This window comes from Macaca nemestrina, chromosome 20, assembly GCF_043159975.1.
Source record: "Macaca nemestrina isolate mMacNem1 chromosome 20, mMacNem.hap1, whole genome shotgun sequence".
Taxonomy (NCBI): domain Eukaryota; kingdom Metazoa; phylum Chordata; class Mammalia; order Primates; family Cercopithecidae; genus Macaca; species Macaca nemestrina.
This window is the reverse complement of record NC_092144.1, coordinates 13,599,762-13,831,978: the sequence shown is the minus strand read 5'-3', so window position 1 is coordinate 13,831,978 and position 232,217 is coordinate 13,599,762. Positions and strand designations below refer to the sequence as shown.

The 232,217-nt window shown below is 52.3% G+C and overlaps 5 protein-coding genes and 3 long non-coding RNA genes across 19 annotated transcripts; 5 read left to right on the top strand and 3 right to left on the bottom strand.

The window, feature by feature from the left end:
• The first annotated feature begins 5,520 nt into the window (after positions 1 to 5,520).
• Positions 5,521 to 10,794, top strand: LOC139360338 (uncharacterized). The gene is made up of 3 exons (XR_011617659.1): positions 5,521 to 5,722; positions 7,010 to 7,213; positions 10,672 to 10,794. It is a non-coding gene; the product is annotated as an uncharacterized lncRNA (long non-coding RNA).
• An 875-nt stretch (positions 10,795 to 11,669) lies between these two features.
• On the top strand, positions 11,670 to 30,210 carry LOC105497195 (GIPC PDZ domain containing family member 1). 4 transcript variants are annotated; one of them, XM_071087781.1, is made up of 9 exons: positions 11,670 to 11,773; positions 14,397 to 14,451; positions 16,401 to 16,487; positions 25,024 to 25,122; positions 27,275 to 27,460; positions 27,568 to 27,748; positions 28,454 to 28,566; positions 29,199 to 29,280; positions 29,405 to 30,210. In XM_071087781.1, the coding sequence occupies exons 5-9, from the start codon at positions 27,278 to 27,280 to the stop codon at positions 29,554 to 29,556; spliced, it is 711 nt and encodes a 236-aa protein (XP_070943882.1). In that variant the 5' UTR covers positions 11,670 to 11,773; positions 14,397 to 14,451; positions 16,401 to 16,487; positions 25,024 to 25,122; positions 27,275 to 27,277; the 3' UTR covers positions 29,557 to 30,210. The 4 variants fall into 4 exon arrangements, with proteins under 4 accessions (XP_070943882.1, XP_070943879.1, XP_070943881.1 ...); XM_071087778.1 differs by having other exon boundaries at positions 24,805 to 25,122; XM_071087780.1 differs by lacking the exon at positions 11,670 to 11,773 and adding an exon at positions 11,864 to 11,886 and having other exon boundaries at positions 24,805 to 25,122.
• Positions 30,211 to 33,450: 3,240 nt separating this feature from the next.
• Positions 33,451 to 35,514, top strand: LOC105497247 (prostaglandin E receptor 1). The gene is made up of 2 exons (XM_011768251.2): positions 33,451 to 34,591; positions 35,152 to 35,514. The coding sequence occupies exons 1-2, from the start codon at positions 33,479 to 33,481 to the stop codon at positions 35,416 to 35,418; spliced, it is 1,380 nt and encodes a 459-aa protein (XP_011766553.1). The 5' UTR covers positions 33,451 to 33,478; the 3' UTR covers positions 35,419 to 35,514.
• A 602-nt stretch (positions 35,515 to 36,116) lies between these two features.
• LOC105497360 (protein kinase N1) lies at positions 36,117 to 76,836 on the bottom strand. 2 transcript variants are annotated; one of them, XM_011768480.3, is made up of 22 exons: positions 76,600 to 76,836; positions 67,743 to 68,043; positions 65,555 to 65,706; positions 61,992 to 62,127; positions 58,172 to 58,317; positions 57,575 to 57,788; positions 56,647 to 56,841; positions 49,526 to 49,635; positions 49,288 to 49,431; positions 43,825 to 43,900; positions 43,598 to 43,739; positions 43,414 to 43,507; positions 40,303 to 40,382; positions 40,147 to 40,222; positions 39,969 to 40,060; positions 38,429 to 38,605; positions 38,133 to 38,195; positions 37,959 to 38,035; positions 37,642 to 37,784; positions 37,282 to 37,389; positions 37,113 to 37,193; positions 36,117 to 36,389 (listed from the first exon to the last, which is right to left on the bottom strand). In XM_011768480.3, the coding sequence occupies exons 1-22, from the start codon at positions 76,618 to 76,620 to the stop codon at positions 36,186 to 36,188; spliced, it is 2,832 nt and encodes a 943-aa protein (XP_011766782.1). In that variant the 5' UTR covers positions 76,621 to 76,836; the 3' UTR covers positions 36,117 to 36,185. The 2 variants fall into 2 exon arrangements, with proteins under 2 accessions (XP_011766782.1, XP_011766692.1); XM_011768390.2 differs by lacking the exon at positions 76,600 to 76,836 and adding an exon at positions 68,855 to 68,908.
• Positions 76,837 to 96,434: 19,598 nt separating this feature from the next.
• Positions 96,435 to 106,767, top strand: LOC105497485 (DExD-box helicase 39A). Of its 3 annotated transcripts, none has more exons than XM_011768647.2 (11): positions 96,435 to 96,587; positions 102,308 to 102,519; positions 102,855 to 102,982; positions 103,926 to 104,018; positions 104,389 to 104,572; positions 105,228 to 105,346; positions 105,689 to 105,820; positions 105,916 to 106,025; positions 106,115 to 106,259; positions 106,378 to 106,525; positions 106,609 to 106,767. In XM_011768647.2, exons 2-11 carry the CDS (start codon positions 102,312 to 102,314, stop codon positions 106,623 to 106,625), a joined length of 1,284 nt encoding a protein of 427 aa, XP_011766949.1. In that variant the 5' UTR covers positions 96,435 to 96,587; positions 102,308 to 102,311; the 3' UTR covers positions 106,626 to 106,767. The 3 variants fall into 3 exon arrangements, with proteins under 3 accessions (XP_011766949.1, XP_011767007.1, XP_011767072.1); XM_011768705.3 differs by lacking the exon at positions 96,435 to 96,587 and adding an exon at positions 97,753 to 99,350; XM_011768770.3 differs by lacking the exon at positions 96,435 to 96,587 and adding an exon at positions 99,818 to 100,348.
• A 92-nt stretch (positions 106,768 to 106,859) lies between these two features.
• LOC105486873 (adhesion G protein-coupled receptor E5) lies at positions 106,860 to 134,648 on the bottom strand. Of its 6 annotated transcripts, none has more exons than XM_071086157.1 (20): positions 134,379 to 134,648; positions 126,822 to 126,872; positions 126,505 to 126,621; positions 124,623 to 124,778; positions 120,434 to 120,565; positions 119,685 to 119,831; positions 119,109 to 119,255; positions 118,976 to 119,022; positions 118,772 to 118,849; positions 113,941 to 114,118; positions 113,746 to 113,856; positions 112,648 to 112,913; positions 111,038 to 111,217; positions 109,665 to 109,856; positions 109,065 to 109,291; positions 108,856 to 108,922; positions 108,661 to 108,752; positions 108,392 to 108,560; positions 107,574 to 107,675; positions 106,860 to 107,487 (listed from the first exon to the last, which is right to left on the bottom strand). In XM_071086157.1, the coding sequence occupies exons 1-20, from the start codon at positions 134,398 to 134,400 to the stop codon at positions 107,458 to 107,460; spliced, it is 2,511 nt and encodes an 836-aa protein (XP_070942258.1). In that variant the 5' UTR covers positions 134,401 to 134,648; the 3' UTR covers positions 106,860 to 107,457. The 6 variants fall into 6 exon arrangements, with proteins under 6 accessions (XP_070942258.1, XP_070942259.1, XP_070942260.1 ...); XM_071086158.1 differs by having other exon boundaries at positions 113,749 to 113,856; XM_071086159.1 differs by lacking the exon at positions 119,685 to 119,831 and having other exon boundaries at positions 134,379 to 134,645.
• An 11,536-nt stretch (positions 134,649 to 146,184) lies between these two features.
• LOC105497664 (uncharacterized) lies at positions 146,185 to 228,331 on the top strand. The gene is made up of 4 exons (XR_011617800.1): positions 146,185 to 146,248; positions 146,624 to 146,780; positions 165,799 to 165,934; positions 228,264 to 228,331. It is a non-coding gene; the product is annotated as an uncharacterized lncRNA (long non-coding RNA).
• On the bottom strand, positions 173,210 to 185,635 carry LOC105497622 (uncharacterized). Its single transcript, XR_011617618.1, has 2 exons — positions 185,134 to 185,635; positions 173,210 to 173,709 (listed from the first exon to the last, which is right to left on the bottom strand). It is a non-coding gene; the product is annotated as an uncharacterized lncRNA (long non-coding RNA).
• Positions 228,332 to 232,217: the final 3,886 nt, after the last annotated feature.

The window sequence follows — 232,217 nt, the reverse complement described above, 5'->3', positions numbered from 1 at the left end:
CCAGCCTGCTTGTTTGTTTTGAGACAGGATCTCACTCTGTTGCCTAGGCTGGAGTGCAGTGGCACAATCACGGCTCACTGAAGCCTCAATCTCTTGGGCTCAAGCGATCCTCCTATCTCAGCCTCCCGAGTAGCTGAGACCACAGGCATGCACCATCATGCCAGGGTAATTTTTTTTTTTTTTTGAGACGGAGTCTCGTTCTGTTGCCCAGACTGGAGTGCAGTGGTGGGACCTCGGCTCACTGCAAGCTCTGCCTCCCGGGTTCATGCCAGGGTAATTTTTCAATTTTTTGTAGAGACAGGGTCTCACTGTGTTGCCCAGGCTGGCCTCGAACTCCTGGGCTCAAGTGATTCTCCTGTGTTGACTTCCCAAAGTGCTGGGATTACAGGCATGAGCCCCTGTACCTGACATTAACAAGTGGGAACGGCTTTCTTCTGGCTACTGGTGGATTCAGCAATCCTTAGCCTTCCTTGGGCTTGTAGCTGCATCGCTCCAATCTCTGCCACTGCCCTCCTGTGGCCCTCCCCTCTGTGTGTCTCTGTGTCTTCTCCTTTTCCGTCTCTTGTAAGGACACCCGTCATTGGATTTTGGGGCCAGCCACCCTAATCCAGGATGATCTCATCTCGAGATCCTTCACTGACTTATATCTTTGAAGACACTCCAAGTAAAGTCACATTCACAGGTTCTGGAATGTGGACATATATTTTAGGGTGGGGCATCGTTTCGCTCATTAAACTGACCCAGCCACTTCCCATAGCCCACAGCGTGGAGGGGAAGACGCCTGGCAGGCCCTGGACACGCAGGCCAAGGGACAGGAGCTTGTTAAGGTGCAGGGAGGGGCTCCTGCAGCCGAGGCCTGGGGATGAGGCCCCCAGGCTGGGGATCCGGGAACCACTCCCCAACAGGGCCATCCACACACACACACACACACACACACATACACACACACACACAGCCCTGGTGTGGCTGGAACTGAAAGAACAGGAGACAGCAGGGCAGGGCGTGTCTAGGAATGAGACAGGCCAGGCCCTGCGTTCTTGAGTTGGAAGAGAAATTGAGAGTTAGGAGGGACAAGGCCCGATTTGCTTTTACCCAGAAGTCAGAGCTGGGACCTGAGTGATTTGCCTACATGGGGCCCCAAAGTTCCCCAATAATATTATGCTGGACATCAATGTAGCCAGCCATGACACCTAAAAAAAAAAAAACCACTTTGGCTTACAGAAACGGGTTCTTTGGGGGCACATGGCCTCCTGCGGGGAGGTCCTCCGAAGAGAAGGGAGGTGACCTGACTTGGGTGCTCACGGGCGCCCCCTGGCCTCTGTGCTGAGAACTGACTGTAGGTGTAAGGGCAGAGCGGGAGGACCAGGACCAAAGCCATTCGCTCCACCACCAGGCAGGAGGTGATACGGCTGGCTGGACCAGGAGAGGTCTGAGCAGGTGTGGGGAAAGTAGTCCAGGATTTTTTTTTTTTTCTTGAGATGGAGTCTCGCTCTGTCACCCAGGCTGGAGTGCGGTGGCGCAATCTCGGCTTGCTGCAACCTCCGTCTCCCGGGTTCAAGCGATTCTCCTGCCTCAGCCTCCGGAGTAGCTGGGATTACAGGCGTGTCCCACCACGCCCGGCTAATTTTTGTGTTTTTATTAGAGATGGGGTTTCTCCATGTGGGCCATGCTGGTCTCAATCTCCTGACCTCAGGCAATCCACCGGCCTCGGCCTCCCAAAGTGCTGGGATTACAGGCATGAGCCACTGCACCTGGCTGATTTTTTGTTTGTTTGTTTGTTTGGCTTTCCTTTGTTTTGTTTTGTTTATTAGAGACAGGGTCTCATTCTGTTGCACAGGCTGGAGTGAAATGGTGCAATCATAGCTCACTGCAGCCTCAACCTCCTGGACTCAAGTCATCCTCTTACCTCAGCCTCCCAAGTAGCTGGGACCACAGGCACGAACCACCACACCCACCCAATAATACATCCTGGGGCTGGGCACGGTGGCTCCCACCTATAATCGCAGCACTTTGGGAGGCTGAGGAGGGCAGATCACTTGAGCTTAGGGGTTTAAGACCAGCCTGGCCAATACAATAAAACGTCATCTCTACTAAAAATACAAAAATCAGCCAGTCATGTAATCCCAGCTACTTGGGAGGCTGAGAATCATTTGAAACCGGGAGACCAAGATTGCAATGAGCTGAGATCTTGCCACTGCACTCCAACCTGGGTGACACAGCCAGACTTTGTCTTAAAAAAAAAAAAAAAAAGTCCAGGCACGGTGGCTCAAGCCTGTAATCCCAGCACTTTGGGAGGCTAAGACGGGCGGATCACGAGGTCAGGAGATCGAGACCATCCTGGCGAACATGATGAAACCCCGTCTCTACTAAAAAAATACAAAAAACTAGCCGGGCGAGGTAGCGGTCGCCTGTAGTCCCAGCTACTCAGGAGGCTGAGGCAGGAGAATGGTGTAAACCCGGGAGGCGGAGCTTGCAGTGAGCTGAGATCCGGCCACTGCACTCCAGCCTGGGCGACAGAGCAAGACTCCGTCTCAAAAAAAATAAAATAAAATAAATAAATAAATAAATAAATAAATAAATAAATAAATAAATACATCTTGGGCCAGAGATGAGATAGGTGGCTCCCTCCTGTAATCTCAGCTACTTGGGAGGAGGCTGAAGCAGGAGGTTGAGCCCAGGAGTTCAAAATCAGCCTGGGCAACATGGCAAAACCCCATCTCTACGAAAAATACCAAAATTAGCTGGGTGTGGTAGAGGATCACTTGAGCCTAGGAGGTCAAGGCTATGGTGAGCTATGATGGCACCACTGCACTTCAGCCTGGATGACAGAGCGAGACCCTATCTAAAAAAAAAGAGAGAGAGAGAAAAGAAAAGAAAAAGAAAATATTGTGCCTGTAAGAAAAGCTTTTTTTTTTTTTTTTTTTTTTTTGAGACGGAGTCTCGCTCTGTCGCCCAGGCTGGAGTGCAGTGGCCGGATCTCGGCTCACTGCAAGCTCCGCCTCCTGGGTTCATGCCATTCTCCTGCCTCAACCTCCTGAGTAGCTGGGACTACAGGCGCTGCCACCTCGCCCGGCTAGTTTTTTGTATTTTTTAGTAGAGATGGGGTTTCACCGTGTTAGCCAGGATGGTCTCGATCTCCTGACCTCGTGATCCACCCATCTCGGCCTCCCAAAGTGCTGGGATTGCAGGCTTGAGCCACCGCGCCCGGCTTCTAAGAAAAGCTTTTTTAAAACATCTAATGGGTCTGTGAGTTTTACTGTCATTGCTTGCCCATTGGGATTTAAAAAGGGGAAAAGAACAGAAAAGAAAGTAGTGCTGATAGGACGTGCTCCTGACAGAGCTGGAGTCTGAGAGAAAGGTAGGAGTTGGCTGGGTGCCGTGGCTCACGTCTGTAATCCCAGCATTTTGGGAGGCCAAGGCAGGAGGATCGTTTGAGCTCAGGAGTTTGAAACCAGCCTCGGCAACATGGTAAAATCCCATCTTTACAAAAAAAAAAAAAAAAAAAAAATCTGGGTGTAGTGACTTGTACCTGTGGTTCCAGGTCCTTGGGAGGCTGAGGTAGGAGTGGTTCCAGGTCCTTGGGAGGCTGAGGTAGGAGGATTGCTTGAGCCCAGGATGTTGAGGCTGCAGGGAGCCATGATTTTGCCAGTGCACTCCAGCCTGGGTAACAAAGCAAGACCCTGTCAAGAAAGAGAAGAAAAGAAGAGGGGAGGTGAGAAGAGGAGAGGAGAAGGAAAAGGAAGGAAGGAAGGAAGAGAGGAAGGGAGGAAGGGAGGGACGGAGGGGAAGGAAGAAGGAAAGGAAGAAAAAAAAGAAGAGAAGGAAGGAAGGAAGGAAGGAAAGGAGGGAGGGAGGGAGGGGAAAAGAGAGAGAAAAGAAAGGAAGGAGAGAGCGGAAGGAAGGTTGGTAATAGCCAAGATTCATTCCAAGGTTTGGGGCCTGATCAACTGAAAGTGAGAATTGCTATCACCATGCTGGGACAGACAGGGTAACAGGCAGATTTGGGGTGTCAATCAAGACCTCAATTCCAGATGGGTTCAGTTTGAGATGCCCTGAGACATTCTTTTTTTTTTTTTTTTTTTTTTTGAGACAGAGTCTCACTCTGTCACCCAGGCTGGAGTGCAGTGGCCAGATCTCAGCTCACTGCAAGCTCCTCCTCTTGGGTTCATGCCATTCTCCTGCCTCAGCCTCCCGAGTAGCTGGGACTGCAGGCGCCCGCCACCTCGCCCAGCTAGTTTTTTATATATATATTTTTTAGTAGAGACGGGGTTTCACCGTGTTAGCCAGGATGGTCTCGATCTTCTGACCTCGTGATCTGCCCATCTCGGCCTCCCAAAGTGCTGGGATTACAGGCTTGAGCCACCGCGCCCAGCCGCCCTGAGACATCCTTATAGAGAAAGCAAGATAGAGAAATACCGCAGGAGTTCAGGGAGAAGGGCTGGTGTGGTGTTTTTAATCACCACTGTTGCCATTTGTTTCTCTTTGCTGCTGCAGAGACCTCTCTAGAAAACAGTGTGACGTGCACAGCTGCTGGGTGTCACTTCCTAAAACCCGGCAGTCAAAGGCAGGTGCCAGGCTGGGTGCAGTGGTTCAAGCCTGTAATCCCAGCACTTTGGGAGACTGAGGTGGGTGGATCACCTGAGGTCAGGAGTTCAAGACCAGCCTGGCCAACATCGCAAAATCCTGTCTTTACTGAAAATACAAAAATTAGTCAGGCATGGTTGTGGGCGCCTGTAATCCCAGCTACTCTGGAGCCTGAGGCAAGAGACTTTCTTGAACCTCCAGGAGGCAGAGGTTGCAGTGAGCCAAGATTGCGCTACTGCATTCCAGCCTGGGAGACAGAGCAAGACTTCCGTCTGAATTAAAAACAAACAAACAAGGCCGGGCGCGGTGGCTCAAGCCTGTAATCCCAGCACTTTGGGAGGCCGAGACGGGCGGATCACGAGGTCAGGAGATCGAGACCATCCTGGCTAACACGGTGAAACCCCGTCTCTACTAAAAATACAAAAAATTAGCCAGGCATGGTGGCGGGCGCCTGCAGTCCCAGCTACTCAGGAGGCTGAGGCAGGAGAATGGCGTGAACCCGGGAGGCGGAGCTTGCAGTGATGGCGCCGCTGCACTCCAGCCTGGACGCCACAGCCAGACTCTGTCTCAAAAACAAACAAACAAACAAAAGTCAGGTGACAGTGCTGGGGCTGTAACCTGAGGCCACAGGACTCAGCCCTGTCTCCAGGATCACCTGGCTGGGGCTATGTCCCTCGGTGCTGTCCCTCCTGTCCCCTACATCTCAGTCCACCCTGTCCCCAAAGTTGAAGAAAGTAGAACCCACTCCCTAGAGGGACGTCTCATGTCCTGGGGTTGGAGCTAAGATTCCACATCTATCAGTCACTGCATCCTTCAGCTCGTGTCTCCCCGTCTCTGAGCCTCAGTCTCTTCCTCTGTAGAGTGGGGGTGATATCAGTCCCATTCCCAGGAGCTCAACATGATCCAGTGAGATTAGACATGAAAAGCAACCAGCACAGAGCCTGACACACAGCAAGGGTCCAATACAGGCTTCAATTTCTATGATGTGTCCATTATGACATATTGCATCTATCCGTGGTTGTGCTCTCAGCACATTTTAATAATAGCAGCTGGTATGCAGTAAGTGCTTACCACCATCAGGGGCATTTGACATGGAATAGCCCATTTAATCCTAACATGCTCATAACCACCTAAGGAGGTATGTACTATTTTTTTTTTTAATTATTTTTTTTTTGAAACTAAGTCCCGCTCTGTGTCCCAGGCTGGAGTGCCGTGGCATGTTCTCAGCTCACTGCAACCTCCACCTCCCGAATCAAGCTCACTGCAACCTCTGCCTCCCGAGAATCAAGCCATTCTCCTGCCTCAGCTTCCAGAATAGCTGGCATTACAGGTGCATGCCACTGTGCCCAGCTAATTTAATTATTTATTTATTTATTTATTTTATTTTATTTATTTTTTTTTTTTGAGACGGAGTCTCGCTCTGTCGCCCAGCCCAGGCTGGAGTGCAGTGGCACGATCTCGGCTCACTGCAAGCTCCGCCTCCCGGGTTCACGCCATTCTCCTGCCTCAGCCTCCCGAGTAGCTGGGACTACAGGCGCCCGCCACCTCGCCCGGCTAGTTTTTTTTTTTGTATTTTTAGTAGAGACGGGGTTTCACCGTGGTCTCAATCTCCTGACCTTGTGATCCGCCCGCCTCGGCCTCCCAAAGTGCTGGGATTACAGGCGTGAGCCACCGCGCCCGGCAATTATTTATTTTTTAAGATGGAGTCTCGCTCTGTCGCCCAGGCTGGAGTGCCGTGGCATGATCTCGCCTCACTGCAAGCTCTACCTGCTGGGTTCACACCATTCTCCTGTCTCAGTCTCCCAAGTAGCTGGGACTACAGGCGCCTGCCACCATGCCCGGCTAATTTTTTGTATGTTTAGTAGAGACGGGGTTTCACCATGTTAGCCAGGATGGTCTCGATCTCTTGACCTCATGATCCGCCTCGGCCTCCCAAAGAGTTGGGATTAAAGGCATGAGCCACCATATCCGGCCTGTATTTTTACTAGAGACAGAGATTTTGCCACATTGGCCAGGCTGGTCCCAAACTCCTGACCTCAGGTGATCCACTCACCTCGGTCTCCCAAAGTGCTGGGATTACAGGTGTGAGCCACCATGCTTGGCCTTTTTCTTTTTTTGAGACAAGGTCTCAGTTTGTCACCCAGGCTGTAGTGCAGTGGCATGATCTCAGCTCACTGCAACCTCCACCTCCCAGGTTCAAGCGATTCTTGTGCCTCCTGAGTAGCTGGGATTACAGGTGCACACCACCACACCTGGCTGATTTTTGGCATTTTTAGTAGAGACAGGGTTTCTCCATGTTGGTCAGGCTGGTCTTGAACTCCGGGCCTCAAGTGATCCACCTGCCTCGGCCTCCCAAAGTGCTAAAATTACAGGTGTGAGCCACCACGCCTGGCTGGGATGTATTATTATTATCTCCATTTTACAGATGAGGAGACTGAGGCACAGAAGGGGATGGGCCTCACACAAGGTCACGGAGCTGGTGAGCAGCACAGGTTATGGAGAAAAAACGATTCTACCCCAGAACCTCAGGTCAACTACGGATGGAATAAAGACTCAGGAAAAGTAAAACCGTAGAATGGATGGGGCACGGTGGCTCATGACTGTGATCCCAGCACTTTGGGAGGTCCAGGTGGGCAGATCATGAGGTCAGGAGTTCAAGACCAGCCTGGCCAATATGGTGAAACCCTGTCTCACTAAAAATACAAAAATATTAGCTGGGCATGGTGGCACAGCCTGTAATCCCAGCTACTCAGGAGGCTGACACAGGAGAATTGCTTGAGCTCAGGAGGCAGAGGTTGCAGTGAGCCGAGATCGCGCCACTGCACTCCAGCCTGGGTGACAGAGTGAGACTATGTCTCAGACAAAAAAAAAAAAAAAAAGAGGCTGGGCACGGTGGCTCACGCCTGTAATCCCAGCACTTTGGGAGGCCAAGGCAGGCAGATCACAAGGTCAGAAGATTGAGACCATCCTGGCGAACACGGTGAAACCCTGTCTCTACTAAAAATACAAAAAAATTAGCCAGACATGGTGGTGGGCACCTGTAGTCCCAGCTACTCGGGAGGCTGAGGCAGGAGAATGGCGTGAACCCAAGAGGCAGAGCTTGCAGTGAGCTGAGATCCGGCCACTGCACTCCTGTCCAGCCTGGGCGACAGAGCTAGACTCCGTCTCAAAAAAAAAAAAAAAAAAAAAAAAATTTCCCTCCAATGAAGGAGATCGTGGATGAAACAAATTTTCACATGACAGAGTGGGAGTATAAATATACAATGTCTACAACTGCACCTGTGTGATCAGGAGAGTTAAATGGTTTAATAAATAGGAAGTTCTTGGAATGATGTCTGGCACATAGGAAGCTGTAACTCATAACTCACCGTAGCCTAGACTCCTCAAGTGATCCTCCTGCTTCAGCCTCCCGAGTAGCTGGGACTACAGGCGCACACCACCACAACCATTTTTGTAGAGATGGAGGTCTTGCTATGTTGCCCAGGCTAGACTCGAACTCCTGCCCTCAAGTGATCCTTTCAGCCTCAGCCTCCAAGTCGCTGGGATTAGAGGCTGCAGCCACTGCACCCAGCAAAACAATGATGTTCTAACTCACTCAACCTTCCCTTCTGCATGTGTTAGCTGGCATTCAAGGATGGAATTTTTTTTTCTTTTTTTTTTCTTTTTTTTTTTTTTTTTTTTGAGGCGGAGTCTTCACTCTGTCGCCCAGGCTGGAGTGCAGTGGCACCATCTCGGCTCACTGCAAGCTCCGCCTCCCAGGTTCGTGCCATTCTCCTGCCTCAGCCTCCCGAGTAGCTGGGACTACAGGCACCCGCCACCGCGCCCGGCTAATTTTTTTTTTTTTTTTTGTATTTTAGTAGAGACGGGGTTTCACCGTGTTAGCCAGGATGGTCTCGATCTCCTGACCTCGTGATCCGCCCGCCTCGGCCTCCCAAAGTGCAGGGATTACAGGCGTGAGCCACCGCGCCCGGCCTGGAATTTTTTTTTCTGTTTTTTGTTTGTTTGTTTTTGTTTTTTTTTTGAGACGGAGTTTCGCTCTTTCGCCCAGGCTGGAGTGCAGTGGCGCGATCTCCACTCGCTGCAACCTCCGCCTTCTGGTTTCAAGCGATTCTCCTGCCTCAGCCTCCTGAGTAGCTGGGATTACAGGTGTCCGCCATCACGCCTGGCTAATTTTTGTATTTTTAGTAGAGACGAGGTTTCATCACGTAGGCCAGGCTGACCTCGAACTCCTGACCTCGTGATCCACCCGCCTCGCCCTCCCAAAATGTTGGGATTACAGGTGTGGGCCACTGCACCCGGCCTCTTTTTTCTTTTAAAGGAATAGAGGTAGCACTCACATCTGAGCTGCTCACCGTTGGACTTCCCAGCCTCGGCTTTTAGGCATTCCTCTTGAGCTATAAAATCAGGAAGGAGGGCTGGGCACAGTGGCTCACACCTGTAATCCCAGCACTTTTGGGAGGCCAAAGAGGGAGGATGGCTTGAGCCCAGGAGTTCGAGACCAACTCTGTGCAACATGGTGAGACCCTGTCTCTATCAAAAAACAAACAAACGGGCCTGGCGCAGTGACTCATACCTGTAACCCCAGCATTTTGAGAGGATGAGGCAGGTGGATCACTTGAGGCCTGGAGTTCGAGACCAGCCTGGCCAACAGGGTGAAACCCTGTCTCTACTAAAAATACAAAACTAGCCAGGTATGGAGGCGGGCGCCTGTAATCCCAGCTAATCAGGAGGCTGAGGCAGGAGAATCACTTGAACCTGGGAGGCGGAGGTTGCAGTGAGCCGAGATTGCGCCACTGCACTCCAGCCTGGGCAACAAGAGTGGAACTCTGTCTCAAAAACAAACAAACAAACAAATAAACAAAGGAACAGGCCGTGCACAGTGGCTCATGCCTGTAATCCCAGCATTTCAGGAGGATGAGGCAGGTGGATCACTCGAGGCCAGGAGTTCAAGACCAGACTGGCCAACATGGCAAAACTCCGTCTCTATTAAAAATACAAAAAATCTAGCCAAGCATGATGGCGCACGCCTGTAATTCCAGCTACTCAGAAAACTGAGGCGTGAGAATTGCTCGAACCTGAGAAGCAGAGGTTGCAGTGAGCTCAGACTGCACCACTGCACTGCAGCCTGGGCGACAGAGTGAGGCTCTGTCTCAAAAAAACAAACAAACAACAATAACAACAAAATTAGCCAGGTGTGGTGGTGTATGCCTGTGGTCCCAGCTACTCGGTAGGCTAAGATGGGAGGATTGCTTGAGCCTAGGAGGCGGAGGTTGCAGTGAGCCGAGATCCTGCTACTGCACTCCAGCCTGGCTGACAGAGCTAGACACTGTCTCAAAAAAAAAAAAAAAAAAAAAGGAGGTACCCAGCGCTGTTCTGTGTCTAGAGCGATCCCATAATCCCATCACCCCTTCTCGGGGCACTTCCTCATCAGGAAACAGGAGCCAGATGGAGTCTGGCTCAGGACTCTGCAGCCTCAGTCATGCTGTCCCCTGGGCTCAGCATCCTGTTCTCTCCAAGTGAGCAGGGGGCAGCTCAGATGCCAGGCTCAAGCAGGGCAGGCAGCACAGTCACACAGAGGGCACTGGCCAGCCCAGGCAACTGATTGCTCAGTGGGATGGCAGAGGTCAGCAGAACAGGAAGGGAGGGACAATAGCTGTGCCTGTTGCCTGGCCTGCCACAGCAATCTGGGTGTTTGCCAGCTGGGAGGGGCCGGCCAGGCAATCCTCAGCCGCAAAGCTCAAGGTTCCATCTCCCCTTTCAGTCTGCCCCTCTGCAGGTCCTGGTGGGGCTGAGATGCACACAACATCTCACCCTGGAAACTGCAAAAAACCAGTCTTTCTACGAAGCTTGAGTAGGGTCTCAGCACTTAGAGGCTTCCAGGAACTACAGTTCCCAGAACACCGGGCATTCAGCCCCAGTTGCTGTACAAGTGGCTGGGTTTGAACTAGAACAAGGAAATCTCTCCTGTCCCAGGAACCGAGTGTCCTGGCCTGGTCCAGGCGCATTTGTGACTCTTGTTTCTTGGATCTGTGCCCACCTGATAAATCCCCCTTCCTTGTAAACTACCTGTTGTATTTGTCCACACAGGTTTGCTGAGAATCTGCTGTGTGGCAGCCTGAGGTGAGAGTTAAGGGTTGACAAGAGAGACTTGGCCTCCACCCTCATAGTCAGATGGAGGAGACAGATCTATGAAAGGCTGGCTGGGCACCCTCTGTGACCTAGCCCATAGTAAGAGCCCAATAAACCAACAAGCAAATAAACTATCTCACCCTTGCCTTTCATTCCATCTTGCTTTTCCACACTGATTTACTAGCTCCCACGATATTGCACTATCCTAAAGCGTGCTGTATCGCTCTGTTCGGCTTTCGCACGCTCTGTTACCTCTACCAGGAGCACATTAGGCTTATTCACTGACGCGTCTGCAGAGGTAGGACAGAGCCTGGCACGGAGCAGGGGGCACATTAAATATTTGATGAGTGAATGAATGTCCATTGTACAGCCCAGGAAGCAGGGACACTCGGGACCCTCCCTATTCATGTCGGTCCCCCGCCCGCACCCAGAGAATGAATGCATCTTTTTATCCGCTCCGAGGATGGCCGGGCTGGGGCAGAAGAGGCCGGGCGGGGAACTGGGTTGGGGGCTGCCATTGACCCCCACCCAGGCCTCCTAAACGGTCCGCTTTCCTGGACGTCGGAAGTTCGAATCCTTTCCACGAAACCTGGCCTAGGTCACCTGACTCCCCCGCCCCTCACCACCCAGGGCACCCCAGACGGGCACTCAGCCGACAGCACGTGGTTCAGGGGCCCCAGCTTCCTTTCCATTGGCCGCTCGGCTCCTTCCTCCTTCGCGATTGGCCAGGGCCCAGCTGCAGCTCCCCCCCCTCCTCAGCCCTCCGTTGGTACAGCCCGCCGCGGCTTAGGCAGGGCGGGACGGTCCACTGCTTCGCGGCGCGGGGGGGAGTCGGGAAGAGCCGGGAGAGGAGGAGGGATCCCTCTGGAATGTTTCCGTCGGGTCCACCCGAAGCGGACGACGCGGATTGGCCGTAAGCACCGGGAGGCAGCCGCTGATTGGCCGGCCGTGGGTGTCGGCCCCGCCCCCCAGGCGCCGCTGCGGGAGAGGCCCGGGCTGGAGTTTGCGGAGGGCCGAGCCGGGTGCGCACCGGGAGGCGGAGGCGGCGGCGGCGGCGCAGGTGAGTGACCTCGGCGGGAAGGATGTGTCTGCTCCGGGCCCCCGAGGGTCGCGGACCTGCGAGGATCCGGTCGATCGTGCAGGGTGTGGCCGGCCCCGTGGACGCGACTGGAGGTCTAGGCTGCGCGCGGGGATGCCGGAGGCCCCTTTCCGGGGAGAGCGGGGGTGGGGGGTGGTGGGGGCAGCTCCCTTCCTGCTGGGGGTCAGGGGACAAACGCCTCCCAACGCTGGGCTGGGGTCTCCGGGCTTGCCCCTCCCCCCGTCCCCCCTCTGGACGGTCCCCATCCCAGCGTGGACAGGCGCGGGGTCGGTGTTTCTGACCCTTTCCTGGGCACATCCCCTCAGCTAACAGCGTCTGAACCCTCCAGGGTCTCGAGCGGGGACGCAGTGAGAACCAGGGTCTGGATAACAATCATAAAAAACTCCACTCCAGCTAGCATTTATTGGAGGGCTTCCGTGTCAGGTATTTACCATGCGGATCATTGACTCTAAACACCTCAATGGGAGGTGCTGTGCCTTGTAAAAAAGGTGAGGCAGCCGACCCAGAGAGGTGGAGTCACTTGCCCAAGGTCACACAGCTAGTAACTGGCACATCTGGCGCTGGAACTCATGCCCCAGGGTCCAGAACTGGAGTCACAGCCTCTAGACTGGATACCAATAACTCATGGCTCAATTGTTGCTGAGTAGCTTCGGCCCCCTACCCCTCCCACCCTTATCCCGTACTCATAATAAGGGCCACACCTGCTGGTCTTTTGCTTTACCAGCCACTCAAACAGGAAGCTGCCCTCCTGTCCCTTCTCCCCTGAGCTGGAGAGGGCAGGTCTGACTACCTGAGTCCAGAGAAGAGAGTGACGTCTGCAGGGGGCCAGGATGCTGGGGTCCTGGGCCCCCTGGGCCCCCCGGCAACCTGGGCCGAGGTTGGGAAGTAGGCGTTTTCCCCGGAAACACCCAGGAGCCGGTTTTTCAAGAGTGAATCAGAGGCCTCTCTCCCTCCTTCTCTCCAAAGCAATACTATGCTGGAAGGGGGAGCCTGGGCGTGGTTTTCCCCTTCCCCTAACTTCTGTGTGCTCCCAGGAACCCGGTTCCCCTCCTCCTGCTGGCCATACTGTGTTTCTGTGTGGCGGTGGGGTTGCTAAGTTTCAGGCCCTTGCCAGGATAAGGGGGTGAGGATGCTGAAATTCCAGCCCATACACTGTATATCCGGGCTGAAGTGTCTCTTCTTCATCTCGTGTTCAGGTGTGAAGGGAGCCAGGGAAAGCGGGGAGGCCAGTACAGTTGGCAGCTCCACAGCAGGCACGTTTGAGGGGCTGTTTCGAGGATGGAGGGGCACAGAGAGCAATCAGAATGAGGACCTGAGACACATTCATTCATTCACTTAGTCTACAAATATCTCGTGAGCACCTACTATGTGCATGTGCTAGGCACTGTTCTTGGCACGGAAAATACAATAGTGAACAAAACAAAATTTCTGCTTTTCAGGAGCTGGCACTCTGAAGGGAAGCAGCCAACACACAAGTTAGCAAGTAAATAAAGAAGATAATTTCAGATGGCATTAAGTGCTATGAATAAAATACGAGCAGGTGGCACTGTAGAGAGTAGTTGTGGGCAGGGGGTGCCAGCCCCGCAGAGATCAGACAAGGAGGCCGGGCGCGGTGGCTCACGCATGTAATCCCAGCACTTTGGGAGGCCGAGGCAGGTGGATTGCTTGAGGGCAGGAGTTTGAGACCAGCCTGGTCAACATGGGGAAACCCTGTCTCTACTAAAAATAGAAAAATTGGCAGGGCGTGGTGGCTCACGCCTGTAATCCCAGCACTCTGGGAGGCTGAGACAGGTGGGTCAAGAGGTTACGAGTTCGAGACCAGCCTGATCAACATGGTGAAACCCCCTCTCTACTAAAAATATGAAAATTAGCTAGATGTGGTGGCGTGTGCCTGTAATCCCAGCTACTCAGGAGGCTGAGGCAGGAGAATCGCTTGAACCCGGGAGGCGGAGGTTGTAGTGAGCTGAGATTGTGCCACTGCACTCCAACCTAGGTGACAGAGCGAGACTCCATCTCAAAAAAAAAAAAAAAAAAGAAGATGGGCAAGGCCAAGGTCTTTAGGCTGGACCAAGCTTGGAATCGTGTGGTTGGCGCAGAAGATGAACCCGGAGCAGCGATTCTGCAGGGGTTTGTGGATCCCAGTAAAGAGTTTGCAGTTTTTCTTCCGGAAGGTGGGAAACCATTGTAAAGTTTCAGGCAGGGCAGTGATGCCATCTGGTTTACGTTTTAAAATAGAGACATGAAGTTAAATGACAGCCTGAGGCTGGAAGACAAGAGTTCTGCCAGGGCAGCATGCAATTAGGTTCCTGGGCCTGAGCCGTCTGTACCACAGGGGCGGTTCCAGCTTGCTGGGGCAAGCCTGGGAGGCTCCCTGGAGGAGTGGGCCTGGAGTAGGTGTTGGCGGGCAGAGAGGGCTGGGATATTCCTGGGCAGGGCAGGGCAGGGCAGAGGAGGAGACACCTATAATAATGACAACAGCATCCTTAAATGGAGTCTGAGGCAGAGTGTGGATGGAATACACGAGTAATCTCTTTGGATTTCCACAACCACCTTGAGAGTGACAGGAATGCCACCCATTTTTCAGATGAAGAAACTGAGGCCCTGTGACGTGAAGTGACTTGCCCCCGGCCACGCAGCTGGTAAGTGGCAGGGGTGGGATTTGAACCCAGGCCACGAAGCCTCTTATGGCCGTGGCAGGCAGATTCATTAATCACTCACTTCCCTCACTGCTGTTAATCCCTCCTTACGGGTGGGGACGTGGAAGCCGGCATGAACCAGGGCAGTGGGTGTGGGCAGAGAAAGAGAGTAAGGAGGCTGGGAATTGGTGGTCAGGATGTAGGGATCTTAGGAAAAGGAGGAAGCTTGAATCTTGGTACAGATGGCAGTAGCAAGGCCGGGCGCTGTGGCTCACACATGTAATCCCAGCACTTTGGGAGGCCGAGGTGGGCGGATCACGAGGTCAGGAGATCGAGACCATCCTGGCTAACATGGTGAAACCCTGTCTCTACTAAAAATACAAAATATTAGCCAGGCGTGGTGGCGGGTGCCTGTAGTCCCAGCTGCTCAGGAGACTGAGGCAGGAGAATGGCGTGAACCCGGGAGGCGGAGCTTGCAGTGAGCCGAGATCGCACCACTGCACTCCAGCCTGGGCAACAGAGCGAGACTCCGTCTCAAAAAAAAAAAAAAAAGATGGCAGTAGCAGTAATTGTCACCAATATTTATGCAACCCTTATTGTGTGCTCGGACTGTTCAAGCACATGCATGATTTCCTTTGAGCTCAGAGAGGTTAAGACCCTTGCCCAAAGTCACACAGCTATTAAGTGATGAAGCCAGGTTCCAGATTCATGTTTTTAGCTTCCTGCCTCCCAGTGCATAGAGCTAGCGGAATTGGAGGGATGATGAGGGATCTTTTCTTTTTTCTTTTTCTTTTCTTTTTTTTTTTTTTTTTTTTTGAAACAGAGTCTTGCTCTGTCACTTAGGCCGGAGTGCAGTGGCACGATCTCAGCTCACTGCAAACTCCGCCTCCCGGGTTCATGCCATTCTCCTGCCTCAGCCTCCCAAGTAGCTGGGACTACAGGCGCCCGCTGCCACCATGCCCGGCTAATTTTTTGTACTTTTTTTTTTTTCTTTAGTAGAGACAGGGTTTCACTGTGGTCTCGATCTCGTGACCTCATGATCCGCCCGCCTCGGCCTCCCAAAGTGCTGGAATTATAGGCGTGAGTCACTGTGCCCAACCTCTTTTTTCTTTTCTTTCTATTTTTTTTTTTTTTTCTTTTGAGACAGGGTCTTGCTGTTGCCCAAGCTGGAGTGCAGTGGTATGATCGTGGCTCACTGCAACCTCCACCTCCAGGTTCAAGCAATTCACCTACCTCAGCCTCCAGAGTAGCTGGGATTTCAGGCATGCGCCAGCACACCTGGCTAATTTTTCTGTGTTTTTAGTAGAGATCGGGTTTCACCATGATGTTGGCCAGGCTGGTCTCAAACTCCTGACCTCAAATGATCCACCCTCCTTGACCTCCCAAAGTGCTGGGATTACAGATGTGAGCCACTGTGCCTGGCCCCAGCTAATTTTTTTTTAAATTTTTAGTAGAGATGGGGTCTTGCTATGTTGCCCAGGCTGGTCTCAAACTCCTGAGCACAATCCATCCTCATGCTTCAGCCTCCCAAAGTGCTGAGATTACAGGTGTGAGCCACTGTGCCTGGCCAGTGAGTGCCTGTTGTGTGCTAGCCTCTGTGATGGGTGCTATGAATAGAGAGATGAGGGAACCAATACAAGACTAGTATCCAGAATATATAAAGAGTTCTCACAAATCAATTAGAAAAAGGAGAGGCCATGCAATTAAAAACAGACCATGCATTTAAAAAAAAAAAGTGGGCAAAGACAGGCAGTTCACAGAAAGACAAATCCAAATAGTTAAGAACTATACGGCTGGGCGTGGTGGCTCATGCCCGCCTTGGCCTCCCAGAGTGTTAGGATTACAGCTGTGAGCCACCATGCCCGGCCGACCCTGGTTTTTCTTTCCAGCGAGGTCAGAGCCCGGGGAGGGGTCAGAGCAGAGACAAATGTGACGTGACTTATATTTTACAGGACCATTCTGGCTGCTGTCTGGACAAGAAGTCGTGGGGGTTAGGGTGGAAGCTGGGAAGCCCACAGGAGCCAACCGCACTAGTTTAGGTGAGTGATCATGGAGATGGACCAGGTGAGATGAGAGGGTGTGTTAGGGGACAGATGAATGAATAGATGCATGAACAAACGGATACATGAGACTGGGTGCAGGCCGGGTGCAGTGGCTCACGCCTGTAATCCCAGCACTTTGGGAGGCCAAGGCGGGCAAATCACCTGAGGTCAGGAGTTCCAGGACAGGCTGGTCAACATGGAGAAACACCATCTCTACTAAAAATACAAAAATGAGCCAGGCGTGGTGGTACACACCTGTAATCCCAGCTACTCAGGAGGCTGAGGCAGGAGAATTGCTTGAACCCAGGAGATGGAGGTTGCAGTGTGCCGAGATCACGCCATTGCGCTCCAGCCTGGGTGACAGAGCAAGAGTTCACCTCAAAAAAAAGGAAAAAAGAAAAGATTGGGCCGGGCGCGGTGGCGCAAGCCTGTAATCCCAGCACTTTGGGAGGCCGAGAAGGGTGGATCACGAGGTCAGGAGATCGAGACCATCCTGGCTAACACGGTGAAACCCTGTCTCTACCAAAAAATACAAAAAACTAGCCGGGCGAGGTGGCAGGCGCCTGTAGTCCCAGCTACTCGGGAGGCTGAGGCAGGAGAATGGCGTGAACCCGGGAGGCGGAGCTTGCAGTGAGCCGAGATCCGGCCACTGCACTCCAGCCCGGGCAAGAGAGCGAGACTCCGTCTCAAAAAAAAAAAGAAAGAAAAAAGAAAAGATTGGATGCGGCCAAGCTGAATCCAGCATGATCCCCTGGAAGAGACCATTGGATAGGAGGCACCAGGAAGTCCCTTTTACATAAAGAAATACAGGCTGGGCGCAGTGGTTCACACCAGCCTCCTTTCGCTCACACCACGATGGCTAGGCTGGTCTCGAACTCCTGACCTCAGGTGATCCACCCTCCTCAGCCTCCCAAAGTGTTGGGATTATAGGCGTGAACCACCACCACTGTGCCCGGCCTAACTCATGTATTTTCTTCCTTTTTTTTTTTTTTTTTTTGGAGATGGAGTCTCACTCTGTCGCCTAGGCTAGAGTGCAGTGGAGCCATCTCGGCTCACTGCAAGCTCCGCCTCCCAGGTTCACGCCATTCTCCTGCCTCAGCCCCCCGAGTAGCCAGGACTACAGGCGTCCGCCACCTCGCCCGGCTAATTTTTTTTGTATTTTTAGTACAGACGGGGTTTCACTGTGTTAGCCAGGACAGTCTCGAACTCCTGACCTTGTCATCCTCCCACCTCAGCCTCCCAAAATGCAGGGATTACAGGTATGAGCCATCGCACCTGGCCAACTACTGTATTTTCTAGATAACTAATCCAGGCTCTTGAGAGCAAGCACTCAGTGCTTCCAGAGCTGCTTCAAGCCATTCAGGAGAGATCTGTCTCCATAACACAGATACCTCCTACTAGGCCCCACCTCCCAACACCACACCACCCCTTTGGAGATCAAATTTTTATGAGTTTCAGTGGGGTAAACCTTATCCAAACCATCGCAGGCTGGGTGTGGTAGCTCATGCCTGTAATCCCCGCACTTTGGAAGGCCAAGGCGGGAGGATTGCTTGAGCCCAGGAGTTCAGGACCAAACTGGGCAATGTAGTGAGACCCATCTCTACAAGAAATAAAAATTAGCTGGGCATGGCGGTGAACACCTGTAGTCTCAGCTATTCAGGAGGTCGAGACAGGAGGATTGCTTGAGCCTGGGAGTTTGAGGCGGTAGTGAGCTGTGATCATATCACTGCACTGCAGCCTGGACGACAGAGTGAGACCCCATCTTTAAAAAAAAAAAAAAATCAAGACAACATAGCAACCGTGTTACCTCCCTGCCCTCATGTTCTCACTATCCCCCCTTCACTCACTGTTCCAACCCCACAGGCCGCCTCACTGTTCCTCAAACATGCCAATTGCATGCCCAGTTCAGGGCTTTTCTTTTCTTTTTTTTTTTGTGTGTGTGTGTGTGTGTTTAGACGGAGTCTCACTCTTTCGCCCAGGCTGGAGTGCAATGGCGCGATCTCAGCTCACTGCAACCTCTGCCTTCCGGATTCACGTGATTCTCCTGCCTCAGCCTCCTAAATAGCTGGGATCACAGGCATGGGGCACCATGCCCAGCTAATTTTTGTATTTTTAGTAGAGACAGGGTTTGCATGCACCACCATACCTGGCTAATTTTTGTATTATTAGTAGAGACAGGGTTTCACCATGTTGGTCAGGCTGGTCTCAAACTCCTGACCTCGTGATCTGCCTGCCTTGGCCTCCCAAAGTGCTGCGATTACAGGCATGAGCCACTGTGCCTGGCCAGGGCTTTTCTTTGTTTTTTTGAGATGGAGTCTCAGTTTTTCACCCAGGCTGGAGTGCAGTGGTGTGATCTGGGCTCACTGCAACTTCCGCCTCCTGCATTCAAGTGATTCTCCCGCCTCAGCTTCCCGAGTAGCTGGGATCACAGGTGTGCACCACCACGCCCACCTGTGTATTGTATTTGTAGTAGAGATGGGGTTTTGCCATATCGGCCAGGCTGGTCTCGAACTCCTGACCTCATGTGATCCATCAGCCTCGACCTCCCAAAGTGCTGGGATTACAGGCTTGAGCCCCCATGCCCAGCCCCAGCTCAGGGCCTTTCTACTGGCTGTTCTCTCTACTTGGAACGTTCTTGTCCCAAATCATTGCATGAATGCCTCCTCCTGTCGTTCAGGTCTCAAGTTCAGCTTCACTTGCTCAGAGACACCCTCACTGATCTTATCCGTAGAACTTGTCTTGCTTTGTCTCCATATCACTATTAAAAATTATATGAGGCTGGGCACAGTGGGCTCATGCCTATAATCCCAGCTCTTTGGGAGGCCAAGGCAGGAGGATTACTTGAGCCCAGGAATTTGAGACCAGCTGGGATAACATAGCAAGACCTGTCTCTAAAAAATAAAAGTAAAAAAATTAGCAGGGCATGGTGGCAAGCACCTGTGGTCCTAGCTACTCAGGAGGCTGAGATGGGAGGATCACTTGAGCCTAGGAGGGCAAGGGTGCAGTAAGCTCTGATTGCACCACTGCACTTCAGCCTGGGCAACACAGGAAGACTCTGTCAAAAAAAAAAAAAAGGAAAATAAAGGGAAAAAATTATATTAGACATTTACTCATTTCCCTTCTCACTGTGCATTTCCTCTTCTGGACTGTCCACTTCTGGAGGTCATAGGCAGAGCCCCAGCTAGCCTATATAGCATCTGTGAGTGAATTAGACAACTCTTCGGCCGGGCGCAGTGGCTCACGCCTGTAATCCCAGCAATTTGGGAGGCCAAGGCGAGCGGATCACGAGGTCAAGAGTTCGAGACCAGCCTGGCCAACATAGTGAAACTCCATCTCTACTAAAAACACAAAAAAATTAGCCAGGGGGCCGGGCGTGGTGGCTCAAGCCTGTAATCCCAGCACTTTGGGAGGCCGAGACGGGCGGGTCACGAGGTCAGGAAATCGAGACCATCCTCGCTAACCGGGTGAAACCCCGTCTCTACTAAAAAATACAAAAAACTAGCCGGGCGGGGAGCGGCGCCTGTAGTCCCAGCTACTCGGGAGGCTGAGGCAGGAGAATGGCGGGAACCCGGGAGGCGGAGCTTGCAGTGAGCCGAGATAGTGCCACTGCACTCCAGCCTGGGCGACAGAGCGAGACTCCGCCTCAAAAAAAAAAAAAAAACAAATTAGCCGGGCATGGTGGCGTGTACCTGTAGTCCCAGCTACCCGGGACGCTGAGGCAGGAGAATTGCTGGAACCTGGGAGGTGAAGGGTGCAGTGAGCAAAGAGTGCACCACTGCACTCCAGTCTGGGAGACAGAACGAGACTCTGTCTCAAAAAAAAAAAAAAAAAAAAAAAAGAAAAAAGGAAAGAAAGACATTTCTTCCTCCTGGCAGACACCACACCAAGAAATGTAGCTTGGCAGGCAGTGTGTAGGCCAAATTTCAGTCCTACTTGTCACCTTGGTCTAGTAATTTTGCACAGTGCACAACTTGTGTAACTGAACATGGTGGCCCTAGTCAAGGATCTTGCTTTTTTTATTGAAGACAATATCTAAAATGGTGCGTAAAATATAGTAAGTACTTTAAAAAAAAATGTTTGAAGGGAGTGGAGAATGGAGAAAGAGAGAAATAAAGAAACAGGCCGGGCGCAGTGGCTCACGCCTGTAATCCCAGCACTTCAAGAGGCCAAGGCGGGTGGATCACTTGAGATCAGAAGTTCAAGACCAGCCTGGACAACATGACAAACCCCGTCTCTACTAAAAACACAAAAATTAGCCAAATATGATAGTGTACTCCTGTAGTCACAGCTACTTGGGAGGCTGAGGCAGGTGAATTGCTTGAACTCAGGCGGCAGAGGTTGCAGTGAGCTGAGATTGCACCACTGCACTCCTGCTAGGGTGACAGAGCAAGAGTCTGTCTCCAAAAAAAAAAAAAAGAAAGAAAGAAAGAAACAACAAAAAAAATGTAAGTCCATCAAGACAAGTTTTGCTGTAGAAAACAACCCCAAAATGCTTAGTGACTGAATTCAGCAAAGATTTGCTTTTTCTTCCTGCTGCACTTCCATTGTGGCTCAGCAGGGGGCGCCATTCACTGTAGTCATTCAGGGCCTGGCTTCAGAGTCGCCACCATATCAAATGTGGCTCATCACCCTGCCTGGGAGAGAGATCTCTGGAGGCTCCAGCACTTAAATGCCTCAGCCCAGAAATGTCATGTGCCACTTCCTCTCACAACCCATTTGCCAGAAATAATCATTTAGCTGCCCAGTCACAAGGAGGTCAGGAAGCGCCATCTACCTGTTTGGTCCAAAGAGGGGAGAGTCAGAAATTTTTTGCACACAGTGTTAGTGACTGTGGCTGATAGGAAAACAGAAGCTTAGTCGCTTTGAGGCTTCATTTTTCTCATCTGTTCAGTGAGCATAATTACTGCATAATGTGATCCTTATGTTACAGTGTGGTGTGAGGGTTAAGGAAGGTCACAGGCTGGGCACGGTGGCCCATACCTGTCATGCCAGAGCTTTGGGAGGCCAAAAGCTCCTTGAAGCCAGGAGTTCCAGACCAGTCTGGGCAACATAGAAAGATCTCCTCCTTGCCGGGCGCGGTGGCTCACACCTGTAATCCCAGCACTTTGGGAGGCTGAGGTGGGCAGATCACGAAGTCAGGAGATTGAGACCATCCTTGCTAACGTGGTGAAACCCGTGTCTACTAAAAATACAAAAAATTAGCCAGGCGTGGTGGCAGGTGCCTGTCGTCCCAGCTACTCTGGAGGCTGAGACAGGAGAATGGCGTGAGGCCGGGCGCGGTGGCTCAAGCCTGTAATCCCAGCACTTTGGGAGGCCGAGACAGGCAGATCACAAGGTCAGGAGATCGAGACCATCCTGGCTAACATGGTGAAACCCCGTCTCTACTAAAAATACAAAAAACTAGCCGGGCGAGGTGGCGGGCGCCTGCAGTCCCAGCTACTCAGGAGGCTGAGGCAGGAGAATGGCGTAAACCCGGGAGGCGGAGCTTGCAGTGAGCTGAGATCCAGCCACAGCACTCCAGCCTGGGCGACAGAGCGAGACTCCGTCTCAAAAAAAAAAAAAAAAATGGAGAATGGCGTGAACCTTGGAGGTGGAGCTTGCAGTGAGCTGAGATCATGCCACTGCACTCCAGCCTGGGTGACAGAGTGAGACTCTGTATCCAAAAAAAAAAAAAACCACTCCTTACTATATATATATATATATATATATATTTTTTTTTTTTTTTTTTTTTTTTTTTTTTTTGAGACAGAGTCTATCTGTCACCCAGACTGGAGCCAGTGCATTGACACGATCTCTGCTCACTGCTAACCTTCATCTCTTGGGTTCAAGCGATTCTTCTGCCTCAACCTCCCCAGTAACTGGGACTACAGGCATGTGCCACCACACCCGGCTAAGTTTTGTACTTTTAGTAGAGATGTGGTTTTGTGGTTTCACCATGTTGACCATGCTGGTCTCAAACTCCTGACCTCAAGCGATCTGCTCACCTCAGCCTCCAAAAGTGCTGGGATTACAGATGTGAGCCATTGCCCCAGGCCTACAATAAAATTTAAAAAAATAATAATTGGGTGTGGTGGTACACGCCTGTAGTTCTAGTCACTTGGGAGGCTGAGAACGGAGGATGGCTTAAGCCCAGGAGGTCAAGGCTGCAGTGAGCCATTATCATGATCAGCCCACTGCGCTCCTACCTGGGGGACAGAGCAAGAAGAGACCCTGACTCTTTTTTTTTTTTTTTTTAAGACTGAGTCTTGCTTTGTTGCCCAGGCTGGGGTACAGTGGTGCAATCTCAGCTCACTGCAATCTCTGCCTCCCGGGTTCAAGTGATTCTCTCGTCTCAGCCTCTCGAGTAGCTGGGATTACAGATGCCTGCCACCACGGCCAGCTAATTTTTGTATTTTTAGTAGAGACGGGGTCTCACCATATTGGCCAAGCTGATCTCCAACTCGTGACCTCAGGTGATCTGTCCACCTTGGCCTCCCAAAGTGCTGGGATTACAGGCGGGCACAATGGCTCATTCCTGTACTCCCAGCACTTTTGAGAGGCTGAGGCAGGAGAATTGCTTGAGCCTAGGAGTTTGAGATCACTTTGGGCAACATATTGAGACACCCCCCTGCATCTCTGCAAAAAGTTTTTTTTTTTTTTTTTGGAGATGGAGTCTTACTCTGTCACCCAGGCAATAGCGCAGTCTCAGCTCACTGCAACCTCCGCCTCCCAGGTTTAAATGATTCTCCTGCCTCAGCCTCCTGAGTAGCTAAGACTATAGGCACATGCTACCACACCCGGCTAATTTTTGTGATTTTTTAGTAGAGACAGGGTTTCACTATGTTGGCCAGGCTGGTCTTGAACTCCTGACCTCGTGATCCACCCACCTCGGCCTCCCGAAGTGCTGGGATTAGACCACCACGCCTGGTCTGCAAAAAGTTTTAAAACATTAGCTGAGCGTTAGCCAGGTGCAGTGACTCATGCTTGTAATCCCAGTACTTTGGGAGGCTGAGGTGGGTGGATCACTTGAGGTCTGGTGTTCAAGACCAGCTGGCCAACTTGGTGAAACCCCATCTTTACCAAAAGTGTAGAAATTAGCCGGGTGTGGTGGCACACACCTGTAATCCCAGCTACTCGGGAGGCTGAGACAAGAGAATTACTTGAACCCGGGAGGCAGAGGTTGCAGTAAGCTGAGATTGCACCACTGCACTCCAGCCTGGGCAATAGAGCAAGACTCAGTCTCAAAAAAAAAAAAAGGTCAGGATCTCCTCAAGAATCGCTTGAACTCGGGAGGTGGAGGTTGCAGCGAGCCCAGATCACACCACTGCACTCCAGCCTAGGGGACAAAGTGAGACTCCATCTCAAAAAAATAAAATAAAGGTTAGCTGAGCTTCATGGCATGTGCCTATGGTCCCAGCTATTTGAGAGACAGGCGTGAGGATCCCTTGAGCCTGGGAGATCAAGGCTGCAGTGAGCTTTAATTATACCACTACACTCCAGTCTAGGTGACAGAGCAAGACCCTGTCACAACAACAAACGAAACAAGCAAACAAGGTCACAAAGCAATAATCCTAGCTGCTGCTGTTACTATTCTTGAGATAGAGTCTTGCTCTTTAGCACAGGATGGAGTGCAGTGGTGTGATCTTGGCTCACTGCAACCTCCGCCTCCTGGGTTCAAGCAATTCTCACGCCTCAGCCTCTTGAATTGCTGAGATTACAGGCGTGCTTGGCTACTTTTTGTGTATTTTTGGTGGAGATGGGATTTCGACATGTTGGTCGGGAATCTTGAACTACTGACCTCAAGTGATCCTCCCGTCTCAGCCTCCCACAGTGCTGGGATTACAGGTGTGAGTATTTTATTTTATTTATTTATTTGTTTATTTTTTGACAAAGCCTTAGTCTGTCACCCAGGCTAGAGTGCAGTGGCGCGATCTCGGCTCGCTGCAACCTCCACCTCCCAGGTTCAAGCTATTCTTGTGCCTCAGCCTCCCGAGTAGCTGGGATCACAGGTGCGCACCACCACACCTGGCTAATTTTTATATTTTTAGTAGATGTGGGGTTTCACCATGTTGGCCAGGCTGGTTTCAAACTCCTGACCTCAAGTACTCCGCCCACCTCAGCCTTCCATAGTGGTGGGATTACAGGCGTGAGCCACTGCACCCAGCCCCGTTACTACTTTTATATAAAAGTGTCCCATCACTATACAAGAGATGAGGATTTCAACCGAGGCCAGTTTGTTCTCTGAGTACTTTCTTGGGCCTGTCTGGTTTGAGTAGTGTGGGAGGGGCACCCAAGGCCCTTGCCCAGACCCTGAGCCCCACTTCCTCTCCTACAGATCCTCTGGTGACCCCACTTCTCGCTGCTCATGCCGCTGGGACTGGGGCGGCGGAAAAAGGCGCCCCCTCTAGTGGAAAATGAGGAGGCTGAGCCAGGCCGTGGCGGGCTGGGCGTGGGGGAGCCAGGGCCCCTGGGCGGAGGTGGGGCGGGGGGGCCCCAAATGGGCTTGCCCCCCCCTCCCCCAGCCCTGCGGCCCCGCCTTGTGTTCCACACCCAGCTGGCCCATGGCAGTCCCACTGGCCGCATCGAGGGCTTCACCAACGTCAAGGAGCTGTATGGCAAGATCGCCGAGGCCTTCCGCCTGCCAACTGCCGAGGTACCCACTGGGGAATCGGGCACCAGGGTCCCTGATGGTGGGCCAGAGGCCTGGGCCTGCATCCCATTTGTGAGCTGGGGTTCAGATGCCAAAGCTGCAGATGCTAAGCCTGTGCCCCACTCAGTGGCGGGGGCCAATGGCCTGGGCTGGATCTGAGTTCCCATCAGGCACTGGGAGGCCTGTGCCCCTGTGAACTGTGGGGAACTGGAAGCCAGGGCTGGATGCTGAGTTCCCCTCAGGTACTGCGAGGCCTGTGCCCCAGTGGATTGTGGGAACTGATGACCAGGGCTGCATGCTGACATCCCATCAGGCACTGGGAGGGCTGTACCCCCAGTAGATTATGCAAGACTGATGGCCAGGGCTGGATGCTGAGTTCCCAGCAGGCACTGGGATACCTGAGCTTCAGTGGACTGTGGGAGGCCGGGGCTGGATGTATTGATTGGATAGATGGATTGAGAGGCCTGCATCCCAGTCTATTGTGCAAGACTGACAGCCAGGGCTGGACGCTGAGTTCCCATCAGGCATTAGGAGGCCTGTGCCCCAGTGAAGTATGGAGAACTGGAGGCCAAACCTGGATGCTGAGTTCCCATCAGGCATTGGGAGGCCAGTGCCCCAGGAGATGGTGGAGGCTGGAGGCCAGATACAAGATGCACTTCTCCGTGATTCCTTGGAGAATCCCAACACTGTGGGAGGCTGGCTTGCCTGGCACCAAGCACTGTGGGGATGGATGGGAGGGGGGCAAGGATGGCAATAGTGGGTTTGAACAAGTAGATGCAGGGGTCTCCATAAGTGGGGTGAGTTTCTGTGTCCTCCACAAGTATTTCCTGAGCACTCACTGTGTGCCAGGCTCCATTCCCTGAAAGCGGCAATGAATTTTTTTTTTTTTTTTTTTTTTTTTTTTTGAGATGGAGTTTTGCTCTGTCACCAGGCTGGAGTGCAATCGTGTAATCTTGGCTCACTGCAACCTCCACCTCCTGGATTCAAACCATTCTCCTGCCTCAGCCTCCCAAGTAGTTGGGATTGCAGGTGCCTGTCACCATGCCCAGCTAATTTTTGTATTTTTAGTAGAGACAGGATTTCACCATGTTGGTCAGGCTGGTCTTGATCTCCTGACCTCGTGATCTACCTGCCTTGGCCTCCCAAAGTGTTGGGATTACAGGTGTGAGCCACCGCGCCTGGCACAGCAATGAATTTTTGCTAGGACAGAAATCCTAGCTGGGTACAGTGGTGCACACCTATAGTCCCAGCTACTTGGGAGGTTGAGGTAGGGGGGATCACTGGAACTCAGGAGTTCCAGGCCAGCCTGGGCAACATAATGAGGCTCTCATCTCTAAAAAAAATTATTTTAACTATGTGGGTGTGGTGGCGTGTGCCTGTGGTCCCAGCTACTCGGGAGACTGAGATAGGAGGATCACTTGAGCCCAGGAATTGGAGACCAGCCTGTGCAACATAGTGAGACCCCATATCTCCACAAAAAATACAAAAATTAGCCAGGCATGGCTAGTTGTAGTTCCAGCTACTTGGGAGGCTGAGGTGGGAAGATTGCCGGAATCTGGGAGATTGAGGCTGCAGTGACTATGATTGCACCACTGCGCTCCAGCCTGGGTGACAGAGCAAGACCCTGTCTGAAAATAAATAAAAGGAGGCCGGGCACGGTGGCTCAAGCCTGTAATCCCAGCACTTTGGGAGGCCGAGACAGGCGGATCACGAGGTCAGCAGATCGAGACCATCCTGGCTAACACGGTGAAACCCCGTCTCTACTAAAAATACAAAAAACTAGCGGGGCGACGTGCCGGACGCCTGTAGTCCCAGCTACTCGGGAGGCTGAGGCAGGAGAATGGCGTGAACCCAGGAGGCGGAGCTTGCAGTGAACTGAGATCCGGCCACTGCACTCCAGCCTGGGCGGCAGAGCGAGACTCCGTCTCAAAAAAAAAAAATAAATAAATTTAAAAAAATAAAGGAAAATTAAATCCTAGTCCTAGCAGAGCTGACACGCTAATGCGGGCCCTGCCCTGGCCCTGGCTCAGTGGGTGATCGGGCACTGGGATGGAATGCTCCTAGTCCTCTCCCAGCTCTCTCCCTTCGCCCTCTAGTGGTGATTAGCAAAGGGGGAGGGAGGGGGGAGAGGGTTCAGCGTCTCCCACCCCTGCAGGTGATGTTCTGCACCCTGAACACCCACAAAGTGGACATGGACAAGCTCCTGGGGGGCCAGATCGGGCTGGAGGACTTCATCTTCGCCCACGTGAAGGGGCAGCGCAAGGAGGTGGAGGTGTTCAAGTCGGAGGATGCGCTCGGGCTCACCATCACGGACAACGGGGCTGGCTACGCCTTCATCAAGGTGCCTGGGGAGACGGGGCACCTCGGAGGCCTGGGAGTGAGGGTGGGCCACGGGACCCTGGAAACCAAGGCAGAGCCCCAAGGGCTGATGACTCGCCATCCCCGCAGCGCATCAAGGAGGGCAGCGTGATCGACCACATCCACCTCATCAGCGTGGGCGACATGATCGAGGCCATTAACGGGCAGAGCCTGCTGGGCTGCCGGCACTACGAGGTGGCCCGGCTGCTCAAGGAGCTGCCCCGAGGCCGTACCTTCACGCTGAAGCTCACGGAGCCTCGCAAGGCCTTCGGTGAGGAGCCGCCCCCTGCACCTCCCCAATGGCGCTGCTCACACGGGCGCAGGCGGTGGTGCCGGGAGCGGCCAGCAGGTGGCGCCCGAGCCTGGGCAGCCGAAAGGGAAGTGGGTGCAGCTCCTCCCGGTCCCGAGACGAGGTGCTGGTCTTTGGCCCAGCCGGAGAGAAGGGCGGGGGCAAGGAGGAAGGTGTCCTCACCCCTGGCCAGCCCCCACCCCTAACAGGTCAGACTTGGCCGCTCAGTACCAGCCCCCCCACTTTTCCATCTGGCTTCACTAACTCTAAGGAATGGGCCCCAGGCCCCTGAGATGGGGGTGGGGGACTGAATCACTTCCCCGGGCAGGTAGGGCTGGTCTGTTGGCCCGGGAGCCATACCCCCTTGGCCAAGAGGAGACGGACTCAGGCAGCTGGAGACTCAGGCTGGGGTACACCCGCTTCCTGTCCCAGCCCCTGGGAGCAGAAGTGGCCCCTCCAGTCTCCCCTCTAGCATTTCCTATTCCTGGCCCCCAGCTGTCCCCCCTGCTCTGCCCCACATCCATGCCAGGCCTGAGTCAGGATTCCTGCCCTGGCCCCAGCCCCCAGGAACTTGCAGAAGCTTGGAGAAGTTTGGGGTGGTGTCGAAAGCCAGGAGGGCCAAGTTCCTGCCCAGAGCGTGCTAAAACCGAGCTTCCCCCACACGCACCCCTCTCCTACCTCCCACAGACATGATCAGCCAACGCTCAGCGGGTGGCCGCCCTGGCTCTGGCCCACAACTGGGCACTGGCCGAGGGACCCTGCGGCTCCGATCCCGGGGCCCTGCCACGGTGGAGGATCTGGTGAGTGCTCCAGCTGGACCCTATCTCCAGCATTCCTTCCCTTTCTTTTTTTTGAGACAGAGTCTCACTGTTGTCACCCAGGCTGGAGTATAGTAGCTCGATCTCGGCTCACTGCAACCTCAGCCTCACAGGTTCAAGCAATTCTCCTGCCTCAGCCTCCCAAGTAGCTGGGACTACAGGCGCCTGCCACCATGCCCGGCTGATTTTTGTATTTTTAGTAGAGACGGGGTTTCACCATGTTGGCCAGGCTGGTCTCGAACTCCTGGCCTCAGGTGATCCAGCCTCCTTGGCCTCCCAAAGTGCTGGGATTATAGGCGTGAGCCACCACCCCCAGCCCTCACTTCCTTTTCATAGTAGGCAGCATTATCTGTTAGCTGAGGGGACTCTGGGCAGACAGCCTGGATTCTAGTCCACTTCTGCCACTTCCCAGCTCCCAGGGACCTTCCTTGGGCACGCGGGCCTCAGTTTGCCCATCAGTAAAATGGGGATGAGATGAACACCGATACCTTCTTCTCAGGGTTGTCCTGAGGTCTAAATAGGAATATATGTAAAGTGGTGACAAGGGCGGTCAGTCCAATTACAATGTATATTCACATTGTTATGATGTCGCTGTCACCCCTCCTGGCCCCCAGCCCTCCGCCTTTGAAGAGAAGGCCATTGAGAAGGTGGATGACCTGCTGGAGAGTTACATGGGTATCAGGGACACAGAGTTGGGTAAGTGAGGGCTGCCTGCGGGGGCGTGGGGGGCGGCATCTAGGTCTGGTGCTGGCTGAATCCACCCTGAGTCCCTTGGTCCCTGGTGTCATTTGTGCCTCCATTCTGCCCTCTCCGCCAATAGCGGCCACCATGGTGGAGCTGGGAAAGGACAAAAGGAACCCGGATGAGCTGGCCGAGGCCCTGGACGAACGGCTGGGTGACTTTGCCTTCCCCGACGAATTCGTCTTTGACGTCTGGGGCGCCATCGGGGACGCCAAGGTCGGCCGCTACTAGGACTCCCCCCGGACCCTGCGATGATGACCCGGGCCCAACCTGGTGGGGGCCCCCAGCAGGGACACTGACATCAGGACTCAAGCGTCCAGCCTGAGCCTAGCTCAGCAGCCCAAGGATGATGGGGAGGGGAGGTGGGGCCGGGCCCCCTGCCCTGCTCCAATCGGTACCATCCCCTCCCCGGTTCCCAATCTGTCCGGGGTCCCCGGCCCCCCTGTGCCCTGTTCCCCACCTACCTCAGCCGGGTCAGGCACGGGGAAGGGAGGGATCGGCCAAATTGGGCGGCCACCCCCGCCTCCACCACTTTCCACCATCAGCTGCCAAACTGGTCCCTCCGTCTCCCTGGGGCCTTGGGTTCTGCTCGGGGGTCATGACCTTCCTAGTTTCCTGACGCAGGGAATATAGGGGAGAGGGTTGTCCCTCCCCCCAGCAAATGCAATAATGCCCTCGCCCCTCCTGAGAGGAGCCCCCTCCCCGTGGAGCCTGTTACCTCCGCATTTGACATGAGTCTGCTGTGAACCCCCAACCTCCTCCCCAACTCCCATCTCCCCCCTCCAGGCCTATCCCTGGCCCAGAGCAGGAGGGAGGGAGGGACGATGGCGGTGGGCTTTTGTATCTGAATTTGCTGTCTTGAACATAAAGAATCTATCTGCTGTTGGACCTGCGTGGCTTCGGGGTGGGAGAGGGGGAGGGTCGGGGCTGAGAAAGAATTCAGCAGCTGAAATCCATCTTCCGCAGGCTCCAAATTGAATTAGGAGCTGGCACCAGGCCGCCTGCCCCCTCCCACTGTTCCTTCTGGCTGCAGGCCACCAGGCTTCCAGGCAGAGCCAGAGCTTCCTGGACTACTGAGGGTTCAAATCCTGCCCCCTCTCCCACAAGGCCTCCCGCCCCCTGGAGCTTCACAAGGCTGCCGTCTGCAGCCGGTGACAACCCCTGGACTGGGGGGAGTACCAGGGCATTGAAACTTGGCTTGGAAATAGATGGAACCTCAGGACTGCCAGAGCCCCACCCCTACACCGGGAAGTTGGGGGCAGACACGATGCAGCCCCCACCCCACGCGGCCCAATGCTGGACATGCAGGCGTCCATGGGGCACCCTGCTTACTAAACCCGGCATACTTGTTTTGACAACCCACTCATCTTCAAGGATTGAGGGTGATCAGGGAAAGGCGGGGTGGGACCCTGGCCAGACCTGGAGACAAGGGAAGGGATTGAAGCAAGGGGTGCTGGGCCACAGGGCCCCACAGGAATGTTTGGGGGTGAGCCGAGAGGCTGTGGGGAAGTCTGAGGCCAGCTTGCAATCCTCGTTCCAATAGGCAGGCTGGCACTGGGCCACCAGGAAGAGGGGAAGGGGGGAAAAAGGGAAGACCCTCAGGGCTGGGTGTTGGTGTGCAGACCCGGGTGGAGTAGGGGAGCCACTGTCCTGGTGACTCGGGGCAGACCTGAGCACCTGTGGGCTCCTTGGGTGTCTGTGCTGGGAGCCGGCTGTGGTGGTGAAGGTGTGGCTCTGTGCATCTCGGGGGTTGGGTAGGACTGTGCATCTTATCAGAGTGTTGATGGCTCGTGACGCGGTGAGGGAGGGCTGTGTTGTGGGTGAGGAATGTGATCGCTGGCTCTGTGTTCCAGGGCAACCGCAGGTGTAACTGGCAGTGTCTGGTGGTGGGGAGTGCAATGGAGTGACTGTGTCAGGGTGTCCTGGGATGTGGGTGTGTGTGTCTTAGGGTGCTGTTGTTTCTGGGGCAAGGAGGGGTGCCTGGCTAGGTCTCGGGGTGTTCAGGGGTGTTAGGGTATGTCTCAGGGTATTGCTGTTTCCTGGGTGGGGGTGCTGGCTAGGTCTCGAGGTGTCTAGGGATGCAGGTGTGTATGTCTCAGGGCGTTGCTGTTTTGGGGTGAGGGTGGGGGTGGCCAGCTAGGTCTCTGGTGTCCAGGGGCAGGGGGTGTCACTTCTTGTGCCTTAGGTGTACGGAGTGTGCCGGCGGGGCCTATCTGGGATTGTTGGGGGGTCATTACAAGTCATACAGAGTGTGACCAGGGGCAGTTTTGGCAATGTGTGTGTGTGCGCGCGCACGTGTATCTGTCTCTCGATGCCAAGTGAGACCCTGTTTCCCAGCACTAAGGAGGGTGATGTGGGTGGTCATCTCAGAGGGCTGCATTTTGGGGTGTTGAGGGGAGGGGCTGAAATTGAGGTAGTAACTCTGGGTGTGTCCCGGCGCTGGGGGTAAGACCCTGAGTTCAGGGATGTGGTGGCAGCAACCTGGCTGTGCTGAGATGGGGACAGGATGAAACTGAGTGGTAAGTGACAAGGTTGTCTTAGGGTGTGGGGCTGCCAGCGTGACCCTACTCAGGGCAGAAGGGCGAGCCTTTGTGGCTTAGGACGTGTGTCCCAGGTGTCACTCAGCCCATCTTAAAGCAGGAGCCAGACACTGGGGAGAGTCCCCAGGTCGCCAGGCCTCCTGGTTCCCCTGCCCCCTTTCAGCCGCCTCCTCTCGCCTCCCAGGATATGACTCGCTGTGGCCCTAGCCGGGGCTTAAGCCCCTATATAAATAGTAGGCGGATCCCCTGGCCAGGCTGGGCCTGACCCAAGCCAGTCTGCCCAAGGCCCTGCCCACCAGCACCTACCCCAATGTCCATGAAGGCTTTAGCAGGGCAGGGGGGCATTGCTGCCCCCAAAGAATTGGAGTTAGCCCCCCTAGTCCCAAAGCTCTAGGGAGGGGGGCAGTGGCACCCCCTGCAGCTGCCCCAGCCTGCCCCAGACGACACTCACATTTTCCAGTGTTTAGATTTTATCTACTTTATTAATGAGGCAAGAGGCCCGAGCCTCGGGGGAAGGGGGCTACTCCCGCCCTGCTGGGAGGAGGGGGTCACAGGGGGCCAGAACGACTCCAGGGAGCCTCCCTCCTCATGGAGGGAGCCGCTGGGGCCCAGAGTGGCCCCCATCCATTGCCAGGAGCAGAGAGGGGGGTCCCTGCCACTCCAGGCCCCAAGCGGGCGTGCGCGGGGTGGAGCGGCCCCTGGAGGCCAGCAAGGGCGGCGGGAGGAGCCGAGGAGCCGCCCCAGGAAGAGGGAGGGAGGAAGCGGCCTGCCGGAGAGCCAGGGCGCAGTGGGCAGCAGGGCTGAGCGGCCGGTGATGGGGACCCCGCATCCCAGGCAGTGCTGGGTAAGCGGGTTGCACGTGAGGGTCCCTGGCTGGGGAGGAGGAGGGCATGAAGGGGTGGGGCCATGGCCACCTGTCTGTCCATCCTGTGTCCCTGGGCTCTTCCCCCCGATCTGTGTGTCCCTGCCTTATCGTCTGTCCATCCTCCCTTCCCATCTGGCCTGGTGGACGGTTCCGCCCTTTCCACCCTCACCACCAGGATATCAAAGAGTGGATGGTCATGGCCTCTGGGGGCAGGGACATGGAGTGGAACCGTGGGCAGCCAGGGTGAGGCAGAGGTGATCGCAGTGGGGCCTGGCGAGAGACCACAGTGGATCAGAGGCAGGTCCATGGGGCAGGGGTAGAGATGCGTCCATGCCATAGATGTAGCTGTGCCATGTGGGGTCGGAGATGGGTCCATGGGGGACAGGGACATGACCGTGGGTAGAGATGTGCCCATGGTGGTAGAGATGGGGCTGGGGTATCTCGAGGATGAGACTGCAGTAAAGCTGACATGGGGAAAGTCAGGTAGGACCACAGGGGCAGAAATGGGTGACAGCTATCAGATGGAGCCACAGGCCCCAGGAATTTGCTACGGTGTAAAAATGGAAGGTGGAGGTCAGAGGGGGATCTGTGAGGCCCAGAGGCACTGGCAGAGATGCCTGAGGGCAGGGCTCAGGGGAATCTTGCAGGAAACCATGAAGGACAGAGAAGGGGCCAGTGGGGACAGAGGGAGGCCCTGGAGCAGGAGATGGGGCGGTGAGAGGCAAAAGAGAGGGAGGAGGGTTTCCAAATGGAGTGGCCAGGTCATTTGGAGTTGCCATGGGCAGAGGGGCTGCCTGAGAACGCCAGGGAGTCAAACGGGCCTGATGTTCTGAGATGGCACCGTGGGCTGGTCCCCGCCCGGGCCCAGCCAGCCTCACTCTGCCCTCTTCTCCTCTACCCAGCACTCCCGGCGCCTGACATGAGCCCTTGCGGGCCCCTCAACCTGAGCCTGGCGGGCGAGGCGACCACATGCGCGGCGCCCTGGGTCCCCAACGCGTCGGCTGTGCCGCCGTCGGGCGCTTCGCCCGCGCTGCCCATCTTCTCCATGACGCTGGGCGCCGTGTCCAACCTGCTGGCGCTGGCGCTGCTGGCGCAGGCCGCGGGCCGCCTGCGACGCCGCCGCTCGGCCGCCACCTTCCTGCTGTTCGTGGCCAGCCTGCTGGCCACCGACCTGGCAGGCCACGTGATCCCGGGCGCGCTAGTGCTGCGCCTGTACACTGCGGGGCGCGCTCCGGCCGGCGGGGCCTGCCACTTCCTGGGCGGCTGCATGGTCTTCTTCGGCCTGTGCCCGCTGCTGCTGGGCTGCGGCATGGCGGTGGAGCGCTGCGTGGGCGTCACGCGGCCGCTGCTCCACGCCGCGCGGGTCTCGGTCTCCCGCGCGCGCCTGGCGCTGGCCGCGGTAGCTGCGGTGGCCTTAGCCGTCGCGCTGCTACCGCTGGCGCGCGTGGGCCGCTACGAGCTGCAGTACCCGGGCACGTGGTGCTTCATCGGCCTGGGTCCCTCGGGCGGCTGGCGCCAGGCACTGCTCGCCGGCCTCTTCGCCGGCCTCGGCCTGGTCGCTCTCCTCGCCGCGCTGGTGTGCAACACGCTCAGCGGCCTGGCCCTGCTACGCGCCCGCTGGCGACGCCGCTCCCGAGGGCCTCCCCCGGCCTCGGGCCCCGACAGCCGGCGTCGCTGGGGGGCGCGCGGACCCCGCTCGGCCTCCGCCTCGTCCGCCTCATCCATCGCTTCAGCCTCCACAGCCTTTGGCGGCTCCCAGAGCCGCGGCTCGGCACGCAGAGCTCGCAGCCACGACGTGGAGATGGTGGGCCAGCTTGTCGGTATCATGGTGGTGTCGTGCATCTGCTGGAGCCCAATGCTGGTGAGGGGCGCACCGGCCCCTCGAGCCACGCTCCTTCCCGCTCCCTCTCAACACCCTCCGCCCTTCGTCGTCCCAGGACACCTTGGGCCTCCGTCCTGGACCCAACCAAGGCCCCGGCCCCTGGAGGCCCCATCCCACCTGCCCCAAAAGCCAGTATGGCCTTCTCCATCTGACCTGCCATCCTTCCTCCTAGCCCCCCTCTCTTCTTCCTTTTTGGGGTCTTTGTAGCGCACCCCGACCCACACAAGCCTCCTCTCCTGCCCAACCATTATAAGCCCCCGCGCTTCATTCCCTAGTCCTTTCACCCAACCCCCTCGTTTTTCCTCTTTCCGGGACACCTGAGACTCCTCTCCGGCCGGAGCCCCCACCCACTGAAGGTGTTTGTTTCTTTGCCTCCCTCCTTTTTTTCCGCATCCCCTTCCCACCTGGATCCCCATTTACCCTGCCTGCGACGGCTCGCCCCTCCTCCCAGGCTTTTACCTTCCAGCCACGCCCCCACCATCCCTGCGCCCCCCCTGCGCCTGCGCCCGCCAAACGGCTCACACCGGCTTCCCCCGCAGGTGTTGGTGGCGCTGGCCGTCGGGGGCTGGAGTTCTACCTCCTTGCAGCGGCCACTGTTCCTGGCCGTGCGCCTTGCCTCCTGGAACCAGATCCTGGACCCTTGGGTGTACATCCTGCTGCGCCAGGCCGTGCTGCGCCAACTGCTTCGCTTCCTGCCCCCGAGGGCCGGGGCCAAGGGCGGCCCCGCGGGGCTGGGCCTAACCCCGAGCGCCTGGGAGGCCAGCTCGCTGCGCAGCTCCCGGCACAGCGGCCTCAGCTACTTCTAAGCACAACCGGAGGCCCAACGACGAAGCCAACCCGCCCTGGGGCCGGGCCCAGGTGCGCGGCGAAGAGCCTTTGAGGAATAAAAAGCCATTCTACGAGCCCAGACAGAGCGGTGAGTCCCGTCGGGGCTTCGGCATCCACTGGGGCCGCGCAAGGGGCAGCAGAGGCGCCAAGTGCGCTTCCAGGGTGGGTGCAGTTCCGGGGCCTACCACAAGATGGCGCGGAGACACCGGGGCGCGGTTCTAGGAGGCTGGAGGGTGCCTGACCGTGGGCGCCGGAGCCGCAGGAGCAAGCGCACCGTGCGGGCGGCGGGGGCTGGGGCTGTGCTGGGAGCAGAGCGAGAGGGTGTGGGGGGCGTTTCCTGACCTTGCCACCGCCCTAACGGACTTCCGAAGCCGTTCTGCTCACTGTGGCTTTGAGTTCTTCCAATACAGCCCCAAAACCCTGTCCCCAAACCATTTTGCCCCATGTCCCTGGGCGCCCCCAACACAATACCGACCGCCTCCCATCTCAGCTTACCCACGCTCCCCCCCATAAGAACAGCTCCGAGTCCACGCCGCCCCTTGATCCTCTTCAAATGACACCCCCATCACTGGAGACTCCCACGACCAACCAGCCACCTGCCCCCCAAACGTCCACACCTCCAAGCACACCCCCACCGCCAATGACTGCACACAAGAAGACACGCAAGATGCATGGATCAGGCAAATCCCAAAGGCCTTTTTAAAAACTAACAGCTCTCGGGCAGGGGTAGGGGCAGGGTAGGGGGCTAGCAGCCCCCCGCCACGAAGTCGAAGTCCAGGAAGGCCGCCTGCTCCGCGGCTGTGAGGGGCCGCGCGTCACGGGGCGGGCTCAGTGTGGGGGCCTCCCCGGTGAACTCCTCGTCAAAGTTGCTGACGTCGGTGCGGCCAGACAGCGTGGGCACAAAAGGCGGCGGCAGGCGCCGGGCCAACAGGGCTTCCCAGCCCAGAGTCTGCAGGGGAGGGAAGCGGAGGGGAGGGTCAGCCTGGGAGGCTGAGGAGGGGGCGTGCTGCAGTGGGGACCAGTCCTAGGGCTTGGGGACCCCGGAGAGGAGTCATCATATAGGGAAAAGTGGGGTGGGGGGACTGGGGCTCAGGAGGGATCACCTGCGATAGCCTGGTGGAGAAGCGGGATTAGGAAACAGTGGAGGCCAGGCGTGGTAGCTCACATCTGTAATCCCAGAACTTTGGGAGGCTGAGGTGGGAGGATCACTTGAGGCCAGGAGTTCAAGACCAGCCTGGCCAAAATGGCAAAATCCCGTCTCTACTAAAAATACAAAAATTAGCCAGCTGTGGTGGAGTGGTGTGTGCCTGTAATCCCAGCTACTCAGAAGGCTGAGGTAGGAGAATCGCATGAATCTGGGAGGCGGAGGTTGCAGTGGGCCGAGATTGAGCCACTGCATTCCAGCCTGGGCAACAGAGTGAGACCCTGGCTCAAAAAAAAAAAAAAAAAAAAGAGGCGGAGGAAAGTGGAGATGTGGGATTAGGAGGGTCCCTGGGGGGAACAAAAGTGGAGAAGGGAAATCGGGGTGTCAAAGGAGGTGACGATGTTGCCCTGGAGGTGCAACGAGGCCTTTGAGGCAAAGCGGCTAGGCCTGGGGGGCGTCGGGTGTGGGGTGATGAATCGGCACCGGGGGGAGGGCCGGGGTCACTGAGGTCCTTGTGGGGAACCTCACCCTGAAGAAAGGCTGTTTCTTCACATCTTCTGCATCCCTCTCGCTAGATCCCAGCCTCCGCTCTGGGTTCCTCCGCAGCAGCTTGGAGGAAGGAGCACTGTGTCAGGATCTGTCCCCTTCTGGGCCCCAGTGCCCCTCCCCAGGCCTGCCCCACGTCGGGGGTCCTCACCCTTCTCATGATGCCGATGGCTTCGGCGGACAGGAAGCGGGGGTAGCGGACCTCATCGTTGACGATGCTATCGAAGACCTCCTCCTCGTCATCCCCTGGGAATGGGGACTGGGGAGAGGGAGGCCCGGGGTGAATGGGGCCTCTCCTCTGGCTGCTCCAAACCCAGCCCGGCCTGCTGCAGCTCTTGGGTGCTGGCTAACTCAGGCAGGGAAATGTCCCATTTTATAGAGGTGGAAACTGAGGCCAGGGAGCCAGAGCAGCCCTCAATCACACAGCACTTGGTGGAGGCAGACTTGGATCCCACCCTAGGGCACACGCAGTTTCCAGTGAGATCCGAGACACACAGGGGTGGGGTCTCACCTCGCCAACCAGCATCTCGTAGAGCAGCACACCCAGCCCCCACCAGTCCACAGCCCGCGTGTATGAAGTGTCCGTCAGCACCTCAGGGGCCAGGAACTCCGGGGTCCCACAAAATGTGCTGGTCCGGTCCCCATAGCCCATCCCTGGGGACAGCAAGGCCATGTGAGGTTATGGGGGCCAGAGGAGTCATTCAGCCCAATGTGGGGTTGTCCACACAGCCAGCCCTGTCCCAGGGTCAGGGTGGGGGGTACCCCAAGTAGGGTTAGGGACCCCATTCCTTCCCGCTCCTTTGTCTAATCCCAAGGCCAGTCCCTCACCCTCCTTGCAGAGGCCAAAGTCTGTGATCTTGACGTAGCCCTCAGTGTCCAGAAGCAAATTGTCCAACTTCAGGTCCCTGTTGGGGGTTGGGGGATGGAAAGAGGGATGAGCGGGGGATGGGCCCTGTCCCCACAACGGGCAGTGTGCACATGCATGCGCGCACACACACACACCTGTAGACAATCTTGTGTTCATGAAGAAACTGTAGGCCCAGCACCACGCAGGCGGAATAAAAGCTGCAGAGAGAGAGGCTGCTGAGGGGTGGGGCCACCCTGCAAGCAGGGAGGGTCACATAAGCCTGGTTCCCACAACCTCAAAAGCCCCCCCAGTCTCCCCAAAGCTCTGGGAGGCTGGGGGAAGCAAGGCCTGAGGGTGGAGGGGTGAGAAGCAGGCTGCCAGCCTCTCGAGGGGACTGAAATGTCAGACGCTGTGGAGGGAGGCGGGGCCCGGGCCGGGGGGCCAGGCTCACACGGCACGAGGCTCAGAGAACACGTCGCTGTGGATGTGAAGCATCAGGTCCCCACCGGCCGAGTACTCCATCACGAAGCACACGTGCTCCGGTGTCTGGAAACAGCCAAAGAGGTTCACCAGGAAGGGATGTCCCGCATTGGTCACTGCCGCCAAGATCCGCTTCTCACACATCAGGCTGGGGAGGGGTGGGGGACAGAAGTCAGAGACCATGGCCGCCGCTTACCCCCGACTCCCAGACGGCAAGCAAAGCCCATACAGAGGGAAGCAGAACTGAGAAATGTCATCTCAGCACCTGGATACAGCCATGCCTGAAGGCAGCACACTCCTGGACTTTTCTGATGCAGACCAATACATTTCTTTACTTGTTTCTGAGTTGGGTTCCTGATTATCAAAAGAATGCTGGGAAGACCAAGGACAATCTCAGTGCCTGTACCGAATGTTTAGAGGGGTTAGGCACTGTGTAGACAGCACCTGACAACCGTGTGTGTGGAAGGCAGCAGCACTCCGCTTCTCCACATCAAGAGGGGTTCTTTTTTTTTTTTTTTTTTTGAGACAGAGTCAAGCTGGAGTGCAGTGGCGCGATCTTGGCTCACTGCAACCTCTGCCTCCTGGGTTCAAGTGATTCTCCTGCCTCAGCCTCCCAAATAGGTGGGACTACAGAGGCCCACTACCACACCCGGCTGATTTTTGTATTTTTAGTACAGACGGGGTTTCACCATGTTGGCCATACTGGTCTCGATGTCCTGACCTCGGGTGATCCATGCACCTCGGCCTCCCAAAGTGCTGGGATTACAGGCGTAAGCCACAGTGCCTGGCAAAGAGGCTGAGGTTCTGAAGGGAGAAGTGACCTCCCCAGGATCTCCAAGCCCATGCTGCAGATGTGAGATTTGAACCCAGGATCCTGTCCCCAAAGCAGAGGCAGTATGTTTGCACCACGAAGGGCACAGGCTTCAGAACCTGAGTCTCTAGCTTTGAATCCTGGACCTGCTGCTTACTGGCTGTGTGACCTTGGGTAAATTGCTCAACCTCTCTGTGCCATCAGTATTTACCTTATAGGGCAACATGGAGGAACAAACGAATAACTTTTATAAGAGCTATTATTATCTTGGTATTAGGCTAGTAGGTATTAGTGACTTATTTGTTCTGAGACAGGGTCTCACTGTGTTGCCCAGGCTGGAGTGCAGCGGTGTGATCTCAGCTCACTGCAACCTTGACCTACTGGGCTCAGGTGATCCTCCTATCTCAGCCTCATGAGTAGCTGGGGCTACAAGCACGTACCACCACACTCAGCTAATTATTTTGTATGTTTTGTAAAGATGGGGGTGTCGCCATGTTGCCCAGCCTGGTCTTGAAATTCTGAGCCCAAGTGATCCACCTGCCTCGGCCTCCCAGAGTGCTGGGGTTACAGGCGAGAGCCACCGTGCCTGGCATTAGTGACCACTATGAGTCACTCTCCCTGCAGCTCCAAGGAGAGAACTGCTCTGTTATTTCCCAAAAGAGAAGACAGAGGTCCCCAGAGGACCACGGCAGGTCCCCACCTCTCCACCTCGTCTCGGGCCACAATGTCCCCTTTCTTCAGAGCCTTGATGGCGAACAGCTCCCCACTGGGCCGGAATTCGGAGAGCAGCACCTGGAACCACAGTGGGCAGGGGTGGCTTTAGTGGCCAGCCAGGGACCTGGGGGGGGGGTCTCCCAATCCCCTGCCCTCCACCTCACCTTCCCAAAGTGACCCCGGCCCAGCACCGCCAGGAACTTGAAATCCTCAAGGGTCAGAGGTGACTTCCTCAGAGGGCTGTGGAGAGAGGCCACTGGTGAGGACAAGGACAGCAGGCAGGGGTGGGTGGTGGGCAGGGGGCCGGGGAGTGGTGTCACCTGCACAGGGCGGGGCCTGGGGTCTCCTGGGTCTCCGAAGGCAGCTTGGGAGTGATGGAGGATTCCTGGATCGGGGAGCTCTGTGGCGGAGAAGAGGCCAGAGTAAGGAGAGTCAGAGATGCCCTCATAACCACAACAGCCTCTGAGGCCCTGCAAGATCTGCCCCCCACCTCTCTGTCCTCACCTCTCCTCCCATGCGGCCCCTCACTCACTCTCCTCCAGCCACACGCCTGCACCACCACGCCTGGCTAATTTTTGTACTTTTAGTAGAGATGGGGTTTCACCATGTTGGCCAGGCTGATCTGGAACTCTTGACCTCAGGTGATCCACCCACCACGGCCTCCCAAAGTGCTGGGATTACAGACGTGAGCCACCACGCCCAGCCCAAATTTTCTTTTTTTTTTTTTTAATTTATTTTTTTTTATTTTTATTTTTATTTTTTATTTATTTATTTATTTTTTTTTTGAGACGGAGTCTGGCTCTGTCACCCAGGCTGGAGTGCAGTGGCGCGATCTCGGCTCACTGCAAGCTCCGCCTGCCGGGTTTACGCCATTCTCCTGCCTCAGCCTCCCGAGTAGCTGGGACTACAGGCGCCCGCCACCTCGCCCGGCTAGTTTTTTGTATTTTTTAGTAGAGACGGGGTTTCACCGTGTTAGTCAGGATGGTCTCGATCTCCTGACCTCGTGATCCGCCCGTCTCGGCCTCCCAAAGTGCTGGGATTACAGGCTTGAGCCACCGCGCCCGGCCTTTTGTTTTTTTTTAGAGACAGAGTCTTGCTCTGTCGCCCAGGATGGAGTGCAGTGGCACAGTCATAGCTTAGTGCAGCCTTCAACTCTACCTTCACCTCCTGAAGGTAGGGGGTGGGACTAAAGGCTTGCACCACCACACCCAGCTAATTTTTTTTTTTTTGAGTTTCATTCTTGTTACCCAGGCTGGAGTACAATGGCACGATCTCCGTTCACTGCAACCTCCGCCTCCCGGGTTCAAGTGATTCTCCTACCTCAGTCTCCCAAAGAGCTGAGATTACAGGCATGCACCACCAGGCCAGGCTAATTTTTTATATTTTTAGTAGAGATGGGGTTTCTCCATGTTGGTCAGGGTGGTCTCGAACTCCCGACCTCAGGTGATCTACCCGCCTCAGCCTCCAAAGTGCTGGGATTACAGAATTGTTCAGCTTCCCGAGTAGCTAGGACTACAAGTCCCATCATGCCTGGCTCGACAATGTCCATTTTTAATTTTTTTATTTTTTTTTAAATTTTTAAATTTTTTTTTTTTTTTGAGACAGTCTCGCTTTGTCGCCCAGGCTGGAGTGCAGTGGCGCAATCTCGGCTCACTGCAAGCTCCGCCGCCCGGGTTCATGCCATTCTCCTGCCTCAGCCTCCCGAGTAGCTGGGACTATAGGCGCCTGCCACCTCACCCGGCTAGTGTTTTTTTGTATTTCTTAGTAGAGACGGGGTTTCACCGTGTTAGCCAGGATGGTCTCGATCTCCCGACCTCGTGATCCGCCCGTCTCGGCCTCCCAAAGTGCTGGGATTACAGGCTTGAGCCACCGCGCCCGGCCAGCTTTCACCTTTTTTTTTTTTTTTTTTTAAAGAGATGCAGTGGCTGGACGCAGTGGCTCACACCTATAATCCCAGCACTTTGGGAGGCTGAGGCGGGCAGATCACCTGAGGTCAGGAGTTCAAGACTAGCCTGGTCAACAAGGTGAAACCCCGTCTCTATTAAAAAGACAAAAATTAGCCAGGTGTGGTGGCGCACACTTGTAGTCCCAGCTACTCGCGTGGCTGAGGCAGGAGAATTCCTTGAACCCAGGAGGTGGAGGCTGCAGTAAGCCCAGATCACACTACTGCACTCCAGCCTGGGCAACAGAGTGAGACTCCATCTCAAAAAAAAAAAATGGAGTTTCACCATGTTGTTGAGGCTGGACTCCAACTCCTGGACTCAAGTCATCCTCCTGCCTCGGCCTCCCAAGTAGCTGGGACCACAGGTGAAGTGATTTTTACATTTTTAAATTGTTGGGGGAAAAAAAAAAAGAGGAAGAATATTTCATTGCCCATGAAAGTTCAACGATGTTCAAACTTCCGTGTGAACTACCAATAAGGTTTTACCGGAATAGAGACACGCTTATGGTGTACAAATCGTCTGTGGCTGCTTTCAAACTACAAAGCAGACAGGGACTGTCTAGCCCACAAAGCCAAAAATATTGACTCTCTGGCCCTTTCCGGAAAATGCATGCTGACCTCTGACCTAGATAAAGACGAGGAACATTTCCATTACCCAGCAGGTCCCCTTGTGGATCCCAGCTTGCGGTAACCTCTGCCTAGAGCACAGCACTCTCTCGATCACTCTGTCATCGACATGAGTTTTAAATATGCTCGTTTTGCAAAGCGGTGCACTGAGGCACAGAGAGGTGAAGCGCAGAGCCAAGAGGTGGCAGGGCAGGGATGGGAACCCAGGCGGCCCAGCCCCCGAGCTCACAGTTTTATTTATTTATTTTTATTTTTTGAGACGGAGTCTCGCTCTGTCACCCAGGTTGGAGCGCAGTTGGCATGATCTTGGCTCACTGCAACCTCCGCCTCTCAGGTTCAACTGCCCCAGTTTCCCGGCTAGTTGGGATTACAGGTGCCCACAACCGCACCCAGCTAATTCTTGTATTTTTAGTAGAGACGGGGTTTCATTGTGTTGGCCAGGCTGGTCTTGAACTCCTGGCCTCAGCCTCCCAAAGTGCTGGGATTACAGGTGTGAGCCACTGCGCCCGGCCTGTTTTATTTTTTGAGATAAGATTTCCCTATGTAGCCCAGGCTGCCATGCAGGGGCAGGATCATGGCTCACCGTGGCTCACTGTGTTGCCCAGGCCGGTCTCAAACTCCTGGGCTCCAGCAATCCTCCCATGTCAGCCTCCCAGAAGTGCTGAGATTATAGGCATGAGCCATTTGTTAACCAGGATGGAGATCTGGGCACAGGTTTTAACCAGCATAGAGATCTGGGCCCTGGTTCTGCCACAGACATGCTGCGGGGCTCCAAGGAAGTTCCTAGTGGTCTCTGAGCCTGGAGCAGGACCCCTGACGCTGCCCAGGCCAGGCCTAGCCGGGGAGAAGGAGGGACCCTCACCAGGCTCGATGGGCGGGAAGGAGGAGCCCGCGAGCTCTTCTGAGGTGAGCCGTCCGAGTCGGTGCCGAGGTTCAGCTTCTCCACCGATATGTCACTGCCGCAGACGAGAGGAGGGTGTGTCTGGGGCCCAGGACTCTCGCAGGCTTCAAGGGGCGGCCGGGAGCCCGGGGCCCTCCTTCCTTACCCCGTGGTCCGGGCCTCGGATCCTGGAGAAGCCCCAGGGCTGAAGGTGCCTGTGCCCGTGGCATTGGGGATGAGCCTCCGGAGCAGCCGCACCCACGTGGCGACGTCGATGTTCATCTGCCTAGCGCGCTGGAACGCCTTCCCTGGGGGGACGGCGGCAGGCATCACCCTCCATGACACTCCCAGGACCCCAGCCTCTCCCCCAGGAGGCCTGGAGCACCCTCTCACCTTGCTGCTTGGAGAAAATTTTCTTCTGCCGTCGGAGCCGAGGAATCCTCTCAATGACGGGGTTGCGGAAGGTGACCTGGGGGAAGGGACCAAACGGTGAGGACCCCTGCCCACCTGCAGGCAGACAGCTTGGTAAGGAAGCCCCTAGGAGCACGGGTGTGCACGCCCCAGTGGGGTTCTGGTCAGGTGGCATCAGATTCAACCCGAGTACCAGGTGACAATGAAGAGGCCATCAGTGCCACCCACGGCTCCCCTCCTGAAGGGACGTCCTGGAAAAGCAAGAAGCAGACAACCGGGTCCCCTTCTAGAGGTGGGGAGAGCATCTGATCCAACAAGACTGACAGACAGCGACCACAAACGGACGCCACACCATCACACACCCCAATTCCCCACATGTGCTCCCAGACCCCAGACCTGCAGTAGCAGCAACACCTGGGAACTTGCTAGAAACGCAGGTTTCCAGGCCCCCCCTTTGACCTACTGAGCCAGAAACACGGAGTGGAGGAAGCGCGCTGTCTGTGTGTGTGTGTGTGTGTGTGTGTGTGTGTGTGTGTGTGTATGTGTGAGAGATACATCTATACAAATAGATAGATAGATAGATAGATAGATAGATAGATAGATAGATAGATAGATAATTTTTTTTAGACAGGGTCTTGCTCCATTGCCCAGGCTGGAGTATAGTAGTGCAATCTCGGCTCACTGCAGCCTCCACCTCCCGGGCTCAAGCGATCCTCCCACCTCAGCCTCCTGAGTAGCTGGGACTACAGGCGCGCACCCCCATGCCTGGCAAATAGTTGTATTTTTTGTAGAGACGGAGTTTCACCATCTTGGTCAGGCTGGTCCTAAACTCCCGGGCTCAAGTGATCTGCCCACTGTGGCCTCCCAAAGTGCTGGGATTACAGGCGTGAGCCACTGCGCCCGGCCTTAAAGCACTCAATATTTCAACAAGTCCCCAGGCAACGCTGGTGCCCACCCATCTATGGAAGTCACCCGTCAAGTTTAATTCTCCCAACTCCAACACAATTTCTAGAAGATGCCGAAGTCACAGAACTGCGGTGTCTGGTACGGTTTCACATGTGGCGATTTAAGTTTAAATTAGTGAAAATGTCAGTGAAATTAAAACTTTGAGCCGGGTGTGGTGGCTCACGCCTGTAATCCCAGCACTTTGGGAGGCTGAGGTGGGTGGATCACGAGGTCAGGAGATCGAGACCATCCTGGCTAACACGGTGAAACCCCATCTCTACTAAAAATACAAAAAATTAGCCGGGCGTGGTGGCGGGCTCCTGTAGTCCCAGCTACACGGGAGGCTGAGGCAGGAGAATGGCGTGAACCCGGGAGGCGGAGCTTGCAGTGAGCCGAGATCGCGCCACTCACTCCAGCCTGGGCGACAGAGCGAGACTCCGTCTCAAAAAAAAAAAAAAAAAAAAAACTTTGGTTCCCTGGTCGCACGGGTTGCATTTCAGATAGAGAACATTTCCATCTACAACAGAACTCAGCCACTGTGGGTACATCAACAACAGAGCTGCAGAAAGTTCCCTTTTTTTTTTTTTTTTTGAGATTCTGTTGCCCAGGCTGGAGTGCAGTGGCGCAATCTGGGCTCACCACAACCTCCACCTCCCAGACACTAGAGATTCTCCTGCCTCAGTCTCCCGAGTAGCTGGGGTTACAGGCACCCACCACCATGCCCAGCTTTTTTCTTTTTTTTTTTTTTTTTTGAGACAGAGCCTCACTCTGTTGCTCAGGTTGGAGTGCAGTGGTGCGATCTTGGCTCACTGCAACCTCCACCTCCCCGATTCAAGCGATTCTCCTGCCTCAGCCTCCCAAGTAACTGGCATTACAGGCATGTGCTACCACGCCCAGCTAATTTTTGTATTTTTAGTAGAGACTGGGTTTCTCCATGTTGGCCAGGTTGGTCTTGAACTCCTGACCTCAGGTGATCTGCCTGCCTGACCCTCCCAAAGTGCTGGGATGACAGGCGTGAGCCACCACACCCAGCCTAATTTTTGTATTTTTGGTAAAGACGGGGTTTCACCATGTTGGCCAGGCTGGTCTCAAACTCCTGACCTCAAATGATCCATCAGCCTCAGCCTCCCAAAGTGCTGGGATTACAGGCGTGAGCCACCGTGCCTGGACCAGCCCCTTTCTTTCAGTGGTGCTTGATGATCAGACCAGGGGAGAACCTCTGCTTGGGGATATGGATATAGAGAGATGGATAAATAGACACAGAAAGAGACACATATAGATGCAGGTAGATAGAGAGGGGCATGGATGGAAGGGTAGTTACAGATAGAGTAAGAGAGAGAGGCTGATAGAAGCAGGGATACATACAGATAGAAGGATGGATGGATGGATGGATAGATAGATACAGCTATCGAGAGAAAAATAGAGAGAGGAACAGATAGATATAGACGGGGATGGATAGAGCCAGAGAGAGGAATGGGTAGATACAAACAGAGATAGAGGAATATACAGAGATGGATGGATAGAGGGATAAGCATAGATAAGATAAATGGATGGACGGATAAGATGATAGATAATATAGATGGATAGATAGATAATATGGATAGATAATATAGACAGATGGGTAAATGGAAAGATAGATTAGTTGATAGATAATATAGATGGATGGATAGATCTAGCTACAGAGAGAAAAATTAGAGGCACAGATAGAGAGGGATAGATAAAGATAGAGGAATGGGTAGATGTATATAGAGAGAAATATACAGAGATGGATGGATGGATGATGCATATATAAGATTGATGGATAAGATGACTGACAGATAATAGAGACGGATGCATGGAAAAATAGATTGGTTGATAGATAATATATAGAGAGATAGATAAATGGATAGATGGATTAGATAAATAGGTAATATAGATACCTAATATAGATGGATACATAGATAAGACAGATAGATAATATAGGTATATCTATCAATGGATAAAGGATGCATTGATAAGATGGCTGGGCCGGGCGCAGTGGCTCACGCCTGTAATCCCAGCACTTTGGGAGGCTGAGGCGGGCAGATCATGAGGTTAGGAGATCGAGACCATCCTGGCTAACATGGTGAAACGCTGTCTCCACTAAAAATACAAAAAATTAGCTGGGCATGGTAGCGGGCGCCTGTAGTCCCAGCTACTTGGGAGGCTGAGGCAGGAGAATGGCGTGAACCTGGGAGGCGGAGTTTGCAGTGAGCCAAGATCGCACCACTGCACTCCAGCCTGGGCGACAGAGCGAGACTCCGTCTCAAAAAAAAAAAAAAAAGATGGATGGATGAATGCATAGACAGACAGACAGAGTGGATGGATGGACAGGTAGGTGGGTAAATAATAGATAATATGTGTTTATACATATATAAGTAATCTATTATGTATATATGTAAAATGGGGTACACATATAGGTCAGCGGAAGATTAAGAGTTTTTTAGGATAATTTGGCTAAATGAGGGGTCAAGTCACTTTCCTTCTCTGTGCCCTAGTTTCCTCCTCTGTCAAATTTGAGTAATAACAGTCCCTCTTTTGCTAGTTGGTTGTGAGAATTAAAAAGTTCACGTCGCCAAAGCACTCGCTACAGAGTCTGGCTTATGCTAGGCGAACTCAGCTAGAAATGTCATTCGGACCAGGGGTTCCCAGCCAGGGAGCACTAAACAATGTCTGGAGACCTCTGGGCTGCCAAACCTTAGGGGGAGCCGGTGCTACTGCCATCCTGTAAGCAGTGGGCAGAGGTGCTGCTAAACATTCTCCAGTGCACAGGACAGCCCCACCACAGAGGATGATGTGGCCCCAGATGTCAACAATGCCAAGGGGAGGCCACCCCAATTCAGACCTTCACCCTCACACGGCTGTGGAAGGAATCGCTTTCTCTTGACTGTGGCTGGTAACAATCACCACGATATGTTGCCAGGTTTTGTATCACTTTTCCGGCTGGATGAAATTTTATAATTTATTTCCTTTTTTCTTTAAACATTTCTAAATTTGGAAATCAGCTTCTTCTTCTTCTTTTTTTTTTTAAATATCTTGCCTCAGAACAAAACCAATCCCAGCTAAGGTTATATCACTGATGTGGCTAATTAGAAGTTCTTTTCTTCTTCTTCTTCTTCTTTTTTTTTTTTTTTTTGAGACAAAGTCTCACTCTTGTTGCTCAGGCTGGGGTGCAATGGCATGATCTCAGCTCACTGCAACCTCTGTCTCCTGGGTTCAAGCAATTCTCCTGCCTCAGCCTCCCGAGTAGCTGGGATTACAGGTGCCCACTACCATGCCCAGCTAATTTTTGTATTTGTAATAGAGATGGGGTTTCACCATGTTGACCAGGCTAGCCTGGAACTCCTGGCCTCAAGTGATCCACCTGCCTTGGCCTCCCAAAGTGCTGGGATTACAGGTGTGAGCCACCGCACCCGGCCAAGGTGTGCTTTTCTATCAAGGTTCAGAGACAGATCTAAAATGTATCTTCCCCTTCTAGAATACACTGATCTAAAACATACCTGCCACTTCTAAAAGAGCCTGATCTAAAACTATCTTTCCGTACTAAGAGAAACCAGATCTAAAACATATCTTATGCTTCTAAAAGAGCCTGATCTAAAATGTACCTTCCCCTTCTAGAACAGACAGATCTTTTATTTTATTTTATTTTTTTGAGATGGAGTCTCACTCTGTTGCCCAGGCTGGAGTGCAGTGGTGGGATTTCAGCTCACTGCAGCCTCTGCCTCCTGGGTTCAAGCGATTCTCCTGTCTCAGCCTCCCGAGTAGCCGGGACTAAAGGCATGCGCCACCACACCCAGCTAATTTTGTATTTTTAGTTGAGACATGGTTTCACCATGTTGGCCAGGCTGGTCTCCCTGACCTCAGGTGATCCACCTGCCTCGGCCTTCCAAAGCGCTGGGATTACAGGCATGAGCCACCACGCCCAGCCTAGAACAGGCAGATCTAAAGCCTATCTTCCCTTTCTAGAAGAGCCTGATCAAAAACATACCTTTCCCTCTACAAGATATCTATTTAAAATGTATCTTCCCCTTCTAGAAGAGGTAGATCTAAAACATATCTCCCCCTTTTAGAAAAGCCTGACCTAAAACATGCCTTCCCCTTCCAGAAAAGGCAAATCTAAAACGTATCTTCCCTTTCTAGAAGAGTATGATCTAAAGCCTATCTTCCCTTTCTAGAAAAGCCTGATCTAAAACATCTTTCCCTTCTAGAAAAAAGCAGATCTAAAACATCTCTTCCCCTTCTAGAAGAGGCTGACCTAAAACATATCTTCTCCTTCTAGAAAAGGCAGAGTTAACACATATCCTCTGTTTCTAGAAGAGCTGGATCTAAAATGTGTTTTCCTCTTCTAGAAGAGCCTGACCTAAATCGTATCTTCCCCTTCTGGAAGAGCCAGACCTAAAACAGATTTTCCCCTTCTAGGAAACTGGGAATGGGGGAGTGAGGGAGAAGCAGCATTTTCTCAGGATCAGGGGTGGGCTGTACCTCGGCCACCAGGCAGCCCTGGGGTTCCATGTCCAGCTGCACCTCATGCCTCTCATTGTCCAAGAAATCCTCCAACTTCAGGAATTTGAGGGCACACAGGCCCCGCTGGTCCCGCCAGAACACAGCCAACTCCAGTTCCCGTGCCTGGAGGGAGAGGAAGAGGGCCATCACTCAGGGTGCCAGAGGCACGGAACGCCTCCTCCTCCTCCGGGCCCTGTTGTCCTCCAACGCAGCTCACCCTCTCCAGCTCCAGAGTGAAGCTCTGGTCCCAGGCACTGGGGCCACATGGCTTCCAAGACGTCTGCCCCACCACTGTGTTGTCCAGCTTAAGCACAGTGCTGACTTCACCTGAAATGGGGGAGAGGGCCCAGTCAGAAAATGCTGGCAGCGGCCAGGCAAGGTGGCTCATGCCTGTAATCCCGGCACTTTAGGAAGTCGAGGCAGGCAGATCAGTTGAGGCCAGGAGTTCAAGACCAGCCTGGCCATCATGGCAAAACCCCATCTCTACTGAAAATACAAAAAATTAGCTGGGCGTGGTGGCGCACGCCCGTAATGCCAGCTACTCAGGAGGCTGAGGCAGGATCATCACTTGAACCCAGGAGGCAGAGGTTGTAGTGAGCCGAGATCATGCTACTGCACTCCAGCCTGGGTGACAGAGCAGACGAAAGAGAGAGAGAGAGAGAAAGAGAGAAAGAAAACAGAAAGGAAAAATGGCCTTGCACAGTGGCTTGTGCCTGTAATCTCAACACTTTGGGAGGCTGAGGCAGGTGGATCACCTGAGGTCAGAAGTTTGAGATCAGCCTGACCAACATGGTGAAACCCCGTGTCTGCTAAAAATACAAAATTACCCAGGTGTGGTGGCGCATGCCTGTAATCCCAGTTACTCAGGAGGCTGAGGCAGGAGAATCACTTGAATCCAGGAGGCGGAGGTTGCAGTGAGCCGAGATCACGCCACTGCACTCCAACCTGGGCGACAAGAGTAAAGTTCTACGTCAAAAAAAAAAAAAAAAGAAAGAAAGAAAAAAAGAAAGAAAATGCTGGCAGAAAGGGGCAGGTCTATTATCTTTTTCTTTCTTCTTTTTTTTTTTTTTTTTTGGTAGAGATGAGTCTTGTTATGTTGACTAGGCTGGTCTCAAACTCTTGGCCTCAAGTGATATTCTCCTGCCTCAGCCTCCCAAGTATCTGGGATCACAGGCATGAGCCACCAGGCCTGGCTGTCTGCTATCTTTTTAAAATAAATCCTCCTCTCCATTACTTTTCTCCAACTGTGAAGTTTTGCATTTGACATTGAAGCCTTTTTTTTTTTTTTTTTTTTTTTGAGACGGAGTCTCGCTCTGTAGCCCAGGCTAGAGTGCAGTGGCGTGATCTCGGCTCACTGCAAGCTCCGCCTCCCGCGTTCACGCCATTCTCCTGCCTCAGCCTCCCGAGTAGCTGGGACTACAGGCGCCCACCACCTCGCCCGGCTAATTTTTTGTATTTTTAGTAGAGACGGGGTTTCACTGTGGTTTCGATCTCCTGACCTTGTGATCTGCCCGCCTCGGCCTCCCAAAGTGCTGGGATTACAGGCGTGAGCCACCGCGCCCGGCCGACATTGAAGCCTTTAATCCAGTTGATTTTTTTTTTACCATGGTGTGAGGTGAGGCAGGGATCCAAATTCAGTTTTATTCTACATGGAAGTCCCAGCAACATACTCCTAAGAATTTATTTATTCATTTATTTTTTGAGCCAGAGTCTCTCTCTGTCACCCAGGCAGGAGTGCAGTGGCACAATCTCGGCTCACTGCAACTTCCACCTCCTGGGTTCAAGCAATTCTCGTGCCTCAGCCTCCAAAGTAGCTCAGACTACGGGCACACACTACCATGCCCAGCTAATTTTTGTGTTTTTAGTAGAGATGGGGTTTTGCCATGTTGGCCAGGCTGGTCTTGAACTCCCAAACTCAAGTGATCACTGGCCTTGGCCTCCCACAGTGCTGGGATTACAGGCGTGAGCCACCGTGCCCAGGCCCTCCTAAGAATTTACCCTAGCAAAATGCATGCATGTATACATCAGTAGATACATTTATAGAAAGTATATATAACAGTCCAAAATAGAGGCATCCCACAGTCCATTAACAGGAGAATTAATATTTTAAAACTGCGATACACTCTTAGTAGCTGAAGTACAAAATTGCTGATATTTAACTATTTTTTTTTTTTTGGTTTCAGAAAAAGGCAATTCGATATGGCTCAGTCTAACATAATGGATTATTAAGCAGGAATAAATATGAATTAACTATAGCTTCTCACAACAAAATGGATGAGTCTCCCAAAACAATGCTTTTTTTGTTTGTTTGGTTGGTTTTGTTTTTTTGCATTTTTTTATAGGATAGGGTTTCATCATGTTGCCCAGGCTGGGCTCAAATTCCTTGGCTCAAGCAATCCCTCCACCTTGGCCTCCCAAAGTGCTGGGATTACAAGCTTGAGCCACTATGCCTAGCCCCGAAACAATGTTGAATGAAAAAAGCCATGTGATAGAATACAGTCTGTATGAGCCTATCAATATAAAGTTCTAATACCAGGCAAAATTAAACTAAAGTTTTTGGAGATGCAAACATGGAATTCTACAACTATGAATTATAGCAAGGAAATGATAAAAGTCGGGACAGTAGTCACCTCTATGGCAGAGGAAGGAGCTGGAATTGGGAAGGAGACAGGAGGGGCTTCTGGAGAGCTGGAAATATTCTATTTCTTTTCCTTTTTTTTTTTTTTTTTTTTTACGATGAGGTCTCGCTCAGTTGCCCAGGCTGGAATGCAGTGGTGCAATCACGGCTCACTGTAGCCTTGACCTCCTGCATTCAAGTGATCCTCCCACTTCAGCCTCCCAAGTAGCTGGGACCGCAGGCATAAGCCACCATGCCCACGTCTGGTTAATTTTTGGTTGGTCTGTCTTCGCTTTTTTTCCCTTTAGTTTTCTTTTTTTCTGTGACACAGACTCAGGAGGGCCTGATGACATGTGCCCCATTTTTTTTATTATTTGTAAAGACAAGGTCTTGCTGTGTTGCCCAGGCTGGTCTTGAACTCCTGGGTTCAAGTGATCCTCCTGCAAATCCCAAAGTGCTGCGATTCCAAGCACGAGCTGTGGCCCCTGGCTGCCATATTCTATTTGCTAACGCAGGTGGTGGTAACATGGGTGTCTGCTCTCCCGTTACTCTTCTCTACACTCCCTTTTTTTTTTTTTTTTTTTTTTTTGGTACACATGTATTAATTTTCTTTCTTTGTCCTTTCTTTAGCTGCGAGATTAGGAATCAAATTTTCTTTTAAAAAAATTATGGCCGGCTGGTCGCGGTGGCTCACACCTATAATCCCAGCACTTTAGGAGGCTGAGGCGTGCGGATTACGAGGTCAGGAGATCGAGACCATCCTGGCTAACACGGTGAAACCCCGTCTCTACTAAAAATACCAAAAAAAATTAGCCGGGCGAGGTGGCGGGCGCCTGTAGTCCTAGCTACTCGGGAGGCTGAGGCAGAAGAATGGCGAGAACCCGGGGGGTGGAGCTTGCAGTGAGCCGAGATCGCATCACTGCACTCCAGCCTGGGCGACTGAGCAAGACTCCATCTCAAAAAAAAAATTATGGCTAACATGGCGAAACCCCGTCTCCACTAAAAATACAAAAATTAGAAAATTAGCCGGGCATGGTGGCACATGCCTGTAATCCCAGCTACTTGGGTGGCTGAGGCAAGAGAATCACTCAAACTGAGGAGGCAGAGGTTGCAGTGAGCCGAGACCGTGCCACTGCACTCCAGTCTGGGCAGCAGAGCGAGACTCCGTCTCAAGAAAAAACAAAATTGGCTGGGCGCGGTGGCTCAAGCCTGTAATCCCAGCACTTTGGGAGGCCGAGACGGGCGGATCACGAGGTCAGGAGATCGAGACCATCCTGGCTAACACGGTGAAACCCCGTCTCTATTAAGAAATACAAAAAACTAGCCGGGCGAGGTGGCGGGCGCCTGTAGTCCCAGCTACTCGGGAGGCTGAGGCCGGAGAATGGCGTAAACCCGGGAGGCGGAGCTTGCAGTGAGCTGAGATCCGGTCACTGCACTCCAGCCTGGGTGACAGAGCGAGACTCCGTCTCAAAAAAAAAAAAAAGAAAAAAAAAAAAAGAAAAAAAATTATGGTAAAATACATATAACATAAAATTTACCATCATAATAATTTTTAAGTGTCCAGTTCGGTGGCATAAAGTACATTCACGTTGCTGTGCAACCATTACCACCATCCATCTCCAGAACTTTCAGCTTACAAAACCCAAACTCTGTCCACATTAAAGAATAAACTCCCCATTCCCCTCCCTCTACTGCCCGGCATCCATCATTCTACTTTCTGTCTCTATGAATCTGACTACTCTAGGAACCTCATATAACTGGAATCATACAATATTTGTCTTTTGGGGACTGGCTTATTTCACTTAGACTAATGTCCTCAAGGTTCATCCATGTTTCAGGATGAGACAGGATTTCTTTCCTTTTTTTTTTTTTTTTTTTTTTTGAGACAGAGTCTCACTCTGTCACCCAGGTTGGAGTGCAGTGGCATGATCTTGGCTCACTGTAACCTCCGCCTCCTGGGCTCAAGCGATTTTCCTCCCTAGTAGCTGGGATTACAGGCATGCGCCACCATGCCTGGCTAATTTTTGTATTTTTAACAGAGACGGGGTTTCACCATGTTGCCCAGGCTGGTCTCGCACTCCTGAGCTCAAGTGATCCACCTGCCTCGCCTCCCAAAGTGCTGGAATTACAGGCAGGAGCCACTGCGCCTGGCAGGATTTCTTTCCTTTTTAAATTGGAGTAATGTTCCATTGTACGGCCGGCCCCCGTTTTGTTTATCCATTCATCTACTGGTGGACACCGGGTTGCTTCCATTTTTGGCTTTCATAGTGCTGCTGTGAACACAGGTATACAAATATCTCCTAGACCCTTTTTTTAAAGAATATTTTTCTATCACTATTTTTAAAACTGACAAAAATTATATATTTATCATGTACAACATGTTGTTTTGAAATATGTATACATTATGGAACGTCCGAGGCCCTGTTTTTAATTCTTTTGGGGATATGCCCAGAAGTAGCTTTGGATCATATGGTTATTCTTGGTTGTTGTTTTTTTTTCTTTTTTTTTTGAGACAGAGTCTCATTCTGTCACCCAGGCTGGAGTACAGTGGCATGATCTCTGCTCACTCCAACCTCTGCCTCCTGGATTCAAGTAACTCTCCTGCCTCAGCCTCCAGAGTAGCTGGGACTACAGGCGCACACCACCACCACGCCCGGTTAACTTTTTATTTTTAGTAGAAATGAGGTTTCACCATGATGGCCAGGTTGGTCTTGAACTCCTGACCTCAGGTGATCCACCCACATTGACCTCCCACAGTGCTGGGATTACAGGCGTGAGCCATTGTGCCTGGCCTGCTTACTCTGTTTTTAATCGTTTCAGGAACTGCCAATATTTCTCTCTCTCTCTCTCTTTCTTTCAGACAGTCTTGCTCTGTCGCCCAGGCTGAAGTGCAGTGGCTCGATCTCGGCTCACTGCAACTTCTGCCTCCTGGGTTCAAACGATTCTCCTGCCTCAGCCTTCTGAGTAGCTGGGATTACAGACACAAACCACCATGCCCAGCTAATTTTTGTATTTTTAGTAGAGAAGGGGTTTTGCCAGGATGGCCAGGCTGGTCTCGAACTCCTGACCTCATGTAATCTGCCCCCACTCAGCCTCCCAAAGTGCTGGGATGACAGGTGTGAGCCACCACGCCCGGCCATGCCAATATATTTTCCATAGGGCTGCACCATTTTACATTCCCACCAACAGTGCACAAAGGTTCTGATTTCTCTCCACATCCTAACACAGCTGTTATTTTCTGTTTGTTTTGTTGGGTTTGTAAAATAGTCATCCTAATGAGTATGATATATTGGTTTTTTGTTTGGTTTTTCCTTTTTTAAATTTTATTTATTTATTTATTTATTATTATTTTTTGAGATGGAGTCTTGCTCTGTCGCACAGGCTGGAGTATGGTGGCGTGATCTCGGCTCACTGCAACCTCCGCCTCCTGGGTTCAAGCAATTCTCTGCCTCAGCCTCCCGAGTAGCTGGGATTACAGGCACCCACCACCACGCCTGGTTAATTTTTTTGTATTTTTAGTAGAGACGGGGTTTCACCACGTTGGCCAGGCTGGCCTTGAACTCCTGACCTCATGATCCACCCGCCTCGGCCTCCCCGAGTGCTGGGATTACAAGCGTGAGCCACCACGCCCAGCCTTTTTTTTTTTTTTTTTAATCTAAATAACCTTGATTTTTTTTTTTTAATTTAGAGACAGGGTCTCTCTGTCATCTAGGCTGGAGTGAAATGGCTCAATGACAGCTCACTGCAGCCTGGAGCTCCTGGGCTCAAGTGATCCTCCCACCTCTAGAATACCTAGGACTACAGGTGTGGGCCACCACATCTGGCTAATTTTTACATTTTATTTTTTGTAGACACAGGGTCTTGCTATGTTGCCCAGGCTGGTCTCAAACTCCTGGCCTCAAGTGATCCTCCTGTCTCAGCCTCCCAAAGTGCTGGGATTACAGGCGTGAGCTGCTGCACCTGGCCTGTTTTTTTTTTTTTTTTTTTTTTGAGACGGAGTCTCACGCTGTTGCCCAGGCTGGAGTGCAGTGGCGCGATCTCTTTTGAGACAGAGTCTGACTGTGTCACCCAGGCTGGAGGACAATGGCGCGATCATGGCTCACTGCAACATCCACATCCCGGGTTCAAGTAATTCTCCTGCCTCAGCCTCACAAGTAGCTGGGATTATAGGTGTGCACCACTATGCCCAGCTAAGTTGTATTTTTTTTTCTTTTTTGAGACGGAGTCTTGCTCTGTCGCCCAGGCTGGAGTGCAGTGGCCGGATCTCAGCTCACTGCAAGCTCCGCCTCCCGGGTTTACGCCATTCTCCTGCCTCAGCCTCCCGGGTAGCTGGGACTACAGGTGCCCGCCACCTCACGTGGCTAGTTTTTTGTATTTTTTTAGTAGAGACGGGGTTTCACCGTGTTAGCCAGGATGGTCTCGATCTCCTGACCTCGTGATCCGCCCGTCTTAGCCTCCCAAAGTGCTGGGATTACAGGCTTGAGCCACCGCGCCCGGCCAAGTTGTATTTTTAAGTAGAGACTGCATTGCACTATGTTGGCCAGGCTGGTCTCAAATTCCTGACCACAAGTGATCCGCCTGCCTTGGCTTCCCAAAGTGCTGGGATTACATGTGTGAGCCACCACACCCGACCCTTGGCCTATTTTTTAAAGGTTTACAAATATGGGGCATTCCGGGTCCCCCATGCCACCCCATTTCTCAGGGCCCACGATGCCACTCACTGGTGTTCTCAGCGTCTGCTTTGAGGCTGCTCCGGCCACTGAGGCTTCCGCTGCGGCTGTAAAGGCCCCGGGCTGGGCGGCTCAGGAATGGGGGGCGGCTGTCTGGGGTCCCAGGTCCACCCCCTGAGGGCGTAGGGTTCCAGGGGATGGTCTCTGGGAGGTCTCTGCAGCCCACCACGCGTACCTCCAGGGTCCCTGCAGGAGGGGAAAGCTCAGCAGGGGGGCCATTTCTGGGGCAGGCTGAGTGGAGGGGACCACAGTGGGGAGGGGACACATCGAGACGCAGCCATGGTACAAGTGGGAGCTAGTGAGGGACAACCAGGGTGGAGCACAGAGCCTGAGGCCGGGATGTCCGTGCTGGAATAGGAGAACATGAGACAAGCAGTCCTTCCAGGACGGGCTCCGATGCGGAAGTTTAGGGGCAGAAGGGAGGTTCAGGGTGCAGGCCGGGGCTCAGGCAAGCAGGAACAGGGTAGGACTAGGGGTTCTAGGGGAGGACTCGGTGGACGACCTGAGGCCTGAGATGGGCTAGGGGTCTACGGTGGGGCTGGTCTGGAGGGGTAGATGGCTGAGGGGTCTGTGGAAGGTGGGGCTGGCTGGTCTGCAGCAGGGGGATAGGAGGCTCAGGGCTGAGCATTGTGAGGCTGAGGTGGAGCTGGGGGACAGGGGCTGGGGGAAAAATACTGGGCCAGGTGAAGAGAGATGGAGAAACTGAGAGGTGGGGAGGGGGCAAGAGCTCAGAATCAGAGGGCAAAGTAGGGTGAGAAGTCCAGGGTGCAACGGGCTGTCTACTGGAGAGGGGAGGAGACAATGGGATGGGAGTCCAGGGTTGGGGAGGGTGGAGATCCAAGTCGGGGGTCACAGGAATGGGGAAATCAGAGCAGTCAGAGGCCCAGGGCTGCAGGAGTGGGGCAGGTCTCAGGCCCACCTGTGAGCGGCGCGGGCTTGCACAGGGTGCTGTAGTGCGTGGCGGGAAAGGGCCCGGCCAGGCGGGCGCTAAAGGCGGCGGACGAGGCTGCAGCGAGCTCTTCTCGCAGCAGCCGCCCCTTGGGGTGGTCGGCGGGCAGCTCCCCCAGCCTCCGCTCCAGAGCCTCCCGCAGCAGCCCCAGCTTCTGGTTGGATTCTGTCAATTTCTCCTGGGCCTGCGGTGGGAAGTGTGGGGCTGGGGACGGGACCAGGCTTGCCCCTCCCCAAGTGCAGCCCTATGGCCCGTCCTCAGACTGACTGAGTCTCGCACTGAATTCCTCCCTAGAGGGCTAAACCTCAAACCAATTTGGTCCCACCTCTGGGAAAACTAGGCCCCACCCCCTGCAGAGACCCCGCCCCTCACAGTGGCACTGTTCCTGGCTGATGCCCCGCTTCTCACAGCAGTCTACCCCGCCTGAGGCCCCACCCCATATAAAGGTCACATACCCTTTAAGGCTCCACCCCTCAAACCAGGGCCGTTCCTGGAGAAATCCCCGCCGCTGGCTGAAGCCCCGCCCCCTGCTAAAGCCCTAGCTCTAATGAAAGCTCCGCCCCTCACCTCGCTGACTGCCTTGCGGTCCGGGGCCTTGGCAGCGCTGAGCAGGCGCAGTACGTTCTTGGCACCCTCGGCCACCGCGTGCTCCACTCGGAAGTGGTGCCGCAGCTCTTCGATGCGCAGCTCCACGGCCCCCAGGTCAGGACTCCCTGTGAGTGTGGAATACAGGGCAGTAAGGCTAGCGTGCAGCGCCCCACCAACCTAGTCCCAGACACACAGCCATTCGCAGCAACAGGCACCAGCCGCAGACAAACCATCATGAAGATGCATCACTCTTCACCCAAGGGGCAGGCACAGTGACACTGTCGCACTGTCACCTGCAGGCAGCCACACTTCCACCCATACTCTTCTATCCAAACACCATCACTCACAGGGCCAGTCTTAGGGAAAAAGTTACCCTGTTACGGGGGACAGTCTGAGCAATGACACACAGGCACACTGTCACCCCAGGCTTACCGACAGTCACATTGTCACGGTCCCTCTTCACCTCCAGGGATTTGCACAGGGGCAGACGCAGGCACACTGTGGTCCCCAGGGACAGCCACATTATCTAGATTTAGACACTGTCACCCAGGGGCTGTCACCCAAAGAGACAAGAACACATAAATCATAGGCCAAGCACGGTGGCTCAGACCTGTAATCCCAGCACTTTGGGAGGCCGAGGCGGGTGGATCACTTGAGGTCAGGAGTTTGAGACCAGCCTGGCCAACATGGTGAAACCCTGTCTCTACTAAAAATACAAAAATTAGCTGGGCATGGTGACGCAGGCCTGTAACCCCAGCTCCTTGGGAGGCTGAGGCAGAGAATCACTTGAACCCAGGAGGCGGGGGTTGCAGTGAGCCGAGATTGCACCATTGCTCTCCTGCCTGGGTGACAGAGTGAGACTCCATGTTATTTAAAAAAAAAAAAACATACTGTCATACCCATGTTGACACACCTCATTCCCCAATGAACAGTCACCAGGTTATACAGTCAACCAGGTACGGTGACACTCATGGGCATCTGGACAACCACAGACATACGACTACACTCACACAGATGCTGTCAGTCACAAAGACACTGTTAAGAGACTCAATGTTTGCCTCCTTCCAAATTCCTATGTTGAACCCCTAATTCCCAGTGGGATGGCACTTGGAGAAGGGGCCTTTGAGAGGTAATTAGGGTTAGAGGAGGTCATGGAGGGAGGGCTATCATGATGGGATTAGTGCCCTTATCGGAGGAGGAAGAGGCTGGGTGCAGTGGTCCATGCCTGTAACCGCAGCACTTTGGGAGGCTGAGGCAGGAGGATCACCTGAGGCCAGGAGTTTGATACCAGCCTGGGCACCATAGAAAGAGCTTGTCTCTACTAAAAATAAAAAATAAATTAGCCAGGCGTAGTGGCGTGTGCCTGTAGTCCCAGCTATTCTGGAGGCTGAACCAGGAGGATCACTTGAGCCCAGAAAGTCGAGGCTGCAGTGAGCTGTGATCACACCACTGCACTCCAGCCTGGGTGACAGACCAAGACCCTGTCTCAAAAAACTAAAAATGAAAAGTAAGAAGAGGAAGAGGCACTAAGGCTGTCTCTCCCTGTGAGGGTGCAGTAAGAAGGGAGCCGTCTGTAAGCCAGGAAGGGCGCCCTCACCAGGAACCGACCACGCTGGTACCCTGATCTGGGACTGCCAGTCTCCGGAACTGTGAAAAAAATAAATGTCTGTTGTTTAAGCCACTCAGCCTATGGGACTTTGTTATGGCAGCCCGAGTTAAGACAGACACTGTCGCACTGACACTGTCACACGGTCGCCCACAGGGACACATGGCATTACCACTTTGTCACCAGCATAGGCACACTATCACCTGCAGGCAGAGGAACACATACTCTGTCACAAAGATGCAGTCACCCTGCCACATAGAGACACTGTCAGGAGTCAGATTCTGTTACACAGACACGGCCCTGTCATCTTGGGCACAGGGACACAATTATAGGGGCAGAGAAACACAGTTACAGACACAAATGCATGTATGCCAAAGCACAAGGTCAAGAAAAGGGGCACGGGCCAGGCACAGTGGCTCACGCCTATCATCTCAACACTTTGGGAGGGTAAGGCAGGAGGATCACTTGAGGCCAGGAGTTTGAAACCAGCCTGGACGACACAGCAAGACCTAGTCTTTACAAAATATATATATATATTTTAATAAGCTGGGTGTGATGGCACATGCCTATGGTCCCAGCTACTCAGCAGGATTGCTTGAGCCCAGAAGGTCAAGCCTGCAGTGAGTTATGATCACACCACTGCATTCCAGCCTGGGCAACAGAGCGAGACCCTGTCCAAACAAAAAAGGTGTATCGGCCGGTGCGGTGGCTCACGCCTGTAATCCCAGCACTTTGGGAGGCTGAGGTGGGCGGATCATGGAGTCAGGAGATTGAGACCATCCTTGCTAACATGGTGAAACACCGTCTCTATTAAAAACACAAAAAAATTAGCCAGGTGTGGTGGCAGGCGCCTGTAGTCCCAGCTACTTGGAAGGCTGAGGTAGGAGAATGGCATGAACCCGGGAGGCGGAGCTTGTAGTGAGCCGAGATCGCGCCACTGCACTCCAGCCTGGGTGACAGAGCAAGACTCCGTCTCAAAAGAAAAAAAGAAAGAAAAATTAGCCGGGTGTGGTGGCGGGCGCCTACAATCCCAGCTACTTGGGAAGCTGAGGCAGGAGAATGGTATGAACCCGGGAGGCAGAGGTTGCAGTGAGCCGAGATCGTGCCACTGCACTCCAGCCTAGGTGACAGAGCGAGACTCCGTCTCAAAAAAAAAAAAAAAAAGTGTGGCCTGGGGTGTGTGTCAATGCGATGGTGCACGTGATTGTGTGCCTGCACTGTGGATACCCGCATGGATTGCACAGTGACTATGTGTGATGGTAGGATCACACATTCCTTTGTCTCTGGGTATTGTCGCAGGGATGGGTGACTGGATGACTTTATTCCTAAAAGTCCCAGTGACTGATTAAGCGCCTTGTGGCAGCAGGTCTAGGGGTGACAGTGAGACTGTGTGTTTTCTTGTGTGTGTGTTTTTGAGACAGAGTCTCACTCTGTTGCCCAGGCTGGAGTGCAGTGGGGCGATCTCGGCTTACTGCAACCTCTGCCTCCCGGGTTCAAGTGATTCTCCTGCCTCAGCCTCCTGAGTAGCTGGGACTACAGGTGCATGCCACCATGCCCAGCCGATTTTTGCATTTTTAGTAGAGACAGGGTTTCATCATGTTGGCCGCTGATCTCGAACTCCTGATCTCAAATGATCCGCCCACCTCGGTTTCCAAAGTGTTGGGATTACAGGCATGAGCCACTGCACCCAGCTGAGACTGTGTTTATAAGGCAACATCCCTGTGACTATCAACTTTCTTGGAACTGTGTCTGTGTTACTGGTGTCCAGGTGAGTGACACATGTGGACACAGTGTGACTGTGAGTGTGACTCTCTGTGACCAAGTGCCAGGGTCATTATTCAGAATAGTCAGGCAGTCAAAAACATAGTAAATAAATGGGCGTGGCTGGGTACCAATAAAACTTTATTGACAAAAAACAAAAACAGACAATGGATTGACCAAAAAAAAAAAAAAAAAAAAGACAATGGATAGATTTGGTGTGAAGGTAGTAATTCACCAACCCCTGATGTAATCCAAACTCTGCATGGGACAAAATGGGAAGCTCTGGCCCAGAGAGGGTCAGGAATGTATTGAAGTCTCACACTGGGTCACAGGATCCACCTCCCTGCCCCAGAAAGGGACTCATTATGGAGCTGGAGGCTGAGCCCTGCAAGGCGAGATGCGGGCTAAGCTGTCTGGAAGCAAGGGACTCACCTTGGGTCTCATCCGGGGCTGCCTGGTTTTCCAGCTGGCCCGCCTGCAGCGCCCGGCGGAGTTGCATGCGGATGATGTCAATCTTGGTCTTACTGTCCTGCAACATCTGCTGGGCTGTCAGCAGCAGCTTCCGGTCCTGGAGGCAGAGACAGTCTGAGAGAGGAAGGCTGGGTGGTTGGGGTCTGGCCACACCATGCAGGTCCCAGGTGACTGTGGCAGTGTTCACATGTGGATGTAACAACACGCATTTGCAGGCCAGGCATGGTGGCTCACGCCTGTAATCCCAGCACTTTGGGAGGCTAAGGTGGGTGGACTGCTGAGCCCAGGAGTTAAAGACCAGCCTGGGCAACATGGCAAGACCTTGTCTCCACAAAAAAAAATGCAAAAATTAGCTGGGTGTGGTGGTGTGCACCTGTGGTCCCAGCTACTCAGGGGGCTGAGGCAGGAAGATCACTCAAACCCAGGAGCTAAAGGCATCACTGAGCTGAGATTGCATCACTGCCCTCCAGCCTGGGAAACAGAGTGAGACCCTGTCTCAAAATAAATAAATAAGTAAATGAATGCACTTCCATGCATTCCTGGATACAGTGGGATGATGTAGTAAATGGGGTTTGAATCCTGGCTCTGTCACTTAACATCTGTGTGGCTTCCAGCAAGCCATTCAACCTCTCTCGGCTGCAATTTGTTTTATTGATTGATTGATTGGTTGAGACAGGGTCTCGCTCTGTTGCCCAGGTTGGAGTGCAGTGGCACAATCTCGGCTCACTGCAGCCTCCACCTGCTGGGTTCAGACGATTCTTTTGCCTCAGCCTCCTGAGTAGCTGGGATTACAGGCGCCCGCCACCACACCCAGCCTTTTTTTTTTTTTTTTTTTTTTTGACACAAAGTCTCGTTCTGTCACCCAGGCTGGAGTGTAGTGGCGTGATCTCAGCTCACTGCAACCTCTGCCTCCCAAGTTCAAGCAATTCTCCTGCCTCAGCCTCCCGAGTAGCTGGGATTACAGGCATGTGCCACCACGCCTGGCTAAGTTTTGTATTTTTTTAGTAGAGTTGGGGTTTCACCATGTTGGCCACGCTGACTTCAAGTGATCCGCCCACCTCAGCCTCCCAACGTGCTGGGACCCGCACCTGGCCTACTCTATTCATTTTCATCGGGTCAGTATCACCCCCGAGGGGGCAGAAATTCTTAGGGGGTGAGAAAGTCTTATTCTTTTTGTGTATAATGCTCAGATACATGTAAAAAGATACACAGTTGTTCTAGGTTTTAAATTTTCATGGAATGGTATTCAAATGCTTGTACACGGGTGTTCATAGCAAAACTATTCACAATCGCTAAAAACGTGGAAACAACCAAATGTCCATCAATTGATAAATGGGGCGCAGTGGCTCACGTCCGTAATCCCAGCACTTTGGGAGGCCAAGGCAGGAGGAATGCTTGAGCCCAGGAGTTCGAGTCCAGCCTGGGCAACACAGACCCCTATCTCAATAAAAATAAAAAATAAATTAAATAAATAAAATAATGTTAGGCCAGGCAAGGTGGCTCACATCTGTAATCCCAGCACTTTGGGAGGCCGAGGTGGGCAGATCACCTGAGGTCAGGAGTTCGAGACTCGCCTGGCCAATATAGTAAAACCCCATCTCTACTAAAAATACAAAAATTAGTGGGGTGTGGTGGCACATGCCTGTAATCCCAGGTACTTGGGATGCTGAGGCATGAGAATCACTTGAACCCAGGAGGCGGAGGTTGTAGTGAGCCGAGAGCACGCCACTGCACTCCATCCTGGGTGACAGAGTGAGACTCTGTCTCAAAAAAATAAATAAAATAGTGTCATTAAAAAAAATCCATGCAGTCTGTCCTCCCATGTGACATTCACGTGGAAGGACAGGCGCACACCAGCCTGTGGGTCTGGACGTTAATCCTCTAGCTGTAGGTCGGCCTGTGCTTGTGGTGTCAGAATTTCTGGGTGTTGATGGAGACCTGTGTGTTCCTGGGACTGACTGGCAGGATGGGGGATGTGTGTGTGTCTGTGCGTCCGTGTGCACCAGTCTCTGGGTATGAATGTAAGTGTGTGTATGTGTCCAGATGTGGCTGTGGTGGGATTCTCCCTGTGTTGTTAGATGTTGTTACCGCTGTGTGTCTCTAGATGTTATGACAGCGTGTGTGTGTGTGTCTAGATGTTATGACAGCATGTGTGTGTGTGTCTCTAGATGTTATGACAGCATGTGTGTGTGTCTAGATGTTATGATGGTGTGTGTGTGTGTGTGTGTCTCTAGATGTTATGACAGCGTGTGTGTGTGTGTCTAGATGTTATGACAGCATGTGCGTGTGTGTCTCTAGATGTTATGACAGCATGTGTGTGTGTCTAGATGTTATGATGGTGTGTGTGTGTGTGTGTGTGTCTCTAGATGTTATGACAGCGTGTGTGTGTCTAGATGTTATGACAGCGTGTGTGTGTGTGTCTAGATGTTATGACAGCGTGTGTGTGCGTCTAGATGTTATGATGGTGTGTGTGTGTCTAGATGTTATGATGGTGTGTGTGTGTGTGTCTAGATGTTATGACAGCATGTGTGTATGTGTCTCTAGATGTTATGACAGCATGTGTGTGTGTATGTCTAGATGTTATGACAGCCTGTGTGTGTGTCTCTAGATGTTATGACAGCATGTGTGTATGTGTCTCTAGATGTTATGACAGCATGTGTGTGTGTGTGTCTAGATGTTATGATGGTGTGTGTGTGTCAAGGTATTGACATGATTGTGTGTGCTTGTAACAGAAGACACCATCAGCAGTGAGAGGCTGCATGTTGCCCTGACTGTGGATGGGCCTGAGGCTCTGCAGGAGACCATGGGAGGAGGGGAGACAATCTGCCACATGTCTGTCTGACATCGCCCATAGTCACGCTTCCCATATGCCCGCATGAGCTGCCTGTGCCTTAGTCCTGACACCAGGTTACACCCATCAGCCAGTGTGTCCCCAATCCAAAGGCTCCCAGCCTCCCATGGGGACAGCTGTAGGCTACACCCTATGCCCCCAGCCTGTGATCTGCTCACACCTGTGCATGTATACAGCTGTATACATGTGCAGTGTGTGTGCAGATACACGAGTGGGTGAGTGTGTACATGTGGGTGTGTACATGTGCGTGTGCACTGCAAATGCGTATGCAGATGTGGGTGCACAGGCAGGTGTGTGTGCATACGCAGGTGTGTGTGCACATGGGGGTGTATGTACACATGCTGGTATATGCACATGTGGATGTGTGCAAGTGTGCATGCACGTGCAGCTGTGTGTGCACGTTCAAGGGTGTGTACACATGCAGGTGTGTGCATGTGTGGGTGTATACGTGTGTGTACATGTGGGTGAGTGCATGCATGCAGGTAGGTGTGTGCATGTACAGATGTGGGGGTACATGCCAGTGTGTGCACGTACAGGCGTGGGTGCACACTCGAGTGGGCATGTGCACACGGGGACAGATGTGTACACATGCGGGTGGGTGTGCACGTGTGGGTGGACTGTACGTGCGCAGGTGTGGTGTGTGCACACGGCGTGTGTGCGTGTGCTGCCTCACCTTGGTGCTGCCATTGCTATAGGTCTGGATCATGTTCTCCGCCCCCTGCTTCACCTTCAGCTCAATGGCCAACTGCTTCTCCAGGCCCGCCACACGGCTCAGGTTGGTGGCCGAGCAAGTGGGGCCGCCCGCACCGGGGGACTGGGGGCCATCTACAGGTCACAGGTGGGAGAGAGTCATCACGCATGGTCACCTCGGTCTGCCTGGGAGGCTTCATCCTCAGCCCAGCCTGGGCATTGCCCCTGAGGCACGGGGAGGGGGAGCTGGGAGCCAGCAGGCAGGCAGGCAGAGGGACACCAGGGCCCAGCAGTCTACCCACCCACCCACCCGGGGAAACTTCTCGGGGCTGGGGCAGGACTCAGGATGAAAGAGTGCAGGCGAGCACCCAGGTGTCTTAGTGTGTCCTTGGTGCTGGGTCCACTGCATCTGGGAGGCCCGTTAGTAACTACGTACGTGGCTTGTGTGAGCCTGTGGGTGTGGGAGTGGTGCCATCTGTGAGCTGCAGGGTATTGGCATGGCTGAGTGTGTGTCTCCCTAGGTGTTAGTGTAACTCTGTGAGACGCCATGTGTTAGGATGACTGAGATCGTGGGTGTTGGGAGATGCTCTGCGTACATCTCTGACTGTTGCTACAACTGTGACTTCAGATCTCCAGGTTGGTATGACTGAGTCTCCGGGTGTTGGCACATCCGGATGCATGTGTCTGCATGAGTCTCTGGAGAGTGGTGTGATGCTCGAGGGGACCCTGGGTGCAGAAATGACTGAGGCTGGGCGCAGTGGTTCACGCCTATAATCCCAGCACTTTGGGAGGCCAAGGCAGGCGGATTGCTTGAGGTCAGGAGTTAAAGACTACCCTGGCCAACATGGCAAAACCCCGTCTCTACTAAAAATACAAAAATTAGCCAGGCGTGGTGGCTCATGCCTATAATCCCAGCTAATTGGGAGGCTGGGGCAGGAGAAACACCTGAACCTGGGAGGTGGAGGTTGCAGTGAGCCGAGATCGTGCTATTGCACTTCAGCCTGGGTGACAAGAGTGAAACTCTGTCCGTCCCCCTACCCCCGCAGAAAAAATTTAAACTGCTGGGCGAGGTGGCTCACAACTGTAATCCCAGCATTTTGGGAGGCAGATCACCTGAGGTGGGTGGATCAGTTGAGGTCAGGAGTTTGAGACCAGCCTGGCCAACATGGTGAAACCCCATCTCTACTAAAAATACAAACATTAGCCGGGCATGGTGACACATGCCTGTAGTCCCAGCTACTCAGGAGGCTGAGGCAGGGGAATCACTTGAACCTGGGAGGTGGAGGTTGCAGTGAGCTGAGATCACACCACTGCTCTCCAGCCTAGGCAACAGAGCGAGAATCCGTCTCAAAAAGAAAAAAAAAAAATGTAAAACCGATAAAAATTTTTTAAATTAAAAAACAATCTGGGTGCAATGGCTCACACCTGTATTCCCAGCATTTGGGAGGCCAAAGCAGGAGGATCACTTGAAGCCAGTAGTTCTAGCCAAGCCCTGGCAACATACCAAGATCCTGTCTCTACAAAAAGAAAAAAAAGAAAGAAAGAAATTAAATCAGCCAGGCATGGTGGTATATGCCCATAGTCCCAGCTACTTGGAAGGCTGAGGTAGGAGAATTGTTTGAGCCCAGGAAATTGAGGCTGTAGTAAGCTTTGATCATACCACTGTACTCTAGCCTGGGTGACAAGGCAAGACCCTGTCTCAAAACAAAAACAAAAATAAACAGTCTTTGGGCATCATCCATGTAATTGTGAGAGTTTCTGGGTATTCGTGTGACCGCGTGCACATCCTTGAGTGTTGCCTGGGTGTTGGCGTGGCTGTGTCTGGAGGTATTTGTGTGACAGTATGTGCACCCTTGGGTGTGCCTGGGTGTTGGTGTGGCTGTTCTTTTAGGTGTTTGTGTGAGTGTGTGCACATCCTTGAATGTTGCCTGGGTGTTGGCGTGGCTGTGTCTAGAGGTATTCATGTGACAGCATGCACAGTCTTGAGTGTTACCGGGTGCTGGTATGGCTGTATGCACCTCTCTGGGTGTTGGTGGCTGCGTGGGTCATGGCATGAGTCTCCCTGGGGGTCCGTGGAGATGGGTTAACCTGGCTCTGGAGACCATGGGTGAGCCAGTGAGCCGTGGAGCCCCTGCCTGGAGTCCCGCATCCCCAGAGGCATCCCAGCTCACCATGGGTGGCAGCCGGGTCGGGCAGCACCACATGGGCGTGCAGCTCCTGCAGCTGCTGGTGCAGCAGGTCGAGGCGGCGCGAGGAGCCCCGCAGCAGCAGCTCCACGGGGCCCAGGCTGCGGCCCAGGTCGGTGGTGGCCCGCCGCAGGTTCTCAGCACCCTCCTTCAGCTTCAGCTCCTTGCGGATTTCCCGCCGCAGCCGCTCCCGCTCCAGCTCCAGCTGCTGCTGTACCCCAGGGGCCGCCAGGTCTGCCCCGGCCAGGCCCAGCTGCTCTAGCAGGGACCAGCTGCGAGGCTCACTCTGCAGGGGACACAGCAGGGTCAGTGGGGTTAGGAGGACTCTGGGTGCAGACCACACGCAGCCAGCCTGGCCCAGCCTCTGCCCTGGATTGGGGCTCCCAAGACAGGGCCTGCTCTACCTCCTCTGACTCTCAAAACTGGAAGGTGATGAGACCCTGCCACTGCTTCCTGACCTCCCCAAACTGGGAGGTCTCAAGAGCAGGGCCTTGTCACCCCCACCACCACCAGGTCCCCCACATTAAGGGGGTCTCAAGAATAAGATCTGTCTCCCTTCTGCTGCCTCCCCCAAACGAGAGGGTCCCAAGGGAAGATTCCTTCTTTTCTCTGCTGCTCCCCAAAACTAAGGGCCCAAGGGCAGGCCCTGTCTTCTCTCTGCTGTATCCCCAAAACTACAGGGTCCTGAGGACAGGCCCCATCTTCCCTCACCTGTACCCTGAAACTATGGCATCCCGAGGGCAGGCCTCATCTTTCCTTGGCTACACCCCCAAAACCAAGGCATCCCAAGGGCAGGCCAAGTCTTCTCTCTGCTGTACCCCCAAACTATGGGGTCTTGAAGACCCTCATCTGCTCTTCTCCTGTCTTCAACAACTGGGACCCTAAAGAGCAGAGCCTGGACTCCTTCCTCCTATCTCTCCCCAACCTGGGAGCCCCGAAGGGCCCTGGATAGTCTCATCCTCCAAACAGAGAACTCTGAGGCCAGCGCCCCATCTCCTCTCCTTGTTCCCAAACAGAGAGGTACCCAGGGAAGGACTACTGGCCTATGCCACTTGGGGTCCCCTTCTGCCTGCCCCCACAGGGACCCTGGACCCCACCTCCAGCTCCTGCTCCGAGGGGGTACTGGCCTCCGCCATCCTGGGTCCGGGCTGAGGGCTCCGCCCTCTTCCTGAACCTCAGCCCCACCAGGGCCTCTCGGCCGCCACTTCCTCTTTCCTGTCAACTCCCAGCACCCCTCGCGCGGGGCCAACTCCAGGGCATCTAAGGGACCTTCCCTTCAGCCACCTCTGGGGCCAAGCCTGCTCTTCTAGATGAAACCCAGGGACAGTCTTTGCTCCCTGTCCCTAGAGAATGTCCAAAGTGTAGGCAGTTTGTACATTCACACACTCATGGTGTATCCATGAGGGGATGCAGGCTCTGGAGGCTGACTTGAGTGTGCAAACACTTTCAAATACATATGTGGATAGCACAGAACACAGGGTCACAAGTGTTTGCACACTTTCTTTTTCTTTTTTTTTTTTTTTTTTGAGATGGAGTCTCCCTGTGTTGACCAGGCTGGAGTGCACTGGTGCGATCTTGGCTCACTGCAACCTCCGCCTCCCAGGTTCAAGCAATTCTCTTGCCTCAGCCTCCCAAGTAGCTGGGATTACAGGCATGTGCCGCCACGCCCAGCTAATTTTTGTATTTTTGGTAGAGACAGGGTTTCACCATGTTGGCCAGGCTGGTCTCGAATTCCTGACCTCAGGTGATCCGCCCCCCTCGGCCTCTGAAAGTGCTGGGATTACAGGCGTGTACTACCGCGCCTGGCCTGTGTTTGCACACTGTTATGGCTGCAGGTGTGTGCCTGCAACACAGGCTCACACGTGTGCACACTCCCATGCCTGTGTGTGTGGATGAAACAAAGATCCACACACAGGTGCACACTTCTACACCTGCAGGTGTATGCCTGAAAAATGGGCTCACAGTGTACCCATTCCCATGCCTACCACATATGCACTTATTTGCAAACACATACAAGTGCTTATGAGTTTCACTCTAGAACCCATACAAGACACACTCCCACCTGCCTGAGAGGGCACAGCCCACATGCTCATGCGTGTGCACATGCTCACACACGTATGCACGCTCCCCGAGGCCCCTGCAGCGCGTCCATGCTCCCACAGACCTCCAGCCTTGCGACTATCTGCATATGTCCCTACAGCCAGACTCTCTCAGCCACCCCTTGTCCCCGGCTTCTCCTTCAGGGTCAGAACAGCCACTTCTTCAGAGGCGAGGCCCCCTTCCTGCAGACGGGCCGTCCCAACTTCCTGCTTCCTCTCAGTCCAGTCACCAACTGTTATTGACCATAGCTGAGAGGTCCAGGGTCCCAGCCAGCCCAGTGGCACCTCCCTCAGGCCAACACAATTAGGGGACAGCACTGGGGGACTGGGATAAGAATTTGCAAAACCAGGCCAAGCACGGTGCCTCACGCCTATAATCCCAGCATTTTGGGAGGCCAAAGTAGGTGGGTCACCTGAAGTCAGGAGTTCGAGAGCAGCCTGACCAACATGGAGAAACCCTGTCTCTACTAAAAAAAAAAAAAAAAAAAAAAAAAAAAAAAAAAAAAAATGCCGGGGGCAGTGGCTCACGCCTGTAATCCCAGCACTTTGGGAGGCCGAGGCGGGCGGATCACGAGGTCAGGAGATCGAGACCATCCTGGCTAACACAGTGAAACCCTGTCTCTACTAAAAATACAAAAAATTAGCCGGGCATGGTGGCGGGCGTCTGTAGTCCCAGCTACTCGGGAGGCTGAGGCAGGAGAATGGCGGGAACCCGGGAGGTGAAGCTTGCAGTGAGCCGAGATCGCGCCACTGCACTCCAGCCTGGGCAACAGAGCGAGACTCTGTCTCAAAAAAAAAAAAAATAGTGGCGCATGCCTATAATCCCAGCTACTCGGGAGGCTGAAGCAGAATTGCTTGAACCCAGGAGGCTGAGGTCAAGGTGAGCCAGGATCACGCCACTGCACTTCAGCCTGGGTAACAAGAGCAAAACTCTGTCTCAAAAAAAAAAAAAATTGGCCGGGCGCGGTGGCTCAAGCCTGTAATCCCAGCACTTTGGGAGGCCGAGACGGGCGGATCACGAGGTCAGGAGATCAAGTCCATCCTGGCTAACACGGTGAAACCCCGTCTCTACTAAAAAAAAAAAAATACAAAAAAACTAGCCGGGCGAGGTGGCAGGCACCTGTAGTCCCAGCTACTCGGGAGGCTGAGGCAGGAGAATGGTGTAAACTCGGGCGGCGGAGCTTGCAGTGAGCTGAGATCCGGCCACTGCACTCCAGCTTGGGCGACAGAGCGAGACTCCGTCTCAAAAAAAAAAAAAAAAAAAAAAAATTTTCCAAAACCACGCCAGGTGTGGTAGCTCACATCTGTAATCTCAGCACTTTGGGAGGGTGAGCGAGGCAGATCACTTGAGGTCAGAAGTTCGAGACCAGCCTGGCCAACATGATGAAACCCCATCTCTACTAAAAATTTGAAAATTAGCCAGGCATAGTGGCACATGCTTGTAATCCCAGCTGCTTGGGAGGCTGAGACATGAGAATCGCTTGAACCTGGGAGGTGGAGGTTGCAGTGAGTTGAGATCACACCACTGCACTCCAGCCTGGGCGACAGAGTGAGATTCTATCTCAAAAAAGAAAGAAAGAAAGAAAGAATGAATGAATGCCCCAAATCAGTGGCCTACAAAACCACTTGCTAAGCACCCAGTAACGTTCAAGAACAACTTATGATGGGGTTACTTCCTGACAAGCTTGTCATAAGTTGAAAATATCATAAGTCAAAAATGCATTTAATACACCTTACCTACCAAACATGATAGCTCACCCTGGCCTACCTTAAATGTGCTCAGAGCACTTACCCACGCCTACAGTTGGGCAAAAACATCTAACACAAAGCTACTTTACAATAAAGTTGAATATGTCATGTACATTTTTTTCTTTTTTTTGAGACAGGGTCGTACTCTGTCACCCAGGCTGGAGTGCTGTGGTGTGATCATGGCTCCTTGCGGTGTCTACCTCCCAGGCTCCAACAGTCCTCCCAGCTCAGCCTCCCAAGCAGCTGGGACTACAGGCATGTGCCACCACACCTGGCTAATGTTTGTATTTTTCACAGACATAGGGTCTCACTATGTTGCCCAGGCTGATCTCAAACTCTTAGCCTCAAGTAATCCTCCTGCCTCAGCCTCCAAAAGTGCTAGGATTACAGGTGTGAGTCGCTGCCCCGTGGCCGGGGCCTTGATTTAAAACAAGAGCACCCAGATTCCAAATACCGGCTAGGAAATAGCCCCCTGGCATTATCTCCTTCAGCTGGGAGCATCCATTTCACAGACAAGGAATTTTTTTTGTTTTTTTTTTTTTGAGACGGAATCTCGCTCTGTCGCCCAGGCTGGAGTGCAGTGGCCAGATCTCAGCTCACTGCAAGCTCCGCCTCCCGGGTTTACGACATTCTCCTGGCTCAGCCTCCCGAGTAGCTAGGACTACAGGCGCCCGCCACCTCGCCCGGCTAGGTTTTTGTATTTTTTAGTAGAGACGGGGTTTCACTGGGTTAGCCAGGATGGTCTCGATCTCCTAACCTCATGATCCGCCCGTCTCGGCCTCCCAAAGTGCTGGGATTACAGGCTTGAGCCACCGTGCCTGGCCAAGGAATGTTATCCTTGGCTCGTGAGGGATCGCAAGAGCAGCTGCCCCCAGGGAGGAATGCCACAGACCAAGTGTATCACTCCCACCATCTTCCCAACCCCTCTCTACTAATCCTGAGTAGCTGCCAAGAATCTCACCACTTCACAGATGAGGAAACTGAGGCTCAAGGAAGTAACAGTAGTATTTTTTTGTTATTTTGTTTTGTTTTGTTTTTTGAGACAGAGTCTTGCTCTTTCGCCTAGGCTGGAGTGCAGTGGCGCGATCTCGGCTCACTGCAATCTCCACCTTCCGGGTTCAAGCGATTCCCCTGCCTCAGCCTCCTGAGTAGTTGGGACTACAGGCACGTGCCATCACGCCCAGCTAATGTTTTGTATTTTTAGTAGAGACGGGGTTTCACATGTTGGCCAGGCTGGTCTCGAACTCCTGATCTCAAGTGATCAGCCAGCCTCAGCCTCCCAAAGTGCTGGGATTACAAGTGTGAGGCACTGTGCCTAGCCAGTAACAGTTTTCCACGGAGGGGAGATTTTCTCCCTATACCCAGGGACATGTGGCAACATCCAGAGACATTTTTGGTTGTCATGACTGTGGGTAGGGAGGTGGCTTCTATCAGGGTGAGGCCAGGGATGCCGCTCAACGCCCTGCAGTGCGCAGGACAGCCCCTACTGCAAAGAATGACCCAGCCCTCAATGTCAGTAGTGCTAAGGCTGAGAAGCCTACTGTTAAGGGTCATAGATTTGGCCAGGTGTGGTGGTTCACATCTGTAATCCCAGCGCTTTGAGAGGCTGAGGGAGGAGCAGTGTTTGAGGTCAGGAATTGGAGATCAGTCTGGGCAACATAGCAAGACCTACAAAAATCTCTACAAAAAATCTTAAAAGTATTGGCCAGGTGTGGTGACTCTGCCTGTGATCCTAGCACTTTAGGAGGCCAAGGCCGGAGAATTGTTTGAGCTCAGGAGTTCCAGACCAGCCTGGGAAATAGCGGTGAGACCCCATCTCTACAAAAAATATAAGAATTAGCCAGGTGTGATGGCGTGTGCCTCTAGTCTCAACTACTTGGGAGCCTGAGGTGGGAAGCTCGCTTGAGCCCAGGAGGCAGAGGTTCCAGTGAGCCGAGATCACGCCATTGCACTCCAGCCTGGCCAACAGAGCCAGGCTTTGTCTCAAAAAAGGAAAAAAGAGGCCTGGTGCAGTGGCTCACGCCTGTAATCCCAGCACTTTGGGAGGCCAAGGCGGGAGGATCACGAGGTCAGATCAAGGCCATCCTGGCTAACACCATGAAACCCTGTCTCTACTAAAAAAAAAAAAAAAAATTAGCCAGGTGTGGTGGCAGGCACCTGTAGTCCCAGCTACTTGAGAGGCTGAGGCAGGAGAATGGCGTGAACCTGGAAGGTGGAGCTTGCTACACTCCATCCTGGGCGACAGAGAGAGACCCTGTCACAAAACAAAAAAAAGAAAAAGAAAAAGAAAAAAGAAAAAAAGGCTAGGTGCAGTGGCTCACACCTATAATCCCAGCACTTTGGGAGGCCTAGGTGGGCAGGTTACTTTGAACTCAAGAGTTCAAGACAAGCCTGGGCAGCATGGCGAAACCCTGCCTCTACTAAAAATACAAAAATTATCCAGGCGTGGTGGTGCGCACCTGTAGTCCCAGCTACTCAGGAGGCTGGGGTGGGAGAACCGCTTGAGTCTAGGAGGCAGAGATCATGCCACTGCACTCCAGCCTGGGTGACAGAGACCCCAGTCTCAATTTAAAAAAAAAAAAAAAAAAGAAAAAAAAAATCAACCAGGTATGGTGGTACATGCTTGTAGTCCTATAGATCAGGTGTTTGAGGCTGCAGTGAACAAGAATCTCGCCATTGCATTCCAGCCTAGGTAACAGAGCGAGACCCTGTCTCTACAAAAGTAAAAGGAAATTAGCCAGGCATGTTGGTCTGTGCCTTTTGTCCCAGCTACTCGGGAGGCTGAGGCAGGAAAATCACTTGAGTCCCAGAAATCGGAAATCAAGGCTGCAGTGACATAGGATCGCACCGCTGCACTCCAGCCTGGGTGACAGAGCAAGACTGTCTCCCCCAAAATAAATAAATATAAACAAGTAAATCAATCAGTAAGGACACAGATTCACACCCTGAGCTGCTGACCAGGACGCTTACCAGTAATGACTTCACAGCAGCCCCGCCTGCCAAGTGCTGGCCAGGTCTCGGTCTCTCTCTCCCATGAACACCCTCTTAGTCCCATTTTTCCTAGGTCAGAACCGAGGCTCAGAGAGGCGAAGGCACTGGGCCCAGGACACACAGCAAGGAAGTGTCAGCGTCGGAATTTAAGCCCAGGCTCACCAAATACCACCCTCACTCAGTCAGGCCCCACCCCATCCCCAGCAGGCAGAAGGAGGACACAGCCAAGAGCGGGGTCAGCTCAACTGGGGAAGTCCAGGCAGAGAGGAAAGGTGGCCTCCCTCGGCCCCACCTCCAGCAGCTGAGGTCTGTAATGCAGAGAGGGAGGGAGGCTGGGCTCCTGGGTTCTCCTCCCCTGAGTGACTCACTTCTTCCCAGGGCATACAGGTCACCTAAGGGCCACCAAGGCAAACCCAGGACTCAGGGGCCTGGCCTGGCCTATGGAGAACCCCTGCTCCTCTGCTGCCCACCATGGAGCGGAGACCTCAGACCCAGAGGACCTGCCTCCCAGAATCCCCATCTTGCCAGAGCAGCCAGGGACCTAGACCCCCACATCCGGAGATTTCAATGCCTTGGGCGTTTCCGGAATCTGGACAGGACATCCGTTTGCAGGACACAGAACAGACAGGCACACGTTGGGACAGACAGAGGGACAGGGCGGCAGGCCCAAGCAACCATGAGAGAGGGATGACCAGGAGGAGGGAAGAGACTAAGGAGGAGATGGGAAGGGGGGACCAGGGCGTGGGTCCAGCCTCACTGCAGGAATCACAGCCTGTCTGGGTCATGTGTGGGACGCGCCAAGCGCATGCATGCGCCCGGGGATTCCTACACAGCCCTCCCTGGGCCGGGGGTGGAGGCAGGGACCCCGGCCCATCCCGGCCCTGAGGTCTGACCTTGTGTGATCGGCAACACCAGATACGCCCAGCTCCTCGGCAAGGCCGGCAGGCCATCAGCAGGACTGGGGAGGTGGGAGGGACCGGGGGTTACGGGGGAGACACAGAGGGGCAGGGGGCAGGTGCAGAAGGAGACGAGAACCCAGTTACACAACAGCCACAGGACGATGAACTGGATGGTGAGGTGCAAATGGGGGCACCGAGGCACAGACATTTCTCAGATTTGGGTCACTTGAACCAAAGAAGGTTGGCAGTCACGCTGGCCCTGCTTGTCACAGACGGGGAAGATGAGTCCAGGTCAGTGATACCCACCAGGTGGCACGGGGGAATCTGGCTGGGCAGAAGGCTGGTGCCAGTCACGTGTGTGTGTTAGGAGGGTGGGGATGACCCAGCCCTGCCCAGCCACCATGCAAAAAAGTAGGATTCTATATATGGGAGCATCCCTGGCCTGTTGACTGAGGCACTCCCCACCCGGGAGAAGGTTCCACCTGACAGTCCAAGAGTAGGAGCGGGGGTCCCCAGTCCCCCGACCTAATGCAGTGACTCGGGTACTTCCGCCAACAGGTGCCAATCTGGGTGGCGTCTGGAACACTATAAAGCTGTCTAGAGGCGGGGGTGGCTGGAGCTTTGTTATGCGGGGGAAGGGCACGGGCCAGGCCCGGCGGCCTCCTCCCCTCCCACGGCACTGCGCCAGGCACCTGCCCCAGGTGGAGCGGCACCTGCCGGGCACCCAACCCTGGGGAGGGGGATGAGTTTGGGGGCGGACGAGAGGCACCGGGACTCCCAGCCAGCCACAGACACCCGAAGTAGAGCCTCCGCCGCGCCCCTTCTAGTTCTCTGGGAGAGGCCGAGTTTGGGGGTGCAGCGGGGGGTGCCTCCGAGATTGCCCCCAAACCAGCCCCGTCCACATCGCCACCTGCCGAGAAGGGGGCCTCGCTGGCTCCACAGTCCCGGCCCAGGGAGGGGGCGCCGGGCGCTCCGGAGGTCCCCGCCCTAGCCATCGCCACCCGAGTCCCGTTCGGGGGGCTGGGGGGCTCCCCCGGGAGCGCGAGGGCGGGGTCCCCTGGAGCCGTCCGGTCGCCCCGGGACTCCAGACGCAGGTGCGCCTACCTGCAAGGCGTCGCTGGCCATGTCCTCCTGCCGCCCGCCAGGGGTCCCCGCGCGGAGGGAGGGGCGGCAAGAGGAGCGCGCGTGCGCCCCGGGCGTGGCGGGGAGGGGGCGGGAGCGGCGCGACCCTCCCCGGCCCGCGGCCCGCTCCGGCCTGCTAGGCTCCCGCCTCGCCTGCCCAGGCCGCCGCGTCCCCGCGCCGCGCCCTCCAGCCCCAGCGGCCGCCGGGCCCGGTCACGTGACCCCGGAGGTCGGCGCCCGGGGAGGGGGCGGGGCCGAGGGGGAGGGGCTCCCAGAGGCCCCCGGGGCTGCGGGGTCCCGCCCGCCCGCCCCCTCAGTCTCCGGAGCTCGGAGCACCCCGATCGGCTCCCCACCATTCCTCTTTCCGGGTCCTGCGACGACCGCACGCTGCCGAGAGGTCCCCCATTGGAGCGCGCGGGAACCCGAGGAGAACGGTTCCCCGCGTTCAAGCAGAGAGCGGCGGAGGCCTTTGGGCCTCCCAGAACCCCTGAAAAAAAAACCACAATAACCCCCCACCCCACCCCACCCCTGTGCATTTGCAAGCTCGGGACGCCTGCATCTGTGGTCCCCTATTCAAGGGCATGGAAGTTTCCCCGTTACCTGGAGACAAGCTCTGGGCAGATCTGCATTCAAATGCCAGCGCTTTACGCCTTGGGGAAGCCAAATCCTTCCAGGCACCTCATCTGTGAAATGGGAATGATGCGCTCACCTCCTAGGTGTTGGTAAAATTCAATGAGACAGTGCAGGCCAAGAGCTGAGAACACTCTAGACGCTCCATAAGTGTTAGCTGCTGTCACTTTTAATGTTATCGTAATTGTTTGTTGTTTTGCTGTTTTTGGACGGAGTTTCGCTCTATTGCCCATCCTGGAGTGCAGTGGTGCGATCTCGGCTCACTGCAACCTCTGCCCCCCGGGTTCAAGCGATTCTTCTGCCTCAGCCTCCTGAGTAGCTAGGATTACAGGTGCCCGCCATCATGCCTGGCTAATTTTTATATTTTTAGTAGAGATGAGGTTTCATCATATTGGCCAGGCTGGTCTCAAACTCCTGATCAGGTGATCCGCCCGCCTCGGTCTCCTAAAGTGCTGGGATTACACAGGCTTGAGCCACTGCGCCTGACCTCTATTATCGTTATTGTTATTAAAAGAAGTTTGAATCCCAACCCGCTGTTCATCCTGGGAACCCCTGTGGCCTCTGAGTCTCAGTTTTCCACACAATAAAATGGGCACCGCCTTCTTTTTCGGGGCTGCTGCATGCAGATGGCGCTCCATAAATGCAGACTCGTGCCCAAGCGGAGAGTGGAGGCCTCTGAGGAATTTCTAGGGGATCTCCGGGGTCTGCAGAGCGTGCAGCTTTGTTTATGGCTGCCGTCGGACCCTCACTCCTTCGGAAACCAGGCGAGGGAGCCAAACCTTGGTCTCCGGGGCTCCGGCGGGGAGCGCTCCCTGGCGGCGGTGTCTGCACATTGGCGCCCTTTGGGACCCGAGGAAGCGCCGTGGGCTGTGGGTACCTTAGCTACGCGTGGCTCTGCGTGGTTTCAGTCGTCCCGGAAACCAGGGCGCGATGTTTTCTCTCTTATTTTTTCATCTGAGCAACTCTTTGGGGGATATTAACAACAGAAAGAGAGAAGGAGGAGAATATTCTGATCTAGAATCCATCCAGCCAGGCATGGTAGCGCATGCCTGTTAGTCCCAGCTACCAGGAGGCTGAGGCAGGAGGATCGCTTGAGCTCAAGAGGCCGAGAATGCATCACTGTGGGGAGCAATCATGATGCCCCTGCACTCCAGCCTGGGTGACAGAGCAAGACCTTGTCTAAAAAAAAGAAAGAAAGAAAATGTCTGGGTGCAGTGGCTCACCCCTATAATCCCAGCCCTTTAGGAGGCCAAGGTGGTGGTGGGTGGATCACTGGAGGTCAGGAGTTCGAGACCAGCCTGGCCAATATGGTGAAACCCGTCTCTACTAAAAAATATAAAATTAGCTGAGTGTGGTGGCTTGTGCCTGTAATCCCAGCTACTTGGGAGGCTGAGGCAGGAGAATGGCATGAACCCAGTAGGCGGAGGTTGCAGTTAGACAAGATTGCACCACTGCATTACCCCCTGGGTGACAGAGCAAGACTTTGTCAGAAAGGCAGGAAGGAAAGAAGGGAGGGAGGGAGGGAGGGGAAGGGAAGAAAAGAAAAGAGAAAAGAAAAGAACTCTGTGGGCTGGGCGCGGTGGCTCACGCCTGTAATCCCAGCACTTTGGGAGACCCAGATGGGCGGATCATGAGGTCAGGAGGTCAGGACTATCCTGGCTAACATGGTGAAACCCCATCTCTACTAAAAATACAAAAAACTAGCCGGGTGTGGTGGCGGGCGCCTGTAGTCCCAGCTACCCGAGAGGCTGAGGCAGAAGAATGGCGTGCACCCGGGAGGCAGAGCTTGCAGTGAGCCTAGATGGCGCCACTGCACTCCAGCCTGGGGGACAGAGCAAGACTCCCTCTCAAAACAAACAAACAAACAAACAAACAAACAAAAACAAAACAAAACAAAAAACAACTCTGCAAGCTAGTTAGTTGATATTTATTTATTTGTTTGTTTGTTTATTTATACAGAATTTCACTCTTGTTGCCCAGGCTGAAGTGTGATGGCATGATCTTGACTCACCGCAACTTCTGCCTCCCTGGTTCAAGCAATTCCCACCCTTAGCCTCCCGAGTACCTGGGATTACAGGCATGCGCCACCACAGCCGACTAATTTTGTATTTTGAGTAGAGATGGGGTTTCTCCACATTGGTCAGGCTGGTCTCGAACTCCCGACCTCAGGCGATCTGCCCACCTCGGCCTCCCAAAGTGCTGGGATTACAGGTGTGAGCCACTGCGCCTGGCCCGATATTTATTTATTTAGAGACAGAGTCTCACTCTGTCACTCAGGCTGGGGTGCAGTGGCACTATCACAGCTCACTGCAGCTTCTTCCTTGCAGGCTTAAACAATCCTCCTGCCTCAGCCTCCCAGGTAGCTGGGACCACAGGTGTGCGCCACCATGTCTGGTTAGTTTTTTCAATTTTTTTTCTTTGTAGATACTGGATCTCATAATATTGCCCAGTCTGGTCTTGAACTCCTGGGCTCAAGCAATTCTTCTGCATTGATCTCCTGAAACGCTGGGATTACAGGCATGAGCCATCACGCTTGGCCCAAACTAGTTCTTTTGCTCCAGTTTTGCAAGTGAGTAAGCTGAGAAGCCCCTTACTCCAATCATCAAGCCAGGATGTCTATGGCTCTTTCCCTGAGAGACGAAGTAGCGCCCTCTGGTTCTCCAGCCCACCCATTCTACAGATGAGGAGGACAAGGCAGAGTGAGGTTTCGTGGGGACCGAGGGATTGGGTTGTCTGGAACCACCTTGCACAGGGATGGGCCTTCCCTTCCCTGCCTGCGAGGTCCCAGGCTGCCTCCCCAGATGGACCTGGGGAAAACAGCCAAATTCTCACTCCACCCTTCGCGCATTCATTTACTGAATGATTATTTATGGAGACCCACTGGGGAGTTTGGTGGCACTGGAAATAAAGTTGCAGTTCAGGCTTTTTTTTTTTTTTTTGAGACAAAGTCTCATTCTGTCACCCAGGCTGGAGTGCAGTGGGTGACATCACAGCTCACTGCAGCGCAGCCTCAACCTCCCAGGTTCAAGTGATCCTCCCACCTCAGTCCCCTGAGTAGCTGGGACTGCAGGCATGCACTACCATGCCTGGCTAATTCTTTTTTTTTTTTTTTTGCAGAGATGAAGTCTCACTGTGTTGCCCAGGATGGTCTTCAACTCCCGGCCTCAAGTGATCCTCCCGCTTCGGCCTCCCAAAATGCTGGGATTACAGGTATGAGCCACCACATCCAGCCACACTTTGCAATTTAAAAGGGGAGATGTAGCCGGTCCGGTGGTTCAAGCTTGTAATCCCAGCACTTCGGAAGGCCGAGGTGGGTGGATCACCTGAGATCAGGAGTTTGAGATCAGCCTGGCCAACATGGTGAAACCCCATCTGTACTAAAAATACAAAAAAATTAGCCGGGCCGGGTGTCGTGGTTCACGCCTGTAATCCCAGCACTTTGGGAGGCCGAGGCGGGTGGATCACGAGGTCAGGAGATCAAGACCATCCTGGCTAACATGGTGAAACCCTATCTCTACTAAAACACAAAAAATTAGCCGGGCGTGTTGGTGGGCACCTGTAGTCCCAGCTACTTGGGAGGCCGAGGCAGGAGAATGGCGTGAACCCCGGAGGCGGAGCTTGCAGTGAGCCGAGATCGCGCCATTGCATTCCAGCCTGGGCAATAGAGCGAAACTCCATCTCAAAAAAAAAAAAAAAAAAAAAAAATTAGCCGGGCATGGTTGTGAACGCCTGTAGTCCCAGATACTTGGGAGGCTAAGGCAGAAGAATCACTTGAATCTGGGAGGCGGAGGTTGCAGCAAGTCAAGATTGCACCATTGCACTCCAGACTGGGCAACAAGAGCGAGACTGTCTCAAAAAACAAACTAAAAAAACGGGGGCGGGGAGACATAGCCTGGCATGGTGGCTCATGCCTGTAGTCCCAGCTACTAAGGAGGCTGAGGCACCAGAATTGCTTGAACGTGGGAGGCAGAAGTTGCAGTGAGCTGAGATCCCGCCACTGCACTCCAGACAGGGCAACAAAGCAAGACTCCATCTCAAAAATATTAAAAATAAAAAAGGAGTAGGGGGTGGTTGCCAGGCACAGTGGCTCACGCCTGTAATCCCAGCACTTTGGGAAGCTGAGGCAGGTGGATCACCTGAGGTCAGGAGTTCGAGACCAGCCTGGCCAACATGGCAAAACCCCGCCTCTACTAAAAATACAAAAATTAGCCGGGTGTGGTGGCACACATCTATAATCCCAGCTACTCAGGAGGCTGAGGTAGGAGATCGCTTGAACCCAGGAGGCAGAGGTTGCAATGAGCCAAGATCGTGCTACTATACTCCAGCCTGGGAGACAAAACAAGACTAAAAAAAAAAAAGCGTTGGGGCGAGACACACTAATTGTACAATCTCAACAAAACATGATAACTGCACCGGCACATCCTTGCAGCTATTCTTACCCCTCTCTAATTCACTCAGGGGCCTTGGAAATCCTAAATCACACCATCACCATCCCTGCTTCTCCCTGCTAGAAAACATGCCTGCCCCTGGTTTCCTAGAAGACTTAGGAAAAACTTCATACTCCTTACCTGGTCTACAAGATGGTCTTGTCAGACTTCTCTGCCTACCTGTCCAAACACTTCACTCTCCTCACCCCCATCCAGCAACATTAGCCTTCACTATGTTCTTCAAACAGTCTCACCTTGGCCAGGTGCAGTGGCTCATGTCTGTAATCCCAGGACTCTGGGAGGCTAGGTCAGGTGGATCACCTTAGGTCAGGAGTTTGAGACCAGTCTGGCCAACATGGTGAAACCCCCATCTGTACTGAAAATACAAAAAAAAAAAAAAATTAGCCAGCTGTGGTGGCAGACGCCTATAATCCCAGCTACTGGGGAGGCGGAGGCTCGAGAATCGCTTGAACCCAAGAGGTGGAGGTTGCAGTGAGCCAAGATTGCACCACTGGGCCGGGCGTGCCTGTAATCCCAGCACTTTGAGAGGCAGAAGCAGGTGGATCACCTGAGATGAGTTCAAGACCAGCCTGACCAACATGGTGAAACCTGTCTCTATTTTTTTTTTTTTTTTTTTTTGAGACGGAGTCTGGCTCTGTCACCCAGGCTGGAGTGCAGTGGCGCGATCTCGGCTCACTGCAAGCTCCGCCTCCCGGGTTTACGCCATTCTCCTGCCTCAGCCTCCCGAGTAGCTGGGACTACAGGCGCCCGCCACCTCGCCCGGCTAGTTTTTTGTATTTTTTAGTAGAGACGGGGTTTCACCGTGTTAGCCAGGATGGTCTCGATCTCCTGACCTCGTGATCCGCCCGTCTCGGCCTCCCAAAGTGCTGGGATTACAGGCTTGAGCCACCGCGCCCGGCCTGTCTCTATTAAATACAAAAAATTAGCTGGGTGTGGTGGTGGGCACCTGTAATCCCAGCTACTTGGGAGGCCAAGGCAGAAGAGTCACTTGAACCTGGGAGATGGAGGTTGCAGTGAGTCAAGATCGCGCCATTGCACTCCAGCCTAGGCAACAAGAGTAAAACTCCATCTAAAAAAAAAAAACAATTAGCTGGGCGTGGTGCCAGGTGCCTGTAATCCCAGCTACTCAGCAGGCTGAGGCAGGAGAATCACTTGAACCAGGGAGACAGAGGTTACAGTGAGCTGAGATCATGCCACAGCACTCCAGCCTGGGTAATAGAGCAAGACTCTGTCTCAGAAAAAAAAAAAAAAAAAAAAAAAAAAAAAGGCCAGCGATTGGCTCACACCTGTAATCCCAGCACTTTGGGAGGCTGAGGCAGGCGGGTCATGAGGTCAGGAGTTCGAGACCAGCGTGACCCACATAGTGAAACTCCGTCTTTATGGAAAATACAAACATTTAGCTGGGCGTGGTGGTGCTCGCCTGTAATCTCAGCTACTTGGGAGGCTGAGGCAGGAGAATAACTCAAACCTGGGAGGCAGAGGTTGCAGTGAGCTGAGATCATGCCATTGCACCCCAGCCTGGGCAATAGAGTGAGACTCCATCTCAAAAAACAAAAAAAAAGGCCAGGTGCGGTGGCTGACACCTGTTATCCCAGCACTTTGGGAGGCCGAGGCGGGTGGATCACGAGGTCAGGAGTTCAAGAGCAGCCTGGCCAAGATGGTGAAACCCCATCTCTACTAAAAATACAAAAATTATCCGGGCATGGTGGCGGGTGCCTGTAATCCCAGCTACCTGGGTGGCTGAGGCAGAGAACTGTTTGAACCCAAGAGGCAGAGGTTGTGGTGAGCCGAGACAGTGCCATGCACTCCAGCCTGGGTAACACAGCAAGACTCCGTTTCAAATAAAAAACAAAAATCATGCCACTGCATTCCAGCCTGGGCAACAGAGTAAGATCAAAGAAACAAAAAAAGCAAACAACCTCCCATCTCCAATAAAAGCCAAAAACAAATAGTCTTACCTTACTTCCAACCACATGGCCTTTGCACAGGCTGTTATCTGTTCTGGAATGCCCTTCTATCACATCTCTCCAAGGCTGGCCCCTTTTGTTCATTTAGTTATCTGTTTAAATGTTACATCTTCTGAGCAATCTTCCCAGACCACACCCAAGTCATTTCGGGCCCTTGGCCCTGTTTGATTATTTTGCATGTTACTCTTCCCTGAAATTGCACAGTGCCTGTGCTACTTCGGTCTTTGTGAAAGGAATGAGTGGACGCAGTCTGAGGTATCAGGTGAAAGGTATCCCAGACCTGCAAAGGCCAGAGTGGGTAGCCATCTCATTTCAGAGGAAGCAGTCAGTGTAGGCTTCCCTGAAGGGCAGGTACTGGAGTAAAATTGGGAAAGACAAGCTAGAAAATTGCAAGATGGGCTGGGCGCGGTGGCTCGTGCCTGTAATCCCAGCACTTTGGGAGGCTGAGGCAGGCGGATCACGAGGCCAGGAGATTGAGATCGTCCTGGCTAACACGGTGAAACCCTGTCTCTACTAAAAATACAAAAAAAAAAAAAAAAAAAAAAAAAAAAAGGCCGGACACAGTGGCTCACGCCTGTAATCCCAGCACTTTGAGAGACTGAGACGGGAGGATCACAATGTCAGGAGTTGGAGAGCCGCCTGGCCAATATGATGAAACCTTGTCTCTACTAAAAATATAAAAATTAGTCAGGCGTGGTGGTGGGTGCCTGTAGTCCCAGCTACTAGAGAGGCTGAGGCAGGAGAATCGCTTAAACCTGGGAGGTGGAGGTTACAGTGAGCCGAGATAGTGCCACTGCACTCCAGCCTGGGCGACAGATCAAGACTCTGTCTCAAAAAATAAATAAATAAATAAATAAATAAATAAATAAATAAAAGGACTAAGCATAGAGCCTCAGGCCTGTAGTCCCAGTACTTTGGGAGGCACAGGTGGGAGGACTGCAAAGGACAGGAGTTCAGACCAGCCTGGGCAGCATAGAGAGAATCTCATCTCTAGTTATTATTATTATTGAGACAAAATCTTGCTCTGTCACCCAGGCTGAAGTGCAATGGCACGATCTCGGCTCATTGCAACCTCTCTGCCTCCCAGGTTTAAGCAATTCTCCTGTCTCAGCCTCCCGAGTAGCTGGGATTACAGACGTGTGCCACCACGCCAGCCTAATTTTTTGTGTTTTTAGTAGAGACGGGGTTTCACCACGTTGGCCAGGCTGGTCTCAAGCTCCTGACCTCAAGTGATCCACCTGCCTCAGCCTCCCACAGTGCTGGGATTACAGGCAGGAGCCACTGGGCCCAGCCTCTAGTTATTTTTTAATAATGATACTAAAGAGAAAGAAACAAAATAATGCAGTCTGATACCATTTGTATCAATCACACACACACACACACACATATATATATATATATATAAAGTGAAAAAATGTATAAAGTAAAGGAGGCTGGGTGGGGTGGCTCATGCCTGTAATCCTAGCACTTTGGGGAGGCAGAGGCGGGAAGATTGCTTGAGTTCAGGAGTTCCAGACCAGCCTGGATAACATGGCAAAACCCCATTTCTTCCAAAATATACAAAAATTAGTGGGCCCAGGAGATGGAGATTACAGTGAACTGAGATCTCACCTGGCACTATGGCCCGAGTGACAGCTAGACTGTTTATTTATTTTTTTAATTTATATTATTTATTTATTTATTGAGACAGAGTCTCACTCTATCGCCCAGGCTGAAGTGCAGTGGTGTGATCTCAGCTCACTGCAGCCTCCACCTCCCGGGTTCACAAGATTATTCTGCCTCAGACAACTGAGTAGCTAAGATTACAAGTGCCTGCCACCATGCCCAGCTAATTTTTGTAGTTTTAGTAGAAACGGGGGGGGGGGGGGTGTTCTCCATTTTGGCCAGGCGGGTCTTGAACTCTTGACCTCAGGTGATTCACCCTCCTCGGTTCCCAAAGTGCTGGGATTACAGGCGTGAGCCACTGTGCCCAGCCCAGACCCTGTTAGAAAAAAAAGAAAAATTAGTCGGGCGTGGTGGCAGGTGCCTGTAATCCCAGCTACTCAGGCTGAGGCAGGAGAATCACTTAAACCCAGGAGGTGTGGTTGCAGTCAGCCGAGATCGCGCCATTGCACTCCACCTGGGCAACAAGAGTGAAACTATGTCTCAAAAAAAAAAAAAAAAAAAAAAAAAAAAAAAGAAGGAAATGTATATGAAGTAGCTTTTTAGTTTTTTTTTTTTTTTTTTGGTAGAAATAAGGTCACCACATTGCCCAAGCTAGTACTTGAACTTCCTGCCTCAGCCTTCCCAAGTTCTGGGATTACATGTGTGAGCCACTGCACCCAGTACCTTTTCTATGTTTTGATATGTATAGATATCCAAATACCTACCATTGTACCATCACAAAGAAGATGAAGGTAAAAACAACAGAACAAATACTTAGCATTGTGTTGCAATTGCCTGCAGTATTCAGATGGTTACACGCTGTGCAGGGACCCTGTTAGGGACCAGGCCACACAGCAGGAGGTGAGTGATGGGTGAGTATTACCTACCGCCTGAGCTCTGCCTCCTGTCAGATCAGCAACAGCATTAGATTCTCATAGCAGCTCAAACCCTATTGTGAACTATGCATGTGAGGGATTTAGGTTCCCCGTTCCTTATAAGAATCTAACTAATGCCTGATGATCCGAGGTGGAACAGTTTCATCCCAAAACCATCCACCCTCCTTATGTCCATGGAAAAACTGTCTTCCATCAGACAGGTCCCTGGTGCCAAAAAGGTTGGTGACTGCTGGGCTACACCACATAGCCTACATGTACACATGTAGCCTTCCTATATGTGTAGTAGCCATACCATGTAGGTTTTTTTTTGTTTTGTTTTTTTCTTTTTAGATGGAGTCTCACTCTGTTGCCCAGGCTGGAGTGCAATGGCAGGATCTCGACTCACTGCAACCTCTGCCTCCCAGGTTCAAGTGATTCTCCTGCTTCAGCCTCCTAAGTAGCTGGGATTACAGGAGCGTACCACCATGCCCGGCTAATTTTTTTATTTTTAGTAGAGACTGGGTTTCACCATGTTCGCCAGGCTGGTCTCAAACCCATGACCTCATGATCCACCCGCCTTGGCCTCCCAAAGTGCTGGGAGTGAACCACCATGCCCAGACCCATCTAGGTTTATCTAAGTTCACCTGTCTAGGTCAGTTTGCATTGCTATAAAGGAATACCTGAATCTGAGTAATTTATAAAGAGGTTCATTTGGCTCACAGTTCTGCAGACTGTACCAGAAGCATGACACTAGCATTTGTTTCTGGGAGGGCCTCGGAAAGTTTCCAATCATAGTTGAAGGGGAAGGGGAAGGGGAGCAGGCATTCCATGGTGAGACAGGAAGGAAGCCAGACGGAGAGAGGACAGCGGTGCCGTGCTCTTTTAAACAATCAGGAATCTCATGAACTAATAGACAGGGAGAACTCACTCTACCGTGGAAATGTCACTAAGGCATTTATGAGGGATCTGCCCTCATGATCAAAAAGACCTCCCACTAGGTCCCATATCCAACATTGTAGATCACCTATCTGCCTTCCTTCCTTCCTTCGTTTTGTCTACCTTTTTTTTTTTGAGGCAGAGTTTCACTCTTGTTACCCAGGTTGGAGTGCAATGGCACGATCTCGGCTCACCGCAACCTCCACCCCCTGGGTTGAAGTGATTCTCCTGCCTCAGCCTCCCAAGTAGCTGAGATTACAGTCATGCACCACCACGCCCAGTTCATTTTTTTTTTTTTTTTTTTGAGACGGAGTCTCGCTGTGTCGCCCAGGCTGGAGTGCAGTGGCGCGATCTCGGCTCACTGCAAGCTCCGCCTCCCGGGTTCACGCCATTCTCCTGCCTCAGCCTCCGAGTAGCTGGGACTACAGGCGCCCGCCACCACGCCCAGCTAGTTTTTTGTATTTTTAGTAGAGACGGGGTTTCACCGTGTTAGCCAGGATGGTCTCGATCTCCTGACCTCGTGATCCACCCGCCTCGGCCTCCCAAAGTGCTGGGATTACAGGCTTGAGCCACCGCGCCCGGCCCATTTTGTATTTTTTCTAGTAGAGACGGGGTTTCTCCATGTTGGTCAGGCTAGTCCTGAACTCCCGACCTCAGGTGATCCGCCTGCCTCGGCCTCCCAAAGTGCTGGGATTACAGGCATGAGCCACCGTGCCTGGCCCGCCTGCCCTCCCTCCCTCCCTTCCTTGTTCTCTCTCCTTCCTTCCTTCCTTCCTTCCTTCCTTCCTTCCTTCCTTCCTTCCTTCCTTCCTTCCTTCCTTCCTTCCTTCCTTCCTTCCTCCCTCCCTCCCTCCCTCCCTCCCTCTCTTCTTTCTCTTTCTTTCTTCTTTCTGTTTTATTCTTTTTCTCTTTTTCTTTTTTCTTTCTTTCTTTTTTCTTTCTGTTTTATTCTTTTTCTCTTTTTCTTTTTTCTTTCTTTCCATTACTTTTTTGTTTTATTTTTTATTTTTATTTCTTTCTTTTCTTCTTTTTCTTTTGTTTCTTTCCTGCTTCTTCTTTCTTTCTTTTCCCTCTTTTTTTTTTTTTTTTTTTTTGAGACAGTCTTGCTCTGTCGCCTAGGCTGGAGTGCAGTGGCACGATCTCGGCTCACTGCAGCCTCGGCCTTCCGGGTTCAAGCGATTCTCCTGCCTCAGCCTCCTGAGTAGCTGGGATTACAGGCGTGAGCCGCTGCGCCCGGCCTTTTTTTTTTTTTTTTTTTTTTTTTTAAATGAGTCTTGCTCTGTCACCCAGGCTAAAGTGCAGTGACCGACCTTGGCTTACTGGAAGCTCTGCCTCCTGGGTTCACGCCATTCTCCTGCCTCAGCCTCTGGAGTAGCTGGAACTACAGGCACCCACCAACACGCCCAGCTAGTTTTTTGTATTTTTAGTAGAGACGGGGTTTCACTGTGTCAGCCAGGATGGTCTCGATCTCCTGACCTTGTAATCTGCCCGCCTCGGCCTCCCAAAGTGCTGGGATTACAGGCGTGAGCCACCACGCCTAGCCTCTTTCCTCTTTTTTTTTTTTTTTTTTTTTTTTTTTAGAGACAGTCTCACTCTGTCGCCCAGGCTGGAGTGCAGTGGCACAAACGTGGCTCACTGCAGCCCCAACCGCCTGGGCTCAAGGAGGATCACATTTCAACATGAGATTTGGAGGGGACAAACATCCAAACTATATCAAACTCCATGACATTCATACAATGACAAGATTGCCTAAGGAGACATTTCTCAACATGTCCCTGTCATTATGTGACCCAATGACTGTAATTCTTGTAAAGTTGGGTGCAGTAACTGTTCAGTACGACTGTTTTTCTTTAGGACATTGTTTCTGTACTGGAAGGAAAGGAATTGGAGTGAAGCACAAGTGACTTCAGCCTTTTTTTTTTTTTTTTGAGACAGAGTTTCGTTCTTGTTGCCCAGGCTGGAGTGCAATAGTATGACCTTGGCTCATCACAACCTCCGTCTCCTGGGTTCAAGTGATTCTCCTGCCTCAGCCTCCCCCGAATAGCTGGGATTACAGGCATATGCCACCACAGCCGGCTAATTTTCTATTTTTAGTAGAGACGGGATTTCTCCATGTTGGTCAGGCTGGTCTTGAACTCCCAACCTCAGGTGATCTGCCTGCCTCAGCCTCCCAAAGTGCTGGCATTAGAGGCGTGAGCCTCCACACCCGGCCGTGACTTTGACTTTAATCACAATGTGTTATTTATTCATTTATCTTACAGACTGGGTCTCACTCTTTCACCCAGGTTGGAGTGCAGTGGTGCAATCATAGCTCACTGAAGACTCAAACTCCTGGGCTCGAGCAATCCTCCTGCCTCAGCCTCCCGAGTAGCTGGGAGTACAGGTATCAGCCACCATGCTTGGCTAATTTTTATTTTATTTTATTTTACTTTTTTGTAGAGATGAGGTCTCACTATGTTTATTTTATTTTATTTTATTTTATTTTTGAGACGGAGTCTCGCTCTGTCGCCCAGGCTGGAGTGCAGTGGCCGGATCTCAGCTCACTGCAAGCTCCGCCTCCGGGGTTCGCGCCGTTCTCCTGCCTCAGCCTCCCGAGTAGCTGGGACTACAGGCGCCCGCCACTTCGCCCGGCTAGTTTTTTGTATTTTTTAGTAGAGATGGGGTTTCACCGTGTTAGCCAGGATGGTCTCGATCTCCTGACCTCGTGATCCGCCCGTCTCGGCCTCCCAAAGTGCTGGGATTACAGGCTTGAGCCACTGCGCCCAGCCGAGGTCTCACTATGTTGCCTAGGCTGGTCTTGAATTCCTGGCCTTAAGTGATCCTCCGGCCACAGCCTCCTAAATGGGTGACATTACAGGGGCATGCCACTTTGCCAGAACTGCTTCTGCTCCTGCCCAGGCAACCTCCTCAAATAGACTCTATCACCATAGATTAATTTTTTCCCTTCTTGATTTTTTTTTTTTTTTTTTTTGAGATGGAGTCTTGCAAGCAAGACTCTTTTGTCCAGGCTGGAGTGCAGTGGGGAGTGGGGAGACCTCATTTCACTGTAACTTCCGCCTCCCAGGATCAAGTGATTCTCCTGCCTCAGCCTTCCCAGTAGCTGGGACTGCTGGCATCCACCACCACACCCAGCTGATTTTTGTATTTTTAGTAGAGACAGGGTTTCGCCATGTTGGCTAGTCTGGTCTCCAGCTCCTGACTCAGGTGATCCGCCTGCCTTGGCCTCTCAAAGTGCCATGATTAAAGACATGAACCACTGAGCCCAGCACATATCAATAGTTTTTCTTCTTTTCTTTTCTTTTCTTTTTTTTTTTTTTTTGAGACGGAGTCTCGCTCTGCTGCCCAGGCTGGAGTGCAGTGGCCGGATCTCAGCTCACTGCAAGCTCCGCCTCCCGGGTTTACGCCATTCTCCTGGCTCAGCCTCCCAAGTAGCTGGGACTACAGGCGTCCGCCACCTCGCCTGGCTAGTTTTTTGTATTTTTTTTTTTTTTAGTAGAGACAGGGTTTCACCGTGTTAGCCAGGATGGTCTCGATCTCCTGACCTCGTGATCCGCCCGTCTCGGCCTCCCAAAGTGCTGGGATTACAGGCTTGAGCCACCATGCCGGCCTTTTCTTTTATTTTCTTTGAGACAGGGTCTCACTGTTCTTCAAGCTGAGTGCAGTAGGTGAGATCATGGCTCACTGCAGCCTCAGCCTTCCAGGCTCAAGTGATCCTCCTACCTCGGCCCTCTGAGTAGCTGTGACTACAGGCATGCACCACTATGCCTGGCTAATTTTTATTTATTTATTTTATTTTATTTTATTTTATTTTGAGACAGAGTCTCTCCCTGCTGTCCAGGCTGGAGCGCAGTGGCATGATCTCAGCTCACTACAACCTCCAACTCCCGAGTTCACGCCATTCTCCTGCCTCAGCCTCCCGAGTACCTGGGATTACAGGCATACACCACCATGCCCAGCTAATTTTTGTTTTTTGCAGAAACAGGGTTTCGCCATCTTGGCCAGAGTGGTCTAGAACTCCTGACCTCAGGTGATCCACCTGCCTCGGCCTCCCAAAGTCGTGGGATTACAGGCGTGAGCCACTGCGCCCGGCCAGTCTTTTGCTTTTTAGGCATTCAGATAAGCAAGCTTAAAATTTTTTTTATATATTTCAGGCCGGGCGCAGCAGCTCACACCTGTAATCCCAGCACTTTGAGAGGCCAAGGCAGGCGGATCACCTGAGGTCAGGAGTTTGAGACCAGCCTGACCAACGTGGCGAAAACCTGTCTTACTAAAAATGCAAAAAAAAAAAAAAAAAATAGCCGCACATGGTGGCAGGCGCCTGTAATCCCAGCTACTCGGGAGGCTGAGGCAGGAGAATTGCATGAACCCGGGAGGCGGAGGTTGCAGTTAGCAGAGATGGTGCCACCATACTCCAGCCTGGGTGACAGAGTGAGATTCCATCTCAAAATAAATAAATAAATAAAGAATAAAAATAAAATTTTTATATCTTTCCGTGTGCAGGAAAGAGCAAAAAAAAAATAATTTTTAAAAAAATATCTTAGCCGGGCGCGGTGGCTCAAGCCTGTAATCCCAGCACTTTGGGAGGCCGAGGCGGGTGGATCACGAGGTCAGGAGATCGAGACTATCCTGGCTAACATGGTGAAACCCCGTCTCTACTAAAAATACAAAAAACTAGCCGGGCGTGGTGGCGGGCGCCTGTAGTCCCAGCTACTTGGGAGGCTGAGGCGGGAGAATGGCGTGAACCCAGGAGGCGGAGCTTGCAGTGAGCCGAGATCACACCACTGCACTCCAGCCTGGGAGACACAGCGAGACTCCGTCTCAAAAAAAACAAAACAAAACAAAACAAAACAAATATCTTAAACGATTCTGAAGTGAATCAAGCCGATATGAAATATGTTAACATTTGTTAATCTTGGATTGTGGGTGTAAGTTAGGAGGCTCTGATCTGTTCTGCATTTAGCATTTGTTTTTATTTTGTTGAAGAAGAAAATAGAAGCTCGTCCTGTCTGCATGGATGGTAGGTGAGCTGGGGATGTTTTCCTGTTTTCTCAGACCTCTCAACTGGACTTAACTGGGTTTGACAGTCTCTTCTATTTATTTATTTACTTTTTTTTTTTTTTGAGATGGGGTCTCGCTCTGTCACCCAGGCTGGAGTGCAGTGGCCAGATCTCAGCTCACTGCAAGCTCCGCCTCCCGGGTTCACGCCATTCTCCTGCCTCAGCCTCCCGAGTAGCTGGGACTACAGGCGCCCACCACCTCGCCCGGCTAGTTTTTTGTATTTTTTAGTAGAGACGGGGTTTCACCGTGTCAGCCAGGATGGTCTCGATCTCCTGACCTTGTGATCCACCCGTCTCGGCCTCCCAAAGTGCTGGGATTACAGGCTTGAGCCACCGCGCCCGGCCTATTTATTTACTTTTGAGATGGAGTCTTGCTCTGTAGCCCAGCCTAGAGCGCGATGGCGCGCTTTCGGCTCGCTGCAACCTCTGCCCCCCAGGTTCAAGCAATTCTCCTGCCTCAGCCTCTCGAGTAGCTGAGATTACAGGTGCCTGCCACCATGCCTGGTTAATTTTTATATTTTTAGTAGAGACAGGACACATTGGCCAGGCTGGTCTCGAACTCCTGACCTCAAGTTATCTACCCGCCTCAGCCTCCCAAAGTGGTGGGATTACAGGCGTGAGCCATCGTGCCCAGCCTGACAGTCTCTTCTATTACTCAATACAGACGATCCATGATACTCCAAAATTGCCTCCACCTGCTTTGCTGGGGCATTTTTTTCTCTCCTTAGGGACTGGTTTTCCCCAGGTTTCCAAGTTGCCTGGCCTTGGTCTCTCTCTCCACCTTTGCACGGTGCATTCCATCAGTGGGAGATGGCCTGGGCTTGGATCCCTGCCAGCTGTGTGACCTTGGGCCTCAGATTAATGTGCTCTGAGCTTTACTTCACACACCTGGCCACGAATATGCTAATGCCCTCATGTCATCCGCTTCACTTAAGGATTAAATCTGTTTTTAATTTTAATATTATTTTATTTTATTTTATTTTATTTTTATTTTTATTTTTTGACATGGAGTCTCGCTCTGTCCCCCAGGCTGGAGTGCAGTGGTGTGATCTCAGCTCACTGCAAGCTCCGCCTCCCGGGTTCACGCCATTCTCCTGCCTCAGCCTCCTGAGTAGCTGGGACTACAGGCGCCCGCCACCTGCCCGGCTGATTTTTTGTACTTTTAGTAGAGATGGAGTTTCACCGTGGTCTTGATCTCCTGACCTTGTGATCCGCCCGCCTCGGCCTCCCAAAGTGCTGGGATTACAGGCGTGAGCCACCGCACCCGGCCTATTATTTTATTTTTGTATGTGTGAGACAGAGTCTCCTTCTGTTGCCCAGGCTGCAGTGCAGTGGCACAATCACAGCTCACTGTGGTCTTGAGCTCCTGGGCTCAAATAATCCATCCACCTCACCCTCCACCTCACCCTACTGAGTAGCTGGAACTACAGGTGTGCAACACCACACCTAGTTAATTTTTTCTTTTTCTTTCCTTTTTATTATTACTATTTTTTGAGATGGAGTTTTGCTCTTGTTGCCCAGGCTGGAGTGCAATGGCATGATCTCAGCTCACCTCAACCTCCACCTCCCGGGTTCAAGCGATTCTCCTGCCTCAGCCTCCTCCTGAGTAGCTGGGATTACAGGCATGCGCCACCATGCCCAACTAATTTTGTATTTTTAGTAGGGGTTTCTCCATGTTGATCAGATTGGTCTTGAACTCCCGACCTCAGGTGATCCACCTGCCTCGGCCTCCCAAAGTGCTGGGATTACAGGCACGAGTCACTGTGCCTGGCTTTTCATCTTTGAAACTGAGTCTCGCTCTGCCACCCAGGGTGGAATGCAGTGGCGTGATCTTGGCTCACTGCAACCTCCACCTCCCAGGTTCAAGCGACTTTCCTGGCCCAGCTTCCAGAGTAGCTGGGATTACAGGCATGTGTAATCCTAATTTTTTTTTTTTTTTTTTTTTGAGATGGGGTCTCACTCTGTTGCTTAGGCTGGAGTGCAAGGGTGCGATCTCAGCTCAGGGTAACCTCCGCCTACTGGGTTCAAGTGATTATCCTGCGTCAGCCTCCCGAGTAGCTGGGATTACAGGTGCCCACCACCATGCCCAGCTAATTTTCTGTAGTTTTAGTAGAGACGGGGTTTCACTACATTGGCCATGCTGGTCTCTAACTCCTGACCTCAGGTGATCTGCCCACCTCGGCCTCTCGAAGTGCTGGGATTACAGGCATAAGTCACCGCGCTGGCCTTTGGTAGGAAAATTTAAGAGGGTGGCAAAAACTTAAGATACACAAAATATTTGTACAATTTTTTTATCTTTTTATTTTTTATTTTTTGAGATAGGGTCTTGCTATGTTGCCCAAGGTGGTCTGGAATTCCTGGTCTCAAGGGATCTTTCTGCTTCAGCTTCCTGAGTAGCCCCAAATAGCCAATATTTATTGTTGTTTTTTGTTTTGAGACGGAGTCTTGGCTCTGTCACCCAGGCAGGAGTGCAATGGCACAATCTCGGCTCACTGCAACCTCCACCTCCCGGGTTCAAGCATTTCTCCTGCCTCAGCCTCCCGAGTAGCTGGGATTACAGGTATGTGTCACCACGCCCGGCTACTTTTGCATTTTTAGTACAGACAGGGTTTCTCCATGTTGGTTAGGCTGGTCTCAAACTCCTGATCTCAAGTGAACCGCCCTCCTTGGTCTCCCAAAGTCCTGGGATTATAGGCGGGAGCCATAGTACCTGGCTGATCCTTTCTTTACTTGGCATTTTCTTTTTTTTTTTTTTGAGACAGAGTGTTGCTCTGTCACCCAGGCTGGAGTGCAGTGGCACGATCTCGGCTCACTGCAAGCTCCGCCTCCCGGGTTCATGCCATTCTCCCGCCTCAGCTTCCCAAGTAGCTGGGACTACAGGCGCCCGCCACCACGCCCGGCTAATTTTTGTGTTTTTAGTAGAGATGGGGTTTCACCATGTTGGCCAGGGTGGTCTTAAACTCCTGACCTCAGGTAATCCATCCACTTTGGCCCCCACAAAGTGCTACAATTACAGGTGTCAGCCACCACGCTCGGCCTGCAAAACCCTACCTTCACAAAGTTTTTAAAAATTAGCTGGGCATGAAAGGTAACAGAGTCACACCCTGAAGAAGGAAAGAGGAAAGTGGAGGGAGAGAGGCAGGAAGATAGGAAAATAAATCTGCCAGGGTCTAATGAAGCTCAGTGACGATGCCACCATGCTACTCCTAGGATCTAATGAAGCTCAGTGACAATGCCACCATGCTACTCCTAGGTATTTAAAAGAAATGAAAATTTATCTTCCCCAAAATACTCTTACAGTACAAGTTTATTAACAGTGGCCAAAGACCAGAAACAATCAATTAGCCAAGAACAGGTGGGTGAAACTATATTGGCTACATTACAGTATAGCCACACAATGAAATACCACTCAGCAATGAAAACGAGCTGTTGATATCCCCACAACACAGACAACTCTCAAAAACACTTTGTTGGGGCCAGGCAGAATGGCTGATGTAATCCTAGCACTTTGGGAGGCTGAGATGGGCAGATCACATGAGGCCAGGAGTTCGAGACCAGCCTGGCCAACATGGTGAAACCCCGTCTCTACTAAAAATATGAAAATTAGCCAGGTGTGATGGCGGGCGCCTGCAGTCCCAGCTACTCAGGAGGCTGAGGCAGGAGAATTGCTTGAACCCGAGAGGCGGAGGTTGCGGTGAGCACAGATCAGGCCACTGCACTCCAGCCTGGGTGACAGAGCCAGACTCCGTCTCAAAAGAAAAAAAAAAAGTTTTGTTGAGCAAAAGTCAGACACAAAAGACAACCTATTGCATGCTTCTACTTATGTTAAATTCAAGGAGACAAAACTATCATGGAGTGATAGAAATCCAAATACTGCAAAATGTTCTCTCCACTCGAATCATTCCAAGATCCCTATTCTTTTTCAGAGCCTCCACTGTGGACGACCCCAGGCCGCAGATTGATAGCAACTGGGATAGTTCCGGTTTCAGCGCCCAGCGCAGAAGCCACGCTTGGAAAGGGTGGGGCACACGCCAAGGGGCAACCATCTGGTCTTCAGTTATCAGTACTAAACATGGCGGCTCCCACCGAGCACCACACCCAGATCACGAGACCACGCGCTGCCGGCCCCAGTCTGTCGGCTCACTGGGGCTCGCCTACTTTTAGATTGACCAATGAACGCGAGGCGTAAGGCACGCCCTCTTTCTTCCCGTCTCCGCCAATAATCTCCCGCTCCCTTCCACAGGACCCAATCACTGCTTCAGCCTCTCTTGAATGAAAAGGCAGCGGTCCAGTGAGCAGCGCAGCAGCCCGACGCAAGAGGCAGGAAGCGCGGCAGCTCGTGTCTGAGCGCCCGGCGGAAAACCGAAGTCAGAAGGCTCTCTTAGCAGCACGCGGAGAAGAACGGGGAGCTAGGTGAGCGGCGGATCCCGGGCGCGGGGCAGCGGTGTGGGGACGTCTGACCTGAGAGCGAGAGGACTAGGGGAGACGTTGGGAGCTAAGGGGAGGAGGAGAAAGGGTCGCGAGACGAGGGGGGGCGGGGCGGTTGGTGTGTCAGAGCGCTGTGTGTTGGCCGTTGCGGACCGGGGCGCATGCGCTAGGGGTGGGCCGGCCGTTGGCGCGCGGGGCTCGGGGCCCGCTTCTGGGAGGGGCTGTCATGGCCGACGGCGCTCCAAGTCCCACTTGGAGTCCGTCAGTCGGTCCGAATAGACCCCACGGCGGCCTGGGGCCATTTGGAGAGGGACGAGGGGGTGACGCCGGGGTCTGGGGACTGGGTGGGAGAAGTCGGAGCTTCCAGTTTTCAGGGGTTTCTTTGGGTCCAAGGGACTTGACCCTTTTCCCAGTTTACTTTCTTCTTGGTCTACTTTTTACGGGATTCGGGGTTCTGAGATTTGGGGCACATAAGACTTTCTTTTGGAAGGCCGGGCGCGGTGGCTCTTGTAATCTCAGCACTTTGGGAGAGACCAAGGAGGGCAGATCCCTTGAGGTCAGGAGTTCGAGGCGAGCCTGGCCAACACGGTGAAACTCCGTCTCTACTAAAAAAAAAAAAAAAAAAAAACCGAGCGTGGTGGCGGGCGCCTGTAGTCCTAGCTACGCGGGAGGCTGAGGCACGAGAATCGCTTGAACCCGGGAGGCAGAGGTTACAGTGAGCCGAGATGGCGACACTGCGCTCCAGCCTGGGTGACAGAGCGAGATTCTGCCTCAAAAAAAGAAAAAAAGACTTTGTTTTGGAAATAGGAGTCCCCAGGTGGGAATAAACTCCGGGGTGGAAAGCCTGCCAGGGGACACTTGAGGGTAAATGGGTATACGTGGCGTGTCTGGGTTGTGAGTTCCCTGCTGTCACCTTTCAAGTTCATCCGCTTCTAGCGCCTCGGCGGTCGTGGCCACCCACTTTGGGCGGGGAAAACCCCGCCGGATCCTGTTTTGAGTTTTCGATGCTGCCCAGCCCGGTTTCTCGAAAGTTTTGTGTGTTAACGGATTCAGATTGCCCCAATTTATGTTTCTCTGTCTCTCTCTTTTTTTTTTTTTTTTTTTTGAGACAGTCTCGCTCTGTCGCCCAGGCTGGAGTGCAGTGGCACTATCTCCGCTCACTGCAACCTGTGTCTCCTGGGTTCAAGCAAGCACATCCGGCTAATTTTTGTTTTTGTAGTAAAGGCGGGGTTTCACCATATTGGCCAGGCTTGTCTCTTAATTCCTGACCTCAAGTGATACGCCCGCTTCGCCTCCCAAAGTGCTGGGATTACAAGTGTGAGCCACCACTCCCGGCCCCAATTTCTTTTTTTATGTTTATTTTTCTTGAGAAAGGGTCTCCCTCTGTCACCCAGGCTGGAATGCCGTGGCGCCATCACTGGCAGCCTCGATCTCCTGGCTCAAGCGATCCTCCCCGGCACAGCCTTCCAAGTAGCTGGGACTACAGGCCCATGCCACCAGACCCAGCTAATTTTTTAAAAAAATTGTTTTTGTATAGACGAGGTCTCAACTTATTCTCCAGGTTGGTCTCGAACTCCTGGGCTTAAGCCATCCGCCCACCCTGGCTTCTCAAAGTGCTGGGATTACAGAAGTGAGCACCATGCCCGGCCTGCCGCAAATTTCTTTCCCCACCAGCAAAACAACTTTGCTTTATTTCCTTAAAATACAGCATCTCTTGGCCACCTAGATGTGGAGCCCGGAATAGACTGTGGCTCTTCTCTACCCATGGATTGCTCAGGGGATGTTCCTGTCTTGTGGCATGTCCCACCCTTTCTTTCCTTACCTCATGCCCCTACCCTGGTTACTTCTCTTTCATTTGGTGACTGGTTTTCCCTGCTGCTGGTCTTAACCTCCCCCTTCATCTGTGGAGTAAATTACAGTACTCTTGGGCAGATCCTGATTGAGTGACTCAGCTCCAACCTAATTAGCAATTCCCTATTGCTTAGCAAGTACACATGCCCAGGCTGGGCGTGGTGGGTGGCTCATGCCTGTAATCCCAGCACTTTGGGAGGCAGAGGCAGGAGGTTTGCTTGAGTCCAGGAGTTCACGACCAGCCTGGGAAACATGGTGAAACCCTGTCTCTACTAAAAATACAAAAATTAGCCAGGCGTGGTGGCATGCACCTGTAGTCCCAGCTACACAGGAAGCTGAGGTGGGAGACTCACTGGGTGGGTCTGGGAGGTCGAAGCTCCAGTGAGCTATGATTGCACCACTGCACTCCATCCTGGGTGACAGAGCGAGACCCTGTCTCCAAAAAAAAAGGAAAAAAAAAGAAAAAACATGCCCTGTGGCCGACCAGCTCTTCCAGCTTTCTCTTCTGCCCCGACGCCAGCCAGCTAGTCCTACTCTCCATACCCCAAAAGGCTCTGGTGCTTTTTGGACTGACCTTTCTTGGCTCATGTTTTCCCTGCTGCCTGGGAAGTGACCCCTTCAGATTGCCTGTTTGAAGGGTCAGATAAAGAAACCTGCTCAGCTCTGCCTGAACGCCTTTATTCCAGTTCCATTTATTCAGCCTATGCTATGGAGTGTTCATTAGCTATTCTCACAGGGCAGGGCTGACTGGAAGCGGTGCTGTTTTATTTGGGGCTGTAAGGAAATGCCTTTCTGGAGCAAAGGAGGCCCAAAAGAAGTGGGGGATTTGTGACTCAGACAGCAGGAACAGCAAGTGCAAAGGTGCTGAGGTGTGTTTGAGACACAGTAGCAAGGCCGGTGAGTGAGGGGCAATGGGGGAGATGAGGTCTGAGTATAGAGGAGTCAGATCAGGAGGGGCCTGGTAGGCTGGCTGTGTGGAAACTTGAGTTTTCTGAGCAGAGCAGTGATGTACTCAGGCTTTTTTTTTTTTTTTAAATTTTTTAAAAAATTTTTTGAGATAGCCTTGCTCTGTCGCCCAGGCCGGAGGGCAGTGGTGTGATCTTGGCTCACTGCAACCTCTACCTCCTAAGTTCAAGTGATTCTCCTGCCTCAGCCTCCTGGGTAGCTGGAATTACAGGTGCCCGCCACCACACCTGGCAAATTTTTGTTATTTTTAGTAGAGACGGGGTTTCACCATGTTGGTCAGGCTGGTCCTGGACTCCTGACCTTAGGTGATCCGCCCGCCTCGGCCTCCCAAAGTGCTGGGATTACAAGCGTGAGCCACTGGGCCTGGCCGTGACTCAGTTTGATAGGATCTTTCTGGCTGCTCTGGGGAGGGGCTGGGGGATGGCAACAGGGAAACCAGGGAGGAGGCTGTTGGCTTAATTCAGCCAAGAGATGATGGCCTCTGCATGTCCAGCTGACAGTGGTTAAGCAAAATGTAGTATATTGATGAGAAGGAACATTAGGTGACCATGGAAAGAAATGAGGCCGGGTGTGGTGGCTCACACCTGTAATCCCAGCACTTTGGAAGGCCAAGGGGGGTGGATCGCCTGAGCCCGGAAGTTGGAGATCAGCCTGGGCAACATGGTGAAACCCCATCTCTGTTACAAATACAAAAATTAGTGGTGGTGGGTGCCTGTAGCTTCTGCTACTAGGGAGGCTGAGGTGGAAAGATCGCTTGATTGAGCCTAGGAGGCAGAGGTTGAAGTGAGCTTTGATTGGGCCGCTGTACTCCAGTCTGGGCAACAGAGCAAGACCTTGTCTCAAAGAGGGGGAAAAAAAAAGGGAGTGCTGATGATGTGCTGGAGCACATTGTGCTGAGTGAAGAAGCCAGACACAGAATGTCACAAATTGTAAGATTTCATTTATGTGAAATATCCACAACAACAAGCAAATCCATAGAAACAGAAAGCAGATTAGTGGTTGCCTGGGGCTGGGGTGGGGTATTTAGGGTATGGATGGGTAAAGGGTACAGGAGCTTTTATTTCAAGGTGATGAAGTATTCTAAAATTGCACGTGTGGTAGTGGTTGCACATGTTGGTTCTACACTAAAAACCACTGAATTGTCTGCTTTAAGTGGTGAGTTGTATAGCGTGTAAATATCTCTGTGAAGTTTTTTTTTTTTTTTAGGCTGGAGTGAGGTGGCATGATTTTGGCTCATCACAACCTCCGCCTCCCGGGTTTAAGCGATTCTTCTGCAGCAGCTTCCCGAGTAGCTGGGATTATAGGCGCCTGCCACCACACCTGACTAAATTTTTGTATTTTTAGTAGAGATGGGGTTTCACCATGTTGGTCAGGCTGGTCTGGAACTCCTGACTTCAGGTGACCCGCCTGCCTTGGTCTCTCAAAGTGCTGAGATTACAGGCGTGAGCCCCCGCGCCTGGCCTGTAAAGCTGTTCTAATTAAAAATAATAATAACAAGGCCAGGCGCAGTGGCTCACACCTGTAATCCCAGCACTTTAGGAGGCCTAGGCGGGCGGATCACGAGGTCAGGAGTTCGAGACCAGCCTGACCAACATGGTGAAACCCTGTCTCTGCTGAAAATACAAAAATTATCTGAGCGTGGTGGCAAGCACCTGTAATCCCAGCTACTCAGGAGGCTGAGGCAGGAGAATCTCTTGAACCCTGGAGGCGGAGGTTGCAGTGAGCCGAGGTGCCACTGCGCTGCAGCCTGGGTGACAGAGCAAGATTCCGTCTCAATAATAATAAAAAACAGGTAATAGCACATTGGGGCCAGCATGGTAGCATAGGTGAGAACTGGCCAGAGGGCCTTGATGGGATTCACTGCCTCATGGACAGGGATGTTGAGAGAGAAAAAACAGCCATTGAGAGAATGGAATTGCTGTTTCTGGGCTGGGATTGAGTGACAGTGGGGCCAGAAGTGGCTTAGGATCCTCAGCATCCAGCCTCAGGAAGAATTGTATCAGCTGCAGCCCTCTGCTCCACCCCCCACTGGAGTCTGGGGTAGGGGAGGAGGATGAAAGACAATTGTCCTCATGTTTGGGTCCCTTGCATCCAGCAGGCACTTGGTATACATTAGATTAATAAAGCAAAGAGGTAGGCAGACTTTGTATTAATTCCATTTTCCATCTTCTCAGCTTTATTTTTATTGGCCCAGGCCCAATAGGAGGCCTTTCATGAGAGCACTTAATTATTCCCCTGTGCAGACCACAGAGAGCGGGAGAAGCTGGGGCTGGGCAGATACTGCTTGCTCTCTTGCAAACTTAGTTCCCGCCAGCATCCTGGCAGCCCTACCCCTGGGGTCTTTGGGCTCCTGCCCCATGAAAGCCCAGTGGGTTCCTTGCGGAGTGATAGGGAGGGGGCTTCTCTGGGCTAGGTAGCCCGAGGAGGTTCACTGGAGCTGAGGCTTGTGTGTGGAGAAGAAGGCATTTGTGCAGAGACCTGGGGGCCGAGCATTGCTGGTGGTGACAACCTGGTTCAAAGGCTTGGGGCAGGAGTTCCAGGGGTCTGAGCAGCTGAACAAGGCTGGGGGTGGTGTGGGATGAGGTGGGCAGGGGTCAAACCAAGGGAATTGCCTGACCTGTGGTGAGAGTTGGGATTTTAACTCTGCAAGCCATGGGAAACCCTTGGAGGTGGGGGGTGTTCTGTCTGTGGGTGTGGCAAGCGGGGCATGGGGGAGAGATAGGGTGGCTTGGGGGTGCGGAGGTGAAGACAGGGCGAAGCTACGAGATGCAGCCCAGGTGGAGCTGACAGGCTGGCTTATGGAAGGAGGTGGTAGAGAATGCCGTTTGAATGAAGCTTCATCATCCTTCTGTGCCCACTTGCGGGACCCTGCCTCTCTCTCTTCTCAGCATCATGGCAGAACAGGATGTGGAAAATGATCTTTTGGATTACGATGAAGAGGAAGAGCCCCAGGCTCCTCAAGAGAGCACACCGGCTCCCCCTAAGAAAGACATCAAGGGATCCTACGTTTCCATCCACAGCTCTGGCTTCCGGGACTTTCTGCTGAAGCCGGAGCTCCTGCGGGCCATCGTGGACTGTGGCTTTGAGCATCCGTCTGAGGGTACGCCTTCTGGGTGTCATCCTCTTGCCCAGGTCCTCACCAAGACAAGACCAGCCCTGCCCGCCCAGAGCGGTGCTGCCTCCAGTGTGCCGTGGGTGAGGGAGGGGCCTGCCCGCCCCTTGGATCAGTTGTGCCCAGCAGGGCCTATGGCTGCTCTCAGCACCGGGGTGCTCTGCTTTGACCAGGCAGATACCCTAGCCCTGCAGGTGTCTGTGGCCTTGTCCGGACTTGGCCTTTTCTGATTGCCCTCACTGTGGGCCCCCTGGTCAACTGGTGAGCAGCCTGCACGGGGGTGTATCCAGGTTCTCGTCTCTCACGCTCTGCTTCTCCTGCAGTCCAGCACGAGTGCATTCCCCAGGCCATCCTGGGCATGGACGTCCTGTGCCAAGCCAAGTCTGGGATGGGCAAGACAGCGGTCTTCGTGCTGGCCACCCTACAGCAGATTGAGCCTGTTAACGGACAGGTGGGTGGGCTCCTCCCTTCCCAGCCCCACCCTACCTGTGGCGGCCGAAGTAGAGGGGCTGGATGAGGTGGCTCACACCTGTTAGCCCATCGCTTTGGGAAACCAAGGCTGGAGGATTGCTTGAGGCCAGGAAGTCGAGGCTGCAGTGTGCTATGATCCTACCACTGCACTCCAGCCTGGGTGACAGAGGGAGACTCTATCTCAAAATATAGAGTAATCAGTTATTACAAAAATCAGAAATTGCCAATAAGCCAAAATAACTGGAAAGTGCCTACAGTTTGCCCCTTGCCCCAGAGGTATTGCTGCTGTTTTGCTGTGCCACCTACCTAGAGAGTGTCCATCTATGAAGGTTGGGTTGCCCCGAATACAGCTGTCACTGCTGTCCTTGCTGTTAGGCCCTGGCTGTCTTCTCCCTTTATCTTGTGTGCCACTATCTTGGGGAGACACTTCAGTGAATTCTGGTGTCCTGCTCCTGAGTCAGGTCGGGTGCACATCTTTGGGCCTCATATTGGCGCCCGTGCGCTTGTTATCTCAGAGCACATCCTGATGGATGAAGGTGCCGTGGAGAGCTGTGGTGTGGTCCAGTGTCTGGTGGCATGGGTGGGAAGACCGGGGCTGGGGCCGCCTGAGTGCCGAGATTCAGGAAATCCTTAAAGAGCTGGGTCCCACGTCACCTGGGCAGGCCAGGTCTAACCATTATGCGGGCCATTTTCTGTTTCTCGTTGCGGGTCCTGGTGTTGGGAGACAAGTTTCAGTAGCTGTGGGAGGGTATAGGGAGTGAGGGTTGGAGAAGGGCCGTGAGAAGGGGGAGGCATTTGGACCGGGTCTTCAAATGGCCTATGATGTTGGGTGCAGTATGTTGGGGGGACTGGGTTGGGTGGACTCTGGTGGGGGAGGGGTTTAGGATACTGCCTGAGGGCCCTTTTCTCGTGCGACTTCCCAGGTGACGGTCCTGGTCATGTGCCACACGAGGGAGCTGGCCTTCCAGATCAGCAAGGAGTATGAGCGCTTCTCCAAGTACATGCCCAGTGTCAAGGTGAGCCCCTCAGGTTGGACTTGGTCAGGCGCCGCTTGGTTTCTGCAGCTTTGTTAGCCTCGGCTCTGGCCCAGCCAGCATTTACCAAGCTTGGCAGGGGCAGCTGCCTTTGAGGTTTGCGGTGGTTTTTGCTCCTTAAAAGCCTGATGAATTATGCATGGCTCCCAGGGGCCTGTGCAGGTCCCAGCCTGGGGCTTCCTTTGAGTGGAGCCCCGGGAGGCTCTCAGGCCTGCCTTGGTCCCCTGAGGCCTCCTGTTCACAGGTGCTGGGGTTGGGTATTAGGTGCCCTCAGGGGCTGCTGGGGCCGAGCTGGTTGGGGCCTTGGGCCAGGTATCAGCATGGAGCAGCTTCCTCCTCCTCCTCCCCATAGGTGTCTGTGTTCTTCGGGGGTCTCTCCATCAAGAAGGATGAAGAAGTGTTGAAGAAGAACTGTCCCCATGTCGTGGTGGGGACCCCGGGCCGCATCCTGGCGCTCGTGCGGAACAGGAGCTTCAGCCTAAAGAATGTGAAGCACTTTGTGCTGGACGAGTGTGACAAGATGCTGGAGCAGCTGGGTGAGTCATCTGCCCTTGCAGCCTCAGCTGGAGAGTCAGTGACTAGGCGGGCCCCATAGCAGGCGGAAGACTCTTGAGTGGGTCACATGGGTGGCTGGCAGGCGGGGCTCCTGTGGTGATCTTAGGGAAAGCTCTGCTGCTGGCAGAGGGACGTGCTGTTTCTGAGCCCGAGCCGAATGGGACCACGGGACCCAAATAAGCCCCCGTCCCTCCTGGACGTAAAGGCACGCGCACATACCTCTAGGAGTGTGAGACCTCTGCCACCTGTTGGGTTGGTTCTAGGCCCCACCTGCCCCCAGGGAGCCTCGACAGGGCCGGTGGGAGATGGGCTTGTGTCCTGGGAGGCAGCTGCAGCTCTCACCCCAGCGGCTGTCTCTGCCTCAGGCTCCCCTCCCTGAAGCGTGTCTCGAGGCGCACGGGCACGGCTGCTCCGCGCCAGCGCGTAAGTGGATTGCAGCTCCTCCCGCGCCTGCGCTCTCTGGCCACCCCCCAGCCCCTCAGGCACCAGGACTGGCCACTCCCGCGGCTCACTCTGCCCTCGTCACGGTGCCACTGGCTCCCTGGCACAGGTTGGGAGGGGTCTGGGTCTGGTCTGGGGTGGGGGTCCTGCATGGCAGACGCTCATGCCCACGCATGTCTTGCCCTCCCCACCCAGACATGCGGCGGGATGTGCAGGAGATCTTCCGCCTGACACCACACGAGAAGCAGTGCATGATGTTCAGCGCCACCCTGAGCAAGGACATCCGGCCTGTGTGCAGGAAGTTCATGCAGGATGTGAGTAAGGCGAGAATGGCAGCTTCGGCCTTCCCCAGGGGCCTGGAGCCTGGGGCCCCAGGACACCCGCACAGCCCACATGCCTCGGAGGATGCTGGGATGCTGGGAGCCGGCGGAGCCTCCTTTCCTCCCCTCGGTCTTGTCAAACTGGGTGTCAAGCTTGGTCCACACCTGAGCCGGGCCAGAGCTTACATCCAGGTTTTGAGCGATGTTTACTGAGGTCTGGTGCAGGAGGCCCTCTGGGAAGCGTCGCACAAAGGAGTCGCCCACTGGAAGGTTCTGGGCAGGCGAGATGCCCAGAGGTGATCCCTGCCCGCCCCTCCCACCTCCCTTCCCACACAGCCCATGGAGGTGTTTGTGGACGACGAGACCAAGCTCACGCTGCACGGCCTGCAGCAGTACTACGTCAAACTCAAAGACAGTGAGAAGAACCGCAAGCTCTTTGATCTCCTGGACGTGCTGGAGTTTAACCAGGTGACACTTCCATCAGCCCGTCCTGGGGCTCTGGACCATCGGGAGGTCGCTGGGCCGCCGGACTGTGTGTCCCTGACCGCCACTCCTTCCTTCAGGTGATAATCTTCGTCAAGTCAGTGCAGCGCTGCATGGCCCTGGCCCAGCTCCTCGTGGAGCAGAACTTCCCGGCCATCGCCATCCACCGGGGCATGGCCCAGGAGGAGCGGTGAGTGCGAGCCACCCGCCAAGGCTGCAGGGAGCGCCACCCAGGAGCCCAGTGTCTGACGGCCTCCACTTGTTTCTCCTGCACCCCAGCCTGTCACGCTATCAGCAGTTCAAGGATTTCCAGCGGCGGATCCTGGTGGCCACCAATCTGTTTGGCCGGGGGATGGACATCGAGCGAGTCAACATTGTCTTTAACTATGACATGCCTGAGGACTCGGACACTTACTTGCACCGGGTGAGCGGCCTCACGGGCATGTCACTTTCCCCTGGCGGTGGGGTGGGGCCCCAACCCTGCTTTTCCTCAAGTCCTGAGGTGTTATCTGTGGCCTGACCCTGATCCTGTCTGCCTGCAGGTGGCCCGGGCGGGTCGCTTTGGCACCAAAGGCCTAGCCATCACTTTTGTGTCTGACGAGAATGATGCCAAAATCCTCAATGACGTCCAGGACCGGTTTGAAGTTAATGTGGCAGAACTTCCAGAGGAAATTGACATATCCACATACAGTAAGTGCCTTGGGCAGGGCAGGGGGCTGAGGCAGAGGGTTCCTACCCCGGCCCTTCGGTTCACCACTTCCTGTGTCTTACAGTTGAGCAGAGCCGGTAACCACCACGTGCCCCGCCAGTCCAGAGCCGCCCACCCGGAGCTGCCCACCTGGAGCCGCCCGCATGCAGCTTCACCTCCCCTTTCCAGGTGCCACTGTTGAGAAGCTAGAAATTGTGTGAGAATAAACTTGTTATTACGGAAACCTGGCTCCCACACCATCTGTTTCTTAGTCATCTCGGCCTTTGACGGACACCCTGGGCCTGGCGTCTGAATCACCACCAGCAGGCAAGGCCATCTTCTGTATGCATGTGTTTAATTTTAAGTGTCAACATTGAAAAGTTTGAACAGATAAAAACACATTACACAACATCCACAACCTTTACAACAGTGAGAACCTCCTGCCTGGGCAGGCCGGGCAGGCCTCTGTACCGTGAGCCTCAGGCAGTGGCCCCAAGGGGCTCTGCCGTGGGGCCTCTGACATCAGTCTTCGCTTAAGAAGGAAGCTGAGCCCCAGCACCTAGTCTTTTCAGTTCTGCAGCAGACGTGAGAGGAAAAGTCCAGGCCGGGACGAGCCCTCAGTCTGTCCTGAGTACTAGCCCCAGGTGCCAAGGCAACATGCTGCAGCCCTGGGCCAGCCCCTGTACTTGCCCTGGGTCACAAGGTGGAGGAGAGAGGCAGCCAGCCGTAGGACCAGTGGCTCCGGCTCCACCCCACTGGGTGTCCTGGGCTTTGATGCCAGACTATAGCTGCCACTCCCTCCTGGTGGCACACACGGGGCTTAGGGAGGGAGGGTGGAGGGAGCAGAGCGGTGGACGAAGGGAAGATGGATGGTCTTCGTGTACAAAGCTGCTGCGGCCACAGGAGCTGCTGGACCATCCAGAACCATGTGCTTTCATATGCCAGACTCTGACACCCGGAGGGCCTGGAGAGGAGAGCCCAGTGAGACCTGAGCCCTGCCAGCCCTGGTGCCTTCCTGCCCACACACCCGCCCCAGGCGCAGCCCCTTACCCGGGTCTGATTGTGGCCAGTGCCAGACGTGGTAGAGGTGAATTCTGAGTACTTGCTCCCGCTGGCAACTAGGCAGGCCCACTTCCGGTATTCCTCCCGAACCTGCTGGCCCAGATACCCAGTCAGGGCAGGAGCAGGCCCTGGGACCGTGCATGCTCCTCCCCATGCTCTGCCTTTAAGCCCCACCTTGGTGTTTTTGTGTGTGTGTGTGGTTTTTTTTTTTTTTTGAGATCGGGTCCCCCTGTCGCCTGGGCTAGAGTGCAGTGGCACTATCATAGTTTATTGCAACCTTGAACTCTTGGGCCCAGGTGATCCTCTTGTCCCAGCCTCCTGAGAAGCTGAGGTTATGGGTATTCACCACCACACCCGGCTCTCTTTTTTTTTGAGATGAGTCTCACTGTCCCCCAGGCTGGAGTGCAATGGTGCCATCTTGGCCCACTGCAACTGCCGCCTCCCAGTTCAAGTGATTCTCCTGCCTGAGCCTCCCAAGTAGCTGGGACTACAGGCATGTGCCACTGTGCCCAGCTAATTTTTGTATTTTTAGTAGAGATGGGGTTTCACCACATTAGCCAAGGCTGGTCTTAAACTCCTGACCTCAGATGATCTGCTCACCTCGGCCTCCCAAAGTGTTGGGATTACCGGCGTGAGCCACCTCGTCTGGCCTCACCCTGGCTATCTTTGAATTTTTTGGTAAAGACAGTGTCTGGTTATGTTGCCCAGGCTGGTCTCGAACTTCTGGACTCAAGCAATCCTCCCCCCTCAGCCTCCCAAGTAGGTGGGAGGATGACAGGTGTGTGCCACCGTGCCCAGGCCCCCACCTTCTTGTTGAGCAGGCAGTGCAGCAGGTAGAGGAAGGCGCCCTGCAGGCAGTTGAGGATGGTGAACACATAGGTCAGCACCAAGCTCCGATCATCGAAGATGAACAGGCCAAAGACCCAGGTGCAGCCCAACAGGAAGAGCTGCGCGATGGCCGTGATGGTCAGCGCCCTGCGGGGAGGGGGGTTGCAGTGTGGGCCCCCACATCACCTCCAGCTTCATGCCCCTCACCCCGGCCCTGCCTCCAAGTCCTCCCAGCCCCTCCTCTCACCTCGCCTTCTTTAATTTCTTCATGTCTGGATTGATTTCAGAAAACTTCTGAGTGAGCTTCCAGACGGTAGTCACGAAAATGACAGCATTGCACTGGGCGGGGGAGCAGATTGTGGGTTAGAGGTCGAGAGCGATAGTCCAGGCGGGCCTGGGCCCATGGCGCTTGGGCTTTGATGGACGGGGAGTGGGCACTTACCAAAATGATAAAGGTCACAGGCCCCAGGAAGCTCCAGAGGAAGCCCTGCTCAAAGTCCAGCCAGCAGCTGTGAGGTAAGGGAGGGGTCCCATCAGTGTCCCAGGAAGCCAGAAGCAGAACCGAGGGCAGCTGGACATCGTGCGTGGCACTGCTTGTGAGCCCCGGGCTTAGCACCCCGCCCTCCCCCTGCCCCACCTCGTTGCACTCACTATCTGGGGCGGCCGTAGCCCTTGCTGTAGACGGCAGCCGAGACGCCCACGATGAGCAGGGGCACGCCATAGCCGATCAGGCAGAGCCAGCGCGTACTCAGGCCCTGGCCCTGGAACACGCGCACCACAAGAAAGTAGAGCTCCAGGCCCTCGAGGCTCATCCAGCAGAAGGCGGCCAGGAAGCAGTAGTGCAGCAGCCCGGCCACCAGGCGGCAGCGCAGCCCCACCTGCGGGGCGGGGACGGAGGGGCGGGGCGACGTCAGCGCGGGGCGGGGCATGCGGCGCCAGGGCCCGAGAGTGGGCGGGACCACAGCCGAAGGGTGGGCGGGTCTGGAGCCGGGCCAGGCTCCCCTCCAGGGCCCATCCCCAACAACGCTCAGAAGCGAGCGGGGACTCGGGGCATGGCCAGGCGGCTCCAAGGCCAGCGCCCTTTAAAGAGACAACCCGACCCCCCGGTGGGCGGGGCCAGATCCCGGGCAGGGGCGGGGCCTCATGCCTCCAGGGCCCGCCTACCCGACCGAGCCCCGGGAGTGGGCGGGGCTAACCCCTCCCAGGTCTCCCTGACCCCAGAGCTCAGGTGGGAGCCGGGCGGGACCTCACCTGGCCGCCTTCGTTCTCAATGCCGGCCAGGAAGATGGTGGAGCCCACGAAGAGGCAGATGCAGAGGTGCAGGTGTATGGTGGTGCGCGAGCCCTGGATGGGCCGCACCAGCAGGAAGGTGAGGATGCACAGCAGCAGGCAGAAGAGTGACAGCGCCAGTCCCACCCTGGTGATCAGGGACAGCTTCCAGTCCTAGGAGTGGCACCGGGTGCTCAGGGTTCCTTCAGGGCCTGAGGCCTTTCTGCCCTCTTTGTGGTCCCTTTTCCGCCAACACTCTGACGGACCCACCTCTCTGACCTCCTCCCTTGTCCCTCCTAGATCTGGCCACACTTACCAGCTGGCAGGGGAGTCTACGGATTTCACATTTTTGTGCTTGCCGGGCCTATGGCCTGGACCCAGGCGCTCCCCTTCTCTGCCTAATTGCAGTTTTCGACAAGGCCCAGCTTAACTATGGATTCTACTGAAGTCACATACAGAAAGTGGTGCTCCAGGCTGAGTGCAGTGGCTTACGCCTGTAATCCTAGCACTTTGAGAGGCTGAGGTGGGCGGATCACCTGAAGTCAGGAGTTCGAGACCAGCCTGCCCAACATGGTGAAACCCCGCCTCTACTAAAAATACAAAAATTAGCTGGGCATGGTGGCGTGCACCTGTAATCCCAGCTACTTGGGAGGCTGAGGCAGGAGAATCGCTTGAACACGGGAGGCAGAGGTTGCAGTGAGCCAAGATCACACCACTGCACTCCAGCCTGGGCGACAGAGCAAGACTCTGTCTCAAAAAAAAATAAAAATAAAAATTTTAAAAGGCCGGCATGGTGGCTCACACCTGTAATCACAGCACTTAGGGAGGCCAAGGCGGGTGGATCACCTGAGGTCAGGAGTTCAAGACTAGCCCGGGCAACATGGTGAAACCCTGTCTCTATTAAAAATACAAACATTACTCAGGCATGGTGGTGCACGCCTGTAATCTCAGCTACTCAGGAGGCTGAGGCAGGAGAATCCCTTGAACCTCACTAGCTGAGATTGCGTCACTGCACTCCAGCCTGGACGACAGAATGAGACTCCGTCTGAAAGAAAAAAGGCAAGTGGTGCTCCCTCGGAATGCTCTACACCGGGAGCTTTTACTTGACATCTCACAATTGGTACAGGATGGACAGGCAGAGGAGCTACTGGCTGCACCCGATGTATAGTTTCTGGGTTGTAGAGAAGAGGCCAAAGGAAGAGGATGCGAGGGGTGTGATGTGGGGACACCTGGGCTGTGCAACCATGCAGACATATCTGAGCAACCAGCAGGGCTCCATGGAGAACTAGCTGCCTGTCTGATTGCTGCTGGGCCTTGTTACCTGTGGGCGCTTGAGGATGGCCCCAGCTGCTCACCTCCAGGTCATAATGAGCCATGAGGATCGCAAAGCTGCTCAGGTGGCTGCATTGGCAGGTGGTGCTACCGTTCTTGCTGCCCAGCACCCGGCAGCCCTCGGTGGCCCAGTGCCCTCCCCTGTTGCTGTCACTCTTCCAGAAGGCACAGATCAGCTCCTGCCGTGGCCCAGGCATCACGTCCTGTGGGCAGATGGGGGTGGTCAGAGAGGTTGGCCTGGAGCTCACTCTTAGGTCCTGGGCTTGCGCTGAGCCCAAGAGGGCTGCTTGTTTACTAGATGAGTATTGACTGAGCGCCTACTGAATGTAACAGTTTGGAGACACAGCAGTGAACGCCGCAGACACAAGCACCTACCCTTGTGAGGTTGACATAAGAGTGGGAGAGGAGGCCGGGCACAGTGGCTCATGCCTGTAATCCCAGCACTTCGGGAGGCCGAGGCGGGCGGATCACCTGAGGTCAGGAGTTTGAGACCAGCCTGGCCAACATGGCAAAACCCCATCTCTTACTAAAAAATACAAAAATTAGCTGCGCGTGGTGGCAAGCACCTGTAATCCCAGCTACTTGGGAGTCCCAGGCAGGAGAATCGCTTGAACCTGGGAGGTAGAGTTTGTGGTGAGCTGAGATTGAGCAACTGCACTCCAGCCTGGGTGGCAAGAGTGAAACTCCATTTCAAAAAAAAAAAAAAAAAGTGGGAGAGGCAGATTATGTCATAAACCTAATGAATAAGTAACATACATAGTACATTAGAAGGTGGCCAGGCGTGGTGGCTCTCGCCTGTAAGTAATTCCAGCACTTTGGAAGGCCAAGGTGAGAGGATTGCTTGAGGCCAGGAGTTTGAGACCAGCTTTGGCAACATAGCAAGACCTCCATCTCCATTTAAAAAAAATGTTTTTTTTTAATTAACTGGGCATAGTGGAGCACACTTAGAGTCCCAGCTACTTAGGAGGCTGAGGCGGGAGGATCACTGGAACCCAGGAATTCTAGACCATCCTGGGAAACATAGTGAGATCCCTGTCTCTATCAAAAATAAAAAAGTTAACTGGGAGTGGTGGTACATGCCTGTAGCCTCAGCTACTCAAAACTCTGAGGCCAGAGGAATGGATGGGTCCAGGAGTTCGAGGTTGCAGTGAGCTATAATCGCGCCACTGCACTCCAGCCTGGGCCACAGAGTGAGACCCTCCTGTCTAAAAATATAGATAAGTAAGAAAAGAAAGGCCGGGCGCGGTGGCTCAAGCCTGTAATCCCAGCACTTTGGGAGGCCGAGACGGGTGGATCACGAGGTCAGGAGATCGAGACCATCCTGGCTAACACGGTGAAACCCCGTCTCTACTAAGAAATACAAAAAACTAGCCAGGCGAGGTGGCGGGCGCCTGTAGTCCCAGCTACTCGGGAGGCTGAGGCCGGAGAATGGCGTGAACCCGGGAGGCAGAGCTTGCATTGAGCTGAGATCCGGCCACTGCACTCCAGCCTGGGCTACAGAGCGAGACTCTGTCTCACCAAAAAAAAAAAAAAAAAAAACGGAGTCACATGGAGAAAGAGCTTTACAGGGAGGGGCCCAGCACATGCAAAGACCCTGGGTTATCTTTGAGGAAGGAGCAGAGTGAGCAGAGACCTTGGCAGGAGGGTCTCTTCCCTCCTTCCCACCGGAGGACTCAAGGTGGGAGAAGGCGAACAGGATGGGGAAGTTGAGTTCCTTGGTGGTGTTGTGGCTCAGAAAGACGGAGTTGACGGCCGACAGGCGTCTGAGTCGGACACCGCGGATGTTGCTTTCATAGATCTCCTCCAGCTCAGCTTGCTTCTTGGAATGCAGGTTCAAGGAGGCATTGGCCAGCAATGTCGTCATGTTCTGGATGGAGAGGATGCCCGCCACGGCGGGGCCTGGGGAACAGACACGCTTGCTGCCTACTCCTATTGTCCTCCTCCCATGCTGTATCCTCCCTCCCAAGATGGCCCAACTCAGGCTCAGCCAGCCCACCACGATGACGCCAGGAGCCCCTCCCGATGAGTCAGTTTCTAGCTGTTCCTTTATTTATTTATTTTTGAGACGGAGTTTCGCTCTTTCGCCCAGGCTGGAGTGCAGTGACGCAATCTCAGCTCACTGCAACCTCCACTCCCCAGGTTCAAGCGATTCTTCTGCCTCAGCCTCCCGAGTAGCTGGGATGAAAGGCGCCTGCCACCACACCCAGCTAATTTTTGTATTTTTAGTAGAGACGGGGTTTCACCATTTTGGCCAGGCTGGTCTCGGACTCCTGACCTCGGGTGATCCACCTGCCTCAGCCTCCCAAAGTGCTAGGACTACAGGCATGAGCCACTGCGCCTGGCTTTTTTTTTTTTTTTTTTTTTTTTTTTTAAAGACAGGGTCTCACTATGTCGCCCAGGCTGGAGTGCTTTGGCGTGATCATAGCTCATAGCAGCCTTAACTTCCCGGGCTCAACTGATCCTCTCACTTCAGCCTCCCGAGTAATTGGTACTACAGGCACAGGCCACCACACCCAGCTAATTTTTGTAATTTTTGTAGAGACCAGGTTTCACCATGTTGCCCAGGCTGGTCTTGAACTTCTGAGCTCAAGCGATCTACCCACTTCTGCCTCCCAAAATGCTGGGATTGCAGGCATGCCCGGTCAGTTGTTCCATATTCTGAACCTCACCCTGGCCCCATCCCAGCTCCTCCATCTCTTTCCCACGGGCTCCCGTTCCAGACGGCCACTGCTACCTGGGTCCTTGGCTCCAGCTGCCACAGCCCAATTCAGCTTCATGCGTGCATTGCTCTGACCCATAGTGACGTTCTTGTCCCCCTGCTTCTGGATCATCAGGGTCAGCTCTGAGGGGAGAGGGGCAGTAGTGATTAGGGACCCCGGGTACCAGGTGGGGCCCAGGGTTAGGGCAGGGCAGGCCAAGGTCTCACCTGTGTTCGAAGGGGAAAGGTAGGTGAAGGGGCCTTCAGGCAGGGTCTTGGCCAGGATCCTCAGGATGTCTTCAAGGTTTGAGAGCAGCTGGGTGGCTATGAGGTGCCGGACAGATGGGGCCAGGGCCTCTATGTCCCCAGGAGCTTCCATCAGTTCGTCTACCAATTTGATGAGGTTCTACGGGGTGGCGGGTGACAGAATCGCTGGAGCATGGGACCACAGGGGTTGCCTGAAGGACCTGGATCTCACCTCCCCCCCGCCTACCAGGGGACACCCTGGAGACCCACAGGCACAAGGGAATCACTGAGATCATGCAGTAACCAGAAAACAAGTGGCGGATTGAGTATATGCCTCCATGTATGTATGAATCACAGTGCTTAACACTGGTTGGGCACAGCCTGCCTGCCAGGCTCTGTATTGATTTTCTGTTCTTTTTTTTTCTTTTTCTGAGACAAGGTCTCGGTCTGTCTCCCAGGCTGGAGTGCAGTGGCATAATCATAGCTCACTGCAACCTCCGCCTCCCAGACTCAAGTGATCCTCCCACTTCAACTTTCTGAGTAGCTGAGACTACAGAAGCGTGCCACCACACCCGGCTAGTTTTTGTAATTTTTTTTTTTTTTTTTTTTGGAGATGGAGTTTCACTCCTGTCGCCCAGGCTGGAGTGTAATGGCGCGATCTTGGACCACTGCAACCTCCGCCTCCTGGGTTCAAGCAATTCTCCTGCCTCAGCCTCCTGAGTAGCTGGGATTACAAGTGTCCACTACCATGCCCAGCTAATTTTTTTATTTTTAATAGAGATGGGGTTTCACCATGTTGGCCAGGGTGGTCTCGAACTCCTGAACTCCTGACCCACCCCTGCCTCCCAAAGTGCTGGAAGTACAGGCATGAGCCACTGCGCCCGGCAATTTTTGTACTGTTTTGTAGAGATGGATTTCACAATGTTGCCCAGGCTGGTCTTGAACTCCTGGGGTCAAGAGATCTGCCCACCTTGGCCTCCCAAAGTTTTGGAATTACAGGCGTGAGCCACCGCACTCAACCTTTTATTTTATTTTTGAAGACGGGCTCTTGCTGTGTCACCCAGGCTGGAGTGCAGTGGGGCAATCCTAGCTCACTGGAGGCTCCCACTCCTGGGCTCAAGGAATCCTCCTGCCTCCCCAGTAGCTGAGATTACAGGTGGCCACCACCATCCCCGGCAGGCTCTGTTCTAACTCTGTCCGGCACTTTTAATGCATCTGAACCTGCTCTGAAGTGTAAAATACACAACAGATTTCAAAGACTTATTCTAAGAAAAAGAATACAAAATATCTCAGGGTTTAAAAAAAATAATTCCCGGCCAGGCTTGGTGGCTCACGCCTGTAATCCCAGCACTTTGGGAGGCCAAGGCGGGTGGATCACCTGAGCTCGGGAGTTCAAGACCAACCTGACCAACATGGAGAAACCCCGTCTCTCCTAAAAATACAAAATTAGCCGGGCATGGTAGTGCATGCCTGTAATTCCAGCTATTCAGGAGGCTGAGGCAGGAGACTTGCTTGAATCGGGAGGCGGAGGTTTCGGTGAGGCGAGATCATGCCATTGCACTCCAGCCTGGGCAACAAGAGCGAAACTCTGTCTCAAAACAAAACAAAGCAAAACAAAAACAATAACTTTGATCGGGCGCGGTGGCTCACACCTGTAATCCCAGCACTTGGGGAGGCTGAGGCGGGCAGATCACGAGGTCAGGAGATCGAGACCATCCTGGCTAACATGGTGAAACCCCGTCTCTACTAAAAATACAAAAAAGTAGCAAGGCATGGTGGGCGGCGCCTGTAGTCCCAGCTACTTGGAAGGCTGAGGCGGGAGAATGGCATGAACCTTGGAGGCGGAGCTTGCAGTGAGCCGAGATGGTGCCACTGCACTCCAGCCTGGGCAACAGAGCGAAACTCCGTCTCAAAAACAAAACAAAACAAAACAAAAAATCATTCCATGTTAAAGTGGTTAATACATTGGATCTATTGGGTTAAATGTAATCTTAACTTTATTTATTTATTTATCTGAGACTGAGTCTCACTCTGTCTCCCAGGTTGGAGTGCAGTGGCACAATCTTGGCTCATTTCAACCTCCGACTCCCGGGTTCAAGTGATTCTCCTGCCTCAGTCGCCCTAGTAGCTGGGACTACAGGTCCCTGCCACCATGCCCGGCTAATTTTTTTGTTATTTTAGAAATGAGGGCCGGGCGCGGTGGCTCAAACCTGTAATCCCAGCACTTTGGGAGGCCGAGGCGGGTGGATCACGAGGTCAGGAGATCGAGACTATCCTGGCTAACATGGTGAAACCCCGTCTCTACTAAAAATACAAAAAACTAGCCGGGCGAGGTGGCGGGTGCCTGTAGTTCCAGCTACTTGGGAGGCTGAGGCGGGAGAATGGCGTGAACCCGGGAGGCGGAGCTTGCAGTGAGCCGAGATCACGCCACTGCACTCCAGCCTGGGAGACACAGCAAGACTCCGTCTCAAAAAAAAAAAAAAAAAAAAAAAAAAAAGAAATGAGGTTTCACCATGTTGGCCAGGCTGGTCTTGAACTCCTGACCTCAGGTGATCTGCCCACCTCAGCCTCCCAAAGTGCTGGGATTACAGACTTGAGCCACCATGCTTGGCCTGCAATCTTAACTTTAATTTAACTTTATTTTTACTTTATAAAGTGTAGTTATTGGACAACAGGCACAGTGGTGCACACCTGTACTTCCAGTACTTTCGGAGGCTGAGGTGGGAGGATCACTTGAATCCAGGAATTCAAGAACAGCTTGGGCAACATAGCAAGACCCTCATCTCTACAAAAAATAAAAAAATTAGGCACAGTGGCTCACACCTGTAGCCTCAGCTCTTAATACTTGGGAGACTGAGGCAGGAGGATCGCTTGAGCCCAGGAGGTTGAGAATGGAGTGAGCTGTCATTGTGCCACTGCACTCCAGCCTGGGTGACAAAGCAAGACCGTATCTCTAAAACTAACTAAATAAATAATCTAGCCACTGGAAAAGTTAAAATTATGTTAAGTGGCTCACATCATTTTTCTACGGTGCTAAACACATATGGGAAAACTGTTTTTTTTTTTTTTTTTAAGACAAAGTCTTACTCTCGTTGCCCTGACTGGAGTGCAGTGGCGCAATCTCGGCTCACTGCAACTTCCGCCTCCCAGGTTTAAGCGAATCTCTTGCCTCAGCCTCCTGAGTAGCTGGGATTACAGGTACACACCACCACGCCCGGCTAATTTTTGTATTTTTGGTAGAGATGGGGTTTCGCCATGTTGGCCAGGCTGGTCTTTTTTTTTTTTTTTTTTTTTTTTTTTGTTGAGACAGAGTCTCGCTTTGTCGCCCAGGCTGGGGTGCAGTGGCCAGATCTCAGCTCACTGCAAGCTCCGCCTCCCGGGTTTACGCCATTCTCCTGCCTCAACCTCCCGAGTAGCTGGGACTACAGGCGCCCACCACCTCGCCCGGCTAGTTTTTTGTATTTTTTAGTAGAGACGGGGTTTCACCGTGTTAGCCAGGATGGTCTCGATCTCCTGACCTCGTGATCCACCCGTCTCGGCCTCCCAAAGTGCTGGGATTACAGGCTTGAGCCACCGCGCCCGGCCGGCCAGGCTGGTCTTAAACTCTTGACCTTTGGTGATCCGCCTGCCTCAGCCTCCCAAAGTGCTGGGATTACAGGCGGGAGCCACGGTGCTTGGCCGGGAAAGCCTTTCTATAAGGCTGATCATGTGTCAGGCACTGTTCTCTGAGTCTTACCACTATTAGTTTATTTACCCTTCACACTGACTATATGAAGGAGGCATTATTTTAATGCCTGTGTTGTAGATGAGGCCACGCACAGTGGCTCACGCCTGTGATCCCAGCACATTGGGAGGCCGAAGCAGAAGGATCACTTAAGCCCAGGGGTTCGAGACCAGCCTGGGCAACATATTAAGACCCCCATCTATAAATATATTAAATAAATAAATAATAAATAAATAAATTAGCCAGGCATAGTGGTGCGTGCCTTTGGTCCCAGCTACTTGGGAGGCTGAGGTGGGAGGGTCACTTGAGCCAGGGAGATTGAGGCTGCAGTGAGCCATGATCGTGTCACAGCCCTCCAGAATGGGCAACAGAGCCAGACCTTGTCTCCAAAAAAAAAACCACACACAAACAAAAACAAAAAAAAACCACCACAACCCCAAAAACAGATGAGGAAACCGAGGCCCAAAGAGGGCGGCTCACTTGCCTGAGATCACATAGCAAGAAGTAGCGCCGGGCGCGGTGGCTCAAGCCTGTAATCCCAGCACTTTGGGAGGCCGAGACGGGCGGATCACGAGGTCAGGAGATCGAGACCATCCTGGCTAACACGGTGAAACCCCGTCTCTACTAAAAATACAAAAAACTAGCCGGGCGAGGTGGCGGGCGCCTGTAGTCCCAGCTACTCGGGAGGTTGAGGCAGGAGAATGCCGTAAACCCGGGAGGCGGAGCTTGCAGTGAGCTGAGATCCGGCCACTGCACTCCAGCCTGGGCAACAGAGCGAGACTCCGCCTCCAAAAAAAAAAAAAAAAAGAAGTGGCAATGGGGGGATTTGAACTCCTGTGGCCCATCTCCAGGTTCTTAAGTGCTGCAGTCTGTTGCCATTATACCTGGTGTATGTGTGTGTGCGTGCGTCTTCACGTGTCCGAGTGTACATATGTTTGTGTACATACTGTATGTGGTATGTGTATCTTATGCGCATGTACATCTCCGACTAGAGGCCCCTGCTTGGGTTGGGCACTCTCTCTGGCCACATGGAAGCCTCCCCCAGCTGATTCTACACTGTCCTAGGGTCCCCCAGCATCCTGCCCTTACCTGGATGGTGACATTGGCTGAGCTTGTCTTGAAGTCTCTGTCCAGGTCCTGGACTTTGTTGAAGAATTGGGAAAGCGTCTGCAGAGAGAGGAGATGTGGGGGTCAGAGAGCCTGGACGGTGGGTGGGAAGCTTAGGACAAGGAGACAGATGCGGTGCTGTGTGGATGGAGTTCCTGCCACCTCGTCCCTGCAGGGGCCACTCACCTGGCTGTGGACTCCGGGGGGCAGGGTCCAGGTGGGGAAATTCATCTCTGCAGGGAACAAGACAAGCGGCTCATTAGGCGGGAGAGTGTCTGTGTGTGTTGGGGGTTGGGGAGCTTCTAGGGTCAGGTCATACCTTTACAGACAGTGTCCTTTTGGTTATTCGGGATTCCGTGTTTGGGCTCCCAGCCTGGGCGGCAGCGGCAGGTGTACGAACCCACGGTGTTGAAGCAGACGGTGGAATTGTCACACTGATGCAGACCGGAGCTGCACTCGTCCACATCTGAGGACAGGAAGAAGGGAGTCAGGCCCTGTCCGAGCTCAGAGAAGGTCCTGTCTCCTGTCTGTGCCCCCAGCTCGTTCTTCCTGGCATTAGTGCCCCCCTTGGAGTGGCGGACGCTGGGTTATGGAAGCGTGGAGAGGCCTGGGCACAGCAGGTGTGCCCCGTGCAGATGTGCAGGTTACGAATATGGTGAAACGTCTTCCTCCCAGTGAGTCATCAGCTGTTGCCTGGGGTCCCCCTGAGCCTCCCCCCTCAGTACCCCAGCTCCTTCCCGGGGAGCCCTGCTCTTTTCTCATCTAGCCTCAGAAGAACGAGCGCCTGGCACAGCCGGGTGCCTGCAGCGTTCGTTCCGCTTGGTTCGTGGGGTGCCGTTGAACATGTGGTTAGATGTTTGTGGGTCTCTGGGAACGTGGGATCTGAGCTCTCGACCTTCACAGATGGTATTGTTTGGGCCATTGGGGGACCCCGGAATCGGTTGCCAGCCCGGGCGGCAGCGGCACTGATAGCTGCCCACGTTGTTGAGGCAGTGGGTGGAGCTGTGGCATGGGTTTTGTCCGGAGGTGCATTCATTCACATCTGAGGACAAAGCCAGAGGGTCAAACCCTGTCCCTGACCAGCCCAGGCCTGCCCTCCACTCACTGCACCCACTTCCCTGTCTTTTCATTGCCCCGGACTGAAGACCATTATTGCACGTGTCGCCACCTGGTGACCTTCAACTTCACCTTCAAAGCATCTTATGATGGTCTTCCTACCAGAAGGGCACAGCAGGGACCATGGTCCCCAGTTTATAGGAGGTGAAAGCAAAAGGGAAACTGAGTCATGGGAGCCGGACTTCCATGACTAAAAACTAAAACCTCTCATCTGCTCCCTCCCTGGTCATGGTGGAGGTTCCCCTTCTCAGAACTGGAAGTGACACCTTCTTCCACTCACACGTGACAGACGAGGAAGGGGTGAGGTCTGGGGGCCCACAAGGGCACTCCAAGCCCCAGAGGCCCTGCTGCCTCCCTGCTGTGGCGGGACCTTCCTGGGAGGTGAATCCTTAGGCAGGGGCTTAGCAGGTCCTTGACCTTGTGGGAACCTGCGGATCTTCTCCCTCCTCCTCAGCTGCTTTGCAGGACCTGCCTCGGCTCCATCCCCAGCTCCCGTCCAGCCTCACAGCGTCTTCCCGGGGCCTCTACCTGTGCAGAGCTTCGGGTCCTCAGGTTTGAACTTGAAGCCAGGCAGACACTGGCAGGTGAAGCTGCCGAGGGTGTTGACACAGGTGCCGTAGCTTTTACAGAGCCTTGGGTTCTGCTGACATTCGTCCACGTCTGCAAGAGGAAGGAGAGGGTGAAGGATGCCCGTAGCTGTGAGCAGCTTTCAGGGCTGAGGGTCCGCCACGTTTCCCGGCACGGAAGCATCTGGAAGGCACCACTGTCTCCTCCCTTTTCCAATCCACACAGAGGCATCCTATGGTGAGGGTGGTGGCCCAGGCCCTCTGTTGTCCAGATGTGGCCGGAAGCAGCCAAGGCCTCCCTTCTGCTCTGCCTTTCTGGGCAGCTCCAAGCTGGTGTGTCCCAGCCATCTGTGTCCCAGCCTGAGGATTCCGGGCAAAGGCCAGGGTGGGGCCTTCCTGAGAACCAAATGCAAGGGACATGCTGTGCGCCTGGGCAGGACGTGTCTTGGCTCTCAATGGTGGCCCTGGGCCTGACTCCCCCAGGATGGCAGCTCGCTGGCCAAATTCTCAGAATCCTGGTGGCCCTGGCAGGACGGCGCTGTCCCATCCACACTAGCTCTGAGAGCCCAGCTTCATGGACATGGGCCAAGGCCCCTCCCTGAGCCAGGGCCCCCGTGATGCAGTGCAATGGCAGGGGTGGGGTGAACGAGCGATGGTGCGGGACAGGCTAGGGCTGCCTGGACAGTGGGCACCAGGCTGGGGTGGACAGTGGGGGCTGATGTCCAGCCAAGCAGCCCCGAGTCTACAAAGATGCTTTTTTCTGACCCCCAGGAAGGGATCTATGGGTAGGGAAATAGCAGGATGTGGTGAGAATCCATATCTGAGCAGAGCTGGCCGTGAGCGGGGGCTTGTGGCTGGAGAGGGCACCGGTGCCGATGGGTGAGGGGTGGCAGATGTATCTGTCCTCTCATCCCTTGTCATTCCACCAGGGATGGAGACCTGTGGGCCCTGCTGAATGGGGTTCAAGCTTCCATCTCTGTCCCCAAGTGCTCCAGACCAGGACTGGGCTCGGGAGAGGATCAGGCCTGGGGCGATGGTCTCCAGTGACACTCTCTCTTGCCATCTAGTCCAGGCTGGAGCCGCTTCCTTCATCCAATCCTCTGAGTGCCTGTTTTTTTTTGTTTTTTTGTTTTTTTTTTTTTTTTTGAGGCAGCGTCTCTCTCTGTCGCCCAGGCTGGAGTGCAGTGATGTGATCTCAGCTCACTACAACCTCTGCCTCACGAGTTCAAGCAATTCCCCTGCCTCTGCCTCCCGAGTAGCTGGGATTACAGGTGCGCACCACTGCGCCCAGCTAATTTTTCTATTTTTAGTAGAGATAGGGTTGCACCATGTTGGTCAGGCTGCTCTCGAACTGCTGACCTCAAGTGATCCTTCCACCTTAGCCTCCCAAAGTACTGGGATTCCAGGCATGAGTCACAGCGCCTGGCCCTCTGAATCCATTTGTGGGGTTCATGTCACCCTGACCACCCCTGGCCACAGCATCCTCCCAAGCTTTGGTCACTGGAGATGCATTTAGGCCCAGGAATTATCAGAGTGGGTGAGGGTGGAGCCTTGAATGGGGAAATGGATGAGGGCTAAATGGCCAGGAAGACGGTCAGGAGGCATCTTCTCCAAGCAAGGTTGTTGGCTGAGATTCCCTCCTCCTGAGATTCTGGACAGGGTTTTGGGGTTCATTATGGTAGGAGTGGGTGTCAGAGGGGTTCCAGGTGTGGCTGAGCTCATGTGAGCCCCAGTGGCAGCAAGTCTTATCCTGGCAGTCCCTGGCGATGGCGGAAAGGATGGATACTGTACTGGAATGCGCCACCACACGCCATGTCATGAGCCCATGAAATATCCTGAGTGCCAGCCCCCTTTTGTTTTATGCAAATAAGATGCCAGATGGGCAGGGGGATGTTCTGAGCTTCCGACGTGGCCCCCTGTGGAGGCTCCTGAGTCTCAGGGTTGGGACAAAGATGGGTGATCAGGTGTCTAGGATGGCCCTGAGACGCCTGGAGACAGTGGGGTGAGGAGTGGATGGAGCCGGATGTCAGAGGCCCCATGGGCTGTGACATTGGGTGCATGTGTCCTCAGGTGTAATAGTGAAGCCTGGAGTGCTGAGGTTAAAGGGAGGGGCCCAGGCCCCTCTGAGCTTCTCACCTCTGGTGATAGGTCCTGCTCCAAACCAGCAGGCTGCTGTCTCTATCACCTGCCTTGATGTCCATGGAGGTCCATCTATCACCTCAGCCCTGCTGTCCACGTCTCTGCCCAGCTGCCTGACTGAGTCACCTTCTCTCAGCCCAGGCCTGTTTCTAACACAGCAGCACACCTCCTCCATAACCACAACCACCATCCCATGCAGAGGGCTCATAGCAGCGGGTGGGCAGCACCCCTAGCCGGGGCACCCTGGGAGGAAACCATGATCGCCAAGTACAGTTGTGCAGGTTGCTCACTGCACAAAAATATTGGGCCAGTGAGATGAGCAGGGGCTGAAAACCAGTCCACTCTTTGTTTGTCAAATGTGTCCACTGGGAGAGGGGGATCTTTTTCCAATTCATAGGAAGACTCTGTCCTCTGGCCAAGTCACATGCATGTGGGGCAACACCAAGTCCACTTGCAAGGGCCCCTGGGGACTAGCAGTGTGGTGGACAGAAGTCTCTTGCTGGGCTCCATGCAGGTTCATGTCCCAGGTACATGCATCTCTGTCTTGTCCCCCACCTTACCTCCCTCTTCGTCCCTCTGCACTCTGCCTGAATGCAGAGCAGGAGAGGTGGAGCTGGGAAGCTGGGATCTGGGCTGCGGGCCCTTTCTTCTCTCTGCAGTCTGAGTCTCATCACCTCCCACCTCCGCGCCACTCCTCTTCCTGATCTTGGTACCCTGCACTAACTCCCTCTCTTTGAATGAGTCGCTCTCAGCTGCCCACTGCTGGCTCCCATCTGCCCCTGTGGATCCTGGAAGCCCCTCCCTGCCCAAACAGCTTCCCTGAAAAAGAGGCAAAGCCTGGAGTTCCAGTTTCTCCTGGCCTGAGCTATGGCCTCAAGCAAGACCATAGCAAAAGCTGTGGCCTCTGTGCAGGGTTAGAGCCTTGCAGCTGCTCTCTGATCTCGCACGCTACAGTACCCATCCTGGGGGTGCATCAGATCAGAATTACGATAAAATCCCCAATAGCCGTTGCTGATAGAGCACATTCTGCAAGCCAGGAGCTTTTAAGTGCTTTTTTTTTTTTTTTTCTTTTCAGACGGAGTCTCACTCTGTTGCCCAGGCTGGAGTGCAGTGGCAAAATATCAGCTCACTGCAACCTCCGCTCCTGGGTTCACGCCATTCTCTTGACTCAGCCTCCCGAGTAGCTGGGACTACAGGCGCCCGCTACCACGCCCGGCTAATGTTTTGTATTTTTAGTAGAAACGGCGTTTCACTGTGTTAGCCAGGATGGTCTCAATCTCCTGACCTCGTGATCCACCCGCCTCGGCCTCCCAAAGTGCTGGGATTACAGGCTTGAGCCACCACGCCCAGTCTTCTTTTTTTTTGAAATGGAGTTTCGCTCTGTCACCTAAGCTGGAGTGCAGTGCTGTGACCTCCGCTCACTGCAACCTCTGCTTCTCAGGATCAAGCGACTCTCATGCCTTAGCCTCCTGAGTAGCTGGGACTACAGGCGCAGGCCACTATGCCTGGCTAATTAATTTTTTTTTTTTTTTGGTATTTTTTGTAGAGATAGGATTTCACCTGCTTGCCCATGCTGGTCTGGAACCCCTGGGCTCAAACAATCTACCTGCCTTGGTCTCCCCTTTAATAGGGGTGGGATCTTGTTATGTTGCTATGGGCTGGTCTTGAACTCCTGGCCTCAAGAGATCCTTCCGCCTCAGCCTCCCAAAGCACTGGAATTACAAGCATGATAATGTTATCACATCTCACATGTGGACAGAAGATTCTGAATAAGTATCCTGGCCAATGTCATACACTTGGTTTTCAGGATTTGTCCCAGGCAGCTGGTCCCAGAGTCAGCCCTTAATCCTCACATCGCTCTGCCTCTCTGGGGTGGTGGGGTAGGTACATGCACACCTGTCCCATCTCACTGACCCTATAACCAAGGCCCTGCTCTCTGGATGCTGCCAGAATGGCTGTGGTGACCCCAAATCTCACGGATGGAGAGTCAGAGGACGTGGGGTGGTTCTTACCTTGACACGTGTTCTCGCTCTCATTCTTGAATGTTTTTGCCCCAGAAACAAGCTCATACCCCGGGTTGCACACGCAGTCGTAGCTCCCCTCTGTGTTCTTGCAGTCCGAGGATTTTCCGCAAGACACTTTTGACGGTGGCACACACTCATTGATGTCTGGAACACAACAGGACAGGGAGTCACCTCCCAAAGATGTGAATTCCATCAGGGCAGAGACCCCCATCCTGATTCCCCAACATGGGGCCTGCTGCTTAGTATCTTTTGGAAAGAATCCTAAGTTGCACTGCACAGGCTGTGCTGCAGCTGGAGCAAGCCATTCCTGAAGACCACACTTGATCTCAGTTCTCTGGCTGGCATCCTAGATTTGGACACAGTGAACAGAGCTGAGGTGGGGGATGAACAGGAAGCTCCACATCCCCATCCCCAGTCTTTTTGTAGAAATTTAAACCCCATGGCGGCCAGGTGCAGTGGCTCACGCCTATAATCTCAGCACTTTGGGAGGCTGACGTGGGTGGATCCCCTGAGGTCAGGAGTTCGAGACCAGCCTGGCCAACATGGCAAAACCCTGTCTCTACTAAAAATATAAAATTAGCCAGGCGTGGTGGTGCATGCCTGTAATCCCAACTACTCAGGAGGCTGAGCCAGGAGAATCGCTTGAACCTAGGAGGTGGAGGTTGCAGTGAGCCAAGATCGGGTCACTGCACTCCAGCCTGGGAGACAGAGTGAGACTCTGTCTCAAAAAAAAAAAAAAAAGGCAGAAAAAACTCATAGCCAGAATGTACCCCTCCCCAGTCTTAAGGGTAAACTGAGGCACAGACTCCAGATTCCTGAGCACCCAGCTTCTCTCTCCCTGGGAAGCCATGCCTATTCACTTCTTACTTCTCCTCCTTCATATTTTTCCTTTATTTTCCCCTTCATTCCTCCCTCTCTCCCTTTCTTTCCCTCCCTCCCTCCCTCTCTTTCCCTCCCTCCCTCCCTCCCTCTCTCTCTTTTTCTTTTCTTCTCTTTTTTTTTTTTTTTTTTTGAGACAGAGTTTCGTTCTTGTTGCCCAGGCTAGAGCACAATAGCGCGATCTTGGCTCACCGCAACTTCTGCCTCCCGGGTTCAAGCGACTCTCCTGCCTCAGCCCCCGGAGCAGTTGGGATTACAAGCATGAGCCCATGTGCCACCATACCTGGCTAATTTTGTATTTTTAGTAGAGACGAGGTTTCTCCATGTTGGTCAGGCTGGTCTCAAACTCCCGACCTTCCCAACCTCAGGTGATCCACCCACCTTGGCCTCCCAAAGTACTGGGATTATAGGCATGAGCCACCCCGCCGGGCCTATCTCCCTCCCTCCCTTCCTTCCTTCCTTCCTGCCTGCCTGCCTGCCTCCTTTCCTCTCCCTTCCCCTCCCCGTACCCCTCCCCCTTCCCCTCTCCCTCTTCCTCATCCTCTCCCTCTCCTTCCCCTTTCCTTTCCCTAAGACAGGATCTCACTCTGTTGCCCAGGCTAGAGTGCAGTGGTGCAATCATAGCTCACTGTAGCCTCAAACCCTTGGGCTCAAACAATCCTCCCGCCTCAGTCTTCTAAGTAGCTGGGACTCCAGATGTGTGCCACCATGCCCGGTTATTTTGTGTATTTTTCGTAGAGACAAGGTCTCGCCATGTTGCCCAGGCTGGTCTCAAACTCCTGACCTCAAAAAATCTGCCCACCTCAGCCTCCCAAAGTGCTGGGATTACAGGTGTGAGCCACCACGCCTGCCCTCTTTGTCTTTTCTCTGTCCATGATGATAGTCTGGAAAGTGATGCTGTGGCCCCTAACAACAACCTCTGTCCCCCACTGGCACTGGGCAAAGCCTCATAATCTCAGATGTACCCTGCGCTGCCCTCAAGCCTCTGTACCGTCACAAATCTCCGTGGGGGAGGTGAAGATCTCAGATGAAGAGCTGAACCCTGGATTGCAGCGGCAGGCGGTGGCGTTGACACACGAGGAGTTCTCAGGGCACCACCGGGCACAGTCTGCAAGAGCAGGGAGCACGGTCAGAAGGTGAGGGGCAAGGGGACACACAAAAAGGGGGCACTGAGGGAGATGGGGCAGGGCACTGAGTTTCCGTGCACGAGGCCTCTCTTTCCCTGGGCTGAAGGGGGCTGGGCGGGGGTCCAGGTCCCTCCCCAGACTCTGGCTGTGGACTGTGCTTTCTGCTTCCCAGCAGACTCACCCCTGGAGTCCTGGGTTTCAGCTCCCAGCAGAGTCAGCCAGACACAGAATGCTGCAACAGAGAAAGGAAAGGGGGGTCAGAGGGAATCCCAAGGTGGGAAAGGAGGCGTAAGGGGGATGCATTTTGGGGGAGGAGGATGCTGACCCCTCTCAGGCTCAGATCCTGCCTGTCGTTCAAACAGAGTGGGCAGATGTCACATCCCACTTGGATGCTCAAAGCCAAAGAGTCTGTCACCCTGTCCCCATAGGGGCTGTGTGTTTTTTTTTTTTTTTTTTTTTTTTTTTCAGACGGAGTCTCGCTCTGTAGCCCGGGCTGGAGTGCAGTGGCCGGATCTCAGCTCACTGCAAGCTCCGCCTCCCAGGTTTACGCCATTCTCCTGCCTCAGCCTCCCGAGTAGCTGGGACTACAGGCGCCCGCCACCTCGCCCGGCTAGTTTTTTGTATTTTTTAGTAGAGACCGGGTTTCACGGTGTTCGCTAGGATGGTCTCGATCTCCTGACCTCGTGATCCGCCCGTCTCGGCCTCCCAAAGTGCTGGGATTACAGGCTTGAGCCACCGCGCCCGGCCGGGGCTGTGTTTTTGTTTTTGTTTTTGACACAGGGTCTCACTTGATCACCCAGGCTGGAGTGCAGTGGTGCAATCATAGCTCACTGCAGCCTCCAATTCCTAGGCTCAAGCAATCCTCCTGCCTCAGCCTCCCAAGTAGCTGGGACCACAAGTGTGCACTAAAAAAAATTTTTTTTTAAGACAGAATCTTGCTCTGTTGCCCAGGCTGAAGTGCAATAGTGTGATCTTGGCTCATTGCAATCTCTACCTCCTGGGTTCAAGTGATTCTCCTGCCTCAGCCTCCCAAGTAGCTGGGATTACAGGTGCCCGCCACCACACCCGGCCAACTTTTTGTATTTTTAGTAGTGACAGGGTTTCACCATATTGGCCAGGCTGGTCTCGAACTCCTGACCTCAGGTGATCTGCCTGCCTCAGCCTCTCAAAGTGCTGGGATTACAGGCATGAGCCACATTTCCTGACTCAAAAATTTTAAAATAATTTATCATGCCAGGTCAAAAAATTAAAAATACTTTTTTTTTTTTTTTTTTTTTGAGACAGAGTCTCACTGTCGCCCAGGCTGGAGTGCAGTGGCATGACCTCGGCTCACTGCAAGCTCCGCCTCCCGGGTTCACGCCATTCTCCTGCCTCAGCCTCCCAAGTAGCTGGGACTACAGGCACCCGCCACCAGGCCTGGCTAAGTTTTTGTATTTTTAGTAGAGACGGGGTTTCACCGTGTTAGCCAGGATGGTCTCGATCTCCTGACCTCGTGATCCGCCCGCCCCAGCCTCCCAAAGTGCTTGGATTAGAGGCGTGAGCCACCGCTCCCGGCCAAAATATTTTTAAAATTATTTTTAGGCCAGGTGCAGTGGCTCCTGTAATCCCAGCACTTGGGAGGCCGAGGCGGGCGGATCACAAGGTCAGGAGATCGAGACCACAGTGAAACCCCGTCTCTACTAAAAATACAAAAAATTAGCCGGGCACGGTGGCGGGCGCCTGTAGTCCCAGCTACTCGGGAGGCTGAGGCAGGAGAATGGCGGGAACCCGGGAGGCGGAGCTTGCAGTGAGCCGAGATCGCGCCACTGCACTCCAGCCTGGGCAACAGCGTGAGACTCCGTCTCAAAAAAAAAAAAAAAAAAAATTATTTTACAGACAGAGTCTTGCTCTGTTGCCCAGGCTGATCTTGAACTCCTGGCTTCAAGCAATCCTCCTGCCTCAGCCTCCCGAGCTCGGCTTGGGGGTGGAGTTTCAGGAACTGAGGAGCAGGGAAGGGCCATAAGCCTGGAGGGGGTCTCAGCTCCAGCTGTCGCTCTTCTGACCTGGGGTGTGTGGGGAGTGGCTAAGAAAACAGTTCAAATCCCAGACAGTGGGCCTCTCTGCCTCAGTTTCCCTCTGTAGAACAGGGATGATGATGACGCCCACTCCCCAGTGTAGTATGTGTGGGAATGAACCACATGACTGCTGTCTGGTGTGCCTGAGCATTTACTGCCATCTTCATTTCTTCTTCTTCTTCTTTTTTTTTTGAGACAGAGTCTCTCTCTGTCTCCCAGGCTGGAGTGCGATGGCACAATCCTGGCTCACTGCAACCTCCACCTCCTGGGTTCAAGCAATTCTTCTGCCTCAGCCTCCAGAGTATCTGCGATTACAGGCACCCGCCACCAAGCCTGGCTAATTTTTTTGTATTTTTGTAGAGATGGGGTTTCACCATGTTGGCCAAGCTGGTCTTGAACTCCTGGCCTCAACTGATCCTCCTGCCTTGGCCTCTGAAAATGCTGGGATTACAGGTGTGAGCCACCGCGTCCGGCCTGCCATCTTCATTTCTTTTTTCTTTTTTCTTTTTTTTTTTTGAGACAGAATCTTGCTCTGTTGCCCAGGCTGGAGTGCAGTGGCGGGAACTAGGCTCACTGCAAGCTCCACCTCCCGGGTTCACACCATTCTCCTGTCTCAGCCTCCCGAGGAGCTGGGACTACAGGCGCCCGCCACCACGCCCGGCTAATTTTTTTGTATTTTCAGTACAGACGGGGTTTCACCGTGTTAGCCAGGATGGTCTCAATCTCCTGGCCTCGTGATCTGCTGGCCTCAGCCTCCCAAAGTGCTGGGATTATAGGCATGAGTCACCGCACCTGGCCTCTTTTTTTTTTTTTTTTTTTTTTAAGACGGAGTCTCCCTCTGTCGCCCAGGCTGGAGTGCAGTGGCACGATCTCGGCTCACTGAAAGCTCCACCTTCCGGGTTCACGCCATTCTCCTGCCTCAGCCTCCAGAGTAGCTGGGACTCCTGGCGTCCGCCACCACGCCTGGCTCACTTTTTGTATTTTCAGTAGAGACAGGATTTCACCATGTTAACCAGGATGGTCTCGATCTCCTGACCTCGTAATCTGCCTGCCTCGGCCTCTCAAAGTGCTGGCATAAGCCACCACACCCGGCCTGCCATCTTCATTTCTTTAGGTAAAAATGAAGACGTGGTTGGGCATGGTAGCTCAGGCCTGTAATCCCAGCACTTTGGGAGGCTGAGGCAGGCGGATCACTTGAGGTTGAGAGTTCAAGATTAGCCTGCCCAATATGGTGAAACCCCCTCTCTACTAAAAATACAAAAAATTAGCTGGGTGTGGTGGCAAGTGCCTGTTATCCCAGCTACTTGGAAGACCGAGGCATGAGAATCACTTGAACCCGGGAGGGAGAGGTTGCAGTGAGCTGAGATCATGCCACTGCACTCAAGCCTGTATGACAGAGCAAGACTCTGTCTCAGAAAAAAAAAAAAAAAATGACGGTGTTGGATCCCCCAGGCTCTAAGATGCTCTGGACCTCCACGCTTCCTCCAGGGACACAGGTGCATACACACCACACCCACAACCGCCACCAGCCCTGGCGGTCTGTCCTGGGACCCAGTGGTGATATTTCACACCCTGGGCGCCCCTCCCACAGGAAGACACTGTGGCCGCCTGTTGGGGTGCACATGGAGTGGCGGTTCCCAGCGCTCAGGGGGTTCCCCCTCCCAAGCCATGTCCTGGGGGACCCTCCTCAGATCACCAGGGGATTCAGAGATGGGGACCTAGGGATCTCCTTGCTGTTCACCAGAGAGATAGAGTCCAAGAAGCAGGGGTAGAGAGAAAATAGAGATTAGAGAGAGAGAGAGACAGGAAGAGAGACAGACAGAGGGAGAGAGAGAGAAAGAGACAGAGAGACAGAGAGAGAGAAAGAGTCAGAAAGAAAGAGAGACACAGAAAGAGAGACAGAGACACACAGAGAGAGAGACACAGAAAGAGAGAGAGAGAGAGAGAGAGAGAGAGAGGGCTGTGCATGGTGGTTCACGCCTGTAATCCCAGCACCTTGGGAGGCCGAGGTGGATGGATCACCTGAGGTCAGGAGTGTGAGACCAGCCTGGCCAACAGAGATACTGAAACCCCATCTCTACTAAAAATACAAAAAATTAGCCGGGCGTGGTGGCACGCACCTGTAATCCCAGCTACTGGGGAGTTGGAGGCAGGAGAATCTCTTGAACACAGAAGGCAGAGGTTGCAGTGAGCTGAGATCCTGCCACTGCACGCCAGCCTGGGCAACAGAGCGAGACTCTCAACAAAAGAAGAAAAAAGAAAAGAAAAAAGATAGAGAGACAGAGAGACAGAGGGACAGAGAGGAGAAAGGAGACAGAGCTGGAGAAAGAGAGAGAGGGAGACAGAGAGGAGAAAGAAGACAGCTAGAGAAAGAGAAGACAGAGAAGGAGGCAGAGACACGGAGAGATGGAGAGAGAGACACGGAGAGATGGAGAGAGACAGAAATTACATGGCGAAAGAGAGAGGTGGAGAAACAAGGGGCCCATAGAAAGCAGGAGAGGAAACAGGAGGAAATGGGACAGAGAGAACAGAGGGACAGAGAGAGAAACAGCGAGGAAGAGAGAAAACCATGAGAAAGGAGGGTGGATGGAAACAGAAGGGAAGGGCAGGGGAAGGCAGGGCGTTGGGATCTGAGCAGCAGGTGGGGCCTGGGGCGGGCTGGGAGGGGACGTCCAGTCCCTGCCGATCTGGGAATCCTGGGGACCCCAATAATCCGGGAGACCTGAAGGGGGGTGTCGGGCAGAGGGATGGGGACCAGGACAACGGCTGGGCGTGAGTCACTTCCTGGGCCTAAGGGAAGGAATGACTCACCACTCATTTGCCCCAATTCAACCCTGGAGGAACTCCCAGGGGAATTTTAGGGTCTGTTGTTGTGAGCACAGCTTCAGAGGGCGGGTATTTGGGGTGCAGATTGGAGGTCCCCTGACCACTCAGCCCCTGTGTTCAAATTTCATACCCCTTAGGTGGGTGGAAGGCAGAGATCCCCACTCCCACCTCCACACTCCTTCCAGCTGGGTTAAACCCCGCTGCCCAAGCCCACGCTCCCTGCTTCTGTCAGGATTCTCCTCTTCCTCCTCTCTGGCCACAGGGCTTGGCTAGTTCCTCCCTCGGCCAGAACCCAGTTCCTCTTTGCAGAATAGACCACAAAATGACCTCCCCTGGCAGGACAGGATCTAGGCAGATTCATCTCCAACTCCCAAAGCCCCAGGTAACTCCTTTAAAGCTCAAAACCGCTCTAGGAGGCAGGGGCTGTGTTGATGCCCATTCTACAGATAGAGAAACTGAGGCTTAGAGCCCAGAAAAGGATGAGGAAGAATCCAATGAACAGAAGAGGCTGGGGAAGGAGGAATTGAGAGATTGAGGTTCCCAGGGCCCTGGGAAGGGTTCCTTTGTCCCCCATCCCCTCTGCATGGGCTGGGTTCTCTACTCCCACCGTGAGGCTACAGGGCCTGGCTGCCTCCATCTGGGGCCTTGGAAGTTGCCCAAACAGAAGCCGGGAGAGAAGCTGCTGTTCTGGTTTGAGTTTCATCTGGTTTGCATTCTCTGGGCTGAGCCCTAAGCAGTCAGTTTCCTGTATAGAGACCCTGGGGTGGGGGGCGGGGCAGTCACTCCTTCTTTAGGCTTCCTCCTAAGGACCCCCAGACAATTCCCCAGACCTACTAGCGTCTTACCAGAATTTAATAATCATCATAATTTATTATTTATTCATTTATTTTGAGATATGGTCTCACAGTCGCCCAGTCTGGAGTGTAGTGGTGTGATCTCGGCTCACTGCAACCTCCACCTCCCAGGTTCAAGTGACTCTCCTGCCTCAGCCTCCCGACTGGCTGGGATTATAGGTGCCTGCCACCATGCCCAGGTAATTTTTGTATTTTTAGTAAAGACAGAGTTTCACCATGTTGGCCAGGCTGGTCTCGAACTCCTGACCTTTGGTGATCTGCTGGCCTGGGCCTCCCAAAGTGTTGGGATTACAGGTGTGAGCCACTGCACCTGGCCTTATTATTTATTTATTTATTTTGAGATAGGATCTTGCTCTGTCACCCAGGCTGAAGTGCAGTGGTGCAAACATAGCTCACTGCAGCCTCAACCTCCTGGGCTCAAGGGGTCTGGGTCCTCCCACCTCAGCCTCCTGAGCCACTAGGGCTCACTAGGACAGGCACATGCCACCAAGCTCGACTAATTAAAAAACATTTTTTTTGGCTGGGCATGGTGGCTCATGCCTGTACTCCCAGCACTTTGGGAGGCCGAGGTGGGTGCATAACCTGAGGTCAGGAGTTTGAGACCAGCCTGGCCAACATGGTGAAACCCCGTCTCTACTAAAAATACAAAACAAAACAAAAACAACAACAACAAAAAAAAACAACAACTAGCCGGGCATGGTGGCAGGTGCCTATAATCCCAGCTACTCGGGGTAGGGGCACGAGGCAGGAGAATCGCTCAAACCCAGGAGGCGGAGGTTGCAGTGAGCGGAGATTGCACCATTGCACTCCAGCCTGGGCGACAAGAGCAAGACTTTGTCTCAAAAAAAAAAAAAAAAAAAAAAATTTTTTTTTTGGTAGAGACAACATCTCAATATGTTGCCCAGGCTGGTCTCCAACCCCTGGGCTCAAGAGATCCACCTACCTTGGCCTCTCAAAGTGCTGGGATTGCAGGCGTGAGCCACCGTGCCCAGCCAACACTTTTAAAATGCTGTTTACCTAATTCTTACTGTGAACCAGGAATAGTTTGTGTCCTAACTCACTCAACCCTTAAAACAATCTAAGATGGAGATGGGTTGTGCTCCATTTTATAGATGAGAAAAGTGAGGCGCAGAGGCTCTGTGACTTGGCCCTGGTGACACAGACAACCAGGGCGTGGAACCACTGGGAAGCCAGGTCTTAGTAGCTGCCCCCACCAGGTGTGCCCCCAAGAACCCCAACGTGGGCTCTTGTCTCTCGCTTTCGAGCCCAGGGCGGGGTGCTGAGCTGACACCTGCCACCTGGGGCTGGCCCAGGGAAGCTGTGTCCCTGTGGTCCGGGAAGTTCTAGGTTTTGCCCCAAATGTCATTTCTTCACTCTCTTTGTTGCTCTGTTGCTTAGGCAACGAGTTACCCTGATAACCGTTACAGTCACCTTGGGTGGGGCGGGAAAGGGAGTCCCCGGGAAGTCACAACAAAAATCAAATTCAAACCCACAGTCAGCCAAAGTTCCTTTGATCCACAGCTGAGCCCCAGCCAGGTCTGCGGGGAGCAAGAACTGGGGACTCTGGGGCTGCCCCTGCTGCTGAGACTGCGAGGGACAAATTGGGGGTCCCCCGCAGTGGAGAAGTCCTGGCCTCTAGCTTCCCCACCCCCGCCCATGTCCGTCTATGCGTTACATTAAGCACGGCGGCTCACAGGGTCCCAGCACTCACTTTTTGCCCCTTTCCTTCCCCCGTGCCTCAGTTTCCCCTCTTAGGGAGCAGATGCCAAATTGGCTCCAGTAGAAAGCTTGAGGATACCTCCGGCAGAGTAGCAGGCTCCGAGCGCACCCTGGAGTTCCTGCCGGGGTGTGGGGGTGTCCAAGCACAACCAGCTGCCTGCTTGACAATGTGGCTTCCTCCATCGCAGGCCCCACAGCCACCAGCGGCGCCTCCCATTTCTCAGACGCAGCCAAAGGTACCGCTGGAGCTTCCTCGCCCCTCCCAGCGGGGCCCCAAGTACTTACCGAGAAAGACGCGGCCTCCCATGGTTCGAGCTGCCGGCAGGAGCGGCAGGGGAAAGAGTGAGTGGGACAGGTCTGTCCTGTCTCCCCAGGCTGGGCAGCTCTGCGGGCTGCCCCGTCTCAGGCTGGGCAGCTGTGCGGACTGTCCCGAGGCCAGGACTTTATGAAGGAGGTGGGGACTGACAGCCGCTGGCCCAGGGCCCTCCCCGGAACTGGCGGTGCAGCTGGAAACCAGCAGGAAAGTGCAATAAAAACACAGACCCAGGGGCGCTGCAAACACACACACACACACACACACACACACACACACACACACACACGCGTGCACTCCCTCAGCAAGAATGAAGTGCAACCTGCTTTCAAAACCCTCTGCTGGAGTTTCCACCATGTGGCTCTGACGAACCCTCTGGCCTCTGGGTTCGGGCTGGCTGCTCTGGAGGGGAAGGTGTGGCACCGGGTTGGGCGGCAGGCCCCAAGCCTGGGGCCATTTGGCTCTTCCCTGGGCAGGCGCAAAGGAGCCTTGTCAGAAATAGCTCTGGGTGCCCACGCTGGTGGGGCTCGCCCTGTGCCCAGAGCTTTGGCATGTCAGAGTTGGCAGAGCCAGTGTCTCAGCTGGCAGAACCTTCCCCTGCCATTTTCCAGATAAGAAAACAGGCCAGGTGCAGAGGCTCACACCTGTGATCCCAGCACTCTGGGAGGCCGAGGCAGGAGGATCACTTGAGCTCAGGAGTTTGAGACCAGCCTGGGCAACATGGCGAAACTCTGTTTCTACCAAAAAAAAAAAAATTATTCAGGCTGGTGGCAGACATCTGTGGTCCCAGCTACTACTACTCAGGAGGCTGTGGCAGGGAGGATCACCCAAGCTGGGGAGTTTGAGCTATGATGGTGCCACTGCAATCCAGGTTGGGTGATAGAGTGAGATCCTGTGTCAAAAACAAAAAGACAGAAAGAAAGAAAACTGAGGCATTACAGTGTCCACACAGGAGACCAGGAAGGAAGAAGGGGCCCCCTTCCGATGCCAAGCAGGTGCCAAGAAGAGAAGCTTCACTGCACAGAGCAGACCCCCCCGGATCTTTCTGGTCTTTCTAAGTCAGTTTCTCCCTGTGGGAAACTTATATTTCAGAGGCCCCTGGGCACTTCGTTAATCAACAGAGAATCATGTGATAGGAGGGTTCTTTCCTTTTTGGATAAATCACATGATTAGCTTGTCTCTTGAGCTACCTAATAATTTTTTAAAATGTTATTTTTTGGCTGGGTGCGGTGGCTCATGCCCATAATCCCAGCACTTTGGGAGGCTGAGGTGGGCGGATCACCTGAGGTCAGGAGTTCGAGACCAGCCTGACCAACATGGAGAAACCCCGTCTCTATTAAAAATACAAAATTAGCCGGGTGTAGTGGCGCATGCCTGTAATCCCAGCTACTCGGGAGGCTGAGGCAGGAGGATTGATAGAACCCAGGAGGCGGAGGTTGTGGTGAGCTGAAATCGTGCCCTTGCACTCCAGCCTGGGCAACAAGAGCGAAAATGTCTAAAAACAAACAAACGCTATATATTTTTAAAGAGATCTTACTCTGTCACCCAGGCTGGAGTGCAGTGGGACTATCACAGCTCACTGCAGCCTCAAACTCCAGGGCTCAAAGGATCCTCCTGCCTCAGCCTCCTGAGGAGCTGGGACTACAGCTATGCGCCATCATGCCTGACTAGTTTTTTTCTTAAGTTTTTTTTTTTGTTTTTTTTTTTTTAGATGAGGTCTCGCTATGCTGCCAAGAAAATGCTATTATTTACAGAGCACTTAGTCTGCACCAGGCCTGGTCATAAGTTTTGTTGTTGTTTTTTAAAATCTATTTTAACTCATTTACTCCTCAAAACATCTGCAATGATGTCATTCCCATTTGACAGAGGAGGAAACTGAGGCACAAATGACTGACCCAGCTGAGAAGATCCACAGGCGGGCAGCGCAGCCCTGGAGTCCCTGCGATGCGCCCAGGAGAGAGTCTCTATGGGCGCTAACATGTCTTTGCACCTCCGTGGCCCTGAGGCTTAGCAGGCGTCTGTGTCCAGCCAGAATTCAAGGACTCGGTTTTCTGTTCCTTATATTCATATTTATTTTTAGGTTTCCCTACTATTTGGGGCAATGAGGAGGGATTTTCAATGAGGATGCCGAAATCAAGTCTCCTTGTTACACGAATAAATTCAAGATGCAGAAGTGATGAATGCTAAGGAAAATATAGTTCAATTGTTCAAAGGGGGAGATTGCAGCAACGGGGGAAAAAAAAAGTCACTAATGACTGAAGTCAGAGAACTATTGTCCTGGGAGTAACCAAACATCCCCAGTCCTAGAATTTACCCCTTCCTGTCCCGAACTCCTGTGGGGGTGGCCACGGGCTGTGGGGGAGGGGAATGAACATCAGCAGAAGCTGGAAGGAGAGAGGCCAGACCAGCTCTGGAGGGATTTTGCCTTTTTTTACTCAGAAAGCCAGAAACTCCAGCTAGAACCCCAGGGCTCAACGTCCCTTCTCTGCAGATCAGACGGGGAGGTCAGACAGCTGGCGTCTGCAGAATCTCAGGGAGGCACGAGGCGCTTCCCGATGCCGGGGGTTGTCCCTACACCCCTTCATAGAGATCATCGACATTATTTTATTTTATTTTATTTTATTGTACTTTATGTTAGACACAGAGTCTGCTGTTGCCCAGGCTGGGGTGCAATGGCACAATCATAGCTCACTCCAGCCTCAAACTGCTGGGCTCCAGCGATCCTCCCACCTCAGCCTCCCGAGTAGCTGGGATTACAGTTGAGCACAACCAGGTCCTCATTTTTAAGTTTTTATTTATTTTTATTATTATTATTTTTTGAAACAGAGTCTCGCTCTGTAGCCCAGGCTGGAGTGCAGTGGCGCGATCTTGGCTCACTGCAGCCTCCGCCTTCCAGCTTCAAGCGATTCTCCTGCTTCAGCCTCCCAAGTAGCTGGGGTTACAGGCATGTACCACCATGCCTGGATAGTTTTTTGTATTTTTAGTAGAGACGGAGTTTCATCATGTTGGCCAGGCTGGTCTCGAACTCCTGACCTCAAATGATCCACGCGCCTCAGCCTCCCAAAGCGCTGGGATTACAGGCGTGAGTCACCATGCCCTGAGGCTTTCTTGAGTCTCTCCTGTACTTCTCACCATCTCTCTTCTTCCCTTGCAACCATCTGCCCTCGAGCCGCATTAGGCTCTCAGCCCCCTGAGTGACTTTTGTCTTGTTCTCTGCAGAGCACGAGCACAGAGGCTGTACTGAGTGGAGCCCCATATGGTAAACCATGCAAATTAGTACTCCTGCCCCTCCACTCCACTGCCGCCCAGCTAAGGGAAGCCTCCTTCAGCCTTGCTGATCCGGTCCCTGCCGGCGTGTCTGCCTATGTTTCTCCACTTTCTCTTTGTCCTGAAGTCTCAGTCCGGCTGACTTATTTTGCAGCTTCTGGACAACCTCATAACTTTTGTTCTGCAATGATGGGGGATGGGAACATGGTCCTCATCTGTCAAAAGGGGAACTGGCACCTGGGGGTTTTGGGCCACTGGCCCCAGGTTGCTCAGCTCAGAAGTAACCCAAGATTACCCGTAATCCCAGCTGCTTGGGCGGGCGAGGCAGGAGAATTGCTTGAGCCCAGGAGACATAGATTGCAGTGAGCTGAGATCGTGAGATTGCGCCACTGCACTCCAGTCCGGGCAACAGAGCAAGACTCCATCTAAAAAAAAAAAAAAAGTAACCCAAGATTATCCAACCAATAATAATAATATAATAATAATTATATAATATAATTATAATAATTATATTAGTATAATTTTTTTTTTGAGATGGAGTTTCGCTCTTGTTGCCCAGGCTGGAGTCCAATGGCGCAATCTTGCTCACCGCAACCTCCACCTCCCGGGTTCAAGCAATTCTTCTGCCTCAGCCTCCTGAGTAAGCTGGGATTACAGGCGCCTGCCACCGTATTGGGCTAATTTTTTTTTTTTTTGTATTTTTTTTTTTTTGTATTTTTAGTAGAGATGGGATTTCTCCATGTTGATCAGGCTGGTCTCGAACTCCCGACCTCAGGTGATCCGACTGCCTCGGCCTCCCAAATTGTTGGGATTACAGGCGTGAGCCACCGTGCTCGGCCTAATTTATTATTATTATTTTAGAGACAGGGCCCCTGTTGCCCAGGCTGGAACGCAGTGGCACAATTACGGCTTGAGGCAGCCTGCACCTCCTGGGCTCATGCCACCCTCCTGCCTCAGCCTCCCAAGTAGCTGGGACTACAGGCACATGCCGCCATGCCTGGCTAACTTTTTTTACTTTTTTTTTTGAGACGGGGTTTCGCTCTTGTTGCCTAGGCTGGAGTGCAGTGCTCCATCTTGGCTCACTGCAACCTCCGCCTCCCGGGTTCAAGTGATTCTCCTGCCACAGCCTCCTGGGTAAACTAGGATTACAGGCACCCGCCACCGCACCAGGCTAATTTTTTTGTATTTTTAGTAGAGATGGGGTTTCACCATATTGGCCAGGCTGGTCTCAAACTCCTGACCTCAGGTGATGCAGCCTCCTCAGCCTCCCAAAGTGCTGGGATTACAGGCGTGAGCCACTACACCCGGAGCTCCCTTTTGGGTTGTGTGGTCTCAGGTAGGTGATGTGGCCTCTCTGGGCCTCAGTCTCCCCATCTGTGAAATGGTCAGAACTTCTCCAGGTGCCTGTGAGGACCAGACTGGAGGGAACGAATTGTAGAAGTGCAGCTGGGTGTGGACCCTCAGTAAACAACAGGAGGGGTGGTTAGGATGATCTCCAAGCAGGGTGAACTCTTTGCTGTCCTCTGCAATGGGGAGGGAGACCAAGAGACCCCCAACGCCTCACTCCCCAGCTTCTTATGCTGCCAGCTCATGCCCAGCACCCGCACAAGCCTGGGCTGAGGCGGGGGGTCAGATGGGGTCTCCGGGTGGAGGGGGGCATAACAGGATGCCCCCTGGCTGGGAGACAATGGCAGAGGAAGGGGCCGGGCAGCCCCCACGCGGATGAGCCCCGCAGCTGGCTCCAGGAGGGCGGCGCAGCTATTGTGAGACCAGACGGCTGTCCCTGCACCAGGAAGCCCCAGAGAACAGGGGAGAGGGTGGGAAGCCCGATGGCCAACCCTGGTCCCCGACCCGGGGCAGGTCCCACTACGGTCTCTTTGTCTCCTCCAGCAGGCTGAACACCTGGGTTCCCTGGAGCCTGGCCCGTCAGTGTGCACCTGGCTCGGGGGGCCCTGACTGCAGACCCCATCTGACCCCACTGACATCTCCCTAACTCCTTGCTCCCTACCCATCCCAGCCTGACCTGGGGATTTTGGAGGCTGCACTGATCTGGGCTGTATTTATAGTTCCCTGGTGTTGCTGAGCCAGCTTCTAAATATAGAAGTCCAGCTATTTGGGGCCTCGGCCCTGGAGCAGAGCGGGGAGGAGCCAGTGCTGCACATGTGTGCCTCCCCCTGCCGCCGCCCTGCCGTCCCAGAGACCACCCAGGCCTCTCAGTCTCCTGAGGTCCGGGCTGCAGGGGTCTCCGGTGCTGAAGGGAAGTCCAGGAGGAGCCCAAACATAATGAGGGCAGAAGCGAGAGGCTGTGATGGCTCAGAGGGACAAGGCAGCCAGGCCCCGTGCTCCGGGGCTGACGGGGAGTTCATGTGTTTGCACCTTGGGGTCTTAGCACCTGGTTTCTCTTCTTCCTCTTCGCCCCATGACCCGCTGCGGGAAGAAAGGGGGGTTGATCTGTCAGCTCAGTGTTCTCAGCTTCTAGGAAATGAAGCCCTTCAGGAAGCGGCAGAGGCACCCCCAAACCCCAAACAAACTCTAGCGCCTAGTAACCCACTTCCCCTTCCCCATGGGCACTGAGTTCACTGGTTGCCCTGGCAGGGGGCAGGTGACGTGGAGTGGGGGTGGGGTGGGGTTATAAATAGACGGTATATAAGCAACTGCGGGGATAGCTGAGCAGAAGTGGCCGAAGCAGAAGTGGGGTCCTCATGGGCAGCTGGGCCCAAAAGTGTCCCCAGTCTTGGCCCCTCCCAGAGATCACCAAGATTTCGGGCAGTAAGGAGGAAGAGAGGGGTGAAATGTTTAAAAGGGCATCATTGGCCGGGCGCGGTTGCTCAAGCCTGTAATCCCAGCACTTTGGGAGGCCGAGATGGGCGGATCACAAGGTCAGGAGATCGAGACCATCCTGACGAACACCGTGAAACCCTGTCTCTACTAAAAAGTACAAAAAAACTAGCCAGGCGAGGTGGCAGGCGCCAGTAGTCCCAGCTACTTGGGAGGCTGAGGCAGGAGAATGGCGTGAACCTGGGAGGCGGAGCTTGCAGTGAGCCGAGATCCGGCCACTGCACTCCAGCCTGGGCGACAGAGCGAGACCCCGTCTCAAAAAAAAAAAAAAAAAAAGGGCATCATTAATCCTTCAAAGCAATCTATGAACATGATGGTCATTAAGTCATTAATAAAACCCTAGCACTTTCTCAGTGGTAACTTTATAAAGTACTTGGAATATTATACAGCTGTGAAAAAATAACTCCAGGGGTGTGCAATTTTTGGGGGGGGGATGGAGTCTTGCTCTGTTGCCCAAACTAGAGTGCAGCGGTGCCATCTGGGCTCACTGCAACCTCCGCCTCCTGGGTTCAAGCAATTCTCCTGCCTCAACCTCCCTAGAAGCTGGGATTACAGGCATGTGCCACCACGTTCAGCTAATTTTTGTATTTTTAGTGGGGATGGGGTTTCACCATGTTGGCCAGGCTGGTCTCAATCTTCTGACCTTCAAGTGATCTGCCCACCTCAGCCTCCCAAAATGCTGGGATTACAGGTACACACCACCATGCCTAGCCACGCCCCTTTCTGAATGAAGTCGGGGGGAAGAAAAGTCTTAAATTGCAGTGTGACAGTTTCCATGGTAGAATCTTGAGCAGAAAAAGTCTCCAAAGTCCCACAGGAAAAAGCCACCTGGTGAAAAAGCTCAGACACAAAGATAATAAAATGGGATTTGGTTTCAGGATACAAACATATGCAAGAAGACTTTGAAAACTAAACAAGGAGGCTGGGCTCCGTGGCTCACTCCTGTAATCCCAGCACTTTGGGAGACTGAGGCGGGTGGATCACCTGAGGTCAGGAGTTCAAGGCCAGCCTGGCCAACATGGTGAAACCCGGTCTCTACTAAAAGTACGAAAATCAGCCAGGTGTGGTGGCGGGCGCTTGTAATCCCAGCTACTTAGGAGGCTGAGGTGAGAAAATCACTTGAACCCGGGAGGCAGAGGTTGCAGTGAGCCGAGATCGTACCACTGCGCTCCAGCCTAGATGACAGAGCAAGACTCCATCTCAAAAAAAATAAAAATAGCCGAGTGTGGTGGCTCATGCGTGTAATCCCAGCATTTTGGGAGGCCGAGACGGGCGGATCACGAGGTCAGGAGATTGAGACCATCCTGGCTAACACGGTGAAACCCCATCTCTACTGAAAATACAAAAAAGTAGCCAGGTGTGGTGGTGGGCACCTGTAGTCCCAGCTACTCGGGAGGCTGAGGCAGGAGAATGGCGTGAATCCGGGAGGCGGAGCTTGCAGTGAGCTGAGATCGCGCCACTGCACTCCAGCCTGAGCGACAGAGCGAGACTCCATCTCAAAAATAAAAATAAAAATAAATAAATAAATAAATAAATAAAAATAAACAAGGCTGGGCCAGGCGCAGTGGGTCATGCCTATAATCCCAACTACTTGGGGAGGCCAAGGTGGGAGGATCACTTGAACACAGGAGTTCGAGACCATCCTGGGCAACATAGTGAGACCCCCATCTCTCCAAAAATACAAAAAAAAAATTTGCCAGGCGTGGTGACTTGCACCTGTAGTCCCAGCTACTCAGGAGGCTGAAGTGGGAGGATGGCTTGAGGCCAGGAATTCGAGGCAGCAGTGAGCTGTGATCATGCCACCGCACTCCAGCCTGGGTGACAGAGCAAGACTCTGTCTAAAAAAAAAAAAAAAATTAAGTAACTGAGCAAAGGAATAAGGGGCAAAGAATATTTGGAGTGGTGGTAATCAGCAAGATAAACATGGGAGCATGGGGACAAGGTCATATCTCAGTTTTTGGTGACGAGGGAGGCTTGTGCATGTGCCTTCCTTCCCCTGTATTTTTAAATTTACATATGTTTCACATTCTTTTTTTTTTTTTTTTTTTTTTGAGACAGAGTCTTGCTCTGTCGCCCAGGCTGGAGTGAGTGGCACGATCTCAGCTCACTGCAAGCTCCGCCTCCCGGGCTCATGCCATTCTCCTGCCTCAGCCTCCCGAGTAGCTGGGACTACAGGCGCTGCCACCTCGCCCAGCTAATTTTTTTGTATTTTTTAGTAGAGACAGGGTTTCACCGTGTTAGCCAGGATGGTCTCGATCTCCTGACCTCGTGATCTGCCCGTCTCGGCCTCCCAAAGTGCTGGGATTACAGGCGTGAGCCACCGCTCCCGGCCCAAAGTAAAATTCTTTATCCCCACAAATTGCGAACAACACACATAGAAGTTTCCACATGTAAATGTTTCCTAAAATGATGGCTGGTTTTTTTTTTTTTTTTTTTTTTTTGAGACAGAGTCTCTCGCTCTGTCAACAGACTGGAGTGCAGTGGCACAATCTCGGCTCACTGCAACCTCCGCCCTCTGGGTTCAAGCCATTCTCCTGCCTCAGCTTTCCAAATAGCTGGGATTACAGGCACGCACCACCATGTCCAGGTAATTTTTTTTGTATTTTTAGTAGAGACGGGCATGAGTCACTGCGGCCAGTCAAAATGATGGCTGTTTAACATAATGTCATGTAACGCAGGTATGTGGTGTTTTGTGGTTATATGCAGATGTGATTTTATCAGAGACCAAAGCAAAAACAAAGAGAATTCTGAAAAGAGTTTCTATCAAGGAAGATAAAATGGGCCAGGGAGAGTGGCTCATGCCTGCGATCTCAGCACTTTGGGAGGCCGAGGCGGGAGAATCCCTTGAGTCCAGGAGTTCGAGACCAGCCTAGACAACACGGTAAAACCCCATCTCTACAAAAAAAAATGCAAAATTTAGCCAGGAGCGGTGGTGTGTGCCTGTAATTCCAGCTATTCAGGGGGCTGAGATGGGAGAATCTCCTGAGCCTGGGAGTTTGAGGTTGCAGTGAGCTATGATCTCACCACTGCACTCCAGCCTGGGCCACAGAGTGAGACTCTGTCTCAGTAAATAAGTAAAATAAAGCTGACCATGGATAGACCGATGGTCCCAAGAATTACATTGTTTCATGGATTCTATAAACCTGAGGCTCTGTACAAATATTTAAAAAAGAATTTTAAAATGTTTTTTTTTTTTTTTTTGAGACGGAGTCTCACGCTGTTGCCCAGGCTGGAGTGCAGTGGCGCGATCTCGGCTCACTGCAAGCTCCGCCTCCTGGGTTCACGCCATTCTCCTGCCTCAGCCTCCTGAGTAGCTAGGACTACAGGCGCCCGCCACCGCGCCCGGCTAATTTTTTGTATTTTTAGTAGAGACGGGGTTTCACTGTGGTCTCGATCTCCTGACCTTGTGATCCGCCCGTCTCGGCCTCCCAAAGTGCTGGGATTACAGGCTTGAGCCACCGCGCCCGGCCTTAAAATGTTTAAAGGTTTTAAGGAGAAGCGTTTAGAGAAAGCAAAGGAGAGAGTAGGGTGGGGAGGGGAACAGCTCGGGGGGAGGAGAACTGCTCAGGGCGAGGGGGCGGGTGGCTCTGGGGGTGGGGAACTGGTGGGAGCCAACACAAAGCCCCGAGCTAGGAATGCTGTGTGACACTTGGTGGCATTTTTGTCACTTTCTTGCAACTCTCAGTGTCTTCCCCATTTTGCAAAGGCTTCTGAGCTGGGTGGTGCCGATGTCCCGATAAGGATGGGGTCAGGCTTCTAGGGGGCACTGGGAGGACAGAGGTCTCAGAATCCTTCCCTTGACTTTGGATGGGTGGGGAAGGGCAGGGGAGGAAGGGGGCTTATTTAGGCTGGGTGCCCACCTGGGTCAACCCCTCCTCATGCCTCTGGGCCTCTTCTGTTGTGGGCTTGTGGGTTCCTGAGAAATAGGGCCATGGATGGCACTGCCGGTCCCAGCCAGTCCCGGAAAGAAGCGATGGGAAAGCGTTCGTGAGAATCAGTCCATCCCCAGGGCTCTGTGCCTCGGCTGGAGCTCTCCCTTTCATTTCTTTCCAAGCATAGAAAGCAGTTTGCAGCTCCTCAAAAAGTTACAAAGTAGAGTGACCCTGTGATCCAGCCATTCTGTTCCTGGGTGTACACCTGAGAAAACTGAAGGCAGACACTCAAACGGATACTTACGTTTATTTTTATTTTTTGAGACAGAGTCTCACTTTTGTCCAGGCTGGAGTGCAGTGGCGCGAGCTCAGAGCTCATTGCAACCTCCACCTCCTGGGTTCAAGCGATTCTCCTGCCTTAGCCTCCCGAGTAGCTGGGATTACAGGCACCCACCACCATGCCCGGCTAATTTTTGTATTTAGTGGAGACAGGGTTGCACCATGTTGGTCAGACTGGTCTCAAACTACTGACCTCAAATGATCTGCCCGCCTCAGCCTCCCAAAGTGCTGGGATTCCAGGCATGAGCCACTGTGCCTGACCTCAAACAGATACTTGTACACCCATGTTCATAGCAGCAAGGTTCACAATTACCATAAAAAGTGATTTTTAATTCAACCATATAAAGGAATGAGGCTCTGATCCATGCTACAGTGTGGATGAACCTTGAAAACATGATACTGAGTGAGAGAAGCCAGACACAGAAGGTCACATAGGGCACAATTCCATTTATATGAAATGTCCAGAATAGGCAAATTCATAGCCAGAAAGCAGATTGGTAGTTGCCAGGGGCTGGGGAGGAGGAATGAGGAATGACTGGTAATGAGGACGGGGTTTCCTTTTGCGGTGTTGAAAACATTTTGGAACTAGATAGAGGCGATGGTTGCTCAATGCAGTGAATATACTAAATGGTGCTGAACCATGTACTTTAAAAGGATCTATTTTATGTCATGTCAACCTCATCTCCATAAAAAAAAAAAAAAAAGAAACAGGCCGGGTGCAGTGGCTCATGCCTGTATTCCCAGCACTTTGGGAGACCGAGGCAGGCAGATTGCTTGAGTCCAGCAGTTCGAGACCAGCCTGGGCAACATATCGAGACCTTGTCTCTACAAAAACTCCAAAAATTAGCTGGGCATGGTAGTGTGCACCTGTAGTCTCAGCAACTTGGGAGGTAGAGGTGGAAGGATCGCTTGAGCCTGGGAGGCAGAGGTGGCAGTGAGCCGAAATCACACCACTGCACTGCAGCCAGGGTGACAGTGAGACTCTGTCTCAAAAAAATAAAATAAAATAAATACATAAATAAAATAGACCAGGCGTGGTGGCTTATGCTTGTAATCCCAGCACTTTGGGAGGCTGAGGTAGGTGGATTACTTGAGGTCAGGCGTTCGAGACCAGTCTGGCCAACATGGTGAAACCCTGTCTCTACTAAAAATACAAAAATTAGCCGGGCGTGGTGGTGCATGCCTGTAATCCTAGCTACTCAAGAGGCTGAGGCAGGAGAATTGCTTGAACCTGGGAGGCAGAGAGGTTGCAATGAGCCGAGACGGCGCAACTGCTCTCCAGCTTGGGCGACAGAGCGAAACCCTGTCTCAAAAAAAAAAAAAAAAAGGCTGAGTTTTTCACAGCTATATCTCTGACACCTCTAAACACTTCAGTCGTCGCTTTTGGTTTTTAATTTCCTTCCTCACTTTTTTTTTCTTTACTTTTTTATAGAGACGGGTCTCATTGTGTTGCCCAGGCTGGTCTTGGACTCCTGAGCTCTAGCAATCCTACCGCCTCTGCGTCCCAAACTGTTGGGATTACAGACGTGAGCCACTGCACCTAGCCTATTTCTTTCCCTTTTTGTCTCTTTTCAATTTTTTTTTTAAACAAAAAGAGCAGTCTCTTTGATCCAGAGCTTCATGGGAGGGTGAGACTGTGGCTCCCAGGGTCCTGCGAGTGAGCGACTCATTACATTTTACACCTGGGCACCTCCCTCTCCCTACCCTAGTCCCAGCTCTGAGGCTTCAACCAGGCAACAGCAGGAAGCAAATTTAATTTCACCCCCACCCCTACCAATATAGGTCCTTTTGCTGTTGCTTTCTACTTATGGAAATGGCCCTGGTTTCCTTTTGTGGTGGTGGCATAAAAGTTCCTTCCCAAATAAATTTATTTAAGTTTTTTTTTTTTTTTTTTTTTAAAGGAAAAGCAAGTTGATTGAAGGAAAAATCTGTGGTCCGGGGAGATGTTCCAAATCCTGGAGGTGGAGAGGAATGAATGACGTTTGTGGCTTGCAGATCAACTCCCCGCAGCGGGCGTGACGTCATTGCAGCCAAAATTGTCCTCCACGCACTGCTACGGTGAGTCAGGGGGAGAGGGGCCCCTCTGGGCAGATGGCAAAAGGCATTTTTGAGTGTACAAGGAAGCGTTTTTCTGAGAGCATTTCCTGTTGGTACCCTCCTATGTAGGGGCGAAGGTGTCACTGGGGCTTTCTGGAGCCTTTGGTGTGGGTCTTAGTGACAAAGTTCAGTGGCAATCTGGCATTTCCCTAGTGGAGTTGTCACTCCCACGAGAGCCTCTCACGCCCCGCTTCTGTCCAGCTGGAGGAGCCAGCTCTGGGCACCCCGAGGACTTCCTGCCATCCACGAGGTCAGGCGGCCCTGACATTGGCAAGAAGATTGACACCCACGCTTTGTGCTTCCTTTGAAACAGAGTCGTTAAAATTCCAGGCCAGACAAATGGCCAATAGGCCTATGAAAAGATGCTCAAAGTCACCAATCATTAGGGAAATGCAAATCAAAACCACAGGCCAGGTGCGGTGGTTCACACCTGTAATTCCAGCACTTTGGGAGGCTGAGGTAGGAGGATCACTTGAGGCCAGGAGTTTGAGACCAGCCTGGGCAACATAGCAAGACTCCATTTCTATAAATAAATGAATAAACAAATAAAAACCACAGTGAGATAGTACCTAACACCCATTAGGATGCCTACTATCAAAAAACAACAACAACAAAAAAAAACAGAAAATAGGTTAGGAGTGGTGGCTAACAACTGTCATCCCAATGCTTTGGGAGGCCAAGGAGAGAGGATCACTTGGCCCAGGAGTTCAAGAGCAGCCTGGGCAACAAAGGAAGACTTCATTGCTAAAAATATTTAAAAATTAGCTGAGCATGGTGGCCCGCACCTGTAGTCCCAGCTACTTGGGAGGCCAAGGCAAGAGAATCGCTTGATCTCAGAAGGTCAAGGCTGCAGTGAGCTATGATCGTACCATTGCACTCCAGCCTGGGCAACAGAGAGAGACCCTGTCTCTAAAAGCAAAGCAATCCGGGCATGATGGCTCATTCCTGTAATCCCAGCATTTTGAGAGGCCGAGGCAGGAGGATCGCTTGAACTCAGGAATTCGAGACCTGCCTGGGCAACATGACAAAACCCTGTCTCTACAAAAAAATACAAAAAAATTAGGCCAGGCGCGGTGGCTCAAGCCTGTAATCCCAGCACTTTGGGAGGCCAAGACGGGCGGATCATGAGGTCAGGAGATGGAGACTATCCTGGCTAACACGGTGAAACCCCGTCTCTACTAAAAAATACAAAACACTAGCCGGGTGAGGTGGCGGGTGCCTGTGGTCCCAGCTACTCCGGAGGCTGAGGCAGGAGAATGGCATAAACTCAGGAGGTGGAGCTTGCAGTGAGCTGAGATCTGGCCACTGCACTCCAGCCTGGGCGACAGAGCGAGACTCCGTCTCAAAAAAAAAAAAAAATTAGCCAGGCATAGCAGTAAATGCCTGTAGTTCCAGCTACTCGGGAGGCTGAGGCAGGAGAACTGCTTGAGCCCAGGAGGTCGAAGCTGCAGTGAACTGTGATCTGTGATTGCACCACTGTACTCCAGCCTGGGCAACAGAGTGAGACCCTGTCAAAAAAAAAAAAAAAAAAAAAAAAAAAAGCAAAGCAAAACAAAACAAAACCCCTTAAAATTGAAACCGTTGTGGGCTGGTGGTGACAATGTAAAATGGTGCCGCCACTGTGGAAAACAGTATGGAGAGTCCTAAAAAATTTAAACATAGAGGCTAGGCGTGGTGGCTCACACTTGTAATCCCAGCATTTTGAGAGGCTGAGGTGGGTGGATCATTTGAGGTCAGGAGTTCCAGACCAGCCTGGCCAACATGGTGAAACCCCATCTCCACTAAAAATACAAAAATTAGCTGGGCGTGGTGGCGGGTGCCTGTAGTCCCAGCTGTTCGGGAGGCCGAGGCAGGAGAATCACTTGAACCCGGGAGGTGGAGGTTGCAGTGAGTGGAGATCGCGCCACTGCACTCCAGCCTGGGTGACAGAGCCAGACTCCATCTCAAAAAAATAAAAAATAAAAAATAATTAAACATAGAATTGTCATATGATCCATCAATTCTACTTCTGCGTATACACCCGAATTGAAAGCAAGATTCAAAGAAACATCTGTACACCTATGTTCGCAGCAGCATTAGTTACAATAGCCAAAAGTTGAAAGCAACCAGTTTCCATGACAGGTGAATGGGTAAACAAAATGGTCTATCTAGACAGTGGAGTATTACTCAGCCTTAAAGAAGAAGGAAATTCTAGTATATATAACATGAATGCACCTTGAGGTGCTAAGTGAAATAAGCCTGCCCCAAAAGAACAAATACCATATGATCACATTTACAGGAAGTAACTAAACTCATCAGATTCATGGAAACAGAAAGTAGAATTGTGGTTTCCAGGAACTGGAGGGAGGAGGAACAGGGAGTTGTTTTATGGATACACTTTTAGTTTTGAAAGATGAAAAAGTTCTGGAGATGGATGATGGTGTCGGTGGCAACTATGAGAATTTTTTTTTTCTGGTTTTTGTTTTGTTTTGAGACAGGGTCTCACTCTGTTGTCCAGGCTGCAGAGCAGTGGCACAATCTCGACTCACTGCAACCTCCGCCTCCCGGGTTCAAGTGATTCTCGTGCCTCAGCCTCCCAAGTAGCCGGGATTACAGGTGCGCACAACCACTCCTGGCTAATTTCTGTATTTTTAGTAGAGACAGGGTTTTACCATGTTGACCAGGCTGGTCTCAAACTCCTAATCTCAGATGATCTGCCCACCTCGGCCTCCCAAAGTGCTGGGATTACAGGTATGAGCCACTGTGCCTGGCTGAGAATTTTATTTTCTTTTTTTTTTGAGACGGAGTCTCGCTTTGTCACCCAGGCCGGAGTGCAGTGGCTCGATCTTGGCTCACTGCAACCTCCGTCTCCTGGGTTTAAGTGATTTTCCTGTCTCAGCCTCCCGAGTAGCTGGGACTACAGGCGCACACCACCATGCCTGGCCAATTTTTGTATTTCTAGGAGAGACGGAGTTTCACCATATTGGTCAGGCTGGTCTTGAACTCTTGACCTCAAGTAATCTGCCCACCTTGGCCTCCCAAAGTGCTGGGGTTACAGGCATGAACCACCACGCCCGGCCTGAGAATTTTCTTAATGTAACTGAACTGTACACTTAAAATGGTTAAGACAGAACATTTCATGTCATGTGCATTTCACTACAACTTTTATCCAGGCTGAAGGACAGGCACAGTGGCTCACTTTGGCAGACTGAGGCAGGAGGATCGCTTAAGGCCAGGAGTTCGAGACCAGCTAGGGCAACATAGCGAGACTGGCCGCCACCCCTGTCTCTACAAAAAATGTTTAAACATTACCCAGGCCTGATGGCACATGCCTATGGTCTCAGCTACTCAGAAGGTTGAGGCAGGAGGATTGCTTGAGCCCAGGAGGTTGAGGCTGCAGTGAACTATATGGTTATACCACTGTACTTGAGATCTTGTCTCAAAAAAAAAAAAAAAAAAAAAAATCCAGGGCCAGAGGGCTCAGAGGAGACTGGGGCAGGAATCCCATCCTGTGGGTCCTGGCAGGTGATCCCCATGTCTCCTCCACAGTAGGGGGTGATCAGGCCCTCCAAGAAGTCAATACCAATTATATCCCAAAGCCTCTTACACGTCTCCACCTGGACCTCCCTGTCTACCTCCAGACATCCACCTGCCTCTGGACCTCACCCAGGGACGCTGCTATGATCACTGAGCCATTCACCAATATTCCAGCCCTTTCTCCCTCCAGGTACAAGGTAGGAAGGCATTGCTCCACCCACTTGTGTGGCCACATGACTTGTTCTGACCAATGGTATGTGAGCAGGTTTGACATGTGTCACTTCTGGGCAGAGGCTTGAAGAGCTGCTGCAGAGCATGCTATATGTTCTTCTTCTTCTGCCTTGGCAACGGGCAACATGCCAGATGCTGGCTGAGCGAAAAGTGAAACCTCTGATGTTTTAAGCTCTTGAGATTTGGGGCTTAAAGTAGCTGGGACTACAGGTGTGTGCCACCATGCCTGGCTCATTTTTCCCCCGGCTTGTTACTGCAGCAGAACTGAGCCTTTCTTGAGTCCAATGTGGCAGCAGAATCTGTAGATGTCACTCATCCAGTCCTCTCCTGTGCACGATGATGGTCTCATATCATTAAGCTCTAGGGCTGGAATGAGGCAAGGTGGATGCTTGACTTGGGAACAAAATTTCAGGGGGTGTCAAAGAACTCAAGAACTTTGTCCTGAACTCATAAATATTATTTTATTGTGATATTTTGTAAAAGTCAAGATTAATGCAAAACCATGATGAATAAAATAGTAACACACACACACACACACACACACACACACACACATTGGCCAGGCGCAGTGGTTCATGCCTGTAATCCCAGCACTTTGGGAAGCCAATGCAGGTGGACTGCTTGAGGCTAGGAGTTCGAGACCAGCCTGGCCAACATGGTGAAACCCTGTCTGTACTAAAAGTACAAAAAATTAGCCAGTTGTGATGCTGCATGCCTGTAATTCCAGCTACTTGGGAGGCTGAGGCACAAGAATCACTTGAACCTGGGAGGCAGAGGTTGGAGTGAGCTGAGATCACACCACTGCACTCTAGCCTGGGCAATAGAGTGAGACTCCATCTCAAAAAAAAAATTATACATATATATAAAAATATATATATATATGAGTGTGTGTGTGTGTGTGTGTGTGTGTGTGTGTGTGTATATATATATGAAAGAGACAAGGTCTCACTCTGTCACCCAGGCTGGAGTGCAGTGGCACAATCACAGCTCACTGCAGCCTTGACCTCCTGAGCACAAGCAACCTCCCACCTCAGCCTCCCGAGTAGCTGGAACTACAGGTGTGCACCACCATACCTGGCTAATGCTTTAATTTTTATAGAGATGGGATCTTGCTATGTTGGCCAAACTGGTCTCGACCTCCTGGGCTCATGTGATCCCTCTGTCTCAGCCTCCCAAAGTGCTGAGATTATGGGCATGAGTCACTGCTCCTGGCCTACACTGTCCTAGTCTATTGTTAGAAGCAAGTTATTGGGTCCAGCTCAGGAAATCACACAGCGTGCAGACATCAGGAGGTGGGAATCACGGAGGAGTCTTGGAGCCTGTTTGCCTCACCTTTTCTCCTCAATATTTCTAATTTTTCTTTCTTTTTTTTTTTTTTTTTTTTTTTTGAGATGGAGTTTTGCTCTTGTTGCCGACTGGAGTGCAATGGCAGGATCTCGGCTCGCTGCAACCTCTGCCTCCCGGGTCCAGGTGATTCTCCTGTCTCAGCCTCCCGAGTAGCTGGGATTACAGGCGCCCCCTACCACACCTGGCTAATTTTTGTATTTTTAGTAGAGACGGGGCTTCACCATTTTGGTCAGGCTGGTCTCGAACTCCTGACCTCAAATGATCCGCCTGTCTGGGCCTCCCAAAGTGCTGGGGTTACAGGTGTGATTCACCACACCTGGCCCCTTTGCTGATTTTCATCTGTACTTTTCACTGTAATAAACCACAACTGGGAGTAACACCACTTTTCTGAGATCTGTCAATCTCAGCAAATCATTGACCCTGAGGGTGGTCTCAGGGACCCCCCACACAAGCCACATTTTCCAGCCACCATCTTTTGCAATCTTCATTGCCCTAGTCACCGAATGGCATATTCTTATCCATTTGCTATTTCCTGCCTCTCTCTTCTGGATCAAAGGCTCCGGAAGGTCAAAAACTCATCTGTCTTTCCCATGAGAGGCTGAAGAACAAAATGGTCAGGGGTCAAGTCCTGGCTCTGTCACTTTTTTGTTACTGCTGAGTCCCAGGCTGGAGTGCAGCAGTGCAGTCACAGCTCACTGCAGCCTTGAACTCCTGGGCTCAATCAGTCCTCCCACCTCAGCCTCCCTTGTAGCTGGAATTACAGGCACATGCCACCACACCCAGCTAATTTTTATTCGTTGCCCAGGCTGGAGTGCAGTGGCGCAATCTCAGCTCACTGCAATCTCCACCTCCCAGGTTCAAGCGATTCTCCTGCCTTAGCCTCCTCAGTAGCTGGGATTACAGGCACCTGCCACTACGCCCCGCTAATTGTTTGTATTTTCAGTAGAGACGCGCTGTCGCCTTGTTGACCAGGCTGGTCTTGAACTCCTGACCTCAAGTGATCCGTCCGTCTCAGCCTCCCAGAGTGCTGAAATTACCGGCGTGAGCCACTGCGCCCGGCCTGAAGGTTAACTTTTAAGTGTGTTGGTTAATTTATCTCCTCAGTAGCTAGAGCAGGGTCCAGGTGGCCAGGATTTAGTTAAAAGCAGTTGATTAAGGAGACTCCTCTCGGGACTTTGCGATGGAGAGGCAGGAGGGTCCACGAGCAGGGGTGGGGAAGAGGAGAGGGCACAGAGGCCAGCGGATGAGAGAGACACCAGCGAGCTTGGGATGCCTGCCCGAGGCTCTGGCCACGCCCATTCCCTGCCTGTCCCGCTAAGGTGAGCGGGTCCCTCTGTGATCTCCCGGGCAGGAGGCCTACAGGAGCTGCAGAGCTGAGTAGACAGGGAACGCGCCGGGGAGGCCAAGTCCCACGGGTCTGGGCTTCCAGGAGGAAACGTGTGGGAGGTTGCGGCGGGAGGCGTGGGGGCTGGTGGGGCGGGCAGGGCAGCTGGAGCCGGGGCTGTGGTCGGGCGCCGGCCAAGCCCCAAAGAAAGCGTGTGTTGGGCAGCGTCGGGTCTGGCCTCGCCTGGGAGGATGCTTCCCTGCTGCTGGGGCGCCCTGGAGATGCCGACTTTGCTCTGCACCCCCGGGAGGAATGTGACCCCCTCCCCACACAGAGCCTGGAGATTTTTCCACATAAGGCTTCGGGGGTGCTCATGCCGCATGAGTTCAGGACAAAGGAATCAAAAGCACATGGAGTGGATTCCCTAGGGAGGAGAAATTCTGGAAATAAGACCAAGAGGAGGACAAAGGGGCCTGGGGGCGGGGTGGGGGGTGGGGCGGGGATTGGGAGGCGGCGGGAGAAGGTGCCTGGCTCTGAGTGGCCTTAGACTGAGGACACATCTCCGCTGGGGATGAGGGCCACTGTGGCCCCGGACCGCCAGGGCAACTCCCTGGACCTCTCTGAGCCTTGTTTCCTTTCTATTGGCCCAGATGCTCGGGGCAAAATACTTGGGGTCCTCCATGTCTCTGTCTCTGTTTTCTTTCTTCTCTCTCTCTGTTTCCTTCCTTCTTTCTTTTTTTTTTTTTTTTTTTTTGAGACGGAGTCTCACTCTGTAGCCCAGGCTGGAGTGCAGTGGCCGGATCTCAGCTCACTGCAAGCTCCGCCTCCCGGGTTCACGCCATTCTCCGGCCTCAGCCTCCCAAGTAGCTGGGACTACAGGCGCCCGCCACCTCGCCCGGCTAGTTTTTTGTATTTCTTAGTAGAGACGGGGTTTCACCGTGTTAGCCAGGATGGTCTCGATCTCCTGACCTCGTGATCCACCCGTCTCGGCCTCCCAAAGTGCTGGGATTACAGGCTTGAGCCACCGTGCCCGGCCTCCTTCCTTCTTTCTTGTCTTTCTTTCTTCTTTCTCTATCTCTCCTTCCTTCCTTCCTTTCTCTTTCTTTTCTTTCTTTCTTTGCCATCCTTCTTTCTTTCCTCTCTCTCTCCTTCCTTCCTTTCTTTCTCCTTCCTCCCTTACCTCCCTCCCTCCTTCCTTTCTTCTCCATCCTTCTTTCTTTCTTTCCTCTATCTCTATCTCTCCTTCTTTTCTTTCTCCTTCTTCCCTTCCCTCCCTCTCTTCCTTTCTTTCTTCCTCTCTTTCTTCTCCTTCTCAGGTCTCACTTTGTTGCCCAGGCTGCTCTTCAACTCCCAGGCTTCAGTGACCCTCCTGCCTCTGCCCCGCAAAGTACTGGGATTACAGGAGCGAACCACCATGCCTGGCCTCTATCTCTGCCCCTGTCCCTTTCTCTCTCTCTCTCTCTCTCTCTCTCTCTCTCTCTCTCTCTCTCTCTCATATCAGCAAATCCCAAGGGCTCTGTTTTCAAAATCTATCCAGCATCTACCCACTTTTCACCTCCTCCACGGCCCCTACCTGGTCCGGCCCCATCAACTCCCCCTTGGCCCGGTGCAGGCTCCTCTGCCCTGGTCTCCTGGCTCCTGCCCTTGCTCGCCCCCTCCGTGCTTTTCTGTCAGGGCACGTCCCTCCTCTGCTCAAGGACGCTCCAGGGCTCCCACCTCACCCAGTGCAAAAGCCAAATTCCTCCTTGTGGCCCACAGGGTCCTGCAGGATCTGCTCAGCACTTATCTGCCCTCACCTCCTCCTCTTCCCTTTGCTCATTCCCTTCAGCCATGCCAGCTTCCTTGCCTTTGGGCAAGCTCCTACCTTAGGGGTTTGCAGGGCAGTTCTCTCTCCACTTGTGGCACCACCTCCTCCTCCAGATCCCCGCATGGCTTTCTCTCGCCCCCTTCAGGTCTTTTTTTTTTTTTTTTGAGACGGAGTCTCACTCTATCACCCAGGCTGGAGTGCAGTGGCACAATCTCGGCTCACTGCAAACTCCACCTCTCGGTTTCCAGTGATTCTCCTGCCTCAGCCTCCCAAATAGCTGGGATTACAGGCACACACCACCACGCCCAGGTAATTTTTGTATTTTTAGTGGAGATGAGGTTTCACCATGTTGGCCAGGCTGGTCTCGAACTCCTGACCTCAGGTGATCTGCACACCTTGCCTCCCAAAGTGCTGGGATTACAGGTGTGAGCCACCGTGCTTGGCCCAAGTCTTTTATTTGTTTGTTTGCTTTTAAGGAGATGTAGATATTCGTTCTTTATTTCTCTTTTTTTCTTTTTCTTTTGAAACAGGGTCTTGCTCTGTTGCTCAGGCTGGGGTGCAGTGGTGCAATCTCGGCTCACTGCAGCCTCAACCTCCTGGGTTCAAGTGATCCTCCTGCCTCAGCCTCCCGAGTAGCTGGGACTACAAGTGCACACCATCACACTTGGCTAATTTTGTTTATTTTATTTTTTGTAGAGATAGAGGTCTTGCTATATTGCCCAGACTGGTCACAAACTCCTGATCTCAACCAATCTTCCTGCCTCAGCTTCCCAAAGTGCTGAGATTATAGGCCTGAGTCACCGTGCCTGACCACCCTGCTAGATTTCTTTTCTTTTTTTTTTTTTTTTGAGATGGAGTCTCACTCTGTCACCAAACGAGTACAGTGGCGCAATCTTGGCTCACTGCAACCTCTGCCTTCTGGGTTCAAGCAATTCTCCTGCCTCAGCCTCCCAAGTAGCTGGGATTATAGGCATGAGCCACCACACTCAGCTAATTTTTGTATTTTTAGTAGAGATGGGGTTTCACCATGTTGGCCAGGCTGGTTATGAACTCCTGAGCTCAAGTGATCTGTCTGCCTCAGCCTCCCAAAGTGCTGCGATTACAGGCATGAGCACTGCACCCAGCCCACCCTGCTAGATTGTAATTTTTTTTTTTTTTTTTTTTTTGAGGCAGAGTCTCACTCTGCCGCCCAGGCTGGAGTGCAGTGGCGCGATCTCGGCTCACTGCAAGCTCCGCTTCCTGGGTTCAAGCGATTCTCCTGCCTCAGCCTCCCAAGTAGCTGGGACTACAGGTGCACGCCATCACGCCAGGCTAATTTTTGTATTTTTAGTAGAGATGGGGTTTCATCATGTTGGCCAGGCTGGTTATGAACTCCTGAGCTCAAGTGATCTGTCTGCCTCAGCCTCCCAAAGTGCTGCGATTACAGGCATGAGCACTGCACCCAGCCCACCCTGCTAGATTGTAATTTTTTTTTTTTTTTTTTTTTTTTTGAGGCAGAGTCTCGCTCTGTCGCCCAGGCTGGAGTGCAGTGGCGCGATCTCGGCTCACTGCAAGCTCCGCTTCCTGGGTTCAAGCGATTCTCCTGCCTCAGCCTCCCAAGTAGCTGGGACTACAGGTGCACGCCATCACGCCAGGCTAATTTTTGTATTTTTAGTTGAGACGGGGTTTCATCATGTTGGCCAGGCTGGTCTCGATCTCCTGACCTCAAGTAATCCACTCACCTCTGCCTCCCAAAGTGCTGGGATTACAGACGTGAGCCACCGCGCCCGGCTAGATTTTAATTCTTGATCTTGCTCCCTGTCTGTCTCCCCGTGAGAATGTCAGCCCCATTATTTTGTCCCCCATATTTTTGTTTTATTTCCTGCTGTGCCTCCAGGGCTCAGAAAAGGGTCAGGCACTGTAGGGACTTGTTAATAGATTGGGTGGTGACAAACTCAGAGCTCAATTTTTAGGGCAACATTTTTATACCTTATTGAGGGATAACTTATATAGCCTAAACTCGCCCATTACAAACCTACAGTTAGATGACTTTTAGTAAACTCACCTAGTTGTGCAGGTATTACTACAATCCAGCGTTTGAGAACACTTTGATTACCCCCCAAATCCCCACATTCGTAATCCATCCTCACTCCCAGCCTCAGCCCCAGGTAACCACTGATCTGTTTTCTGTCTCTAGAGCTCTGCCCTTTCTAGAAATTTCATATAAATGGAATTGTACAATATGTAACATTTAGGGTCTGGCTTCTTTCACTCAGCATGATGTTTTTGAGGTTTATCCATGTTGCTGCGTTTATGAACAGTTTGTGGCTTTCTATTGCTAACTGGTGTTTCCTTGCATGGGAGGGACCGTAGTTGTTTGTCCATTCATCTGTTGATGGACACGTGAATTTGTCAACATAAAAAGAAAAGGCTGGGCTGGGCGCGGTGGCTCACGCCTGTAATCCCAGCACTTTGGGAGGCTGAGGCAGGTGGATCACAAGGTCAGGAGATGGAGACCGTCCTGGCTAACATGGTGAAACCCTGGCTCTACTAAAAATACAAAAAATTAGCCGGGCGTGGTGGCGGGCGCCTGTAGTCCCAGCTACTTGGGAGGCTGAGGCAGGAGAATGGCATGAACCCAGGAGGCGGAGCTTGCAGTGAGCCGAGATAGCGCCACTGCACTCCAGCCTGGGCGACAGAGCGAGACTCCATCTCAAAAAAAAAAAAAGGAAAGAAAAAAGAAAAGGAAGAGGCTAAGCATAAAAGATGATTTAAAGTTTTACTTGGGGCCAGGTATGGTGGCTCATGCCTGTAATCCCAGTGCTCTGGGAGGCCGAGGCGGGAGGATAACCTGAGGTCAGAAGTTTGAGACTGGCCAGACCAACATGGAGAAATGCCTTCTCTACTAAAAATACAAAATTAGCCAGGCGTGGTGGCGCATGCCTGTAATCTCAGCTACTCAGGAGGCTGAGGCAGGAGAATCGCTTGAACCCAGGAGGCGGAGGTTGCAGTGAGCAGAGATCATGCCATTGCACTCCAGCCTGGGCAACAAGAGTGAAACTCCCTCTCAAAAAGAGAGTTCATTTGAGGCCAGGCACGGTGGCTCATGCCTGTAATCTCAGCACTTTGGGTGACTGAGGGAGGAGGATCACTTGAGCTCAGGAGTTCGAGACCAGCTTAGGCAACATGGCAAAACTCCATCTCTATAAAAAATCCAAAAAAATTCTCAGCACCTTGGGAGGCTGAGATGGGCGGATCACTTAAGGCCAGGAGTTCGCAACCAGCCTAGCCAACAGGGCAAAACCTAGTCTCTACTAAAAATAAAATTAAAAAAAAAGCCGGGTGTGGTGGCACATGCCTATAATCCCAGCTACTCTGTAGGCTGAGGCAGGAGGATCACTTGAACCCAGGAGGCGGAGGTTACAGTGAGCTGAGATTGTGCCACTGCATTCCAGCTGGGCAACAGAACGAGACTCTGTCTCAAACAAACAAAAAATTAATCAGGCATACTGGCGCATGCCTGTGGTTCCCAGCTACTTGGGAGGCTGAGGTGGAAGGATCACTTGATCCCAGGAATTCAAGGCTACAATGAGCTATGATTGCACCATCGCACTCCAGCCTGTGCGACAGAAATAGACCCTGTCTCAAAAAAAAGAAACCCCAAAACCTAACTTAGCCAGGTGTGGTGGTGTCCACCTGTAGTCCTAGTGACTTGGGAGGCTAAGATGGGAGGATTGCTTGACCCAGGAGGTGGAGGCTGCAGTGAGCTATGATTGCGCCACTGCACTCCAGCCTAGGTGACAGAGTGAGACTCCATCTCAAAAATAAAAAATAAATCTTAGCTCTTCTAATAGATGTATGAAGTGGTATCTCCTTGCGGTTTTAATTTGCATTTCTGTAACAACTAATGATGTTGAGTGTCTTTTCATATGCATATTTGCCATCTAAATGTCCTCTTTGGTGAAGCATCTGTTCAAATCTTTTGCCCATTTTTAAACTGGGATTTTTTTTCCTTCTTATTGTTGAGTTCCGTATATATTCTTATATAAAGAGTTTTTATTTTAAGAGTTCTTTATATATTCTGGATACACATTCTTTCAGAAAAATGATTTGAAAATATTTCCTCCTAGTTGGCGGCTTGTCTTTTTATTTTCTTTATGTCTTTTGAAGAGCAAAAGTTTTCATTTTGATGAAGTCCAATTCGTTCATTATTTTTTTATTTTATGGATTGTGGTTTTGGTGACATAGGTAAGAAACCTTTGCCTAACCCATGGTCTCAAAGATTTCTTTTTCTGTTTTTACTCCTGAGACGGAGTCTTGCTCTGTTGCCCAGACTGGAGTGCAATGGTGTAATCTCGGCTCATTGCAACCTCTGCCTCCCTGGTTCAACTGATTCTCAGGTCTCAGCCTCCCGAGTAGCTGGGATCACAGGCATGAGCCACCACGCCTGGCTACTTTTAAAATATTTTTAGTAGAGACTGGGTTTTGCCATGTTGGCCAGGCTCGTCTCAAACTCCGGACCTCAGGTGATCCCCCCACCTGAGTCTCTCAAAGTGCTGGGATTACAGGCATGACCCACCGCGCCTGGCCTCATTTAGTTACTTTTTGTGTATAATTATGAGGTAATCATACACAAAAAGGTCTAAGTTCTTTTTTTTTTTTTTTTTTTGAGATGGAGTCTCGCTCTTGTTGCCCAGGCTGGAGTGCAATGGCACGCAACCTTGGCTCACTGCAACCTCTGCCTCCTGGGTTCAAGTGATTCTCCCTCAGCCTCCCGAGTAGCTGGGATTATAGGTACCTGCCACCATGCCCGGCTAATTTTTTTTTTTTTTTTTTTTTGAGATGGAGTCTTGCTCCCATCACGCAGGGTGGAGTGCAGTGGCTCAATCTTGGCTCACTGCAACCTTCGCCTCCCATGTTCAAGTGATTCTCCTTCCTCAGCCTTCCAAGTAGCTGGGATTACAGGCATGCGCCATCAAGCCTGGCTAATTTTTGTATTTTTAGTAGAGACAGGGTTTCGCCGTGTTGGCCAGGCTGGTCTTGAACTCCTGACCTCAGGTGATCTACCCGCCTCAGTCTCCCAAAGTGCTAGGATTACAGGCGTGAACCACCATGCCCGGCCTAATTTTTTGTATTTTTAGTAGAGATGGCGTTTCACCATGTTGGCCAGGTGGTCTCGAACTCCTGACCTCAGGTGATCCACCCACCTCAGCCTCGCAAAGTGCTGGGTTTATAGGCATAAGCCACCGTGCCTGGCCGGGTCTAAGTTCTTTAATTATTATTATTATTTTTACATGTGTATATCCTATTCTTGGGAAAATTTAAAGGGGATTATTTCTGTTTCTGGTAACGCGAGTATTCAACATGTGCTCCCCTGCCTGTAATTCTCCCACTGGGGTCAGGGCAGGGCTGGAGAAGCGAAAACCATAACTAGAAGAGACTTCCCAAACAGGATGTTGCCCAACCCTGGCCGGGCTGACATTCAGCTTCCAGGGTCCTTATGGGCAGTGCAATCACAGCTGTGACCGAACCAAGCCATCCACAGCCTGACGCCCCCACACCCTTGACTTTCTCCCTTTAGCTTCGGGCTTGAGCAGGGCTTTGATACTCAAAATAGAGAAAGGAGACAGCAAGACCCCTGTGACTTCTCAGAGGGGGCACCCCTTTCCCTGATGCCTTCACAGGTCCTGCCTCTCCAGGACCCGGCTTCCCTCCTGGCCCCCACCACCTCCCCAGCCACACCCCATTTCCACCCATCTAGAGAGGGCGAAACACAACACTCCTGGGACATGGTGGGGGTGGGGGCTCCCTGACTCCTGGGACGGGGAACTCTGGGGTGGCCTGTCCTCCCAGCTCCTCGCCCCACTGGTGCCTCTCCCCATGCGTCGTGGGAAAAGGCAACAGAACCAACCGCAGGGAGATATAAAATCTCTTCCTGTATCTGTGACAGCTGTTTTGTTGGTGTGGCCATCTATTCTTCCTGTAAACACCTGAATCTGTTCAGACCAAGCTCTTCCTCTTCCCCAGAACCTTCTATGACTCCCACCTCCCCCAGTACAATCCAGTCTTCCCCAAGGCCCACAAGGCTTAGCTGTGTGATTTGCCCTGTCACCTCCAGCTCTCTTCCCCTCATTCACTTGGCTCCAGCCACACCAGCTTCCTCACTGTTACTCAAATAAATATGCCAGGCCCAGTCCAGCCTCAGGGCCTTTGCATGCGCTGTTCCCTCTGCCTGGAACACCTTTCCCCAAGATTTTTTGTTTTGTTCTGTTTTTTTGATTTTTTTGAGACAGAGTCTTGCTCTGTCGCCCAGGCTGGAGTGCAGTGGCACAACCTCAGCTCACCACAGTCTCCGCCTCCTGGGTTGAAGCCATTCTCCTGCCTCAGCCTCCCGAGAAGCTGGGACTACAAGTGTGCATCACCACGCCCGGCTAATTTTTGTATTTTTAGTAGAGACGAGGTTTCACCATGTTGGCCAGGCTGGTCTCGAACTCCTGACCTCAACTGATCTGCCTGCCTCGGCCTCCCAAAGTGCTGGGATTACAGGTATGAGCCACTGTGCCTGGCCCCTCTCACTCTTTCATCTGCCCCACATATTTGCTCAGAGGTCACCTCCTCAGTGAGGCCTTCCCTGACGACCCCCGTATTTGAAATTTTAGCTTCCTTCCCCCAGTCCTTTCTAACCTTTCCCCTCTGTTTTATTTTTCTCTATAGCACATCACCTTCGAATATTTTAATTCATGAATTTACATAGAGTGTCAGTCACACGAGGGCAGGGGTTTTGCTGTCTTCTTCACCGCTGTATCCTCAGCCCCTAAAACAGGGCCAGGCACACCACAGGTGCTCAATTAATGTTTCTTGGCCAGGTGCAGTGGCTCAGGCCTGTAATCCCAGCACTTTGGGAGGCCAAGGCAGGTGGATCACCTGAGGTCAGGAGTTCGAGACCATCCTGGCCAACATGGTGAAACCCCTTCCCTACTAAAAATACAAAAATTACCCGGGTGTGTTGGTGCATGCCTGTAGTCCCAGCTACTCGGGAGGCTGAGGCAAGAGAATTGCGTGAACCTGGGAGACAGAGGTTGCAGTGAGCTGAGATTGTACCAGTGCACTCCAGCCTGGGCGACAGAGCAAGGCTCTGTCTCAGAAAAATAAAAACAAATAAATAAATGGTTTTTTTTATTTTTGAGACGGAGTCTCGCTCTGTCGCCCAGGCTGGAGTGCAGTGGCGCCATCTCTGCTCACTGCAAGCTCCGCCTCCCGGGTTCACGCCATTCTCCTGCCTCAGCCTCCTGAGTAGCTGGGACTACAGGCGCCGCCACCACGCCCGGCTAATTTTTTGTGTTTTCGGTAGAGACGGGGTTTCACCGAGTTAGCCAGGATGGTCTCGATCTCCTGACCTCGTGATCCGCCCACCTCGGCCTCCCAAAGTGCTGGGATTACAAGCGTGAGCCACTACACCCGGCCAATAAATGCTTTTTGAATAAATTGTCACTTTAGCTTTCATTCTTTGTCCACTGACGTCTGTAGGGCCAGCCCCACCCCCATTAACAGGAGTGCCTCATGAACTCAGGCTGTCCTTTGTAGCCACTGTGATTGGTTCCTAAATGACATGTGACCCCAGACTGTCCAATCAGAGGGAGCCTGGGAATTATTATTTTCTTTTTTTGAAGCAGGGCTTCACTTTGTCCCCGAGGTGTGAGTGCAGTGGCATGATCATGTTCCCGGCCTCAGTTCCCAGGCTTGAGTGATCCTCCTTCCTTATTTTTTATTTATTATTATTTTTTTGAGATGGAGTTTCACTCTGTGAGGCTGCCAGTGGAGTCCAGGTCGGAGTCCAGTGGTGTAATCTCGGCTCACTGCAACCTCTGCCTCTTGAGTTCAAGCGATTCTCCTGCCTTAGCCTCCCGAGTAGCTGGGACTACAGGTGCCCACCACCACGCCCCGCTAATTTTTTTTATTTTTTCAGTAGAGACGGGGTTTCACCATGTTAACCAGGATGGTCTCGATCTCCTGACCTCGTAATCCACCCACCTCGGCCTCCCAAAGTGCTGGGATTATAGGCGTGAGCCACCGCGCCCGGCCATTTTTAAAATTTTTTAATAGAGATGAGGTCTCACTATGTTGGCCAGGCTGGTCTCAAACTCCTGGGCTCAAGTGAGCCTCCTGCCTTGGACTCCCAAAGTGCTGGGATTACAGGCATGAGCCACGGCATGCGGCCAGATTACTTTGTTTGAGCTCGTGAATCCAGCTGTCCCTGAAGCCAACATATCTTAAACTTTTCAGTGACACAAACCAATAAAGTATCATTATTTTTCCTTTAAGCCAGTTTGGGTTTGGATTTTTTACTTGCAAGTAGAATAATCCTCCCCAATTGACCACTTCTCCCTCCCTCCCTTGCTCACTCGCTTCCTTCTTCTCTCCCTCCCTCCTTCCTTCCTTCTTTCTCTCTCTCTTTTTTTTTTTTTTTTCCAGGGCCGAGTCTCTCTGTCTCTCTGTCATCCAGGCTGGAGTGCAGTGGCATGATCTTGGCTCACTGCAACCTCTGCCTCCCCGGTTCAAGCAATTCTCCTGCCGCAGCCTCCCGAGTAGCTGGGATTACAGGCACCCACCAGCACACCTGGCTGATTTTTGTATTTTTAGTAGAGACGGAGTTTCGCCATGTTGGCCAGGCTGGTTTCAAACTCCTAACCTCAAGTGATCGGCCCACCTTAGCCTCCAAAAATGCTGAGATTACAGGTGTGAGCCACCGCGTCTGGCCTCTATCTCTAATTTAATGTCTACTCTATCTTGGCGGAGTCACCATCTCCTCCAACACAGCTGAGTCAAAACCATATTTCACCTTTCTGCCAAACAGCTCTCCACCCATCACTCCCTCCCCCGCCTTCCCTGCCAACCCCTCCCCCACTCTGTGTGGGGGACTCTGCCCAATGTGGGAATGAATTATGGCTCCCCCACTAGAGGGCTGTGTGCCCTTGCTAAGTGACTTCACCTCTCTGGGCCTCACTTTCCCCATCTGTAAAAGGAGGTTATAGCAGTATACCCATTGTTCCCAAGTCTGCCTCCTCTTCAACCTCGCCCTTTTTTTTTTTTTTTTTTTTTGAGACAGAGTCTCGTTCTGTCACCCAGGCTGGGGTGCAGTGGTGCGATCTTTGCTCACTGCAATCTCCACCTCCGGGGTTCATGCGATTCTTGTGCCTCAGCCTCCTGATTAGCTGGGACTACAGGCGCCTGCCACCTCGCCCAGCTAATTTCTTTTTCGTTTTGGAGTCCAGTGGCATAATCTAGGCTCACTGCAACCTCTGCCTCCCAGGTTCAAGCGATTCTCCTGCCTCAGCCTCCTGAGTAGCTGGGACTACAAGTGTATGCCACCATGCCCAGCTAATTTTTGTATTTTTAGTAGAGACAGGGTTTTACCACATTGGTCAGGATGGTCTAACTCCTGACCTCCTGATCCACCTACCTCGGCCTCCCACAGTACTAGGATTACAGGCGTGAGCCACTGCACCCAGCCTCTCATTTTCGTGTTTTTAATAGAGGCGGAGTTTCACCATGTTGCCCGGGCTGGTCTTGAACTCCTGACGTCAAGTGATCTGCTCGCCTCGGCCTCCCAAAGTGCTGGGATTACAGGCGTGAGCCACCATGTCAGTCCTCTAACCCCTTCTGACTGACCCATCACTTGAGCTTTGCTCACTTGCCACGCTCTGGCCTCTGTCCTCCTGTCCTAAAGCTTTGCCTAGAATCCCCCAAGTCCACTCCTTGGCCAGTAGAAGAAGGTCTTAACTCACCAGAACCCCATGGCCACCACAGTCAGGTCTGAAACTCCAAGGGGGCTGTTGTCATCACCCCCATTTCACAGATGAGGAAACTGGGCCCTTGTTTAGACCCAGCCAGGATCTCAACAAGGCAATTTACATAAGAGAGGTACAAGTGTGGCCAGGGGCAGTGGCTCATGCCTGTAATCCCAGCACTTTGGGAGGCAGAGGCAGAAGGATCTCTTGAGGCCAGAAGTTTGAGACCAGCCTGGGTAACATAACAAGACCCCATTGCTACAAAAAACTGTTTTTAAATTATCCGATGTGGTGGTGCATGCCTGTAGTCCCAGCTACTTGGGAGGATCGCCTGAGGCCAGGAGTTCAAGGCTCTAGTGAGCTATAAGCACACCACTGCACTCCAGCCTGGGCAACAGAGTGACACCCTGTTTCTAAAAACAGAGAGCGAGGGCCGGGCACGGTGGCTCAAGCCTGTAATCCCAGCACTTTGGGAGGCCGAGACGGGCGGATCACGAGGTCAGGAGATCGAGACCATCCTGGCTAACCCGGTGAAACCCCGTCTCTACTAAGAAATACAAAAAACTAGCCAGGCGTGGTGGCAGCGCCTGTAGCCCCAGCTACTCGGGAGGCTGAGGCAGGAGAATGGCGTAAACTCGGGAGGCAGAGCTTGCAGTGAGCTGAGATCCGGCCACTGCACTCCAGCCTGGGAGACAGAGCCAGACTCTGTCTAAAAAAAAAAAAAAAAGTGTGATAAGCTGGAGAATTCCCAGGAAGGAGTGGTTCAGGGGTCAGGGAATGCTCCCTGGAGGAGGTGACATTTCAGGACAAAAGCTTCTCAGACACAGCATCATCAGGGGGAAAGTAAGCCAGGCAGGGGGAACTCCAGGCTCTGAGTTGGGAACCAGTGCGGTTTGTTCAAAGCCCATCAAGGCGGTTAGGAGGAAGGCAGGGAGATGAGGGCTGGGAAGTGGGCGGGCCCTAATGCTTACATTACTACAAACCCAGGCAGAGGAGCAACAAGCTGGATGAGCAGCAGATGAGTGATGTCTCCTCAGTGACCACCAGGATTTCCTCTCCAGGGACAGCCTTCATTTCCTGCTCACTCTGCCTGGCGCATCGCAGCCTTGGCCCCATTTAACAGGTGAGGAAACTGAGACTCTAGGCAGCATTCCCATGCCTGGAACCATCAGCTCCAACTTCCCCAGGCCCTGCTACCCTCTAGGTGGGAGAGAATTCTAGGAGCCCTTGGCCTACCTGGGAGGATGACTTGGGGTCCTGAAGACTTGGCCACCTCTTCCAGGAAGTCTTCCTGTCTTGAGCTGGCCGGGAACCTTTCTCCTCTGAATCCTGCTCTTGCTTGTGGCAGGCCTGGCAAGTGTGTTCTCCGAGGGGAGACTGGTGGTTTCCGATCCTCCAGACCCCCCCAGCCCACCGTGCCCCTCCTTGCAGGAAAATTAGAAAAAGCAAAAGGGAGGGGGTAGTTCTGGAAGGGAAAATATTTTGATTCTCTGAAGGCATGAAAATTGCCTGATTCTCGATCAATTAGGGGTAATTAACCCTTCACAAGGTAGTAATTAAATCGGTGCCTCTGAAGCCTTAATTACAAGCTCCAACAGGCTCTGCCCTCTCCCCAGTAGCCAGGCAGCCCCCAGAACTGAGGCCAGGCTGTGGAGACCGGGTGTACCCCTTCTGCACTAGCGGGGAGTCGGGGACAGGGCTCTGCTCCCCTCCTGGGGCTGAGCGAGACCCACAGCCTCTCTCGTGGCCACCCCCAGGCAGGGATCCCAAGAGCAATGTTCGAGAAACCAGATCTCTTCCCTGCATAGTCCCTTTTGGGGTTGTCAGGCCACACAGGGAGACTTTGCTTTTGAGGGTATGAAGGCAAAGGGGGCAGGCTCGGCTGGGGTTCGTGTGTGGGGCTGGTAACAACCATTTTTTTTTTTTTTTTTTTGAGACGGAGTTTCGCTCTTGTCGCCCAAGCTGGAGTGCAATGGTGTAATGTCGGCTCACTGCAACCTCCATCTCCCAGGTTCAAGTGATTCTCCTGCCTCTGCCTCCCGATTAGCTGGGATTGCAAGCGCCCACCATTACGCCCAGCTAATTTTGTTTTTTGTATTTTTAGTAGAGCTGGGGCTTCATCATGTTGGCCAGGCTGGTCTCGAACTCCTGACCTCAAGGGATCTGCCCCCTTCGGACTCCCAAAGTGTTGGGATTACAGGTGTGAGCTACCGTGCCCAGCGCAAGCATTGGTCTTGAAAGGCACATTGTATGGTTCCCTGTGTCTCCCAGGGAGATGGGCAGGGGGTAAGAAGGGGACTTTGCAAGCAGAGCCGACCACGTGCACGTTGACTGCATAATTGGGGTCAATATGGTCAGAGGCAAAGTCCTGGAAGAGTGGCGGGGTAGGCAGGGGGACAGGGCATGGGCCAGGGCTTCTTTCTGTGGGCGACACCACAAGGAGGGTGCCGCTGGTGGCGTCAGAGGGCTTTCAGCTCAGTGTGAGCCTTCTTCTTCTTCTCCCCTCGGGCTTTTAGGAGGTGACTCCTCAGGGAGAGTGAGAGGTCAGATTTGTCTCCAAAATAGGCCTTGACATCGCAGCCCACCTGTTTCTCCATCTCCCGGCTCTGGCTACCGTGACCTCCTTTCCCACTGTCCAATACCCAAGCTCCTTTCTGCCATAGGGGCTTTGCGCTGGCTGCACCTTCTGCTGGAAATCCTGGCTCCAGACTCAGCATGGCTGAGGCTTTATTCTTCTCAAGCCTCAGGACAAGCGTCACTTCCTCAGAGCCCACTCCACCCACTCTACCCACAGTGGGTGCTTCAGTGACATCCCTGTATATATACTTTCTCCTTCAGAACACTTACTGCCATCAGCAATGACCTTGCAGCCCATTGTCCTCTTCCTCCTCTCTCTTCTCTCTTCCCTTGGACTGTAAGCTTCAGAAGGGCATGGAAGTTTATCTGTTTTGTTTCCTTTTTTTTTTTTTTTTTCTTTTTCAGATGGAGTCTTGCTCTGTCGCCCAGGCTGGAGTGCAGTGGCATGATCTCTGCTCACTGCAACCTCCGTCTCCTGGATTCAAGCAATTCTCCTGCCTCAGCCTCCTGAGTAGCTGGGATTACAGGCGCCCACCACCATGCCTGGCTAATTTTTGTAGTTTTAGTAGAAAGGGGGGGTTTCACCATGTTGGCCATGCTGGTATCGAACTGCTGACCTCGTGATCCGCCCACCTTGGCCTCCCAAAGTGCTGGAATTACAGGCGTGAGCCACCGTGCCTGGCCTCTTTTTACTTTTAGAGACAGGGTATTGCTCTGTTGCCCAGGCTGGAGTGCAATGGTGCGATCATGACTCCCTGCAGCCTCCATCTTCTGGGCTCAAATGATCCTCCCACCTCAGACTCCTGAGTGGCTGGGGTTACAGGCCTGAGCCAGCCCTATTCTGTCTTCTGTGTAGGCTACACCTAGAGCAATGATCTAGGTTTGCTCAATACAGAGTAGGTGCTCGATAAACGTTGCATGAATACGTGGACGACGAGTTCTAGCTGGGAAACGGCAGCTGAGAAAAGTGGGTTGTGGAGGAGAATTTAAGAGATGAGAGCTGTTTCCGAAACTCCTGGGGGGCTCCAGGGCCTCCCGTGTTGGGGAGAAAGGAGGGCGACCATCCACTTCCATCCACTTCCCCGGGAGTCGCACGCACCTCCCCTTGGCGGCCCACAGGTGGCGCTCGGTCCCCGCGCTGCAGCGGCGGGAAGCGGAGGTGGAAAACCCGGAGCTTTAGCCCCCTCACCTGTCTGGCTACTGAGGTCAGTTCCTGGCCTGGATTTGGACGCCAAGCCCTGGGATCCTGCTTGGGGTCCTACGTCCTTCTAGAGGGGCTTTTTGTTCAGATGAGGGGGATCTGAGAAGAGTAGGGGTGGTGGGCTGCAGGGTCCGGGCAGCTGAGGGCTCCCTCCCTCTGTCCACGCATGCTCTGATTCCCCCATTCCCAAAACTAGTTCAGCAGCTCCGTGCCTGGGGGAGGGGTGAACACACTTACCCTGTTCGTGTTCTGCCTTAACTTTATATAGGTTAAAGCTGTGCGCAGGGTTTGGTGTCAGTGGGTCCTGGGTGCACGTTTGTAGAACAGCGAATGGGTGAATCCCCGTTTTTCAGATGGGGAAACTGAGGCTCAGGGAGGCGATGCGGCTTACCCAGGTTCATAGAGCCAGAAAATGGCAAGGCTGGGATTGGAGACACCAGGCCTGTGTGAGTCCAGAGTCAGCCCATTTTGTTTGTTTGTTTGAGACAGGGTTTTGCTCTGTCACCCAGGCTGGAGTGCAGTGGCAAGATCTTGGCTCACTGCAACCTCCGCCTCCTGGGTTCAAGCGATCACCTGCCTTAGACTCCTGAGTAGCTGGGATTACAGGCACACGCCACCATGCCCAGCTCATTTTTTGTATTTTTAGTAGAGACAGCGTTTCACCACGTTGACCAGGCTAGTCTTGAACTCCTGACCTCAAGTGATCTGCCCTCCTCAGCTTCCCAAAGTGCTGGGATTACAGGCGTGAACCACCATGCTTGGCCAAGAGTCAGCTAATGTTTAAAAAACAATGTATGTTTAAAAAACATTGTATTTGGCCCGGCGTGGTGGCTCATGCCTATAACCCCAGCACTTTGGGACGCTGAGGTGGGTGAATTACTGAAGGTCAAAATTTCAAGTCCAGCCTGACCAACATGGCGAAACCCCATCTCTACTAAAAATACAAAATTAGCTGGGCATGGTGGCGTGTACCTGTAATCCCAGTTACTCGGGAGGCTGAGGCAGGAGAATCGTTTGAACCTGGGAGGCAGAGGTTGCAGTGAGCAGAGATCGCGCCATTGCATTCCAGTCTGGGCAGAAAGAGTGAAACTTCGTCTAAAACAAACAAACAAACACAACAAAAATTGTATTTTATTTATTGTAGAGATGAGAAGTCTTGCCATGTTGCCCGGGCTGGTCTCCAACTCTTGGGCTTAAGAGATCCTCCTGCTTCGGGCTCCCTCAGTGCTGAGATTTCAGGCGAGCACTACCTCGCCCAGCCTAAAAACATTTTTCAGTGGATTTTCTAGTTACCCAAAGTGATACAGGATTTCTTCTGGGAAGCTAAAGTCCTTTCTGTCCCTCCTTATCTCAACTCCGAGATGATGGTGGGGAGGGTCTCTTTTCATCCTGCCCTCTTTGCCTTCAAACACGTGTCTACACATGCCTCAGGGGACTCTGGGTTTCTTGCTGGGTCATAAACTTCTCCTGTCTGGGCTGGGCACAGTGGCTCACGCCTGTAATCCCAGCACATTGGGAGGCCGAGATGGGAGGATCACTTAAGGTCAGGAGTTCGAGAACAGCCTGGCCAACATGGTGTGACCCTGTCTCTACTAAAAATACAAAAATTAGCTGGGTGTGGTGGCACACGCCTATAGCTACTTGGGAGGCTGAGGCCTAAGAATCGTTTGAACCCAGGTGGCAGACGTTGCAGTGAGCTGAGATGGTGCCACTGCCCTCCAGCCTGGGCAACAGAGCGAGACTCCGTCTCAAAACAAAAACAAAAACAAAAAAACAACAACAAAAAACTGCCCCCGTCTGGGCCTCAGTTGTCTCGTCTGTAAAATGGGTTTAATGGTCATTGAAGCACTTTCCAGAGTGTCTGTGAGTTAGTTGCACAAAAAGCTGGTCTGGGCAGGGTGGAATTGGGGGTCTCCTCTGGTGGTCTGTACATCTTGGTAGGAAAACACACCAGGAGTGGATGATCCTGTTTCCCTAGTTCGAATGCTTGGTGCACAGTGGGTGTGTGTGGCCTAATGCTGCCGGTGCACCCACTGTGTATCTGCATTTGAATAATGTGTGTGCACTCAGCTGTTTCCACGTGGGGCCCAGTGGCTTCCCGTAGACCAGGGCTTCTGAACCTCAGCACTCTTGACATTTGGGGCCACATCATTTTTTGCTCTGGGGGACTGTTCTGTGCCTTGTAGGATTTTTTTTTTTTTGCAGGGGAGATGAAGTCTTGCTATGTTGCCCAGACTGGCCTTGGACTCCTGGCCTCAACTGATCCTCCTGCCTTGACTTCCTGAAGTGCTGGGATCACAGGCTTTAGTCACCTTGCCCAGTCCCTTGTAGGACATTGAGCGTCCCTGAACTGGACCCACTAAATGTCAGGAGTACCCCTGCCCCCAATTTTTTTTTTTTTTTTTTTTGAGATGGAGTCTCACTCTGTCGCCCAGGCTGGAGTGAGGTGGAATGATCTTGGCTCACTGCAACCTCTGCCTCCCAGGTTCAAGTGATTCCCCCACCTCAGCCTCTCGAGTAGCTGGGATTACAGGCACTCACCACCACACCTGGTTAATTTTTGTATTTTTGGTAGAGACGGGATTTTCCCCATGTTGGCCACGCTAGTCTCAAACTCCTCACCTCAAGTGATCCTCCCACTTTGGTCTCCCAAAGTGCTGGGATTACAAGTGTGAGTCACTGTGTCTGGCCCCCTGCCCCAGTTTTACAGCCGGAAATACCTTCAGACATTGCCAAATGTCTCCTGGGGGACGGAGTCACCCTCATTGAGATCCATAGCTGTATATACTTCTGGGAGGTACACATACAGGTCAGAAACAGACTCTGATACAGGGTTGGAGGGCAAGTGGTTTATTTGGGAAATGAACACTGGAAACCTGGGGAGGGGAGAAGAGAGATGACAAGGGATATCAGACAGGTTGTCACTGTGGAAAACTGAAGCCTGACCCCTCCAGGGATCTCTGGGAGACTGTGGATTAGGCATCTGCTGGGGAGGGAGCTGGGGTATTTATCCACCAACTCATTCCATCTCTGGCTCAGGGCTACTCCCAGGGATGTTAATTTCCCCCACTTCTGTCTCCTGTTCCAGTACACTGAAGTAAGTGATCAGGTCCCAGATGTGGCCAGGGTCCAGCAGGACATCTCTGCAGCGGTTTCTCTTCCTTTTGGGGCGGCTCTTCCTGGGGGTCTCTTTGGGCTGTGCGAGCCAGGCTGTGCGAGCCCACCCGGATGTCTGCAGCCGGCTGTGTGTATATTTGGTGTGCCAGTGTGTGTTTATCTGCCATGCATGTGTTTGCGTCTGTATTTATCTGGCACAAGTGTGCTTGTCTTTGTTTTCCCTTCTGCTCCATCTCCACGAATGTGGGGGAAACTTCTGTTTTTAATCAGGGGCTAGGGAACTGTCTTACTGCCACATTAGCAACTGTGTTATTAATGAGGCCGATCAGAAGTGATTTTTCATACTTGCCCCGAGGTCTAAGTCAAGGCACCATGCCTGAAGTCCTCCCAGAGGGTAGCCTCAAAGCCCCGCCGGCTTCTTGTATGCCCAAGAGGGAAACTGAGGCACAGTGAGGGAAAGGGAGTTAACACCTATTGGAAACTGATTACCTGCAAAGCATTTCACATGCACAAATGCTTAATGAGTTCTTATGCCTACTACATATAAGGAAAGAAATTCATGTTCTCATTTACTGATGAGGAAGCTGAGGCTGGGGTAAGGTCCAGAGCTCTTGTGGAAGCTGATGGCTCTGGGGTCTCCAACACCCATTTCTTTGTTCCTTTCAAATGGCAACCATTCTTGTGTGGGGAGGGGATGGAGCAGGGTATCACTCTGCTGCCCAGACTGGAGTGCAGTGGCACAGTCTCAGCTCACTGCAACCTCTGCCTCCTGTCTCCTGGGTTCAAGAGATTCTCTTGCCTCAGCCTCCCAAGTAGCTGGGATTAGAGGTGCGTGCCACCATGCCTGGCTAATTTTTGTATTTTTGGTAGACACAAGGTTTCACCATGTTGACCAGGCTGGTCTCTGTCACACACGTCCATGTGAAGACAGTCCACCAAACAGGATTTGTGTGAGCAGTAAAGCTTTTTAATCACCTGGGTGCAGGCGGGCTGAGTCCGAAAAGAGAGTCAGCAAAGGGTGGTGGGATTATCATTAGTTCGTATAGGTTTGGGATAGGTGGTGGAGTTAGGAGCAATTTTTTTTTTTCCTGGAGTATAGTGGTGCGATCTCGGCTCACTGCAAGCTCCACCTCCCAGGTTCACGCCATTCTCCTGCCTCTGCCTCCTGAGTAGCTGGGACTACAGGCGCCTGCCACCACGCCTGGTTAATTTTTTGTTAATTTTTAGTAGAGACCGGGTTTCACAGTGTTAGCCAGGATGGTCTCCATCTCCTGACCTCGTGATCCACCCGCCTCGGCCTCCCAAAGTGCTGGAATTACAGGCGTGAGCCACGGCGCCTGGCCAGGAGCAATCTTTTTGCAGGGAGGGAGGGGGTGGATTGTACAAAGTACATTCTCAAGGTGGGCAGGGAGAATATTACAATGTACCTTCTCAAGGGTGGGGAGGGTGTATGGTACAAAGTACATTCATAAGGGCGGGGGAGTATCACAAAGTACATTATCACAAGGGTGGGGAGGGTGTATTGTCACAAAGACATTGATCAGTTAGGGTTGGGCCAGAACAAATCACAATGGTGGAATGTCATCAGTTAAGGCAGGAACTGGCTATTTTCACTTCTTTTGTGGATCTTCAGTTGCTTCAGGCCATCTGGATGTCTACGTGCAGGTCACAGGGGATATGATGGCTTAGCTAGGGCTCAGAGGCCTGACAAGTCTCGAACTCCTGACCTCAAGTGATCCGCCTGCCTTGGCCTCCCAAAGTGCTGGGATTATAGGCATGAACCACTGTGCCTGGCCTCAGATGGCAACCATTCTTAAAGCTCTCCAGGACTGTTGGTGCTCAGCAGTGCCTCAGTTTCCCCTTCTGGTCACCATGAGTCCTTCCCAGCTGGCTCTGGGCAAACCAGCCCTCGGGCGTCTGAAGAGTCCCTGCTGCTTGGCAGGGTGCTGGGGTTCTTGTACTTTCCTCCTGTGGATGCTCCAGGCCCAGGGGCCTGGCTGGCTCTGTGAACACAGATATTAATTAGCATTCATTAATAACCCCTGTGCGGTGAGAGTGGCTCTGGTGGATCCTTGGGCTCTGAAATACCTAGAAGCTGACTCAGGTCCCCAGAGCATGGCAGTTGCTGCCTGGGCCAAGAGCAGGGCCTATGTGTCATCTGAAATGTCTTTTTTCTTTTTTTTTGAGATGGGGGTCTCATGTTGCCCAGGCCGGTCTCGAACTCCTGACCTTGTGATCTGCCCACCTCAGCCTCTCAAAGTGCTGGGATTGCAGGTGTGAGCCACCACGCCTGGCCTACCTGGAAGGTCTTAACCAGTCAGGGCTTCTCCCTTGCTCAGTCCTGGGGGAATAGGCTGCAGTCCCTGTTTCTCCCTGTGGTTATAGAACATTTGTGCTGAAAGAGATCCTCATTCCACCGCCCAGGAGATGGAGCCCGTGGTCCCCCAGAGGGTCCCATGGTCAGTTCCCGAGGCTCAAGTCCCTGCTCTGGCACCCACCTGACCTCAGGCAAGTTGCTTACTTGCTCCTTGCCTCCGTTTCCTCATCTATATCATGAAGGTATTTTCTGCTTTGCAAGGTTGTTGGAATACATAAATGACCCTCTGTGTTTCATGTCACATACACGTAAGGGCTCAGCAGCCACTGAGACCAGCTCTGCCTCTTACCAGCTGTGTGATCTGCTCACCGACAATCCATGTACCTGGGTATCAGTTTTCTGTCTGTAAAATGGGGCTGTCGACCAGGCGCGGTGGCTCATGCCTGTAATCTCAGCACTTTGGGAGGCCAAGGCAGGCTGATCACCAGAAGTCAGGAGTTGGAGACCAGCCTGGCCAACATGGCGAAACCCCGTCTCTATTAAAAATACAAAAATTAGCCAGGTGTGGTGGCACTTGCCTGTAGTCTCAGCTACTCAGGAGGCTGAGGCAAGAGAATCGCTTGAACCCGGGAGGCAGAAGTTGCAGTGAGCTGAGATTGCGCCATTTCACTCCAGCCTGGTGACAAAGTGAGACTGTGTCTTGAAAAAAAAAAAAAAAAACGAAAAAAGATATGTTGATTCTGGTGTGGTGGCTCATGCCTGTTTCCAGGCTATAATTTGAATTTCGAGAGGCTGAGGCAGGAGGATTGCTTGAGGCCAGGGGTTTGAGGTTGGTCTGGGCAACATAGCAAGACCCTATCTCTATTAAAAACAAACAGACAAAAAACAAAAAACAGAAGGCTGAGTGTAGTGGCTCATGCCTGTAATCCCAGCATTTTGGGAGGCTGAGGTGGGTAGATTGCTTGAGATCGGGAGTTTGAGACCAGCCTAGGTAACATGATGAAACCCCATCTCTACCAAAAATACAAAAATTAGCCGGGCGTGGTGGCGTGCAGGAGGCTAAGGCACAAGAATTACTTGAACCTAGGAGGCAGAGGTTGCAGTGAGTGGAGATCATGCCACTGCACTCCAGCCTGGGCAACAGAGCGAGACCGTCTCAAAAAAAAAAAAATATTGGCCAGGCGCAGTGGCTCGCGCCTGTAATCCCAGCACTTTGGGAGGCCGAGGCGGGCGGATCACGAGGTCAGGAGATTGAGACCATGGTGAAACCCCGTCTCTACCAAAAATACAAAAAATTAGTCAGGCGTGGTGGCGGGTGCCTGTAGTCCCAGCTACTCAGAAGGCTGAGGCAGGAGAATGGCGTGAACCTGGGAGACAGAGCTTTCAGTGAGCCGAGATTGTGCCACTGCACTCCAGCCTGGGTGACAGAGCGACTCTTGTCTCAAAAAATATATATATATGTTGAAGTCCTGACCCTCAGTTCTCCTGAATGAATTATTTAGAAACAGGGTCTTTGCAGATATAATCAGTTAAGTTAATGTGAGGTCACATTGGATTAGGGTGGACCCTAAATCCAATATGACTGGTGTCTTTATTTATTTATTTATTTAATTTTTTTTTAGACAGAGTCTTGCCCTGTTGCCCAGGCTGGAGTGCAGTGGTGCAATCATAGCTCACTGCAGCCTCAACCTCCAGGGCTCAGGGGATCCTCCCACCTTAGTCTCCCAAGTAGCTAAGATTACAGGTGAGCACCACCATGCTTGGCTAATTTTGTATATATTTTTGTAGAGACAGGGTTTTGCTATATTGCCCAGGCTGGTCTTGAACCCTTGGGCTCAAGCAACCCTCCCACTTTGGCCTCCAAAAGTGCTGGGATTACATGCGTGAACTACTGTACCTGGCTGCACTTCACTTTTTTTTTTTTTTTTTTTTTTGAGACAGAGTCTCACACTGTCACCTCGCCCAGGCTGGAGTGCAGTGGTACAATCTTTGCTCACTGCAACCTCTGCCTCCTGGGTTCAAGCGATTCTCCTGTCTCAGCCTCCTAAGTAGCTGGGACTACAAGCACATACCACCAAGCCCAGCTAATTTTTGTATTTTTAGTAGAGATGGGGTTTCACCATGTTGGCCAGGCTGGCCTCGAACTCGTGACTTCAAGTGATCCACCTACCTCAGCCTCCCAAAGTGCTGGGATTACAGACATGAGCCACTGCACACGGCCTGCACTTCACATTTTAATGCACTCTGCCAAGCTGCTCCCCAAAAGTGCTATGCAGGTTACACTCCCTTCCAAATGGAACCTTTCTAAGAATTTATTTCAAATATAGGTCATAGCTGCCCAGCGATGCTGCCTTCTGGTCATAATAGTGGTTTTGTCCAGAGTGAGAGAGGCGCGGAGGCTTTCTTTATTTTGTTTTATTTTATTTTTTAAGAGATGGGGTCTCTGTCAGCCAGGCTGGAGTACAGTGGTGCGATCATAGCTCACTGTAGCCTCAAACTCCTGGGCTCAAGTGATCCTCCCACCTCAGCCTCCCAAACAGCTGGGCCTACAGGCATGCACTACCATGCTCAGCTAATTTTTTTTGTTAAGAGATGAGATCTCACTATGATACCCAGGCTGGTCTTTTTTTTGACGTGGAGTCTCGCTTTGTTGCCCAGACTGGAGTGCAGTGACATGATCCCGGCTCACTGCAGCCTCTGCTTCCTGGGTTCAAGTGATTCTCCTGCCTCAGCTTCCCAACTAGCTGGGAATACAGGCATGAGCCACCATGCCCAGCTAATTTTTGTATTTTTAGTAGAGATGGGGTTTCATCATGTTGGCCAGGCTGGTCTTGAACTCCTGGCCTCAAATGATCCTCCTGCCTCTGCCTCGCAAAGCACTGGATTACCGGCATGAGCCACCATGCCTGGCCTTGCAGAGGCTTTCTTAACCTGTTCCTTGTGTGTTGAGTCCCTCTCTGAGATGTGGTTTGCCTGAACTCCAAAGGGCCTGGGAGATCTAGGATATGGTTGATCTGAGAGATGATCTCAGTAAACATGGGTAGGCGAGAAGGGGAGTGAGGAAGGGAAGGGCAGGTAGCCAATGAAGGGTGTTTATGAGCCAGTTTCCACTGTGGGCAATTCAACTGTGCTGGAGAATGCTGAAACCAAATAGAACACACTCCGAGGGTTCCCACCTAGGGGCGAGGGAGCTGGGATATTTATCCACCCATTCCCATCAGCCATTGCTCAAGGACTGCTCCAGGAGAGTGTTTCTTCTCCAGAACTTTCCACCCACTCAGCAACCAGAGCCACTTCTCGGGAGCTGGTTCTTAGAAGCTGTGGGGTTAGAGTGCCCAGGAGTGCTTGGGGGACATGAGTGGGTGTTGACATTCTGGGGAGGGGGAGACAGAGGATAAAAAGAACGAATAAAGCATAGACCATGTTCAAAGCGGGGCTGGCGCAGTGGCTCACACCTGTAATCCCAGCACTTTGGGAGGCCGAGGCAGGTGGATCACTTGGGATCAGGAGTTTGAGACCAGCCTGGCTAACCTGGTGAAACCCCCTCTTTACTAAAAAAAAATATATATAAAAATTAGCCAGGTGGTGGTGTGTGCCTGTAATCCTAGCTACTCAGGAGGCTGAGGTGGGAGAATCAGTTGAACCCGAGAGGCAGAGGTTGCAGTGAGCCGAGATCATGCCCCTGCACCCCAGCCGGGGCAACAGAGTAAGACTGTCTCAACAAAACAAAACAAAACAAAACAACAAAAAGGGGTTAGTATTGGGGGAAAAAAAGAAAATTAGACCAGGCCAAGATAAGGTGAAGAGGCTGTGGAGGAAGGTTCCTAGCATCTAGCTTGGCACCCAGGAGGCAACAATAAATGTTCTGTTGCTTTTCTCTGGTCCATGGGGTGAAGCGGGGAGAGAGAGAGAGAGAGAGAGAGAGAGAGAGAGAGAGAGAGAGAGAATGAGAGAATGCCCTGGTGTAGTGGGAGCCTGGGCGGGGGAGGAGAAAAGTGGGGAGGGAGCCAGTGTTAATGATGCTGAAAAGTAATCGGCCCTTCTCTCTGGGAGGCGGTGGAACTCTAATTAGAATGAAAATGTAGTTTAATGAGGATGAAAACGGTAATTGTGCCAGGCAGTGCAGTTCAGAAGTGTGGCTTTCTCTTGGGGCACCTTGCCAGGCTCTGAGGCTCTGGGCATGGGTGAGAAGGACTCAGGGCTGGGAAGGCAAGGGATGATCAGTGCCTCAGTTTCCCCCCAAAGGGTCCTCCTGCTGGCATGGGGTAAAGAGCCTGTGCAGAGCCCCGCCTGCCCCTGGGGCTGGTTCCAGGTGCCCAGAGCCACGTTTTTCCATCCCACACTTTATTCCTAATAATAGTACAACCATCCGTGGAACCATATCAGTGATGCCGTTTATTGAGTACCTACTATGTGCCAGGTAACATTCTAACCCCTTCACAGATGCTAACTCAGATAATCCTTAAAATTATCCTCATTTTACAGATGAGAACACTGAGGCACAGATAAACCACAGACCCTGGTAGGGATATTTTAAGGAGTGGGTGAGGGCCGGGTGTGGTGGCTCACACCTGTAATCCCAGCACTTTGGGAGGCCAAGGCAGATGGATCACTTGAGGTCAGGAGTTAGAGATCAGCATGGCAAAACCCCATCTCTACTAAAAATAGAAAAATTAGCCGGATGTAGTGGTGCATGCTTGTAATCCCAGCTACTCAGGAGGCTGAAGCAGGAGAATCGCTTGAACTCGGGAGGCGGAGGTTGCAGTGAGCTGAGATTGTGCCACTGCATTCCAGCCTGGATGACAAAGAAGGACTCCATCTCAAAAAAAAAAAAAAAAAAAAAAGTGGGTGAGGAGAAAGGTGGAATATGGTAGCCAGGTGCCTCTTTATTTATTTTCTTTTTCTTTCTTTCTTTTTTTTTTTTTTTTTTTGAGACAGAGTCTTGCTCTGTTGCCTAGGCTGGAGTGCAGTGGTGTGATCTTGGCTCACTGCAACCTTTGCCTGCTGAGTTCAAGCGATTCTCGTGCCTCAGCTTCCTGAGTAGCTGGGATTACAGGCATACACCACCACATCCGGCTGATTTTTGTGTTTTTAGTAGAGACGGGGTTTTGCCACATTGGTCAGGCTGGTCTCGAACTCCTGGCCTAAAGTGATTTGCCTGCCTCGGCCTCCCAAAGTGCTGGGATTACAGGAGTGAGTCACTGCTCCTGGCCATCCTTCTTTCTTTAACCAGGTGGGTGCTGGGGGCATGAAGGAATCGCCAGCCATCGAGGCCAGGGGATCTTCTCCCTCCTCCTCCCCCTGGCCCAGGTTCCTCACTGTTTCTGCACTTCACTTCTCTGTAAAGCTCTAATCACGCCTCTCCACTCGAAGGTGGGCGTGGCTAAATGAGAAGGTGTGGTTTATGTACAGTGGGCATGGTTTGACACACAGTGGGCGTGGCTTGAAGCGCATTCTGCGTGGCCGAATTTACCAACCCATCTTAACTTGGAGGAATCAGAAACTGGGGCCATAGCAGTGAACTACAGGACCCAGACACAAAGCTGTGGCTTCTGGCTCCAGGGCCTGAGCTTTCTTGTCATGGAAAGCTGAAGGGTACTTCAAGTGTTCTGGGTAAGACTGAGGTTCATAAGACCTCAAAGTCTCTGCTTTTGTTTCTCGAGGAACCACCAATAAAATGCAACCTACAATGAGGCCTAGACAGAAAAGCAATGTTCATTGAGGCCAGCTGGGCAATAAAAGGAGATCTAGCTGGACTTCCTCAAGGGAGTCTCTGATCAGAGGAGATTGCCAGCCTGGGCAGCATAGTGAGACCCCATCTCTATAAAAATAATTTTAAAAAAATTATCTGGGCATGGTGGCACGCACCTTTAGTCCCAGCTACTCGGGAGGCTGAGGCAGGAGGATGGCTTGAGCCCAGGAGGTTGAGACTGCAGTGATTGCAGTGAGCTATGATGGTGCCACTGTATTCCAGCCTGGGCAACAGAGTAATGCTCTGTCTCAAGAAAGAAAAGAAAAATAAAAGATCAGGGGAGATTAGATTGTTTGCCATGTATATGGCAGACAAATCATTAAGAGCCTTAATATACAAAAAGCATACATGAATCAATAATAAAAAAAAGACAAACATCCCAAATGTGAAATTGGCACAGGTCTTGAATAGGGGGTTCACAAAGGAATGAGAGAGCTTAACAAATCTCTGTAAAGATGCTCAATCTGACCTTTCAGCTGAAGAATCACTTTTGCTTGTCAAGCTTATGAGTGTGTGTGAAGTTTTGGGACTGCACACTTGAGCGCGGTCATGGTAGTTTAAATTGACACAACTTTTTTTTGAGACAGGGTCTCACTATGTCACCCATGCTGGAGTGCAGTGGCACAGTCATGGCTCACTGCAGCCTCAACCTCCTAAGCTTAAGGAATCCTCCCACCTCAGCCTGCCAAATAGCTGACTACAGGTACACGTCACCACACCCAGCTAATTTTTAAAAAACTTTTTGTAGAGATGGGGTCTCACAACTTGCCCAGGCTGGTCTCAAACTCCTGAGCTCAAGTGATCCTCCCTCCTCAGCCACCCAAAGTGCTAGGATTACAGATGTGAGCCACCATGTCCGGCCACAATACAACTTTTTTGGGAGGGCGTTCTAGATATTAGTATTAAACTTTTAAGTGTGTGGATTCTCTGACCCAGCAAATCCACCTCTAGGAACTTATGTCAGGGAGATAATCAGTCAAATAGGCAGAGAACTATAAAGAATAGGCCAGGAGCGGTGGCTCACGCCTGTAATCCCAGCACTTTGGGAGGCTGAGGCAGGCGGATCACCTGAGGTCAGGAGTTCGAGACCAGCCTGGCCAACATGGTGAAACCCCATCTCTACTAAAAATAGAAAAATTAGCCAGGCATGGTGGCGGGCACCTGTAATCCCAGCTACTCGGGAGGCTGAGGCAGGAGAATTGCTTGTACCTGGGAGGCAGAGGTTGCAGTGAGCCGAGATTACACTCCAGCCTGGGGGACAAGAGCGAGACTTCGTCTCAAAAAAAGAAAAGAAAAGAAAAGAATAACGCAGGGTGGTTAAGAGCTCTGGAATCAGACAGCCAGGGTTCGAATTCTGGCTTCACCACCTTCAAGCTGTGTGACCTGAGTCATAAGGTTTATTGTTAAGATTCCCAGATTTTCTCATCGGTAAAATAGGCCTCTCATGAGGACTCCATGAGGCAAAGTGTGTGAAATGCTTAGCCTTCTGCTAGGCACATAGAGGGTGCTTGCTGTTATCATCATGAAGAAAAGCATTAAAAGAGGCCGGAGGCCAGGCGCAGTGGCTCACACCTGTAATCCCAGCACTTTGGAGGCCGAGGCAGGCGGATCACGAGGTCAGGAGATCGAGACCATCCTGGCTAACATGGTGAAACCCCGTCTCTACTAAAAACACAAAAAATTAGCCAGGCATGGTGGCGGGCACCTGTAGTCCCAGCTACTCAGGAGGCTGAGGCAGGAGAATGGCGTGAACCCAGGAGGCGGAGCTTGCAGTGAGCCGAGATCGCACCACTGCACTCCAGCCTGGGTGACAGAGCGAGACTCTGCCTCAAAAAAAAAAAAAAAAAGAGGCTGGAAACAATTGAGGTACCTGGGCTCTGGGGATTTTTTGTAGAGATGGGGTTTATTGGCTACATGAAAGTGGGCTGGGCATGGTGGCTCATGCCTGTAATCCCAGCACTTTGGGAGGCCCAGGTGGGAGGATCGCCTGAGCCCAGGAGTTCAAGACCAGCCTGGGCAACATAGCCAGATCTCAACTCTACAAAAACTAAAAAAAATTAGCCAGGCATGGTAGCACACGTCAGTACTCCCAGCTACTTGGGAGGCTGAGGGGGGAGGATTGCTTGAGCCCAAGGAAGTGGAGGCTGCAGTGAGCTGCGTATTGCACCACTGCACTCCAACCTGGGTGACAGAATAAGACCCTGTTTCAACAAAGAAAAGAAAATTAAAAGCTGGGCACGATGGCTCACACCTGTAATCTCAGCACTTTGGGAGGCTGAGGTGGGCAGATCACTTGAGGTCACGAGTTCCAGACCAGCCTGGCTAACATGGTGAAACCCTGTCTCTACTAAAAATACAAAAATTAGCTGGGTGTGTTGGTGGATGCCTATAATCCCAGCTACTTGGGAGGCTGAGGCAGGAGAATCGCTTGAACCCAGGAGGTGAAAGTTGCAGTGAGCCGAGATCTCGCCACTGCCCTCCAGCCTGGGTGATAAGGTGGCTCAGTCTCAAAAAAAAAAAAAAAGAAAGAAAATTCAAGTGCTAAAACTTACATTCATTGACACAGCGTGACCTCTGGGATATATTAATTGAAAAAAAAGAAAACCAGTTTCAAACATCATAACCACATCTTTCAAGTACTTTGATCGTGAATCAAAGAATTAATTTTTTACATTGCAATGTAGGTCTTCTACCCAGGTTTGGAACTAAAAACAAAGTTTCAGGAAGTCATAGTAATATGTCTACTGTGCAGTGGGTTCTGATATTTTCTAGTCTCTTTTGTTCCATTTTAAAAGGCTGGTCATTTTCGCAATTACAGTATTTTTCTCTTTAAGGTTCTGGTTAATGTAACCCAGACTCCCAGTAACAAGGATGTCTAGATAGTGACTAAGGAAAGGATGAAGGAAGACAGGGAAAGGGTATTTCCAATCCACTAGGCTTGATTTTTTTTTTTTAATTTTTTAGACAGAGTTTTGCTCTTGTATCCTAGGCTGGAGTGCAATGGTACAATCTTGGTTTGCTGCAAGCTCTGCCTCCTGGGTTCAAGTGATTCTCCTGCCTCGGCCTCCCAAGTAGCTGGGATTACAGGCATGCGCCACCACGCCTGGCTAATTTTTTTCTATTTTTAGTAGAGATGGGATTTCACCATGTCAGTCAGGCTGGTCTTGAACTCCTGACCTCAGGTGATTCACCGGCCTCAGCCTTCCAAAGTGCTGGGATTACAGGTGTGAGCCACCGGGCCCGGCCCTCTAGCTTGATTTTATTTCCATTAGCAGTTGTAGTGTATATGTGTGCATCTGTCATCCCAGAACTTTGGGAGGCCAAGGCAGGCAGATCGCATAAGCCCAGGAATTTGAGACCAGCCTGGGCAACATGGTGAAACCCCATCTCTACCAAAAATACAAAAATTAGCCAGGTGTGGTGGCATGCATCTGTAGTCCCAGCTACTGGGGAGGCTGAGGTGGGAGGATCACTTGACCCCAGAAGGTTGAGGCTGCAGTCAACCATGATCAGGTGCCACTGCACTCCAGCCTGGGCAACAAAGAGAGACCCTGTCTCAAAAAAAAAAAAAAAAAGTGTATATGTATGAACTCATGTGTATGTGTGTGTGTGTGTACGTTTGTGTGTGTGTTTTTGAGACACAGTCTTGCTCTGTTGCTCAGGCTGGAGTGCAGTGGTGAGATCTCAGTTACTGCAACCTCTGCCTCCCAGGTTCAGCGATTCTCCTTCCTCAGCCTTTTGAGTAGGTGGGACTATAGGCGCACCACCAAGCCCAGCTTTTTTTTTTTTTTTTTTTTTTTTTTTTGAGACGGAGTCTCACGCTGCTGCCCAGGCTGGAGTGCAGTGGCGCGATCTCGGCTCACTGCAAGCTCCGCCTCCTGGGTTCACGCCATTCTCCTGCCTCAGCCTCCTGAGTAGCTGGGACTACAGGCGCCCACCACCGTGCCCAGTTAATTTTTTGTATTTTTAGTAGAGACGGGGTTTCACTGTGGTCTCGATCTCCTGACCTTGTGATCCGCCCGCCTCGGCCTCCCAAAGTGCTGGGATTACAGGCTTGAGCCACCGCGCCCGGCCGACTTTTTTTTTTTTTTTTTTTAAGTAGAGGCGGTGTTTCACCATGTTGGCCAGGGTGGTTTCGAACTCTGACCTCAGGTGATCCACCAGCCTCCGCCTCCTAAAGTGTTGGGATTACAGGCGTGAGCCACCACGCCCAGCCAGTGCGTGTGTCTTTGTGTGTCTTTGCATATTGTGTGTATGACCAGGCTGAGACCCGTGAGGGATTTGCTTCAGGCTGGCTTTGAGTATATCACTTTTTTGTGTGCGTAGCAACAGGGTCTCACTTTGCCACCTAGGCTGGTCTCGAACTCCTTGCTTCAAGCAATCCTCCCACCTCGGCCTCCCGAAGTGCTGGGATGACAGGTGTGAGCCACCATGCTCGAGCCTTGGGTGCATAATTTAAGAGGGTATCAAAAAACTTAGTCATTGAGATAAATATTTTAATGCAATATAATTTTAAAAATTAAACCTGGGTGCAATGGTTCACGCCTGTAATCCCAGCTCTCTGGGGGACTGAGGCGGATGGGTCACCTGAGGTCAGGAGTTTAAGACCAGGCTGGCCAACGTGGTAAAACTTTGTCTCTACTAAAAATACAAAAATTAGACAGACGTGGTGGCATGCGCCTGTAATTTCAGCTACTAGGGAGGCTGAGGCATGAGAAGCGCTTGAACCCAGGAGGCAGAGGTTGCAGTGAGCCGAGATTGTGCTGCTGCACTCCAGCCTGGGTGACAGATGGAGACCCTTTCTTAAAAAAAAAAAAAAAAAAAAAGAATGGTTCTTTTGCAGCAACATGGATAGAGCTGAAGGCCATTATCTTAAGTGAAACTAACCAGACACAGAAAGTCAAACACTGTATGTTATCACTCCTAAGTGGGTGCTGAAATCTAAGCACACATAGACATGGAGAATGAAAAGATGGACAATAGAGACTCAGAAGGGTGAGGGGATGGATGATGAGAAAATTCTTTTTTTTTTTTCCCAAGACGGAGTCTTGCTCGTCGCCCAGGCTGGAGTGCAGTGGCGTGATCTAAGCTCATTGCAACCTCCACCTCCCAGGTTCAAGCAATTCTCCTGCCTCAGCCTCCCGAGTAGCTGGGATTACAGGCGGCCACCACCACACCCGGGTAATGTGTGTGTGTTTAGTAGAGACGGGGTTTCACCATGTTGGCCGGGATTCCTGACCTCGTGATCTGCCCGCTTTGGCCTCCCAAAGTGCTGGGATTACAGGCGTGAGCCACGGCGCCCAGCCTCTTTTCTTTTTCTTTTTCTTTTTTTTTTTTAATATAGTGATGGGGTCTTACCATGTTGCCCAGGCTGTTCTCAAGCTCCTGGGCTCAAGCGATCCTCTTGTCTTGCCCTCCAAAAGTGCTGGGATTGCAGGCCTGAGCCACTGCGCCTGGCCCTGGTAACTCTTGAATGGGGTAAAAGTGGGCACAGACAGGCCCCACGATGGTCCAGCCTCCAAAGCGCAGTCACCTGGGTCTTCCCCTCCAGCCAGCCTCCGGGACAAGGGGAATCTCAGTGGCTGAGACTTCTGGGGATGGAGAAGGAGGGGCATCCGGGGAGGGAGAGCAGAGCCCGGCGTGCGGCATGGGAGGAGGCTCCGCCCAACTCGAGTCCCCTCCCGGGGGCTGGGCTGGCGGGAAGGGCCCGGGCTGCCGGGCAGGCAGAAACGGAGCCTGGGAGTCTGCTATCGACCGCCTGGGCCGCGGTAGGGAAGCTTTTAGATCTGCCCGCTCGTCCCGGAGGGGGGCAAGGGCGAGGCTCCCACTTCCCTACAGAGGGGAGGCCCGGGGGTTTCCTGTCACCCCCACATACCACCCACCAGCAAGGCTTGCAGGCTAGCCTCCGAACTCCAAAATCCGGTCGCTGGAAATGGAATTACTTTTCCTGGAACTTTATTGAGGGTTAATTTACATGCGGTGAAGTCCCATGCCTGCACGTATTATTTGCATGCACGACCCCCTGCCTCCACCCCATCAAAGTAAGGAACATTTCCATTCAGACGGCCCAGAAATCAATCTTCCTTCATCCATTCCCCACCCACAAACACTCCACTGATTTCTTTTTCTTTTCCTTTTTTTTTTTTTTTTCAGACGGAGTCTCGCTCTGTCACTCAGGCTGGAGTGCAGTGGTGCAATCTCGGCTCACTGCAAGCTCCACCTCCCGGGTTCACGCCATTCTCCTGCCTCAGCCTCCCGAGTAGCTGGGACTACAGGCGCCCGCCACCACGCCCGGCTAATTTTGTGTGTATGTGTGTTATTTAGTAGAGACGAGGTTTCGCGGTGTTAGCCAGGATGGTCTCAGTCTCTTGACCTTGTGATCCGCCCATCTCAGCCTCCCAAAGTGCTGGGATTGCAGGAGTGAGCCACCACACCCAGCCTCTTTTCTTTTCTTTTTAGAGACAGAGTCTTGCTCTGTTGCCCAGGCTGGAGTGCAGTGGTGCAACCATAGCTCACCACAGCCTCTACCTCCTAGGCTCAAGCGATTCTCCTGTCTCAGCCTCTGAGTAGCTGGAACTACAGGCCCTCACCACCAAGCCCAGGTAATTTTTGTATTTTTTGTAAAGACAGACAGGGTCTGTCACCTAGGCTGGTGTTGAATTCCTGGCCTCAAGCGATCCTCCTGTCTCAGCGTCCCAAAGTGCTGAGATTACAGGTGTGAGCCATGGGGTCAGGCCCACTCTCCTGAATTCTTTTTTTGTGTGTGACAGAGTTTCACTCTGTTACCCAGGCTGGAGTGCAGTGGCACGATCTCAGCTCACTGCACCCTCCACCTCCCAGGGTCAAGCAATTCTCGTGTCTCAGCCTCCCAAGTAGCTGAAATTACAGGCAGACGCCACCATACCTGGCTAATTTTTGTATTTTTTTTGTAGAAATGGGGTTTTAACTTGTTGGCCAGGCTGGTCTTGAAGTCCTGGCCTCAAGTGATCTGCCCACCTCGGCCTCCCAAAGTGCTGGGATTATAGGTGTGAGTCACTGCACCTGGCTACTATTCTGATTTCTATCACCCTAGATTAGTTGAACCTTTTGCAAACTTTCAGATAAATAAAATCACACGGTGTGGTCTCTCTTCCACTCAGCATCGTGCATTCTGAGATTTATCAACATTGTGTGAATCAGTAGTTTGTTCCTTTTTGTTGCTAAGAATTACTCCATCCTAGCCGGGCACAGTGGCTCAAGCCTGTAATCCCAACACTTTGGGAGGCCAAGGTGGGCAGATCACGAGGTCAGGACGGGCAGATCACGAGGTCAGGAGATCAAGAACATCCTGGCTAACACAGTGAAACCCCATCTCTACTAAAAATACAAAAAATTAGCCGGGCGTGGTGGCGGGTGCCTGTAGTCCCAGCTACTCGGGAGGCTGTGGCAGGAGAATGGCGTGACCCCGGGAGGCGGAGCTTGTAGTGAGCCGAGATCGCACCACTGCACTCCAACCTGGGTGACAGAGCGAGACTCTGCCTCAAAAAAAAAAAAAATTACTCCATCCTATGGATGGGCCTTAATTTGTATTCTCCTGTCTGGAGATATTTTGATTGTTTCCAGTTTTTCAGCAATAATTGAACAAATTTGCTCTCAACATTTGCCAACAAGTCTTTATATGGACATATTCTTTCATTTCTCTTGAGTAAATATATAGCAATGGAATTGCTAGGATGAATGGTAAGTCTAACTATTTTTTTTAATTAATTATTTTGTCTATTTTTTGAGATGGAGTCTCGCTCTGTCAACCAGGCTGGAGTGCAGTGGCGTGATCTTGGCTCACTGCAACCCCCACCTCCCTGGTTCAAGCGATTCCCCTACCTCAGCCTGGTGAGTAGCTGGGATTACAGGTGCACACCACCACACCTGGCTAATTTTTTTGTATTTTTAGTAGAGACAAGGTTTTACCATGTTGGCCAGACTGGTCTCAAACTCCTGACCTCAGGCAATCCGCCCGCCTCAGCCTCCCAAAGTAACTTTATTTTAAAAACTGTTTTCCGGCTAGGCGCGGTGGCTCACGCCTGTAATCCCAGCACTTTGGGAGGCTGAGGTGGGCGGATCATGAGGTCGGAAATTGAGACCATCCTGGCCAACATGGTGAAACCCCGTCTCTACTAAAAATACAAAAAATTAGCCGGGCGTGGTGGCGGACGCCTGTAGTCCCAGCTTCTCAGGAGGCTGAGGCAGGAGAATGGCATGAACCCGGGAGGCATTTAGTGAGCTTGCAGTGAGCGGAGATCGTGCCACTGCACTGCAGTGTGGCGACGGAGCAAGATTCCGTCTCAAAAATAAATAAATAAATAAATAAATAAATAAATAAATAATAAAAATAAAAACTGTTTTCCAAAGTGGTTGTGCCATTTCACACGCAAACCAGCAGCAGATGAACAAGTGATTCTCCTGCCTCAGTCTCCTGAGTAGTTGGGATTACAGACACGCGCCACCAAGCCCGGCTAATTTTTTTGTATTTTTAGTAGAGACGGGGTTTCACCATCTTGGCCAGGATGGTCTCGATCTTTTGACCTCGTGATCTACCCGCTTTGGCCTCCCAAAGTGCTGGGATTATAGGCGTCTCTCTCTGTCACCCAGGCTGGAGTGCAGTAGTGGTGATCTCGGTTCAGTACAACCTCTGACTCCCAGGTTGACATGATTCTGCTGCCTCAGCCTCCCAAGTAGCTGGGATTACATCCGGCTGATTTTCCTATTTTTATTAGAGACAGGATTTCATCATGTTGGCCAGGCTGGTCTTGAACTCCTGACCTCAAGCGATCTGCCCGCCTTGCCTCTCAAAGTGCCAGGATTATAGATATGAGTCACTGTGCCTGGACTGCTGGATTTAATTTTTTTTTTTTTTTTTTTTTGAGACAGAGTCTCGCTCTGTCGCCCAGGCTGGAGTGCAGTGGCGCGATCTCTGCTCACTGCAAGCTCCGCCTCCCGGGTTCACGCCATTCTCCTGCCTCAGCCTCCCGAGTAGCTGGGACTACAGGCGCCCACAACCGCACCCGGCTAATTTTTTGTATTTTTAGTAGAGACGGGGTTTCACCGTGGTCTCGATCTCCTGACCTTGTGATCCGCCCGCCTCGGCCTCCCAAAGTGCTGGGATTACAGGCGTGAGCCACCGCGCCCGGCCTGGATTTAATTTAAATATACACCTACCATGCTGTCTTGTCTCCCTGGGGTGTGGGGCTCCATCACAAGCTTCTGGTTTTGCAGCCAGACTTTGCAACTTGGGGTCCTAGTTGTCCTCCTCTCATTTAAGTTGAACTGTCTGCATAGGATTCCTTCCCCTCCCTGCCCCCCTCAAATTGCCGTGCTTTCACATCTTCCCAGGATCTCAGGAATTTTTTCAAGGACAGGAAATCCTCCTCCTGACCAAATATAGAACCAGAAAGCAGTCACCCATGTCTGCTCAGCCTGGACTTGGAGAGGTGGAGAGCTGGGCTGGTGCACCACCCACTGGGGCTTTCTTATTCCTTATGCAGCTGCCTCTGGACAACCTTGATGGTCAGGGGCTTGGGAACCCATGTCATGGGGGTGGGGGATGATCTTCAGCTCTGGAACACTGTCCTGCATTAATTACACCTTTGGGGGACTTCTGACAGCTCTTCCCAAACACCCCATCCATACATGTACTAGACACTGTGTGCAGCCCAGCAGACCCGCACTCCAGCCCTCCTGTCCTTGATCTACAAGCTAATGAGGAGATCCAGCCCCTATTCACGAAAGGTCTGTGAGTCTATATGTACCTGGGGAGCTTGCAGGCTGGCTGTGTGCTGAATGTTTTTCATTTGTCCCATTATGGACTAAACTGTGCCCCTCCAAATTAAAATGTTGAAGTCCTAACCCCCAATGTGCCTGTATTTGGACATAGGGCCTTTAAAGAGGTAATGAAAGTTAGGTGGGGTCATCAGGGTGAGGCCTTAATCCAATAAAACTGGTGTCCTTATAAGAAAAGGAAGAGATGCCAGAGATCTGTCTCTTCAAGCACACAGAGGAAAGGCCATGTGAGGACACAGCAAGAAGGTGGCCGTCTGCAAGCCAAGAAGAGAGTCCTCACCAGGAACCAACTCTGCTGACACCTTGCTGTTGGACTTCCAGCCTCTATAAGTGTGAGAAGGAAATTTCTGTTGTTTAAGCCACTCAGTCTATGGTATTTTCTTTGTTGTTGTCATTTTTGAGACAAAGTCTCACTCTGTTGCCCAGACTGGAGTGCAGTGACATGATCTTGGCTCACTACAACCTCCACCTCCTGGGTTCAAGCAATTCTCCTGCCTCAGCCTCCCAAGTAGCTGGGATTACAGGTGCCCACCACCATACCTGGCTAAGTTTTGTATTTTTAGCAGAGACAGGGTTTCACCTTGTTGGCCAGGCTGGTCTCAAACTCCTGACCTCAAGTGATCCACCTGCCTCGGCCTCCTAAAGTGTTGGGATTACAGGTGTGAGCTACTGCGCCTGGCCCATTTATGGTATTTTCTTATGGCAGCCTGTGATGTTTATTCTGTGTTATCAACTTAACTAAGGGATACCCAGAGACCTGGTGAAACATGATTTCTGCATGTGTCTGTGAGGCTGTTTCTGGAAGAAATTTGTGTTTGTTTTAGTAGACTGAGGAGAGAAGATCCACCCTCCCTAATGTAGGTGGGCATCATCCTATCCATTGAGGACATGGCTAGAACCGAAAGGCAGAGGAAGGTTAAATTCATTCTCTCTGCTCCAGCTGGGACATCCCTTTTCTCCTGTCCTCAGACACTGGCGATCTTGGTTCTCAGGCCTTTGGTCTCAGACCCGGGACTTACCCCATCTGCTCTCCTGGTATGCAGGCCTTTGAGTTTGGACTGGAATCACACCACCAGCTTTCTTGGGTCTCCAGCTTGCAGATGGCAGATTGTGGGACTTCTCAGCCTCCATAATTACATGAGTCAATCTCTCATAATAGATCTCCTTCTCTGTGTCTATATATATCCTATTGGTTCTGTTTCTCTGGTGAGCCTTGACTAATACACAGTCCAAGCTGACGAAGACGTGCCCCTTGCATCAGTTCAGGTCCTCTGAGAAGCTGATGCTGAGATGGAGTTGAAAGTACAAGAGATTCATGGGGGGAGACACCTGTGAGTGACAGAGGGACAGTGGGGCAGGAGCTGATGGGGAGAGCCTCAGACAGTGATGGAAGTGTGAAGTGTTTGCAGGTAGAGGGGGAAGAAGGAGAACTGAGTGGTGTATCTTTGGATACAGGCCACCCTTCATCTTCCTCCACCCTGTTCCATGCCTAGGAGGCTGATATGTAAGAACCCATTGCCAGGCGTGGTGCCTCACACCTGTAATCCCAACACTTTGAGCGGCTGAGGCAGGTGGATCACTTGAGGTCAGGAGTTCGAGACCAGCCTGGCTGACATGGAGAAACCCCAGCTCTACTAAAAATACAAAAATTAGGCCAGGCGCGGTGGCTCACACCTGTAATCCCAGCACTTTGGGAGTCCGAGGCGGGCGGATCACGAGGTCAGGAGATTGAGATCATCCTGGCTAACACAGTGAAACCTCATCTCTACTAAAAATACAAAAAAAAAAAAAAAAAAATTAGCCAGGCGTGGTGGTGGGCGCCTGTAGTCCCAGCTACTTGGGAGGCTGAGGCAGGAGAATGGCGTGAACCCGGGAGGCGGAGCTTGCCGTGAGCCAAGATAGTGCTACTGCACCCAGCCTGGGTGACAGAGCGAGAGTCTGTCTCAAAAAAAAAAAACAAAAAACAAGACACATACACACACACACACACACACACACAAATTAGCCGGGTGCTGGATGCGGTGGCTCTCACCTCTAATCCCAGCACTTTGGGAGGCTGAGGTAAGTGGATCACAAAGTCAGGAAATCGAGACCATCTTGGCTAACATGGTGAAACCCTGTGTCCACTAAATACACAAAAAATTAGCCAGACATGGTGGCAGGCACCTGTAGTCCCAGTTTCTCGGGGCAGGAGAATGGCGTGAACCCGGGAGGCAGAGCTTACAGTGAGCCGAGATCGTGCCACTGCACTCCAGCCTGGGCGACAGAGCGAGACTCCGTCTCAAAAAAGCAAAAACAAACAAACAAACAAAATTAGCTGGACATGGTGGCGGGCACCTTGTAATCCCGGTTATTCGGGAAGCTGAGGCAGGAGAATCGCTTGAACCCGGGGGGCAGAGGTTGCAGTGAGCTGAGATCACACCACTTCACTCCAACCTAGGTGACAGACTAAAACTCTGTCTCAAACAAACAAACAAACAAATAACAAAAACCCGAAAATTAGCCAGGCGTGGTGGCAGGCGCCTGTAATCCCAGCTACTCAGGAGGCTGAGGCAGGCGAATGGCGTGAACCTGGGAGGCGGAGGTTGCAGTGAGCTGAGATCATGCCACCGCATTCAAGCCTGGGTGACAGAGCAAGACTCCGTCTCAAAAACACAAACACAAACAAAACAAAAGAAACCAAATTAGCCAGGCGTGGTGTCGGGCGCCTTGTAATCCCAGTTACTCGGGAGGCTGAGGCAGGAGAATCGTTTGAACCCAGGGGGCAGAGGTTGCAGTGAGCTGAGGTCGCACCACTGCCCTCCAACCTAGGTGACAGAGTAAAACGCTGTCTCAAACAAACAAACAAACAAACAACAACAACAAAAACCCGAAAATTAGCCAGTTGTGGTGGCCCATGCCTGTAATCCCAGCTACTCAGGAGGCTGAGGCAGGAGAATCGCTTGAACCCGGGAGGTGGAGGTTGCAGTGAGCCGAGATCTCACCATTGCACTCCAGCCTGGGCGACAGAGTGAGACCTTGTCTAAAAACAAAAAACAAACAAACAAAAAAAGCATTAATAGCTCCCTGTCCTCTGGCTTCAGTTAGGTTCAGCCAATAGAAAGCCCCAGAAGAAGCTTAGAAGGCAGAGGAGAGAGGTGGTGGGCATTGACTCTCCCCGTCCCTCCCTGTGTGGTTGCCTGCATCCATGCAGTCTGGAGACATTTGTGGTTGTTGCAACTTGGGATCCTGCTAAACATCCACCAATGCGCAGGACAGGACTCCCTAACAAAGAATGGCCCAGCCCAAAATGTCAGTAGTGCTCAGGTCAAGAAACTCCAGCCTGGGCAACATAGCAAGACCCTGTCTCTACAAAAAATAATAATAAAAAAAAACTTAGCCAGGCGCGGTGGCGTGCACCTGCAGTCCTAGCTACTCCAGAGGCTAAAGTGGGAAGATGGCATGAGCCCAGGAGTTTGGGGCTGCAGTGAGCTGTGATTGCACAATTGCACTCCAGCCTGGGTGATAGAGCAAGACAAAGAAAGAGAGAGAGAAGAGGGGAGGGGCGAAGGAAGGAGAGAGGAATGGTCAGGTTTGGTGGCTCACAATTGTAATCCTAGCCCTCTGGGATGCCAAGGCAAGTGGATTGCCTGAGGTCAGGAGTTCAAGACCAGCCTGGCTAACATAGTGAAACCCCGTCTCTGCTAAAAATACAAAAATTAACCAGGTGTAGTAGTACATGCCTGTAATCCCAGTTACTCGGGAGGCTGAGGCAGAAGAATCACTTGAACCCGGGAGGCAGAGGTTGCAGTGAGCTGAGATCATTCCACTACATTTCAGCTTGGGTGACAGAGTGAGTCTCTTTAAAAAAAAAGAGAGAGAGAGAAAGAGAGAAAGGAAAAGAGAGGAAAGAAGTCCCTGCTCTAGAGGTACAGGAACAAAATACTCCCTCCCTGAAGCCTCACAACACTGTATTAGAGGCAGGCGCTAATATATACCCATTTCACAGAAGGGAAAACTGAGGCTCCAGGAGGGAAAGTGACAGGGCCAAGCTCAGACAACCGAGCTGGGTGCTCATATTGCTCTTGAGCACACAAGACTTAGTGTTTGATAGATCAGTAGGGTGACTACAGTAAACAGTAGTCCATTATACATTTCAAAATAGCTAGGAGAGACCGGATGTGGTGGCTCATGCCTATAATCCCAGCACTTTGGGAGGCCCAGGCAGGCAGATCACCTGAGGTCAGGAGTTCAAGACCAGCCTGGCCAACATGGTGAAACCCTGTCTCTACTAAAAATACAAAAATTAGCTGGGCGTGGTGGTGCTTGCCTGTAATCCCAACTACTCTGGAGGCTGATGCAGGAGAATGGCTTGAACCTGGGAAGTGGAGGTTGCAGTGAGCTGAGATCGTGCCATTGCACTCCAGCCTGGGCAGCAAGAGCAAAGTTGTCTCAAAAAAAAAAAAAAAAAAAAAAAGGCTAGGAAATCTATTTTGAATAGTCCTAGCATAAAGAAAAGATAAACCTCTAAGATGATGGATACTGCAATTACCCTGATTTGATCTCTACACATGATATGAATGTACCAAAATATCACATGTACCCTGAAAATATGTACCTCTATTATGAATCAGTTTTAAAAATCCCTAAAAGCGGCCGGGTGCAGTGGCTCATGCCTGTAATCCTAGCACTTTGGGAGGCCGAGACGGGCGGATCACGAGGTCAGGAGCTCAAGATCATCCTGGCTAACACGGTGAAACCCCGTCTCTACTAAAAAATACAAAAAAAAAAAAAAAAGCAGCCGGGTGTGGTGGTGGGCGCCTATAGTCCCAGCTACTCGGGAGGCTGAGGCAGGAGAATGGCGTAAACCCGGGAGGCAGAGCTTGCAGTGAGCTGAGATCCGGCCACTGCACTCCAGCCTGGGCGACAGAGCGAGACTTCATCTCAAAAAAAAAAAAAAAATTAAAAGATTAGCGGGGTGTGGTGGTGCACGCTTGTAGTCCCAGCTACTGGGGAGGCTGAGGCAGGAGGATGGATTGAGACCAGGAGTTGGAGGCTGCAGTGAGCTATGATTGCACCACTGCACTCCAGCCTAGGCAGCAGAGTGAAATCCTGTCTCTAAAATCGAAGAAATAAAGAAAACAGCCAGGCACGGTGGCTCACACCTATAATCCCAGCACTTTGGGAGGCCGAGGCCGGTGGATCACCTGAGGTTGGGGGTTCAAGACCAGCCTGACCAACATGGAGAAACCCCCGACTCTACTAAAAATACAAAATTAGCTGGGTGTGGTGGTGGGCACCTGTAATCTCAGCTACTCAGGAGGCTGAGGCAGGAGAATCGCTTGAACCTGGGAGCCAAAGGTTGCGGTGAGCCAAGATTGCGCCATGGCACTTCAGCCTGGGGAGCAAGAGTGAAACTCCATCTCAAAAATAAATAAATAAATAATAAATAAAATGAAAGAAAACGGCCGGGCGCGGTGGCTCACGCCTGTAATCCCAGCATTTTGGGAGGCCGAGGCGGGCGGATCACAAGGTCAGGAGATCGAGATCACGGTGAAACCCCGTCTCTACTAAAAATACAAAAAAATTAGCCGGGCGCGGTTGTGGGCGCCTGTAGTCCCAGCTACTCGGGAGGCTGAGGCAGGAGAATGGCGTGAACCCGGGAGGCGGAGCTTGCAGTGAGCGGAGATCGCGCCACTGCACTCCAGCCTGGGCGACAGAGCCAGACTCCGTCTCAAAAAAAAAAAAAAAAAGAAAGAAAACAACAGCAGGGAGAGGGTAGGGGGAAAAGCAAGAGACAGGGGCTGCCATTTCAGACTGAGGGGCAGGGCAAACCCCTTTCCGCCCATTGTGCAGACCCCAGTATCTTCCTGCCCCCATCCTGCCCGCTTCCTGCCCCCATTCACTACATTATTGCATGTCCCGATCTTGTTTTTCATCCCTTCCTTCCCCTTCTATCCCCCTGAGTCCTTCCAGAAGCTCTTGCTCAGTTGCTCCGAGGTCTGTCCTGCTCTCTGGAATTTTTGTCATGCAGAAATTTCTCAGCCCGGAGCTCATTCCTGCCCACTTAACTCATCTTTCACCTGAAATTGGCTTTCCTGCCTGCTCCGGGAGCATCTATGCTGCTGTCGGAACGATGCACATGGGTAGTGACTTGAAGGTCACCCTGTCCTTTCGGGAGCCCCGTGGTCACTGCCTGCTCTCCATCCACCCCACCGCAACACCACGGCCACTGAGGGGCCTCCTTAGGCTGCTGCCTGCTCAGCGGGGCACCCCCAACCCCAACCAGGGCTTATCCACCCCGAAGGAAGGTGGGCTCTAGCTGAATCCAAATGGGTGGGGAGGGTACCCAATACATATCCTGTGGTCCAGCCTGCATTGCTCTCCCTCAGTTTCCTCATCTGCTCATCCCAGCATCTCCCAGGGGAGCCCCTGGGGAAGAATTTCCAAACATACAAGAATGAGGCAGAGGCTGGGTGCAGTGGCTCACACCTGTAATCCCAGCGCTTTGGGAGGCCGAGGCAGGCAGATCACCTGAGGTCAGGAGTTCAAGACCAGCCTGGCCAACATGGTGAAACCCTGATTTCACTAAAAATACAAAAATTACCCAGGTGTGGTGGCGCACGCCTGTAATCCCAGCTACTCGGGAGGCTGAGGCAGCTACTTGGGATGCTTGAACCCAGGGGGCGGAGGTTGCAATGAGTGGAGATTGTGCCAGTGCACTCCAGCCTGGATGACACAGTGAGACTCTGTCTCAAAAAAAAAAAAAAAAAAAAAAACAACAGGCAGGACTCCTCCTCATACCACAGCCCAAATAGGTCTAGGAGACCAGGAAATTCTAGATCTTTCTCAGATCAACACCCCAGTCAACCTGGGCCCATGAACATTGGACGATTCCTTCCATTCTCCCAGTGACTGGGAACCCACTCGCCCATATATATATACCTATACATATAGATATTTTTTTCCCCCAGAGACAGGGTCTTGCTCTGTCACCCAGGCTGGAGTGCAGAGGCACAGTCATAGCTCACTACAGCCTCAAACTCCTGGGTTCGAGCCATCCTCCTCCCTCAGCCTCCAGAATAGCTGGGACTACAGGCACACGCTGCCATGACAGGCTAATTAAAAAAAATTTTTTTTTGTAGAGATAGGGTCTTGCTATCTTTCCCAGGCTAATCGCCAACTTCTGGCCTCAAGCGATCCTCCCACCTCAGCCTCCCAAAGTGCTGGGATCATAGGTATGAGCCACTGTGCCTGCCACCCCCCTTCCCCAAATCTTACACCCAGCTACCTTTGCAGGGGGGCCCCCTCCCCTGCTGTGACTTTGCCCCCCCACACACCCACCCCAGCCAATCCTCATCCACCTAGACTCCCACCGTCAAAACCAGTAGGCATGGCTCCTGTTTATAGATTGGTGTCAGGGGGTGGGGGAGAGGTTGGAAGTTTTAAAAGCTCATTAAGGCCTGAATTCTTTTTATAGATGGAGTTTTCTGCGTCTTTTACTCCACCCCACCTCCAACCCTTCCCGCGTTCTGAACGCCGTATTTATTTGAGTTAGAAAAATAATGAGGTCCCTGAGGTCGTACACAACACATCGGCTCTCTAATCAAAGTATGACTGTGGAATTAAAAATATATAGGAAGCTGTGTTTGCGCGCGTGCCGCCGGCCGTGGACGCGGAACACGCTCACCCGTCACCACCCAGACCCCACCAGACGGGCTCCGGGGCAGAGACATAATTAGCTCTTTTCCAGCAAAGTCTCTGGGTGGAGAATGGGATTGAATTGCCCATGGTCCTCGCCAGTGGGGACTCGGGGATGGAGTGCCGTCCGCTAGAGCAGAACTTAGGTGCTGGATCCGAGCAGAACTTAGGTGCTGGATCCCACCAGACGCGGATGTGGTTATGGGCGGGGCCTCAGGGAACAGGGGTCCCAGGTGTAGAGGCAAGGTTAGGTGCAGGGGACAAGAAGACTATCAAAGAGGAAGTCCCCTGGGGTGCACCCAGCCCAAGAGGCCCAGACTCCACGGTTTTTGGTTTTTAATTTTATTTATTTATTTATTTATTTTTAATTTTTTTTTTTTTTTTTTTTTTTTTTTTTTGAGACGGAGTCGCCCAGGCTGGAGTGCAGTTGCCGGATCTCGGCTGACTGCAAGCTCCGCCTCCCGGGTTCACGCCATTCTGCCTCAGCCTCCGGAGTAGCTGGGACTACAGGCGCCCGCCACCACGCCCCGCTAGTTTTTTTTTGTTTTGTTTTGTTTTGTTTTGTTTTTTGAGACGGAGTCTCGCTCTGTCGCCCAGGCTGGAGTGCAGTGGCGCGATCTCGGCTCACTGCAAGCTCCGCCTCCCGGGTTCACGCCATTCTCCTGCCTCAGCCTCCCGAGTAGCTGGGACTACAGGCGCCCACAACCGCGCCCGGCTAATTTTTTTTGTATTTTTAGTAGAGACGGGGTTTCATCATGTTAGCCAGGATGGTCTCAATCTCCTGACCTTGTGATCCGCCCGCCTCGGCCTCCCAAAGTGCTGGGATTACAAGCGTGAGCCACCGCGCCCGGCCTAGTTTTTTGTATTTTTTAGTAGAGACAAGGTTTCACCGTGTTAGCCAGGATGGTCTCGATCTCCTGACCTCGTGATCCGCACGTCTCAGCCTCCCAAAGGGCTAGGATTACAGGCTTGAGCCACCGCGCCCGGCCTATTTATTTATTTATTTATTTATTTATTTATTTATTCAGACAGAGTCTTGCTCTTGTCACCCAGGCTGGAGTGCAGTGGCTCAATCTCGGCTCACTGCAACCTCCACCTCCCAGGTTCAAGCAATTCTCCTGCTTCAGCCTCCGGAGTAGCTGAGAATACAGGCGCCCGCCACCACACACACCACCATGCCTGGCTAATTTTTGTACTTTTAGTAGAGACAGGTTTTCGCCATGTTGGCCAGGCTGGTCTCGAACACCTGACCTCAGGCGATCCACTCGCCTCGGCGTCCCAAAGTGCTGGGATTACAGGCGTGAGCCACTGCACCTGGCAAATTGAATTTAATTTATTTTGGGACAGAGTCTCACTCTGTCACCCAGGCTGGAGTGCAGTGGCTCGATCTTAGCTCATTGTAGGTTGCAATTCCTGAGTTTAAACAATCTTCCCGCTTCAGCCTCCCAAGTAGGTGGGACTACGGTTATGCCACCATGCCCAGCTGGTTTTCTTTTTTATTGTTATTTTTACTTTATTTTGTTTTTAGAGATGGAGTCTCACTCTGTCGCCCAGTTGGAGTGCAGTGGTGCAATCTTGGCTCACTGCAACCTCTATCTCCTGGGTTCAAGCAATTTTTTTTTTTTTTTTTTGAGACAGAATTTCCCTCATTTTGTCCAGGCTGGAGTGCAATGGTGTGATCTCGGCTCACTGCAACCTCAGCCTCCCAGGTTCAAGCAATTCTCCTGCCTCAGCCTCCCAAGTAGCTGGGATTACAGGCATGCGCCTCCATGCCCAACTAGTTTTGTATTTTTGGTAGAGACGGGGTTTCACCATGTTGGTCAGGCTGTTCTCGAACTCCTGACCTCAGGTAATCCGCCCACCTCGGTCTCTCCTGAAGTGCTGGGATTACAGGTGTGAGCCATTATGCCTGGCCAGGTTCAAGCAATTCTCCTGCCTCAGCCTCCTGAGTAACTGGGATTACAGGTGTGCACCACCACGCCCAGCTAATTTTTGTATTTTTAGTAAAGACAGTGTTTTACCATGTTGGCCAGGCTGGTCTCAAACTCCTGACCCCAAATGATCCGCCCACCTCAGCCTACCAAAGTGTTGGGATTACAGGTGTGAGTCACTGCGCTTGGCCCAATTTAATTTTTTAAATTTTGTGTAGCGATGGGGTCTTGCTATGTTGCCCAGACTTGTCTTGAACTCCCAGGCTCCAGCAAATCCTCCTGCCTCGGCTTCCCAAAGTGTTGAGATTGCAGTTATGAGCCACTGGGCTCAGCTCTTTCTTCCCCCTATATATGCCTTATTGGGGCTTCTCTCTCTCACACATGCACACCCATGCACACACATATTTTTATTTATTTATTTATTTATTTATTTTTGAGACAGAGTCTCACTCTGTCGTCTAGGCTGGAGTGCAATGGCGCAATCTCAGCTCACTGCAAGCTCTGCCTCCCGGGTTCATGCCATTCTCCTGCCTCAGCCTCCAGAGTAGCTGGGATTACAGGCACCTGCAACAATGACCGGCTAATTTTTTGTATTTTTAGTACAGATGGGGTTTTACCGGATTAGTCAGTCTCCTGACCTTGTGATCCACCTGCCTTGGCCTCCCAAAGTGCTGGGATTACAGGCGTGAGCCACCGCGCACGGCCAACACACCCATACTTTTGTTTATGTCTGACTCTCCACTGGACATCAGCACCATGTAGGCGGGGATTTCTATCTTGGGTGCTGTGGTGCCCCCAATGGCATGGACAGAGTGGGACACACAGAAACTGCTGGATCTGATATGCAAGATGAGTTGGTTGTGGTGGTTCACACCTGTAATCCCAGCACTTTGGGAGGCCGAGGTAGGTGGATCATTTGAGGTCAGGAGTTCAAGACCAGCCTGGCCATCATGGCGAAACCCTATCTCTACTAAAAATACAAAAATTACGGTGGCTCACGCCTGTAATCCCAGCACTTTGGGAAGCCGAATCAGGCAGATCCTGAGGTCAGGAGATCGAGAGCATCCTGGCCAACATGGTGAAACCCCGCCTCTACTAAAAATACAAAACTTAGCTTGGCATGGCAGCATGTGCCTGTAATCCTAGCTACTTGGGAGGCTGAGGCAGGAGAATCGCTTGAACCTGGGAGGCGGAGGTTGCATTGAGCTGAGATCGTGCCACTGCACTCCAGCCTGGCAACAGAGTGAGACTCCATCTTAAAAAAAAAAAAAAAAAATTAGGCCTGGCACGGTGGCTCATGTGTGTAATCCCAGCACTTTGGAAGGCTGAGGCAGGCAGATTACCTGAGATCAGGAGTTGGAGACCAGCCTGACCAATATGGTGAAACCCCATTTCTACTAAAAATACAAAAATTAGCTGGGTGTGGTGGCGCATGCCTGTGGTCCCAGCTACCGGGGAGGCTGAGGCAGGAGAATCGCTTGAACCCGGGAGGCGGAGGTTGCAGTGAGCCAAGGTAGTGTCACTGTATTGCAGCCTGGGTGACAGAATGAGACTCTGTCTCAAAATAACAACAACAACAACAATAATAATAAATAACATGCAAGATGAATCAATGAACAAAAAGCAAAGAATCTCAGGCACCCTCATCACTCCAGGCCTGGAGCCATTCCTTTGCCCGGGAGGATTTTTCTGCTTCTCCTCACCCCAGAGACCCAGGGGGTGCTGGCGTTGAGGGGTTCTGGTTTTCAAAGGGCGATCCTCTCTCTAAATGGGGCTAGTCATGAAGCAGAAGGATTCGGGGCATCTTCAGGCCCCTGCTCCCCTCCCACCCGGCCTCCCGTTCTGCGCTCCCCTCCTGCTCAGGCTGCAGCAGCAGCAGTAGGTGACATTTACAGAGTCTTCGGGGCAGCTTTGGGAGGGGCGAAGGCAGAGGAGGCCGCGGCTATTTGCAGAATGTGTGTGTGTACACATGTGTGTGAGATTGTGAGACTATATGTGAGTGTGAGTGCCTATAGGTGTGAGCATGTGGTTGTGTGTTCCTATGTGAATGTGTGAGTCTGCATTTGTGCAACAATGTGTGTGACGTGGAGGGTATGAGACTGTGAGGATGGATGGATGTGAGGCTGTGGGGCTGTGTGCGAGGGTGGGTGGGAGTGTGCGAGGCTGTGGGGCTGTGTGTGAGGATGGGTGCGAGCGTATGGGGTGTGAATGTGAAAATGTGTGAGTGTGTGAGACCATGTATGAGCATTGCATGTGACTGTGTGTGACAGAGCATGAGTGTGAGTGTTGAGTGTGAGTGTATGTCCTGGGGACAGGGCCCCCTGTTTGCTGAGAATGCATGCATGCTCCAGGCCTCGCTGCTGTTCTCTTCCATCCCGCCCCTCCTGCCCTAAGTTCTCTCCTTTCACACTTCACACCAGAGTTACTTCTCTCCCCTCCTGCCTTTTTTTTTTTTTTTTTTTTTGAGACAGAGTCTTGCTCTGTCACCCAGGCAGCGGCACCATCTCGGCTCACTGCAACCTCCACCTCCCGGTTTAAAGCAATTCTCTTGCCTCAGCCTCCTGAGCAGCTGGGATTACAGGTGCCTGCCACCACGCCTGGCTAATTTTTGTATTTTTAGTAGAGATGGGGTTTCACCATGTTGGCCAGGCTGGTCTTGATCTCCTGACCTCGGGTGATCCGCCCACCTTGGCCTCCCCAAGTGCTGGGGTTACAGGTGTGAGTCACCATGTCCAGCCCCCTCGTGAATTCTTATTCCCTTTGTTGGCCCCATTCCTGTCTCTCTCCCTAGCCAGGGCCAGGAGGCTGAGGGAGAGGAAGTCCTGAGCAGCCTCGGGACACCTCTGTGGGCCCAAAGGAGGTCACTGGGATCCCCTCGCGCAAGCCAGGCCACCGGGCCAGGGATCCGCAGGAGAACTTGGGCCCAGGGCTGGGGGCTCAGAGGCTGAGGCTGTTCCCACCAGCAGATCCTCCCCCCTCCTCTATCCACAGACATTCAGTAGAGGGGGAACTGGGAGAGAGGTTCCCAAGCCTGGCTGCACCTGAGAGTCACCTTGGGGAGCTTTAAAATGTTTCTGACAGGGCACAGTGGCTCATGCCTGTAATCCCAGCACTTTGGGAGGCCGAGGTGGGCAGATCACCTGAGGTTGGGAGTTCAAGACCAGCCTGGACAACATGCTGAAACCCCGTCTCTATTAAAAATACAAAAATTAGCCAGGCATGTGGTGGGCGCCTGTAATCCCAGCTACTCGGGAGGCTGAGGAAGGAGAATAGCTTGAACCGGGAGGAGGAGGTTGCAGTGAGCTGAGATCGTGCCATTGAGCAAGACTCTGTCTCAAAAAAATAAGTAAAAAGGCCGGGGGCGGTGGCTCATGCCTGTAATCCCAGCATTTTGGGAGGCCGAGACGGGCGGATCACAAGGTCAGGAGATTGAGACCATCCTGGCTAACGTGGTGAAACCCCGTCTCTACTAAAAGTATAAAAATTTAGCTGGGCATGGTGGCGGGTGCCTGTAGTCCCAGCTACTCAGGAGGCTGAGGCAGGAGAATGGCGTGAACCCGGGAGGTGGAGCTTGCACCGAGATCTGGCCACTGCACTCCAGCCTGGGCGACAAGAGCAAGACTCCGTCTCAAAAAAAAAAAAAAAGAAAATATTCCGTGAAAGGTGTGCTGTCAATATCCACAGCCGAATCTACTGGAACCCTGTCAGGGCAGGGCTGGAGTTTACAGCCACGCTCCAAGGAGAGACCTGAAGACCCAAGAGTTTACAAAACAGTAAGGAACCCAACCTCAGAGGGTCACCTTCATAGTATACAAGGCCAGTGATTCACATACCAGCTTGCACACAGTCCTAAATACAGACTCCCCACCCCTATGGTGACCTCCCTATATCCCCATAATTCCAACTCCTATTTCTAATCACATCGTACTCCTGTCCCCCGCTCCAGCCTCTCTAAATTCTCTCCTGCCCTCTACAGCCAAGATGATCCTATTAACTTTTTTTTTTTTTTTTTAATTTTAGAGACAGAGTCTTGTTCTGTCACCCAGGCTGGAGTGCAGTGAGGCAATCATAGCTGGAGTGCAGTGGTGCGATCATAGCTCACTGTAGCCTCGACCTCCTGGGCTCAAGTGATCCTCCTGCCTCAGTCTCCTGAATAACTGGGACCACAGGTACATGCCACCACACACCACACCCGGCTAATTATTTTTATTTTTTGTAGAAATGGGATCTTGCTATGTTGCCCAGGCTGGTCTCAAACTCCTGGGCTCAAGGGATCCTCCTCCTTCAGCTTCCGAAAGTGCTAGGATTACAGGTGTGAGCCACCACACCCAGCCTCAAAAATAATTTAAATATGGCTGGGTGCGGTGGCTCATGCCTATAATCCCAGCACTTTGGGAGGCCAAGGCGGGCAGATCACCTGAGTTTGGGAGTTCAAGACCAGCCTGGCCAACATGGTGAAACCCCGTCTCTACTAAAAATACAAAAATGAGCTGGGCTTGTTGGCGGGTGCCTGTAATCCCACCTACTCAGGAGGCTGAGGCAGGAGAATCATTTGAACCCGGGAGGCGGAGGTTGCAGTGAGCCAAGATCACGCCATTGCACTCCAGCCTGGGCAACAAAGTGAGACTCCATCTCAAAAAAAAAAAAAATTAAATACACAAAGAATTCTTTGAAGGGTCTCCCTCCTCAAAAGGACATCAACTGGCCCACTTTGCAGACAGAAAACCATAATTATCAGAGTCAGATGTATCTTTCCATGTCTTAAGGAAATATAGGCAAATATGAATATATTTTCCTATCTTTCTGCCTTCTTTTTAGAGAAGGGGTAGCAGATTCTACATTATATTCTGCACAGAGTTTTGTTTTGTTTTTTTTTCTGAGACAGGGTCTTGCTGTGTCCCCCAGGCTGGGGTGCAGTGGCATGATTACATACAGTTCATTGCAGCGTTAACCTCCCCTGCTCAAGCAATCCTCCCATCTCAGCCTCCTGAGTATCTGGGACCACAGCTGCATGCCACCATGCCTGGCTGATTTTTTTATTTTTTGTAGAGATGGGGTCTCACTCTATTGCCCAGGCTGGCCTCCAGCCCCTGGGCTTCAGTGATCCTCCCACTTTAACCTCCAAAGTTCTGGGATTACAGGCATGAGCCACCATGCCCAGTTGAGCAATCTTTTCAAAGAACAAATTAATCATGTTCATATCCATTGTTCAGTATTCTAACTTAAGCCTTGATCCAGGCGTTTTGGGTAGGGCAGTTCTTCAGGATGTGGAACTGGTTGTCACAGTGCAAGGTATTATGTGCTCCTGTCCCCATCTCCAAATGCCATAATCACCCCAGGCATTGTGAAAATCCCCAACTTCAGTACAGTCCCTCATTGAGAACCACCATAGCTCCTGACAGCCTCTCTCTGGCCTCACCTCTCTTCCTCCCCTACTCTGGTCATGTTAGCCTCCTTGCTGTTCCTTGAACACCCCAGGCACACTCTGACCTCAGGACCTTTGCACAAGCTGTTCCCTCTGCCTGAAGTTCTCTTCCTCAGACAGCTCATTTCTTTCTGATTTTTGCTCAAATGCAACCACATGAGGGAGGATTCATTGACCACACTTTTTTTTTTTTTTTTTGAATCAGAGTCTTGGTCTGTCACTCAGGCTGGAATGCAGTGGCATGATCTCACCTCACTGCAATCTCTGCCTCCTGGGTCCAAGTGATTCTTCTGCCTCTGCCTCCCGAGTAGCTGGGACTACAGGCATGAGCCACCATGCCTGGCTAATTTTTGTATTTTTACTAGAGACAGGTTTCACCATGTTGGCCAGGCTGGTTTTGAACTCCTGGCCTCAAGTGATCTGCCCACCTCCCAAAGTGCTGGGATTATAGGCGTGAGCAACTGTGCCTGGCCTGACCACACATTTAAATAAACTCTTCCTCACCCATCATTGTCTGCTGGTGTTTTAACAACTTACCCTGAAACTTAGCAGCTTAAAACAGCAAATGTTTATTATCTGACAGTTTCTGAAAGCTAGGAACCTGAAAGTGGCTTAGCTGAGTGGTTCTGGCTCAGGGGCTCTCTGGAGGTTGCAATTAGGGTGTTGGTGGGAACTGCAGTTATCTGAAGGCTGGACTGGGGCTGGAGGATCCTTTTCCAAGATGGCTTCCTCACATGGCTGTTGGCAGGAGATCTCAGTTTCCCGCCACGTGGGCTTCTCCAAAGGGCTGCTTGAGCTTCCTAACAACATGGTAGCTTCCTCCTGACATACTTTTTGTTTTGATTTGAATTCCTTCCTTTTAAAAATCATATGTATTGATCGTGTATCACATGATGTTTTGAAGTATGTATACAGTGTGCAATGGCTAGTTTGAGTTCATGAACATATCCACTACTTTACGTACTTACCTTTTTGTGGTGTGAACACTTGAAATCTACTCTCTTGGCGATTTTGGACATATTTTAAAACCACTGCACGCTGCTTTATTTTTCTTCTCCTCTTAGAGAGCCACATAAAATCAGGCATATATCACTGGCTTATTTTTCTGAGACAGACTCTCACTCTCTCGCCCAGGCTGGAGTGCAGTGATGTGATCATAGCTGGCTGCAGCCTTCAACTCCTGGGCTCAGGTAATCCTCCCACCTCAGCCTCCCCAGCAGCTGGGACCACAGGTGAGCACCACTAAACCTGGCTTTTTTTTTTTTTTTTTTTTGGTAGATACAGGCTCTCATTATATTGCCCAAGCTGGTCTCAAACTCCTGGGCTCAAATGATCCTCCTGCCTCGACCTCCCAAAGTGTCTTTGGTTTTATTATTTATGGTTTCTGTCCTCTGCTACTAGAATGTAAGATATCCAAGAGCGGCCGGGCGCGGTGGCTCAAGCCTGTAATCCCAGCACTTTGGGAGGCAGAGACGGGCGGATCACGAGGTCAGGAGTTCAAGACCATCCTGGCTAACACGGTGAAACCCCGTCTCTACTAAAAAATACAAAAAACTAGCCAGGCGAGGTGGCGGGCGCCTGTAGTCCCGGCTACTCGGGAGGCTGAGGCAGGAGAATGGCGTAAAAACCCGGGAGGCAGAGCTTGCAGTGAGCTGAGATCCGGCCACTGCACTCCAGCCTGGGCGACACAGCGAGACTCCGTCTCAAAAAAAAAAAAAAAAAAAAAAAGATATCCAAGAGCAGAAACTGGGTCTTCTTTGTTCCCTAGCATAGAGTAGATGCCTAATAACTAGGTCTTAGTCTGGGTTCCTCAGGAGCAGAAACCAAGGCAAGGATTCAAGGGCAAATAGTTTATCTAGGAGATGACCCCAGGAAACACCAGTAGGAGGGTAGGGAAGCAGGACAAGGAAGGGAAGGTAGCTGGTGGTAGTGGGTGTGATACCAAATAGGCTACCACTGTGGGGAACGGAAACTCGCGCCTGGTGGGGACCTCTGGGAGGCAGCATAGGACCCCTCTGAGAGGCGAGAGAGGTGGCCATGTGTCCACAAATTCCCATCAGTTTGAGAGATGCTCCAGGGAAGGCCAATTCTTCCCCTGGTATTTCCAGCCTGCCATGCTCCATACGGAGTCCCCTTCAACAGCTTCAGAGAAAGCCCTCAGGCCAGGAACTGCTGCAGATTGCGCCTGGGTGTCGGCAAGAGTCTGTGGAAATGGTGAGGCCGGAGGGATATGAATTGGGCATCCACAGCTTCTGCTCAAAACTATTAGCTGAATAATTTAATACATTTCTTTTTTTTTTTTTTTTTTGAGACGGGGTCTCGCTCTGTCGCCCAGGCTGGAGTGCAGTGGCGCTATCTCAGCTCACTGCAAGCTCCGCCTCCCGGGTTCACGCCATTCTGCCTCAGCCTCCCGAGTAGCTGGGACCATAGGCGCCCGCCACCACGCCCAGCTAATTTTTTGTATTTTTAGTAGAGACGGAATTTCACCGTGTTAGCCAGGATGGTCTCGATCTCCTGACCTCGTGATCCGCCCGCCTCGGCCTCCCAAAGTGCTGGGGTTATAGGCATGAGCCACAATGCCCACCCTGAATGCAAGTTTTTAATATCTCCTTATAGCCCGAAGGACAAAACCCAGACTTCTGAGCTGGCACATAAAACCATTGTGACACAGCTTTATGTCCTGATGCTACAGAATCTCTTTATTAGAGCATAAAAACACACAACAAAATGTGCGTATCATAAGCACACAACTCGAAGAATTTTCATGAAACAGACACTCCTGTGTGACCAGCACCAGATCAAGAATGGAACATTCCCAGCTTCCAGAGACCTCCTGTGTTCCCTTACAGCCACCACCTCCTTCCCCAGGGATAACCATGATCCCAATTTCTATCACCATGGAATAGTTATGTCTGTTCTGGAACTTCATATGAATGGAATCATTCGCTATGTCCTCCTCTCTATTTGCTTCTTTTCTCCAATATTAACTTTGAGAGATTCATTCATGTTGGTTCATAGCAATGGTTTGCTCTTTTTCATTGCTGCATAGTATTCCATTAATCTGTTAATTTGATTCTTTTTTTAAGAGATGGGATCTCGGCCAGGCACAGAGGCTCACACCTGTAATCCCAGCACTTTGGGAGGCCAAGGCGGGCGGATCACAAGATCAGGAGATCGAGACCATCCTGGCTAACACGGTGAAACCCTGTCTCTACTAAAAAATACAAAAAAATTAGCTGAGCATGGTGGCTTGGGAGGCTGAGGCAGAAGAATGGTGTGAATCCGGGAGGCGGAGCTTGCAGTGAGCCGAGATCGTGCCACTGCACTCCAGCCTGGGGGACAGAGCGAGACTCAGTCTCAAAAAAAAAGAGAGATGGGGTCTCACTACATTGTCCGGGCTGGTCCCAAACCCTGGGCTCACGCGGTCTTCCCATCTTGGCCTCCCAAGTGCTGGGATTGCAGCCATGAGCCACCACACCCAGCCCACACTATTCTTTAAAACAAAACAAAACAAAACAAAAATGTTTTGATACAAGGTTAGGTCTCTCCCAGTTGCCCAGGCTGCAGTGCAGTGATGCAATCACAGCTCACTTCGGCCTCGATCTCTTGGGCTTTAGTGATCCTCCCACCTTAGCCTTTCAAGTAGCCAGGACTACAGGCACTCGCCACCGTGCTCGGCTAATTTTTAAAACTTTTTTGTAGAGATGGGGTCCTCACTATATTGCCCAGGCTGATCTCAAACTCTTGGGCTTAAGTAAGTGATTCCCCCACCTCGGCCTCCCAAGTTGCTGGGATTATAGGCATAAGCCACTGTGCCCAGCCAAAAACTTAAAAAAAAAAAATTATCCCTCTTGGGAACATTCTATTCTTATGGGCATTTTGGGGAGTTTCTTGTTTGGAGTTATTTTCCCAAGAGTGGAGCTACTGTGTCATGGAGGAGATGAGTATTTAGCTTTAGGAAATGGTATGACATCATTTTCCAAAGTGGTTTTTATCATTCACCCTTCCACTGCCCGTGTGCGGGATTCTGAGGGTACAGCTGCTTTCTTAAAGTGCAAACCATCACGTCAAAGCCTTTGTGGCTCCTTGTGGCTCCTTTTATTTTTTATTTCTTGAGCCGGAGTTTCACTCTTGTTGCCCAGGCTGGAGTGCAATGGCACGATCTCAGCTCACTGCAACCTCTGCCTCCCGGGTTCAAGCAATTCTCCTGTCTCAGCCTCTAGAGTAGCTGGGATTATGGGCGACCACCACCACGCTCGGCTAATTTTTGTGTTTTTAGTGGAGATGGGGTTTCACCATGTGGGCCAGGCTGGTCTCGAACTCCTGACCTCAAGTGATTCACCCTCCTCAGCCTCCCAAAGTGCTGGGATTGCAGGAGTGAGCCACCATGCCCAGCCTGGGGAGCACTGTTCTGAAGCGTACCTAGGATGCGTTTAATCAGGCAATGGTAAGACATGCAGACACGGAAATGAGTGTCATGAAGGAAGAAGGTAAAAGTCACAGATCCCTAGAAACAGGAGGTATAGCACACCACTTGGGGCCATGTGGGCAAGCCCTGGAGAGAAGAAGGGGAGAGGGAAGGGCATGGTCTAGAACCTTTATTGGGGTTTTTTATGGGAAGGAACAGGCAAGGCAGGGTAGGTACACTGAGTAAGCTTAAGATTTGATGGTTTGAGGCTGGATGCGGTGGCTCACACCTGTAATCCCAGCACTTTAGGAGGCCGAGGCAGATGGATCACTTGAGGTCAGGAGTTCGAGACCAGCCTGACTTACATGGTGAAACCTCATCTCTACTAAAAATACAAAAATTAGCCAGGCATAGTGGTGTGTGCCTGTAATCCCAGCTACTTGGGAGGCTGAGGCAGGAGAATCACTTGAACCCAGGAGGTGGAGTTGAAGTGAGTTGAGATCATGCCATGGTACTCCAGCCTGGGCAACAGAACAAGACTCTGTCTCAAAAAATGATTAAAAAGAAATGAAGATTTGGCCGGGCGTAGTGGCTCACGCCTGTAATCCCAGCACTTTAGGAGGCCAAGGCAGGTAAATCACCTGAGGTCAGGAGATCCAGACCAGCCTAGCCAATATGATGAAACCCCATCTCTACTAAAAATACAAAAAATTAGCTGGGCATGGTGTCAGGCACCTGTAATCCCAACTACTTGGGAGGCTGAGGCAGGAGAATCGCTTGGAGGTTGTGGTGAGCCGAGATCACACCATTGCACTCCAGCCTGGGCAACAAGAGCGAAACTCCGTCTCAAAAAAAAAAAAAGATTTGATGGTTCAAATAATTTTGGCAGTCTCTGAGTTATAGGGGTGATCCCTAGTTGTCCATACCTGACCCTGGGGTGATTTAGGGCAGGAGGAATATTGTCTCGGTGTGTGGGAGTTTGATAAAGGAGATAGTTGGGGGTTGGTCTCTGGATTGCTTGGTTTGTATATTCAACGTATGTTCACAGCTGTGTTGTTTGCTATCTCTAGGAATTAGCTAGCCCTGGGAGGGACAGTCTCTCCAGGATCAGTAAGCCTCTAAATGTCAAAGCATCATAAAATTCAGAAAATAAAAAAACGTAATGAATACAAACAGCGGCCTGACACTGTGGCTCATGCCTGTAATTCCAACACTTTAGGAGGCTGAGGTGGGAGAATTGTGAGACAAGCCTGGGCAACATATTTTCCCATGGGGGTTGCAGATGGGCTAGTTTAAATAAAACTAGTTTAAAGAAAAGGGAACTTATTTATATAGCTCTAGTGTTGGCCATTAGGTTTCACTGTGGTTAGCAGTTGTGGGATGTGTTATGTTTTGGGTTAGTAAGATGAGGAACAAGTGAATGACATCACAAACAACCACACAGAAAGGGAAAGTTAGTGGGTTTTTTTTTTTTGTTTTTTTTTTTTGAGATGGTGTTTCGCTCTTGTTGTCCAGGCTGGAGTGCAATGGCACCATCTTGGCTCTCTGCAACTTACACCTCCCAGGTTCAAGTGATTCTCCTGCCTGAGCCTCCCGAGCAGCTGGGATTACAGGCACCTGCCACCACACCTGGCTAATTTTTTTTGTATTTTTTAGTAGAGACGGGGTTTCACCATGTTGACCAGGCTGGTCTCGAACTCCTGACTTCAGGTGATCCGCCCGCCTCGGCCTCCCAAAGTGCTGGGATTCCAGGCATGAGCCACCGCGCCCGGCCAAGAAGGGGAAGTTTTCGTTGTTGTCATTTGGTTGTTTGGTTTTGTTTGTTTGTTTAGCCCTAGCAGACCAAGACTGAGTGATTCCAGGAATCACTGCTAGGGGAGAAGAAAAAATGAGACAGGAACGTGAAAACAGTCCACGCAAGGTATAAATAAGTAGTTACTCCTGAGAGCCGCTGGGTCCCGATCCCACTGGGGCTTGCTGTGAAGACTGTGTGACACATGCATCTTGGAGACATCCCACCCAAATGGAGAGGGAGCTGAGGTTTGTTTTGTTTTGTTTGTTTAGTTTGAGACAGAATCTCACTCCGTTACCCAGGCTGGAGTGCAGTGGCGTGATCTCAGCTCACTGCAACCTCTGCCTCCTGGGCTCAAGCCATTCTCCTGCCTCAGCCTCTCGAGTAGTTCGGATTACAGGTGGCTACCATCATATCCTGCTAATTTTTGTATTTTTAGTAGAGACAGGGTTTCACCATGTTGGCCAGGCTGGTCTTGAACTCCTGACCTCAAGTAATCCACCCACCTCGGCCTCCCAAAGTTGGGAGTTTACAGGCATGAGCCACTGCACCCGGTGGAAGCTGAAGTATTTGAGAGTTACCATCCATCCTACACTGAGGGCCGCGCCCTGGGCACTTCTGACCTGTCCCATGTATGGGCCAGGAGAAAGCCCCCAGGCAGAGAGGTGTAGGTAGCACATGCTGTTAGTACACACTAGCCCAGGGCTCAGCAACCTCTTTCTGTAAAGGACCAGATAGTAAGTATTTTCAGCTTTGCAGGCCAGACATTCTCTGCTGCAACTACCAATTTTCGTTGACTTACAACAGAACTATGTTCTAATAAACCCACTGTAAACTGAAAACATCGCTGAAGTGGGAGGGTCACTTGTGCCCAGGAGTTTATCAGCCTGGGCAACATAGTGAGACCCCATTTCTACCAAAAAAATTTTAAAAATAGCCAGGTATGGTGACACACACCTGTAGTCCCAGCTACTTGGGAGGCTGAGGTAGAAGGATCGCTTTAGCTGGGAGTTCAAGGCTGCAGTGAGCTGTGATGGAACTACTGCACTCCAGCTTTGGGTGACAGAGCAAAATTCTGTTTCAAAAGGAAGAAAAGAGAAGGGGAGGGGAGGGGAGGGGAAGGGAGGGGAGGGGAAGGAAGGGGAGGGAAGGGAGGGGAGGGAAGGGAAAAGGCAAAGGAAAGCAAAAAGGAGAAACGAAAGAGTCACAAGTTGAAAATACATGGAATACACCTAACCTAGTGAACATCACAGCTTAGCCTAACTTACCTTAAACATGCTCAGAACACTTCACATTAGCCTACAGTTGGGCAAAATCATCAAACACAAAGCCTGTTTTAAAATAAAGTGTCGAACATCTCACATAATTCTTTGAATACTATACTGAACGTGAAAAACACAACGTATGGGTACTCGAAGTAGGGTTTCTACCAAATGTGTATCACTTTCACACCATTGTAAAGTTGAAACATTGTAAGTTAAACCATCTTTAAGTTGGGACCATCTGTATTTCGTTCTGTCCTTGAGTGAAAGCTGCCCCAAATGACATGCAAACAGATGAGCACAGTTGTGTGCCAGTAAAACTTTATTTACAAAAACAGGTGGTAGGCCTTCCTTAAGCCAATTACGAGGGAGGAAATGGAACATTAGATGGATTTGGATCAATCAGGGCTGACCCTCCGAAGCACGTGACCACTCAGGATGGAAATAGATTTGTCCTGCTGCATCTTCCTAGCCCGTTCTCTCAGGGCAGCTGTCCTCAGCGATGAGGTCTGCACAGCCTCACAGCAGGTCCCAGTCCCAGTAAACTATGTCCCAAGAAATGCACTTGACTCTGGGGTTTGGTTTGGCTTTTTTTTTTTTTCCCCCTCCATGGACTGCTGATGGCTGGAACAGGAGCTTGGCACCTTCACCCTGACCCAGACACAAGCCTATCTGTCCCACTCAAATCGAGCTGGCCAGAGACTACAACTGTTTTGGTTCCCAAGACATAGAAAAGCCAGAAGAGGTCGGGAACAGTGGCTCACGCCTGTCAGCACTTTGGGAGGCCGAGGTGGGCAGATTACCTAAGGTCAGGAGTTCGAGATCAACCTGGCCAATGTGGTGAAACCCCACTTCTACTAAAAATGCAAAAATTAGCTGGGTGTGGTGACGCCCCTGTAGTCCCAGCAACTCGGGAGGCTGAGGCAGGAGAATCGCTTGAATCCAGGAGGCAGAGGTTGCAGTGAGCCAATATTGCACCACTGCACTCCAGCCTGGGCGACAAGAGCTAAACTCCGTCTCAAACAACAACAACAACAACAAACAAACAAACAAAAAACAAGCCAGAAGAGATGGGGAGGAACTGGAGTGGGATCTCCCATTCCATTAACCCAGATCTGGGGCTACCAGGTGGAACATTCCAAACGTATCATTTTTTATTTTCTCTCTCCCTCTCTCTTAAGGCACATCTTCCAATACTCTGCAGTCATTAAGCAGAATGGGGCAGCTCTGGATATGCTAATTTGGGGAAGGTGTCCACGGTATATAATTAACTGGAAAAAACTATCATGGAACCGTATGCCTGCAATGATCCCTATTTGTGAAAGTAAAAGGAGGATATTCGGATAGACTCTGGTGTGCAAATAGAAAATGCCAGGGTGGATACACCGGGCAGCTCTTAGCAGAGCTATATTAGGGGGAAGGGAGGAGCTGAGAGGGAGACTCCATTCAATATGCTCCCCCTTCGATAGCTTTTGAATTCCTTGCATTTTATCATGAGCATGCATTGCTTTTCTAAGAAAAGAAATTCACAAGGTGCAGTGGCTCATGTCTATAATCCCAGCACTTTGGGAGGATGAGGTGGGAGGATCACTTGAGGCCAGGAGGTGGAGGTCGCAGTGTGCTATGATTGCACCACTGCGCTCCACCATGGGTGACAGACGGATACCCTGTCTAATTAAAAAAAAAAAAAAAAATTAGACAATGAAGGCCAGGCACAACCCACCACTTTAGGAGGCCAAGGCGGGCAGATCACCTGAGGTCAGGAGTTCGAGACCAGCCTGGCCAACATGGTGAAGCCCTGTCTCTACTAAAAGTACAAAACTTAGTTGGGCATGGTGGCGTGCACCTGTAATCCCAGCTACTTGGGAGGCTGAGGCAGGAGAATTGCTTGAACTCAGGAGGCGGAGGTTGCAGTGAGCCCAGATCGCGCCATTGCACTCCAGCCTGGGTGACACAGCGAAACTCCGTCTCCAAAAAAAAAAAAAAAAAAAAAACGAAGAAAAGAAAATGAGACCTTGTCTCTAAAAAATAAATTAAGTCTCTCTCTGTCTCTCTGTGTGTTTCTCTCGCGCCTGTGGATTCTGTTTCTCTGGAGAACCCTGACTAACACAGCAGAACTTTACAAATTGTCTCTCTAGTCTGTAGCTACCCATTTTATAGATGAGAAAACTGAGGCCCAGGGAGGGGAATGGCTGCTCAGAGCCTCTGGAGTCCAGGACACTTTCTGTTCCAATCCCACAGCCTCCCCCTTCCGTTTCCCATTGGAAGGAGCAAAAAGGGTTTAAACAGCAGAGAGGGGAGGGAGGATCTGGAATTGGCTCCTCCCCTGGCTGGCTGGGTGGCCCGGAACATCCACTCACCCACTCGCCCCCTGGGTACCAGGCCCTGGGTTCAGTACCACAGAATCACTAGTGAGAAAGTGACTTCCTTTACTGCACTACCAATCCCGCTAATCCCTCACAAAAAGCAAGCCTCAGGCCGGGCGTGGTGGCTCACACCTGTAATGCCAGCACTTTGAGAGGCTGAGGCAGGGGGATCACCTGAGGTCTGGAGTTCAAGACCAGTTTGGCCAACATGGTGAAACCCCCTCTACTAAAAATGCAAAAATTAGCAAGGCGTGGTGGCACACGCCTGTGATCCCAGCTACTCAGGAGGCTGAGGCAGGAAAATTGCTTGAATCTAGAAGGCAAAGGTTGCATGGAGAACACAGTATTTCACTCCAGCCTGAGCGACACAGTGAGACTCTGTCACACACACACACAAAAAAAGCAATTATCAGAGAGGTGCTAGCTAGCAGGATTTTAATGCCCTTCCAATGCTTCTCAATCCAATTTTTTATTTTTTATTTTTTTTTATTTTTTACTTTTTTTTTTTTTTTTTTTTTGAGACGGAGTCTCGCTCTGTCGCCCAGGCTGGAGTGCAGTGGCGCAATCTCGGCTCACTGCAAGTTCCGCCTCCCGGGTTCACGCCATTCTCCTGCCTCAGCCTCCCGAGTAGCTGGGACTACAGGCGCCCGCCCCTGCGCCCGGCTAATTTTTTCTATTTTTAGTAGAGACGGGGTTTCACCATGGTCTCCATCTCCTGACCTTGTGATCCGCCCACCTCGGCCTCCCAAAGTGCTGGGATTACAGGCGTGAGCCACAACGCCCGGCCGATATTTTTTACTTTTTTTAGCAAAAAGAGTTGGTTCCAGTCTTACAATCTTGACAAAGTATACGGAGAATGTCCTGACATGCTTTGCCCTTTCATTATTTTTATTTTTCATTTATTATTTTTTTGAGACAAAGTCTCGGCTCTGTCACCCAGGCTGGAGTGCAGTGACACAATCTCAACTCACTACAACCTCTGTCTCTTAGGCTCAGGTGATCCTCCCACCTCAGCCTCTTAAGTAGCTGGGACTACAGGTACACGCCACCATGCCCAGCTAATTTTTGTAGAGATGGGGTTTTGCTATGTTGCCCTGGCTGGGCTTGAACTCCTGAGCTCAAGCGAGTCTCCACCCTCAGCCTCCCAGAGTGCTGGGATTACAGGCATGGGCCACTGCACCAAACCTCATTTTGTCTATTTTATACTTGTTTGTGGCCGCTCGTGGTGGTTTTTCATTCATGGCCATGAGAGAACATTCCTTTCGTGAGTGAGTTGGGTTAAGTTTAAAACCGAGTTAGTCCATTTTAGAAATACAGTAAAATCGCTTGTGTGTAGCCTGCGGCCCTGAAGAGTTTGCACCCAGCCACATTGGCCACAGTGGCCGACTTACACAGCTACATTCTGGAAGTTCTTCAGCAACAGGGCACCCTGCAACTCATTCTTCAGACACCTGCTCCCTTTTCTTTTATTATTATTCTCTCTTTCTCTTTCTTTTTCTTTCCTTCTCTCTCTCTTGTCTTCCTTTCCTTTCTTCCCTTCTTTCCTTTCCCTCCCCTTCCCCTCCCCTTCCTTTCCCTCCCTCTCCCCTCCCCTCCCCTTCCTTTCCTTTCCCTCCCCCTCCCCTCCCCTCCCCTCGGCTTCCTTTCCTTTCCCTTTGCCTTTCTTTTTCTTTTTCTTTTTCTTTTTTTTTTTTTTTTTGAGGAGTCTCACTCTGTCGCCCAGGCTGGAGTGCAATGGCGCGATGTTGGCTCACTGCAACCTCCGCCTCTGGGGTTCATGCTATTCTATTCTCCTGCCTCAGCCTCCCGAGTAGCTGGGACTACAGGCGCCCGCCACCACACCTGGCTAGCTTTTTTTTTGTATTTTTTAGTAGAGACGGGGTTTCACTGTGTTAGCCAGGATGGTCTTGATCTCCTGATCTCGTGATCCGCCCGCCTCGGCCTCCCAGAGCGCTGGGATTACAGGCATGAGCCACCGCGTCTGGCCCCCTTTGTTTTTCTTGATGGAGTCTTGCTCTGTTGCCCAGGCTGGAGTACAGTGGCTCGATCTCAGCTCACTGCAACCTCCACCTCCTGGGTTCATGCCATTCTCCTGCCTCAGCCTCCTGAGTAGCTGGGACTACAGGTATGTGCCACCATGCCTGGCTAATTTTTTTTTGTATTTTTAGTAGAGATGGGGTTTCACCATGTTAGCCAGGCTGGTCTCAAACTTCTGACCTCAGGTGATCCACCCGGCTCGGCCACCCAAAGTGCTGGGATTTCAGCTGTGAGCCACTGCACCCGGCCCCTTTTTACGTTTTTTAGAGATGAGATCTCTCTCTGTTGCCCAGACAGGAGTGCACTCATGCAATTTTAGCTCACTGCAGCCTCAAACTCCTGGGCTCAAGTGATCCTCCCACCTCAGCCTCCTAAGTAGTTGGGACTACAGTTGCACGACACCACACGCGACTAATTTTTAAAATTATTTTTTGTAGAGATGGGGTCTCATTCTGTCGCCCACACTTGGAGTGCAGTGGTGCGATCTCAGCTCACCACAACCTCCGCCTCCCAGATTCAACCAATTCTCCCGCCTCAGCCTCCCGAGTAGCTGGAATTACAGGCGCACACTACCACGTCCAGCTAATTTTTTATTTTTGTATTTTTAGTAAAGACGGGGTTTCACCATGATGGCCAGGCTGGTCTCCAACTCCTGACCTTGTGATCCACCCACCAAGGCCTCCCAAAGTGCTGGGATTATAGGCGTGAGCCACCGTGCCCAGCTGGCTTCTTGCATTTTTACCAGGCACATCCGTCTGGTCTGCCTGCTGTGTGCTTGCCAAGGTGATGTGGTTGGGAAGATGGATGGAAAGTGATGAAACCAGAGGACGCTTGGGCAGCCTCAAGCCCAGACCTATTTGCTCTAGTTTTATTTTTAGAGATGGGGTCTCACTCTGTCACCCAAGCTGTAGTGCAGTGGCATGATCATGGCTCACTGCAGCTTTGACCTGCTGGGCTCAAGTGATCCCCCTACCTCAGCCTCCTGAGTAGCTGGGACACAGGTGTGTGCCACCACACCCAGCTAATTTTTTTCTTCTTCTTTTTTGTAGAGATAGGGTCTCACTATGTTTCCCAGGTTGGGGTCTCAAACTCCTGGCCTCAAGTGCTCCTCCTGATGCAGGAATAAGCAAGCTCCCCAAATTGGGACTTAGCCTGGGTGGATGACTCATGCCTGTAGTCCCAGCACCTTGGGATGCGAGGTGGGTGGATCATTTGGACCCAGGAGTTGGAGACCAGCCTGGGCAACATAGCGAGATCCCGTCTCTACAAAAATTACAAAAATTAGGCAGGTGTAGAGGCACAGCCCTGTACTCCCAGCTACTCAGGAGGTTGAAATAGGAGGTTCACCTGAGTCCTGGAGGTCGAGGCTGCAGTGAGCCGAGACTGCACCCCTGTACTCCAGCCTGGGTGCCAAAGATCCCTCCTCAAAAAAAAAAAAAAAAAAAAAAAGCCAGGTGCAGTGGCTCACGCCTGAAATCCCAGAATTTCAGGAGGCCATGGTGGGTGGATCATCTGAGGTCAGGAGTTCGAGACCAGCCTGGCCAACATGGCAATACCTTGGCAGTTATCTGGGCTTGGTGGCATGTGCCTGTAATCCCAGCTACTCCGGGAGACTGAGGCAGGAGAATTGCTTGAACCCAGGAGGCAGAGGTTGCAGTGAGCAGAGATCGAACCACTGCCCTCCAGCAGCCTGGGCTACAGAGCAAGACTCAGTCTGAAGAAAAAAAAATAGAAAGAAAGAAGAAAATTAGGGCTTAGCCCCAGAGGGTTCTTAGATTTACCCAGAAAAGAATTCAAGGGCAAGCTGGTGGTGTTAAACAGAAAATTTAGTGAAGAATCAGGGCTACCCAAAAGGTAGTGTGCCCAGAGTAGCAGCTCAGAGGCGCTGCTGAATTCACTCATATTTATACCCATTTTTAATTATATGCAAATTAAGGGGCAGTTTATGTAGAAATTTCTAGGATGAGGGTGGTAAATTCCAGGTTGTTGGGTAGTTGCCAAGGAAAGCCAGGTGTTGCCATGGTAATGGTAAACTGACATGGCACGCTCGTAGGCGTGTCTTATGGGGAGGTGCTACACACGCTCGCGCGCGCGCACACGCACACACCTCCTTTAGCTAGATCTTTGTTTGTTTGTTTGTTTTAGATCTTTGTTTGTTTTTGTTTCGCTCTTGTCTCCCAGGCTGGAGTGCAATGGCCTGATCTTGGCTCACTGCAACCTCTGCTTCCCGGGTTCAAGCGATTCTCCTGCCTCAGCCTCTGGAGTAGTGGATTAGAGGCACCTGCCACCACACCCGGCTCATCTTTGTATTATTAGCAGAGATGGGGTTTCACCATGTTGGCCAGGCTGGTCTCAAACTCCTGACCTCAGGTGATCCACCTGCCTTGGCCTCTCAAAGTGCTGGGATTACAAGAATGAGCCATTGCACCTGGCCATTAATTTGGTCCGGGGTCTGAACTTCACCTCCAGAGTCCTTTCCAGCCTCCTACCTCACTCCCACCTCGGCCTTCCGAGTAGCTGGGACAACGGGCTTATGCCACCATTACCCAGCTAATTGAAAACAATTTTTTGGCCGGGCGCGGTGGCTCACGCCTGTAATCTCAGCACTTTGGGAGGCCGAGACTGGCGGATCACGAGGTCAGGAGATCGAGACCAACCTGGCTAACACGGTGAAACCCCGTCTCTACTAAAATACAAAAAAATTAGCCGGGCGTGGTGGCGGGCGCCTGCAGTCCCAGCTACTCGGGAGGCTGAGGCAGAATGGGGTGAACCCGGGAGGCGGAGCTTGCAGTGAGCCGAGATCGCGCCACTGCACTCCAGTCTGGGCGACAGAGTGAGACTCCGTCTCAAAAAAACAAAAACAAAAAAATTTTTTTTTCTTTGTAAATATGGGGTCTCCCCATGTTTCCCAGACTCCAAACCTATTTCCTTTTTTTTCTTTTTTTTTTTTTTTGAGTCAGAGTCTCGCTCTGTCTCCCAGGCTGGAAGTGCAGTGGCGCCATCTCCTCTCACTACAAGCTCCACCTCCCTGGTTCATGCCATTCTCCTGCTTCAGCCTCCCGAGTAGCTGGGACTACAGGCGTCTGCCGCCACGCCCGGCTGATTTTTTTAAAATATATTTTTAGTAGAGATGGGGTTTCACCTATTAGCCAGGATGGTCTCCATCTCCTGACCTCGTGATCCGCCTGCCTCGGTCTCCCAAAGTGCTGGGATTACAGGCATGAGCCACCGCGCCCGGCCTCCAAACCTATTTCCTAACCTTCATCATTACCTGCTTTTGTGGGATGTGAATGGAAGTGAGGTGTGCTGTATTCAGGCTTCTAACACCTCCCACCTGCACCTTCTAATTCTTCCTTTGCATCTGCTTGTTGGACAAAGAGGGTTGGTCTTGCGGGGCCTCTGAGTCACTGGAAGAAGGTGAAGCCACAATATAGCAGGAGCCTGGTTCCCAGGTGCAGCAGTGTGATATGAGTGAGAAAGAAGCCTTTAGTGCATTAAGCCACTGGGATCTACAGGTTGCTCTTTACAGCAGCTGGTGTGTCCTTATTCTAATACACTGTTTGTCTTTTGTTTTGTCTTTGGATTTTTTTTTTTTTTTTTTTTTTTTGAGACGGAGTCTTGCTCTGTCGCCCAGGTTGGACTGCAGTGGCCGGATCTCAGCTCACTGCAAGCTCCGCCTCCCGGGTTTACGCCATTCTCCTGCCTCAGCCTCCCGAGTAGCTGGGACTACAGGCGCCCGCCACTACGCCCGGCTAATTTTTTTGTATTTTTTAGTAAAGACAGGGTTTCACAGTGTTAGCCAGGATGGTCTCGATCTCCTGACCTCGTGATCCGCCTGCCTCGGCCTCCCAAAGTGCTGGGATTACAGGCTTGAGACACCGCGCCCGGCCTGTCTTTGGATTTTCTTAGGGACAGAGTCTTGCTCTGTCCCTCAGGCTGCAGCGCAGATCCTCTTACCTCAGCCTCTGGAGTAGCTGGGACTACAGATGTAGGGGTGCAGATCCTCTTGCCTCGGCCTCCGGAATAGCTGGGACTACAGACGTGGGGACGCCACCATGATCAGCTAATTTGTTATATGTTTATGTAGTGATGGGGTCTTGCTATGTTGCCCAGACTGGTCTTAAACTCCTGGGCTTAAGCGATCCTCCCATCTCAGCCTCCCAAGTAACTGGGACTGCAGGCGCATGCCACCATGCCCAGCTAATTTTTAATATTTTTTCTGTGGAGATGGAGTCTTGCTATATTGCCCAGGCTGATCTCGAACTCCTGGGCTCAAGCAATCCTCCCGTCTCAGCCTCCCAAAATGCTGGGATTACAGGTGCAAGCCACCATGCCTAACCAGTTCCTTAGTTCCCAATTTTATAAGATTGCTAGCGCCAATCTTTATTTATTTATTTATTTAGACGGAGTCTCACTCTGTTGCCCAGGCTGGAGTGCAGTGGCACGATCCCAGCTCACTGCAACCTTCGCCTCCTGGGTTCAAGCGATTCTCCTGCCTCTGCCTCCCGAGTAGCTGGGATTACAGGCACACGCCACCATGCTTGGCTAATTTTTTTTTTTTATTTTTATTTTTTTTTTGTATTTTTAGTACAGACAGGGTTTCATCACGTTGGCCAGGCTGATCTCGAACTCCTGACCTCAATCCACCCACGTCGGCCCCCCAAAGCCCCAATCTTTTTTTTTTTTTTTTTTTTTTTGAGACGGAGTCTTGCTCTGTAGCCCGGGCTGGAGTGCAGTGGCCAGATCTCAGCTCACTGCAAGCTCCGCCTCCCGGGTTTACGCCATTCTCCTGCCTCAGCCTCCGGAGTAGCTGGGACTACAGGCGCCCGCCACCTCGCCCGGCTAGTTTTTTTTTTGTATTTTTTTTTTAGTAGAGACGGGGTTTCACCGTGTTAGCCAGGATGGTCTCGATCTCCTGACCTCGTGATCCGCCCGTCTCGGCCTCCCAAAGTGCTGGGATTACAGGCTTGAGCCACCGCGCCCGGCCAAGCCCCAATCTTTAAATGAGGAAATTGAGGTGCAGAGAGGGTCGGCCACTCACCCAATGGGAAAAACTATAATTCTAACCCAGACCATTTGCCTTCAAAACCTACCCTGACCACCACGGTAACCTGCCATAAGGTGCAGCTCAGAGGAAAGAACCTTCTCTCTGGGCCCTGACGTCTCTCCACCTACAATGGATTTCCTGTTCTTGTGTGGGGAGGGAGGTGCAACACCAGCTGGCAGCTTTGAGCCTGGCCTCGTCCTCCCTGTATATTAAGGCATGCTCACATGTGGCTGTAGCTCCACCTCTTCCTCCAAGATGGAGCCCACCCAGAGATGCTGTGTGCAAAAGGCTTGACTCACAGCCGGCGCATAATAAACCCTCAATAAATATTTGAAATTATTATTATCGATGGTGTCAGGGTGCTGGCTGAAAGGCAGCATAGCTCAGCAGTCAAGCCAGATGGGCTGGGTTCAAATCCCATCTCTACCATGTAATTCCTGTGTGACCTTGGGTAAGTTACTCAACCTCTCTGTTCCCCCAGCTATAAAATGGGGGAAATGACACTATCTATTTTATAGAGCTATTGCAAGGATTAGCATCGAAAATGCCTCAACCATGCCTGCCACTGATGTCAGGTTTTATTATTGATGTAACACTTTCCCCTATTCAGAGTTTCATCTCCTAGGTCCCCGGGCATGGCAACAGCTGGCTTTCAGATCAGGGCCTCCCTGGGAGGTTTTAGTCTCAGCACAAGTCCCCTGCCTTCCCCCTCTCTGGCTCCCAGCAGTCCCATCCTTCCCCCACTCTTGGCCCCGGTTCCAGCACCGTCTCCTCCCCTCTCCTTTGCCCCTCAGCCCCAGGGTGACCAGAGCCTCTGCCTCGTGGGACAGCTTTCTAGTACTTTCCCCCTTTTAAGAGATTGACTGCAATTTCTATAATAACATCACATTAGCCAGAAATTAATGTCCTCATTAAGATAGCAATTAGGCACATTAGCGTGGCAATAAAAGAGAAGCTTATGAAATAATTGCTGGTTCCAAAATGCCTTTAATTTAGTATTTTATATTGTGCCATGTTATTAATTTTTTTCCCTCGGCAGAAGATAATAAGAGAAACGTTTGAATTGTGCAGAGGTTTAAAATAAAAAAAAATTTTTTTTAAGAAGGAAAGCAATGTTGATACCTGTAGACAGACGATCTGTCTTCTCCCCAAAACCCCACTGGTCCTGAGTCCATGGGATGTCAGAAGTGGGACAGCGTTGATGGGTAGGGGGCCAGGCCATGTCCTGGGACTTTTGGCCAGGCTTGGCATCCAGCAGAGATTGGAGTGGAGCAGCCTTTGATCCTAGGAGCAGGAGAAACGGTGCCATGTTTCTTTGCCCTAAACAACAAATACCTGTTTGTTTGGGTTTTTTGCCCCAGTAGGCTCCATCTCCTGAATTCAAATTCTTTCAGCAAATGTTTCCTTGGTACCCTGTGGCTTTGCCTCTGCCGTTGAGGGGTTTCCAGATTGTTGGAGACGACAGATGTATAAATGGGAAAATGCCATGACAAACTGGGAATGCAGTATTTTGCAACTTGTAATGAAATCATGGCTCTAGGCCGGGCACCGCGGCTCACGCCTGTAATCCCAGAACTTTGGGAGGGCAAGGTGGGAGGATCGCTTGAGGCCAGGAGTTCGAGATTAGCCTGGGCAACATAGTGAGACCCCCGTCTCTTTAAAAAAGAAAGAAAGAAAGAAAGAAAGAATGGAGCTAGGACGCGATTAGCCGAGGGTAGTAAAATCATCAGGGGAAAGGTGGATGAGGAATGGTTTTGTGTAGCCGAGCACAGTGGCTCACACCTGTAATTCCAGCACGTTGGGAGGCTCAGGCAGGCGGATCACCCGAGGCCAAGAGTTCGAGACTAGCCTGGTCAACATGGTGAAACCCCGTTTCTACTAAAAATACAAAAATTAGCCCACTGGCCGGGCGCGGTGGCTCAAGCCTGTAATCCCAGCACTTTGGGAGGGCGAGACGGGCGGATCACGAGGTCAGGAGATCGAGACCATCCTGGCTAACACGGTGAAACCCCGTCTCTACTAAAAAATACAAAAAACTAGCCGGGCAAGGTGGCGGGCGCCTGTAGTCCCAGCTACACGGGAGGCTGAGGCAGGAGAATGGCGTAAACCCGGGAGGCGGAGCTTGCAGTGAGCTGAGATCCGGCCACTGCACTCCATCCCGGGCGACTGAGCGAGACTCCGTCTCAAAAAAAAAAAAAAAGAAATACAAAACTTAGCAGGGCATACATGCCTGTAATCCCAGCTACTCCGGAGGCTGAGGCAGGAGAATCGCTTGAGCCTGGAAGGCAGAGGTTGCAGGAGCCGAGATCGTGCCACTGCAATCCAGCCTGGGCAACAAAACGAGACTCCGTCTCAAAAAAAAAAAAAAAAAAAAAAAGGAAAAATGGGGAATTTCATTGGAAGGCCATGCCAAAAAACAAACAAACAAAAAACAAATAAAGGAAACATGGGGAAGGATTCCTCAGGAAGTTAGAGTTGACAATCAATTTCAGGGCCCCTGGAATTTGAGTCTAGCTCCTTCGTGGGCAAGGGCATGTTCTGACCAAGGCACACCTGTGCCTGCCAGGCTCCTTGTCAGTTACCTGTTGCCAGTTAAGCTGTCTAACAAAGGCCAGGCACAGTGGCTCATGCCTGTAAATCCCAGCACTTTGAGAGGCCAGGCAGGTGGATCACTTGAGGCCACGAGTTCGAGACCAACCTGGTCAACGTGGCGAAACCCTGTCTGTACTAAAAATACAAAAATTAGTCGTGGTGGTGCGTGCCTGTAGTCCCAGCTACTCGGGAGGCTGAGGCAGAAGAATCGCTTGAACCCTGGAGGCAGAGGTTGCAGTGAGCCAAGATTGCAACACTGCATTCCAGTCTGGGCTACGATGTGAGACTGGAGCCTAAAAAAAAAAAAAAAAAACTGCCTAAGAACTCTCAAATCCAGCAGCTTAGGACAATCAGCGTTAATTTTGGCTTCACAGGCTGCAGGGCAGTTTTTCTGCTCTTGTCGATGGGTCCAAGAGGCACACTTTATTTATTCAGGCTGGGTCTTTTCGTATATTTGGGGCCGGGCTGGCTGTAGGCTGGTCTAGGACTGCTTGACTGGGATAACAGGATTCTTCCCTCATCCTCCAGCAGGCTAGCTGGGGCTTGGTCACCTGACAGGGCCAGAGTTTCCAGACATTGAGCGGAAACATGCACCAACTCTTCAGGCCTAGACTGGGAAGTGACTTCACTTCTGCTGCAATCCATTGATTGGCCAAAGGAGATCACGAGACCAACCCAGATTCAAGGGGTGTGGAATAGGCTCCACCTCCCAGTGGGAGGAGCTACCTAGGCAAAGAGTACAGATGGTGGGCAGTAGAATTGGGTCTATGAAGCAAACTTGACTAGCCCCATGATTCCTTTAGGGCTTTTGATAATCATTCTCTGCCCCTCCCTGGGTACCCCAAGGCATTCTGTGGTCCTCGACCCTAGCTTTTGCCCCTGTAGAAGTTCCTTCTGCCCAGGTTTGCTCTCTCTCTCTAAGCTCCTACAGGAGCTGTGGCTTGGGTTGTTCAAGACCCCAAATTCCCGACTGGACTTCCCATCTTCAGTTCTGCATTGGGGTGTGACCAGGACTGAAGTATTTTATTGAAATCATTGGCTCTCCTGATAGCAAACAGAGAGTTGGTGTCAATAAGGCAGAGGAGAGGTTAGTTTGTAGTGTGCTATGGAGTAAGGGAGCAATGGAAATCGGGAGCTTAGTTTGAACTCATTCAACGTCCCCTTGTGCAGTGTCCAACCTGCCCAACCGCACCAGCCCACCCTGATTGAGGGACCAAAGAGTGGAGAAAAGGAAGGGGAGAGGGATTTCACTGAGAGCTGGAGCCTTAGCCCTCGGGCCAGACGAAGTGACCCAACAAAGTGACCCAGAAGGAAGCTGTGGTCCAACCACCCAGATGGGTAACCCTGACGGGGCAACCTGCCCTCTTGTTGATCAAGGCTGGACCAAGTGGTGTGGGGAAGGGGTGGAGGACTAAGAGAGGGGGCAAAGAGGAGGGTAGGAAGGTCCTGGCCTAAACGACCCAGTTAGTTTCCCCATCACCCCCTACCCCCATCCTGTATCCCAGGGAAGTAAAGTGCAGCTGGGTTCTTGGTTGCCACGGCGACTGACAAAAAGAAAAAAAAAAAACTTGGGGGGAGGAAAACACCCCGGGGGCACGAAGAAGCGATTTGCTCTCAGGCCCGGGAGTCAGCACCGGAATCAGAACGTCCTAAGGAAGAAAGAAAACTGAGCGAGCCGGGCTTGGGTAGGGGGCAAACCTTCCCAAGGCCCCCTGCCATCCATCCTAAGGGAAAGAGGGTAGGGGCGACCCCAGCTCTGTGTGGGAGGTGCCAACTCTAAGCCCCCACTCCGGAGGCTGCCCCTCCCAACCGAAGTCTTTAGCATCCAAGGTCTGCGGGGGCGGGGGCGGGGGCGGGGCCGGGCGGGGCGGGGCCGGGGCTTCCCTACGGATTGCTTTTTTTTTTTTTTTTAATTTCCAATTCCGCCTTGGGACGAGGCCCTGGCTGGGGAAATCACATCAGGCCTGACACCCATCCCATTTCCCCCTAAACCCAGGACGAGATCCAACCTCACTCCCCAGCCCCTTCCCGACCTTGCCGCTCACGCTGTGATGGAAAGGTCCATGGGAGTGGGGAGGAGGGCGAATTTAAACCCGGAGAGGGATCCTGTAGCCCAGTTCTCCTCGGTTCCCTAAACCTCCAAGAAAGCCGAGACAGTCACATTGCGGTGGCAGCTGCGGGTTTTTTTTTTTTTTTTTTTTTAATCTGTTAATAAAACGCAAGTGAATCAAATCCGCCCTAAGGGAAAGAGGGGGGGCGCGGCGAGGCAGGGGCCATGGTGTTTGCAGAAGTTGGAAATTTAATAAGAAGGAAAAATAAAAATAGCCACTGTGCTGGAGAGAGAGAGAGAGAGAGAGAGAGAGAGAGAAGGTTGGGAGAAGCAGGCAAGTGTGGGACTCCTGGCTGGGTGGAAACGTGCAGAGGGGGCTGGGGAAGGCAAGGGCACCCCTAGTCTGGAGGAGCAAGGGAGACACTGCTGCGGATACCAGGAGAGGGGTCTTTGGGGTGTCACCCAGAAGAGTTCCTTGGCAGAGTTTTCACCAGCAGTGAGCTGGGCACAGAGGTTAGGGACTGGCCCTCTAAACACCTGGGTGTGGAGGTCCAGGCTCTGGTCTTCACAGCATCCCCCACCTTCTGAGCTACTCAAGAGATAGGGGACAGGAGCAGTACCGCCAAGAACAGTTGTGCAAGTTGCACACTGCACAAGCATACCAGACAGAAGCTAGAGCAGAAGCTGACATCATCTGTTCCCCTCACCACCCACTGCATCTGCCCTGAGGAAGGGGTACCTTTTATTTATTTATTTACTTATTTATTTATTTTATTTATTTTTTGAGACAGAGTCTCGCTCTGTCGCCCAGGCTGGAGTGCAGTGGCACTATCTCGGCTCACTGCAAGCTCCGCCTCCCGGGTTCATGCCATTCTCCTGCTTCAGCCTACCCAGTAGCTGGGACTACAGGCGCCCGCCACCATGTCCAGCTAATTTTTTTGTATTTTTAGTAGAGACGGGGTTTCACCATGTTAGCCAGGATGGTCTCAATCTCCTGACCCCGTGGTCCGCCCACCTTGGCCTCCCAAAGTGTTGGAATTACAGGTGTGAGCCACCATGCCCGGCTATTTATTTATTTTATTTTATTTTATTTTTGGAGCTGGAGTCTCACTGTTACAGCCTGGGCTGGAGTGCAATGGCGTGATCTCGGCTCACTGAAACCTCTGCCTCCCAGGTTCCAGCAATTTTCCTGCCTCAGCCTCTGGAGTAGCTGAGATTACAGGCACCCACCACCACGCCCAGCTAATTTTTGTATTTTTAATAGAGACGAGGTTTCACCATGTTGGCCAGGCTGGTCTCAAACTCCTGACCTCAGGTGATCTGCCTACCTCAGCCTTCCAAAGTGCTGGGATTACAGGCATGAACCACGGCGCTCAGCAAGGAAGGGGTACTTTTTAAAGATCTACACAAGGCCAGGTGCCGTGGCTCATGCCTGTAATCCCAGCACTTTGGGAGGCCAAGACAGAAGGATCACCCAGGACCTGAAGACCAGCCTGAGCAGCATAGGGAGACCCCTATCTCTACAATAAATAAATAATGAAAAAATAAACATCCTGGCCAGGCCTCATGGCTCATGCCTGTAATCCCAATGCTTTGAGAGGCCCAGGCAGGCAGATTGCTTGAGCTCAGGAGTCCAAGAGCAGCTTGGGCAACATGGTGAATCCCTGTCTCTACGAAAAATACAAAAATTACCCAGGCATGGTGGGGCACAACTGTGGTCCCAGCTACTCAGGAGGCTGAGGTGGGAGGATCGCTGGAGCCTGGGAAATCAAGGCTGCAGTCAGCTGTGATCACGCCACTGCACACCAGCTTGTGTGACACAGTGAGATCCAGTCTCAGAAAAAAAAAAAAAAAAAACCAGAAAAGTCCACACAAAGTTGATAGTGAACCAACTGCATCTCTGAACACATCCAGTGACACCCCCTCCACCCCGCCGCTATAGGAAACCCAAGATTGCTGACGGGCCCAGACCAGAGCAGCTTTGAGCTGGCTGCAGCCTGCGGGGCCCTCCGGGGGCAGCTGAATGGAATTTGTTCATGCATTCACTCAACAAGTATTTACTGGGTGTTTATTTCATGCCAGGTGCCGCGCTGGGCAGTGAATGAATGAACCCTTACCCTGGGGTTGACACTCCAGTGGGATGAACAGACAAACCCCACAAGTCCTGCATACGGTATGCAAAACGGGATGCATGCTATGGAGGGAAATAAGCTGGGAGGAGTGGGGGCGGGCAGGAGCCCTGGGTGCAATTTTTGCAAAGTGACCTCACTGAGGAGGGGACATTGCAGCAAACCCAGAAGCAGGCAAGGAGGAATCACATGGCTGGCTGAGGGAACAGCATTTTAGGCAGGGGGAACAGCCTGTGCAAAGCACTGAGACCTTGTTTAGTGAATTGAGCACCTTGAAATAGGGGTTGCTTGGCCCTAGTTGAGGTTCTGAAAGAGCCTTTAATTTTTTTTTCCGCCTAGACCTGGGTGTGGTGACTCATGCCTGTAATCCTAACTACTCAAGAGGCTGAGGTGGGAGGATCGCTTAAGTCCAGAAGGTTGAGGCTGCAGTGAGCCATGATCATACCACGGCACTTCAGCCTGGGTGACAGAGCAAGACCTTGTCTCAAAAACAAAAAACAAAAAAATCTATTCCAACCTACACAAGGCAGCAGCTGTGAGGTGACACAAGCATGAACCCCATTAAGCCAAGAATCTTGGATTTTTTTCACTAGTGAATGACCCCCCCAATCCTGAAAGAAAATCATTCTAGCAGCAAATCCTAGACAGGACTTCCTATCAGCCAGATATTGCCATCCGCATTAACTGGTTTAATCCTCACAGTGAACCCCAATGATGTAGAAAATGTTACCACCATTTTTTGCTTTTTTTTAAAATACGGAGTCTGGCTCTGTACCCCAGGCTGGAGTGTGGTAGCGCAATCTTGGCTCACTGCAACCTCTGACTCCTGGGTTCAAGTGATTCTCCTGCTTCAGCCTCCCAAGTAGCTGGGATTACAGGGGCACACCACCAGACCTGGCTAATTTTTATATTTTTAGTAGAGATGGGGTTTTGCCATGTTAGCCAGGCAGATCTCGAAGTCCTGACCTCAGGTGATCTGCCCACCTCAGCCTCCCAAAGTGCTGAGATTTTAGGCATGAGCCACCATGCCCAGCTGTTATCACCATTTTACAAGTGGTGAAACTAAGACACAAAACAATGCAGTGGCTCCCATGTGTGGATAAGAAGTAGCTTGTGGATTTGAACCCAGGACACCCGTCTGTGCTTTGAGTCAGGCCGATCTGCATCCAGGCACCTGCCCAGGTGGATGCAGGGCCTGTGAGAGTCTTCCAAGGTCTCCCATTTTGATGGGGTCCCCAGGCCTCCAGGCCTGCACTGGAGCTGGTCTGCTTCCAGGCGGAGCCAACGGAGGGTCTGGTGTGGGGGAGTCAGCGCTGGCGGGTGATTGATGGTTTAATATCTCGCGCTGCGACCAGGGCCCCTCCTCGCCCACGCCTCTGCGGGCAGCCCCCAGTGAGAGGCAGAGATGGGATAACTCGGTTACCAAAAAGAGAATGAAAATTCCGGAGAGAGAAAGAGACAGAGAGAGAGGTGCAGACCGGGAAGTGAGCTGGGAGCTGATTTGGCAGGGCTGGGCTTGGCTAGGAGGGAGGAGGCCGACTCTCAGGAATCCCTCTGGGGGCCCTGGGGACTCACAGGTCCCAGCCCGTTTTCAACTCCCATCTGACTTCCTGTCTTGAGGACAGAGACAACAGATGTGACAAGTGAGAGGCCACAGGCTGGGGCAAAGCCTCAGAGGAGAGGGAAGCATGCAGCCTCCGCCTGGGACAGCTGCTGGCAGGTGAGACCAGGGGGAGGTAGGGACTGGTGAAGTTGGGGTGGAGGGCACAGGAGACTCCAAGTTCCCAGCTCAGAAGCTTCTGGTCATCCTTGACTCGAGTCCTCTCTCTCTCTCTCTTTTTCTTTTTTATATGGAGTCTTGCTCTGTCACCCAGGCTGGAGTGCAATGGCATAGTCTCGGCTCACTGCAACCTCCGCCTTCCGGGTTCGAGCGATTCTCCTGTCTCAGCCTCCCGAGTAGCTGGGACTACAGGCGTGCACCACCACCCCTGGCTATTTTTTGTATTTTTTGGTACAGACGGGGTTTCACTGTGTTGGCCAGGCTGGTCTCAAACTCCCGACCTCAAGTGATTCTCCCACCCTGGCCTCCCAAAGTGTTGGGATTACAGGCGTGAGCCACCGCGCCCCGCCGGAGTCCTCTTTCTTTTTTTCTCTTTCCATCCACGTTCAAACCTCGGACTTCATTTTTTCCTCACCTCCCCGGCCCTCACTCGCCTGGTCCAGCCCAGCATCCCTCACCTGAACCGTGCAGTCCCCTCTGCCCTTGCTCAGGTCTCCAGCCTGGCCCTGAAGCCTGTTCCCTCCGCAGCCTCCAGAGGGCGCGAGCGAACACCTGAGTCAGGCCACACCCGCTCCTCCAGCTCAGAACCCGGAAGGCTCCCACTTTGTGTTAATTTCCCATGGCTGCCGTCACAAACTAGCATTATAAAATTTTTACTTTACTTTACTTTACTTTACTTTACTTTACTTTACTTTACTTTACTTTACTTTACTTTACTTTACTGTACTTTACTTTACTTTACTTTACTTTACTTTACTTTACTTTACTTTCTTACTTTACTTTACTTTCTTACTTACTTACTTACTTATTGAGACGGAGTCTCGCTCTGTCGCCCAGGCTGGAGTGCAGTGGCGCAATCTCGGCTCACTGCAAGCTCCGCCTCTCTGGTTCACGCCATCCTCCTGCCTCGGCCTCCCGAGTAGCTGGGACTACAGGCGCCCACCACCACGCCCGGTTAATTTTTTGTATTTTAGTAGAGACGAGGTTTCACCGTGTTCACCAGGATGGTCTCGATTTCCTGGCCTCGTAATTCGCCTGCCTCGGCCTCCCAAAGTGCTGGGACTACTGGCGTAAGCCACCCCGCCCAGCCCAAACTAGCATTTTTTAACGACGCAAATTATCCTACAGCCCTAGAGGTCAGAAATGTGGTTCGGGTCTCACCTGCCCAAGACCAAGATGTCAGCAGGCTGCACTCCTTTCTTGGAGGTTGTAGGGGACGATCTAGTTCTTGCTCATTTAGGGGTGCAAGATTCACTTCCTTGGGGTTGTAGAACTGAGGCCCCTGTTTTCTTGCTGGTTGTCCGTTCCCCGTTTCTAGAAGTTGCCTGCATTCCTTGGCTCGTGGGCCCTCCCTCCATTTGCAAAGCCAGCAATGAGGAGTCAAGTCCTTCTCATATGACAGCCTTCAACTCCCCTCTACCACCCCCTTGCACTTTAAGGACTTGTGTAATTAGATGATCCAAGGTCATTTCCCTGTTTCAAGATCCTTAATTACCTAATCAGCAAAGTCCCTTTTGTCGCATGAGGTAGCAGTTCACTAACCCTACCTCTCAGGGCCTGGCTGTGTCCAAAGGAGTCTTTCTCCTTTAGACACTTTTAAGTGTCTGAGCTGTCCTCTGCCTCTCCCTGGGCACCTGCTCCCTGCTCAGCCGGCCTCTCCCACAATTCAAGCCAGTCATATGCTTGACATCCTCCAGGAAGCCCTCCTGGACGTACCCATGTTTATCAACCCCCTGGAGCAGTTACCAGCCCCTTTCTCCTATCCTCCCCAGGCCTCGAGATCTTGAAAGTTTAGGATGAGGAAGTAGGTATCTTGGGAAGGAGGGCATTATTCTCCTTACCAGCTACCTCGCTCAGAGCAAAACTCCAGTCTTCACGGAGGCCAGAAAATCCAGCTTTCTCCAGGCAGATGGGCCTCCTTACTGTTCTCCAAACCTACCAAAGACATCCTGCCTCAGGGCCTTTGCACAGACTGTTCCCTCTGCCCGAGTCATCCTCCCTGAGATATCCACAGGGCTCCTCCCTCACCTCCTCCAGGTCTCCCCTCAGTTGTGCCCAGGGAAGCCTTCCCTGATGCACACACACACCCAATTTACAACATCCACAGACTCTTATTGCTGCTTTTTT

Bases quoted from the DNA above. Each gene is read 5' to 3' on its own strand.
- LOC105486873 (XM_071086157.1), bottom strand. From the start codon at position 134,400: ATGGGAGGCCGCGTCTTTCTCG. The intron at 119,256-119,684 runs GTCGAGAGCTCA...TCCTGTCCTCAG, and splicing joins AAACAATACCATCTGTGAAG to ATGTGGACGAGTGCAGCTCC. The intron at 119,023-119,108 runs GTATGACCTGAC...TGTTCCCTGCAG, and splicing joins AAAGGACACTGTCTGTAAAG to AGATGAATTTCCCCACCTGG.
- LOC105497247 (XM_011768251.2), top strand. From the start codon at position 33,479: ATGGAGTGGCCAGGTCATTTGGAGTTGCCATGGGCAGAGGGGCTGCCT. The intron at 34,592-35,151 runs GTGAGGGGCGCA...CTTCCCCCGCAG, and splicing joins TCTGCTGGAGCCCAATGCTG to GTGTTGGTGGCGCTGGCCGT.
- LOC105497485 (XM_011768647.2), top strand. From the start codon at position 102,312: ATGGCAGAACAGGATGTGGAAAATGATCTTTTGGATTACGATGAAGAG. The intron at 104,019-104,388 runs GTGAGCCCCTCA...TCCTCCCCATAG, and splicing joins AGTACATGCCCAGTGTCAAG to GTGTCTGTGTTCTTCGGGGG. The intron at 106,026-106,114 runs GTGAGTGCGAGC...CCTGCACCCCAG, and splicing joins GGCATGGCCCAGGAGGAGCG to CCTGTCACGCTATCAGCAGT.
- LOC105497360 (XM_011768390.2), bottom strand. From the start codon at position 68,893: ATGGCGGAGGCCAGTACCCCCTCGGAGCAGGAGCTGGAG. The intron at 68,044-68,854 runs GTGGGGTCCAGG...TGTCCCCTGCAG, and splicing joins CCTCGGAGCAGGAGCTGGAG to AGTGAGCCTCGCAGCTGGTC. The intron at 43,508-43,597 runs GTAAGGAAGGAG...CGTCTGCGGCAG, and splicing joins TCCGAGGCCCGGACCACGGG to TGACATATCGGTGGAGAAGC.
- LOC105497195 (XM_071087778.1), top strand. From the start codon at position 24,835: ATGCCGCTGGGACTGGGGCGGCGGAAAAAGGCGCCCCCTCTAGTGGAA. The intron at 25,123-27,274 runs GTACCCACTGGG...CCACCCCTGCAG, and splicing joins TCCGCCTGCCAACTGCCGAG to GTGATGTTCTGCACCCTGAA. The intron at 29,281-29,404 runs GTAAGTGAGGGC...CTCCGCCAATAG, and splicing joins TATCAGGGACACAGAGTTGG to CGGCCACCATGGTGGAGCTG.